Here is a 277270-nt window from a genome sequence, read left to right on the forward strand (position 1 = left end):
GTACAGAATTTTCCTTAGCCTGCACCAAAGATTGTGTACAGTTTAGATAATTATAGATCTCGAGGTCCAGAAGGAAGTGCCCTAGTTAACTTGTAGCCAGAAAAATAACTATGCCAGGAATGTGGACCTCTTCCAATATCATAACAAGGAAACTTGGACTCCTCTCTGACCTCCATAGGTTTAAGGCTATTTAATAGTGTTAACTGACCCCCTTCCCACCACTGAGCTACGGTTAATTCCTACCAAGCAGGCTGAAAGATTTCTGTTCTGGGAAAAGAAAAATCTTAATAAGCTTATTCAAAAGTACTGGATATTTGAAATAAAGTAATTAATTGAGTCAAATGTCGTCTGTCACAGAGCCCCATACTGAAGTCCTACTCGGGATGCCTCAAAATGGTTGAGCACTCTCTATGCGTTAAAGATTATTCTGAGCACATTACATGAATTATCTCCTTTAATCTTCACAGCAAACTAGGAGCTAATACAAACTCAGGAGCCCAATGCCTGGATTTAAAAAGCTGCACTGTCATTTAAAAACTTACTTTGGGCAAGTTACTTAACCTCTCTCTTGGTTTCCCCAAACACAAAATGGAAATAATAGTATGAGCAACAAATTACTATCAATCTATAATATATAATATATATTAATATGATATAGTTATTAATATATGTAACTTAGGATGGTTTGTGGCACCTGGTAAATACTGTATCTGAGTCACACTCCTGTATCTGAGTGTTTCACCTCTTACTACTGGCAAGCTTTCTAGTTTAGAAGCAATAGTTTAGGAACGCCTGGGTGGCTCAGTTGGCCTTTTGGCTCAGGCCATCATCCCAGGGTCCTGGGATCGACTCCCGCATCAGGCTCCCTGCCCAGCAGGAAGCCTGCTTCTCCCTCTCCCACTCCCCCTGCTTGTGTTCTCTGTCTCGTTCTCTCTCTCTTGTCAAATAAATAAAATATATATTTTTTTAAAGTTAAAAAAAAGCGGTAGCTATGTTTGCAGCTGATGTATTCCAACAATTTTTGGCAGCATTCCCGAGGAAAGACAAGAATTGGAGAAAAGGCCAGCAGGGAGACATCTACAAGCCCGTGTGATTGATTGTACTAGTATCTAAGTCTATAGGTAGACTTCCGGGTCACTGAAAGACACACCAACAGAATGTGCAGATCTGGTCAGAGCCCACCACATAAAGATGGGCACTATTAGCCATTACAAGCTCTCCCATGAAGGGCTTCTATCCCCCACCCGACAGCCACTGCCTGAGGCTGGGATAAGAAGAAGGCGCAAACACCAGAAGGAAAAGCTAGTAGTTTATATAGATAGATATATAGATATATAGATATTGATATATATTGTGTTTACATAGTCCACAAGTTAAATGCAGGTATCCATAAGAAGAGCATTAACAATAAAAATACAATCTGTGTGTAGCCAAGTACAGAGACTTAAAATGGTAAAACAGCAAAAAGGATCTCACAAAAGTACAAATATACAGTACAAATTGATTTATTTAAAACAGTTACAAAAAAGCACAACAAAATAGAGATTATCCTTAGAATTATTAATGCTTTGTTAAAGATCAGGTAGGATTAGAGGGTAAGAAGTGGTACTGGGTGGGGGGAGCACCTGACTAGTTCTAAGGCTTTAGATACAATGCAGTTGATTACATATTAATTCAGCCATTACATACTGGGGATAGTAGTTGGGGGATCAGTAATTTATCTACAGGGAACTCCTACACAAATCAGATCCATCCAGACCTCCCCAGTGCAGTCCTTCTTTATTCCTCAGGACCCTAAAGCCACCCGATGACAACATTCCCACTTTCCTTTCTCCACCCCATTCCCTATCCATATATTCTTCCCTCCCCTAAGGTGCTGTGCAAGCTGAGAGCAGCCCGCTCTCTGCAGCTGGAACTTATACTGTTTTGGCTACAGGGATCCTGTGTGTGACTAGGAAGGTTGTAGGGGACAGCCTTATTTTAATACTTCAAGTTTGCCACGAGTACAGTCAGTCTCTTCCCAGCACAACCTATATTCTTTCGAGTGTGAGTATCAAGCAAACGAGGGATGGACCCTGCCTTCAGCAATCCCAGCAATGCACTAACCACTCACAGCTCACAACTACGTGCAAACTCCCTGTCCAGGGAGTGCGTGTAAAACCACGGTATGACCAGCTCACTCTGTGAAGAACCTCAGTCCCCGTGACAGTCATAAAGACAGAAACAAATGCTTGCAAGTTTGACAATAGGTAAAGGCACATGGGCTGCTGTCATACACACTGCGGACAGGAACCCAATTTGAGGCCATCTTCACTGCTGGGCATTTGCAGTAGAATGGCTTTGGGATCACACAGACTTTGAGTTTGCAACCTACCGGGGGAGGATCTAGGCTTAACAGAAGAACTAATAAAGAAACCTTAGTGTGAAAAGTGCATTTATTACTACTGTTCCTGCTGGGGAGGCTCAGCAGGGCAAACCGCACCACCTCTCCTCCTTCCACCCCAGGCACTGTGCATAGTCTGCAGGTAAGGAGAGAGTGCAGTCGACTCTAGCATCTCGAGGGTCAGCATCATCTGAGGCCCAGATCCGGTTTCTGGCCCAAAGACGGACCCTAGAGTTGAAAGAGCAACTGATAGCTGCAAAGACCCAGATGCTTATTTTATTATTGCATAATGTGGGAAGCCCTCCCGAGCCCAGGGAAGCTGGACAGTGAAGGCTTCCCAGCAAAAAGGGCTAATAGGTTCCTGGTCAACATCCAACCTTGCACAGTCCAGCTCTTCAACTGTAGTGTACACTTCTTCCCATCTGGAAAGTATTGTAGCTTCGGTGTGGTTTAGTAAACTCAGCCCTAGGAGGCCAGCAGTCTCCCTAAAACTTGGCCTCTACCCAACTTACTTGCTCTTAAGACTGTGACCTCATCTCCATGGCCAGTTCGGTTAATCAGGTATCTTTACTCCCAAGGACCCAGGCCCTTTCCCAGTCAGCTCATGTCCACCCTTCATCTCCAGTGTGATCATTCAATTCTCCAATGTGCCTGCGTGTTGCAGGTTTAAATCATACCACCCTGTTTCTCTCCTATGATGTCCACTGGTAAAAATAAAACTAAACCCCACCAAGGGGCTATTTCGGTCAAACTTCAAACCCTCTTCAGTCCCAGAATCCATGTAACTGGAGCCAGATGACCCTAGCCCTACCACGCTGACAAAAGCCCTATCCCAGTTCCCCGTCATTTATTTTTAAAAACAGGATTTAAGATACCACAAAGGAAAGCAGTTAATACATAGAAAACGCCCACTAATAAGACCTGTTTGCTTCTCCCTCAAGACAGGTGTTTGGAGCCTCAGGACTCCTGACAAGCACTGAAGCCACATCCCTTTGGATTCACCAGCCCACCAGCAGCATTTCATACTATCCCTATTCAATATGACTTTGCTATAAAATAACACTTGCACAGTTAAGAATGGACAGGAAGCCTGGATTTCTTCTATATGGTCAGACATGGAGGGAGAGGGAGCTATAAAGGGTAGCAGGCAGGACAGTGAACAGACAGCAGCAGTGGCAAAGCAGCACAAGAGCAAAGCCCTTGGTGTTATGACCAACTGGGACCAAGACTGTAGAAGGGTCAGACCAGATCTGCTAGGGCCCCTCCCCCAGGGTGTAAGTCTTCAGCTCTGAATTCCCTTCCCCCATGCCACCACCTTCCATGCCTCCCCCCAACCATGTCCACCATGTACATCTTGATAGGAACAATGACCCAACACTTGGCTATATTACCCATCCTTTACCTGATCTCTACTCCCCAACTGATACAGGCATTCCTGGTCAGTGCGGCTTAACAGTCCTCCTCTCTAGTTCCTCCTTTCTATTCCTCAATTCTGGGAATTTCCTACCACTGACAAGGGAGTGGCTCTGGCCTTCTTCAAATGCCTTTTCCCAAAAAGCTGACAGCTTCCCACTAAAATGTTCACTATCTCAATACCACTCTTCGGTCTCTTGCCAACTTATGAAATTCCTTAAGGAAGAACAGACCACCACAGGCTCCTCTTAGTTCTCATACCTAGAAGAAAAGATGGAACCGGAGGTAAAAGATAAGCGGAATGCCACAGCTCTGACCAAGATTTAGAGCAGAGAGCTTCTTTTCCTGGGAGCCCATACTTTACAAAAGACACCTCTGTAGCTTAGCAAATCGAGTATTAAGATGTTACATACACATGGCATGGTACTAGAAGAGCTGGTGATACTCCTTCACGGGCAAGAGACAGAAGGGGAACAGCAGCAGAAAGGTCAGGGCCCAACCTGCCAATGTGCACAAGATGTTCTCTTTCCAGGATTAAGTGGAAATTACCAGGCTGAGAAGTGGAGGGTCACTTGGTTTAAACTACTGTCTGGTTGGACATGGGCTTGCTCCCATCAGGAGGAAGCTCAACTGGTGTCCTTGATGGACAATTCTTGAATGTCTACTGTGTGCATGCCACTGTATTCAGTTGGTGGGCCTTCCTATGAGGAAGGAGATTTCTGAGAAACCTGTGCATACAATAATCCCTAGGAATGAGCTGATCACAGAACAGGCAGAGATGAGGTCTTCTCCCAAGGGCTATCGTCTGAGAGAATTCCTCAAAGACTTAGCCCCACAGGCCCCCTCGGTAGGAAACAAGCCAGAGAAAGCAGCATTCAGAGAAAATGGGGGACAGAGCAGGGAAAGGTGAGGATCCCAAACGCATACAAGGTTGAGTGTTCACCAGAGTTGGTGTTTGGTTCTGAGGTGACCCAGAGACTGAAGTACTCACAGTCAGGTCAGCAGCTTCCTTTGGATGGGCCTCTGAAACCTGACTGACTGCTCTCTAGGAATGAAACAGTGGTGTGTAGGGCTTGTAGCAAACAAGCCGTCTCAGTCACTTTGTTCCCCCAGGAGAACAACCTTTAGCACCTGAACACTAAGAATGACTCCATTCTCAGAACTCCCCCTCCCCCCAGGAGGTAGGTAAGATTATTTATCCCCATTTGGCAGCTGGGGAGGAAGTGAAAGAGCGAGAGGTCACAAGACTTGCCTGAAGTCCTTGACAGAGTAGAGATCAGACCTCAGAGGTTTGGGACTCCTGATGACAGGCAAGGCCTCGGTTAGTCCACGTACATTTCTGAACGAAATGCCAGGATCATACACTGAGAGAAGCCTCATCAGAGAGCGGGGTGGACGATACCCTGAGTTGCTTCAAGAGTCTGAAGACCCCTGAAAAACAAACAAAAAACCCACCCACCCACCTGAAGGCTGGTGGGGGAGCCTAATTCTCAATACCCAGTGGAAACCCACAGTCCAAGCTGATGCTAAAAGTTGTGAAGAAAATGTGGACTTAAGACACAAGGCGGGGTGGGGGGGGCAAATGCAACTAAGATTGAGAATGCTCTTTGCAGAGGAACGCTCACCACAAAATGAGACCTAGGAGACTTCGGGTACTGGAAACTGACTATCCCAGAACCTTCGAGCTGGCTGTGGGAGGGGATGGCTCGCAGAAGCCTGAATGCTGACGGAAGGGGGAATACGATGGGAGGGGCTGTGTAAAAACACCAGGATGGGCACTGCCCAGCCAGGGGTATTTGCCCTGACCCAGGGCACAGTTCCCTTCTTGTTTCTCTACCAAGCTGTTCAGCTGCAGAAGAGGAGGGGACATGATTATGAGTTTTGAAAAACAGGGAATATAACTGAAGAGGAAATCATAGAGACCCCCTCCACACCAAACACTAGAGGTCTTGGTCAGAGTGGACAAAAACGGTTTTGCAGAAGGGGAAAGGCAGTGCAGCTACAAATCAGGCCCAGGTCAAGACACCATGCAGAGGACAGGGCAGCAGAAGGGTTGGGGCAGCGCAGGCACTTAGGCACAACATAGACAGAGGAGGAGAGTAGGGGACTGGGGACAAAGGTCCACTGGTTCTTTCAAAAGTCACCATTACCAACTAGAAATTCAGTACGATTTCGAAGTAGGTCTGGCATGCTGGGTACAAGGAGCTCTGTTAGGTCAGCTACCTTTCCAGAAGCCCTGCCTAGAGCCCGGTCACCTGGCCATCCCGTCTTTCTCCCAAAGTCCCCTAACTGGGTCCCTGCCAAAGTAGTACTTCACTCTGAACCCTGGAGGGGCTTCTCTTTCTTCTGGTGCTAGAAGCTTTGGGGGAGGAACAGTGGGGGGATGGAAAGGGCTGAAGCACAGGATCAAGCCGAGTCCCGCAGAGGAGCGCTCCTCCCCCACAAACCCACAGACATCTGTAACAAAATCACCCTTTAAAGTGCACAGCTCTCGAAAGAAGAGTTCTGGGTGGGAACCCTCTTAATCCTGATCATGGGGCTTCCTCCCCTCCCACCACAAAAAAGAAAGGAAAAAACTTCCGACAGTTGAACTGCTACTATAAGCTGTGGATCATCATTTTTGGCTCTTTCTTTGCTCCCTCCCTCTGCCACCTGCCCCCAAAGCCCGACCTTCCCCTTGCAGGAGCTAGGGATGGGGAGGAAAGAACAGGGGGGCCCTGATATTTGGAATGTTTCTTATCGTGTGTGCACCCCCATCCTTCCTTAGCTCAGGCCTGCTGCTCCCCATCACAGCACCCTCTGGGGCTGCCCTGAAAGGATGCCACGGGGTAATAAGCAACAGACCCTGCCTTGGGAGGCTGCCTTCATGCCTCCTCTTTCCCCCCAATCTCACTGCCAAGAGAGCCATTCCCTGCTCGGCATGTGCAAATCCTCTGCCTGCTCACGCTGAGGCCCAGCTCTGGGGGAAAGCCCCAGTCCTGGTCTGGGAGAGAGGTTCATTTTCCTGCATTGGAACGCCCTTCGATGGACAGCTTTACCTCCTGCGGAATGAAAGAGGGACAGAGCAGCGCAGCCCGTGCCTCCTCCCCTTGCATGCTGTATCTTTGGAAGCTTGGGGCTGGCCAGCAGGCCTGAGCACCAGGCTCCGGCTGTGAGGGCTCTACCATTTGGGGGCCCTCACCTGGCGGCTGGCTCTTCCCCTCACTGTCACATTGCTCTCTGGGTCCCAAGACTGTCCTCTCAGGCCTTTCTCGGGGGGGACCCAGCTGGCCTGGGGGAGCACAGCTAGCCTGAGAAACTGAGTTACTGTTCAAGCTCTGTAAACTGATAGAGATGCAGACATCTCCCACCTGCAGCCGATGGCAGGGCAAAGAGAAGAGCTGTGCAGTCCGCCCAGGGCTGCAGGACGACCAGCCCTGGCCATACACAAAGAAGGGGTGCTCGGGGGGCACCTCGATGCTCACTTTGCTCTGCTGCTCACCAACCACGAAATGCAGCATGACAAATCCAGGCCACTGGCTCTCCTGAATGTCCACGACCGTGCTAGAGTCAATCTTCAGCCCCCCGCTCACTTCGGCACTGCGCACAAAGTCCTGGGTCTGGAGGTCCTCCACCCGCTTCAGCTCCCCTGTAGCCAGCTGGATGATGGCGCCTTTCATGAAATGGGAGGGCAAGTGGGAGGAGGTAATGGGGGGTGGCGTTGGCTCCTTATCTGGGAAGGTGGCTCTGGCCTGCATGTCCAAACTTGATGCCACCAGGATCTCCGAGCCCACGGGCAGCAGACCTGGGTCAGTTCCAGTGGGCACCAGGTTGCCATTGGCTACAACCATTGCTTTGGGTAAAGGTCTATGTTTCACCGGTTCCTGATGGGATTGAGGGTAGAACCCTCGGGCCTGATTTTTCTCGGCCATCTCTGCTGGGTTCCTGGCTGACCCTCGCCCCTCACCCTGATGGTCAGGGGTATGATGCGACAAGTTGAGGGGGCTGGGCTCATCCTTCCTCTGAGCTGTCACCACACGATAGTCCTGAGAAGCTAAAGCGCCAACCACCCGCTGGACCTCGAGGTCGGTGTCTGGGGTCCCTCGGTGTGTCGGCACTGCCACCTCCACCCGTGCAGTCTGAGAACCTGAAAACAACTGTCCATCCACCACACATTCTACCACTGGCATCAGTCCCTGGCCTTCACTCCTGCTGTTGGGGGAGTCGAGGGCTTCGCTTTCCCGTCTTACTAAATTTCGTTCTCGCTGTCTCTGTCCGTTGGCAGCGGCTGCTTCCAGAGCAGACTGGCCCTCCTGAGGGGTAAGAAGTGGGCTGGCACCTGCTGGAGGGGTTTCATGCAAAGTGTACCCAGCAGGTAGCCTGGACATCTGATAATAAATGGGCATCCGGCCTGGAGCAAGGTCCAGCGGCTGAGTACTCGAGTGATGTGGCAACTGCCCAGGTGGGGAGGCGGCAGAAGGGGCTTTGCTGAATGAGTGGGCCGGGGATGAAGCCGCGGGAGGCGGGGTGGCTCCTTCTGCCAGGAGTGAGGCATATGGCACAAAGTGTGGAAGGTGAGAAGTGGCGAGGTTGGCAGAAGGAGAGAGGAGGGGGCCCGGGAGGAAATTAGGTGGCACAGCATAGGGAAGGCTATAAGGAGACCCGATGAACTGCAGAGAGGTGGACGGGAGCTGAGCATAGTGGATTGGGGGATAATGGATTCCTGGATGTTGAATCAGTGAAGACGCTACATTAAATGTGGGGGGCAAGGGGCTCATGTTCACCACAGATGGGAGACCAGTTGGGGAGAAGGTAGCAGGTGGCACAGCCACCTTATACAGCATACCATACTGGTCCACCGTCAGACCAGTGATGGCCTCAGCTCCATCACCCCCCAGACTGACTCTGGCTCCTGCCTGGCTCTGCCCGGCCACCACAACCCCTCGGGACCACTCAGAGGCATCACTGGAGGGTGTGTGGTTAGTTGAGCAGCTGGTAGTTCTCCCCATATCCTCGCTGGTCACGGGGAGGTCTCGTTTCTTTGGTGGAAGGCATTCCTGACTCCTCTCATGAACAGGTTTCATATTGCTTTATGGTGTTCCCGGAGCCTGGAAGGGGTCGGCTTGCTCCTTGGGGCATCAGAAGGGGCTTCTCTGTGGCTCCCCTGCACCCCTCTCTGCTGCTGGCTGGGGCGCCCACATCTGCTAGGGAACAAATCAGAAGCAAAGAAAAGTAACCTAGGGGCCAACCAAGTCAAAAGAAGTAGCAGAAACTGTGCCCACAGAGGACGGTGTAACGAAGGGGACTGCTGGGAAAAAAAGGCATGATAAAGGGGCAAGCAAGCATGCTCCCCTCCCCTCATTCATCCAGCCCAGGACATGAAAGAAACAGCCGAGGAAACCAGAGAGAGCTACAGGAACAATCATTCAACAATTCGTAAACAACCTGTGAGCTCTACAACCCCAGAGAGACCAACAGCTTCATGCTCAGGTGTGCCACTGATGGGGACCTTGACTCTTCCCAGCCTTCTCCCCAAAGAGATTTGACCACATGGTTGTTGCCGCTGGTTCTTTTTCCTAAGCTTCTCCTTTTGTCACCAAAGATTACCATGCTATCTTCTTTCCAACATATGACCTCAACCTCACTTCCTTTCCCCAGCCCAGTTTGGGTTGTGATCTAACCTTTCCCCATCCCCCCATCCCCGGCCTGGTTCAACTCTCATCCTCCTTTGCTTCCTATCACCACTACCTCAAAGACCCAAGTGCCACTGAAAAAAAAGCATCTTCTGTGCTCCATGAAATACTACATTCAAACTTGGGCCCTATGGCAAGTGACTGTACTAGTGTGTTCTATAATGTATTTGTTTCTGCTCTTCCCTAAACAGCAACAAAACTCTTCTGACCACATATAGACTTCCTCCCCCCGCCCACGTCTAGAAAAACTTCTTTTCTTCTCAGTAACCATCTTCAGTGTACTTTCTTCATTCATTCTCTTTCTTTTTTCTGTGTGTTTTCTTTTGCCAGTGGCTCTTTTTCCACTGTAGGTCTGCTCTAGGTACCACTTCCTAAATTCTTGTCCCATTCCTCCAAACCTGTCTAGGTCTCTATTACTCATAAGAAAGTTCTCTCCCCCTTTTCTCTTGCTGTCACATGTGTTTGTCCCTTGTCATAAAGTACCCTTTTGGTCCAAACATTTCAATGCATGAACTTTGTCACCTATTTCTTCCAATCAAGGCTCCAGTTCTTTAGATCTGGATGTTACACTGCTCTGTTTTTCCACTGATGTATCCCAGTGTTTCTTCTGGCAACAAGGTATCCAAATTTCCCTCTATTACCTGAGCTTCCAGTAGTGCCTCTGAGCAGCTGTAGTAAGAAGCAGTGTCCTCCCCGCTGCCTTGGGAGCCTAGAAGACAGAAATAGGAATAACGTAAGCAGGGGTCCAGCCTCTCGCTTCCCCAGGGTCATCAAGGTAATTCTAAAGCCACAAAAACATTAAAGTCCATGAGTCCCTGCCTCATGCTCTGCTCCAGAGGTAACAGCACATTTATCAAGTTTCTAGGCATTTGAATAGAGAAAAGGCTATCTCTCAAGCTCTAATTTGTGGAAGGACATCCCTGAAAAAATTTTTTCAAGGTGTGTCAAGTTTCACTGTTTTCCTGAATGTTTTATGCTTCATTCTCTACCTGTACTTATTCCCCAAAGGTTAAATTTACCACTAATCCCAATTTCAGGTAAATGTGCAACTAAAAATGTAAGATTCAACATTATTCCCATGTGAACAACGGGAAGCTGGAAAAATCACCTGCACGAATTTCACCTTTATTCAGGGCTGAAGAAAACAGAGATGCCAGGGTGCCTGGTTGGGTTCAGTCGTTAAGCATCTGCCTTCAACTCAGGTCATGATCCCAGGGTCCTGGGATCAAGCTCCACATCGGGCTCCCTGCTCAACAGGAAGCCTGCTTCTCCCTCTCCCACTCCCCCTGCTTGTATTCCCTCTCTTGCTGTCTCTCTCTGTGAAATAAATAAATAAAATCTTCACTGAAAAATACAGATGTGGAGGTTATTTAAATGAAAAAAGTGCCACTAGAGGAAAAAGAACACTTATTTATGTTTCTGGGGCAGAAAAAGAGGTCAAGGGGGAGTCACTCAAGGGGAAGCCTTATTAACAGATTTTCAGGATAGAAGAAATAGAAGCCTGTGTGTCAAATTTTCTGAGTGACAACTTTGTACCAAGTGTTGAATCAGGTGTGACAGAAAATGCAAACACTGCCTGGGTCCTGGTAGCTATTAACAATGGGGAAAAAAGTTCACATTAAAGTATCAATATCTGGGGGCACCTGGGTGGCTCAGTGGGTTAAGCCACTGCCTTCGGCTCAGGTCATGATCTCAGGGTCCCGGGATCGAGTCCCGCATCGGGCTCTCTGCTCAGCAGGGAGCCTGCTTCCTCCCCTCTCTCTCTCTCTCTCTGCCTGCCTCTCTGCCTACTTGTGATCTCTCTCTGTCAAATAAATAAATAAAATCTTTAAAAAAATAAAAATAAAGTATCAATATCTGAATCTACACATGTCAGTAACATCAAGCAGTGAAGAAAACAGCTGTAATCTCTGACAACAGATAAAGCAGTACTGACCAGTACTCTGAGAAACTATCCATTGTTCTGTCCAAGTCCTACAGAACTGCAAGCCTCTAACCAATCTGAAGCAACATTTATCTCTTAAGACAGGCAAGGTGTGTATGTACAAGAAAAGGTGATGAGATAGGAAAACAAGGGGGAAAGAAAAATTCTCAGTTCCACAAACACAAATTACACAGGGGGCACGGGTCTTGCATCCCTTCTTCACCAGCAGTTCGAAAAAACAATTAGCCTTCTCTCTCATTCGCAACAGAAATTAGGGTCACATCTCCAATCCCTGAATGATCTTTGCTTCCTGCAATTAAAACCTTAAGGGAAATCTGCCTCTAGGTTAGCCAAACACGGCTGGATAAAAAAGGCAAGAGGTCTGAAGGAATGACAACAAAGAGCCAAGTCTGTGCACCAGGTTCCAACAACGCAAAACACATTTCGGAATCTGAAATCTCGGCCTCAGGAGGGGCTCGATGAAGACTTCTCAGAAGGAAGATGCAGCTTGTGACCCCAACCGAGCTGGCGGGGAAGGGAGTCTATTCCGGTGAGCTGCCAACGCTGCTAGTGAGAGCCCAGAATCAAGAGAATGAGCCCAAAATTCGGTGAGGGCGAGAAGTACGCCCGCCAGAAATGAGTGGAGCTTGAAGAGACTGTGGGTTATGGCTTCCAGTGATCCTGCAATCCTTGCTTCAACAAGGGTAGGGCCCGAAATCGGGAATTTAACGTTTAGGGGGTGGGGAGTCGATCCTTGAAGCAGAGGGACAGGGACAAGGCCCCGCAGGCGATGCTTCCTTGTTTGGGGGCCCCTTCCCGCCCCCAAAGACTCGGACACCCCGGCCCGCGGGGACACAGCCGCGGGGGTGCCGGGACCTGAGGCCGCCTTCTGGGCCGGGCCGGAGAAAAGCGCGCGGGACTCGAGGCGCGGCCTCTTTTGCTCTCCGGGTCCGCGGTTCTCGGGCCCCGGTCCGGCGGGGCAATGGGCTCCAGGGGGCCACTTCCTCCTAAGCTCCGAGCCCAGGCCTGCCTGGCCTCAGTGAGGCCGGTCCAGCGGCCCCCACGTCCGGAGACACTCACCGGCCCATCTCACGGCGCTCCTTGGGCTCCTCCCGCTCGTCCCGGAGCCGCCGCGACCGCGGCCGCCGCCATCCCCGGCCCCGGAGCCGCCCCACACCCAGCGCCCCCCCAGCCGGGCGCCCGGAGATGGCGTCAAGTGCGTTCCGCCCCCGTCGCGGACAGATGGCGTCACGACCCAGGCCCAAGAGCGACGCCCAGGAGTCCCTGGGAAGGGAGGGAGACGGCCCTTAGCCCCTCGCCCCTTGGCCCCAGCGCCCCCGTGGTAGGAAAACGGTCTCCTCCCCACGGGAAACAGGGTCACGTGAAAAAGGTTGGGGCGTCTCTCACGCTCTGACCCCACCATGACCCCTGCATTCTCTCTACGCCTGTAAATTCTGGGGGTTCCCGGACAGCCCTGGGGCGTGGCCAGCTGAGACCCTCATTTCCTGGACTTTCGAGGCCTGACAGGTGAAGCCTCCTCCTGGGAACCTCGGGGAACCCCGAGGCGACCTCTGTCCAGGAGAGTAAGAAGATGCCCCTGGAGACCCAGAGTGGGGATGGGGGAGCCTCTTTGAGTTGAGAAATGGCTTTGACAGGGATGAGAATGGACGGGATCCAGGATCTAGGAGGTGAACCAAGTAGTGGGAACTTGAGGAATGATAGGAGGGGCTTCAGTACAGTGGGAAGAGGCCTTGACTACTCGGTCAAATATTAGGTCACCATTCATTGCTAATTAACTAGTCACCATCATAGTAACATGAACATCTGATTAACGATAAGTGAACAAGTGAACACCAGTCAAATTCGTGGTTTGATTGAAACCATGTAAAAAAAAGTTCAGCATACAGACAGAAACAAACTAAACTGAGGAAAAAATAAGTTTAACTATTAGAGAGATTGAATCTGAGTGGGTTTTTCCCCCTTTCAGTTTCTGCAAACTCTGTTCACTAAATAACAATTGATTTTTGTTTGATTTTAAAGATACTGGCTGGGCTCTGGTCCCTGCTCTGTAGCTATCGGACCTTGGGAAAATCGTTTTACTACTTTAGATTTAGGTTTCTGCTTCTGCAAAATGAAGAGCTTAAATTAGATGAAGGGATGGGAGTAAAATGTAGATTAAAAGAGCTCTTTATAACCATTTTAAGTGAAAATATAAGCAAATATGTACAGTATGAAATCATGTATTTAATGAAAAGACATTTATGAATCTGTACAGAAAAGGAATGGAAGGCTATGTAACAGCTAGTTAACACTGGTTATCTCTGGAGAGGAAAGGAGCCTTGATTGGCGACCAAAAGATACAAAAGGGACTTATTGTTTGGATTTCGTATGAAAATATTACCTTAGAAATATTAAGATGAGTAAGTTAAAATACAAGTAAAGTTTATGTTCTCTAAGATTCTTTCTAGGGTATCAATAGACCTCAATTTTGGTATTTTCTCACCTGGATGGGCACAAATATCATCAAAATCACTGAATGCTGCCACACACATGCCTTGCACCAGTGGGTGAAACACTGAAGCTACTGATCTGTAACCATCTAATTAGTATTAGTCATGACAGTCATTTTCTCCCTCAGTTTGGCCAAGAAGGAAGTCCTGTGGTTACTCAGTGATTCCGTTTTAGCACTAACTGGAATTCTGGCTTCTAATTCAATACTTAGCTCACTAAATTGGCATTAGAACTACCAAGATTTTTTTTAAAAACTGCCAGGATAGACAAACAAGCCTATACTATCTATCTATTTATTTAATTTTAAAGATTTTATTTATTTATTTGCAGAGAGAGAGAGCACAAGCAGGGGGAAGAGGAAAGGAGGAAGCTGGCTCCCCACTGAGCAGGGAGCTGATACAGAACTTAATCCTAGGACCCTGGGACCATGACCTGAGCTAAAGGTAGATGCTTAACCGACTGAGCCATCCTATGCTCTTTTTTTTTTTTTTTTTAATCGGAGTGATATACATACTGCTTGCTGTCTTTGCCAATTGTTTCCATACCGATAAATTCAAATCAATATAAAACAATCTGCCAAGATAGAGACCCTTTGGATCATACAGGTGTATTCAAGGATAACCATTTCCTCCTAGATTAAGGTATACTCTCAGAGAGTTGGTGTTTCAGACATAATTGAGAGAGCAGACACAGGCAGATGCAAGCAAAAAGAATTTTTTGGCTACCAGCCGTTAACATGATTACATAGCGCAAAGGCGTGTTTGTTTTAAAGACAAAACAAACAAAAAACCCCAAAAAAACAGAATGTTCTGATTGGTGAGACACAGGTGATTCCTGGTTTGGTGTGGCAGTCCCAAAAGAGTGGGTCATATCTCTGCTGTATTCTCTTCTAGAACTCTACTCCAAGCAATCCTCATGTCTTTGTACATATTGACAGTAGGAAGCTCCATAGTGACAGTTTGATAGGAGTATTAGTAATAAGTAAACTAACATGTTTTCGGATTTAAGACGCTAAAATAAGGGGGCGCCTGGGTGGCTCAGTGGGTTAAGCCTCTGCCTTTGGCTCAGGTAATGATACCAGGGTCCTGGGATCGAGCCCTGCATCAGGCTCTCTGCTCAGCGGGGAGCCTGCTTCCTCCTCTCTCTGCCTGCCTCTCTGCCTACTTGTGATCTCTCTGTCCAATAAATAAATAAAATCTTTAAAAAAAAAAGACTCTAAAATAACAAGAAATTCCCTCATTCCCCCCAAAATCTGTATCATTCTCTGGAATCTGGATAATTCCCTATATCAGTTATTTATAGTAAGTAAACTCAGGGTCTTATTCACTGTAACTGACTCAATGAATAGTTGTTGAATGAAATTTCACAAATATATCTCAAACTGCAAGACTCTCCATGATGATTTTTTTGCTCCCATTTCCTCATTTCTACTCTTACCTGGTTTTGCCTATTTGTTACCTGTTTTCAGTCTCTGTCATCTGAAAGCCCTTCATTTTCTTACACCAAATTTGTTTGTTTAATTTGCACAGAGTTTTACGAACTGATGTAGTGAAAGGAGATTTGTTGGGGTTTTTATTTTCATTAGAAAAAAATTTCCCTGCTCCATAAAAGGAGATTTTTAAAGGTATTTGAGACATTTGGGAACTGAAAAGTTGCAAGTCAATCTGTTTTGTCTACCTCTGCTCTTTCCTTGGATTCCCACTGAATTCCTTTGATGTGTGTAGAATGAATTTGTGTGATGGGAGATTTTTAGCTACTCTGTTGAGAGGAAAACAACAATGACCACAAAACCCTGCTGGGCTGGTTCTTCTTCTCCCTAAACAGGCACAAGTTTCAGACCAGCTCTCTGTGTTGCCTAGTTCCTCGTTGGTGATTTTTCTACACCTGTCGTACAGGCAGGGGCTATTCAGACAACTACCCCAACTCTTTTTCAATGTTACAGGATCAAACCAGAGAGAAGAGCTGGTAATTTGGGAAACTATGTGTGTCATAACAAGAGAAATAGGTTTTTTTTTTTTTTCATACTGTCAGTCTCTTCGCTTGTATTGCTCAGCATGTAAATGTGTCATTGTAGGGAAGAACTTTATCTTTGAATTCCGATGGCAGAAACAACAATCTCAAGTGTAGGTTGAAGTTCTAGAAATACTTGGCAGATTTAGCTTCCCCAAGACATGTGTTGGTGCCTGGTATTAGATGATTTTTCAAAAGCTTTTCTAGATGCCCAAATGTAGAAATGTGCCATTTTCAAGCTTCTGTTTTGTCTGTCTTCTCTGAACAATGCTGTGTCCTTATTTCCACATGCTTTTAATGTTATATACCCTCTCAAGATTCCAATGGGGATTTCCCTTTCAAATTCATTAATATTTTATTTACAAGGAGGTCTTGGAATTTCTCTGTAAGTGACTAATACATCCTTTGGGGAAGGGAATCTTGATCTGCTGTTTGCTTCCTCAGACACTTGCCAAAGGCTTTCATTTTTATCAGAAACTTCCTGCACAACTCTGAAAATTTGCAGTCAGAACACTGACAATTGAAATAAACCAAAGGAAACCTAACCCTTACTTGAATTGTAAGAGTCCTATCTGGGGAGTTGGGCCACAGAGAAGGCGTACATTTAGACTGTTGCTCAGCAGACAGGAATTCCTTACAGGAGCCTACTGAATGAATAAAGTAGATGTGGAAAAATTAATGCCCCATAACACTGATAACTCTTCCTCTGTGAAACTGGCTCGGCAAGGTGATTTGTGAGCTGCTGTGCCTTGTGGTGGAATCATGTTCATCTCTGAACATGAACATCTTCCAAGGCAATCGCCCTTCAGGTCAACTTTCTACTGGTTGTCAGTAGCCTGAAACTCCTGGAAAAAAGGAAAAGTGAGTGAACAGTTCAGACAGCACAACAAGCTGCTTCTCATCACTGAGCACTGCCCTCCCACACCCCATAGATCTCCTGAGATGTTACTTAGCAATTCTGGAATTCAAAGGAATGTGGCTGACTTGTGGGAATGATGATTATAGCGATCAAATCACTTAAAACTTTGCAAAGACTGTTCTGTATCTTGATGGTATCGGTACCAGTATTTTAGTTTTGCAAGATGTAATCCCTGCATGAAACTAAGTAAAGGGTACTCTGGATCTTTATTACTACTCACAAACTGCGCGTCAATCTATGATGATCGCAAAATAAGAAGTTTAATTTAAGAAAAAAATTTCCAAAGATTTCAAATGAAAAACAATGTCCAGAATCCTGGACTCTTCTTCATCAAAGTAGAGAACTTTATCTAGTCAAGCCGTTTCAAATGTGCAGGTGCTATTAAGTTTGAGCTGAAGGGGGAATTATTCTGGAAGGGCTTCCTTATGTTTTTTTAACACGCCAAAAAAGAAAGAAAAAAGCTATTTCTTCTGTCAGGTGACAGCTCAAGTAGTGTTAGACCCATGAGCTGGGGTAGTAGCTGACAAGTGTCGTCTTCTTTCTTTGAATCCAACTTATTTTCTGTTGCCTCTTGTTCTTTCCTCATTTCAATGGGTCACATGAACCTCAAAAAACTGCAAAAAAAAAAAAAAAACGATGATCTCTGATTATGAGGAAGGTTCAGGTAAAACAAGTTTTGCTTGTGCATGCAATTTTCTGAGTGCCCCTCAAATAGCACTATTTACTATTGAATTACTGTCATCTGTTGGTTGGTGGAGAGGAAGCTATTCCTTAAACTTCCAGATTGATTTTTGGGCATTCTTGAGACAAATAGGGGCCTAAGAAAAAATACCTTAAACAAAGAAAATTTAGGCAAGCCCAGTGGTACCCATCATTGTTACCGTGAACCATGATGATGATATTGGTGGTATACACAGAACTTGTGAATTTTCAACTGCATGCCCATGTGTCCTCTTATTTGATCCTGGCAATTCAGTGACACATATAATTATTCAAATAAATTATATCCTTTTTTTTTTTTAACAAATGATGTGTAAACTTGGAGTGCTGGAGTGATTTGAGGTAAATAAAGCAAATTAGCCCTGTCTTACCTAAACTTAGTACTCTTTAAAGGGAGACAGTTATCTTGGCTTTCTATCACTCCAGGGTTCTATTTTTTCTTTTTTTTTTTTTAAGATTTTATTTATTTATTTGACAGAGAGAGAGGTCACAAGTAAGCAGAGAGGCAGAGAAAGAGAGGGGAAGCAGGCTCCCTGCTGAGCAGAGAGCCCAATCCTGGGCTCAAACCCAGGACCCTGGGATCATGACCTGAGTGGAAGGCAGAGGCTTTAACCCACTGAGCCACCCAGGCGCCCTCCAGGGTTCTATTTTAAACACAAACTATAACCTGGGCACACAATAAGTGTTTGCCAATATTAGTAGTGATGTAACAACAATTCAGTATTTAACTGAAACAAGTCCAGTTCTACTGTAATTTCTTTTCCCTGTGACATCTAAAGCAGAGAATAGTTTCCTACTTTGGACATGGCTAAGCAGACTTTCAAGCCCTGAGCTTTGTGTTTATTTCAGATTCAAAGTAGTCTCATGTCAAGATTTGCTTGCAATGACCAGAGTAGCTCTGTTCCTGATTAGAAGGTGAGCATGGTTCGGTGAACAGATGGGTTACATAGTTAGGAGGCTCAGGTTTTCCTGATTTGTGAAATGCCTGTTTCCCCAGGCTCAGTCATCAGTTGATAAAACAAGGTGGTAAGACTTATCTCAGTGGATTGACCTGGGACAGGTTCCATTTGTTACCTCCCCAGCATGACTCAGCTTGTTCATTTTACTGTCATACTGTGGTGAAAAAGCACAGGATCTTGCAGTTTGAAGATTGGGCCTTGTTCTAATTCAGTCACTCCTAAGCATGTGACCCCTGGCAAGCCATTTAACCTCTCAGTATCTCAGTTTTCTCAGCTGTAAAATGCAAATAGCAATTTGAGCCTCACACAAGTGCACAAGTGTTGCAGGGTCAAATGGAACTGTATATATGAAAACAGTTTCTTATTTTTTTTTTTTAAAGATTGTATTTATTTATTTGACAGAGAGAAATCACAAGTAGATGGAGAGGCAGGCAGAGAGAGAGAGAGAGAGGGAAGCAGGCTCCCTGCTGAGCAGAGAGCCCGATGCGGGACTCGATCCCAGGACCCTGAGATCATGACCTGAGCCGAAGGCAGCGGCTTAACCCACTGAGCCACCCAGGCGCCCCTCTTATTTTTTTTTAAGATTCAGTTTTTAAGTAATCTTTACACCCAACATGGGGCTTGAACCCACAAACCTGAGATCAGGAGTTGCATGATCCACCAACTGACCCAACCAGGTGTCCCTGAGGACAGTTTATTATTTTTTGTGTGTAATTTTTAAAAAAAGTTTATTCATTTATTTTTCAGAGAGAGAGCACAGCAGGGGGAACAGCAGGCAGAGGGAGAAGTAAGCTCCCCGTTCAGCAAGGAACCTGATGTGGGGCTCGATCCCAGGACCCTGGATCATGACTTGAGCTGAAGGCAGACGCCCAACCGACTGAGCCTCCCAGGTATCCTGAGGACAGTTTTTTTTAAATGCAAAGCACTTCATGCGTCCTCTTTTTAAATAACCTTTTTATTATGGGGGTGTCTGGGCGGTTCAGTCAGTTAAGCGTCTTTCTTTAGCTAAGGTCATGATCTCAGGGTCCTGGGATTGAGCCCCACCTAAGACTCTGCGCTCAGTGGGGAATCTGCTTGTTCCTTTGCCCCTATCCCCACTCTTGCCCTCTCTCTCAAATAAATAAAATCTTTAAATAAGCTTTTTATTACAAAAATAATAATTGTTCACTGCGGGACATTTTAGAAAAGCAAGACAAGCTGAAACAGTAAAACAAAGACCACTCATCAAAGCACCCTGTAGAGCTGTAGGCCTTCAACAGGTGTCAGAATTAGAGAGCTTGTTCAAACACAAATTGCTGGACTCCCTTCCAGAGTTTCTGACTCAGTATTTCTGGGGTGGGCCCCAAGAATCTGCAGCCCTAACAGGTTCCCAGGTGATGCTGGTGTTACTGATCTAGGTCAGTGGTTCTCAAGGGGTTATCGCCAGATCAGTAACACCAGCATCACCTGGGAACCTGTTAGGGCTGCAGATTCTTGGGGAATTATTTGACATATTTTGAACATTGTCCATGGGCTACCTTTTATTTATTTATTTATTTATTTATTAGAGATTTTATTTATTTATTTGTCAGAGAGAGAGTTGGCACAAGCAGGGGGAGTGGCAGGCAGAGGGAGAAGCAGGCTTCCTCTTGAACAAAGAGCCTGATGAGGGGCCCAATCCCAGAACCCTGGGACCATGACCTGTGCCAAAGGCAGATGCTTAACCAATTGAGCCACCCAGGCTCCCCTACATTCTTTTTAAATATTTTATTCATCTATTTATTCATTTATTACAGAGAGGGTGCAGGAACAGGGAGGAGGGGCAGAAGAAGAAGCCTAATCCCAGATCCCTTCAGAGATCATGACCTGAGTTGAAGACAGATGCTTAACCAACTGAGCCACCCAGGCACCTCCATGGGCTACCTTTGAAGCAGGGGCGGGGGTGGGGGGAGAAACATAAAACCCTGTGTTGCCTAACTTTGTGATTTTCTTAGGGAACTGGATTCTGGTCTCACTGAATCTGTGTCTGCACTAATCTGGACAGCCCTGCCCTCCAGTCAGAGGTACCTGAGTTGAAAATAGTAAGTGTAGGGGTTCCTGGGTGGCTCAGTGGGTTAAGCCTCTGCCTTTGGCTCACATTATGATCCCAGGGTGCTGGGATTGAGCCCAGCATCAAACTCTCTGCACAGTAGGGTGTCTGCTTCCCTCCCCCACCACCCCTTCTCCTCTCTGTCTACTTGTGATCTCTCTGTCAAATAAATAAATAATTTTTTTTTTTAAAGAAAATATTAAGTCTAAAAGTTTTCACTGCCTGTGCTACGACTGTAGGTGAGGGCATCACTAGTGCTTCTTGTTTGGAATTGTGGGATTAGTTCAAGGAATCCTCTTTTCTCCTAAAGGACAACGATAAAAGTTTTTTCTCCTGCTAGTCTTTGAGTGAAAGAATGGTTTTCTTTTAATGGCAATAATAGATACAAATAAATAAACCTCACCTAAAAAAAATAAAGCAAAATTTGAAATTGGATTTCTTTTGTGTGGAGAACAGGAATCCTAATTTATAAGGTGTTTACAATTAGAGTTTCTAAGTTTAACGTTTATCAGATATTTAAAAACAAAGCAAAGCACTTGTTAAATGTTGCTGTTGCTGCTGTTTTGATGCTAAAAGAATATAATTCCAGGGGCACCTGGGTGGCTCAGTGGGTTAAAGCCTCTGCCTTCGGCTCAGGTCATGATCCCAGGGTCCTGGGATCGAGCCCCACATCGGGCTCTTTGCTCAGCGGGGAGCCTGCTTCCTCCTCTCTCTCTACCTGACTCTCTGCCTACTTGTGATTTCTGTCTGTCAAATAAATAAATAAAATCTTTAAAAAAAAAAAAGAATATAATTCCCATGAGGTAATATGAAAGTGATTTTTGCTCTTTTGGTGGTTCTTCATCTCAAGCAAATTTGCCATAACTTGATGAGTTTTGCCTTTATTTCTTTCTTGCTGATGGTTTGCCCCAGGTATCTAATCAGCCACGTGCCAAGTACAGCCAAGAATATGGCCAGCTGTGTTGAACCAACGAGATTGGAACTGTCAGCTCTCAGGTAGTACTCTTACAGAGACACATTTTTCTATGTCAAGAAATCTAGGAAAAGAACACTTAATTTTCTGCAGACTGCAAGATGTTTAGAAATACGTTTTGCATTGGAGGCAGAGCATTTTAGATTAGGGAACTCAGATGCTTATCAAAAAACTAGCCTCAAGCCAACTGAGATGGTTCCTTTATGAAGAAGGCATAGATTTTCCTAAATGAAACTGGCCTAGTGATATGAAGGAAGTTAATAAACTTAGAAGCTTCAGCTTTTGGACATCTTCCATCAGGACCACACACGTAAAATTCAGCACTGACATTCAGCTGAGACACAGAGATCTGGCTGCAGTGTTGTTTAATGCTGGCAAACGCTCTCAGCCTCTAGCGTGTCCAATTTTTTTTTTAAGATTTTATTTATTTATTTGACAGAGAGATCACAAGCGGGCAGAGAGGCAGGCAGAGAGAGAGAGAGAGAGAGAGAGAAGCAGGCTCCCTGCTGAGCAGAGAGCCCTGGGATCATGACCTGAGCCAAAGGCAGAGGCTTAACCCACTGAGCCACCCAGGTGCCCCCAGCGTGTCCATTCTGATTGGATGGTGCCCTGCTGTGCTGGTTGCTGAGTGTGTTGTATCACCTCTAAATTCAAATAAGTATAAAGTCGGAATTCTTGAGTCAAAGTATTTTTTATTATGTTTATTTTCTTCCTCTTATTTTACTTGGTCTGAGGCTCTTTCATCCCAGGAGAGGTTTGCCATATTACATAAACTAAACTATTTTTGTTTCCAAATTTGTAGATATGTGTGTGACCAAGTCTGTTGTGTTCTTTTTTTTTTTTTAAAGATTTTTTCTTTATTTATCTGACAGAGATCACAAGTAGGCAGAGAGGCAGGCAGAGAGAGAGGAGGAAGCAGGCTACCTGCAGAGCAGAAAGCCCGATGTGGGGCTCGATCCCAGGACCCCGGGATCATGACCTGAGCCGAAGGCAGAGGCTTAACCCACTGAGCCACCCAGGTGCCCCTGTTGTGTTCTTTATCTTGTAGCTCATGTGTAAATTAAATGTGAACATTATATGTTCTAGTAGAACAACAGCTGATAGAAATTGCTAAGAACTATAATGTGTCATATAAATCCAGGCAGCCATTATGGTGAGTACTTTCAGAAAGGGAGACTTGACTTACAGCTGAGGTTTTAATTGTGCACCACAAGATTTTTTTTTTTTTTTCCTGCTTAGGAATGTGGCTTTCAGAGTAACCCTGGCAGGAATGTAAAGCAGGTGACATTTGCACCTTTTCTCTGCCCACATACTTTTCCTAACAGAGCTCGACTTTTGCTGTCACATGTCCCTTATAAACTGGTAACACTGGAGTAGAAAATAAAGATGAAGATATCTTTAGAATGTACTTGTGTAAAAAACAAATAAAAACAAAACACGGGGCACCTGGGTGGCTCAGTGGGTTAAGAGTCTGCCTTCGGCTCAAGTCATGATCTCAGGGTTCTGGGATGGAGCCCCGCATCAGGCTCTCTGCTCAGCAGGGAGCCTGCTTCCCCCTCTCTCTCTGCTGGCCTCTTTGTCAACTTGTGATCTCTCTCTGTCAAATAAATAAATAAAATCTTTTAAAAATATACACACACACACACATACACACAGAAATGTGTTAAACATTTTTGTTCTTAAGATCTCGATTTTATCCCCCCAGAGATAGTTTGCATTTTAGTAAAGGACTCTTGGATTAAGGGCTGCAAGATCCTAGAGTATAAAGCACCCTCTTTTGGTGTTGGTTAAGAGTATGAGTTCAGTAGTGAAATGGCCTATATTCAGATCCTAGATTCACCATTTATTAACTGTGAGACTTTGGGCAAAGGGCTTACCCTTCCAAAGACTCAGTCCTCTAAACTTTAAGAAGGGAGATGATTGGGGCGCCTTGGTGGCTCAGTCCTTAAGCGTCTGCCTTCTACTCAAGTCATGATCCTGGGGTCCTGGGGTCAAGCTCTGCACTGAGCCTCTCATCAAGCCCCCCATCAAGACCCACATCGAGACCCACATCAGGCTCCTTGCTCAGCAGGAAGCCTGCTTCTCCCTCTCCCACTCCCCCTGCTGTGTTCCCTCTCTCGCTGTGTCTTTCTGTCAGATAAATAAATCTTGAAAAATAAAAGGGGGGGATGATCATAGTTAATAATTATTACCAAATCTCATAAGTTCATTGAGATTATTAAATGAGCTAATATGAATAAGGAAGTTAAATGCAATGCATGGCATATAACCAATGCAATCAAGTTTTGCTTTTTGTCATCATCACTGACGGTGGTTTAAGCTTCCAGAAGGTAGCCATGGAGAGTTTTAGGGCAAGAGGGATATCCCTGTAATGCCTTTGAATTGCTGAGGGAGAAGAAGAAGCAGACTTCCCGCTGACCGGGACTTGGGGGTGGGGCTCAATCCCAGGACCCTAAGATCATGACCAGAGCTGAAGTCAGACACTTAACCAACGGAGCCACTTAAAGGCCCCATTCCACTGGCTTTTTATTTCACTTCCAGTAACAGGCAGCAGCTTTCCTCGGACCAAGGAGGCCGCCCATAGGCACTCTCATCTCTTCTCTCTGCCCTCATTCTCTCTGTTCTCCCCTCTGTTTACTCTGCCTCAGCCACATGGGCCTCTTCCTGCTTCTTCAAACACACATGCTGATTCCCACCTCAGGACCTTTGTACTTCCGGTACTCTGCGTTCTCTAGCTATCTGCCCTGTCCCTTGCTTACTTCCTTCAGGTCTGCACTTTTTTTTTTTTATTTTTTTTCTCTGAGTCCCTTCCCGGCTACCTTCTCTGAAATGTCCACCTCTTCCCTCTTTTCTGCTTTATGTTTTTTTCTCTATCGCTCTTATCTCCAACATACTGTACCATTCACTTAGTGATCTTGTTTATATGTTTTGTCCCCTGGAATATCAGTTGTATATGGACAGGGACATCTGTCTGTTTTGTTTACTGTAGTATCCCTAGCCCTGTGCAGACTTTACGTTAAGTGGTCAATGGATTCTGTCAAACGAGGGAATAAATCCAGACTTTGCCACCGCTAAAGCTTGGTGAACCTTCTTGTCGATCTATCTATGCATATTTATGTGTAGCTCTTAATCACTGAGGTACCACAGGGTCCGACCCTCAAAACGTAGTCATTGAAAGAGAGAAAGAAGCAGCTTGTGGGCCAGAGGCTTGAAGCCTGCTTTAACAGTCATTGACTTATACTAGAGTCTAAACTGCATGGGGGTAGGAACTATGTCTCTTTGCTCACCACTTCTTCGCCTGTGTTTCCAAGAATGTTTGGCAGATGGTAGGTATTGCAATAAACAAATGTGTGATAAACTGAGAACCCAATGTGATTCTTACCTTCTTGCCTCAGGAGGAAGCCCCGACAGACCTGGTCAGTATTGGATTCACTGAGGATGTCAGGAAAGGTGCCCTTGGCAGAACTGGTGGAACTTTAGCAAAAACCAGTGATCCTCTCAAGGCATCGCCAGTATCTGCACTGGGGCCCTTTCCTATGAGATCCCCGGCCCCTTGTTTCTCATACCTTCCTCCTGAAAGACAGGTCAGTACAGTAATGGGAAACTGAATCTGGAATGCTAGTGGTAGAATATATTTCTACATCGGCTTTTTGAATGGTACAATAACCCTTGTGAAGTTTTTAAGGCCAGGGGGCATATTTACAGTCAGTTAGGTGACATTTGATGTGTTTTTATGCTGAACTCATGAGACATAGGCCGACGGTCTTTTACCATCCTCTTGATAATAGCACAATATGGATGCAGGAACATTTTTATGAGCTGGACAAATCTGAAAGTCTTTAATGTACAGTGATTTAGACTCATTTTTTTTAAGATTTTATTTATTTATTTGTCAGAGAGAGAGACAACAAGCACAGGCAGACAGAGTGGCAGGCAGAGTCAAAGGGAGAAGCAGGCTCCCCGCAGAGAAAGGAGCCCGATGTGGGACTCGATCCCAGGACGCTGGGATCATGACCTGAGCCGAAGGCAGCCGCTTAACCAACTGAGCCACCCAGGCATCCCTAGACTCATGTTTTAATATTTAATTTATATGTGGTGAAAACAGTTTACTCTCTTATTGAAAATAGTATAAAAATCTCAGAACTTTATATGTATAAATCTAGAAAAATAAAATAAAAAGAAGTTCAGGAGCCATTGACATTAATATTCTTTATTCTCTGTTCCTTCAGTATGAAGTCAAGAGAAATTGTTTTTATTCTTTTTACCTTGCTAGGCATTTCTGACCCCATGGAACTCTTTTTTAAAGATTTTATATTTCAGACATAATTTAGCTCTGATCTTCCTTGTTGAAATTTTTGTCTGAACCACACCTTGTGTACTGCTCAGCTTCCAGTCTTGGAATGCAAGTACTCTGATTTAAAATATAAAAAGAATTATAATCTCTAGCTCTGTCTATGTCATTGCAAATGGCAGGATTTCATTCCCTTTATGTCTGAATAATATTCCATTGTGTATATATGCCACATCTTGTTTATCTTTTGATGGGCACTTGGGCTGCTTCCGTATCTTGGCTATTGTAAATAATGCTGTTATAAGTCATTCAGAGAAAGACAAATACCATATGATTTCACTCATACGTGGAATTTAAGAAAAAACAGCAGAAGGAAAAAGAAGAGACACAGAGAGACAAACCAAGAAAGAGTCTTAACTATAGAGAACAAACTGATGCTTGCCAGAGGGGAGGTGAAATGGGGTGCGTGAAATAGGTGAGGGGGATTAAGGAGCGCACTTGTTGTGATGATCACCAGGTATTGTATGAAATTGTTGAATTGCTGTATTGTACACCTGAGACTAATATAACACTTCCCATGTTGACTAAATGGAGTGAAACTAAAACCTTAAAGAAGAAAAATAAAAATGAAAAAGAAAACTTTATTATGGAAATTTTAAACATATAGAAAATTAGAATAATATAATGAACTTCCAGGTACCCATCAATTTTAACAGTTGTCAACATTCTGCTTCTTTTATTTCTTCTATCTCTCTCCTCCTGACACTTTTTTTTGTGTGTGGGGAAGAAGGAATTTAAAGCAAATCTCAGACGTCATATAATTTCACCCATAAATAATTCAGTATATATTCAATATATATTTCTAACACATACCCTTTGTTTTTACAATATAAAACAATGCCATTATGATGCCCAATACAATTAAAATAATTCCTTAATATTAATTCCTTAATAAATCCTTAATACTCAATATACATTATATTTTATTTATTCTCAGAAATATATTTTTGCAGCTTTTTGTTGAAATAAAGATCCAGAAGGATCCAAAAAGATCTACACACTGTATTTGCCAATATATCTTTAAAATCTTTTCATCCTAGCACTCCCTTCTTCCTGCTTGTCCTTTTCTCCTCACCACTTATTTATTGAAAAAAGGGTCCTCTGGCTTTATTAAACCGAATCATCTTTCACAAGTAGCATCTCCAGGCTTAAAGATAAAAGATTTCCCAATTCTTATTTGAGACCACATGTGGCAAAAGAAGCAAAACTCATAGTCACTCCTAAAGCTAATTTCCAGAAGGCATTAAAAAAAATTCCCTTTCACAGAAAGGAAGCTTGACTGTGATTAAGTTAACTTAAGTTAATTATATGAAATATTTACTGAAGGCTTACTATGAAAAATTGTGTGTTTGGAACTCCAACCAATCATATCCCAATGTTCTTTTTTCTTTCAGAGTGACTCCTATAAGAAGAATGATTTGTTTCCTTCACTGGTTCCTAGTAAGTATAGGGAATGCTGGTAGAAACTGGAATTGCTTAATATCTGTTGAAGTTTTCCAGTTGTTATAAGACTATTCCTTGGGGTGCTTGGGTGGCTCAGTCAGGTAAGCATCTGACCCTTGATCTAAGCTCAGGTCTTGATCTTGGGGTTGTGAGTTCAAGCCCCACATAGGACTCCATGTGCCCCACTTAAGAAAAAGAAACTATTTCTCCATAGGTGAGAGAAGGTTATTAGTGATTGACTAGGAGTACAGTGGGTTCCTTTATAGTAGCTAACAGTTTTCAAAGTGTATATAGATCTCTGAGAGATCTTTAACACACACACACACACACACACACACACACACACAGGTTTTTAAACCATTACCACACTGGATCATCATGGCATATATTTTTTAAAAGTGTTCTTTTTTAAAAAGTCCAGTTTGAAAAAAAACAAGTCCGGATTGCCCTTGAAGCAAGGACCAACAAAATGTCACTGCTACCACCATTTGCATGCTGTGGGAGTTTTCTAGTTCTCCAGATTATATGCTGCCCTCTTGAAAGTAATAATAGCCTACTGTCTTTAAGTCTGGGATTTCTTTCTGGAAGACTGTATTATTGTTACTTTGAATTATATTTATTGAAATGAACAGGTCAGGACTCAACCCCCCAACTTCTCCAAAGCCAGAATCAAGATCCAGGGTTGGTTTTGTTGACTTTATGTTGCCTGATTTGCCCAAAGTAAAACCTCAGGCAAGCCTATCCATTGACCCTTATGGTTCTGAGAAAGTTGATCTGAAGATCTTAACCAGAGACTTGAAATGCTGAAAAAGACCACATAATTCCTTGGTCTTGGGTTGGGCAATTAATTTTTTGGGCATCAGAGCTTTTCAGCACATTTTAATATGGCTACTCATGTGTGGGTCTGAAGTTTTCTCATTTACAATTCTTTCCATCTCTCTCTCTCTTTTTTTTTTTTTTAAAGATTTTATTTATTTATTTGATAGACAGAGATCACAAGTAGTCAGAGAGAGGCAGGCAGGGAGAGAGGAGGAAGCAGAGCAGAAAGCTTTCCCCCGCTGAACGGAAAGCTCGATGCAGGGCTCGACCCCAGAACCCCGAGACCATGACCTGAGCCGAAGGCAGAGGCCTCAACCCACCGAGCCACCCAGGCGCCCCTCCATCTCTCTTTTTTTTAATTTATTTTTATTTATTTTTATCCTTCCATCTCTTAAAGTCTGTGGTTCTCTGTAATAATATGTATGTGTGTCTGTCTGTATATACACTATTCCTGTCTCTTAAAATTCTATAAATCTTAAATGAAGATTCCTGACCTAAAGAATTTTATTAATTACAGTCGATAAGCTCTTGATTTCTTCTGGATCCTTATTTCTCTCATAATTCTCACTTTTCCCAGGGAGGCAGAACAGTGTGTATTTAAACCCTGCACTTACTAGCTATAAGACTCCTCGGTAAATGATACTTTTGTCAGATGTGCATGAGAGAGCAAAGAAACTAGAGAAATATGTGTCTTTTAAAAAATGAGTATTTGGGGGGCACCTGGGTAGCTCAGTGGGTTAAAGCCTCTGCCTTCAGATTGGGTCATGATCCCAGGATCCTGGGATTGAGTCCTGCATCGGGCTCTCTGCTCAGCGGGGAGCCTGCTTCCCACCCCCCATCTCTGCCTGCCTCTCTGCCTACTTGTGATCTGTCTCTCTGTCAAATAAATAAATAAAATCTTTTTAAAAAATGAGTATTTGGGGCACCTGGGTGGCTCAGTGGGTTAAAGCCTCTGCCTTCGGCTCAGGTCATGATCTCAGGGTCCTGGGATCGAGGCCTGCATCGGGCTCTCTGCTCAGCAGGGAGCCTGCTTCCTCATCTCTCTTGCCTGCCTCTCTGCCTACTTGTGATCTCTGTCTGTCAAATAAATAAATAAAAATATTTTTTAAAAAATGAGTATTTGGGGGGCACCTGGGTGGTTCAGTGGGTTAAGCCGCTGCCTTCGGCTCGGGTCATGATCTCGGGGTCCTGGGATCGAGTCCTGCATCAGGCTCTCTGCTCAGGAGGGAGCCTGCTTCCCTCTCTCTCTCTCTCTGCCTGCCTCTCTGCCTACTTGTGATCTCTCTCTATCAAATAAATAAATAAAATGTTTTTTAAAAAAATGAGTATTTGGGGGGCCTCCTGGGTTGCTCAGTCAGTCAGCCAAAACTCTTGGTTTTGGCTTAGGTCGTGATCTCAGGGTCCTGATCTTAGGACTATGGGATCAAGCCCTTTGGTGGGCTCTGCACTCGGCATGGAGTCAGCTTGTCCCTCTCCCTTTGCTCCTCCCTGCCTTCTCTAAAACAAACAAACAAACAAACATATAAATAAATAAAATCTTTTTTTTTAAATGAGTATTTTATTTTTTAAAATTATTTTTAAAAGATTTTACGTATTTATTTGACAGAGAGAGATCACAAATAGGCAGAGAGGCAGGCAGAGAGAGAGAGAGGAGGAAGCAGGCTCCCTGCTAAGCAGAGAGCCTGATGCGGGGCTTGATCCCTGGACTCTGGGATCATGACCTGAGCTGAAGGCAGAGGCTTTAAACCACTGAGCCACCCATCTGTCCCTAAAAATGAGTATTTTAAAGAAAGAATGTGCAAGTGTAAAGAGAATGAGAGCTGCTATCAAGAAATCAGAGGAATCCTGTGCGTCTGGGACCTGTCACCTACTAGCTGTGAACCTCCTTTTTCTCCCCCATAAAATAGAGACAGTAATGAGAATTAAAAGATATGGTTATGTAAATCCCTTTAGCACTTAGTAGGTGCTTAATAAATGTTAGTTTCCTTTTCAATTTCTATTATTTGCTAAGTTCCAGTGAGTTAAATATTAGTGACTCTATGAAACTGGGTAAATGAGAGGCTGAGAAAACAAATGGTCAGAGTAATTATTTTGTATTTTGTACAACTGTTTTTGTTTTTGTTTTTGTTTTTGTTCTTAGCAGCCTCCATGCCCAATAGGGGGCTCCAACTCAGTCTTGAGCTGAGATCAGAGTTGGACGCTTAACCAACTGAACCACACAGGCACCCCTGTTTTTCCTTTTAATAGTCTTTATGTTTTAGAGCAGTTTTAGGTTCACAGTAAAATGCCAGATTTATTTTTTTTAAGATTTTTATTCATTTACCCGCGCACACGAGAAAGCAAGCGAGTGAGAGCGCATGCACACAAGCAGGGGGGCACCAGGCAGAGGGAGAGGGAGAAGCAGGCTCCACTCAGCAAGGAGCCGGTTGTGGGACTCGATTATCAGCACCCTCGGATCATGACCTGAGCCTAAGGCAGTTGCTTAAGCAACCCAGGTGTCTCTCTCTCTCTCTCTCTTTTTTTTTTTTTTTTTTTAAGATTTTATTATTTGGGAGCGAGATCACAAGTGGGGCCGGGGAGGAGTGGAGGGAGAGGGAGAAGCAGGCTTCTTGCTGAGCGGGGAGCCCAACTGAGATCATGACCTGAGCGGAAATGGAGAGTCAGATACTTAACCAACCAAGCCACCCAGGAGCCTCCCATTTTTATTTTTATTCTATTTTTTTAAGGATTTTATTTATTTATTTGACAGACAGAGATCACAAGTAGGCAGAGAGGCAGGCAGAGAGAGAGGAGGAAGCCGGCTCCCTGCTGAGCAGAGAGCCCGATGGGGCTCAATCCCAGGACCCTGAGATCATGACCTGAGCCGAAGGCAGAGGCTTTAACCCATTGAGCCACCCAGGCGCCCCCTCATTTTTATTTTTTAAAGATTTTTTTTTTTTTATTTAGCCAAACTGATTTAATTTTTTTTTTTTTTTTTTGAGAGAGTGCGTGCACATGTGTGAAGGCTGGAGGGGCAGAGGGAGAGGGAGGGTGAGAAGCAGAAGTGTTGGATCCTAGGACTCTGAGATCATAACCTGAACCGAGGTCAGCAGACCCAGGTACTTCCAAATGAATATTTATTTATTTATTTATTTATTTAAATTAGAGAGAGAGAGAGCAGAGGTTGGAGAGGGAGAAGCCGACTCCCCACGAAGCAGCAAGCCCTATACGGGGCTCTATCCCACCACTAGGGATCATGACCTGAGATGAAAGCTGACGCTTAACCAACTGAACCACCCTGGCACCCCCCCAAATTAATTTTCATTTTATTTTATTTTATTCAAGATTTATGTATTTATTTGAGTGAGCACGAGCAGAGGGAGGGGCCAAGGGAGAGGGACAAGCAGATTCCCTGCTGAACAAGGAGCCTGACCCATGTGAGGCGCTATCTCAGGACCCTAAGATCATGACTGGAGCTGAAATCAGGAGTGGGTCACTCAACTGACTGAGCCGCTCAGGTGCAGCCCCCAAATTAATTTCTAAATACAATGATTGATTATGCGAAATCTTTATTCAGAATCCCATTTTACGTGTCCAGGAGAGTTTACATTGCCCCCTTTGCAGGTGACAAAGTGATACCTGTGAACCAACTTCTCTCTTTAAAAAAAATCAGTTTGATCTTGAATGTTTCATTGAAGGATTTCCCCCTCCTCGTAAAAAGCACTTTAATTCAAAGACTGTGGGGTCAGAGGGAGGATCTTCCAAATCCAAGGCACTTGCACAGCAAGCGGGCTGCCTCTCCTGTGGAGTATAGCGCCTCCCTCTGGCACCTGTTTGAGTCCTGGATCATCCTCTAGAATGTGTGAGCAGGTTGGTGGAGGATTTTGGTGTTTCCTTAACTGGGTACAAGGAAATTGCTGCATCAGCTGCTGTATATGTCTCAACACTTCTTGGACTTTCCAGGCTAATTTTATTTTATTTTAAATTTTATTTTATTTAAAATAAAATAAATTTTATTTTATTAAAGTATTTTATTTCAAGCCAACCCAAAGGCTTGAACCCACAACCATGAGATCAAACCTGAGACCATGAGATCAAGATCTGAGCTGAGATCAGGAGTCAGATGCTCATTAAAAAAAAAAAAAATGTCAGATGCTCAATTGGCTAAGCCATCCAGGTACCCCTCCTCAGACTAATTTTAAAGCAAATTGTAGGTATCTGGGTGGCTCAGTCAGTTAAGTGTCTGCCTTCCGCTCAGGTCATGATCCTGGGGTTCTGGGATCAAATCCAGCATTGGGCTCCTTGCTTAGTGGGATCCTGCTTCTCCTTCTCCCTGTCACTCCTCCTGCATGTACACACTCTCTCTGTGTGTGTGTCAAATAAGTAAAATATCAAAAAAATAAATAAAAAGCAAGTTGTTGATCTGCCTGATTTTAGAGGCGTAAGGATAAGGCTATGCACTTAAAGGAAAACAAAACCAATTTACCATGGAATCTTGTAGGCAAATGATGGTGCCCATATTAAGGAAGTAAAAGTACTTGAGTAGGAAATGAGTCAGAGCCCTGCTGTGTTTCTGGATAGGGCAACCCTCTCTGGTGGCCACAGTTTTGTCTTCCCTAAATTAAGAATGGCACGGGGACGCCTGGGTGGCTCAGTTGGTTGAGCAGCTGCCTTCGGCTCAGGTCATGATCCCAGCGTCCTGGGATCAAGTCCCACATCAGGCTCCTTGCTCGGCAGGGAGTCTGCTTCTCCCTCTGCCTCTGCCTGCCATTCTGTCTGCCTGTGCTCACTCCCTCTCTCTCTCTGATAAATAAATAAAATCTTAAAAAAAAAAAAAAAGAATGGCACTATTTCCTCAGGTTGGGGTTTCAGTTAGTTGCAGTCTCATATCTGGTGAGAGTTTTCACTCCAGAAGTGCCAACATAATACAGAATCACTTAGGGACGCTGGGGTGGCTCAGATGGTTAAGCGGCTACCTTCAGCTCAGGTCATGATCCGAGGGTCCTGGGATCGAGTCCTGCATTGGGCTACTTGCTCAGCGGGGAGCCGGCTTCTCTCTGCCTGCCACTCTGCCTCCTTGTGCTGACTCCTGCTCTCTCTCTCTCTGACAAATAAATAAATAAAATCTTTAAAGAAAGATATAGAATCGTTTACAAACCAAGTATAAGTATTCTACAAAAAAGAAAATATTGTGACATAAAACATCTCGAGTGGCACTGTGGACGGCCTTTTAAAAAAAAATCTCTAAAGCAAAGAATTGGCTTGGCTGAGCTTTGTATCGTATAGACTTTGAAGGAACATGTAGTAGATTTCCTGTTGATTTTGGTAGGAGGTTAAAGAGCATATGGAGTTGGCCCTTAGAGTTTCAATTTTTACATCATTTCTAGCTCTTTTGTCACAACTGAAAAATTAATTCCTAAACCCGTTTCTCAAGCCAGGATAAATTGTGAGTAGGGACCATGCTTAAAAGAATTGTAAAAATGCTTTTTGTGAAAACATTACGTAAACAACAGAGGGACTAATTTCTCTCTGACTTTCAGGCTTATTTATAGATTTGGGTGACTCAAAAGAGTAGAGCTGCCTCACGTCACTGTCACTATATTTCCTACAGGGTTGTATCTCCTTCACTCTCCTTTCTTGGCTGAGGTCTCTGGCACGTGGAGAAGCAGGAAGGGTTCCTTGTGAAGGATGCTCACCACATTTCTGCGGGGAGAGCTTTCCCTATCTGCTGTAAAGATCATATGGCTTCAGCTGCTGATACTGAGTCATTTAAAAACCCCACTGCATCTAAGCCCAGAAAAGAATATCCCCCCTTACCCCACCCCCCCGGATACCAAAGATTGCAAATGACATGCCATGTCTTCCAAGACACTTCTTTCACTGTTCTGGTGCCCCATGATCTCTCATTTTTCTGCTTCTTTTGGGGTTAGGACTTATCTGCTAAGTGATAATATCATTGACATTTTTGTGTTAGAGGATTTTTTAAAAAACCTAGCTTGCCTTAATGAGATTAAGGAAGGTATGACAGTCTCTTTTGAAATGTCCCTTACAGGGGTGCCTGGGTGGCTCAGCTGGTTAAACATCTGCCTTTGGCTCAGGTCATGATCCCAGGATCCTGGGATTGAGCCCCACATCAGGCTTCCTTCTCGGCAGGAGTGTCTGCTTCTTCCTCTGTGCCTTCCCCTGCTTGTGCTTGCTCACTCTCTCTCTCTCTGAAAGAAATATACATCTTTAAAGAAAAAAAAAAAAGAAACGTCTCTTACAGATTCTGTGTACCCAGGGCAGTCTGGTGTAGTGAAATATAAATCTTTTAAAAAAATTGAAAAAAGGAAAAATGTCTCTTACAGATTCTGTGCACCCAGGACAGTATGGTGTAGTGAAGAGACTCAGGCAGTCCATTTATTAAATGACTGCTATGTAGACTAAAAGAAATATACAGTTAGTCCTCACTTTTCAAAAGATCACATTAGACCGCCTCACTTTTATGAATTACCTACATTAGTACCTGTTCTCGCTAACCAAAGGAAATCTGAAGATTTTCACTTCCACAAAAAAAAAAAGTGAAAATGGTACTCAGTGTTTGTTTCACAGTGAGCATTGAGACAGCATGCACACGGAGCAGTGAGAAGTGTCCCTGCCAAGTTTCTTCCCTGAGATCTATGCTAAAATTTAGGTAAGATTTTTCCTAGAAAGACCTTATATTTATTGAGCCCTTACTATACGCCTACCCCTGTTCTAAGTTCAAGTGTATCAGCTCATTTGATAATGACACCAGCTTTAAGATGCCAATGCTACTGCTGTTATTAACTTCATTTTATAGATGGAGACACCGAGGTTCAGAAGTCTTCACAGATGGGAAGTAACTTGCTGTAGGTCACACAGTAAAGAGAAGGAGGGCGGTATTTCAAGCCCAAGCAGTCTAGCGCTAGAAACCAACATTTTTAACTGCTATAGTATAATGCCTCTATGGTTTACAGGCTCCCGAGGAGTAAATGAATCAGTGTGTATGAAAACACTTTTGTGAGTTGTGAGACACAATGCACTACTGTTACTTGTAGTGGACAATCAATAAATGGCTTAGCTGAATTGTTTGGGGGCACAAAAAGTATTTATACTTACATTGTAATGATCCTTGGTACTTTTCAAAGTGCTTTCACACATTTGATCTCTCGGGATAATAAGCCACTTTGAATCCATTTTGGAACAAGGCTGGTCATCCATACATGTGGGGCCGCTGAAGTCACAGGCCCAGATAGGGGAAACACCTTGCTTACAGCAGGAAGTCAGTAACCCAGTCAGGACTGGCACGCGAATGATCCGACTCCTGGCTGGTTTTGTGCCTCTTTGGTTTTGTCCTTGGTTTTTGTTGTTATTATTTGTTAAATTGAACATATGAGTTATTAGTAATAAACAGAACTATACAAATAATTATCCTTTCTCCCAGCTGTTTTTTCTTCCTACAGGTTTTGCTAATTCTTTCAAGATGTTGCTGTATAAAAATAAAAATCCCCTGGGGTGCCAGTCTGAAGAGCATATGACTCTTGATCTCAGGGTCCTGAGTTCCAGACCCACATTAGGTATAGAGTTTTACTAAAAAAACTAAAAAACTTTAAAATAAATAAATAAATAAATAAAAACAAAGATCTCCTTTAGGATTTGGATCTGTCAACTGCATTATCTTATAAGAACTTTTTTTCCAAAAGCAAGTCTTTTTTTCCCCCCAAAAGTACAGCATGCTCATTGCAAAACCAAAATGTAATAAAGTAAAATCCTCTCTAATCTCACCATCCAAAGATAACCATTTTCACATTTTAGTTTTGTCCTTCAACTTTTTTCTGTGTACATATACACTTTCTACAATATTATTATAATGCCATTTTGTAATGTTTTTTTCTGATTTGTCATACCATGATAGTAAAGATAGAACTAGAGGTTCAGTTTTATTGACAGCATAGCATTCTATTTTATTGATGTGCTGTAATTTATCTGAAACTGAGGATTATGCTTGACTAGACAGGGAGTAAGTCTTCCCAAACTTTAATGGCTAGCCACAGAAACCAAAGTTCTTAGGATAATGATGACCATGCTCTCTACTGGGTCAATTGCTTTTATTTTTTGTTGCATTGGAGGAGTTTGGTAATTATAAATATAAGTAAAAAGATACATGGAGGGAGTTTACATTTTATACTGTCTATCATGTTCTCTTAATGTTCTGCCGCTTGGCATGGTACTAGAAAAGTTCCTGCCTCTTTCTTAGGAAGATAGTTTAATTTTTCTTTTGTGGTTTGCAGTGTTAAACACTTAAATTCAAGCTCAAAGCAAATTTTTGTGATGTTACAAACAAAATACCTTAACTGCTTTGTAACCTGCAAGTTTTTTTTTAATTTTTATTTTATTTTATTTTTTTTAAAGATTTTATTTATTAATTTGACAGAGAGAAATCACAAGTAGACGGAGAGGCAGCCAGAGAGAGAGAGAGAGATAGGGAAGCAGGCTCCCTGCCGAGCAGAGACCCCATCCCAGGACCCTGAGATCATGACCTGAGCCGAAGGCAGCGGCTTAACCCACTGAGCCACCCAGGCGCCCCTTAATTTTTATTTTAAAAAAAATTTTGTATATTTATTTGTCAGAGAGAGAGAGAGAGACAGCACACAAGTAGGGGGAGCGGCAGACAGAGGGAGAAGGAGGCTTCCTGCCGAGCAAGGAGCCAGTTGCAGAACTCAATGCAATGGACCCTGGGATTATGACCTGAGCCGAAGGCAGACGTTTAACCAACTGATCCACCCAGGTACCCTCCACCCAAACTGTTCTTAATGTATTCATGCCTAGCTATACTTCAGAGGAATATTTTTAGTGACATCACCATGTTCTCCAGTTTTATGCTACTACTGAGTAGATGCATGATCCAAGGCTGCACTGTATAGTAGTGCTTTGGGGGTATGAGGCAACTGAATTCTATAAGCTTTCTGTTCCTCAGACCATTTGGACTGATTCTACCTTGAGTGTGGATGTGGGGGTGGGTGGGTGTGTCCTCTTTTCTAATTCAGAAGGTGGCACCATGTAGCAGAATCCCAGTGTGGGAGGGGCTGGGAGGTCTTTCAGTAACACTTTCTGTGAGCCTCAGTCTCATTTTTTGAAAAAGATTTTATTTATTTGTCAGAGAGAGAGTGAGAGTGTGCACAAGCACAGGACAGAGGGATAAGCAAACTCCCTGCTGAGCAAGGAGCCCTGGGGCTCTATCCTAGGCCCCTGGGATCATGACCTGAGCCAAAGGCACCTGCTTACCTGACTGAGCCACCCAGGCACCTCGGTCTCCTTTTTTGTAAAACTAAGTTACCTATGCTTGTCTAGTCTGATTTAGCAGGTTGGTGGGAGGGTCAAATTAGAAAATTAGGAAAATGCTTTTATAAACAATGTGGTATCAATACTTAATAATAAAAATGTTAATTACTATTATCATGCCCCTGGACTTTGTTTCCAGTCACTTGGTAAGTCCTAGTAGTTCAGGAGTGAAATTGTATAGATTGACCTCCTCAATTCACTCTTTTTTTTTTTTTTAAAGATTTTATTTATTTGACACACAGAGAGAAATCACAAGAAGGCAGAGAGACAGGCAGAGAGAGGAGGGGAAGCAGTCTTCCTGCCCACCAGAGAGTCCGATGTAGGGCTTGATCCCAGGACCCCGAGATCACAACCCAAGCTGAAGGCAGAGGCTTAACCCACTGAGCCACCCAGGCTACCCCTCAGTTCAGTTTTTTAAAAAAGATTTTATTTATTTGAAAGAGAGAGAGGAAACAGGAGCAGTAGGGAAAGGCAAAGAAAGATGAAATCTCCCCACTAAGGTGGGAGCCCTGGAAGGGCTGGATCCCAAGAACCCAGGATCATGATTGGAAGGCAGAGGCTTCACCCATTGAGTCACCCGGGAGCTCCTCCTCCATTCAATTTTTGGAAAATATTTTGAAATCCCCAAATAAATGTGCCTAAGGAAAAAAGCACAACCTCCTGTCTATAATAGGTCCTAAACTCAAGATGTATGGTTAGTACAGTTCTTTAAAAAAAAAAAAAAATATATATATATATCTGTCAAATAAATAAATTATATATATATAAAATATATATATATAAAATATATATATAAATAAATATATATATAAATTATATATATATATAATTTATTTATTTGACAGACAGAGATCACAAGTAGGCAGAGAGGCAGACAGAGAGAGAGGAGGAAGCCAACTCCCCGCTGAGCAGAGAGCCCGATGCGGGGCTGGATCCCACGACAGCGGGAACATGACCTGAGCCTAAGGCAGAGGCTTTAACCCACTGATCCACCCAGGCACCCTTGGTTAGTACAGTTCTTTTTGGCATCCAGCCAGGTACAGTACTTTATTCATTTTCAGGACTACTTTACTGCCAATCTACCTGAAGGACTTTAGTTTAGGTAGGTCACCTTTCCCTTAAATGGGCCAAGGTATCATGACCCTCTTTACCGTTCACGTGGAAAATATTTGAGTCAGGCGTTAGTAATTATTTATCAAGCCAGGAACTGTCTGGGTAGACTGTCTTTGGCTCAGGTCATTAGTTGTTGGAGACATGGTCAGAAAGCCCACTCTGGAAGGGTTTTAACCCTCACTAGTCCAAATCCTTTGTTTTTATATATGAAGAAACTGAAGCACTTAAATGACTTGTCCAATGCAGGAGTTGAGCGATGGTACTGGAACTGGAATCCATTCTTCTGTATCATTCTCTAATCTAATCTAGAGAATCCGAGACCACTTGGAGTATGTTCCCGAAGTTAACCTAGAGAGAAAGCTAAGGACTCAAACACAACAGGAGATAGTTTGGGATATTTGTGCCTTAAGTCCCAGTGGCCACCTGCCTCACCTCGCCCGCTTCCTCAGCCACCTTGGTAGCCCCGCCCTCTTCAGGTGGCCCCGCCGCTTCCTGGTATGCCCAGCCTCCTCCTCCCCCACAAGCGGAACCAATATTCGGAGGCTTCGAGGGTCAGCCGGATCTTTCTCTCTCAGACTCTTCGCAGCGGTGACTCGGCAGCAGCGTCTCGCGTCATCAGTGACCGCCCCGTACCTTGCTACGCTTTGCGTCGCTCTGCTAGGAGCAGTCACCTCCTCCTTGGCAAATAGTCCTCGGCGGGGTCCGAGTTCTTGGATAATAGGAGAGGGGGGGCACAAGAAGTTGCAGCCAGGGAACACGGAATCGACAAGAAGAGGAAGACAGGGACCACAGTTTCTGCTATACTGTGTGAAGTTAGTTAAAAACTTCCTCCTTCCTAAAAGGATCCTTCCGCCTGCAGTCGCGGTGGTGAGGCCGAGGGAGCCGCCATTTTGGATGTTCGGTTCCTGCTGCCGCTGCTGCCGCCGCCCCCGGAGCTGCTGGTTTCATTCGAGGTTTCGGGCCGGTGAGTGTCACTCGCGGCGCTAAGAACGTATTGCTTCTTTTGCCCCATGCCTGCCGGCAGCGCTCGGCCGGAAGCTTTCTGTCAGTACCAGAGGTCCGGTCCTGGGCTTTGGGGGGTGAGAAGAGAGGACAGAGGCTGGCCCAGGAGGGGCCCGGAGCCCCAGGGGCTGCTCCGACTTCTTGAGGGCCACCCCGAGGCCTCGGACCAGGAGGCTCCGCGCGCGGGTGTCTTCTGTGTTGTGGCCTTGCTCGGCCGGTGCGGGCCTCCTTTGGACCCATTGACTTTCTCGGGCTTCGATCCTCTTTTGAGGGCTCATTCAGGGACCTGGGGTTAGCGGGGCGGGTCCCACCCCCGCGTGTCTTCTCTGAGCCACGTATCAGCGTTCTTGTATCTTGTACTCGGGTCAGGTCTTTCGTAGAACTCTCTTTAGCTCCTCATAATGCTCAATTAATCGCTGTCTGCTCTGCAGTGCCGTCCTCTCCGAACCGGACATTGCCCTCGCCTCTCTCTACCCTTCCAACCAACTTCTTTCCTAATTTTTAGGGTCCCTCCCCCACTCCCTAACTCAGCTGCGAGTGTCCTGCTTACCCTTCTCTCAAACTCTTGGTCTTGCGGACGGCAGTTTCTAATAATCCTCCCTATTTTCTTGACTGTCTGGAAGAGTCGGGACGATTGGTTATGTTTCCCTGTTAGGGTTTGGTGAAGGAGAGCCATCGAACCACTCGCTTAGAGTATGCTTCCCCAGTAAATGTTCGGAAAGCTGGTTAAATGGCTTTGGGGAGGGGTGTAGGGAGGAGGCCGTCAAATGTTTCCTCATTTGTGAATTCCCTCCTTGTGCTGAAGACTTGGCTTTTTGGTGCTTACCGACACTTCTGTATTTGTCTTGGTGTTCTATATCCCTGGGCATGAAAACTGCCCGAGAAGAATCTTAATCCGACGTCCGCAGAAAGGGAAGTAACTTTTTTGGCTCCTGTAAGGATTAGTTTAACAGAGGAGAGGAGTGAAGATTTCTTAGTGATCTTAACTTGCAGGTTATGATCTTTGCTGACTGATTCTGAAAAATACTTAAGTTGACTGTGTGTTGAATTTTGTGTGTGGGGGGCGGTTAGTTGAGTTTTGGATATTCACTTCTGCTGTTCTCCTATAATACTTGTCAGACTATATACCTCAAGTTTCGGTTTAAAAATGTAGACTCTCCAGGTATCTATAATCTCACCACTTTTATGCTGTTCTTAAAGTATGTTTGCATTATGGCATGCTTGAATAAAAAGTATTTCACAGTAATTCACTGATTATTTCCTACATTTCAAGTTAGGCGAGTGTGATTCAATCACCTCTATTTCATCTCATCCTGGGTTTTTTAACCTGCTGAAGAGAGCTTATTTGAGATTACAGCCTAGTGACAGTTGAAATTTAAATATGTAACTTAATGGACTCCTGTAGGGGGATGAAGAAGGCAGTGAAGAAAAAATTTTATAACTTGAACTTGGATCAAACCTTTTAATACTTCTAATCCATGTCTAAGTGCATTATTCTTATCACCAGGTAGATAAATTCCTGTACTGGTCATATGTTGTCTCAGTAGGAGACTGAATGTTTTCATTGTAAATAGTATTCTTGTTATTTAAAGAGACTTTTCAAAATTATGTTAGTGTTTCTGTATTTACTCTCGGGATAGGGAGTTTCTCTTTTGGATAAAGGAACTATCACATCTATGGAATGCTTATTCATTGAATAAATATCTCCTTGTAATTGTTACTGAAATGTTCCATTTCTGAGTTACATTTTTTAAAACAAGGTTATTGGAAGAGCTATCGGGTAGGTGTTACTTAACTCTGTTCATTTCGTGGTATAATGTATTGATAGTCAAACATTATTCATTCTTAGGTGGTTTGTATTCATTTGGAAAGTGTCCTTTTGCCTTACAAATTATAACCACAATGCTGTTTAGTGCACTGTTGATTGATCACATATTTGAATGTCCAGTTTGTCTAGGGTTGTAGGATTATACTTGAAAGAAACATTATTGTTAAGGTAACTTCAGTTCATTTTCTTTTGGGAGCAATTTCTTGTTCCTTGATCTGTTTCCCTTTTACCAGTTCTAGATTTGAACCAAATATGAATTTTGGTTTATTTTTTTAGTGAACTCTACTCCTAACTTGGGGGTCGACTTCAAAAACCCTGAGATCAAGAGTTGAATGCTCTACCAACTGAGCCAGCCAGGTGCCCCTTAATAGTGAATTTTAGAGTGAAACTATAAAGTACAAAAATTGTCAGCAAAACCTTGGTGATAATTTGCCCCCTGTTTATTTTAAAACGTAGTCTTGAAATTAGTGACAAAAGTCCAAGTTTTTTATGATTTATTTATTTGGGAGAGAGAGTGAGAGAGCATGCACACAAGAAAAGCTCTAGGGCAGGTGGAAGGGGCAGAGGGAGAGTGGGTCTCAAGGAGTCTCTGCACTGCGTGTGGAGCCCATCTTGGGGATCCATCTCACCATCTTGAGATCACAGCCTGAGCTGAAACCAAGAGTTGGATCTTAAGCCAGCTGTGCCTCCCAGGCACCTCCAGGTTTTTTGTGATTTATTTTTATTATTTTTTTTAGAGATTTTACTTATTTATTTGAGAGAGTGTGCACAAGTGAGGGAGCAGAAGGTGAGGGAGATGCAGACTCCCCACTAGCAGGAAGCCTGATGTGGCAATCTGTCTCAGGATCCTGGGATCATGATCTGAGCTAAAGGCGCCCATTAACTGACTGAGCCACCCAGGTGACCCCAGGTTTTTTTGGTGATTTATTAAAAGTCTATACGTATTGAAAAAGTTGAGTATTTTCCAAAGATTATTTTTAATTAAAAAAAATGTATTAGGAAACTACATACCAAAACAGATTTTCGAAATGCCTAATCCCCTTATTTGCATTTGATGAGGATTTAAAAATTTTGTGTATAAAGCAGAACTTAATTGAAAGCAAAACTTTAAAGCTCTTAGATTTAGCTTCAGAGAATATAAAACTTTTACTTTAGCCTTCTATAAACTGGAACTACTTGTTTAGCTATATTTGGTCCTTAAAATTCATTTGTTCTCAGCTTTATCAATTGTTGTGAGTTCTTGATTTTGATGTCTTCATCCCTCTGTTACTTTTACTCAGTTCCTTTCATGCAGGATAAGGTTTAAAGTAACAACTAATTTTAAAATTAAGAGAACATACAGATTTATTTAAGCTCTCATATTTCTGGGTGTATAGGTTTTTAAAGTTGTATCTTGGGACGCATGGGTGGTTCAGTGGGTTAAGCCTCTGCCTTCGGCTCAGGTCATGATCTCAGTCCTGGGATCTGGGATCGAGCCCTCTGTCAGGCTCTCTGCTCAGCCAGGAACCTGTTTCTCCCTCTCTCTCTGCCTGCCTCTCTGCCTCATTGTGATCTCTGTCCATCAAATAAATAAATAAAATCTTTAAAAAAAAATAAAGTTGTATCTTTGTTAAAAAGTATTAGGATTTTTCCATTTGCCTTTTTGTATAGAAAATTTTGTATCTGTGAAGACATTCATTTCTATCTTGAAAATACACATAAGGTTTTTTTGTTTGTTTTTGTTTTTGTTTTTTTCCTCCTTCACTGAAGGAGTAATAACACAGTTTGGCATGGAGGAATAATTTAATTTGGCGTGAGTCTTGGTTACTAAAACATCTCTTGTCAAAGTTTGAAGGGTCCAGAAGTGAAAAAAACCCTCACACTTGCCAGACTTGTTGAGTCAGCATTAACTAACACTTTTGTATAAAAAGGTCAAGGTGTAAGATACTGTGATTGAAATGAGAAATGATTTTTCATTAGGTACTTGGAAGTTTTGTTTTGTTTCGTTTTTTGGCTTGCTTAGACAATTGGAGAGAGAAAGTTGAGTTATAAATGTTGTCAGTGAAAAATAGGTTTCAAAAGAAAAAAAAGTAATTGTCTTTTAAAAGATGATGAAAACATACGTGACCTTTGCACTTTATAAATTAAGACATCTTTAAAGGCAAGTAGTTTTTACCTCCTTTCTCTGTTGTCACAGTGCAGCAATCATAGTGTAACCTGATAGGTAGTTGCTTTGCTCACCTATCTTTCTTGTATTTTACTGAGCATCCTAGGCTTTTCAGCTTGTTTGGCCTTGCAGTTAATGTTACGGGTTTTGGGGAAGAGCAAATATGAGAAAGACATGATTTTAGATCTTTGGGATTGTAAAATATTTGCACTCCCCTCACAAACCTTTGGTTTAAAAATGAGACTGATTAGAATAGATGATGTACACTATTGGGTTAAAAGATCTAACTTTAGTAAATAGTCATATAGTTGTACAACTCAAAAGGAGTTCCATTAGTGTTTTTACAGCTCATTTTAGTGAAGCTATTTACTAAATGTCACTATTGGGAAATTATCCCATTTGAAGCTGAAGAAAAGGAAGGGAAGTTAATTTTTAAAAATTCATTTTTAAAGTCTGCACAAAGGATTTGGTTCCCTTCCCACTTTTTGATATTTTTGAAAACGTGATCCTTTTAAAATATGGTGAAAAGAGGAGTGCCTGGCTCGCTCAGTTGTTAAGCATCTGCCTTCAGCTCAGGTCATGATCCCAAGGTCCTGGGATCGAGCCCCACATCGGGCTCCCTGCTCAGCAAAGAGCCTGCTTTTCCCTCTCTCATGCCCCCTGCTTGTGTTCCCTCTCTAGCTGTATCTCTTTGTCAAATAAATAAATAACATATTTTTTTAAAAAAAATATGGTGAAAACATTGGTTTGAGCTGAGTGGAGAAACTAAGTGAGAATAATATTTTTATAGATAGTAGGTTTTGGGTATGATTTATTGAAGATAAGCTGTTGTGAGAAGAGCTTCTTTTTCTGGTAGTATTTTGGATACGTCATGTTTTTTAAATATGTGTTTGTCTCTACCAGTGAAAGTTGGGCTTTACGGTTTCCTTAGAAACATTCCGTGATGAAAGTTAGTAAATGGTGTTGACTATTTAAGAAAGTAGAATTAGGGAAGTAGTTTACTAGCAATTGGTTGTATTATTTTTATTTACACATACTGAACATCATTTATTTATTTATTTATTTATTAAAAAAGATTTTATTTATTTATTTGACAGAGAGAGATCACAAGTAGGCAGAGAGGCAGGCAGAGAGAGAGGAAGGGAAACAGGCTCCCTGCTGAGCAGAGAGCCAGATGCGGGACTGGATCCCAGGACCCTGAGATCACGACCTGAGCTGAAGGCAGCGGCTTAACCCACTGAGCCACCCAGGTGCCCCTGAACATCATTTATTTTTAAACTTTTAAATGTAAGCGCTGTTCCACCCAAGGTGAGGCTTGAGTTCAGCGACTCCAAGATCAAGAGTTACATGGTATATGGACAGAGCCAGCCAATTGCCCCTACACACAGAACTTTTTTTTTTTTTTTTTTTTAATACTGTTCCTCTAATACTTCATGTTCTTCCATTTTCTTTGTACCTGTTGTACCTATACCTGGAATGCTTTTCTTTTCTCCCTTCTACCTAGTGAATGTGTTCTTCCTTCCTCTCTACCCCCAGGCAAAGGGGTGTAGCACTTTCTTTAAAGTACTTCAACTGTCTAACTTTCCTTGAGTTTTCAGAGGACAAGAGCTATCTAATTTATGACATCCATAGTACATAGCACAGTGACTGGCCCCTAGTAGCTACTCCATGGAATAGATGTTATGAATGAAAATAATATGGAAAAATTATTCAGGTATTCAGATATATGGTAACTGGTTGATGCCAGAGCTAAAAGCAGTCAGGGTCCTGAGTTATGAGAAGCTACTGCAGGTCATTTACTTATGACCTGTAGAGTTGATGTCAGTGAAGTTTATTTTCAGATTTAGAACACATATATGAAACCTCATATCTGTGTCCTTGCCAATATTATTTAAATGTTTAATTTTGAAATTGGCATTATTCTTTTTTCTTTGTGATTTACTCAAACTCTTGCAAAAGTTTCAAGTGGCAGCAAAGAATCCCACTCTTCCCTATCTTCTTTCTTTTGAATACTTAATATGTAACTCATTTTGCTAAGGAAGCTGATAGTAAGTTGAGAATGTGTCTCCCCCTACCCCCAATGGAAATATGTTGATGCAGTTCAATGAATTGTTTCTGATTCTCTTCTCCTGTTTGAATAATATACTTTTATAGTGCTAAGAGTTTTTTAAAATCTTATCTTTTTAATTTATAAAATAATAGGTTTCCATTATGATAATTAAAAAATCTAAAAACATATTTAAAGTTATTAATTTCCCTCAGTCTCTTCATTGTTATTACCCAGCTATTTTATCAGGTTATGGATGTACTTCAGGATTTCTCTCCATGCTTGGTCAGGTGTTGTATATAGTAACCTAAATGTGCACATTTATAAGGATGCTTTATTTTTACAAAAGGGACATCATACTTATTATATTACTCTGTAACAAACTTCTCTTAACACATCCTGGTTAGTAAATGTCGTTCAGTTTTGTTCTTTAAACATCCCTGTTCCGTCTCATAACACGAATGTGTACCATACATAACTTACGCAAGTTTTTTTTTTTTTTTTTAAGATTTATTTATTTTTAAAGATAGTGTGTGGGGAGTGGGATGGGGAAGAGGAGGGGCAGGGGAGAGAGAATCCTTCAGCAGTTCCCAGCTGAGCGTGGAGCCCCGTGTCAGTCTCAGGACCCTGAGGTCATGATCTGAGCTGAAATAAAGGGTCCGACCCTTAACCTACTGAGCCACTTAGGTGCCCCCTATTCAGCGACTGACTGACTTTCTTTCTTTCTTTTTTTTTTTTTTAAAGATTTTTATTTATTTATTTGACAGAGATCACAAGTAGACAGAGAGGCAGGCAGAGAGAGAGAGAGGGAAGCAGGCTTCCCGCTGATCAGAGAGCCCGATGCGGGACTGGATCCCAGGACCCTGAGATCATGACCTGAGCCGAAGGCAGCGGCTTAACCCACTGAGCCACCCAGGCGCCCCTCAGTGATTTTCTTAAGGACATTTAAGTTGTTTCTAGATTTTGTTAATACAAACTATGTATTTGTAAACATCGTTGTACCTGTCACCTTATTTGCTACAACTTTTATTTCGGCAGAATAGATTCTCCAAGATGGGATTTCTGGGTTAAAGGGAATATACTTTAAATGTTTTTATTGTCAGATTATTCTATAAGTAGGTTGTCATTTCTACCTCCCCTAGCAATGGGTTTTCTGTAGCATAACACCCTTAGATGTAAATAATTTAATTTTTACTCGTCTGCCAGATGATGAGTCTTCTTTCAGTTTGTCTCAGTTTTCCTGGCCATTATTAGAGCTAGCCTCTGTTGATATGTTTTTGTTTGTTTGTTTGTTTGTTTTTTCTGTTTGAATTTCCTTTGTTGAGAATTTTCTGTTCATGTCCTTGGTTCATTTTTCTTTTAAGTTGTTTTTCCTCTCCCCCCTTTTTTTTTTTAAATCTTGTAGGAATATCTTATGATATATTAATTCTTTGTTGTATGACATATGTATTTATTCATCTGGAATTAACTCTTTTTTTTTTTAAGATTTTATTTATTAGGGCGCCTGGGTGGCTCAGTGGATTAAGCCGCTGCCTTCAGCTCAGGTCATGATCTCAGTGTCCTGGGATCGAGCCCCGCATCGGGCTCTTTGCTCAGCGGGAGCCTGCTTCTCTCTCTCTCTCTCTGCCTGACTCTCCACCTACTTGTGATTTCTCTCTCTGTCAAATAAATAAATAAATAAATCTTTAAAAAAAAAAAAAAGATTTTATTTATTAATTTGACAGTGGGAGAGGGAGAACCCGGCTCCCCAGTGACCAGGGAGCCCAGTACGGGACTCAATCCCAGGACCCTGGGATCATGACCCGAGCCAAAGGCAGATACCCAACTGACTGAGCCACCCAGGTGCCCCTGGAATTAACCTTTATAGGATAAGAAGCAGTGGGTCTTGTATGGTTTTCCTTTGTATAGAGAGCTGGCTACATGAGGATTAAACTGTCTTTTTCTCAGTGAATTGAAAGCCATCTTTAAAAAAAAAGAGAGAGATTTTATGTATTTAAGTGAGAGAGAGTGAGAGCATGGCCAATCAGGATGAGGGGCAGCAGGAGAGGGACAGATTCCCCTCTGAGCAAGGAGCCTGAAGTGGGGCTCTGTTCCAGGACCTTGAGATCATGATCCGAGCAAAGGCAGACACTTAACCAACTGAGGCACCCAGGCACCCCAATTAAATGCCATCTTATAGGTTATGTTCCCATATATGTTTGCTCTGTTTCTGGTTCTTTTTTTCTCTTTACTATTATTTTACTGTTTGAGTGTACTAGTTTTATAAAAAGTTACCCTCTGTTAAGAAAACTCCTCTTGGGGCAGTTGAGTAGCACAGTTGGTTAAGCTAAACTTTGGACTCTTGGTTTCGGCTCAGGTGATCTCAGGGTCATGAGATCAAGCCCCGCATCAGGCTCTGTGCTTAGTGTGGCATCTGCTTGAGAGTCTCTCTCTTCCTCTTTTCTACCCCTCCCGCTCGTGCTCTCTCTCTCTCTAAAATAAATAAATCTTAAGGGGAAAAAAGAAAGAAAAACTCCTTTCGCTGTACTTTTTCATTTTCTTAACTATTCTTGAACATTTGTTTTTACATCTACTGACAGAAAATAAATCTGTTGGGTTCAGTAAACCTCACAAAAGCCCACTGTTTGGAATTGCAATATATTCACATATTAATCCTGGGAGGACTGACATTTTTAATGACCGAAATTTTTCCTTATGATGAATTTCCATTGTTCAGGTCCTGTTTCAGTTTTAGGTTCTTCAGTAAAGGTTTCATCGATTTGACAGTCTTCTTCATGTAGTTCTTTGCCTTTCTTGCTAAATTTGTTCCTAGGCATTTTACAGTTTTTGATACTATTGCTAATGGGATTTTTCCTTGTCTGCTTCTTTTTTTTCTTTCTTTCTCTCTCTCTCTCTCTCTCTCTTTTTTTTTTTTCTTCAAGAGAGGGAGAGAGAGAATCTTAACACGGACTCCATGCCCAGTGCAGAGCCTGACATAGGACTCTATCTCATGACCCTGAGATTATGATCTGATCTGTAATTAGTAGTTGGATGCTTAACTGACTGAGCTACCCAGGCACCCCTCCCCACCCATTTCTTTCTTTCTTTTTCTTTTTTTAAAGATTTTACTTATTTATTTGACAGAGCATTAGAGTGAGAGCACAAGTAAGCAGAGTGACAGGCAGAGAGAGAGAAGCTACTGAGCAGGGAGCCCAATACGGGGCTTGATCCCAGTACCCTGGAATCGTGACCTGAGCTGAAGGCAGCTGCTTAACCAACTGAGCTACCAGGTGCTCCCCCCCATCTATTTCTAACTAGTGTCAGAAACATGGGTTAAAAATGATCTTTAATTTCCTGTGGACTAGATCCTCTCCTCTCCTTTCTTGGTATCCAGAATTAACAGAAATTGGGTTTGTGAAGAATATTTAGGGAAACTTTATTATTTTAGTATGAAATCACTTTCTAGTGATTAGAAATAAACTTTCTAATGTTCTCCTGTAGAAAATGCCTTAAGGTAAATGTGACTATGTCCTTCCAGGATGAATACTAATACTGTCTTCTTATTTTGAAAGTTCACAGTTTTCCTGATTTTTATTATTTTGAATTTTTGAAGCAAGATTTATTGCTAAAATAAACGTTTATTATTTAAAAGATAGAGGAAAATAGGGCCACCTGGGTGGCTCAGTGGGTTAGGCCTTTGCCTTTGGTTTGGGACATGATCTCATGGTCCTGGGATCTGGCTCTCTGTTCGGTGGGGAGCCTGCTGCCCCCTCTCTCTCTGCCTGACTCTCCGCCTACTTGTGATCTCTGTCTGTCAAATAAATAAATAAAATCTTAAAAAAAATAAAAGCAGAAAATACAGAGAAGTTAAAAAGGCATCTGTATTCATACAAAGCACAGATAGTCTATCTCTAACATTTATTGTACCCTTTGGGGCATAGCTTTAAAAACAAAATTTTTGTTTTGGGAATTTTGATACAATTCTTGATATTTGTGGGCTCTTCAGGATTTTTATGTGTGTGTGTGTGTGCCAATTTTAGGGTTGAGAGTAGAAATTTTCTTTTTTTTTTTTTATGATTTTATTTATTTATTTGACAGAGATCACAAGTAGGCAGAGAGAGAGAGAGGGAAGCAGGCTCCCTGACTATCAGAGAGCCCAATATGGGGCTCAATCCCAGGACCCTGGGATCATGACCGGAGCCAAAGGCAAAGGCCTAACCTACTGAGCCACCCAGGTGTCCCGTTTGGCCTTTCTAAAAAAAAAAGATTTGTTTCTTTGTTTAGAGAGCAAAAGAGTGTTGGAGGGACAGAGGAAGAGAGACTTCTCAAGTGTACTCCCTCCTGAGTGTGGAGCCTGATGTGGGCCTTGATCCCAGGACCCTGAGATCATAAGCTGAGCCAAAATTAAGAATTCGCCACCTAACCGACTGAGACACCCAGGTGCCCCTTATTTGGACTTTATATTCATGCATTTTATGCAATTAAATTGTCCAGGAGGCATATTTGCATTTATATACATCTATTAAATTCTCAGTTTCAGTGAATTTTGATTGGATAATTTAAAAAGATTCCTGTAATTACTGTGTCAGTTTAGGCAGAATTGAGTTTAGGACTTCTTAGAGGAATGCCAACTGGCTGCCTAGACAGAGTGTGGTGGTGTATTGATGTGGTCACACATTTCACAGTCTATTCCTTAGCCTTGAAGATGGAAAAATTCCATTTTAGTATTATTTTGGGGTGATTTAGCCTAATCAAACTCACTGATGTGAGTTAGAATAAGTGTTGTGATTCACAAGGGGCTGTGCTTTTATCCTTAATTACCTGTGATTTCCAGGGCTCCCTTTTCCTTATGTGTAGGTATTTGGGAGACAAGCTACTTGGAAAGATGATTGATAGTTACAGAGTTGCATTATGAGCCTGAAGCCAGAGCATATAAAGTGAATGGTCTTGAATGTTTCATTATTCTAGGCCGGGTGAAACCCATTGAAGGAACTATCCCTGTCCCACATGGTGTTTACCTTTGCAGTGACCAAAATACTTATCCCCAGATACAGTCTCTCTTATTCAAATAGTGATGGACTAACATTGCTCTCCCTTTTTTTTCACTCTGTAAAACATTTCCCTTCTATAAGCAGCACACTTCCTCATACAGGGTAGATAGATGTGCACTGCTTCCCCCTCCCTGCCCCCAGTACTCAATGGAATCCACTGAAACATAAAAAGGTGAAAAGATCTGGCTCTCTGGTCAGCAGGAAGCCTGCTTCCTCCTCTTTCTCTCTCTGCCTGCCTCTCTGCCTACTTGTGATCTGTGTCTGTCAAATAAATAAATAAATAAATAAATAAATAAAATCTTAAAAAAAAAAAAAAAGGTGAAAAGAACCCAGCTAAGCCAGAATGACAATTGGTCTCTATAAGATATATGGGAAAGTTAAAGTCTGATCAAAGCTTAATACTGTTGATCAGTTTGGTGTAAGCTTTCTTACTAGTTTGGTCAGTGTTTTCTTTTCTTTTCTTTTTTTTTTTAAAAGATTTTATTTATTTGTTAGAGAGCGCGCGAACACAGGCAGACAGAGTGGTAGGCAGAGGGAGAGGGAGAAGCAGGCTCCCCATCGAGCAAGGAGCCCTACATGGAACTCAATCCCAGGATGCTGGGATCATGACCTGAGCTGAAGGCAGCTGCCCAACCAGCTGAGTCACCCCGGTGTCCCTGGTCAGTGTTTTCTAAGTTGTAAATGCATTAACCAATTCAGATATCATATACAATAAAAAATTTGAAATAAGACTTCTCTGTGGAGCATAATCTAAATATACATATAAATATATGTGGAAAGGGGCCCCTGGGTGGCTCAGTCAGTTAAGCCAATAGCTCTTGATTTCGGCCTAGGTTATGATCTCAGGGTCGTGGGATCAAGCTCTGTACCAGACTGTGTGCTCAGTCTGCTTCTTCCTCTCCCCCTCTCTCATATAAATAAATAAATAAAACCTTTAAAAAAATAAAAGTATTGTTATTAATTTGAAAAAAAAAAAAAGGCCACGTGGCAAATGTGGGTGAGAGAGCACAGTAACTTCTGTAGGGTTTTGCCTAGTGTTAACTTAGGTCTCTTGAGTGTTCTTAGCCATACTTAAATCTGTGACTGGATGTTATAGGGTAATCACTGGCAAAATTAATTGAAATCTAATTTCTTGAATCTTTTCTCATTGTTAAGCAAGAAAGACTTCATGTACAGATTTTGCGTTGGTTAGAAAAGGAGGTAATTTTAATATTGAGAAATTGCTTTTAATTTAGGATTTATTTTTTATTTTTTAGATTAGAGCTCACATAGCTTCACATTTGGGGAAAGAAGGACAACATACAGCAGGAGCCCCAGCTATTTGGTTATATGTTCTTAACTGGGCTGACAGTGGTTCTGAGCTTAAAGCCAGGTAGTATGAGCTGAGAAGTAGAAAGAAAGTTAACTGAGAGGGTAGAATAGAGGACTGCATTGAGTCCTGATGCCTTCCCTCCCGTTGCTGTTGGTAAGTAGCCAGCGCACCTTTTCTTTGTTTGCTTTGGAAAGGACAAGTGCATTTTCTTTATTCAAGACTCTTCTAGCATTAAGGATTCATTTAAATACAGTGTTTCTCAAGTTCCTGCCCTTAGATAAGGGGAATACAGGGATGAATAAGACTCACAGGGATCTGGCCTTTAGGAGCTTCTATTTGAGTGGGATAATACACATTTCAAAGAAAAAAAGGTAATCATGGTCTGAGGTTAGTATTGCAGTATGAGGAGAATTTTTATCAATTAAAGAGATTTGTGTGGTGCTTGCGTGGCTCAGTAGGTTGGTCATGGGCGTCTGCCTTCAGCTTGGGTGGTGGTCCCGCTCTCCTGGGATTGAGCCCTGTGTCCTACAAGCATGTGTATGCGCACTTTCTCTCTTTCTCTCTCCCTCAAATAAATAAAATCTTTTTAAAAATATCAGAGGTTTGTGGAGAGTTTGGAAAATAACCATTTTCTCCATTTTGGAATAATGTTTAGGAGAATTGGAACATATGCAGTCATTATTATTATTATTTTTTTTGTCTTTTGTGTTTCTTTTTTCCCCCTATAGTAAGCATTCACGATTTTGGTTATTTTTTGGATATATAAAGTAATTAATTTAGCTTAAGTTCCAAAACCTAATTTTGTTTACATTTTGGATAGAAACATTTGAAATTAAATTCTCACTTGCTTGTGTTCTCTTTATTTTTCAATGTTTTTTATTTTTTATTTTATTTTTTTGAGAGAGAGAGTGTGTGTAGGTTGGGTAAAGGGAGAGAGGCAAAAGGTGAGGGAGACAGAGAATCCCAAGCAGGTTTCATGCTTTGTGTTGAAGCAGGGCTCAGTCTCATGATCCTGAGATCGTGACCTGAGTCAGAATCAAGAGTTGGATGCTTAGGGGCTCCTAGGTAGCTCAGTCAGTGAAGTGGCTGCTTTCGGTTCAGGTCATAATCACTGTGTCCTGGAATCGAGCCCCACATCGGGCTTCCTGCTTAGTAGGGAGTCTGCTTCTCCCTTTCTCTCTGCTGCTCCCCCTGCTGTGCTCGCTTGCTGTCTCTCTCTCTCTCTCTGAAATAAAATCTTTTAAAAAAAGAAGAAAAAAGTTGAACGCGTAACTGACTGAGCCACCCAGGAACTCCTCAATGTTATTTAACAAATAGCCATTAATGAAATAAATACATTTATCCACGATCTCTATATTTTAACAAGTTAGAATTTTAATTTTTCTGTGTTCCTTTCCCATCTTTGCCCTAGTAAGTATTTTAGGACAAAAAAGGACATTTAATTTTTACTAAATATACCAACTATGTAAATACAAAACAGATGGACACATAGGCATTGAATACAACTATTGAATTACTAAATGTAGGGCTCAGTCAGTTGGGCGGCTACCTTCCGCTCAGGTTGTGATGCCATGGTCCTGGGATCAAGTCCTGCATCTGTCTCCCTGCTTGGTGGGGGGTCTGTTTCTCCCTCTCCCTCTGACTGCTGATCTGCCTATTTGTGCTCTCTCTCTCTTTCTGTCAAATAAATAAAATCTTTAAAAAAATACTAAATGTAATGGACAAAAACAATTATAGTGGTAGACTTTATGTTTTTTTTTTTCCCCCCAAAGATTTTATTTATTTATTTGACAGAGAGTGCGAGAGAGAGCATGACAGGGGAGAAGCAGACTCCCTGCGGAACTGGGAGCACGATGCGGGACTTGATCCAGGACTCTGGGATTATGACCTGAGCCGAAGGCAGTCACTTAAACTGAGCTATGCAGGCACCCAGACTCTGTTTTTTAATTAAAATTCTTTTTAAAAAATTTATTTGCTTGTCCTAGAAAGGACAAGCAAGGGGGTTGGCAGAGGGAAGGGAGAAACAGGCCCCCCACTGAACAGGAGCCTGATGTGGGACTCGATCCTAGGACCCTGGGATCATAACCTGAGCTGAAGGCAGCCACTTAACTGACTGAGCCACTATGGTGCCCCATAAACTTTTTTTTTTTTTTAAGATTTTATTTACTTACTAGAGAGGGAGAGGTGGAGAACATGGCAGGGGGAAGGGAAGGGGCAGAGGAAGAGGGACAAACGGAATCCCCACTGAGCAGGGAGCCCAGTGCAGGGCTCAACCCAGGACTCTGAGATCATGACCCAAGACAAAATCCCACACATAAGTGCCTGAGCCACCCACAAACCCCTTAATTAAAAAAAAAAAAAAGATTCTATTTATTTATTTATTTGAGAGAAATTGCGAGCGGGGTGGGGATGGGGCAAGAGGGAGAGGGCAAAGCAGTCTCCATGCTGAGCAGAGAGCCTGATGAGAGGCTTGATCCCAGGACCATGGCTAGAGCTGAAGGAAGGTGTTTAACTGACTGAACCACTCAGGCACCCCTGTAGTGGTAGACTTCACGTATCTTTCTCAGTCTTGGATGGGCCAAGTCGTTAAATTAATAAGAACAGACAGTGTCTGAACTATACTATGTAATTTTTAGAAATTGTTCCACAGGTATAATTTTTTTCATATGATTGTCATCTTAGTTTCAAAAAAACAGCTTTATTGAGGCATATCAATATTTAATGTCTGTAATTGGATTATAAATGCATTATGGATTGAATTATAAATTTCATAATACACATAAATGCACTAATGTACATATTTAATCTATATAATTTGATGTTAGGATAAAATTTTATATTAAGGTTTTTCTGTCCTCTGTATTAAATGCTAAATGTTGATGTTATTATTACCATTTCTTGATAAATTAGGGTCTTACTATAAAAACCAATTACAGTACTCTTTGTTATTTAATACTCTTAAGACTTTAGGGAGACTTGAATGCTTTTTGCCAGTATACCAATAGGCTCAGATTACTATGTTGTGTGTGTGTATTTAAGATAAAGACTTTAATTTTGGATTTGTAAAAAAATGATAAATTAAGGTAATTCTTACGGAACCCAAAGGCAGAGATTTGCAAGGGATAGATCTTTTCCTTTTGATTAATCATGGAAAATTTTTATAGGATAAAAATCTATTATTTAAAGGGCACAAACTTTTTAAAAATTATGGTAAGAATGCAAGCCAATTTCTACTCTTGACAAATTTGCAGTTGTATAATACAGTATTGTTATCTGTAGGCACAGTTTGTATAGCAAATCGGTGGAGTTTATTAATCTTGCTGCTGTGATGTTTGGATACTTGTTTCTGCTAAATACAGGTTTTGTTTGCGTTTGCTGCTGCTGCTGCTGTTTCTTCCCTTACTGTTAGATGACACTTGGGCGACCATCAGTGTTCTTCCCTTAAACAGCCTCTGTCTCCTGGTTCCCACTCTCCTCTGTTTCCTCTCTAGTTTTCTAATTTGTAAATTAGAGCCTGCAAATAGAATAAAGTAGATGTTCTACTATATTGATGTGATACTCTCTGTATTGCTCCATGAGATTATAAGATGTGTTTTGAGTTATGTCCTGTTTAGCTGAGTCATCACTATACACCATATTCATCCTTTATTTTTAAAAACAGGATAGTTCGTCGTTATTACTAGTAATAGATGTTTAAACTACTGTATTTTAAGGAATCTTGTGGTTTTGAGTATTTTGAAAGGCAAGTAAAAATTCTTAAAAAGTAAGGAAATCTTCAACATTATATTAAGAGCCAGTAGGTTGTGTTTTCCAGTTTATGAGGTCTACAATAGTCACTACATAGATTAGATGTATTTGAATTTAACTTTTATTTATTTTATTTTTAAAAGATTTTTATTTAATTATTTGTTGGAGAGGGGGGAGCAAGTGAGCGTGCATGCACAAGCAGGGGGAGCATCAGGCAGAGGGAGAAGCAGGCTCTCTGCTGAGCAAGGAGCTGGATGTGGGACTGGATCCCAGGAACCTGGGTCTCAGGACCCAGGACTGGATCATGACCTGAGCTGAAGGCAGACACTTAACCGACTGAGCAACCCCAGGCGCCTCTGAATTTAATCTTCTAATACGAAACATTTCGGACATAAAATATTTGGAGGATAAGGATAAATATTCATTTACCACTACCTACTCTCAAATAAAACACCAGTATAATTGAAGCCTCCTGTGTGTTACTCTATTCCTCATCATATTCCCGTTTCCAGATGTGCCACTTTTTGGTCTATGTTTCATGTGCATGTTCTTATTCTTACTGCAGTTTTGTATCTCTAAAGAATAGGTTCTTTTATACATTTTAAATCTTTATAAAATACTAGCACTATATCTTTCTCTACCTTATTTTTGCTCAGAATTAATTTATTCAAGGATAGTGTATATAATCAGCCATTACATCCAGCATTTGTTTAGTGCATACTATGTGTCTGGCACTGTGCTAAGGATTTTAAATGTATTCTCATTTAATTCTTGTAACAGTCCTTTGAGGTGGGTACTCTCCCCATTTTACGGATGAGGAAATGAAAGCTCTAGGATGTTAAGTCATTTGCTCAGGACACACAGTTGGCAAGTGGTAGAACTGGGATTCAAACTCAGGTGATTGCACTCCACGGTCATCATTTTAAACAATGATTAGGGTCATTGGATTCTGAAATTAAACAAAAACAAAACACAAGGGTTCTTCTTAATTCTTCTAGTGTTAAAATCTGATGTGACCAGACAGGAGGCTGTAGTATTTATTTTTTCTCATTTGGTGTGAATATTTATATATGTTGCTGCAGAAATATTGTTTGATAATGGAACTGCTGTCCCAGACGTACTGGGCGAGTAAGGACCTGTAATATATGCAGTGCATTACCTTTCTAAAATTCAGAAAATTCTAAGCTTTGTTCTTAAAGATTTTGGATGAAAAATTGAGGACTGGTACTGTGCTGTAGATCCCTTTCTGCATGGAATTTTGGAGTTGTTGGTTTAATCAAGAGGGCACTTATTTTGCAAAAGAAAAATTTTCTAAATATATTGAATTAGTTTGGCCATGACACACTTTAGCTTACCATAATTATAATTTTCTATTCTGTCACTGGTCAGCCAAAAGAGATCTTGCTGATTTTTTATATTGCTGGAATTGTAAAAATCTGTTTTCCTCAGTAGACTTTTGAGTTCTTAAGGTTAGAGATCATGACCTTGGCTGTTGCCAGCATTTATCTCAATGCCTGACATAGAGAAGGCTCAGCAAATATTTGTTGAATGAGTGGTTGGCAACTTTTTGGTATAACGTGTTTCCCTATTTCTTAGGTCATCTATGGGATAGTGTGACAAATTGAATAAGGAGGCAAAAAGAAGAGATGCATGAAGCTAACTTCTGATTCCGTATTTTTTTTTTAAGATTTTGTTTATTTATTTGACAGAGATCACAAGTAGGCAGAGAAGCAGGCAGAGAGAGAGAGAGGGAGGGAAGGAGGCTCTCTGCTGAGCAGAGAGGCTGATGGGGTGGTGGGTATGATTGATCCCAGGACCCTGGGATCATGACCTGAGCTGAAGGCAGAGGCTTTAACCCACTGAGCCACCCAGGCGCCCCATGATTCCATATTTTTTTACATTCTCCCTGCCTCCTTTGAAATGGATATAAATGATATCATTTATGATACTGTTTTCTCTGTCAACTGTAGTTAATGGGTCCTGAAGTGTTAAACTTTTTTTTATTTTCTTGATTAAAGACTTTGATCCTGTTGCTTTCTGAATTCAAGATTCTCAAAACTTAATGCCCATTTTTATTTTTTTTATTTTATTTTGTTTTAAAGATTTATTTGTTTATTTGACAAATCACAAGGAGGCAGAGAGGCAGGCAGAGAGAGAGGAGGAAGCAGGCTCCCTGCTGAGCAGAGCCGGATGCGGGGCTTGATCCCAGGACTCTGGGATCAGACCCGAGCTGAAGGCAGAGGCTTTAGCCCACTGAGCCACCCAGGCGCCCCCTAATGCCCATTTTTAAAAATTGGGTTTGGAAAAAAAAAATGGGTTTGACTGCGGTGTTTTGAGAGTTCCTTTTTATAGTCTGGTTACTTTTATAGTCTGGTTACAAGTCCTTTGTTGGATTTGCATATCCAGTCTGTAACTGGTCTTTTCATTTTCTTAACAATGTTTTTCATAGCACAAAAGTCTGTAATTTTTTATAAATCCAGTTTTTAATTTTTTTCTTTTATGGGTGTGACTTTGGTATAATGTCTAACCCCAAGTCATAAAGATTTTCTCTGTCTTCTAACAGTTTTTTATAGTTGTATGTTTTGTTTTACATTTAGATCTGTGATCCATTTTGAGTTAATAGTTAATAGTGTAAGGTATGAGATTTAGGTTGAAGTTCAGTTTTTTTCCATATGAATGTCCAATTGTGTGTGTTTTGATACCATGGTATCACCTAATTATTCCTAATTATCTTTTTAATGGTTGTGGTGATATCCCCTGTCATTACTGACACTGATAATTTGTGTTACTTCTCTTTTATCTTCTAGCCCTAGGTTTATCAGGGTTTTTTTGTTTTTTGTTTTTTTAAGATTGTATTTATTTATTTGACAGTTCACAAGTAGGCAAGGTGGGGGTGGGGAAGCAGGCTCCCTGCTGAGCAGAAAGCCCGAGGCAGGGCTCTATCCCAGGACCCTGAGATCATGACCTGAGGCGAAGGTAGGCCTAACCCACTGAGCCCCCCAGGCCCCCTGTATACGTTTATCAGGTTTATTAGTCTTCTCAAAGAACTGGCTTTTTTGGTGCTGTTGACTTGACCTAATTTCTGTTTTTAATTTCATTGATTTCTATTTTTTATTATTTGATTTTTTCCTACTTCTCTTAGCTTTATTTTTCTTTTCCTAGTTTCTTAAGTAGACTGATTGCTTGAGATGTTTCTTCTGTTCTGACAGAGACGAATTTAATCCTGTTCATTTTCCATTAAGCACTATCTAGGTGTATACCACAGATTTTAACATGTGTTTATATTTTTGTTCAGTTCCATATATTTGCTAATGTCCCTTGCTATTTCCTCCTTCACCAACGGATTATTTGGGAATGTATTAGTTTCCAAGTCCATGGAGGATTTTCCAGTTAGCTTTCCGTTATTGATTTCTAGTTTAATTCTGTTAGTGGTCAGAGACTGTACTTTATTTTATATGATTCCCATTCATTTAATTTATTAACTTTTTTTTTTTTTAATGACCCAGGACATGTTCTATTTTGGTGAGTGTTCTGTGTGCACTTGAGAAAAATGTATATTCTGCCATTGTTGGTTGAGGTGTTCCATTACTGTTGGTTAGAGCCAGTCAGTTGATGATGGCATTCAGGTCTTTCGTGTCTTTGCTGATACTCCGTAATTTTATCATTTACTTAGGGGCCATATTGAAGTCTCTGTAATTGGGGTATAAGCCAAAGTGAAATTTCTCCCATCCTTCTTTTCCTGCTTCCTGGACCAAAATGAGAGGGTTTTTCTTAGAGCTCCTTCTCTGTACTTAGTGAACACTTCTGGGTTTTGGGTTGCCATTGGATCTAGGCTGGGCAGTACAGGAGGAAAAATGACAACTTCTTGGCATTTTGAAAGAACTTCAAATTCTGCTCTCTTTCTCAAATCTGCTGTCATTTACTTTTCAGAGTCCTTGGGTATGGTATGCGTATTTATCCAGGATTTATAGTTATGGTCAGAGGGAGAGACAGAGGTCTCCATGAAGCGTGTTTACTTCATCTTCCCTGGAACTAGAACTTTTTGTTTAGTTTTGAACTTAGACTGTATTTTGAAATACACTAAATTCTTTATTCTGTAAATTAACTTTTTCATTCATGCCTAAGAGAATTTCTTGTGATTAAAAAAAAAGAAATAAGGAGAAGTAAGTTGTCACAGCCAAGGGAAAAAAAAATACTGCTTTTCTCTAGAGATAGCCTGGTGCTAGAGAAAGAGTGCTGATTGGGGGAATCACAAGATGTGAGTCAGGCTAGTAATTAATTCTTTGACCTTGTGCAAGGTAGTTAACAGCCTGGAACCTCAATTTCCTCCATAAAAAGCTAGTGGCATAAACTGTCTGTCTGTGATCCTCTGGCTGAGCTGAGAAATTGCTCCAGGTAACTTTTTTCTCTCAGCAGGCTTAAACTCATGATTTTTTTTACCCTGCTGTTGGCCTAAGTGTTTTGGAAATAGATTTGGGCTTTCTCTAATAGTCTTGTTTGCTTTATAGAATCATTCAGGCCTTCATAGAGAAAAGTTATTTTTCAGTTAATTGTTAATTAACAGTTAATTGACCTTGATTTTCTTTTTTTTTTTTTTAAGTTCCATAATCTTGTTTTGTTCTTCACACACCAAATTTGGGTTAATAATAAATAAGATTCTTTTTTTTTTTTTTTAATCTTTTTTTAGGTAATCTTACACCCATTGTGGGGCTCAGACTTACAACCCTGAGATCTCCAGTTGCATGATCCTCTCACCAAGCCAGCCAGGCTCCCCAAATAAGATTTTTTTTTTCCAAAGATGTATTTATTTATGAGAGAGAGAGAGAGAGAGAGAGAGAGAGAGCGCGCATGCCCGTGCATGAGCAGGGTAAGGGGCAGAGGGAGAAGAATACCCAAGCAGACTCATGCTAAGCACAGAGTCTTGACCCAAGGCTGGATCGTGATCAGGAGCCATGAGGTCAGGACCTGAGCCAAAACCAAGTTGGATGTTTAACTGAATGAGCTATTTATGAAATATTTTAGGACTTAAATGTTTTGTTTATTGAACCTTTTTGACTTTTAAATAGCTTTTGATTGTAAAAATTTCGAATATACATAAAAATAGAGAATAACAGAATGTAATTTCATGTAGTCATCATATGTCCTCAGAAGTAATCAGTGTTTTGCCCAATTTGTTTCATTTTTTCCCTCCTCAGTACTTTTTCCCCTGGAGTATTTTGAAACAAATCATAGCAGTCACATAATTTTATCTCTAAAGATAATTTTTGAAGTACATTTTTGAAGTACTGAAAACTCGAGCCTTGGAGTTCTATTTCTTGGAGTTCATGTGCTAGCTCTGTCCCTTACCACTTGGTAATCTGAAGTTGCGTAATTGCTCTGAGGTGAAGTTTCTTCATGGGCAAAGCAGGGATAATGATCTCTGCCCTTCAAATGGATTAGAACAAATGAAATAATGAAGATAGTGAATGTACGAACCTTGAAACACTAGGTCCATGGTATTTCTATTAAGAAGTAACAAAATATTGTACAGGTAGCGTTATACAATTTAGTATGTGTGATTTTAAGAGGGCCATAGGGAGGAACATACCAGTACCTAGAGAACTTTTCAAAAAAATTGCCAATATACTATCCCTGCCTTGAGGAGTGATGCTGTAGTGAACTAATGGGACTGGGATATCTTCCTGGTTTGTGTGATTAGAACAATTTTGAGACTTACTGGTTTAATGATCCCACAGTATTGTATGTACTGAAGATGATAGTAATGATATTTTAATCTAATTTTTTAAATCATTTTTCTTAACACTGTTGAGGTATAAATACATACAACAAAAATGCATTTGTTTTAGGTGTTCAGTGAATTTTGAGATGTATATAGACCCATCATAAACATTTCTGTCTCCTCCATGTTGTGTTGGTTCTGTTTTATTCTGAAAAGTATTCATTTATGTGGGTATACCCTTATTATTCACCAGTTTATGGACGTTTGAGTTGTTTCTAGTTTTTAGTAATTACAAATGAAGCTTCTGTGAACATTTGTGTACAAGTCTTGGTGAGAACATATTGCTTTTTGGTAAATACTGAGTGGATTTGCTGAATCCTATACTAAATATATATTTAATTTTACAAAAAATTGACAAACTGTTTTCCAGAGTAGTTGAACCATTCCATTTTGCATTCCATGTGAAATTTGAGCACTGGTGTTATATGTAAATAATGAATCGCTGAACGCTACATCAAAACCTATATATATATGCTGGCTAACTGAACATAATTAAAACAAATGAGGAAAAAAGTTTTACATCACTGTCAACACATGGTATGGCTAGTCTTTTAAATTTTAGCCATTCTAATGGTGTAGGGTGATATCTTCTAGTTTAATTTGCATTTCCCTGCTGACTAATGATGTTAAGCATGCTTTTCATGTGTTTATGTCCATTTATATATCTTCTTTGAGAAGTGTCTATTCAAATCTTTTACTCATTTTTAAATAAGATGTCTTATTGAGTTGTAAAATTCCGTATTTTGAATACATGTCCTTTGTAAGATCGGAATTTTATTTTTTTCTTTGTGGCTTGCCTTATTTGCATCTTTTGAAAAGCAAAAGTTCTAACTTTTTATCAAGTCAGATTTATTATTTCTTTCGTATTTTGTGCTTGTTATATATAACATCGGTGCTTAACCTAAGTTCCCAAAGATTTCCTCCTATGTTTTCTTTTTTTTAAAGATTTTAATTATTTGACAGAGATCTCAAGTAGGCAGAGAGGCAGGCAGAGAGAGAGAGCGGGGGTAGGGGAAGCAGATTTCCCCGCTGAGCAGAGAACCAGATGTAGGGCTGGATCCCAGGATACTGGGATCATGACCTGAGTGGAAGGCAGAGGCTTAACCTACTGAGCCATCCAGGCGCCCCCCCCTCCTATGTTTTCTAATGGAAGATTTTTAGTTTTGGCTTTATTATTATTAGGGCTGTGATCTGTTTTGAATTAATTTTTTGTATATTATGTGAGGTTAGGATCCAAGGTTAATTCTTTTCTCTGTACAGATATCTAATTGTGCCAGCACTATTTGTTGAAGGAATACCCTTTTTCCTCTTGACTAACCTTGGTCTCTGTTGAAAATCAGTTGAACTTTTATGTAGTCTATTCCCAAACTTTTTCTTTTGCTCCATTATTCTCTTGAGTCTGCACTTAAATTCATCTCCTCATTGTCCTAATTATTGTAGCTTTATAATATTTCTTGAAATTAGGTAGTACAATTTCTCCAACTTTGTCTTTTAAAAATATTTTTTTAAAAAAAATATTTTATTTATTTAGCGGGGAGAGACACAGTGAGAGAGGGAACACAAGCAGGGGGGCAGCAAAGGGAGAGGGAGGGAGAAGCAGGGAGCCCAATGTGGGGGTCGATCCTAGGACCCTGGGACCATGAACCAAGCTGAAGGCAGATGCTTAACAACTGAGTCACCCAGGTGCTCCCCCCCCCTTTTTTCTCTTTTTCCTTGTTTTGGCTATTACAGGTTTTATTACCGTTACTATTACAATTTTAAAAATACGAGGATATGACTCTAGTAGTCTTCTCCTCTGAGATTGGTTTATTATTTTTTCCTCATCACAATTTCCAGAGAGTACCCAGTGTACTGAGATGATTGTTGTTTCTTGGAAAAAGTGTTTAAATCTAATAATTGGTCTTGTAATCTCTATTTTGTTGAGTTGAACTTTGTGATCATATTCAGTATTCATCTGGTAATTTATTGTGTTATACTGAGTTAACAGTTGAGCAGAAAATATTTGTCTTTAAGGTTGGGCATATAGACCTTTTCTTAATTACTTTAAGGATGGAGTAAAGATTTGGATTTCCTAAGATACTTTGATAATAATGATGGATTTTTAGATATTGGTAGATTCTGTGTCTTATCTTGCTTAACTTAATACTTAACACTTTTGTTTGTATTCTTTCCAGATATTTACTGAGTTGAGTTTGTATGCAATAGCTTTGCTGAAGCTTTGTATCCTTGGACTTAGAAAATCTTGAATTCTTAAAAATAAGAAATTTTTGTGGGAAGTTGTGTGAATGGTTTTGATAGTAAAAAAGTGAACATTTTTATTTAATGTCTTTTCATATCCAGAGGATGCCAGCCCCCATCAGATTGCGGGAGCTGATCCGGACCATCCGGACAGCCCGAACCCAAGCCGAAGAACGAGAAATGATCCAGAAAGAATGTGCTGCAATCCGATCATCTTTTAGAGAAGAAGACAATACATACCGGTGTCGGAATGTGGCAAAATTACTATATATGCACATGCTGGGCTACCCTGCTCACTTTGGACAGGTAGGCTGGGCTGAGACCACATCTAGCAAGGGTATCTTATTTGAATGACAGTAGCTCAGGGAGGGTCGGTCAGTATTTTCCTGTCAGGAAAGACAGGATACTTTTCATAGTCACGTAGTCTGATCATTGTGGAACTGAAAGGTAGAATTGAGAAAGTTGTAGACTGGAAAGGCATGATATGATATTGCTGTCAGTTGTGCTTTCCATTGGGAATCTCTCATTATGTGGATTAGAGTATGTTTTGATGGTGGCAACTAGCTTGCTTTAAGGATTAACCAGTAGGTTGTGATTGGTCAGTCAGAGGGGCTGGACTGTAATGAATATTTAAGAAATATTTGCTAAATGTTTCCTTAGCTTTATTCTGTATGCACAATGATATAAGGAGGACCACTCAGAACAGATGTTTTTAAGTAAAAGAGATTAATTAAGTGGTTGCCACATAATGGCATTTGTGGATTTTGTTGTAATTAGCTCATTACTTGATTGCTATTGCCACTGTGCACGTCTGCCTCCTGATTTTCTCCTACACACAAATGCATATTACTAGATACAGCCAGTTTAAGCTCTGAGAAGGGTATTCTTGGTGATAATTGCTTTCTTCTTTCCATGTTTATACATGTTAAGGGGGATTGAGTCACAGAGAAGGGTATAGCAGGTTGTTTTTTAATTCTTATTAATGCTATTAAATTTTATCTCACTGAATTTAGGAATTGTATTACATGCTAAATAGTCTTTTTAAGGAAAAGACTACAAAATTGAAAGAATGTGCAACATTAGGAGAAATATACCACCCATGTTTCCATTATTCAAAGATAACCATTGTTAATGTTTTGATATATTTAATTTACCTGGAAAGGTGGACATGTTTATCTTTTGTTCAGCCTAGTAAGTCCAGTGAAAAGAGATTCCCCACCTCTGAATTAAAACAAAACAGTAATGGGATTGAATCCTATCAGACTGACTTGGGGTTAGTTTTATGCTTATCTTAGGGCTGGGAATGAGGTCACTTTCTCTAGAAATGCGTGATTGAAAGTGGGAGAGCATTAATTTCCCAAAGGAAAATTGAGGTGTTACTATCAGAGGAAAGGAGGACCAGGTACTAGGCAAACTCTCCTCTGAGTAAAACACGTTACATGCTTTTACCACACCAAAAAGCGATCCAGGTGGTTATACATTTAGTGAATGTCATAGTATAAAGCAAATAGATTGTATATTTTTGTTGGTTGATTCTAAGTAGACACATTTAGGTTAGATTTACGGAAATCTATTATGTTGCGCTTTAAAAGATAGTTAGGGGTGGAGGTGGGGAGACTTTTTAATCTCTACACTCAGAAATAACCATTGTTATCATCACAGAATTAAAGGAGTTTTTTAAAGACCAACTGTTGAATTTAAAATCATATGTTAGATTTAACACTATGATATTTCATTTTGTGAAAGAGTACTCTCTATTTCTAAGAGTCATTACTATGTGAATAAAATACACTTTCCAACTTTACTAGATGGCATTTTTTTGGGTGTTCTGGAATTTAATTATTTAATAAAACATTTAATTCTTAGGTGGAAAGTGTTAGTATTTAAGGAAACTGTACTAAAATTTTGGTACCAAAGAAAAGATTTTTCTGAATAGGGATAGGAAATCGTAACTTTAAGTCCCTTACTCTATTTCCTCTACTTGAATAAGTCAGGGCCCTATCTAAGCAATAATTTGGTATCCTGCCCATCAGAATTTCCTTTATAATGTACCCATAAAAAGATTCTTATCTAGGTTCTCTCACTTGCATGTATGAATCACAGTATCATTTTCATTTAATTATGTGTAAAACAGCTACCGTTTATTGCATTTTATTAGACTTGTTAGACTTGTGCTGTTCATTATGATAGCCAGTACATGTGTAGCCACCGTTCTCTTGAAATGTGGCTAGTTCAACTGAGGTGAATATTCAAGGAAAGTAAATTTTTGATGGGTATTTGATGCAGTTACTGGAAAACTTTTCAATGTTTTCGACAACTTGGGTATGTGAATCTACTTTATCAATTGTAAATTTTATGAAATCTAAATATAGTTAAAATATTTCTGATGGATATGTAGTATACAAATTGAGATGTGCTGTTAAGTGTAAATTACATACTGTATTTAGAAGCTTTAGTACAAAAGAAAGTTGTATAATATCTAATAATTTTGTGTTGATTATATGTTGAAATGATATTTTAGATATATTGGGTTAAATAAAATCTATTATTCAAACTAATTTCACCTGTTTCTTTTTACTTTTTACTGCAGTATCTAGCATGATGCTGTTCAATAGAAATAAAAATATGAGCCAGATGTATAATTTAAAAATTTCTAGGAGCCACATTTGAAAGTCTTTCAAATTTTACAGTAATACCCACAAGATAGGTAATATCCTCATATTGCTGATAAGGAAACTGAGATTCAGAGATTAAGGGACTTGTTTAAATTCACACGGCTAGCAAATATTAGGGAGAGGATTAGAACTCAACTTTGTATAACTCTAAAACTGATTCATTCTTTGGATATGTTTAAATCTATAAATAAGTGTATTAACTAAGGACTTTAGCCCTGACTTACTGTACAGAGGATTTGGGGTGACATTCATTACCAGCATCTGTTTAAAAAAAAAAAAAGATAGTAGAAAATAAGAGTTGAGAGAAGGAAGAATTCAGAACCCAAAGTCACTGTACTACTTGCTGTTGGTGAGGCAGGTAAGCTAAGAAAAATAATTCAGTTATGTGGTCGTTATAACCAGAGTTTAAGAAGATGACTACCAGAACCAGGATTCCTGGATGTATATTCTGGCTTTCTTACTTTACTATCTGTGATTTTGAGCAAGATCCTTAACCCCCCCCCCTTTTTTTTTAGATTTTATTTATTTATTTGTCAGAGAGAGAGGAGGGAGGGAGTGCACAAGCAGGGGGAGCTGTAGGAAGAGGGAGAAGCAGGCTCCCACTCTCAGCTGAGCAAGGAGCCCCCTGTAGGACTTGGTCCTAGGCGGCTAGGATTGTGACCTAAGCCAAAGGTAGACACTTAACCGACCAAGCAACCCAGGTGTGTCTGGATCCTTAACCTTTCTTTTCTCAGTTTTCTCATCTCTAAAATGGGAACAATCTTCATACTTCTCTATGGGGTTATAATGAAGATTAGTAAATTAAATGAGGAAATGTTAAATGTTTATGTTTTGTGTGTAAAAAACTCAAATATTACTGACTTTACCATTTCCTCAAGGACGGCAAACTTTTTTTTTTTTTTTCAAGAAAATCATTGAATTCTAAAATAGGTTTTCATTTATTTATGTATTATGTAATCTCTACACCCAGTGTGGGGCTCAAATTCACAACCCCAGGATCAGGATTTTCATGCTTTTCCAACTGAACCAGCCAGGCACCCTTAAAATAAATTTTCTTATGTGGGTTTTTTATCTAGGAGTCTCTTAGTAATGTAAAGCACTGTAACTCAGTATTTTTACAACAAAAGCCGTGATAAAATTTCCTGTAGGGTTTGTAACCTTTCATGTGTCTGGCTTAAACACGACCCAGAAATAAAGTTGAGTATCTAAAAAAGTGGGTAGATTGCAGGGGTAAAATATAGTGGCTTGGGGGGCCAGATTCTTCCACAGATGGGTTTTGTTTTGCACAGAATGTTAAGTTTTTTGAATTTGCTGCTGACATAAAAATCAAGGAGCTTCTCATGGAAATCTGGATTTTTAGTTTCTCTTAGAAAATCAGTAGGATTTGACATCACTGGATCCACATTTTGCCATGGCACTTGTAGGCTGGTGACCTTTTCCAGGTTGGGCTTGCATTGTCTATTTCTTTCCCGTCCCAGGCTGACCTGCTGAACTCATTTACCGGTCCATAGTAGTCTTCCCTTCATCAGTACAGTGTAGCACTTCACTTCCTTATGTTCTTTAAAGTTTTTCCAGTGTTCTCTATAAAGTCTTACAAACCTTTGGTGAAATTTGTAGGTTCCTTGGAGCTCTTCTTCCTATTGCAAATAACACTCTTAAAACTTGAATAATTAGGATTTAGATATACAGAAATATAGTTCATTTTTGCATATTGATCTCCTTAGCAACATTATTGCCTTTGGTTCTGAGAGTCCCTGTAGACTCCACTGCTTCCGTATAAGCAGTACTGTTGTCTGTAAGCATTGGCAATGTTCTGACTTTTCATCCTTAGTCATTTTTTTTCTTTTTCTTTACTACACTGTACCTTTAATTGGATGGTGATAGTAGGTGTCTTTGTCTTGAGCACCGTTAAGCCCAGATTGTGCCCAAAATAAGCCTGAACTCTTACTGTGCCAGAAAACAAAAACTACAGAGGTCATGGTAAAAGGTTTATTAGCCACCAGAAGTAGCTTTTTGTTGTGCCCCCAAATAAGAAAATTCAAGCAATAATATGAGTAATTATAATTGAGTATATCAAGTAAGTTTATATCAGTGAGTTCATAATTTTTTTTTTATCCTAAGTGTTTATTTGAGAGAGAGAGAGATAGAGTGAGCGCTCACAAGTGAGCAGGGAGGGGGCAGAAGAAGAGGGAAAGAGAGAATCTCAAGTAGACTCTGTCCTGAGCCAGGAGCCTGACATGGGGCTCAATCTCACGATGCTGAGATCATGACCTGAGCCAAAATCAAGAGTTGGATGCCTCACCTATTGTGCCACCCAGGGGCCCCAGTGAGTTTATAAGTATTAAACAAATTTTTAAAAACTTCATTGGTCATCTTTGGAGCATACTAGGGTCTCATTTTGAAAATTGGTAAATAAAAGGAAAGAAACATTTATCCTACCTTTATTCGTTTTAAGATTTTATTTACTTATTTTATAAACTTACTTTACAGACAGTTCACAAGCAGGCAGAGAGGCAGGCAGAGAGAGAAGGGGAAGCAGGCTCCCCGCTGAGCAGAGAACTGTTATGCGGGGCTTGATCCCAGGACCCTGAGATCATTACCTGAGCTGAAGGCAGAAGCTTAACCCACTGAGCCATCCAGGTGCCCCTATCCTGCCTTTTTTTACCAGTAGTTCCTTTTGAAGGAATTATTGGTAAGTTCCTTCCAAGGAACTCTTGGTAACCCAAGGCTACATATAGAGAAATTGCTTCTTAGAGGAAAAGCCCAACCAATAAATGAAGAAAGAATAAAAGAAAGAAGATTACCATTTTGTAATTCCTGGTGATCATCACTGATCCTAATGTCACAAAAGAGAGACAGCCACCAGAAATAATTATATACTTCTTGATGAAAGTTCATACCACCACCTATGAAGTGTATTTGCTAAGTCAAAACAAAATAAAAGCTGAAAAACCTGAATCTGATCAAGAATCTTGTCCATTTAACAAGGGACATTCATAACAGTTCATTGCAGCGTTGTTTCTGATATGAAAACATTGGGAATAATCTTTGTGTCCACAGAAAGAATAGGTAAGTTGTGGTATATTCACAAGTGGGATAGTATATTAGCAGTGAATATAACTGAATTACAATTTCTTATCTGAATATGAGTAACACTCAAAGACGTTGAATGAAAAGAACAGGGATATGGTATGACACATAGAGCTTAAGACATTAAAAAATAATTGTCTCCACATATGTAGTAAGGCATGGGGCATGGCAATGATGAGCAACAATTTTGAGTTCTGGTTACTCCTAGGATGGAGAGAAGGGAAATGGGACCAAGGCAGAGTATACAGAGGGCTTCAGTTGAATTTGTGATACTAAAAAATGTAAAATAAAGTGAGTAGGTTAAAATTTTAAGATTTGCTAAAGCTGGCTGGTGGCTCAATGAGTATTGCATGATTTTTGTGTATTTTTGAGTGAAATATCTCATAATTTCATAAGTTTTCTCAAGAGGAAAAATGGGATGCAATAGCAATGTTAAGTATTTTGTGTTTGTTTTTCCCCTTTGCCAAAAGAATGAAAAAAAAACCTGGTCTCAGAGATTTTTATGTTCCATACTACATAGTGGTAAAGCAGTTCCAAGCTTATTCTGTGTGTGTGTGTGTGCTGTGTGTATAAACTAGAAAGTTATTTCTGAATATTAAATAGAAATAAAGATAATTTTTAAAAACCTAACCAATCAGTTGCAGTTCCATTAATAAATAGTTGCATATTTTCATCAAGGTGATTGTTCACATCATAAAGCTTAGATGTTAAATTTAAAAGCAAATGTATATATGCATTTGACCTTGTGGGTAATTGTTCTGAAAGCTAACAAAATAGGTCTAGATTCTTTCAAGGGCAACCAGATTAAATGTTTATAAAGGGCAATATTTGTACTTGCTTTAGAACAATGTAACAAGGCTCAAAACCTTTCTTTTAAAAAATTGCTTTGAAATTCAGAAAAAGTTGGAATATTGAGTCAGAAAATGTTTATGAAAACAGTCTTTACCTGAAACCTACTCCATCAGGATATTTTGGGGATGACCTGCGTATTTCAGCTACGTATTTCAAAACTCTTCCAGTTGTTTTTGATCAGTCAGGTTTGGAAACCACTTCCTTAAGGCATTATATTTATTCCAAAGGGAGCCAGTAACTTCACTCTCTAGGCTTGCTAATGGCTGCCTGGAATGTTTCTGCTGAGAAAAATTCTTAGACCACTTCAAGGGTCAGTTGTTAAGAATTAGTGACTACTGTATTTGCCTTGAAAGTAAAGAGTGGAGGGGAGTGTTAAGGTTGTCTTCATTTTGTTACCCAGTTATCTTAGTGAAGAGGAGACTGAAGCCCAGGTTGTTGAAATAACTTGCTTAGGTCTCTTAAGCTAGAACCAGGATTAGGGCTTTTAGGTCAAATAGTGTCTTTTTGTTCTAGTGTGTTATTTAAAGGGGTAGGAATCTTTCTCTGATGTTTTCTTACTGTTTCTCACCTTGAATGAGTGCCCTTCTTAACTTTTTTGCATAATAGCTTGTGCTTAATTGTCACAGTGTGTATATAATACATATATATATATATATACTATGATGTATATGTATGTATCATACTTGTAATATATATCCACAGTTGGTTTTTTTGTGTGTGCCCTTCCAACTGGGTATCAATGAGAATGTCTAGCTCATTGGTTTTTACACAGCAGGAGTTTATGAAGTTGAAGAAAAATCACAGCTTAAAAACAACGGGAAAGTAAATATAAAGAAAATCAGTGAGCAGCTAAAAATTATCGCAGTCAGACCTTTGGGATGGAAGATAGCAGGGAGAGCGAGGAGGTTGCTGTTGAAAAGCCGGTTGTAAGAGTGTTGTTGAAAAGGAAGAAGCTGATAGTGAAAAATACAAAATAACTGCCCGCAGAAGAACACATAGCCATCGAGGGCATTAGAGATAAGGAATGGACGTAACTTTGTAAGCTCTTACAGCATTACAGGTGTGCACAATAATCGTTCATTAGGAATTTAAGTTATTTTAAAAAGGCTGATTGTTCCCATTTACTGAGTTGTATTTTCATAAGATTTTTGGTCTTAAATTCTCAAAGTCTTTTCATAAAACTATTTTAAGACTCAAATGCTTTTTTGTTAATTTTTGAAATTACGTGTTACTCAGTTTGGGAGAGGGAGTAATTGCCCTAGGTTTTTTCCCCCTCCTTTTTAATTCTATCATTATATTAACTTTTCTAACCACAAATTAGATAAAAGTTCCCTTTATCCTGCAGTTTTATACTTTTTCCTTCTGGTCCAATATTCTTTATCTTTGGAATAGATAATGACAGTTCATTAATGCAAAATTTAAAAGATAGAAAAGAATATATGATGAAAACCCTGCTTTCTGTTCACTTTCAGACTGTTTCCTGTTTTGTTTTGTTTTTAAGATTTTATGTATTTATTTGAGAGAGAAGGAGAGTGCGAGCGAGCGCGCACAAGCAGGGGTAGCTGCAAGGGGAGAGGGAAAAGCAAGCTTCCCGCGAAGCAGGGAGCAGGATGGATGGATGCAGGGCTGGATTCCAGGACCCCAAGATCATGACCTGAGCAGAAGGCAGAGGCTTAACTGGCTGAGCCTATGAGGCGTCCCTGCTTAGTTTCCTTTTTATAGGCAACTGTCTGTGTCTATCCTTCCAGAGATATTTAATACATCTCCAGGCAATGGAAATGCCTACTCCACTGTAAAATACATGTGTGCAGTGTCTACTTAGTAATCTGTCTTGAAAATTAGCCCATGTCCTCATTCTTTTTGCCAGCTTCTTTGACATACTCATGGTAATGTATCTAGCATAGTAGTCCATGATACTTTTTTTTCCCTTAAGTTTCTATTTATTTGGAGGGGGGGAGAGTGCAAGTGTGAGCACAAACGGGGGGAGGGGCAGATGGAGAGGGACAAACCAGATTCCCTGCAGAGCCAGGAGCCCAGTGTGGGGCTTGATCCCATGACCTGAGCCAAAGGCACACACTTAACCAACTGGGCCACTCAGGTGCTCATATTCCATGATATTTATGGATCATAATTTATTTACACTGATGCCTTATTAATGGACACTTATTTCCAGTCTTACTGTTTATTTATTTACTTTTATGTAAGCTCCACACTCATTGTGAAGCTCAAACTCAGGACCCTGAGATGAAGAGTCACATGCTCTTATCAACTAAGCCAGCCAGGTGCGCCTTCAGTCTGACTGCTTAAAGCAGTACGATAATTGAATAATTACCATTATTTTACATATATCTGAAATGTAAAGATAGTGTAAGTTCCTAAAAGTGGAATTATTGAGTCAAAGGGTATATGTATTTGTATTTTAGATAGGCCAGGTGTTTCTGTCTACAGCTTGTGCCACTTTATAGCCAGTCACTAATGTCCTCGCTCCGTAATGACAGTCTAACTTTGCTAATATAAGAGGTTAAAAAACTGTCTCACTATGGTTTCCATTTGCATGTCTTTTTCTCTTCCAGTAACTTTACTGAGACATATTTTTGCATATCTTATAATTCACCCTTTTCAAGTATACGGTACAGTGATTTGTTTTAAGGAAATTTACCTACTTGGGTTTGCATTTGTTTTATGAGGAGGTTGAACTCCATTTCCTATGTTTGAATTATTTTTGTTTTCTTTGAACTGTCCATATTCTTTGTCCATTTTTATATGGAGTTGTTGGTCTTTTTATTTGTTTTTTGTTTTGTTTTGTTTTTGTTTGTTTGTTTTTTTTAGTTGTTGGTCTCTTTGAAAATCAGTTTGTAGGGTCCTGTTACATAGCATTTCGTGTCTATGAAACAGGTTGGAAATATTTTTTCCACATTTGTCATTGGTTTTTTTACTTTGCTCAGGGAGTTTGGAGTAAAATCAAAAATTTATTTTTTATCTCTGTTGTGTGAATATAAAAGCTAGACTGTTTTCTGTGGTCTTAAAGCATATGTTAGATTTGTAGATTAGCAATGTTTCAGGTGGGATTTTCAAGTAGCTTTAAGTGAGATGGAGTGGAACTCAATTTGAGGTTGTTACCTAAGGGGCAGAAACATATAATTGATTTTACCATTTTTCTTCTGTAACTCACACTGGAGTTGCCTATTTAGTGGTTGCTGCTCAAAAAATGGATGCCTTCACCTAGTATTTCCCCCAGAACCCCATTGTCCATCCCTCCATCTTTTTTCTTTTACCACATCTGAAAACTATGATAATATTCTTAAAGATGAAACACAGTGCTTTCTTAGCATTATTGCTGGCCACTAACACCAAAGTGTAGAGGATGTGATGAGAATTAATCCTCAGTGGAGGATGTTTTTCAAATGCCATTTCCAGTCTTGAATCTTGGATTTTCCTCTCAAAATTTGCCACCTTCGTAAAACAAATGTATATTCTTGAAGCAAAGTCATTGTACCAATGGGGAGTATTAAAAAGAATTAATTTAGTGTTTGTCCCTTTAAGTTGTAGTTTTTTTCTTCATTTTCAGGTAAGTTTTAAACAAGTGTCACAAAGAGTAACAAATTGTACTCTCAAATCATTGATGACTTTTAGTGTGACTGTCTTAAAACTTGGCCTAAAAAATACACAGTCATATTAATGCCTAAGAGTAAAGTCTGTCTTCTTCATTAGTTCATCTTAATAACAAATTTTTGGATAATTTATTTGCTTAATGCCTGGTATTTGTTAAAGGCACGATTCAATAAGGATGATTAAAAATTTCAGTCATACCTGAAACTCTTTTAGAACTGTTTTTTTTTTCACTGCTTAAATATTCATTTTTAGGATTATTAAATGGGAAGGTTAAAAATCCTTCTATTTGAAAAAGAGTAAGATTTTCTGATAATATTTTAGCTCCTGTCTTTTCATTCACCTCAGCAGTAATTTTTATGCTGAGATTGTGAAAATGACTTTATTCATTTTTTTATTTCAGATAATGTTTCTTAAAATTTAAATTGAATGCATAGAAGGAAGGGAAGGGTTGTTATGTAATCTGTCAGTTTCAGAGGCATTTCAGTTTCCCTTTTGGATCCTGGTTATTCTTAGAGGCTTTGATTTGTTCATGATAGTATAGTCATTCTGTTAACTTGAGGTGTTTTTAATGCAGATATATCAAGAGCAGTTTTTAAGTAGCTTGAAACAGTTTTATTTGCAAATGCTTTTATTTTCCTCAATTTCACTTTGGAACTTACAGGCAAATTCAGATGGGAATAGTCTCATGATTTTAGACTGTTGTATATATGTCTGCATTTGAACCCCTTTCCTTGGGATACAGTGATTCTAAATGGGAACATAGTTTGCAAAAGTCCTCTTGGAGTTTTGGAGTGTCTAACTTAGCTACACGCTTTGAAAACCATCACTATCGAGGGGATATTTGGCCTTTTGCATGTTAGTCAAGGTTGAGTAATAAGGTATATCAAAATGATTGTGATATTCAAGAAAGGCTAAGTATCAAGATGATCTATTTAACTACAAAGAGTCTTAAGCTCTTAGAATTTTTATAAATTACATAAAGAAAAGGTCATATAAAACATTTTAGGTTTATTCTACTCCTGAAATTTCCTCTGGCCTTTTTTTTTTTAATTCTGTATTTTTATTCCTCAGATGCTAAACTCTTTCTTCTGCCTTCTCCTTGGTTCAAGCCCTAAATGTAGCACTTCCCACGTCATACTAATGTTAGTTGTTGTCTCTTTTTCAGTTGTATATTCCTGATGTTTAAGATAGTGTTTAGCACTTTAATGTATTTCCAGTTACTGAGTGTTTTGATATTCAAAATAGAAAAGATCATAAATGTACCCATAAGTTAGGTGCTCATTTAGTACAACTGGGGATTAAATTAAGAATTGGGTTTATTAATATTCTATTATAATACTTTATTAATAACTACTTAAACTTCAGTCTGTGGAAGTAAGGTAAACCTCCCAGATTATTTGGATAGTTTATATCATAGGACCTTGCCGAGATGATCTATTCCAGAACTTGGTGTCATATCATCAGGATATCTCAAGATCTTAGGCGATTTGATATCTACTAATTTCAGCCATCCATTGACTCTGGGTTAAAAACATTGCTTTCCTGATTGTGGTAGCAATTCCTTAATTTCTTTTCTTTTTTTAAAAAATTTGCAGTTGGAGTGCCTCAAGCTTATCGCCTCTCAAAAGTTCACAGACAAACGCATTGGCTATTTAGGGGCAATGCTGCTGTTAGATGAAAGACAAGATGTCCATCTTCTCATGACAAACTGTATCAAGAAGTAAGTCTTTTCCTTCTTTTAATAACTACTTTGTGCTTTTAAAGTTTTCTTACAATATGACATTGAGAGCATCTGTTTATTGACTTTATTTACTACCTAGAATATATTTGAATTGCTCTTATTGTTCATGTGTAAAGAAGGTAAACAAAGGATTAAAACTTCTGTAGGCCAATATTTATTATTATCTTTTAAGATTTTATTTATTTATTAGAGAGAGAGAGAGAGTGTGTGTGTGTGTGTGTGTGTGAAAGCACACGAAAGCAGCAGGAGGAAAGGAGAGGGAGAGAATTTCAAGCAGATTCTGCACTGAGTACAGAGCCTGATACGGGGCTCCATCCTATGACCCCGTGATCATGACTGGAGCCAAAATCCAGAGTTGGTCACTTAACTGACTGAGCCACTCAGGTGCCCCTGTAGGGGGTAATTAAATGAAGGCATTGCATGTACAACATCTTCAGGCATAGGAAGGACCACAGTTTAGCAATGAAACAAGAATTTGGACCTACATGGAATAGAAAAAGCATTGGTAAATCAGAGATTTCTTATATTTCCAGGACCTTGAATACCATGAGTAATGAAATTTTACATTTATTAAAGAATTACCAGTGTATGTTCTGAGTAAATACCATTTAAAGGTAAAAGAAGAAGTCTTGCTTGTTAGTGGTCTAATTCAAGATTTTACTTGCATGAAATTTTACTTAGGCTTGTGAATTTTTATGTGTCTTTTTTTCCCTCTAATGGGTGCTTTACTAGTCCAGTCATGTTTGTTTAACTTACAAACTGAGGAATGCTTGCTATAGGGAGGAATTAGAGTAGCTAAGCAAGGGAATTAGCAGTTCTTCCCAGCATCCTTAACTTTCGAATAAATATCAAATGTTTATTTGAAAGTTGTGGAAGTTCTGGTGGCCTTATTGGTTAAAGGTACTTTTTGGTTTGGTTTTGGTGTATCTATTAGTTTAATCTCCTTTTGTAGATTTCTTTTTCATTTGTAGTATTTGTTTGACAGAAAGTAGATGCAGGGGATATAGGTAATCACGTTTGTAGTTATTGAACTCTTACACTTTTATGTGGTCAATAATGTTCTACTTTAAAATTTCCCAGTGGATAATGGAAAATCCCAAAATGAGAATTACGATTTGCTTTTAAATATAGAGGGTGTCATATAAATACATTGAGTCTGTGAACTTAATTTTGGGGGAATCTTAATTTGGGGTCTTGAAATAAATACTAATGGAAATACGGAGTTGATTCATGTATTCAGCAAATACTTGTATACCTGCTGCATGCCAGGAGCTGTTATAAGTTCTGGAGAGGGAGAGTGAAAACAATTGGCAGAGATCCTTGGTGTTACAGAGGTTACAGTCTTCATGTTCAGCATGACTCTTTTATACCTTTACTCTGGCTAGGCCTCTGAGAGTTTCTTTAATTTTGGTTCTTGCATGCTCTGTTGCCCTTATTACTTAAGCCTTCAGTCACATGCTCCTGATTTGGCAGTTCTGCCTAGCAGCAAGTTCATATTAAAGAGTTAATACCAAACTCAAGTGTAGGTTTATAGCTTGATAAAAAATTGAAGAATGAGGCACATAGGCAAGGAAGAAATCTTTGTTTTGAATTTTAATGAGACCTAACCAGGCCTCAGGTGAGCTTTTTTAGAGAGAAATAATAGTTGGGAATTGATCTCGCCCCTTAGTCAAAGCTCAAGTTAAAGGACTTTGGGTCATTTAGTTTTGTTTTTCAAAAAATATTTGTTAATGAATGGGCTGGTTTGTTTTGTGAGGTTTTTTGGTTTTTGTTTGTTTTGCTTTTGGTTTTTATTATGGGGCATCATTGTGTACCAGTGGTTTTTATGTTTAATAATGAATATTTTCCGGGATGCCTGGTTAAGCGGCTGCCTTCAGCTTGGGTCATGATCTCAGGTCCTGGAATTGAATCCCACATTGGGCTTCTTGCTCAGCCAGGAGCCTGCTTCTCCCTCTGCCTGCTGTTCTCCCTGCTTGTGCTCTCTCTCTCTGACAATACATAAAATCTTAAAAAAAAAAAAAAAAAAAATGTTTCCCTCATTGTTCATTGGCCTAGAAAAGCTCTTTCTTTAAAAATTGGATATGATATTTTAAGAGCTTGCATTATGCAAATGTTAATAATCATTGAAAAATGAAGGAAAAGTCAGCTAAATATTCTTGGAAACTGGGAGCCTAAATGGGAACGTCATAGTTAGACTTAAATATTATTGAGGCTTGTGGGTGGCTCACTCGGTTAAGTGTCTGCCTTCAGCTCAGGTCATGATCCCAGGGTCCTGGGATCGAGCCCCAAATCAGGCTCCCTGCTCAGCTTGGGGCCTGCTTCTCCCTCTCCCTCTGCCTCCTGCTTTGGCTATTGCTCTGCCTGCTTGTGCATGCTCTCTCTATCTCTCTGTCAGATAAATAAATAAAATCTTAAAAAAAAAGAAAAAAAGACTTAAACATTATTTTTACCAGGGGAAAAAATACTTTTTTGGGAGAGAGAGAGGGCAAGCAGGGGGTGGAATTGGGGGGAGGGGCAGAGGGAAAGAGAGAGAGAGACTCTTATTTATTTATTTTTAAGATTTTATTTGTTTATTTGACAACACAAGCAGGGAGAGTAGCAGGCAGAGGGAGAGGGAGAAGCATACTCCCCACTGAGCAAGGAGCTCAACGTAGGGCTTGATCCCAGAATGCTTGGATCATGATCCGATTTAAAGGGAGCCACTTAACCCACTGACCCACCCACGTGCCCTGGAGAATCTTCAGCAGTCTCCATGTCCAGCTTGGAGCTTGACTCAGGGCTTTATCTCACAATCCTGAGATCATGACCTGAGCCAAAATCAAGAATTGGACACTGACTGAGCCACTCAGGTGCCCCTTATCAGTCATTTTTATCTTAAATATTCAAATTGCTAAAAAGTAGCAAACATGGCTAATTTATACTTTACTTTCTTTTCCTTTCTTTATTCAGAGAAGGTTAAAACCATTTATTATTTCATTTAAAATTACCAGTAATGATCCCCTTACATGTTAACATAAATAACGTTTTTAATGAAAAATTATTTTCCAAAATAAAAACAATTCAAATGAGAAAAATAACATTATTTCATATATTTTTTTAATCTTTAAACACCTGGTCTAATGGAAGACAGCCAGATGTCATACTTGCTTCTACATTCAAGTTCTTATGTTGTTTTGATTGAAGTATATGAAGAATATCCAGCCTTTCACAGATAGTTGTTGGATAGTTAGAAAAAGGAAGAGGACTTTAATAGCCTTTCAGATAACTGGATATTCTTCTTTGATACTATACCAAAACTCCATAAATGGTAGTTTCTTAAGGATTAGTTTCAAGGTGGAATTTGAAACCATATTAGTGAAGCTTGGTACTTTGTTATATTAAACCCATTGCTCCTCTTGCACTTGGAATCTTTTACTCATGTATGCATTTGTAACACCATGCCTAAGTCACTTGGGAAAAATTGGCTCAGTTAAAGTATTGGTAGACTATGAAGTTTATCATAGTCTATAGCAATACAAATTATCCAAAATTCTAACTCTTACTTCAAAGCTTGGATTTTATCATTGGCAACAAGTATTGTCAGTTGTTGCTCTTGATAAGCCAGCTTGGCTCCTTTTCCAGAAGATGTCAGCTACATGCCCAAATCCTAATAATTATGCTTGTCTGTCAGTTATTTTTCAAGTAAATATTGTATATATTTGAAAAGTTCATAGTTAGGGACGCCTGGGTGGTTCAGTCGGTTAAGCGTCTGCCTTTGGCTTAGGTCATGATCGCAGGGTTCTGGGATCGAGCCCCACATTGGGGTCCCTGCTCAGTTGGGAGCCCGTTTCTCCTTCTCCCTTGGTCCCTCCTGCTCGTGCTCTCTCTTATCTCAAATAAATAAGAATAGAAATCTTAAAAAAAAAAAAGTTCATCGTTTAGCTTGCAAGTGAACAGGTGCTTTTCTCGGAGATTGCCACTTGGGTGTGCAGAAGTTCTTTATGAATACTTCGTATTTCCTCACACAATATTAAACAGTATGCATTTGAGTCAAGATTTAGTAAAACTGAGCTGCTTTACTGCCCTGTCACAGGCAGTCTTAAGTGAAACACACTCCTTCCTTTCCTCCTTCCTTCCCCCTCTCCCTCCTCCCTCCCTTCCGTCCATCCACCTTCCTTCCATTTGTCTAGGTGTGGCAGTGAATACAGTGACCGCTAGTACAGTTCGGTGCCACTACTCTGCCAGTAATTTTCTCCACCACTGCTTTTGCATCAAGTGCAAATGTCAGTATAGTTGGCAAATAACGAGTTAGGATTGTGAAAATAGTTCGGCTGTCCTGGACCCTGTGAAACAGTCTTGGGACCTTCCAGAGATCCGTTAACCACTGAAATCCTTGAGAACCACCAACTAAAGAATATTAAAATGCTCTTAAAGCCAGTAGAAGTAGCATAACTCGTATAGTAATTCAGCTTCTAAATAGTAGAAGTTGATTATAATATATAGATGAATTTACTGGTTCAAGCTTTTTAGTATTTCAGCTTTTTCTGAAGGTATACTTCCTGGCTGGTCTGTAAATAATTTTGTACAGTAATCAATGTCTGTTAGAGATAGGATTTTGTATATCTGTATCACCAGGTACTGGGCCTCACCGTAAATATCTAGTTTAGTTTGTTAAAGGTTGTTTAATTAGCTAATTTTTCTAGTTACTGTTTTTTTCTTCTTTTGAATACATAAAAATGTAAAAATTAGGGCGTCTGGGTTGTTAAGTTGTTAAGCATCTGCCTTCAGCTCTGGTTATGATCCCAGGGTCTTGGGATCAAGCCTTGCATCGGGCTTCCTGCTCAGTGGGAGGCCTGCTTCTCCCTGTCCCACTCCCCTGCTGGTGTTCCCTTTCTCGCTATGTCTGTCTGTTATAGAAGTAAATCTTTTTAAAAAATGTAAAAATTAATGTGACAACAAAGTAAATGTTATACCATAAGGTTAGAGGTTTCAGAGTATTTCTGTTGTGATATTTAAGTCACCTTAAATGCTCTAGTAGGGGTTCCTGGGTGGCTCAGTGGGTTCTGCCTTCGGCTCAGGTCATGATCTCAGGGTCCTGGGATCAAGCCCCACATCGGGTTCTCTGCTCAGCGGGGAGCCTGCTTCCCCCTTCCTCTCTGCCTACTTGTGATCTCTTTCTCTCTCTGTCAAATAAATAAATGGAATCTTTAAAAAAAAAAAATGCTCTAGTGGTGGGAACTGCTTTTTGATTTTTTTTAAGGTTTTGGTTGATGTATATATATCTTGTCATTTTTTTTAAGTGAATACTAGTAGAGCATATTAAATTTTTAAAATTTTTATTCTTTAGATAGAACGTGCATGCACCAGAGTGGGGTGGGTGGAAAGAGAGGGTATAAGGGGGTGTCGTGCAGGGGGAGGAGGAATGGAGGGAGAGAGAGAATCTTAATTGGGCTCCTCACCCAGTATGGAGCCCAGTGCAGGGCTCCATTTCACAACCCTGAGATCATGACCTGAGGGAAATGAAGAGTCAGACCCTTAACTGACTGAGCCACCCAGGCACCTCCCCAAATCTTCTAAACATATAGTTATGCTTCACATTTCTGTCTTCGTTGGCTTTCCCTTTCATTGGTTTGCTGAATTTTCTGGAGTAGTTTGTCTTCAACAGATAACATATTGCTGAATTTCTGTTACTTTGGTATTTGGAAACAAGGAATTGTAAGCCTGTAGGAGGCACTGTAAATCAGTTCACTGTATTGGTAATTTGTAATAAGGTAAACATATTTTTGCAACAAATAATTTTGTTAATTATTTTTCTTACTGGACAAATTGTGAATCATTCAGAGTTGCCTCATTAGATTGTGAAGCTTCTGTATGGGGAGCACAAGTAAAAGCATGTTCATTTCTACCTTTTTCCATTCTTTTACAGTGATCTTAATCATAGCACGCAATATGTACAGGGGCTAGCACTTTGTACCCTTGGCTGTATGGGCTCTTCAGAGATGTGCAGAGATCTTGCAGGAGAGGTAGAGAAACTCCTGAAAACCTCCAATTCTTACTTAAGAAAAAAGGTAACTTTTAATGAAACCAAATGTCTGCATTTGGATCAGGGACTATTATGGAAATGGGGAGGCAAATTATTTTTGAGAGCTCTGATGATGGTGTAACTTATCTTTCTTGGCAGTAGATATATTTTAAATGATTGTATATGAATCAGGTGTTTGTAAGTCAAAATCTGTCTTTATACTAATTTTGGAGGTCGGTTTTTTTTTTTAATTAATAATTAACTCCAGTTGGTAACTGTGAACACTTTAATTCTTCTCCTAATTCCCCTTTTTTCAAGAAAATGATTTATAAACAAATGTTACAGGATATCCTAGATACGTGATTACTTCCTAATTTGCCAGATTCTAAACAGTATTAAATAGAGTGATAATGAACAGAACTTTAAGAATTTACTTTTGTCCTAATAATTAGTGCCCATGCCCATGTCTTTGTATGAGTGACTTTGAATCTCTGGAAGTGCAGTTCCATTGGGACCTACGTAATTATTAGAGAATGATCTAGAACATACTTTATAAATTGGTGTGTCTAAATGGAAGACAATAATCTTACTCTCTTACTTGCTTTTATATGTTGATATAAACATTTATTTTTTTTAAAATTGTGCTTGAACCTTGTAACCTTCATAAACAAAGGGTGTACAATGTGGGACTTAGAAGACGTGAACACTTACTATTGCTTGGTTGTCATTCACTGTGCCGCCACATTAATGGTGTGAGAAGGCCCAAGCTGTTTTCTAGAATCATGGACTGTTGCTGATGATTGTGAACCAAAGTCAGTGCTTTCTCTTAAAGTATGAGTGGGCTGCTCTTGTTCAAAAAGTACATTATTTCATGAAATAAAATACTTCTGTGGATTGGAAAAAAAATCCATTTCCCCCCAAATATAACTTGGGAAGAATTAGCTGAAATCTTTTCTTGTTACTATATCTATTTTGTTTGTGGTATTTTACTCCAGAAAATAGTATTTATGGGTACTTTTGGTATGCGTAATCAAAATCAGTCTTTGTACCTTTTCTTCCAGCGAACAAGTCAAGACCATCTTTTCTTCAGTAGAGACTAGCTAATTATCAAATGATTTTCTTAATATCAGCAGAGAATGAATTGGGGAAGATAATAGGTATTATTAAAACTAACAGTAGTAATGTATCTTTAAATTTTATGGTGTTTTTATAAAACCTTTTGGTCATCTTAGAAGAATGAACACAAAATGGAAGTCTTTATTTTTTACTTTGAAAAACACAGAAGTTATATTTAATTTGTTTGATAAATTCATGTTAACCATGGTCTAGTCTAGGAAGTTTTTGTCCACTTATTTAGTAATACATGAACAAAGGGACAGCTGAGTTAAGAGTTCTCATTAATGAAATCGTATAAATTGGAAAGTCTTGACCAGTTAATATATAATAAATCTGATGTCTCACTTCTTTATTCTTTCTTCTTTCATTAGGTGAACTAAATGATAATAAGGCTTTTGTTGGTATTTTTTGTAAGACTGGTTGCCCTGACTTAGTTGAATAAATCTTTTTCCTTTTCCTTCATAGGCAGCACTATGTGCTGTTCATGTCATCAGGAAGGTTCCTGAACTTATGGAGATGTTTTTACCAGCAACAAAAAATTTATTGAATGAAAAGAACCATGGTAATGTGATTTGGATGTGCTTGTGAAGTACTGAGGGAAAGGAGGAAGGAGAAAGGGCTTCAGGGAGTTTTGGCTTTCTCTTTGAGCGCAGTGGACTTGCCTTTTTGCTGTGCTTAGACACTTTGCCAGGAACGGTTGATGGGTCAAGTCTCACTTTTCTCAAATCCTACTTTTATAATTAGAGATTGATTCCTTCATAGTAAACTTGGTTTCCATTTTCAGTCCTCTTTTACTATATTAAAAATACTATGTTAAGTTACTGATACTCAATGTAATATGCAAATGATCCTAGCCTTGATTTTCATATCTAAAACACTTCGATTTCCTAGCTATCTTGCCATAGGGGGGAAAGAAATTATATTTTTATTACCTTATGGTAGGAGTATAAAATTTATGAAAATCCTTTAGGTTACTTGTAACAGGAATTTATAATGGGTACTTAGATATATTTATATAAAACTTGAGAGAAACTAAATGGAACGTGGCTATTTTTTCCCATACTTTTATTCTTATTTTGAAGTCAGTGAAACAAGTTCTGAGTAAAGAAAATTCATTTGTCCTACTAAATGTTAAGAGAAAAAATGGTAAGGTATATTTAATTTGATTAATTCAGTCCTGTGCCTAGAAGGCTCAAAGTAAACTTGTTGGATAAATGAGTGGTAGGGTACTTACTTATTATTAGTGAAAACTATTGTGAGATTCTTTTTATTCTGGAACAAGTGTATTTACTTTGTCATCCGTAATTACCTTGGAGTTTTGATTCATTTTATCTGGAAATTTAAAAGTTTTTTTTTAAGATTTTTCCTTTTTGAACGATCATATCTCAGCTAACAGCTCTTTAATAAGTACAGGGCAGATGATACCTAGCTTATAGTGACTGTGCGTATTTCCTTATGGATAGGCTCAGATGGAGAGACAAGTGTGTTGGTTATCATTTTTTTAGCAGTTATCTTGGTTACATAGTTTAAAATGTTCTGATTTAACTGAGTTGACCAGGTATCAGTTTAATATTTCCTTTGTATTCACCTCAGTGCTTACTTTCTTTGGGAAATTAAAAACAAAAGTAGCAACTATTTTTTGGAATTGACCTGCAGAACTTAAAGCCCTATTCTGTGGAGTTGAATAACATATAGCCTCATTTTAGTTTTCATTTGCTCTTATCTTTCAGGTGTCCTTCACACATCTGTAGTCCTTCTCACAGAAATGTGTGAACGAAGCCCAGACATGCTTGCACATTTCAGAAAGGTAGGTACCATTCTGTATGCCTAAGCCTTTCTTGACTGAAAAACAATTTTCCTGAAGAGTACATCATTTCCTCACTTAGCAATTTTCTTTTGAAAGGAAGTTATGGAGCTGAATAAAGGACTTGACCAGCCCTGCTGTGTGGTAGGGCTAGAAGCCAGATTTAGGCAAATAAGAACTGGCAGTAGTACAGTGTTTTCCCTTTCATAATAAAAGTCTCTCAGTGTTGGCACACCTACCAGTCTCTCATGTGCTTTATCTGCTGTTTTCACATTGAAGACAGGAAATGTAACTTGAGGTCAAATTACAAACAGGAATTGTGTGTGCGTGCATGCGCGCGCGTGCGCGCCCGTGTGTGGGTGTGGGTGGTGCGGTGTGTGTTTTTAAAGGCAGGTAATTTATTTTTTTTTAAGTGAAAACTGCAAAGTGAAGTTTTACATTACTTTTATGTAACACAGAGTCACCTTCTGTTCATTTTAGACTCTTGACTCTGGTGACTGAAATCTAGCTCTCTTAGGTTCCCCCCTCTCTTTCTTAACAGCATTCTAAAGTGGAAATTTTCGTTTTCTTCACTGGTTTTTAGAAGACGGTATTAAGGATGCCTGGGAAAAACTGTACTTTGGGTAGTTCCATGCATTTAATTCCTTTTTAAGGTGCTGATCACTCGATAAATGGGGCTTATTTTGTATTTTAGATCTAACAAGCCTCTAATAGCATTTATTTTTTTGAATTTTTTTTTCCTTCTTAGATGTTCATGTCTTGATTAAATTATTGTAAAATAGTATGAGGCCTGTATCTGTCCCTAATGCTTGCTTTGTATGTTTTGTTCCTGTTGTCTGTTTGGAATCCTGCTGTATGTTAGAATGAAAAGGTAAGAATTAACCCTCTTTTAGATGGTGCATGCTGGCATTAGGTCCTTAGTAGCTTTTGTGCATCCATCCACAAATGCAGCTTTTTAAAAAATACACTAATGCTGAAGCTGTGCTTAATACTATGAGTTATTTGTTTTAGCATTTTTGGCTAACTCCTGAGTCCAGTTTTTGTCTTGTCACTTAAACTCCTTACTCCAAAGTCAGCCTTGGATTTCAGTTGCAGCCTTTCCTGAATTCTGAGCCTCCTTCTCTGCCTTTTCTTCATACTCACTTGAGAAACTGAACAGTTTCCCAGTGGCTTTGGTGATGGCAATTCCAGATCAGTTTGGAGCCTTGGCACAAAACACTGCTTCTTTTTGAAGTAGATATTTTAGAATCATGTGTGGGTAACCTCATACTTTATAAAAAGCTCTGTATGTACTTCTGGAGCTCTCAGTTCAGACTTAGAGCTTTTATTTCTCCTTACCTGCACTTACTCCTTCCTGGAAGTTTTGGGACATGAAAGGATTTTGGGATAGAGTGGGTGGGCATCAACTGATTTTCATGGCTGCAGCGTTTCCCTTTGTCATCTTATCTTGTTTGTCTTGTCATAAGTTTTAGTGACTTGTATTTTTGTCTGAAAAATAAAGCTGGGTTCCAAGAATTTGTATGCTAAACTTTTAGGCATTTGTGCTTTTTGTCCCAGGGCAATTTTACGTGGTGTGCTGGTCTTGTGTCTGTGAATTAAAAAATTTGTGAATTTAGTAGCCCAAGGAAAAAAGACTTCTCTAAGAAATCAGGTTAAATAAGTAATTAGGAATATGTGTAGTACAAAAAAGGAGGCCATTGGGAAGTATGCAGGGTGAGCCACTTTTTTGTGCAGAGCTTGGTAACTAGGTGATCCCGGCTTTATTACATGTTAAAAAGCAGTTTACAAATTTATATTATTCTTCCCACTAATATAAATCTGTCCACAGTTGACAGATTTAATGGGGATTCTGTTTAGAATTTACAGGTCACCGTAACTTAGGTTTGTTTTAATCTTGGAGTTGTCCAAGTTAGAATTTTGTTTAAATGGCTGATGAATCACAATTCTGAAGTGTTACAGCCAAACTTCTTTAAATTCATACAGATTATATTCTCATATTGAAAAGTGGCCTCAGTATTGTGAGTGAATTCTTTGGCCTTTGTTTTGATCTTGATCCCCTTTTAAAGTTGAGGTGTAAGGAGGAACAGAGCCAGAAGACAGTGAGAAAAAGTCATTGAGTTGCAGCAAATTGGTTGGGGCTGTTCTGACCGCCTCCAAAAGAGATGTAATTTGCTTCACTTTGGACACTTGTTTTCTTAATTTTAGGTGATTAGAGTTGTTAATGTAGCTAAATTGAGTTTTTAGTTGGAGCCCAGAAAAGTTCCCATTGTGGCGCACGTTTTGGAACAGGGTTTAAGATTAAGTGCTTAATCAACAGAATGAAATGAATGATAACATTTGAAACATTTGAAACATTTAAAACAATACTTTGAAGTTCAGCTTAGCCATAAAATTGCCTCTACTATGTGTTATGACTCTAGTGGACAAAGTAAAGGAAGCGCAAGAGGGGAATTCTGACCATAAGGAATATATAGTTTCATTAACAAGATGAGACAAAGTAGGCAACAAAGTGTGTATAATTAAGTGCTGAAATAAAATTTTACCAAAAATTGTATCTTATGAGTTAAGAATAGGGAAAGGAAATTATTCACGGCCTTGCTATCTTCTTAAGGTGAAAAGTACAATTTTTTAAAATGTGTCTTTCCACTTGGTAAATGTTGGAGGCCTTTGGATTCCCTGTTGTTTGTTGGAAAAGAATAGAACTAGCCTTGTCTTAAGTTTTTTCTCTGTTTGAGATAGTATATCTTAAAACTGTAATTTTAATAAAATCACCAGTATTTTTTGGTGATAATGTTTTATATTCAAATGTTTGAATGAGTAAAAACCGAACATGTTTGTGTTACTGAGATATGTCAAGTTTTCTAGAAGTAGAAGTGCAGTGTGCGCTGTAGGCATCTGTTTGACTTGATTCCCACAGGCTTTCTGACCTCCTGTTACTTGTAGTATCTTTGCATATATAACTCTACGGTAAAAACATCATTTGTTTTAATTTGTTTTACATATTCTGTCTTGAGTTCCTGGCCTAGGTACTCTTAAGTTCTGTTTATCAAGCATCAGCAGTATACCAGCGTATGGTATCAGTAGAATTTTCTTGGATTCAGACCCTTGCACCCCTTTTTAATTAGGCAAATTACCTGCCTATTCAGGAGAAATTCTTTGATGTTCACTGTTTTTTGATGCATTTTTCTTCTCTGCAGCTTGTGCCCCAGTTAGTTCGTATTCTAAAGAACCTCATCATGTCGGGATATTCACCAGAACATGATGTTTCTGGTATCAGTGACCCCTTTTTGCAGGTGAGGTTGAAAGAAAATTTAATGAATTTAATACCTTTGGAATAAATTGTTTCTTTCCTCTTAAGTTTATGTCAGTAGGAATTTGATAATTAACTGATTAAACAAATTACATTAATAAGTGAATAGTGACAGTTCTCTACTGCATTAATAGAATAAAATTGTAGTTGTACTATGTAATATCTATTGCATAGAGACTTATCAATATACTATAGCTTTGTAGGTGGTGGTATCCTTTAGTTGTGAAGTGATGAAGTGTGGGTTGTCTAATTACTTCATTCAGACTTAGAAGTATTTATATTTACTACTTCTCTAAAGATAATGCTTAAAATTCTTCTGTTTGAATTTTGACCATTTCTAATGCGATCTGAGACTTCATTTAAGTTATTTGAGTTTCATACCAAGTAAGTTCCTTTGTGCCAGGTCAGTTTGTTGACACTAATCATGTTTTGCACATTAGGTACGAATTTTGCGGTTATTAAGAATTTTAGGACGAAATGATGATGACTCAAGTGAAGCTATGAATGATATATTAGCACAGGTGAGTAGACTCAGTCTGCGCTGTATAAAATCTTCATTTTAGTGTAGTGGGAGTAGAACGATGGTGGTTAGATGGAGCAGTATTTATTTGTGTCTCCTCATTGGTGGCTGTAATCATTCACAAACTGTCTCTTGTTACCTTTGGATATTTTTTGAAAGTGTTATTTTATCACTAATGTACTGCTCACTTGTGACTTTTCAGGTTGCCACAAATACGGAGACTAGTAAAAATGTAGGAAATGCTATTCTTTATGAAACGGTTTTGACTATCATGGATATTAAGTCAGAGAGTGGACTGCGAGTAAGTCTTTTAAAATCTTTCTCTAAACATTTCAATTAGAATAAATAACTTGGGCTTGAGTACTGTAGAAATGAGTTACATTTGGAAATTAACTTTAGGAAAGTGATGTGGAATGTATAATGCTGAGTTTTGGGATCTGAAGTATCATTCCCTCCATTAAAGGCTTTTAATATTGATTACAGTAAAGTTTGGAAGCTCTCTGGTATAGTTAGATATATAGATACTGTTGAGTGAAGGAAACATTTCAAAATAAGCTTTTATTAGAGCCATGATTTGAATTGTATTCATCACTCCAAATAAGACATCATATCTGAGTTACTTTGTTTTTCTTAAATATTTGTGTTTTTTACACTTAAAGTAAAAAAAGCTAAAACAGTACTAGAGATATGTAGGGAGGGAAATGTTTGCCTGTAGCTTTCACGTTCTCCTAGTGGGGCATATGGTTACCCTTTCCTCATGTATTTTTTTCAGAAATCTGAAAACGTATCTGTACACGTGTATTTCTTCTCTTCCCCAATTTTTGAAACTTTTGGCAGTAATTTTAGACTTACAGAAAAGTTGCAAAAATAGTTTAGAGCTTGCACATACCTTTCACTCAGTTTCCCCTAATGTTAACATCATGCATAACTAGAGATAATTATCAAAATTAGAGTTAATATTGGTATCATGCTAAATTACAGAATTTAGTCAGCTTCCACCAATTTTTATACTTCTGCCATTTTTCTGTTTGAGGAGCTGATCCTCGATTCTACATTGTATTTAATTGTCATGTCTCCTTAGTGCTCTCCAGTCTGAGGCAATTCCTCCATCTTTCTGTGCCTTTCATGACTTGGACACTTTTGAAGAGTACTGATCAGTTACTTTGTAGAATGTCCCTCAATTTGGCTGTCTCTGAAGTTTTCCTATGATTAGATTGATGTTATGCTTTTTTGGCAAGACTACCACAGAAGCGATGTGCCCTTCTTAGTATCCTATCAGGAGAGACATGCTATCTGTTTGTGTCATTACTGGTGGTATTAACCTTGGTCATTTGGTTAAGGTGGTGTCTGTTGTGTCTCTCCACTGTATTGTTATTTTTTCATTTGTAATTAAAAATAGTTTGAGGGAGACACTTTGAGACTTTGCAAATACCCTGTTCTCAGCCTTTTTGCCCACCCATTTTAGTATTCATCCAAGAATCTTTTTTTTTTAAAGATTTTATTTATGTGTTTGACAGACAGAAATCACAAGTAGGCAGAGAGGCAGGCAGAGAGAGAGGGGGAAGCAGGCTTCCTGCTGAGCAGAGAGCCCGATGAGAGGCTCAATCCAAGGACCCTGAGACGATGACCTGAACCGAAGGCAGAGGCTTAACCCACTGAGCCACCCAGGCACCCCTCCATCAGAGAATCTTTTCTACAGTAGTTATTAGGGTGGTGTTCCAGTGACACTTTTCTATTTGCCTCATTTTTTCCTCTTCAAATAATTGTAATTCCTCTGTAAGGAGGAATTTATTCATGAATTTATTCATTTTTTCAGTCACTTAATGATGTAAGAATTGTTGGTTCATAGCCTTTTAAGAAACAGGTTTACTAAATACAGTCCAGTATTTAAATGTATACAGTTCTCTTTGTCCTTATCGTTCCAGTATCTAGATAACTTAACCAAAGTAATTTTAAGTTAGTTTTCTTCCTCTCCCTCCCTTTCAAGCAAAATGATTGTCTTGCACCTTACTCTTTCCACCTAACATTATCTTGGAATTAGTCCATATTCATGTATAGAGACCATTCTCATTTTTTAAAAAATGGTGGAATATACATAATATAAAAGTTAACCATTTTTAAGTCTAGTTCAGTGGCATTAGGTAATTCACTTTTGCAACCAGCACCACCATATATCTTCTGAACTTCTTTGTCTTCCCAAACAGAAACTTTGTACCCATTAAACAATAACTTTCCATTATTTCCTACCTCCAGTGCCTGGCAACCATCATTCCACTTTCTTTTTCTGAATTTGACTATTCTTGATACCTCATAAAAGTGGAATCATAAAGTATTATCCCTTTGTAGCTGGCTTATTTCACTTAACATAATGTCTTCAAGGTTCATCCATGTTATAGTATTTGTCAGAACCCTAATGGCTGCGTGATACTCTGTTGTGTGGGTGTGCCATAGTGTACTTAGCAAATTTGCTATTAATGGACACTTAGCATGTCCCAGTCATTTGTGATTACAGATAGTGTTGCAGTAGATTCTTGTGCATATGTGCAAGTGTGTTTTTCAGATAAATTTCTGTAAGTGGAATTGTTGAAGCAGAGGAGATGTTTAAACTATGTATAATTGCCAGAATTTTCTCCAGTGAGGCTGTGCCAGTATTATTCTTCCACTAACAATATAAAAACTTTAAAACATAATCTTCTAGCAATTACTTTTGAAAGAGTATGATTTTATGAGTTTGCCCTGAGGTTTTTGTTTTGTTTCATTTTTGTTTTTTGCTAGCCATCTATAGAAGTATCCACTATCACCTTTAAATAGTTTGCACCATCAGGGGTCAGGAGGTGATCCTTATACAACATAAATGTTTAATTTTATTAGATTTTTAACCTGTGTTATTTCTCTTTAGGTCTTAGCCATAAACATCCTTGGTCGTTTCTTATTGAACAATGACAAGAATATTAGGTAAGTCAACTGGAAAATATCTTGTATCTTGGTATTAGAAACTCAGTGTTTTCAAGAGTGATTTTGCTCAAGATCACATATGTACTGAATGACTTTTCTAGAACTTCAACTCAGGATTTTTATTTTTAAATTTTAAAACTTAAAGCTACTATTTTGTAAAGAATTTGAGGATTTGGCTCATGACTTAACTTTTACTTTGGTTTACATTGTCAGCATTAGGAGTCAGCAAACTTTTTCTGTGAAGGATCAGATGGTCACTGTTTTAGGCTCTGTGGGCCTTAGGTCTCTCTGGCAAGTATTCAAAATTCTGTGTCTTGGTATGAAAGCAATCATAGACTATGTAAGTGATGAGTGACTGTGTTCCAATAAAAATTCATTTATAGAACCATGCAGCATAGGGCTAGAGTGTGGCTTGCTGACCTCTGCTCTAAATTAAGAAGAAAAATGTAACATTTTGCACTGCAGACCTGGAATGTGTTTGTGAACTCCAGCTAATTTTTTTAAGTAGATGAATTTATAAGTATTTTATTTTGTTACTTTCTTTCATGTATTATGTCCTTCTTGCCCTTTTCCCGGTTTTAATCAGGAGAAAATATTCTTTCTTATCATGTGAGCATTTAAAAATGTGTAAATAATCATTGTGGTACCCTGAATTATCTCCTCCTTCCAAAAGAATTTTTAAATATTTGAATCTTAAACTCAGATTTTTATAGGGACAGTTTTGGTACCAGTATCAAATAAAAACAAAGAAAATACAAATGGTAACATTGAAATCATTTCCTCTTGTGTTTGGGGGCTAAGGAAAGGCATACTATATGCTTGTTTTGTTGTACCATTTGGAAGAATTTGGAAGAATGGAATCAGTCACTTTTAGAAGTTTAAGTGGACTTGACCATGAATGCAAATCTAATAAATTCTCTTGATTACCACTACTTAAGATTGTAGTGTCATTTATGTCTTTAAGATGTTACTATTACACTAATTCTGTCTTGACTTTTAAATATTTAAAGATACATAGTCATTAGACATCTTCTTTGTCATTATTTAAGTAGAGGAGGAACTGTCCTGAATTTTACATTTCATTTCTGTTTTCTGCAACTTTGTTTCATCCAGATACGTAGCTTTGACATCTTTGTTGAAGACGGTGCAGACAGATCATAACGCAGTACAGAGGCACAGAAGCACAATTGTGGACTGCTTGAAGGATTTGGATGTCTCAATAAAACGGTAACAGATTACTGATCGTTCTCTGCTCTACCCTCTACCTGATAACTTCATAATAGATCTGAGAATGAGTATGTTGCTATTTTTTATTTAGTCATTATTTTCACAGTTGAACTCTCTGCTGAGGAAATCCTTTTTTAGAAAGGATCGGCAGAGGGAAGGTTAGATCAGTGAGAGAGGCCAATAAGGAGTACTGAAGTGCACACTGCGCTTCTCCTTGGGTTTTTGTACAGACAGGTACCTATGAGCTGGGGAGAGGTCTGCTTAACAGAAGTACTGTGCTATGTGTGCTGGAGGATGAAAATGCGGAGTGATCCATCGGCTAAGTGTTTTATCACAATGCTGAAACTCAGTTGCTGACAGCACACATTTTCCCACGGTACTTATGCCCTGAGATACTAGAAGCAGCTGTGTTTTTTTAGAACAGTGCATCTAAGAATGACTGTTAGGCAGCAGATAGCACTTTGAAAAGGCATAATTTCTTTTCCCCAGTGGAGTAACTCGACTGAATCTATGGGAAGAACTGAGGGATGTTTGTAAAACCTAGTTAGAGTTAGCCTCAGTGAACTTTTGGTTGTCTGTTCAAATCCAGAATAAATCAGATTTGAAGTGATCTCTGAAACCATTCATTTAACAAATATCTATTGATATTAAATTCCTTTTATTTTCAGAGAGCAGATGCTAAGCGCGTGAGCAATGTTAAGATAGACCTAAACTCAGCCACCATAACTCACCTAGTGCTTTGCACAGGAATTTTTTTTTTAATTAAAAAATTTTTCTTTTAAAGATTTTTTTAAATATATTTTTTTAATTTATTATTTATTTGACAGTTAGAGATCACAAGTAGGCAGAGAGAGAGGAAGGGAAGCAGGCCTCCCGCTGAGCAGAGAGCCCGATGCAGGGCTCCATCCCAGGAATCTGGGATCATGACCTGAGCCGAAGGCAGAGGCTTTAACCCATAGAGCCACCCAGGTGCCCCTAAAGATTTTATTTTTAAGTGATCTCTGTACCCCAATGTGGGTCTTGAACCTGCAACCCTATAAGAGTTGCATGCTCCACCAACTGAGCCAGCCAGGCACCCCAGGGTTTTTATTGTGGTTGGGGGCAGGGAGGTGCTTTGCACAGGGCTTATAAGCACCCTCTCAGTTGATTCTCAAAGCAAGCCAGTGAGACAGACTAGACAATTACTTCTATCTCAACTTAACAAATTAGTTAAAATACAGTCCCATAGGAATCCAATGATTTCCTCTAAACCTACCCCTATAAGGGGCAGACCTGGGAATAGAAATTATTTGTTTTTAAAAGATTTTATTTATTTATTTGACAGAGAGAGAGAGAGAGAGAGAGAGATCACAAGCAGGCAGAGAGGCAGGCAGAGGGAGAGGAGGAAGCAGGCTCCCCACCGAGCCGAGAGCCCGATGTGGGGCTTGATTGCAGGACCCTGATATCATGATCTGAGCTGAAGGCACAGGCTTTCACCCACTGAGGCACTCAGGAGCCCCTGGGAATAGAAATTAGACCTCTGACTCCTATTGTGTTGTTTCTCTATTGCTTTTGACTGGGATTTGCATTTCAAAAGTAAAAACTGTGTCTTCTTGACAGGCTGTTTAACGGGTTCGGAGCTCAGACTCTGCAGCCTGAAAGCCTCATTTCAAATTTTGGCTCTGTGTTTATTAAACTTGCTTTGGTCACTTAACCTTTCTCTGCCTCAGTTGTCCCATATGTAAAATGCAAATGCAAGAGCACGCACTTCAGAGGCCCCTGTTTGGCTCAGTTGGTTAAGCGGTTAAGCGTCTTAACCTGCCTCAGGTTGGATCTCTGGGTCCTTGGATTGAGCCCCACGGTAGGCTTCCTGCTCAGTGGGGAGCCTGCTTTTCCCTCTCTCTCTCCCTCAACCTCTGCCCCTCCCCACCCCTCATTCTCTCTCTGTGAGCACCCACTTCAAAGGGTTATGCAGGATTAACTGGATTATATGTAAAGTACTTAAGCAGTGTACAAGAATTAGCTATTGTATCCCTGTAAAGACTGAATGTTGTTCATAGATCAGCTAAGATGAAAGTATTTCTTACTTATTAAATTGGTATTTTGAAAGTAAATTATATACCATGTTTGAAATTACTGACCAAATATGAGAAGATGCATGTAGTAATCTTCTAACCTTTGCATCTCAAACACTGCCATTTTGCCTTGGTTGCCAAATTTGATAGGCTGTTACAGAAACTCTTATTTGTCCCCACAGCACATGCCCTTTTTCCTTTTTCATGGCCCTCATTCTCTCTTTTGCCCCCCCAGCCCCCACCAGCTTTATTGAGAAAAAAATTAACATAAACATTGTGTAAGTTTGATGTTTACAGGTGCATTGATTTGATACATATTGTAAAATAGTTACCACCATGGCATTAGGACACCTGAGTCACACTACATAGTTACCATTTCTTTTTTGTACTGAGAATAGTTGAGATCTGTTCCCTTAGCAACTTGCAAGTATATAATCCATTTTTATAATTATTAATTTTTGTTGTCATGCTCTGCATTAGATCCCCAGAATTTACCTATTTTATGGCTGAAGTTTGTACCTTTTGATCGACACCCCCCCCCATACACCCCAGACCCTGGTAACCACCATTCTAGTCTGTTTCTATGCTTTTGACTTTTTTAGCTTCCAGGTGTAGGTGACATCATACAGTATTTGTTTTTCTCTGACTTATTTCGCTTATCATAATACCTTCAAAGTGTGTTTTTATTCCAATTTTCTGTATATCTTTTGATGTAGACTGTTATATCATCTTTGAACAGAAATGGATATAATAAAAGGCGAATGTCATGGCTTTATCACATTTTTAAGGAATAATGCAAAGGGGTATCTTTCGGTAATACTTTTGTTGCTTCTCTTTTTGAGCCTTTTAAGTATTCTGAATTTTAGCTTCTTAGACTGTTGAACCCAAACTGCATTTTTGGTCATAGGTAGTGTATCTTTTAGAGCTTTTTGAGGAAAAGTGTTGAATGAAGATTCAAAATGCTAAAACTAACCTTGTTAACTTAGTTGTCTTGTGTACAAAGATTGCAATTACAAGATCATGGAAGGACATCAATATATCTGCCAGTACTTGATGTTCAGAAACAATACACCTGGGTCTTTTGTTTTGTTCCTGCTATAAATACCATAACCCTTTTTTTTTTTTTTTTTAATGTTTTCCCTCTGCAAGGCGTGCAATGGAATTGAGTTTTGCCCTGGTAAATGGGAATAATATCCGAGGCATGATGAAGGAATTACTTTATTTTCTGGATTCCTGTGAGCCAGAATTTAAAGCAGATTGTGCATCTGGAATCTTTCTTGCTGCAGAGAAGTAAGATTTAATTTTTTTACATTCGTTGATAAAAGATGCTTGGAACTTTTTGAAAGCATCTTTACAACTTGGGGAAAATGTTGTATGTTGTAAACCTCTTTAAAATGTGTAATGTTTATTTCAACCTCCCAGTTGGAAATTTGCTTCATTAGAAGGTGATTCTAGCCAGTATTTAAGTATGCTAAGACCAAAAACAGCCCACTTTTATAAAATGTCCTCTTATATCTGTTCTTCAACTTCTCATCTATGAAGAAGAGAATAGAGAAGCTTTTGTTTGTTTCTTTGTGGGTTTTGGGTAGAGAATAGAAAGACTATAGCGTCACAGCATCTAAATTGTGATTCTGTGTAAAACTTTTAGGAAGAAATACCTCAATTTTAGTAGTGTGGTTATTTCTCCTCTCTGCACTGTGAATTTAAGGAAATGAGTTTCTAGTCCTGGTATTGCCTGGATCCCTTTTCTTTCTTCTCTGTCCTCCTGCTTTGTCTTCGTGATCTGTTTTCTAAAAAAATGGAGATGGAGTCCCATGTCTCAGCTCAGTAACTCGTGTTACAGTTATTAATGTGGAAACATCTGAGTTTGTGTAGCATTTCATTACCCTTTGAAATGGGGGTAGCTGCTAGATTCGAAGGTAAGATTTGCCTCCAAAATAATCACTTTACCAGTAAACCTAAAAAAGATTATAGGACAGGATTTTTGAAAGTCACTGAGCACAGAATATAGTTCACAGGTTCCAGTAATTTCATCTGGTGCCATTATTTCCCCAGGTATGCACCTTCCAAACGGTGGCACATAGACACGATTATGCGTGTTCTGACAACGGTAAGTACTGTTTTTTTAGTCAACATATACCAGGTGCAGGATGTGCTGATTAATGAGGCAGACAAATCTCTTGTTCTCAGGAGGGTTTACATTCTAGTTCTAGTGGGAGAGATGAGAAATTCATGGAGAAATACCTACTATCCTGTTAGGCAAGAAAAAAATACTACGAGAAACAGTGAAGCAGCATGAAGGACTACAGCGATGGCAGGAGAGAGTGGAATATGGGGGCAGCGGGCCAGTTCTTTTTTAGATAGAGTAGTCAGGGCAGGTCACTCAGAGGAGGTGACACTTGAGGAGAGAGCGCAGTGAAAGGAGGAGCCGTGCCAAGGTTTGGGGGAACAGCAAGTGTTGCAAAGCTCTTGAGTGGCAGCAAGTGTGGCCTGCTTGGAGGCAAGAAGGCGGCAAGTGAAGCCAGTAGCATGAGAGGCAGAGAATGGTAGGACTGAAGCAGGAGCTAGGTTATGTAGGGCCTGTGAGGAGTTTGGAAGCCATTGGAGGGTTTTGAATGACTACATTTATTCTGGTTTTAAAATTACAGATTTATAAGTTATTCTTTCTTTGGCAGTCTTCCAGAGTTTTGGAGCATCTCTATTTATCATTCAATTAATAGAAATCAGAGATTTAACAGTTAAAATGAAAGTGTTGTGGCAAATAAAGAAAACATAACTACCTATGTTTAATTGCTTTGTCAGAAATAGATACCATAAAGGGAAATTTCCATAGGCTTAATCACATTAAAATTCAAAATTTGTAAGGCAAAAGGGAAAAAATCTACAGAGTTAAAAGGCAAATGACAAGTGGAGAAAAACACTGTAACATATGACAGCATGTTAATATCTTTAATCTATAAATAGTTTACAATTAATAAGAAAAAAATCAAACACTGTAATGGAAAGATTGGCATTTGAACAGACATTTCACAAAAGAAGAAAGAAATGGCTAGTTAACATTACTTACTAATAAAAAAATTTTACTTATAAAATTACAAGGGAGATACCATTTTTCACTTGTCTTACTTTTTAATCAAATTCCTAGTGGTAGTTAGAAAATAGAGAAATAGGCAGTACCCTCCACTTTGTATTGGGTATAAAATGGTGCCATTTTTCCAGAGTAGACTTCCAGAAATCAAGATTTGACCTCTTAACTGACTGAGGCTCCCAGGCACCCCTAGTTTATACCTTTGAATTCAGTCATTGTCTTTTTAGTAATTTATCTTGGAAAAATAAAAGGACAAGTGTACAGAAACATATATACAAAGATATTCATCTCAATCTTGTTTATAATGGGAGAAAACTGGAAATAAATACAAGTCTCCAAATGGGCATTGGTTAAGCAAGTTATGAAACATGTCTGTAGGAAGGAATGAGATTGTTAAAATTACCGTGTGTGTATATATATTTGTTGCTGTGGGATTCTGTTTTGACATGCTGGTTTGCTAGTTTACTTGAATTAACTTCATGAAAAGTTAATGCACTAATGAAGAAATTATATTTTAACAAAAACTGTGTATCAGGACACATTTTTTAGTTTTTATAAGGCTTAAGAGAAAATTAAAGCTATTGAAGAAATATGTTCTCAGCGCTTCATTCTTTTAATTTTTCCAATTGATTTCTATAGTCTTATTATGGTCCTATGATTTTTCCTCCTTAACCTGTTGATGTGCTGGATCACATTAATTGATTTTTGAATGTTGAACTAACCTTCCATACCTAGAATAAATCCAACCTGGTCGTGGTATGTAGTTCTTTTTATACATTGCTATGTTTGATTTGCTAATAGATTTTTTAGGATTTTTGCATCTCTACTGGTGAGAGATACTGGTCTGTAATTTTCTTTGACCTCTGTGTTACTTAGTTGTGTAGTCTCCAAATATTTTGGGATATCTTAGCTATCTTTGTGTTACTGATTCCTAGTTAAATCTTATATGACTTTTATTCCTTTATTTATTTATTTTTTTGAAAAGTTTTATTTATTTATTTGAGAGAGAGAGAACACAAGTGGTGGGAGACGGGCAGAGGGAGAAGCACACTCCCCAGTGAGCAGGAAACTTAACATGGGGCTCGATCCCAGGACCTCAGAATCATGACCTGAGCGGAAGGCAGACTCTTAGCCAACTGAGCCACCCAGATGCCCCTGTCTTTTTTTTTTTTTTTTTTTTTTTTTTAATTTGAGATCTTTCTGGGGCCTCTGCCTGGCTGAGTCGGTAGAGGATGTGTCTCTTGATCTCACTGTCAGGAGTCTGTGCACCAAGTTGGACTTGGAACCTACTGCAAATAAATAAATAAATAAATAAAAATTTGAGATTTTTAATGGCCCAGAATGTGGTCTGTCTTGGTGAATGTTCCATTTGAGCTTGAGAATAATGTGTTTTCTGCTGTTGGATGAAGTGGTGTATAAATGTCAGTTAGATCATGTTAATGCTTTCTCTTATTTAAAACATTACTTTTTTTCATTAGGAAAGAAGAATGTAAAACAGTTACTTATTTTTTCACTTCTGTCCATTCCTTTTTGACTATTTCCCCAAACTTCTCTCTCCTCTGGCTTTGTGTTTTTTTAGCAGGTGTGGGTATCCCAATCATCTGGGTTTTTTTTTCTGTTTCTGTTTCTGTTTCTGTTTCTCTTTTTCTCCTTTCCCTTTTTCTCTTTCTCTTTGTTTCTCTTTCTTCCTTTCCTTGGTCTCATTCTTCTAGGTCAGATCTGGTCTTCTGTCCTTGATCAAGGTGGGCTGATACGAGGCACAGGTTCCACTGTTTATATGTCCTGCACAGCTTGGTTATCATAATCCTCTGACAAGGCCAAGGTTTAGTTCCCTCAGAGGTTAAATAGCTTTACTTTGTTGCATGGTTGCGAACAGTACCTCAGATTCTACTAGTCAAGAGGACATTGGAGAGACCAGGTTTGTTTTTGTTTTTAGTGTGCATGATTGAATACAAAATATTTATCCTTTCTGGGACGAATGGTTCTTTAATTTTTATAAACTCAAGTTTTCAAAGGACAGTGTGATATTTTAAATAAATTGCAGAAAGATTACTATTTATTCTTATTTAAAATGCTGCCTTTTAAAAAATAAAATAAAATAAAAATAAAATAAAATGCTGCCTTTTGGGGGTGCCTGGTGCCAGTCAGTTAAGCATCTACCTTAGGTTCAAGGTCATGATCCCCAGGGTCCTGCTCAGCAGGGAGTCTGTTTCTACTTCTGCCTCATCCCCCATTCATTCACATGCAGGCACACACTCTCTCTCAAATAAATAAATAAAATCTTAAAAGAAATTTTTTAAAATACTGCCTTTCTGGACTGCTGATATATACTCCCCTCTCGGTCCCCCAGAGTAATGTGGCTTCTCTAGCTAGCCCATATGATTTTAACTGTGTTGGGGAGTTGTGAGAGGGACAGATTGTTGTAGGTAAGTTCTCAGTGAATGTACTTCATACGTTTTTGAACTCTTAAACCTAATCTGTTTTGATAAAAAGGTCCTTTATATTTTACTTTTACTTTGACAGAAGAGATTTTAAAATTTTTTATAAAATTAATAAAATGAGAATATTCATTTAAATAAGAAGTAAGTCATTTGAATAATTAAAATTGAAGTTTGAGCTGCGTATACACCTGAGAATTGGAACCAGCTTTATCTCTGAGGATGCTCTGTAGTCGTCGTCTCCTTGAATAAAAGCAATAGCTTTTATGATCATTACGGTGTGTTTCTAAGGGTAACTGCGTTTCCTTTTAGGCAGGAAGCTATGTTCGTGATGATGCGGTCCCCAACTTGATCCAGTTAATAACCAATAGTGTGGAGATGCACGCCTATACTGTCCAGCGCTTATACAAAGCAATTCTTGGTGATTATTCTCAAGTAGGTACTTTCTGCTTTGGTGGGGAAATTACACATTATGTTCCTGGTGTGTTCTTACTACTAACACTCCAGATACATATTTCCTGGTTTTGACCTTTATGATTAGATGACGTGTGATTTGCATTAATCCTTGCAAGGATTAAAAGCCTTTGACACATGGTGACTTTCTTTTGACAGCAACCTTTGGTACAAGTGGCTGCGTGGTGTATAGGTGAATATGGAGATCTTCTTGTATCAGGCCAGTGTGAAGAGGAAGAACCTATTCAGGTACTCCTTGTTACTCTTTCAGGTGGGGGAAAATAGTAGTTTTGGTTAGAGGAGGATAGTGTTCAATGAGGAGTTGAGGTTCATTCCTAAAAAACCTGTTAAAGAAGGTAATGCCAGAATTATATTGGGAAACTTGCCAGTTTTTGAGATGGAACTTACTAGCCCTATGTGAGATTTTTTTTTTTTTTTTAATTTATTTATTTGACAGATCACAAGGGGGCAGAGAGGCAGGCAGAGAGCCTGATGCGGGGCTTGATCCCAGAACGCTGGGATCATGACCTGAGCTGAAGGCAGAGGCTTTAACCCACTGAGCCACCCAAGTGCCCCCCTATGTGAGATTTTTAAACCACCTGCAGACTGACTCTCCGCTCCGTCCAACTAAAATACATTGTTTCTCCTACCCTGTGACTTGATGAGAAGAAATGAGACATATCTGTGTTTGCATTTGCTTCTTAAAAGGCTGGCTTTAGGGGCGCCTGGGTGGCTCAGTGGGTTAAGCCTCTGCCTTCAGCTCAGGTCATGATCTCGGGGGTCCTGGATAGAGCCCCAGGTCAAGCCCTCTGCTCAGCAGGGAGCCTACTTCTCCCTCTCTCTCTGCCTGCCTCTCTGCCTACTTGTGATCTCTCTGTCAAATATATAAATAAAATCTTAAAAAAAAATACAATATGATTTCACTTATTTGTGGAGCATAAGAAATAACACGGAGGACATGGGGAGATGGAGAGGAGAAGAGCTGAGGGAAATTGGAGGGGGAGGTGAACCATGAGAGACTGTGGACTTTGAAAAACAATTTGAGGGTTTTGAAGGGGCGGGGGGGTGGGAAGTTGGGTGAGCCTAGTGGTGGGTATTATGGAGGGCACGTATTGCATGGAGCACTGGGTGTGGTGCATAAACATTGAATTCTGGTACACTGAAAGGAAATTAAAAAAATAAAAAGTTGGGGCACCTGGGTGGCTCAGTGGGTTAAAGCCTCTGCCTTTGGCTCAGGTCATGATCCCAGGGTCCTGAGATCGAAGTGGGGAGCCTGCTTCCATTCCTCTCTCTCTGCCTGCTTGTGATCTCTGCCTGTCAAATAAATAAAATAAAAAAAAAAAATTAAAATTAAAAAAAAAAACTGGCTTTAGGAGAAGTTGTGACAACAGCACTTGAACTCTATTTATCCTTTTATTTTCTTCCCTTATTTCTGCCCCTTGAAACTAATATAATGTGTCTCGCAGCCCCCATTGGGTATTTTCCACTCTTTTTTGTAAAAAAAAAAAAACCTCCCTCCTACCTGCCTCTCATTGATGGATCAGCGTGGACATTTAATGGTGGCGAAGCACAGATTGTGTTAGAAGTTTTGGTAATGATGGTAGGGTTGTCTTTCTGGTGGCATCCTGTGACTTGAAATCAGATTTAGCTATCTACTGTTAGAATTCATCCTATTTTTTTTTCCTTCCCCAGGTAACAGAAGATGAAGTGTTGGATATTTTAGAAAGTGTCTTAATCTCTAATATGTCCACCTCTGTGACCCGAGGTTATGCCCTCACTGCCATTATGAAGCTTTCTACTCGATTCACCTGTACTGTAAAGTGAGTATGGAGAAAAAGTAGAATGGACATGTTATTTATAATTTTTAAAAACTCTTGTTATGGAAAATTTCAAGCAAAGGCAAAAATAGGATAGTAAAATGAATTTTATATTTTATATACCTGTTTTTCCATGATAGTAATCATTAACTTGTGGTTCATCCTTATTTTATCTATACTTTGCTCCCTGTTACCCTCACACCCCACCACTTATTTTTTTGAAGGTAAAAAGTTATGTTTTTAAAATTTGATTTCTAATACCTTTTCTCTTGTTTAAAGTAGAGAAGTTACTTCCCTATATAAGGGCTCTGGTTTATTATAGTATTTTGAGATGTCTGAAGAGGAAGAAAATCACAAAGGTTTTGGTGGTCAAATGTTTACTTTACGTTCTGCTGTTCACTATTTTGAATAAAAGTCAGTTGGATTAGTTTCCCAGCCAGGTATCTTAAGGCAAACTTAGTTCTCTTATATTTTCTGTAAGGCCATGTGAAAAAGGGTATTTTTTACTAACTCTTTAAATTGTAAACTAGAAGAATTTATTGTTACGTAATAACATTTTGGTGATAAAAGCTTATTTTAAAGATGTTGAGAGAATGAACATTACATGCTTCTTTTGTAACATATTAATAATTGGTATTTTTTTCTAGCAAATTTTAGGGATGGGACATTTAACAGACAAAATCTAACATTACAGTTAGAACAAGTACAGTGGTACATGATGGTGTTGAAGTGTGTGTTGGATAAAAGAAGACAAAGGAAAGGGGTTTTGTTTTTGAAAAGATACGTAAATTAAGGAAAGAGGAATGGAAACTCTGGTTTGTTTGTTCTCTCTGCTTGTTTATGAATTTTCTTTTGGGTATTTGAATTTGTTTGTCATTTTATCCCAAAGCCGAATTAAGAAAGTGGTTTCAATCTATGGAAGCAGCATTGATGTGGAACTCCAGCAGAGGGCAGTAGAATATAATGCACTTTTTAAGAAATATGACCATATGAGGTAAGTGAAAGAAGCTGAGCAGTGCATGTCGCTGTTAGCATCCTGAACACATTGTCATGATAATCCACAAAGGAGACTCATTCCTTGTGCTTGATTACCTGGACCTCACAACGCTGTTTAGTCCTAATTGCTTGACTGCTTTTATTGGTCTGTCCTCTATTCTGCCTGCTCTGTAAAGACTTAAGTCAGTCGTGTCCTCCTGTTCACCTTCTCCCCTTTCTTTTGGCGAGAAATGTTTGCTTCATGTTCCATTTTATTGGGTTAAGAAATAGGAGTTTTGGGTTTTTTTTTCCAACGGAATCTCATTCCAGTATTTAACTCTGTGACATACGATCTTTTTTTCCACTTCTGTTATGCAGTGTCTTCTTGATTGGAACTTGTTAATTCCTACTTATTTACCTCTCTTTCATTCCAATTTCTCTATCCACCGAGAAATCCCAGTCTCTCGGGATTTAAGTAGACAGTTAAGGTTTCTTGCCTGCCCTTAATCCAGCCAGGAATTTAGGTCATGTATTCTTGTAATCCACCTTCTATTTTAGTGTGTGTGTTACAGAGTGGGGAGGGGAGATGGTTGTCCATATTTGACTCCAATATAGTAACAGTGATTGTCTTGGGTAGGGAATCTAGGTTAACTGCCTAGAATTTAACCACTTCAGATTCTTCCAGGTCTGCCCTCCTTGAGAGAATGCCTGTCATGGAAAAAGTAACCACAAATGGCCCTACTGAGATTGTGCAGACAAATGGAGAGACAGAACCAGCTCCACTAGAGACCAAACCACCACCCTCTGGGCCACAGCCCACCAGCCAGGTACCTTTTCACTTGCTTATTTGGGAATCCTCATGATCTTAACAGTTCCTTATCGCCTCTCAGCTGATTCCCTTCAGTGTTCCTGGATTGATTGATGGCTCTCTTCCTTATTTTTAAGTGTTGAAAGAGCTTTGCCTTCATTGTAGATTAGACAAATGACTAATGAATTGAGGTATTATTTCCTTGTATAGGCCAATGATTTACTGGATTTGTTGGGAGGAAATGACATAACACCTGTTATTCCAACTGCACCTACAAGCAAACCAGCTTCTGCTGGTGGAGAACTTCTTGATTTGCTGGGAGACATCAACCTTACAGGTGAGACCAGACTGGAGTTACTTAATGCTTTGGCTGGGGTTAAAGGCCTTAGGGAAAAACTACACTGAACATAGACTTTCTGGCATGTGAAGCAATTAAAGAGGGGAGAAGCTAAGTGAGAAGTAGGAATGGAATCTTAACATCTGGGATGTAAACTGCCATGCTAGTATTCTAGAGCTAATTCACAGGGAATAAAGAGTCCAATTTTTAATTTTGGGAGGATAAATTGCTCTCCTAGTATTTAAGATAGAAAGGACTTTCTCTTTCAGGCTACAAAAGAAATATATTTCAAGTCACTTCTGCTTTTACTTAGTGTCCTAAGACATCACTTTTTCTATGTTTCTTTCTACTCATGATCAGCTTTCAGTAGCCAAGGCCATTTGTAGAGAGTGGAGAGATGTTAACCTATTTTCCTCTCACCTTCTTAGAACAATGGAGGGAGAAAATTGTCCATGATGATAATATTCAAACATAACTTTTCATTTGGGAACATTTTTTTCTTTTCTTTTAAGATCTTATTTATTTATTTGACAGAGAGAGAGAAATAGTGAAAGAGGGGACACAAGCAGGGAAAGTGGGAGAGGGAGAAGCAGGCTTCCCGCCAAGCAGGCAGCCCGATGTGGGCCTCTATCCCAGGATCCTGGGATCATGACCTGAGCCAAAGGCAGATGATTAATGACTAAGCCACCCAGGTGCCCCTGGCACATTTTTTTTCTTCTGTTTGTTTGTATGTAGTAAACATTAGTGATTGTTGATGTATTCATAACATTATGAACCCTGAGTCCAAACGTATTACTGTAGCATATAATTTCTATCTCAAGTGATTTCTTTAAAAGTATAATGGTGAGTTACTGCATATATGACCTCAAATAGAAAGTAGCCATAGGGTGAGGATTTTGGCTGCTCATCTAGACAAGCTACCAGAGGCTAAATGATTTTTCCTAACACAGCTTCTTCCCAGAGCTTACAGTTTATATTTATGTCTTAACAAAATTTTAAAATGTTACTGATGCGTACTTTTGAGTCATTCCCAGATAGTTCCACATCCTCAGATGCCATAGCTCTACTGGATATATCAAAAAGCAAAAACAGCCCCTTAGTTAAAACATAGTGTAGGGGTGCCTGGGTGGCTCAGTGGATAAGCCTCTGCCTTTAGCTCAGGTCATGATCTCGGGGTCCTGAGATCAAGCCGCAAGTTGGGCTCTCTGCTCAGTGGGGAGCCTGCTTCCTCCTCTCTCTCTCTGCCTGCCTCTCTGCCTACTTGTGATCTCTCTCTGTCAAATAAATAAATAAAATCTTAAAAAAAAAAAACAACCATAGTATGTAGATGATTCAATTACTTATTCACGTATTAGCATTTCTGTGTTAGTTCATACTCTTCACAATTATAATTTTAGATGGTTGTCCAATATTGCATTAAAAGGTTTGCATCATTATTTACTCAGTTCCTTACTATTAGATGTTTTGTTTCAGATATTTCTTGTATCGAATGCCTCAACAAATGTCATCATTACATTGATTTTCTCTTATTTTGGATTACATACTTAGATCAGGTTACTCAGCATTTCTGGTTCTGTTTAAAGTAAAGATGGGAGGTGCCTGGCAGGCTGAATCAGTAGAGCATGTACCTCTTCATCTTAGGATTGTGGGTCCGAGCCCAGCTTGGATGTAGAGATTACTTAAAAATAAAATCTTTTAAAATAAAGAAAGGATGGGGGTGCCTGGGTGGCTCAGTCACTTAAGCATTAGCCTTCAGCTAGGGTCATGATCCCAAGGTCCTGGGATCAAGCCCAGCATGGGCCTCTGCTCATCAGGGAGTCAGCTTCTCCCTCACCCTCTTCTTGCCTCTCCCCCTGCTTCTGCTCTCTCTGTCAAATAAATAAATAACATTAAAAAAATAATAATTTAAGAAGGATGATAACTATTTTACCTTATGAGCTCTTTGTGAGGAATGGTGGCTTATTCAGTACATACAGGACACATAGTAGGCACTTAGTAAATGTTGTATCTTTTCCTCAGTAGCATGTGGCTACCAGTTTCACTGTATAGTCATAAGCATTATGGATTTTCATTTTTTAAAAAACCCTACCAGGTAAAAGATTGGCCCTATTATTTTGTTAAATTTTAATTTTTTCCATCACAGGGATAGTTATATCTATCTATATTTTTGCACATGGATTTCTAAAGAATTTTTTTTTTTTTAAGATTTTATTTATTTATCAGAGAGAGAGGGGGGGAGAGAGCGAACACAGGCAGACAGAATGACAGGCAGAGGCAGAGGGAGAAGCAGGCTCCCCGCCGGGTAAGGAGCCTGATGTGGGACTCGATCCCAGCACGCTGGAATCATGACCTGAGCCGAAGGCAGCCGCTTAACCAACTGAGCCACCCAGGCGTCCCTGCACATGGATTTCTTTTTTGAATATTCCTTTTGTATCTTAAACTCATTTATCGGGGGTGGGGGCTTAATGTTTTGTTTTGTTTTTGTTTTTACTTTCTTTCCTAGTGTTACATGAAAAAGCAGACTGGTAAAACAGTAAAAGAGCCTGGATCTTCCTTACTTATAATGTGTTTTAAATGTATTTTCCCATTTTCTTTATTAGGTTAGACATTTTTTTTTTTTTTAGGTTAGACATTTTTGAGGATTATATTCTTTAAGCCCTCACTAATTATAGTCCTGTATTGTAATGCATAATCATTTAAGTAAGTGGAAATTAGGAAATAAATTTAGTGTGTCTTTTTAGGGGAACTGGAGCAGTGAGTTTTTGTTGTTTCCCCAAACTACTTAATGTTCCTTTACAGGAGAAAAGAGCTAATGTCTGAGGGACTTAGGGACCCATAATGCTGCCTGTATATTTTGAGTAGCCTCTGATTTTTCCATGGGAATGCATTTCTGAAATTGTTTTGAAAATGGAAATTATGGGAAAACTACTAGATTGGAGTTATAAAAGTTAGGAGAATTATAGGAATATTTCTCTGTATACCTTATTAGTAATGTGCTTGACTATACTTGCTGTGGTGTTAACATTTGTTTTAGCTTCTTAAGGGTTACTTAACAATATATATTTTTACCTCCCTTGCTAAATTTTAATGTCACTTTTTTCTCATGTACTTAGGTATTTTTCTTTTTTAAGATTTTAACTCTCCTTCACTTTGTTAATCCTTTTTGAAATGGTATATTTTCAGATAATTTCATAAGTAGTTTGAAATCTGTTTACACCTAAAACTCTTTATTTCACTGTTTTCCTTTTTTTAAAGATTTTATTTATTTATTTGACAGACAGAGATCACAAGTAGGCAGAGAAGCAGGCAGAGAGAGAGGAGGAAGCAGGCTACCCGCTGAGCAGAGAGCCCGATGCGGGGCTCGATCCCAGCACCCTGGGATCATGACCTGAGCCGAAGGCAGAGGCTTTAACCCACTGAGCCACCCAGGCGCCCCATTATTTCACTGTTTTCTTATGCCTTTTTTTGGAATCCTGATTTCTCTCAGTTCATGGTCATTTTCTATCACTTGCATGATCCTGAGATTGTTCTTATTTGGAAGGATCAAATGAAGATGGTAATTTGGTGACTTCTTTCCTCCAGTTCATACCACCTCTCCCAGGGTGTCTGTGCATGTGTGTTAAAATCTTACTATGCGGTATTTAACATCTATATAATTTAATAAATGTCTTGATCTACTTCGCTTATAAAATAAAATCTTATTAAATTATTATTAAAATATCATTTTGCCTGCCAGGTGTTGGCAGTGTTTGGAGATATTTTTGATTGTCACAGCTGAGAGGATGCTGCTATCATTTAATGGGTAGAAGCCAGGGGTGCTGGTAAATATCTTACAGTGCACAGGATAGCCCCCTACAGCACATAATTAGCCTAAAATTTCATTACTTCTGAGGTTCAGGAGCTTTAGTTTAGAGGTATAATCATGTTCAACTCTGTTATTGCCAGATTGTTCTCCAGGTTTGTTTGTACTAGTGTGCCATCTCTATAGCAGAGAGTAGAAGTAGATTCTCTTTTTACTCAGTTTCCCTCGTCTGTGAATTTCTTGTTTATATCTCTTAACATTTTTTAAGTTGGGTCATCTTTTTTCTTACTGATTTGTAGAAAATACTTACAGTTCTGGATACTCATTCATTTGCCATTTTGTAGCAAACATTTTCTCCTACCTGTAGTCTCTCTTTTTATTTTATTATAGTATTTTTTAAAGTATTTGAATGTTTCGTTCTTTCCCTTTGTGGTTTGTTCTTTTTTTTTTTTTTTTTTTTAAAGAAATACATTACTTATTTATTTATTCAGAGAGTGCGAGGAGGGGGAGGGACAGAGGGAGAGGGGAAGAGAAAATCTTAAGCAGGCTCTGCACTTAGCATGGAGCCCGAGGCAGGCTTGATCTCATAACCCTGACTGGAGGTGAAACCAAGAGTGGAACATTGAACTGACTGAGCCACCCAGGCACCCCTGGTTTATGCTTTTCGCAGCTTGTTTAAGGAATCCTTCTTTTAATGTGAGATGTAATAATCTTCTCCTGGGGTTTTTGGGTGTTTGTTTTGGTGAGCTTTGTCATGCTGGTTAAGATTGACTTACCACTGGAATGTTTCATTTAGGTGCTCCAGCTGCTGCTCCTGCCCCTGCCTCTGTCCCACAGATATCCCAGCCCCCGTTCTTGTTGGATGGGCTTTCATCACAGCCTCTCTTCAATGACATCACTACAGGTACTGGTATTATCATCCTCAGTGAGAGGTAGTTATTGAAGAAGAGTATTCTGTGAGCATTAACCTGACTGCAGTTAGACTGATCTTCCTGTGCTTTCCAGGCATCCCCTCCATCACAGCATACAGTAAGAATGGCTTGAAGATAGAATTCACCTTTGAACGGTCAAATACCAACCCTAGCGTCACAGTGATAACGATACAGGCCTCCAACAGCACAGAGCTGGACATGACAGACTTTGTTTTCCAGGCTGCAGTACCAAAGGTACTACAGTGTCTTCTTTGCCTTTTCCATACATTTAATAAGGGATATACTTTAATGTTTAGACGTTAAACTAAATTTACAGATCTAACCCAAATTAACAATAGTGTGTTATAGTTCATTGAAGCATGTCATTTTGAAAGCTTTTACTTGGTCAGAAATATTCTTACAGTATAAAGAAGGGCATTCTTATAATAGCTAGTGAGACTTACAGCAGAATTATGCAAGGTGGTCTGGTAATGAATGCTCAGGCCATGGAGGATGACTGGAATTCAGTAATTCAGTGGTTAAAAACCTAAAAAACACAAATTCTAACACGGAATTAAAATTCATTAAGAAGAAGGAATTTATCTCTTTAGTATTTTCTTCTAGTTACTGGATCAGAATTTAATGTTTTCATCTCTTGTTATTTATTTAAGTGAAAGAAACATTTCCTTCTTCGTTAACATGTAGTTTAGTATTGATACAATGGCTATTTTTGTGAATTGAAGCTTTGTTTATACCAAATCTTAGTTTAAGGAATATTTATGTCCTTTGAATAATGAAAAGTTTTGTATAAAGAAATATTGTAAATGAAAAGTGGGCAAAATTTTTCTGTCAAAGACAAGATAGTAAGTATTTTGGGCTATATGGTTTCTTTTGCATCTATTCATTTCTGCTGTTACAGTGGGGGGAAATGCCATAGTTAATATATAAATGAAAGAGTGTGTTTCTGTTCCAATAAAACATTTACAAAAGCAGATGTTGGGTCATTCTTGCTGATGGGCCATGGTTTGCCAGCCCTTGTTTTAGGCTAAAGTAATCTAATCTTTTCAGTGACATGGGAATATTGCATTCAAATGATACATATTTGGAAATTAAAAACTTTTCTTTTGTTTGTGGTTACTACTGACTTTACAGCCTCCTTTACTTGGATTTTTTAGGAGCCAGAGTCATGTAGATGTTTTTATAAGCAGTAGAGTTGGGGTCATTTCAGTACTAGTTATATGATGTTAAACAAGTTTCCTAAACTCTGTGCCTCAGTCTCTTCATTTACAAAAAAAGGATGGTGGCAGTGATTATCTACTTCCTGGGGTTTATTTGAGGGATAGATGAGTTTTATGGGCTCTGTACTGTTTTAAGCACATTTCATATGTTCATTGCTCAGTAAATGTTAACTGCTGTAACTTTGGCTTTTATACTTGTTATTCTAGGCTGTGCTCTAGCAACATAGCATCTCTGCCACTAAAGCATGGCCTTATTTTTGGCCTTATTTTATTTATTAATACCTATTTGCATATTTGCATGTCACGATGTATCTTGAACTTCAAAATAATCATTTCATAGATTCTACCATTGCTTTTTATTATCTCTGAAAATGAGATGCATTTTAAAATTGATACTTTTTTTTAAAAATATTTTCTTTATTTATTTGACAGACAGAGATCACAAGTAGGCAGAGAGGCAGGCAGAGAGAGAGGAGGAAGCAGGCTCCCTGCCAAGCAGAGAGTCCGATGTGGGGCTCGATCCCATGACCCTGAGATCATGACCTGAGCTGAAGGCAGAGGCTTTAACCCACTGAGCCACCCAGGCGCCCCTAAAATTGATACTTTATCATAGTTTAGTTGATGGCCTTTAATTTCTTCTCTGTGTTATATAAAATAATGGTGTGAAAAACAATGGCATCTTCTATTTGATGAAATAAATGTAAATAATAATATTTCAGCTTACATAATCTATCTTGACAATAGAATTATAATAAGATTCAACATAGTAAGTCTTTGAGTTGGTACTAAATCTCTTTACTCTTACAATTTTGGTCCTAAGAGAAGGCTGGATAGACTTTCCTCCTCTTGTCTCCTGCCAGCCCTGCTCCCTACCTGTCTCTTTCTGTGTCTCTCCTCCTTTCCCTTTTTTTTGCCCTCTCTCTCCCCTCCCCCCTTCTCTCCCTCTGTCGTCTTCCCTCTGCTTCTCTTTCCCTCTCTCTTTTCTCTCCTCACTCTCCATTATTTTAGAAGGCCACACTTTGAGGAAAGATTTTTTTAAATCTTAGTATGGGGTGCCTGGGTGGTTCAGTCAGTTAAGTGTCTGACTCTCGATCTCAGCTCAGGTCTTGATCTCAGGGTCATGAGTTCAAGCCCCACAATGGGCTCCACGATGGACATGGAGCCTACTTAAATTAAAAATAAAGTAAAATCCTAGTATGTAGAATAGCTAGCTACATACATACTATATTGTGCTAACAATTATGGGTTCCCTGTCTTGCTGATAACACTTTTATCTCTCTCCTATGTAAACAAATAAAACCCACCAACACTACAAATTATGATAGTTGGGTTTTCCAGGTCTTTTGCTGTATAGGCTACCTCTGCACGAAATTGTTCTCTTAAGACCTGTGACCCCAGTGGGGGAGATCTTGATGTATTCCACATACATATTAACAGCTTGGCTCTTTACAGCTTTTCCTTACCTCTGTCATGTAGCCCTTGACACATTCCGGATTATGTAGACTTGAGAAAACAAATGTTTAAGTCTCCATTTCCCAACTGTGGAAATCAACAATAGCATAAAGGCCTGTAGTTGGTGATTAGTATTCTGGTTTGTTATTTCTAGAAAGTGTTTTTTCTTTTTTATTTCTTTATAGCTTTTTTTTTTTTTAAGCCACATACACCCGTTTTTCACCTGCGTAGTTGATCAGTTACTATTAAGCGAAGTTGCCAAAACAAGAATTGGTCACCTTTTGAAAAGTGGTAGGCTAAAGTTCCTTTTGCCTGAAAGAGGAGAGTGGCTCATTGCTAGTTTTCATGATCAAAGACCTAACCATGGGGTTTTTAAAATAACGTGAAGGTTATAGTCAGCCCACATACTGTGAATTGCTGATATCTGGAAAACAAACAGAATGTAGTAGTAGGTGAATCTGTTACTTACTTGAATAATTATCCAGGTGTCTGGCTTTTTTATTTGTTAACATCTCTTACATGGTATTGAATGTGTTATTTTTTCTGAAGAGTGCCCTTTGTTCCCCACAGACATTCCAGCTGCAGCTTCTGTCTCCCAGCAGCAGCATTGTCCCAGCATTTAATACAGGGACCATCACACAAGTCATTAAAGTTCTGAACCCACAGAAGGTGAGTAGCACGTTGGAAGACAGTATCTGAGTGAGGTGAAAGTGTATTTCCTGAAATAAAATTCTGCTTTGTTTCTCTAGGGTTTTTCCTGACTCATAGTTGTAGAAGAAATCTGTGAAAATGTCTAGTCTAACCTCATTCTTTTGTAGATTAGATAATAAATGTAGCTTAGACACTTGAAATGGTTTAGTGGCAGCATTAAAATGCAGCTCTTTTTTGAGGGAGAGGGGACAGAAGGGGCAGAGAGAATCTTAAGGAAGATCCATGCTAGCACCGAGCCTGATGAGGGGCTCGATCTCAACGACCCTGAGATCATGACTTGAGCTGAATGAAGTGAAGAGTCAGACACTGAACTGACTGAGCCACCCAGGCATCCCTAAAATATAGTTTTAAGGAGTTACTTATTTAGAGGCTTCAAAGTCTAGTTTTTTGCAAGAGAAGAGGGAAAGCTTAGACATTTTAATCTTTTTTTTTTTTTTACTTTAAGATTTATTGTAGAGAGAGAGCAAACGTATGAGTGAGGGGTGGGGAGAGAATTTCAAGCAGACTCCATGTGAGCACAGAGCCTGACTCTGGGCTCGATATCATGATCTGGAGATCACGACCTAAACAGAAACCACGAGTCAGGTGCCCAACCGACTGCACCACCCATGTGCCCCTTAATTTTTACACAGGTTGCAGTCCGGTGTAAGAGTATTTGTAGAACCCCGTCTCTCCATATTTACTACTGTGATTATTAAGAATGCCAGTATAAGTGGAGGTATTTTTAATGAAGCAGCCAAGTGAAAAGTAGCTTTAGAAACTGACATTAAGCAGTATGTTCATTACATCTTCTCAAAGAAGTAAATTGACTCCATTTTTAATAGTAATCAATTGGCTAGTTTTTGTACAGTTTCTGTAAATGGCCCAGAGGATTTCTTCACCTTGAAAGATTTCTAGCAGTGTCTCATAATCCCAGTATGATGATTTCTTCTAACATTTTGCCTTTCCTCCGCTCCTCACTGGATTCTGAGTATCTGCCTATAGCCCAGATTCCTTTGATGATCTGACAAAGAGTAAAAATTTTCTTAGTGCATTAATATTTGAAATCTGCCACATAAAATAAAAAGGGTGTATAATTGAGTTCTCTTAAAATGACTTCTGTTTCCATAGTTAACTTTTTTTCCTTTTATGTCTTGGGAACAAAACAAGTTTATGTTCACATTTACTATTGTTTTTATACACAAAGCAACAGTATCTCTGAATGTAGAGCGTAAGATGAATATGTTTACCTCATTTTTCTGGGAAGTCGGATGCAAGGGTTGAATCTTTCTGAGAAGCACTCAGCCAGTGTTACTTTGAAAACGCTCCCAAGTGGTTCTGTCCTGTTAATGCAGTTCTAGGATGGAAGCCGATGACGTGTTCTGAAGGGGTACCTTCTCTGCTCTACTTCGTGATGTTGGCTGGAGGATTAGGCAGGAATGATGATGGTAGTGGTTATTTGCCCGTGTGTCATTTTTAAGAGACGGCTTTCCTCTAAAAAAATTTCTTTTCTCTGGATTAAAAGACTATCTGTGGACCACACAAGTTCTAGAGATTTCCTTTCAGTGTATAATTTGCGATTCTCTTTTCTCCTACAGCAACAGCTGCGAATGCGGATCAAGCTCACATACAACCACAAGGGCTCAGCAATGCAAGATCTAGCAGAGGTGAACAACTTTCCCCCTCAGTCCTGGCAGTGAGGGCCCGGCACCATTCTCATTCTTGTCCCACTCAATCAAAGGAACTCTGGGAAGGAGGTTGTGATTGCTGGCAAGTCCCCCCCAATTGTACCATGGGCATGAGGAGCTGAAGAGAACTGTTGAGGAGGATTTTCCTGAAGTTACTGCTGACCTTGAAGCATTGTCAAACCCGAACCTGCTCTCCTCCAGTGTTGAGGCCGGCTGCTTCCGGAGGCTGTTTTGCACTCTTCCTCCTCCTCTTCTCCTTTGTCCGCACTTCTCCCCCCCTCCTACATTTACAGCCAGAATCAACATTCCCTGGGCCCCTGAGGAAATAAGCAGCTGGTCTGGAGGAGAGGACTGGAATCTGTGGCAAGAAAACACTCACTCTGTCTCTGCAGCAAAGAGTTCCCCTTCTTTCTACTGTGTTTTTCTGTGGACTGGGCGAGGTGGGGGTATTCACTCCTCACTAGCTGGGTTACCATCTTCAGGCGCTTTTTACATCAGGCATTCAGAATGAAAATGTTAACAGTGGACATTAGGGAGCCCTGCCTTTTTCTACTGGTTCCCCCAATGTTTGAAAGAGGCATTAGGCTCCTGGTAGCCTTTTCTGTGCATTGCTGTATACACACAGACACACACGTGTATGTATGTTACCGAGACCTGGGCAGACCTGGAGAGGTTATTTGTAAACACTGGACAGATGCAGTTAAAAAGAGCTTTTGTTGAGATTTGGCATGAAGGATATGGTGCTCTATTTGTAACAGAAACTCCCAAGGCTCTTCCAGCTCCCCTGTCTCTCCATTCTTTAGCTGTAGTCATGAATACTCTCCCTGATTTTCAAAAATGGATTCCCCTGAAAGTGCAAAATGAACAACTTCTAAAAGATATATTAATAGTTATTAATGCCCCTATTCCCGCCACAAATTTTGAAGTTTCTCCTAAGCCCGTAACTTGCCTGTTGAACTATGGTAAATGGGTGGAAAGAGGAGTTCGCTTTTTAAGATCAGACTCCTTAACAAAGGCACCTTGGCCCATAGGAAGAGTGAGTATCAGACTCATCCTAGAGCATATTGGAGTCATCTTCTCCATTACTCCAAACCTTCCTTTTTATTTCCTGAGCCTGGCTTGGACCTTGGCATTCCGTTTGAATTCCTTCTTCTAACTGGAACATTTGTGTTGTATCTGTAACACTGGCACTGAAATAAAGACCACGCGGTTAAAGAAATCTTTCCTATATTGTACTTTATGGTGTTGGAATGAAGCCTTGTAGCTTCCTTGCCCCCTGTGTGAGAGGAAGTCTTATGAACACCACAGGGTAGGCATATCCTTTCCTGAGTCTGAGAAGTTGGTCTCGTGAATATCAGCATGAAAGACCTGAGGTCTGGAGCTTTATTACACTAGAGTGCCGAGTGCTTTTTAGAAAGGACCCTTGTGTTCTCAGACCTTTAACACTGAGTTGCTGGAATGAGGTAAGGTGACTCCTGTGGCACATGGTGAATGTACTGTGTACGTTCGGGTGCACGGGTGCCATGTCTGACGTACTCAAGAAGAGAGGAAGAGTCAGGTCCTCCTTGCTCTTAGAATGTTCGCAATCATTACTGTATTGAGTACAGTAGAAGGACTACTTTGGCTTTGGTCTTAAAATCTGGGTACAAATCTCTCCCCCCCCACCCCATTTCACCAAGCCTTTACTTAAAATCTTCAGTGTCTTGGGAGATCTAGCTCTGTATCAGATGCTAGATTATTCCTAACATTTGACAAACCGGGGTTGAACTAAAAGGCTCCAAAGGGGAAACTTTCTGGTCTTGTTTGTAAACAAGAGCAAGATTTGCTAAAACTTACTCTGCTGGATAAATGGTTGAGTCAACAACAGGATATTATTTGGTGCACAGTTTTCAGTAAAGGCAACTGTGGATTAGAGAGTGTTTCAGACAACTTGCTCTGCCTGTGCAATGAAGAGTAGCCTTTCAAGGTTTCTTTGCCGACTGATTTCATTGGATGGATACTTAATGCTGTGAAACATGATAGGATTAACATAATATTGGTGGATTTCTCGAATAGAATTTATCTAACATTCCTCTTTGGGTTAGAGGCTTTATTTTTCTCTCACGTTAATAGTTGACCAGCTCAAGTTTCTTTAGTTGGACTGAATTGAATCTCAGAAACCTGCCAGAGTCCGTGCTATGAGACCGTGCTAGCTAGTGGAGCTGGAAAGGGTCTGCTCTAGGAACAAAGCGTCTCCGTGGGTGACTGTAGTTTTGAGGTGGAGTGATGTGGTTCTCCATTGCTTTGTCTAGACGGGATAAAAATCATGGCCTTAACGCAGAGGGTGCTGCCTAGAATATTTGAAGTGATTTTGGAGAGTTGAAGCTGAGCGCCACACTGAAGAACTCGCGGCCAGAAAGCTGCCTAGGATCCTGACGGTTGTGACGACTCTTTCAAATGATGGGATCTTTGAAGGCTTCAGCGTGCCTTAGTTTCTAGGATCAGAATTAGTTCTCCTCATACTTGGCCTTGCTGCTAAAAGGAGAAATCTCTTACTTTCTATAAATACTTACACATTTCAGCAATTTCTTTCCCTGGGATGACCATGCAAGGGGGAGCAAAGTTGGATGGCTATTCAAGGTCAGAGCCATTGTGAGGAAAGAGTGATTCCCATGGCTGTCTTAATAACCCCAGGGTGATGAGCAGTGAGCCTACACATAGTCGGACAATTTCATGTGCACTTTGACCTCATTTCCCACCCCCCCTTTCAGAGTAGTGTATCCTCTCACTCCCACCCCCTCCACCCAAGCAATCCTAAGGGAGAACTCATCTAAGTAATCTCAAAAAACTGTAAGAAGGGTGCTCTACCTGAGAAGCTTCTCCCATAATGCTCTGGTACTGTTACCTTGAGGTGACTGGGACAGTCATAGAATGTTTTATGCTGTGTGTAGTGATCATCTGTTCATTTGAAGGTCTTTTTCATTTAAAGAAACATTCCCCAGTGTAACTTTCGGGCGGGGATTCTTTCTCTCAACTAGGTTAAAGATGTGGTTCATACCCTTTATTTGTCCCATTCATATAAGAAAATAGACAGTTAAAAACTGTTCAGCACTAACGGTTTGAGTATTTCCATCTACTGTATAACATGCTTTTCATTTTAACGTTCTTCTGGAAGAGTTTGGAAGTTAGGGAAATACTGTTTTTGAGGTTCAACTTTATTATTTTCCTCATTGGAAAATACTTGGGCCATGAGAACGAGGGGGAAGAAAGAGTTTGAATGTGTCTTATTTTTTTTCTAGTGAATGTATTTTATCCACATTGTCCTAAACCAAGTGAGAGCTAGAGAGCAAAAAGTGGATATTCACAAATTGGTGGTTGGTGGAGAGGTGGTCCACGACTGTATACTCATGTGTTTGGGAGTGGGGAGGGTCACTGAAGAGCGGAAAGTCCTGAAGTTTAAAACACATTGACCAGCTTTGGCTCAGGAGGGTGGGGTTGCTTGTGGAAGTGGAAGTGAATCACTCTTTTTCAAGCAATAGTAGTGAGTGGGCTCCATCTGTGGGGATCCAGGACCCAGGACACTTAAACAGAAGAACGTGCTGAAGCAGCTTGCGCAGTTGCTTCGTGAACTTCTGTGAGGCTGATTCTGGCTTCAGGATGGAGCATCCAAGTTTTTTGTTGTTGTTGTTTTTGTTTTTGGAACCTGCTGTTGCGCTTTGTGTGTTTTGTTTTCGTTTTCAGTTTGGGGGGGCTCGCTCATGGGAAAGAGCTTCTGGACTCTTTCCTTTGTGAACTCCCACTGTGTCCCTGTAAAGACCCTTTTCTCTCATAATTGTTGTAAGTTACATTTTCATTAAGCCCCATCACATCTTCTTTACTGTAAAAATATTAAAAGGCTGTTTCTAAGTGGGACGGCTAATTCTAATTATTGCAGACATATTTTTGAGATGTACAAAGAAATTTAAAATTAAATGATAAGTCTTAGAGGCGAGTAAGGAATAAAATGGATGTAAACATTTACATGGGATGCATTAGAATTCTGCTGTGTGTATTGTCTTTTGGTTGAAACAAATTATGAACAGTGACTAATAATAAAAAGTCAATACTCAATGATTTAAAATTTGCTTCCTTGCTTCTTACAAGTAGATTAGAGAAGCCTTGAATGAATTCTTATTCCAGAGCTTTGGGCTAAACTTACTGACCCGTTAATGTTCCTTAAACACAGAAATCCCACCAAGAAGAATTTGAACATTGTAAAAAACAAAAAACAAAAAAACCTTGTAGTCCATACCAGTCAAAAAGTGCAATTGGAAGTTTTTACTAATGATTATTAGCTCATGCTGCTCCACATGGGTGAATTGTCAAGCAAAGCAAAGAAATCGTATCAAAGTGAAATGTGTATTTAGAGTTGGTCATGGGGTTTTAGTTATAAGCTATTTGTAAATTGTTTTAAGTGTATCTGTGACTGGGAAGAGCAAGGTTTAACCAGCCAAAATGAATTCTATTTCAGGATCTATTTTAAACGAATTCTTCTGGAGACGTGAGAGTGGTTGGATGTTGGAAGCTATGTGTTTTCTGTTACTTGGATGATCCCTTATACTCCCTTGATTTGAGAAGGGGGAGAGCGTGAAAGCCCCATAAGTGAGAAGGAGAAGAAGCCTCAGCATTAATCTAGTTTTTGCAGAAATGCCCTTTGGCACTGATAAGTGACATTTCTGTAATCCTATATGTGGTTTAGTTAAAATTCATCTTTGTTTCTAATATTACATTTAATTAACATGTTCATCTGCATGCAGTTTCCTGTTAGAGAAAATACAAAAGCTACAGTAGAAAAGTTTAGCCAGTAGTAGATTTCAGGCACTTAGTCAACAATACAGTGAATAATGTTCAGAATTGAACTTTAGTCCAGAAGGACTGAGTGAATTTTTACCACTTTTAAGGGTTTTCTGTGCTCTTTCCTCCCCTAGTTCAGTTGTCCCCATATTTTGAAAATATATCAAACACTGAGGCCAGGTAAATACTACCCGTTTCTTTGGAACTAAAATAAAGACTATCTAAAACTGGGGCACCTGGGTGGTTCAGTCAGGTAAGCATCTGCCTTTGGCTCAGGTTATGAACCTGGAGTCCTGGGATCAAGCCCTGTAACAGGCTCCCTGCTCAGCGGGAAGTCTGCTTCTCCCTCTGCTCCTTGTTCCACTCTTGTGCTCTCTCCCTCTCAAATAAATAAAATCTTAAAAAAGAATATCTAAATTTGTTCAACCTGTGGTAAAAAGAAGAGAATAGGCCTAAGGATGATTTTGTGGTCATTACAGGAGTGGGAACTAGCTATAAATAAGTGAAAGTAATAAGACCTTATGGCTCTTCTACCACATTTTGACAAACTTTTCTTCTCCAGACTTTCTTTTGATTTTGTAGTGAGGATTAGGAAAAGCTCCTGGGATAAAGCGTGTGGGTATGTGTGTCCTTCCCTCAGGTGGAAAGAGACATGTGTACAGCTGCTTGTAGGAAGGATACAGAGAGGAGACAGTAATGACTTCTCTGTCTCTTGGCTTGATCTAAACAGTGATTTTTGTGTAATGATGAACCTGCAGTGAGGGCAGATGGATTTTTGCACAGAAATTCCCAGAGGATTTTATTTTTAGGGTTAGTCTCAGCTGTTTACCATTTTCAGAAATTGTAGTTACATAACCCTTGGCATACATTAATGCACACTGCCTTGAACTGGGGAAGAACATGAATATGTGACCTTTGAAACAATATAAAATGTTAATGGCAGTACATGATTTGGAAAGAAAAAGGGGAATCCAGTTGGTTGATTACCGAACTGGGTCTTAAAACACAAGGGACCTTTAAAGAGTTGCATTGTAAATAATTCCCTGGAACATCTGGGTTGGTAGTTTTTTTATTTTTTGTTTTCCTTTTGAAAGAGGTACTACTGTTTTTGATGAAGTAGTAAATACGTAACTTTTAACATATGCTTGTATTGCAAATTTATGCATTAGCTCTTATTCCATTCATTAAAACACCAATCTACCACTGCTATTCCCCAGCATGAACTCAAGATGCTGGCCCCGAGATAAAATGCTTTCCCTTCAGGTGATTAATCAATAAAAAAAGTTACAAGTTCTGGAAAATGTAATGTATAAAACCTCAAGAAACAGGCTTTTAGAAATACTTAATTCTGAACCACATTTTGGTCTTTCCACTGTCTCTCTGTCCTTTGTCAAAAGTCCAGTTCTCTCCCCATATGGGTGCCTATAGTTTATATACCAGTGTTCTTGCTGGAAGAAGTTACCCAGTAAGCATGGAAATGGGATTTCAACTACGTTGAGTAGCTTCCTTGAAAGTAGTTTCAAATAGAAGACCCAGGAGGTAGTCAACCTAAGAGCTTTTCTCACACTTTATACCAGACTCATAGAAGTCATTTTTAATTTTAAAATGAGACAAATGAAGACTATTGGAGATTGGAGTTTTGGTATATGCAAAGTAGCTCATGTGAAGGGATTAAGTAGTGACTAAACTTCTGTACAGAGTCAGAATCTACAAGGGTCAGATTTTGTCTAGTAATCTGAAAAATCTCCAAGTGGTTATGTATCTTACAGTAGAGAGGGCATGGACTGTACTGTTAGATCTCAAACTCTCTTGTCCTAAACCTATAATTAAAATGTTTTAAACATAGTTGTTATAGACCAGGCAAGCTGGAGCAGTGGATAAGGTGATACTATTTTTACCAATTCAAAGCTCAGGGAATTACTGATTTTTTGCTGCTTAATTCCTCACATATTGCTTGAAGATTCATTAACACCTTTTTAAGAGGAAGGCCCTAAAATCCAGAAGTCTAAAGGTATCCTGGGAAAATTTAAAGTAGAATTTACAAGAAGAGAACACTGAGGAATTGAGTGAATCTTAGATTTGGAAAATCAGAATTATAACGGCTATTATGGATCCCTACTAAGCACTTTGTATGCATTCACAAAATCTAGGTAGTAACTGCTAGAAAGATACTAATTTCCATTTCACAGCTGAGAAACAAAGGCTTAAATAAAATAAATTGCACAAGGGTATAGTAAGAGGTAAAGCTCAGATTTGGAATCAGGCTGCCCAACTCCAAATTTGGCTGACGGACTAGCCACAAAGTACCATCACTGCAGGAATTAAAAGAATGAATTAAAGATTTTCTGAATTAGCCTTGCAAATAATAAAATGGCCTTAGATTATTTTGTGGCTTGAGGCAGAGTAAAGAATTCTGATACTTCTACTAACGGAGGAGAAAAGGGAATTAAAATGTGGCTGGGAGGTGAGTTGACATTTTGTACACGAGGTTGGGTCGAATTTGCTAAAGAACATTGTGAACATCTCTAATAAGGAAGAGAAAAGGCCTTGCTAAGGTGAATATTCTCAACAACCCATTCAGTGGCTTTGCATGTGAAGGTGACAGGCCAGTTCTGAAGCAGAAAGAGGAAACGTCTGGGAGAGGTAAGTTACAAGAGCCACCCTTAGCGGAGGGCAGCGCCCTGTCACTACTAACAGGTGCAGACCCCGACCTGTCCCTAGTCCAGCGGGTACTTTGGAGGCGGGGATAGCAGTAAATAACCATCCCCGTGCCTCAGTGCTTCAAACCGAGGGCGGCGGGGCGGGAGGCGCAGGCCCAGGCTTTCGGAGGCGGCCGGCTCCGCCCGCGGGGTCGACCCAGCCGCCCAGCCAGGATGCGGCTCGCACAGCCTGGGCCGCGCCGGGCCCGCAGCTACGCAGGTCCCGCTGGGCTGCGGGAGGGGAGGGGCGGGGCCCGGGGCGGGGCGGGCGGCCGCGAGGGGCGGGGCCGCGGGCTGCTCGCGCGCGCCGCCGAGCCTTCGCGCGCCGTCGCGCCGGCCCGGCGTCCCTGTGCAGCCTCCGCCACCGATGGGGGAGGTGGAGCCGGGGCCCGCGGGCCCGCTCGAGCCCCCGGAGCCGCCCGAAGCGCCCGCGAGCCGCCGGCCGGGCGGAATCCGGGTCCTGAAGGTGAGGCGAGCGGGCTGGGGAGAGAGCAAGGGCGGGGAGAGGCCGCCCCTGCCCCGCGCGGTGGCTGAGGCAGCCGGCGACCCCCGCGACGCGTCCGTCTGTCCGCTTCGCCGCCCGGCTGTCCCGCAGTCCGGCTGGGGGCGCCGCAGCCCCCGCCGAGGCCTTCGCGCCTGGCCCCCACCGAGGCCTCGGCCGCCTCCGTCTCCCCTCCGCTGCCCATCCCTGGCCGCGCGCCACCCGCCTCGCAGGCCCACGCCTTCGGTCCGGCGTCCGCCCGGCCGCCGCTGCCCACCCGGCTCCTCCGGGACCCGGGGGCCCGCCTCGGCTGTCCTCGGCCTCGCTGGGGGGCCGGCGGCCGGTCGCCCGTGGCCCGAGAGCGTGGCTGGAAGTACGCAGGGCTTTCTCCCCGGACACCTGAAGACATCACCCCAGCGGGAGGATGGCGGCGGTGATTGGCCGGGTGCTGCCGTGTGCTCTGGGCTGCGCCGGGTGGAGCGGGCCGACTCTGCCCTCGGGGCTCCCCAGCGAAGTTAGGACCCGGCCCCCCGCTCCGAGGCGCCGGCCTGTAAGCTCCACCTGCCCGCCCGGACAGAGAATCCCCGGAGGAGCTTAATCTCGGGGAATCTCTGGGCGTGTTGCAGCAGGGAGGAGGGGTTTGGCAAAAAGGGCATTCCCGTTTGCGGGAGCGGGGCTAACAATCCAGGGAGACGGTAATGGGGGAGCGGTTATGCAACAGGCAGCTAGCGGGGTTTTGGGGCAGGAATTGTGGGGGGGGGGAGTAGGAGGAAAATGAAAGCAGATGCTGGCAAGGCGGGGAGTGGAGCCTTGAAGGGAATGACAAGAAGTTTAAATGCACAAGGAATGTAGGGTCGGCAGGGGACAGTGAAGATGGTTTAAAGGAGAGGTTCTGGGAGACTAACTGGATGGAGTTTTCTATCGGCCTGTGAAATAGTTGCAGAGGAATTTTTCTGTAGGTCAAGTATATAAACGGGATGTCCTTCTGGAGATGGAATAGAATTCCTTCTAGAGTTTTAGAAGAGGAAATCAGCGGGATTTAAAACTTGCCAGCGAGACGGAAGAGAGGAAAGAAGATTAAGAGGTTTTGATGTCTTTCAAAACTACTTTGGAACAGTGAAAATACATGATGTTAAAAAATACATTAAGTAATAGCTGTTCATTGGAATTAAGGGTGAGCGCTGTATATTAAGATTATTTGCAAGACACTGCTAAGAGGGCTTGCTAAGAGGGAAACACTGAAAAAAAAAATAGATGTGAAGGATCTCTTGAATCCATCCATGAAACAACATAAAATAGAACTCCGTGAAATATAAAACACTTTTTTTTCTGCTGTTACCTCCCAGTCTTAATGCAGTGACTTAAAGCAATAACTTTTCATAGTTTACCTTTACTTCTGCATAAAGCTTGTACATATTTATTTTAACTTATTTAGCCATAAGTTTTAAGTCTTATTACTTTGAGGCTTTTAGATATTTATTTAAAACTGTAAGGCCATCAAATGTAAATTGTGAATGAGCTTTTAAAAAAATGCTGTGCTGCTCTGGCTTATCGGGAAATGGCAGGTCTGAGAGATAGGTAATGCCCTCTGGCCTAGAAGATAAACAACCCTGGCATTTTTTTACAACAACTTTTTGTGGGGGAGGGAGTGAATTGTGAGATGGAAGGAACTGAGATAGGAGGCTCTTGATTCGAGGGTCCTGTCTTCCTAGACTTATTAAGTGGTCAGATTTACCACTGGTTCCCTGGGGCCCCAATCTGGGGATGGTTAGAAAGATACCAAAAATTGGTCTTGAGTATGGTACTGAGTTGGTGGTATGGGAGGCCCACAAGTGCCCTTGTGTCTCTTGCTTTATTGCACATGGTCAACACTTAAGTAATCCTTGCATGTAAATGAGACTGGCTTTGGAGAATAGGTCCTGTGTGTTCTACATACAGAAGGTACGTTAAATAGCTGAGTTGTTGAGTTTTGTGCTAAGTGAAACTGGAAAAGAAGATCTAGGTAAAAGTCATAATCTCCTACTTGTTCTTTGAAGACCCCTTGAAAAAGGCTTATTCTATTTTGCGATGCTTTTTTACTACGAAGTCATGAGCATTATTATTGTCAAATAATACAGATCTTCATAAAAAGGCTAATATAATGAAACCAGTATAATTTAGCCAGATTAGATCTCAGTCCATCAGTATGTGGTATTGAAGAGTTTGATTCAAAATCTGCTCCCAGATTTATTTAGCAAATTGCTAATTAGAATGTACCCCTTTACTGTTGTTGGAATATGATATTTGTGATACTCTTAAGATTATTGGGAGTACTACTTTTATCCAAGTAATGTGTGTGTGTATATATATATATATATATATATATAATGTGTTTAGTAATGTGTTTATATGGTTTTTTAAAAAAAATCAGTGAATACCAAAATGATTTTTTTTTTTAAGATTTTATTTATTTATTTGACAGATAGAGACCAGAAGTGGGCAGAGAGGCAGGCAGGGAGGGGGGGGGGGAAGCAGGCTCCTGCGAGCAGAGAGCCTGATGCGGGACTCAATCCCAGGACCCTGAGATCATGACCTGAGCCGAAGGCAGAGGCTTTAACCCACTGAGCCACCCAGGCGCCCCACCAAAATATTTCCTTAAATTTTCATTAAAAATGAAAGGAAATATTCTTCTTATCTCATCCCACCCTTTTGCAAAATATTCTTAATATATATATTCCTAAAGATGAGCCCATATTGTTTTAAAGTTTTGAATGCTGGAGCAAATCTCCTACGTTACAGTATTTCACATTCTCATAGAACTCAGGGAGTAGGGAGAGTTACTTGACCAGACTCTGTTTTTCCCATACATATCTTAGAGTTAATTGTATGTGGGCGTTTAATAGTTTATCACCTTGAATTGATCACAGCCCTCATATGTTATTTTCATTTTTAGAGAGTTAAAAACTTAAAACTGAAGTGAGTACTTAATTCATGGCTTACTTTAAAGACTTGCACTTTCTGAATATAATTAAATTTTTTAATTTAATTAATTTTTTTTTTTTGGAAGTGGGAGAGTATGGGGGAGGGGCAAAGGGAGAAAGAGAATCTCAAGCTCTGGGAGACTCTGGATCTTGAAGATCATGACCTGAGCTGAAACCAGGTCAGTCGCTTAAACCAACTGAGCCACCCAGGGTCCCCTATTTAAATCGGAAATGTGCTATTTTACAGTTGTTTGATGTGAGAGTTGATTGTAGATCTGTTCCCTTTTAGAAAAGTTTGTCAACAGATTTACGTAAAAGTAAGGGAAGCAACAGAATGTTCTTAATCTAGCAGTTTTAGTGGAAAAGTGATTCTAAAAGCTGAGAGTCTATCAGCGGACCCTGATAGACTGGCCTTTCCAGCAGTTATCTGATGCTTTTTGCAATGGAGAAGGAAGCACCAAGTAATTCAGCAATAGCTAATAATAGCAGAACAGTCCATCTAGATTGTGGCTGGAAGGCTATGCTTGCTTGGTGTCTGGGCCTTTTAAATGCCCATTGAACAGGTTTAAGGGAATGATACCTACTAAAGGTCTAACTCAGCAGTTTATCTGCATGGGGTCTGGAATATATCATATAAATAGGAGATAAATTCTTTGACCAACAACACATGTCTTTCAATGAGAAATGTATAGTCTTTTTTTACCCCCCAGTGCAAAAAGTGTTTTTATTAAAGCAGAGGGACAGAACCCATGGGCAGAAAGAGCTGCCAGGGATTTATAGTCTTAAGGGAAATACATAAACACTTCTTTTTTTAAGACTTTATTTATTTGAGAGAGAGAGTATGAGCAGGGGAGGGGTAGAGGGAGAGTGACAAGCAGACTCCCTGGTAGTTAGGGAGCCAGACATAGAGCTCGATTCCAGGACCCCGAGACTATGACCCCAGCCGAAGTCAGATGCTTAACCACCCGAGCCCCTCAGAAATACATTTAAAACTGAGTTTAAGAATTTTTTGTTCCCAAAATTTTATTTATTTGAGAGAGAGAGAGAGAGAGAGAACAAGCAAGGAGGATGGCAGAGGGAGAGAGAGAAGCAAGCCTGATGTGGGGCTGCATCCCACCTGAGCCGAAGGCAGCTGCTTAACTGATTGAGCTGCCCAGGAGCCCCTAAAAATGACTTTTAAAAATCCTCCCAGAAGAAAAATCATGGATGAACCAATATAACTTCCTGGGATTTTCTTGACTTTTCTAGGATTGAGAAGATCATTGGGCTATTATTTGACTTGAAAAAGTTTTTTTTTTTAAGAAGCTTTTTGGTGGCAGGGGTGCCTGGGTGGCTCAGTGGGTTGGGCCTCTGCCTTCCGCTCGGGTCGTGATCTTAGGGTCCTGGGATCGAGCCCCACATCAGGCTCTCTGCTCGGCAGGGAGCTTCTGCTTCCCCCTCTATCTGCCTGTCTCTCTGCCTACTTGTGATAGCTGTCAAATAAAATCTTAAAAAAAAAAAAAAAAAGCTTCTTGGTGGTTTTGTGGTATCGTTTCTACTTGCACTCTCTTAGTAGCAGGGAGCAAAATTTCTCTCCAGTCAGTGCAGAATGCAGAGCTTCTTTGTATAAACATTGCTGTACCTTATAGAATACAATTTTTAGATGGGCCAGTTGATCTTTTCCAAAGACTAAAAAATAGGGGATATTTAAAATTAATCAGCAATTAATTGTATTCAGTGGCTGAAATTACTGATATAAATATGATGTTCTTTGTCTTTATAAAATAAGTACTTGAAATCCCTTTATTAATTCTGAGATGTTCAGCTTTGAGAAAATGCTCTTGTGGTCAAGAGAGAGACCTAGTTCCTACTTGTAGCTGGGGCTTATCCTACTTATCTAAAGTTAGAATCAGTGATAATCCTTATGGTTTTGAATAGCTATATTCTAATCCTTAATATCTGTAAAATGATGGATTTACCTGTTATCCGTAATTAATTAATTTAATAGTTATTATTTTTTAAAGATTTTATTTGGCAGAGGGAGGGAGACAGTGAGAGAGTGAATACAAGCAGGGGGAGTGGAGAGGGAAAAGCAGGCTTCCCACTGAGCTGGGAGCCTGATGCAGGGCTCAATCCCAGGATTCTGGGATCATGACCTGAGCCAAAGGCAGATGCTTAGACTGAGCCATCCAGGCGCCCTCTGTTATCCTTAATTTAAACAATGAAGCCATTCTCACTCATAATTTTCTTTGTTTCCACGTGGAAATGCCTTCGCACTTTTCCTTATCATCTTAGAAATTTAAATTTAGGTGCCACAATTACCCTCAAATACTTAATTTCAGTAACTACAACAGTAATATTTGCTTTATTTATAGGTATTTCTGACTTCAAATGAGGAATAGTAGCAAAAGTCTTGTATTTACTTTGTGGTTGGTAAAAAGATTTTAGTGCTTTCTGTAAAAAAAGGAGGTTCTTCTTCTCAAGTTTGTTCAACTTCTTGCCAGAGCAAATTGGGCTACATTACAGACTGATAATACATTCTGTGATGTGATGTGATTTCTGTGAGTTCTGCATGCCACTCAGGTATTAAGGCACTATAATAGATTCTCAGTGTAGAAGAGAGGAAGAAATATCAAATGCATGATTAAAACCCATTGTAGGGACGCCTGGGTGGCTCAGTGAGTTAAGCCTCTGCCTCGGCCCAGGTCATGATCTCGGGGTCCTGGGATCGAGCCCCACATCAGGCTCTCTGCTCAGTGGGGAGCCTGCTTCCCTTCCTCTCTCTGTCTGCCTCTCTGCCTACTTGTGATCTCTGTCAAATAAATAAATAAAATCTTAAAAAAAAACAAACAAACCCCACTATAACCCCCAAAGGACTAGAAGGCATACATTCAAGATAAAGAGGTTTTCCTATGAAGAGAGTAGAGTCACTAATTCTAGCTGTCCAGAGAAAATGGGGATGGGATACATGGAAGGCTCCATATGGAACACAAGAGAGGGTGATGTGAGTAGAGGTTTTTTTTTTAAAGATTTTATTTATCTATTTGACAGACGGAGATTACAAGTAGGCAGAGAGGCAGGCAGAGAGAGAGGAGGAAGCAGGCTCCCTGCTGAGCAGAGAGCCCGATGCAATGCGGGGCTCCATCCCAGGATTCTGAGATCATGACCTGAGCGGAAGGCAGCGGCTTAACCCACTGAGCCACCTAGGCGCTCCTGTTTTTTTTTTTTTTTTGTTTTTTTTTGTTTTTAAATTTTATTTATTTATTTGTCAGAGAGAGGGAAAGTGAGAAAGCGAGCACAGGCAGGCAGAGGCAGAGGGAGAAGCAGGCTCCCTGCTGAGCAAGGAGCCGGATGTGGGACTCCATCCCAGGACACTGGGATCATGACCTGAGCTGAAGGCAGCTGCTTAACCAACTGAGCCATCAATGCATCCCGTGAGTAGAGTTTTGAAGGCCATCTAGTCAGATGGACAAGATGGGGAAGGACATTTCAGACAAGTCACAGAATTGTGGACTCATGATGTGTTTGGGGAGTTATAAGAAGCTGGGTATGACTGAAACAGTGACAGGTAACAGAGAATGATGGTAAAGAGGTATGGCAGTGTGTTAATGGAAATGCCTTTATATCAGGGAACAGGGGCGCCTGGGTGGCTCGGTCAGTTAAGCATGCGACTCTTAATTTCAGCTGAGGCCATGATCTCAGGGTTGTGAGATGGGGCTACAGGTGTAGGGCTCCCTACTCAGTGGTGAGTCTGTTTGTCCTTCTCTCTCCTCTTCCCTGCCATGCCCTCCCACCTCCCTCCTCTCTCTCAAATAATTTCATAAATAAAATCTTAAAAAAGGGAACAGAACTGGCCCATCATGAAAATAGAGTAAGTCACTATTGATCTTTAGAGATTTGTCATATTGCTGTAGCATTTGTTTTTGCTTTGAAGTAACCACCGTCTGTGTGAATTTCACATACCTAAATTATCAAACGCAGCACTAATTTTTTGGAAACAGAACAGAAAGAATATTTGTGCAACATTGTGTTAGTTGTGATATGAGGCAGAGGGTCAGGACCCTAGAGACGCTTCCAGTTTGCACTGTAGAGACATATACAAAAATATTTAATGCAGGATTGTTTTTAAAAGTGAAAAAATTAGAAACTAAATGCCATCCGCAGGAGAATGGAAAAATTGCAGCATATTCACATAATGAGATACTACTTAAATGAATGAGCTGGGTGTATTAGCATGACCAGTGTTGAACCAAATTAAAAAAAAAAAATGTCAGTGTGAAACAATGTTAGGAAAAAAAAAGTATGTTAGGATTTAAAGTTCTAAGTCATGGAAAACAATTGTATTCGGTTATAGATATGTACAAATAGGGCAGACATAAAAATGCACGGAATGGCGAATAGGAAGTACACTAGAGTGTTTCTGGGGAGAGAGGGAAGGAGATGGGATTGAAGTGGGGTATCCGGTGACTTCAGCTGTGTATGTGTATATATATATATACGTGTTCTTATATGTGTGTGAGACATGTAAGTCTTAGATGTAAGAATGTATGTTCTTTAGAATAAGGATCTGAAATAAATCTGACAGGATATTAAAATTTGTGGCAAATAGGTAGGTAGTAGGTATACAGATATTATTCTTACATTTTTATGAAAACGTAAGAAAAAGAAAGGGTCAGACAGAGTGACGGACAGGCCATGAATTGCTAGCAGGAGAGGAAATTGTTTCCCAGCTTAGGAATGGGCCTAGCCGGTGTGGAAGGCCCCACGGCCGGCCGGTGTAGTCGGTGAATAGAGAGTGGAAGGGTGGGGTGAGGACCGAACGTGGCGAACTCAGCCAGACTTTCCAGCTAATAATTTCTTTCTCTTGATGTTTTTTAGAGAAATATGAAACGCAATGGGAGCAGGAATTGTTTGAATAGGCGGAGTAGGTTTGGTTCTCGAGAAAGAGACTGGCTGAGAGAAGATGTCAGGAGGGGTTGTGTGTACCTGTATGGCGCCGACTCGACCACTGCCACCGCCAGCGCTTCTGCCTCCGCCTCCTCCGACTTGCATCTGGTTCTGTGCACTGTGGAGACGCCAGCATCAGAGATCTGTGCCGGAGAGGGAAGGGAAAGTCTTTATTTACAGCTTCATGGGGACCTGGTCAGGTGAGGTCTGCGTTTTACCCCTCTAACTCCATTATAGTGTAAATAATCTGCATTTCTGCTTGGAAGTGGGCTGTAGGATTTGACTGCTGCTTAGAACTGACAATGGTTATGGGATCACTTGGCTTGAAATAAGATTTTGTCTTTGGAATGCTGAAATTATGATTCTTGAATTTAAAAGCAGTGCATGAAGGAAAATTTGATAGTTACTTCATTTGGATTACACCATGTGTCAGATATCCAAATTTAAAATAAGTAATTTTTTTTTAAGACTTTATTTATTTATTTGACAGAGATCACAAGCAGGCAGAGAGGCAGGCAGAGAGAGGGGGGAAGCAGGCTCCCTGCTGAGCAGAGAACCCCAGGGGCTCTATCCCAGGACCCTGAGATCATGACCTGAGCTGAGGCAGAGGCTTTAACCCACTGAGCCACCCAGGCGCCCCTAAAATAAATATTTTAAAGTCATTTAAAAAAATAGGGGCCCCTGAGTGGCTTGGTCGGTTAAGCGTCTGACTCTTGATTTTCATCAGGTCTCCATCTCGGGGTTATGAATGTCAATAGAATGAAATTGAAATGTATAAAAGGAAATAGAATGAGAAGGATATATGCTCATGAATAAGTATGTTTCTATTTATATGTAAATTTTAAAATTAATGGTGCCATAAGCAGCACATTATTTTTTTTAAGATTTTTTTTTAAAGGTTTTATTTATTTATTTGACAGAGATCACAAGTAGGCAGAGAGGCCGGGGTTGGGGGAGTGGGAGCTGAGCAGAGAGCCCCATGCGGGGACCCTGAGATCATGACCTGAGCTGAAGACAGAGGCTTAACCCACTGAGCCACCCAGGCACATTATTGACTTGCAGCACATTATTGACTTGAAATCATTTAGAGATCTTTCCATATTAATATTTATATAATTTTATTTCTTTAATGGCTGTATAATACTCTGTTTCATGTGCCTACCATCGTTTTAGCTGATCTCCTATTAAGGGACATTCGCATTGTTACCAGTTTTTCACTCTGCAAGCGGTGTTGTAGTGAACATCCTTTTGCCTATGATATCTCTCTATGTGGAAGTAATCTGTAGTATGAACTAGAAGTGGGATTGCTGGTCAAAGGATATATGCATTTATAATTTTGATGCATATTTTCAGATTTCTCTTTATAGAAGTTAAACTTCAACAAGTAATATAAAAGTAAGCCTATTTTCCCCGTAGTTTCTCCAGAACATGTTAGCATTAAATTTTATATATAAGTATAGACACATACCCATGCATGAGTGCATACTTGCTTGTGAGTAGAAATGATTGTCACCGATTTTTAGATTAGGGAATTGCAAAGTCAGCATTGCAAAGACAAATCTTTTGTCAAGCCTAATGACTTAGATTTTTGCAAATCTGATAGAATTTTGTTGTTTTGTCATTTTAATTTTCATTTATCTTAATGAGGGAAGCAGAGCATATTTTCGTAGATTCAGCTGCCATTTGTGTTTCTTTAAAATCTTTTATATGAATGTGAAGGAGAGTATTCTCATAGAATCTTTTACTGTGCTTAAACTGTGCTTGAACTCTTTGCTTCAATTAAAAAGAAAATGACTATTAGTTCTTTGAATTAGATGTCAAATAAGAGTTTAAAGTGACTGACCTTTCTCTCTTCCCTCTTCCCTGTAATAAATAAATGTCTTGAAACAATTCAGAGCCGTAGACTTAGTACTCTTGAAAGTGAGAAAGGAAGCTCCCACTTACACCTCAGAATGTGGTAATAATAGTAACACCTTCAGCTGAGCTAAAAATTGATGTCATTTTAAAAGTCTAAATTGAGGTTTACTATGTGTTCCTTTTAGGATTTGGACTAATTCCTGAAGAAGTAGATTAGCATTTGAATGTTTTCCTTGTTCACTAGTTAACTACATTTCCTAAATCCATTTGCAAAACGAAAGGATCAGACTGGGTGATCCTAAGATTTAGAAAAGCCTAAACACTGATTCCGATCTAATTTTATCAGGTGGAAAGCCTTGACCTACATTATGACTGGTAGTGATTGATGGAGTTCGTGTATTTAAGCCCAAGACCTACTCAGTTGTATACTAATGTATTTGTATAGAGAGGTACTAGAAATGTGGAGAAACCCCCATCTGAATTAGCTTGCTACTACTAGTTGTGTAGTGAAGAATCCACATGTGAAATAATATACTTTAGTGAATCTAAATTACTTAAAATGGAGAGTGGCCTTGATAATTTTGTAATGAAATAGCTCTTCATAGATCTAAATGGTTAGAAAATAATGGAAATACTATTGAACTGCCATTGGAAAGAATGAGTATGTTTTCATTGCTTGGAGCAGCTTAAGAGGTGTCACTTAGCCAAAGAATGAACGCCTCTGGTGATGAGGGTAGATTTGGGCTGACATCACGCTTTGTTTCGCCAGTCCTCTGTGCTTAGTTCTTTACGTACATGTTCTCATTAAATCCTCATAGTAGATCCAAGGGCAGTAGCATCCTTTCTTTCAGATGAGGAAAAGTGAGGCTTTGCAAGAGGTCCGGTAACCTGTTCAAGGTCAGGCAGGTACTGCCAGGCAGTTGGAATGTCTCATTAAAGTAGGTGGTGGACTTTGTTCGAGGAAAGGCCCTCCTGGAGAGGAAATGGTGGTATTTAATCATACTTAGAGATCTTTTTTTGGATATCTTACTCAACTGTTACTGCTTGAGTTCAGTCTTCTGTTATCTAATCAGAGGAATAGGTACTTGCTTTGGAATAGCCCGTGAGACAGTTGACAATCTCAGGTGCTATCTTTTTTTTTTTTTTCTTCTCTTTACTGAATTGTAACATGTAGTCACTGTAGAAATTTTGGCAAATGAAATAGTATAAAGAGAAATAACCTTCAGTGCTTGTGCTTTTGTAGAGTGCCTCATTTAATCCTCACAATGATCTTGGGAGGTAGGGTACTATTTTCATTTCATCGATCAAGAAAATGAGGCTTAAAAAGGTTCAGCCTCTCACCTAAGATCACTTGTGGGGTGTCGGGGGGGGGGCACCACATGTTGGGCATTCAGATGAGGTAGAGGCGGGCAGTGCTGGTGGTGAAAGAATTCACCCTAAGCAGAATAAAAGAGATAAAAGTTTATTGAATACACGGCAAGGAAGCAGTGAGCAGACTAGCAAATGAGAGGCTGTATGCCAGAAGGCCGTGGTGAGGGGCCACAGGTATAGGGTGGAGTGAGTATGGGGACAAATGGAATTTTCCTTTTTGTTGATCTTAGGAACTGTGCCTGGTTGTAATTGTTCATTTAGGGCCTATGGTTAATTCAGGGTGGGTCACTTAATGAGCTTAGACATCGGTTTTAATCTCTAAAGGAAATTACATTTTACAGAAATGCTACTATAACTTGTTTAAAAATTGAGAAATAATAAGCAATGATGATTTAGAGCTTGGATTCTGGAACCATAGTGTGTGGGTTCAAATCCTGGCTCTTACAGTCACTATGCAAGTTGTATGATGCTCTCTATGCCTTAATTTACTAATGTGTAAAATGGAGGATGATTCTATTTACCTTATAGAGCTGTCATGATGAAAATTAATTACACCTTATGAAGATCAAATAAATTAATACTTGTAAAGTAGTGCTTCGTAAACTCTAATGTTCACCTGGGAGCTTATTAAGTTACAGATTTTGATCCAGAAGGTCTGGGATGGGGCCTGAGATTGTGTATTAAGCTCCTAAGTGATGTGCTTCACTTAGAGTGGAAAGGAAGTATTTATGTCTGTCACCCAGTCTGTGACACCCAGTAAGTGCTCAGTGAGTGTTACCTACTTGGGTTGTTTCAAATCACTCAACTCTTAGAAGTGGTGTTGTGATGACTAAACCTTAGCTCATGAATTCTTATATTGTTTTGTTTTGTTTTTTTAAAGATTTTATTTATTTATTTGACAGAGACACAGCAAGAGAGGGAACACAAGCAGGGGGAGTGGGAGAGGGAGAAGCAGGCCTCCTGCCGAGCAGTGAGCCCGAAGCAAAGCGGGGCTCAATCCCAGGACCCTGGGACCATGACCTGAGCTGAAGGCAGACGCTTAATGACTGAGCCACCCAGACACCCCAGAATCCTTATATTGTTGATCTCCCTAGGCTCCATGCTAGAAATGGGATTGCTGGGTCGAAAATTACCTTGTGTTTTTTCTAAACCATCCATGACTTCCTTCTTTCTTTTTTCTTTTCTTTTCTTTTTTTTTTTTTTTAAAGATTTTATTTATTTATTTGACAGAGAGAGATTACAAGTAGGCAGAGAGGCAGGCAGAGAGAGAGAGGAGGAAGCAGGCTCCCTGCTGAGCAGAGAGCCCAATGCGGGACTCGATCCCAGGACCCTGAGATCATGACCTGAGCCGAAGGCAGCGGCCTAACCCACTGAGCCACCCAGGCGCCCGACTTCCTTCTTTCTATTCTCTTTTTTTAGTCACGGATTTGTCACTTCAGTAAAACTGAAGGATTGCTAATTTATAGAATTGTAGCCCTTGAAGGAACCTGAAAGAGATCATCTACTAAGGAAACAAAGTGTACCCAACTTAACGACCCCCCTCATCCCCTGCCCTCTCCATTTAGAAATATATTTGGGGGTAGTGTTTGCTGGTTGTCAGAACTACTAGGGAGAGTTAACCAGCATTTAGTGGGAAGGGCCAGAAAGGCTTAATGTCCTCAGTATGCGGGATAGACTTGTACAACCAAGAATTGTCTTGCCCAAAAGACTAGTAACTTCCTAGTGGGAATAACTGAGAGCATTTCCCTTTGTTTCATAAATGTGAAACTGAGGCCTGGAGAGGGCTGGTGGATAGCACATTCTGGCTGCTGCCTGGTCTGCCGCTGTCCCATTCCATTGCTCTTACATGACGACACTTGGTTTGTCTTTTTTATTGAACCGTTTAAGTGAGAACTGACTCACTAGTGAAGTTTAGTGTAGTTATTGCCTTCTGCCTGAGAAGTTGTAACAAGATCATTTATGACAAAGTGGAGTGCCCCTTGGCTCATGATCATATCTTTACTTTTATTCTTAGTCATCAAATTGAGTAAGATTTCTATTCTTCTGGGAGCTTGTTAAGCTAAGTTTGATAGACTATCTTTTTAAGATAAGTTAGGAGGCAGTAAGATGTTTATAACAGAAAATACCCTTGGGGTTTGGGATCCTGTATTCTAATAACTTTTCTGTCACTGACTTGCTGGGTGACCTTGTACAGGTCACTAAAACCTTGTTTACCATATTTTGATGTTGTAAAAGTAGTGTGAACAGTTCTCTTTCAGGATACATACTGAGTTGATTAATGCTGAGGAAGGAAAAGATTAGTTTTGTTTTTTGCTTCATTTTTCTGTGCTATTTTAAAACTTAAAAATTATCTGTTATACATTAATTCATTTTTGTTTTGTTTTTGTTTTTACATCATAATACTGCTGATATCAGCTTGTGTTCTATAGTTGTTGATGGGTCATAGTTTAATTGGCAATGTTTTTTTCTTTCATAATGGTTATTATGATACCATTTGGTTTACTGCAGTACAATTCTGGTACTAACCACCCAGACTTTTCACACACTTCACAAGTTAAAGGCCATGCTCCACAGTAAGACTGCTGTTCCGATTCTAGCCACACTTCTAACCAACTGGATATAAATTTGGGAGTTCCCATGACCCTTTTAGGTTTAATAATAATAGAATGATTCAGACTCAAGAACGTGTTCTACTTATGATTACAGTTTTAGTAAAGGATAGTAAAAGATACAAATCAGAACTAGCCAAATAAAGAGACACATAGGGCGAGGGAGGTCTGGGAGGGTCATGAACATAGAACTTTGTGCCCTCACCCTGTCATCCTCTCACCATGTCTCCTCTTGTCACTTACCAGAAAGAGCCATGGAACTTCAGTACAGTTTTTATTAGCATTTCATTGGGTAGGCTTGTTTGGTTCATTGACCTCATGCTTGGCCTTCAATCTCCAGCCATGTTTTCCTTCCTTATAGTCAGGCTAGCTCCAAACCCTAGCCTTTTCTTCTGTTGGATGGTCTTTATGGTGACCAGCCCGCATCTTGAGTCATCTCATCTGTGAGGGGTGATGCCAGGGGCTCAAGAATGACTAAGACATTCCTATTATTTAGGAAATTACAAGGCTTTAGAATCTCCCCCCAAGAATCAGGGATGGAAGACTAGTGTAAGATTCTGTATTATACAATGGTACACACAAAGGTAGTGTATATTTCAAATGATGTATTAGCCTGGAATACAATAATTTTTACTTATTTATTTGACAGACAGAGAGCACAAGTAGGTAGAGAGGCAGGCAGAGAGAAGAGGAAGCAGGCTCTCTGCCAAGCAGAGCCTGACATAGGGCTTGATCCCAGGACCCTGAGATCATGACCTGAGCCGAAGGCAGAGGTTTTAACCCACTGAGCCACCCAGGTGCCCTATAGCCTGGAATACAATAATTTTAAAGCATCACTCTTTAGGTTCTTTGGTGTAAGTTAACATATGAAGTGTTTTGAGCTCTCTTCTGCATAAATTATTTTAACTATATAAAATAATGTGGTTTACCCAAAAGAAACTAGGATTTTTTTTTTAATATTTTTTTTATTTATTTGACAGATAGAGATCACAAGTAGGTAGAGAGGTAGGCAGAGAGAGAGGAGGAAGCAGGCTCCCCGCTGAGCAGAGAGCCCGATGTGGGGCTCTATCCAAGGACCCTGAGATCATGACCAGAGCCAAAGGCAGAGGCTTAACCCACTGAGCCACCCAGGTGCCCCAAGTAACTAGGATTTTTAATGAAACCAGCACACCTTGATGCTACTATGTACTCATTGTGTGATTCTGAATCTCACTTTCCTTATTTGCAGAACAGACATAACTTTATAAAACATTAAGTACTTTTCAGCATTGAGTCAGGCATGGAGTAGACATTCATTGAAGTATCCTTAGTATTGCTGTTTGTATTAGTATTATCTGTATTATTAATCATAACATTTGCAGATTTTACCTCTATAGGTAGCTAGAGATTGAGTTCTTGTTCTTTTTTTTTTTAATTTTATTTATTTATTTGACAGAATGAGAGAGAGCACAATCAGGGAGAGTGGGAGAAGGAGAAATGGGCTCCCCGCCAACCATGGAGCCCGACGCAGGGACTCGATCCCAAGTCCCCAGGATCATGACTTTCCTTAGGTGGGAATGTATAAACAGGGTTTCAAAGAGTACAGAGCCCCTTTTGGAAGGAAATTTGATCATGTAAAAAATGCAGAATTAGGATGTTTCCATTTCTCTTGATTTTCTAGACAGAAATTGAAAAATGGAGCTGGTGAGATTTAGCCTGAATATGTCATTTCTTGATCCTGGCTATGTGATCATTATATGGAATTATGATATTTAAGTACATTGAACTCTGTATCTAAAAATAATAGCAGGATTCAGGTAGAATTTACATCGGGCTCTCTGCTCAGCGGGGAGCCTGCTTCTTCCTCTGCCTGCCACTCCCCCTGCTTGTACTCGCTCACTTTCTCACTCTCACTCTCTCTCTGAAAAATAAATAAATAAAATCTTGAAAAAAAAAAAAAGAAGTCCCTACAATACATCCTCCTTAGAAGAATTCTACCACTGTACTGGGAAAGTGCTTAATATCACTGTAATCCTTTGTGAATTTTTATTTTGTTTGACTAGAGATTGGTTGTAATTGATGAAGTTTTTATTCTGAAAAGTTAATTTTTTGTTTCTATTAAACTCAGTATTTATTTGTCTTTGTAGGGTTTTAGTTCTTGGTCATACCTCATGTAGTAATTCTGAGTTTATGGATAAAAGTCTGCACTGAGCAGTCAGGAGGGACCAAGAAGTTGTTTCATTTTTGTGTTTTTGTGCCCATCAGTATGATTTATATTCCTAAGTTATCATTTTTTGTGGGCCGTTCTGATTGGATGGGGGCTGGTGGTGTGGCCAGTGAAAGAAGTCACACAAGGCAGAGCAAAAGAGGTAGAAGTTTATCGAGTACGCTGCAGTGAAGTAGTAGGCAGGACGGCAAAGGACAGACTGCCACAGGTGATGGGCAGAAGTGGTAGTTATAGGTTGGAATGACGGAATATGAGATATATGGAATTTTACCTTTTTTGGTGACCTTAAGAACTATGCCTGCTTGGAAGTGACTGTGGTCAATCAGGGCCTGTGGCTTAATGAGAGCCTATTCGTGTTAGCCTGGTAGTGGCTGTGGGCCCTTATGCTTTGCTCCAAGTTTCCATTGCTGAGACCTGTTGCCTAAAAGTAGTCTCTTCAGTTTTGGTAGTTGTTTACATTCAGCTTTGTAGTATTACTATTTTCATGTTAGTTTTACTTAAATCTACTGCCAACAGTATTTTCTACTCCTTTCACCGTAAAACAGAGATGTCCTTCATATCTTTTTGCAGTGATGGGAGGTGTATCATGTTTCTTGTAATTAATACAATTCTTAAGTTTCCTATTTATTTATTTATTTATTTTATTATCATTATTTTTTAAGATTTTATTTATTTATTTGCCAGAGAGAGAGATAGAGAGCGAGCACAGGCAGGCCCAGTGGCAGCAGAGGCAGAGGGAGAAGCAGTCTCCCCGCTGAGCAAGGAGCCGGATGTGGGACTCCATCCCAGGACGCTGGGATCATGACCTGAGCTGAAGGCAGCCGCTTAACCAACTGAGCCACCCAGGCGTCCCAAGTCTATTTATTTATTTTAAAGATTTTGTTTATCCATTTGAGACAGAGAGAGCCCAAGGAGGGGGAGAGGCAGAGGCAGAGGGCAAGGGAGAAGCAGACTCCCTGCTGAGGAGGGAGCCTCATGCAAGGCTCAGTCCCAGGACCCTGGATAATGACCTGAGCTGAAGGCAGAAGCTTAACTAACTGAGCCACCCAGGTGCCCCTCTTTTTTTTTTTTTTTTTTTTTTTAAGATTCTATTTTTAAGTAATCTCTACACGCAATTTGGGACTCAAACTCGTGGCCCTGAGGTCAAGTATCACACACTCTACTGACTGAGCTAGCCAGGTGCTCCTTAAGTTTTCTAAACAGAATCCTTTTAAGACATAAAGATGAATGGTCCTTTAAAAGATTTAATTTTTTTTTTAAAGATTTATTTATTTGACAGAGAGAAATCACAAGTAGACAGAGAGAGAGAGAGAGAGAGAGAGAGGGAAGCAGGCTCCCTGCTGAGCAGAGAGCCCGATGCGGGACTCGATCCCAGAACCCTGAGATCATGACCTGAGCCGAAGGCAGCGGCTTAATCCACTGAGCCACTCAGGCGCCCAAAGATTTAATTTTTTTTTTTAAAAGATTTTATTTATTTACTTGAGAGAGAGACAGTGAGAGAGAGCATGAATGAGGAGAAGGTCAGAGAGAGAAGCAGACTCCCCATGGAGCTGGGAGCCCGATGCGGGACTCGATCCCAGGACTCCAGGATCATGACCTGAGCCGAAGGCAGTCGTCCAACCAACTGAGCCAATCAGGCGTCCCAAGATTTAATTTTTTTATGAGAGAGAGAGAAGAAGATAGCATGAACATGATTAGGGGAAGGAGCAGAGGGAGAGGGAGAAGCAGACTCCCTGCTGAGCAGGGAGCCTGACTCGTGGGACCCTGAGATCATGACGAGCCAAAGGCAGATGCTTATCCCACTGAGCTACACAGGAGCTCCTCTTCAAGAGCTTTTGAAGCACACATGTAGTTTCCTATACTTGTTTCTTGGTTGTTTCAGATGGGGGAGATAATTCTGTTTTTATTCTAATAAAGTAAAATTTCTAATTTAAAATTAAAATTCTAAGAATTTTTTTAGTTAAGTCATCAGTGTATTATTAAACACTACTTTATATAAGATGTCTTGCTGAACACTTCAGTTACTATATAATATCTTGTAAGTAAATATATTTAATAACAACTCTGTGAGTTAAGTACTATTGTATTCCCATTATACTGATGAGGAATTTAAGACAAGTTGAATAAATTGTCCAAGGGCATGCAGCTGATAAATAAATGGCAGAACTAAGACTAAACCCAGGCAGTCTGACTTTTTATACTCTTAGTGACTGTATTGATTTATAACTATTTGCTTTCTGATAAAACAGTTGTAAAAGGGCTGACTTGTGTTATTACTGATGTAGCCCCTTCTATCAAAATAAGCCTGGAAGGTTTTTGTTATATATATATATAAGGTTTTTGTTATATACATATATATATATATATTTTTTAAGACATTATTTGTTCATTTGACAGAGACACAGTGAGAGAGGGAACACAAGCAAGGGGAGTGGGAGGGGGAGAAGCAGGCTTTCCCGCTGAGCAGGGAGCCTGATGCAGGGCCCCATCCCAGGACCCTGGGACCATGACCTAAGCGAAGGCAGAGGCTTATTGACTGAGCCGCCCAGATGCCCCTAAAAATTTTAATATTTACATATTTTAAGTGTTTTAGGTCTATACGATTTAAAATGTGTGTGTCACCAGAGGTCACAAATAATTACTAGACATTCTGACTTTAGTTTTCATTTGGGACCACATGGTAGAATGATTTCTGGGGAATTATTCACTCCTAATTTTTATGCAAGAATCATCTCTGAAGCCAGTGGAAAATATAGTACCTGAGACGCAGTAGGCAATTCCATGACTGCATCTCTGACTATGTGGGCAGCTCAAACGACTGAACCACTTAGGCATCCCCATTATTTGGAAGTCATTAATTTGAGCTCCTCATTGAGTAAATACCAGTAGGTATACCCCATGTAAACAAAAGCTCTTTGGGGGTCCTCGAAGACTAAAGAGGGGTCCTGAGACCAAAACCTCTGAGCACTTCCTGTTTAGATTATTTGTATCATATGATATTAAAGAAAATCTTGATACAGAAGTAAAAATCTAGAACATATTAAAAGATTATAAATATTAAGTGAAGCATATTTATTTCTTACTAAATACTTCTCTTTTGAATTGTGTAAGCAGGAGACTGGAACCTACTGAACGACCTCTTCAGATTGTGTATGATTACTTATCCAGGCTGGGATTTGATGACCCTGTGCGTATACAGGAGGAGGCAACAGATCCTGACCTTGGCTGTATGCTTCGATTTTATGGTGGTAAGAATTCATCAGTGGCTTTCTGAATGTGTTTAATTTGCTTTTAGTTGATCATTTGCCCCTCTCTGTCTTCAGCTTTTTAAAAGCATTTTAACAAAAGGTGTTTTTAAGCCACTTAACTAGTGTAATTAAAAAAACAACAAAAAGAAGCCGGTGAGATGTACTTAGGAGAGACTTAGAAGTATTAGCCAAAACACCTTCCCGTCTTTATTTTTGTTCTTCTTGTTCTCGTGTTTTTGCTGACTTAAAACTAGAATCATTTTATTTCTTTGTCAGAATCTTGATCAAATCATGCTTTTCAGTATCAGTTTTACTTTCAGGTGCCTTATAAAAACCATGGAGTTCTGGATAGCTGAAGAATGTTGAGAGCTAGGTGGTCATTATCAGATATGACTTGACATTTGGTGAATACATTTGTCAAATCTGTATATTATTAAATTTAGTGGGCTTGAAATCTAGGATTTCTTTAACTCTTGTTTCTCTTTTGGTGCATTTTCCCCCCATCATCTGTTTTTCACCTGATCACTTCAATAATAAAATTAGACTTATTAAAACTAATTACTTTCTGAATATTGCTTTCCAAATATAGTCTACTAATACTATGACTGTTGAGTACTATTGTGTGATTATTACTGTGTGATTTTATGTGAATTACCTGGTTTATTACAACCACTTTATGCCATAGGAACTATTCTTCAACAGATGAGAAATCTGAGGCAGGGAAGTTAAACAACTTGTTCAAGGTCATACAGCTATTAAGTGACAGAGCCGTTTAACACCAAGTGATTTTGAAAGATTTGAATTAGTATGACCCACTTATCAAACAGTTGAACTAATAACTGAATGATTAGTATATAGTAGGCAAAGTTATTTACTAAAATTCCCTGCTCTCATTCCTGAAAGTGTTGATTAAATTTCTCTATACTTCGTTTTTTTTTGTTGGTTTTTTTGGTTTTTTTTTGGTTGGTATTTATTTTTAAGTAATCTCTATACCCAGTGTGGGCTTGAACTTACCACTTGAGATCAAGAGTGTCATGGTCTACTGACTGAGCCAGCCAGGTGCCCCTCTGTATACTTCATAATACAACTCTTGTGACATAATGTCACAAGACAGCTTTATTTAATGCACTTCACAAAAGATTTTATGTTTAATTTTTTATCATAACACTATTTTGTGACATATTCCTTAAAAGTTTGTTTTGTTTTATTTTATTTTAATTGCTTTATCTTCATTGCTAGTTCATGAAAGGAAAATAGTTGCTAGATTGAAATTGAATAGGAAAAATCCATGGGATGCCTGGGTCCATCTCTTGATTTTTGGCTCAGGCCATGATCTCAGGGTGAGATTGAGCCCTGTGTCGGGTTCTGTGCTAGGCATGGAGCCTGCTTAGAATATTCTCTCTGCCTCTCCCTCTTCCCACCACACCCCTCCTTTAAAAAAAAAGGAATTAAAGAGGAAAATTCTTTAGATTAATTTGAAGAGCACAGCCCATTTAAACCTATAAAACTTGGGTTAAAAAAGAGAACAACTTGGATCAGTAACATGTTCCTTTTGTGATTGTGGTTGAACATGAGTTCTGTTTATGTGTTTTATTCTAGGGTGAGAGTTGAGCCTGAAAGTGTCAGCGAGCTCCTTTTGAACCACTGAGATTGCATTGCACCCAGTTGTATATTGCAGGAGTATTGGCCCTAATACAGTAACCTTTTGCCAGCACCTGATGAGCATGATAGCATGCCCAGGATCTTCATATACCCTTAAGATAATATTTCTAGTGGAGTCTATTTTTTTTTTTTAAAGATTTTATTTATTTGACAGATCACAAGTAGGCAGAGAGGCAGGCAGAGAGAGGGGGAAGCAGGCTCCCTGCTGAGCAGACAGCCCGACTCGGGGCTCAATCCCAGGACCTTGGGATCATGACCCGAGCTGAAGGCAGAGGCTTTAACCCACTGAGCCACCCAGGTGCCCCTCTATTGGAGTCTAAAAGAGTACCAGTTTGTAGTTCTTACTGTGTTTTTGAGGGGAGGGGGTCTTTAACAGAGAACATTTCCAAAAATGGCCTCTATTAATTTTTTTTTTTTTTTAAAGATTTTATTTATTTATTTGACAGAGAGAGATCACAAGTAGACAGAGAGGCAGGCAGAGAGAGAGAGGGAAGCAGGCTCCCTGCTGAGCAGAGAGCCCGATGCGGGCCTCGATCCCAGGACCCCGAGATCATGACCTGAGCCAAAGGCAGCGGCTTAACCCACTGAGCCACCCAGGCGCCCGGCCTCTATTAATTTAACCCAAGTTTTATAGGTTTAAATGGGCTGTGCTCTTCAAATTAATCTAAAGAATTTTCCTCTTTAATTCCTTTTTTTTTTAAAGGAGGGGTGTGGTGGGAAGAGGGAGAGGCAGAGAGAATATTCTAAGCAGGCTCCATGCCTAGCACAGAACCCGACACAGGGCTCAATCTCACCCTGAGAAGCTAGTATAATTTGAGTGAGAAAATTATGTTTGGGAAAGAGGTTTTTAAAGCTAATTATTTTTGAAACTAGAAAATATGTATAAATGGCACCAAAACCAAAAGTAAAAATATATGTATACATACATATATATATATATATATATATATGTATTAATTATCTCTTGTCTGTGTAATGAAGTACCTCAAAATTTAGTAACTTACGGGAGTGCCCAGGTGGCTCAGTTGGTTAAGTGTCCAAATCTTGGTTTTGGCTCAGGCCATGATCTCAGGGTTGTGAGATCCAGCCCTGCATGGGGCTCCAGGCTCAGTGTGGAGTCAGCTTGAGATTCTCTTCCTCTCCCTCTGCCCCTCCCCTGAGTCATGTACTCTTTCTCTAAAATAAATAAATAAAATCTTAGAAAAAGAGCAGCTTAGTAACTTAGGGGGCGCCTGGGTGGCTCATTTGGTAGACCATGTAGCTCACACTGGGTGTGGAGATTACTAAAATAAATAAATTAATTAAAAAAACAAACACTTGTGACTTAAAATGATAATAAGTATTTATTATATAGTTTGTGTGTGTCAAAAATCTGGGAGTAATTTATTTACTTATTAAAAGATTTTATTTTTGACAGAGAGATCACAAGTAGGCAGAAAGGCAGGCAGAGAGAGAGAAGGAAGCAGGCTCCTCGCTGTGCAGAGAGCCCGATGTGGGGCTCGATCCCAGGAGTCTGAGATCATGACCTGAGCTGAAGGCAGAGGCTTTAACCCACTGAGCCACCCAGGCGCCCCAATCTGGGAGTAATTTAGTTGGATGGTTCTGGTTTGGGTTGCATGAAATTGTAATCAGTCTTTTGGTTGAAGGTATAGTCATCCAATGGCTTGACTGGGGCTGAGAGAATTGCTTCTAGCATGACTCACTCAAACGGCTGCTGGTGGGTCTCAGTAGTTGGTACCCAGCTTTCATAGGATGTCTCAGTTTTTGACTTTATAGACCTCTTTCTAAGGCTGCCTGAGTGTCTTCCTGATTAGGCAACTAGCTTCTGTCAGTGATGAGACAGACATGCACACGTGTGCACGCGCATGCACACACACACACACACACACACGGAGGCCTCAGTATTTTTTATGATCGAGCTTCATAAGTCACCTACATTATTACCACTTTCTGTTTAGTCGAAGTGAGCCACCCTATACAGCCTATCCTCTAGAGAGGGAAATTAGGCCCCACCTTTTGGAGAGAGAACTCTCCAAAGAATTTGTGGACCTCTCTTAAAATGATCACAAAAAGTATGCTTCCCTCTCACCTTGTTCCTCCATCCACTCAGTTCCTGAATCCCGAGACAACCACTGATAGGAGAAGAAAAAAATATCTGAAATATTCTCTTAGAAGCAAATAGCTTAGTAATCAGCTTTAAATATTTTATATAGAGTATCTTTGGTGATTTAGCTTAGTTAGCATATAATGTTAATGAGGCCAGGGTCATAAAGGCCTAAGTTCAAACCAGTTATTGTTGCTGTGCTTGCTGGATCTAAAAGGTACCCCGTACCCCAAGCAGCCATTATGCAAATGTTCATTAGTAGTGTTGCTGGAAAGGGAGTTCTGGGGAAAAGTGAGTTAGTGGAATGACTGGCTCAGTGCAAATTCATGATAAAAGCTGTGGAAATAACATAATTGACTAAAGATGAGTAGGTAGCATGATCAGTCACAGAGATTAAGAAAGCACATTAATGAACTCTTTATTTGTATATGAGGAAAAGGAGTCTAGAAGGTATGATTTACTAGTGAAGTTGTAATTCTGGGACTCTGTGGCTCAGGTAGTATAAGTCCCAGCCTGAACATTTTCTTTCTTTCTTCCTTTTTTTCTTTTAAAGTTTTTTATTTATTTGACGCACAGAGAGAGATCACAAATAGGCAGAGAGACAGGCAGAGAGAGAGGGGGAGGCAGGCTCCCTGCTGAGCAGAGAGCCCGATGCGGGACTCGATCCCAGGACCCTGAGATCATGACCTGAGCCGAAGGCAGAGGCTTAACCCACTGAGCCATCCAGGCACCCCAAGACAGTTTTTTCCAAAGAGCATAAGCATAAAAAAATGAAGCCAGATACAGAAGAATCACATAGTATGTTTCCATTCATTTAAAGTTCAAAACCAGACAAAATTCAGCCATATTGTTTACAGATGTATGGCAGTATTACCATCTGTCCATCAAAATTTGTTCTTTCCTTCCATAATAATAGAGTTACAGTTGGCACATGACTGCCCAGCTACATGTCACTTCCCAGCCTTTTTTGCAGTTAGGTTTGCACACATGTGACTCAGTTTTCTTCCCTGGTATGGAGTGGAATTGTTGTGCTGCTTCTGTACCTGGTTCCTTTTTTGAAGATTTTGTTTATTTGTCAGAGAGAGAGAGCAAGAGCAGGCAGTATCCCACTCCCCTCCTGAGTGGGAGCCCGATGGTAGGTTTCAATCCCAGGATCCTGGGATCATGACTTGAGCCAAAGGCAGACACTTAACTGACTGAGCCACCCAGGTGTCCCTCTGTATCTGGTTAGTGCCCTTGTCTTCTTCCATGGGCTAGGATGGCATTCATCAAAGCAGTATTAGAAGTCATGTGTTGAAATGGCAGAGCTGTCATCAGCCTAAGTTTCTTGATAGTGTTGACCTCAGAAACCTGCCGTGTCTACCCTAAGGGGATTACATTTCTTTTGTGTTTGCGCCATTATATTCTTTTCGTTGCAGTAGTTTAACCTGCTATAACTGATCCAGGATGCATATATAAGTGGCAAAAATATGAAGAAAGCGAGGAAATGGTTCTAAAGTCAGGAGAGTGGCTGATCTCTAGGGTGGAGGGACAAGGATGTAATTGCTATAAATATGATTTTTTTTTTTAAGATTTTGTTTACTTGACAGAGAGAGACACAGTGAGAGAGGGAACACAGTGGGGGAGAGGGAGCGAGAGAAGCAGGCTCCCCCGCTGAGCAGGGAGCCCAATATGGGGCTTGATCTCGGGACGACGGGATCATGACCTGAGCCGAAGGCAGACGCTTAATGACTAAGCCATCCAGGCACCCTACAAATACAATTTTTGAGTTAGTACATATATATATATTTTTTTTTAATTTTTCAAAATATTCCTAAATTACACAGACAATACCGATATGTGCTTTCATCAGTAGACTTTGAGAATGCTCGTTTCTTTGTAACTTTGCCAACATCAGGTATTATTGTTAAAGTTAATCTTTGTCCCAGGGCACCTGGGTGGCTCAGTCAGTTAAGTGCCTGCCTTTAGCTTAGGTCATGATCCCAGGGTCCTGGGATCGGGTCCTTAGCCGGGAGCCAGCTTCTCCCTCTTCCTCTCCCTCTGCCTGCCACTCCCCTGCTTGTGCTCTCTCTCCCTGTCAAATAAATAAAATCTTTAAAAAAATAAAATAAAAATAAAATTTAAGGGCAAGTTACAGGCTGAGAAAACATGTTTTTTACAAATACAGTATGCAAAGGATGTATACTTAGAATACATGTACATATTCTTTGGTTCAATATGAAAATAAGACAAAAATTTACACAGAAATATCAATGGGTTATTCAAAGAAGAAGAAATCTAAAGATCCAATAAAAATCGAAGCAACATTCAACCATACTAGTAGTACTAAGGGAAACGAAAATGATAACAAAGACACCATCATTTTATTTATCACATTAGTAAAACTTACAAATGCTAATAATATTAAAAGGTGAAATTGTGGGTAAAGGGGTACTTTGATATACTGATGGGCTATACATTTGTTCTGCATTATTTTAAATGCAAATATTCTATGACCCATTAATTTCATGTTTACACATCTACTCTGAGGAAATACAGGGGCACAAAGGAAGCGATTTTACTGTAATGCTGTTGGCAATAGTCAAAACTGGAAATACTGTAAAGGTCTATCACTAGCAAAATGGTTATATAAATTATAATACATGATATTCAATACTGTGCAACTTAGAGAACTGCATATAGAAGACAGCTAAGGAAAGATCTCCAAAACATATGGTTGAGTGAAAAAGCATTAAGACCACAGCAAATAATACCACTTACGTACACAAAATATATTTCTACAAATACGTATTAGGTATGAATATAAGTTAGAAAATTCTGAACAGATATACACCAAGTTGATAGCAGTGAATGGACCTGGGAGGTGATTGTAAGACACTGAAATGCAATAAATAATGAGACTGTAGGGGCGCCTGGATGGCTCACTGGGTTAAAGCCTCTGCCTTCGGCTCAGGTCATGATCTCAGGGTCCTGGGATCGAGCCCTGCATTGGGCTCTCTGCTCGCAGTGAGCTTGCTTCCTCCTCTCTGCCTCTGCCTGCCTCTCTGCCTACTTGTGATCTCTGTCAAATAAATAAATAAATAATCTTTAAAAAAAAAGTTTTGATTTCACAAGTTTTTTAAAAAGATTTTTTATTTTTATTTATTTGACAGACAGAGATCACAGGCAGGCAAAGAGGCAGGCAGAGACAGAGAGGAGGAAGCAGGCTCCGTGCTGAACAGAGAGCCCAATGCGCGTCTCCATCCTAGGACCCTGGGATCATGACCGGAGCCGAAGGCAGAGGCTTTAACTTAACACTGAGCCACCCAGACACCCCTAAAACTACATTTTTTACAGAGGAAAAATATATGGACACAGTGATTACAAATGTGAAATATGCATATAAACTATGACTAAGATGTGCATAATCATAAACATAATTGTGTAAGGATGATAGAGAGTTTTTTGTTGTTGTTACTCTTTTTTTAAAGATTTGAGAGAGAGAGAGCACACATGCAAGTGGGGAGAGGGCAGAGGGAGAGAATCTCAAGCAGACCCCCTCCTGAGGGTGGAGCCGGACGTGGGTTCCATCTCAGGACCCATGAGCCCATGAACTGAGCTGAAAGCAAGAGTCGGAGACTTAACCAACTGAACAACCCAGGCATCCTGGAATGTTGTTGATTTTTTTTTTAAGATTTTTTATTTATTTACTTGAGAGAGAGAGAGCATGAGAGAGTAGTGGGAGAGGGAGAAGCAGACTCCCCGCTGAGCAGGGAGCATGATTTGGGACTCAGTCCCAGGACCCTGAGATCATGACCTGAGCGGAAGGCAGAGGCTTAACCCACTGAGCCACCAAAGTGTCCCTGTTTATTGTTTTTAATTGTACAGAAGTTTTTTTGTTTTTTTATTTGTTTGTTTGTGCAGAAGTTTTATTTAGTCAGATTTGGTGAGTCTTTTCCTTTAATGCATTTATATTCCTTAACCTAGGTCATAAAGGCATTCTGTATTTTCAGTACTCTAGATTTTTGAAGTATGCATAAGATAGGGATCTAGCTTTACTTTTTCTCTATAGGTAGATAGTGTTTTGTCCTAACAACATTTATGGAATACATCATCCTTTTCCTACTGATTTGAAGTATCATCTTTATTATTCTTAAGTTCTTATAAAGGCAGTGTTCTATTTTTGGACTCTGTTTTTGGACATGATAGAGCTGACCAATTTGTCTTGTGCTAATGCCAAAATTATTTTAAAATAATTTAAATTAAAAATTAATTTAAAAATTATTTTAAATAATATGCTTGTATAACACATTTTGATAGTTGGTAGGGAAGTACCATATCACTGTTCTTCTCTGAAAAATCAGGGACATCTCTGGAATCAGAGAAGCCTTTGTGAAGAAGTAGTATTTGAGTTGGTTCTCTAAAAATGCACAGCATTTCATTAAGCAGAAAGGAAAAGGAGGACTTGGGATGGTAGACACCTCAGTATATTTCCTGTGAATCACAGAGAATTCGATTCCAGATTGTTCTGGGTGTTGAGGGCAGTATCAGGAGTTTAGTCTTCATTTGGCAGATGATAGCAGGAAGGGAGAGGATCCAAGTGAGCCAGAGAAGGTGAATCTGGCCCCAGTGTGGAGAATAATTCAGATGTGAATTAATAGGGGTCTGGAGTGGAGAATGGGAAGGAATTGTTCAAACGAGAGACTTTTTGAAGGGATAATCGGTGAGAGTTGATGGCTGACTGAAAAGGGGAAGTGAGGAAGAGAACCTAAGAACTGAAGCTGACACTGAGGTTTTAAGCCGGGGTTACTTCAGAATGTCAGGGCTTGAGTTGTGAGAAGGAGCTGCTTCATAGGGATGGTGATGGCTTGGTTTTGGGAATGTTTCATTTTAAGTGGTGGTAAGATGTCTGACAGGTAGTTGACAATGTGAAACTAGAGCTTAGGACATACAGATCTGGGGGTAGGGTAGGTGGGGATGTTAAAACTGTGGAAATTGTCACGATACCCGGAAAGAATTCTTAAACGTGGGGAAAGGAGGCTTAACGCAGGCAGAATTTTCATTATAATAACTAGCTTTGGTTTTATACCCTTGCTGTGTGCCAAGTGCTTTCTCAAGTGCTGAGCACTCTGTATATCTTGTCTCATGTAACCCTTAAAACCTTCTAGGTAGATGTGATTATTCCTGAGAGACTGTCATATGTCCCAGTCAAATAGCAGAGCCAGGAAGCAGATACATCTGTCTGCTTTTTAATTTCATCTTTTTAACTTCTAAGATACTCCGCTGTTCAGTTGTTGGACAGAGAGTTTAGAGGAGGATGAGGGATCCATCAGTGAGAACACCCAGTCCAACTCCTTGGCCTTAATATCAGGAAGCTAAGGCCTGAAGATGTAAGATTTATTTGGGATCATGAAACCAGATGGTGGACTTACTTTAGCCACCACTGCTTTGCCAAGTTTTCTAGCTAAATACTTCAAATAGAAGTTTTTTGTGTGGTATGAGAGCCTGTTGCAAATTTGAAATTTGTTGTGAGGTTTCCTATTTTGATCTTTGAATGTAAGTAAATATTTCATTTTCACCTTCTTACATATCTGCCAATATTTTTTGGTTTAACTATTTTTTTTGGAGCTAACTTCGGATTTTCAGAGCAGTTGGAGGGCTAGTACAGAGAGCTCCTCCCGCTCACACTTCATGCCATCATTTGAACTGTTGTTCCGGTATAAATAGTACTTCCATTTTCTCCAGCTTCTCTTGAGACTTTGTCTTTAATTTTCAGCACTTTGATTATATAGTATCTGAGCTAGAATTTCGTTGGGTTTGTTTGGGGTTCACTGAACTTCTTGAATCCATAAGTTTCACTATAATCTTTCTCCCTCGAGGAGTTTTCCTGTATTTCTTCAAACCATTTTTCAGCATTGAGCTGTTTCTTCTCCCCCTTTCGCTCCATCCCTTAGTTCAGTTGTCAGAGATTTTGGCCTGCTGCTTGGGATCACATTCACATTTGTATACCTCAAGGGTGAGCCTGGAGTTCATAGACAACTTTAGGGGGGTCATTTTCCAGATCTCCTTCCTCTTTGCTATTTCCTGGGGTTTTACTTAACCTGCCCTGTTGGACACGTCCTGACACGTCCTGCAAGGGCATCCATACTGCAGGACTCCCAGTGGGACAGGGAGACCAGAAATTCAACAGGTTTCACCGTGGGCTTGCAGATCTTCCAACCAGAGAGGAAGTCACACCCCTCAGAGTTTTAGGTGCCTGTGTCCCCACTTTGGGGGGCTGGAACTTAAGAAAATGAAAAGAGGGAAAGGGATGAGGAATTTCTTCCACTCTCTCTGAGTGTGAGGAGACCCCTTTTCTCCTCCTTAAGATAGGACCTGAGGGCATTTCCTAGAGCTCTCTGTCCACACCAGCACCTGCCTCTGATCTTGGGCCTTCTCGAGTCCTGGGCTGGAAGATGTCACAGGAGGAAACAATGAGAAACTTGCCACTGCTTGGGTGGTCATTTAGATTGTGTTCTTCTTCCCTAATCTGCCTGCTGCTCTTTACTTTTCGGCTTCCTTGTATAGCTGCTCCGTGCATTCTGTCTAGGTCTTATAGGTGCATTTAGTGGGAAAGACAGGGTGGAGTGCGCCTTCTTCATCTTACTCAGAACCAGAACCTTAAGGTGTCTTTTGATTACTTCATTTTAATATAGTCCAATTGAACAGTCTAAATTTACCTTTATTATTTTCTAGAAACTCTGTTGTTTTGTTTTTCAGTTTATATTAACAGTCTGTATGATTCTTTTTGTCTATCATTGTGAGTTCAGGGCTTCTATGTATTTGTTTTGACTCATTACAGGCATTACTCTTTTTGTTGCTCGTTTTGTCCCATTTCAGCTAGTGGGAGCTCTTTACGTTGGCTTCTGTCCTTTCAGCATGACCCTAGGAGTTTATGATAGCATTCTGGATTTTCCATTAAGTTTTGGCACAACAAGATGTCCTAAGCTCATCTTTTCATTGTCTGACTCAGACCAGGAATAAACTCTTTTTCTAAGGACTCCTGGTTCATTTTAATGAAAAATGATATTTAGAGATTATATTATATATTATATTATATGAGAGGAACTCATTGCTACAGGGTTGCCCTTGATTGTTTTTTTAAGCAACTTTTTAAAATTATAAAAACATTACATTTTCTTTACAGAACATTTAGATGTATAAATATAAGGAAGTTAAAATTATCTGTAATTTTCCACATAGAACCTTGGCTTTTGAGATTGTAAAACTATTTTTTAATTCGGACTGTTACACATTCTGAGTACTTACTAGAACTTTCTCATTCTTGTTTTTTTGTTTTGTTTTGTTTTTTTGTTTTTTAAGTAGTCTCCACCCCCAGCATAGAACCCAGTGTGGCCTTGAACTCAAAACTCTGAGATTAAGGCTTGAGTTGAGATCAATAGTAGGACACTCAAACCAACTAATCCACCCAGGCACTCCTCATTTTTTTTTTCTTTTTTTATAATCACTTCAGATCAGAGACTGAATGTCTAGCAAACACTCCAAAATTAATAAAACAGCATGTTATTTCATATGTAAATGACTTATCCAAAACATAACGAGAGTGGTGGTAGATAGATTTATCTGTAATAAAATATAAAGAAATAAAGCCAAGTAAGAACAGACTCAGAATTATATATCAATTGATATAACATCTTTTTTATGTAAACTTTTAAAAAGACTATTAGCCAATTTGAAAACATGATAACGATCATGAAGTCCCATTTTTACATAATTTAGCCAACTTTGTAGTAGGTGATACTGTTAACCAGGGTGGGGGATATAGAAGCCATTGGCATGTTTGGGGAGAATAGTGAGATTTTTTTTAAAAAATAGCAGTTTTATTGAGGTATAATTCATATCTCATAACATTCATGCTCTAAAAGTGTACAATTCAGTGCCTTCTAGTATATTCGGAGAAGTATCCAGCCATAACCACAGTCTAATTTTAGAATGTGTTCATCACTGTAAAACAGGACCCTGTATCTATTAGCATCATTCTCCATTCCCCACTCCCACAGCACCTAGCAACCACAGATCTCCGTTCTCTCCTTATGGACTTTCCTGTTATGAACAGCTCCTGTAAGTGGAATCATACATTCTTGGCCTTCTGTGGCTGGCTTCCTATACTCAGCCTAGTGTTTTCAGAGCTCATCCATGTTGTTGTAGGTATCCGTACTTCATTTCTTTTTATGGCCGAACAGTGTTCCATTGTGTAGACAGACAGTGCCACCTTTGGTTTATGCATTGCTCAGCTGCTGGGTGTTTTGGTTGTTTCTACCTTTTGGCTCTTACGGATGATGCTACTCTGAACAAGCATGTGTGTATGAGTTCTTGTGTGGACATGTGTTTTCAGTTCTCTTGGATATAGATGTAAGAGCGGAACTGCTGGAACGTGTGGTGGGTCTCTGTTTAAACTTTTGAGGAACTATCAGACTGCTTTCCACATTGACTGCACCATTTCGTGATCGTGGCGCTGGTTTACATCTTTGCCAGTGCTTTCTAGTGTTTGTCTTTTCCGATTATAGTCATCCTAGTGGATGTGAACCGCTATCTCATTGTGGTTTTGATTTGCATCTCTCTGGTCACGATGAGATGGAGCATCTTTTCATGTGCTTGCTGGCTTTTATATATCTTCTGTGAAGTAATATCTATTCAGATTCTTTGCCCATTTTTTAATTGTGCTATTTGTCTTTATTGCTGAATTGTAGCAGTTCTTTATTCTGGATACAAGTCTCTAAATATGTTCATGATTTGCAACTATTCTCTCCTAGCTGGTGAGTCATCTTTTTACTTTCTTGATGGTGTCTGTTGAAGCATGACAGTTTTTTACTTTTGATGAAGACCATTTTTCTATATTTTCTTTTTTGTCACTTTATTTTTTAAAGGTTTTTATTTATTTGAGAGATTGAGAGTGTGAGAGAGAGAACAGGAGCACGAGATTGGGCTGTGGGCCGAGGGAGAAGCAGACTCCCCATTGCGCAGGGAGCCCCACTCCGGACTGGATCCCAAGGCTCGGGGTCATGACTTGAGCCAAAGGCAGATGCTTCAACGACTGGCATCCCATGTCACTTTTACTTTTTGTGTTGATGCCTAAGAAACCTTTGCCTGACTTAAGACCACAAGATCTATTCCACTGTTTTCTTCTAGGAGTTTTATAGTTTTAGGTCTTACATTTAGGCCTGTAATCCATTTTGAATTAATTTTTGTATATGATATGAGGTAAGGGATCTGACTTTATTCTTTTGCCTGTGGCTTTCTAATTGTTCAGCACCATTTGTTGACAAGACTCTTCTTTCCCCATGGGGTTATCTTGACACCCTGCTCAGAAATCAAATGTCCATAAATGTAGAGGTTTATTTATGAACTCTGTTCCATTGCTTTATGTCTGTTCTTACGTCAGTACTGTGCTTTTTTTTTTTTAAAGTAATATCTACACCCAGTGTGGTGCTCGAACACATGACTCCAAGATCAAGAATCAGATACTATACCAACTGAGCCAGCCAGGTGCCCTAAGTACTATACTGTATATGCCAACTCCATATTCCATACTCCACAGTTGAGTCTTGAAATTAGGGAATGTGAGTTCTCTAATTTTGTTTTAAAATTTGTTTTAAAATTGTTTTGTCTATTCTGAGTCTACCGTACTTCTCTATGTGAATTTTAGAATTAATGTGTCAGTTTCTGCCATGAAGGCAGCTGGAATTTTGGTAGAGATTACATGGCTGTTGATCAGTTTCAGGAGTTTTTTTCATCTTAACAATATTATATCTTCTAATCCATGAACACTGAATGTTGTCCATTTACTTAGGTCTGCAACTTCTTCTTCTTTTTTTTTTTTAAAGATTTTATTTATTTATCTGACAGAGGGATCACAAGTAGGCAGAGAAGCAGGTGGAGGGGGGGGGGAAGCAGGCTCCCTGCTGAGCAGAGAGCCCGATGTTGGGCTCTATCCCAGGACCCTGAGATCATGACCTGAGCCAAAGGCAGAGGCTCAACCCACCGAGCCCCCCAGGTGCCCCAGGTCTGCAACTTCTTTCAACTATGTTTTGTAGTTTTCACTATACTATTTTCATTTTACTCTTTTTGATGTTATCTTAGATGTAGTAAGTTTCCTAATTTTATTTTGAATTATTTATTCCTTATGCATGGAAATACAGTTGATTTTTTAAAAGTTTTTGTATCTGGGGTGCCTGGGTGGTTCAGTTGGTTAAGCGTCTGACTCTTGATTTCTGCTCAGGTCATGAGCTCAGTGTCCCGGGATGAATCTCTGCACTGGGTTTTCTGCTCAGCAGGGAGTCTGCTTGAGGACTTTACTCCCTCTGCCCTTTACCTCCCCCTCTTGTGTGTTTTCTTTCTCTCTTGCTCTCAAATAAGAGTAAATCTTTTTTTTTTTTTTTAAGGAACTTATTTTTTTGTGGGGCGCCTGGGTGGCTCAGTGGGTTAAGCCTCTGCCTTCAGCTCAGGTCATGGTCTCAGGGTCCTGGGATCGAGGCCCAAGTCCGGCTCTCTGCCCAGTGGGGAACCTACTTCCTTTCCCTCTCTCTCTGCCTACCTCTCTGCCTACTTGTGATCTCTGTCTGTCAAATAAATAAATAAAATCTTAAAAAAAAAAAAGATTTTATTTATTTGAAAGAGAGACAGAGATGGAGCATGAGGGGGAAGGCAGAGGGAGAGGAAGAAGAGGACTCCCTGCTGAGCAGAGAGCCTGATGCAGGCCTTGATCCCAGAAGCTTGGGATCATGACCTGAGCTGAAGGCAGACACTTAACTGACTGAGTCACCCAAGCGCGCCCCAAAATAAATAAATCCTAAATATATATATATATAAAAAAATTGGGGGGCACCTGGGTGGCTCAATGCGTTAAAGCCTCTGCCTTCAGCTCAGGTCATGATCCCAGGGTCCTGGGATCGAGCCCCACATGGGGCTCTCTGCTCAGCGGGGAGCCTGTTTCCCTGGCTCTCTCTCTGCCTGCCTCTCTGCCTACTTGTGATCTGTCAAATAAATAAATAAAATCTTAAAAAAAAAATTTGTATCCTGTAGCTTTGCTGAACTCACATATTGGTTCTAATTATCTTTTTTGTGGCTCACTTAGGGTTTTTTATATACAAGATCTTGTAGTTTGCAAATAAAGATAATTTTCTTTCTAGTCTGATACTGGAAATTGAGGTGGTTGGGGACATCTTTTGGATCCATCTAGCAGACAATTAGATATGCGATTAGAACCAAGGGAAGATTGGGGCAGGAGATAGGATTCTGAGGGCCATGATCATCATATGAATAGGGCAGTTTGGATGCTGGAAGCCAGACTGAAGAAAATTGAGTAAATGGGAGGTGAGGTAGCAGAGATAGCTCATATAGAGGCACAAATGAAAACAAAAGAGTCTTGAAGGGTAAACTTACAATTTTTCAAAATACAGTTTGTGGACCAACTGCACTTAAACTACCTGGAATAGTTGTTAAAAATAGATTTCCCAGGGTGCCTGGGTCGCTCCGTGGGTTAAAGCATCTGCCTTTGGCTCAGATCGTGATCCCAGGGTCCTGGGATCGAGCCCCATGTTGGGCTCCCTGCTCAGTGGGGAGCCTGCTTTTCCTTCTCCCTCTGCCTGCCTCTCTGCCTACTTGTGCTCTATCTCTCTGTCAAATAAATAAATAAATAAAATCTTAAAAAAAAAAAAAAACATTTCCCCGGGGGGCGCCTGGGTGGCTCAGTGGGTTAAGCCTCTGCCTGCTCAGGTCATGATCTCAGGGTCCTGGGATCGAGCCCCGCTTCGGGCTCTCTGCTCAGGGGAAGCTCAGCCTGCTTCCCCTTCTCTCTCTCCCTGCCTCTCTGTCTACTTGTGATCTCTGTCTGTCAAATAAATAAATACAATCTTTGTAAAATAAATGCATTTCCCTGTGTTCCATCCCAAGCCCTGTGGATTAGACTCTCCGTGGGTGGGTGTCAGTGTCCCACATTTTAAACTGGACTTACACAGTAAGTCTTAGACACTCCCAAATCGGAGAGTCACTGAACTAAAGAAATTCCACAGTTGAGACCAAGAGGGCTCGGGAGAAAATGGGAATGCTCTTGTAGCTTTAACAGGAACAGTAAGGAGGGTGGAGCTGAAGAGTGAGAAGAGAGAAGAACCAAACTCCCCGAGAAAGGTGGGGTTTGGAATATAGATCCAAGAATTGGCCTCAAATAGAAGGAGAGATGGGTCTCCCCCAGAGCTAGTGTCAAATAGAAAGTTTTAAAGCTTTGAAGTGATTTAACCCATTTCCTCAGATCATCTGTGGGAAACATATAGTTAAAAGGGTGACAGGATGGCCAGGTTCCATAATCAATCCTGTGACAATATCAAGTATAATGCAGTCTTCTCTCCTCCCAGCTGATTGCTCTTTGCAGCACCTCATACTAGTGGTGCTCCTGGTGTTAGCCGTGTTTTAATAAAGAATCTGTCTTCTGTCATAATGTGCTGTTTTATTCACGGTGTCTCAGCCTTAGGAAGACTTCTAATGGGGAGGGGGTACAAAAAGAAAGAAACTCTTGTATGCACGTATGAGCTTCTGCCACCAAGATTGGGATAGTTGATTGAAGTATTGGCCATAAGCGCTTCCTCACAAGGAACTGGAGAATGAAGTAATGTGTACAGAACTAGTGTGCTCCCATACTTATTAATTTCTTCCGTCTAGAATGGACTCATTGTAAAAGTGGCTATCGTTTATTCAGTACTCCTTTTTGTTACCCAAAAGTATGCTCAGGACTTTAAATTAATTATGCTAATTTTTGAAAAAGAAAACCCTAAAGATAAGTAGTATTACGATCCAGACTGTATAAATGAGGAAAGTCAACCTCAGTGATTATATTAAGTAGTTCAAAGAAGCAAAGTGGCAGAACCAGGATTCAAACTCAGGTTTGCATGCCAGGCCCTAAAGTCTGTGATCTGAATGACTTGCCAGATTGCCTTTCTCTGTGTACAGGGAGATAGGACTGTGTTGGAAGAAGAATTAACAATTGCACCCAAAATAAAATCTTCCTCCCCGGCCCAACATCCACAGTACCCCCATTGTAAAACTGAAGTGATAGATAACATTTTAAAACTAAGATCATAGCTTATGATACATGTATTGCTTGGTAACTTAAATCTGTAAACGAGGTTGTTGAATATTGGCACATAATACTTTCTTCTTCCTTGTAAGAGTCTCATATACTTGAATGGTGACTTCTGAATGCTGACTCCTGTTCTGTTTTCTTTTAGAAAAACCATGCCAGATGGATCATCTGGATCGAATCCTTCTGTCTGGCATCTATAATGTACGCAAGGGAAAGACCCAGCTGCATAAGTGGGCTGAACGCCTAGTTGTTCTCTGTGGGACGTGCCTCATCGTTTCCTCGGTGAAGGATTGTCAGACTGGGAAGATGCACATTTTGCCTCTGGTTGGGGGAAAGGTGAGACTCATAAAAATGATTTTTCTTCATTTGTTTGATCTTAATTAAAATCACATTTAATTTTTGGCGTTTTCCCCACATCTTTTTAAAGAAGCCAATATGAGCATTATTAAAGATTGCATTACAAAGTTTGCTTTTTAGAGTTCTTAGTTTTAACCAGAAGAAACCGACTTAGGCTAAATTTTTTTTTTTAAGATTCATTTATTTGAGAGAGAGAGTGTGCAAGCAGGAGGAGGGGCAGAGGGGTAGGGAGAAGAGCAGCAGACTCCCTGCTGAGCTTGGAACCCAGCATTGGGCTTGATTTCATGATCTCATGATTTTACAGTCTCATGACCCATGAGATAACGACCTGAGCTGAAACCAAGTCAGACGCTTAACTGACTGAACCACCCAGGCACCCCAACTTTACTCAGGCTAATTTAAGCATAAAGCAGGTTTATTTATATCACCAGTTCTCTGGGAGGTCCAAAGCCTGTTCATACCCCAAATTCTGCTGCAGAACCCATCTGTTGATGATGCGTCTGCCTCCCCTGCTGGCCCCCATAACACCCGAGTAGACCAACAATGCTGCCTCTTGCAACCTCCAGCCACATCCATCCCCAAAACAGATTCTTTCCAGCTTCTCCTTTTTCCCCGTTTGACTTAAATTCAGAGTCGTGGGCGGTCACAAGCCCCTCTCCAGCAGCAAGGGGAGTGGAGCCATACCATTTCTGGTCTGTGCTGGAGAATTCCCCGTCCTAGGCAGGAGTTCATTTGCAAGTCTTTAAAACAGACTGACAGATGACTAGAAACAGGTATATGTTAATATTTATATAAAGCTGTACATCATTTTGTTTCTTTATTTTCCATCTTGAGTATCATAAAACAGTCTGAATTTTAGAGAACTTCCAGATGAAATAACTTAGTGCATTCATGCTTTGAGATGTCCAGTCTGGCCCAGATGCATAGCAATATCAGTAAAATAGATATATACAAAAGGTAAATATATAAAAAGACATAGCTGTGCTATGGAATGTAGAATAGATGCTGTGAGAGGGTCTGAATCTGAGGGCCTGCTGGGTTCTGGGCCTGAAAGGTTGTGGCAGCCCAGGAGTTCAGCTCCTATAAGTATTTGGGTTTAAAAGTCCTCTGCTCATAAGAAGAACCTGGCCCAGGCTTCTTCCTTGAAGCAGGAGACGAATGGTACTCTGCTCCTGAAGGAAAGCTGGAAAGAAAAAACAAACAAACAAAAAAACATCCCAAAACAGCTGTTAACCACTGATTGGAACCAAGTCTTCTTCTCGCTGTGGTCCTAGAAAAGTGGAAGGAACTAGTTATGTGCCCTGTGACCAGGAAGTGAACACGTCTCCACTGAATGAATGTGCGTGCTCCATTCTTAACCGGGGACAGCAGCCCAGCACTTACTGATGTGAGACCTGGTTCTGGTCTTGGGGGCTGAAGGACAGAATGAAGAAAACAGGTTAAAAGAAAATGACAGCCCTTTCCACCCCCCAACCCCACCAAAAATAAAAGAGAAAAGAATACAGCAAAGGAAAGGACATTCAAAGGGAAGTTGTAAGAAATAAAAAATAATGATAAATGCAGACATTGACAAAATATGATGGTAAAGTTAATATTGATTTTAAAAAGTTGAAATTTTTAAAATATTTTAAATATGAATATAAACTCTTAAAGCTCAAACTGCCCTGAATGATATTTAAGATATAGTGGTATGTCTGTTAAGTAACATGTGATTCAGCCATGGAATAAGAGAATAGAAATACCAAATAATGTTTAAGTTTATTAGGAAAAACCTTAAGTATGAGTGTAAAAATTTTAAGGAAAGCCACTAAAAGTAGAGAGGGGAAAGAAAACATAAAACATTCTGTAGTGCTAAAAGATCTTAGGAAAGGAGGAGAGAAATGAACGAAATGATTGGTATGGTAAATTATCACAAATTATATTGACAGAAACATATAGAAATATATCAGTAATCATAATTGTGATACAAGTTGTCATTTAAAATCCCAGTACTTGGGACGCCTGGGTGGCTCAGGGGTTAGGCCACTGCCTTCAGCTCGGGTCGTGATCCCGGAGTCCTGGGATCGCGTCCTGCATTGGGCTCCTTGCTCATTGGGGAGCCTGATTCTCTGTCTGCCTCTGCCTCCCACTCAGCCTGCTTGTGTGTACTCTCTCTCTCTCTCTCTCTGACAAATAAATAAATAAATAAAATCTTTTTAAATAAATAAATAAATAAAATAGAATCCCAGTATTTGCTGTTTATTTTATAAGATTTCATTTATTTATTTATTTATTAGAAAGAGCATGAGCCGGGGAGGGGCAGAGAGAGAGGGACAAGCGGCTCCCAGCGAGCAGGGAGCTCAACGTGGGGCCCAATCCCAGGACCCCGGGATCATGACCTGAGCTGAGAGCAGACACTTAACCTACTAAACCATTCAGATACCCCCAGTACTTGCTGTTTGTAAGAGACCCTACACTTAGAAAGTTGAATGTGGATGGTGGGAAAAGCATGCTAGTCAAATAGCTACCAAAAGAGAATTGGTGTGGTCATATTAACAACATACAAAACATTTTTATGAAAGCTTATCTGCAACAAAGGACTTCTCTCCAGAATTTATAAAGAAATTATTACAACACAGCGACAGAAAGGCAGATAACCTAGTAAAAACTGGGCAGAAGGGTTGAGCAGCTCTTTTACCAATGAAGATCTACAGATGGCAAATCAGTACATAGGATGATTCTCACCATCATGAGTCATTAGGGAAATGCAAATCACTATCACAGATTCTGCAAACCACTAGGATGACTAAAATCAAAAGACTGATGAGTACCAAATTTAGCAAAGATGAGGAGCAACTGGAATGCTCTCACATCATCGGTGGGAGTACAGTCACTTTGGAAAACAGTTTTCTTATTTCTTATAAACTGAAACATATGCATATCGGATGACCCAGCATTTCTCCTAGGTATTGGGAAATGAACATCTGTTTTTACAAAGACTTTATATGAATGTTCATAGCAGCTGTATTTATAATTGTCGAAAACTAGAAACAACCCAAAATTCATTGACTACTGGTGAATTAATAAACAAATGTGGTACATTCCACACAGTGGACTACTACTGAACAGTAAAAAGGAATGAACTGCTGATATATACCAAAATGAGGATGAATCTCAAAAACATTATTTTCTTTCTTTCTTTTTTTAAGATTTATTTATATATTTTAGAAAGAGACAGCAAGCAGGTGCTCAAGCCAGCAAGCGTGGAGGTAGGGGGAGGGCAGAGGGAGAGGCAGAAAGAGAATTTCAGATTTACAAACCTTTCTCGGTATTTGGCATCATGTGAGTATATTTTTCTGTGTCAGATACCCCATAGTAAAATATTTAAAATTTATTCTAAAACATGAGCGGGGCACCTGGGTGGCTCAGTGGGTTAAAGCCTCTGCCTTTGGCTCAGGTCATGATCTCAGGGTCCTGGGATCAAGCCCCGCATCAGGCTCTCTGCTCAGTGGGGAGCCTGCTTCCTCCTCTCTCTCTTTGCCTACTTGTGATCTCTGTCTGTCAAATAAATAAAATCTTTAAAAATAATAAAATAAAAAAATAAAACATGGGCGCCTGGGTGGCTCAGTCAGTTAAGCATCTGCCTTCAGCTCAGGTCATGATCTCAGGGTCCTGAGATTGAGTCCCACATCCAGCTCTCTGCTCAGCGGGGAGTCTGCTTCTCCCTCTCCCTCTGCTGCTCCCCCTCCTTATGTGTGTTCTCTCGCCTTCTCTTTGTTAAATAAATAAAATCTTTTTTAAAAGATTATTCTAAAACAATCATTAATATCTGTTTTTCATTTCAGTAAGATCCTTTATTTTGATGTATTCATTAGCATGATTTATTACTAGTAAAAAAATGATCCTGTTGTGAGATCACAGTTGAGTGTTATAAATATTATTTAATTTTATTGATTTTTTTTTAAAAAGATTTTATTTATTTGAGGGTTGCCTAGGTAGCTCAGTTGTTAAGCATCTGCCTTTGGCTCAGGTCATGATCCAGGGGTCCTCAGATTGAACCCCGCATTGGGCTCCCTGCTCTGCGGGAAGCCTGCTTCTCCCTCTCCTACTCCCTCTGTTTGTGTTCCCTTTCTCACTGTATTTATCTCTGTCAAAGAAATAATTAAATTTTTTTAAAAAAAGATTTTATTTATTTGAGAGGAGGAGCATGCACACACATGAGCCGAAGAAGAGGGAGAATGAGAGGGACAAGCAGACTCCCCACTGAATGCAAAGCCCAGTATAGGGCCCCATCACAGGACCCTGGGATCATGACCTAAGCTGAAGGCAGATGCTTGACTGATAGAGCCACCTAGGTGCCCCTTATTGGGATCTTTGTAATATGATTCTATTTTGCTTAAAGTATTTTGTGTTTTTGCCATTCGATTCAGTCTTTACTTGGCACTAGAAACCTAATGATTTACGAGTATAATTTGGAAGTTTCCAGCTGACTCACCAAGATTCAATAGTTATGACATATCAAAGTGAGATGTCAGACAAAGATGTAAGTGGTTCCATAACTATAGAGACTTCGTCTTCATCAAAGCTATGTGAATTGGGTTGTTGGATTTTGGGGGAGAATTGCTTTGAAGAGAATTGCTATTGTGCTGTGAATCCCTACAGCCTTCCTAGCTGGGAATGACTTCTGCCTTTTTCTTCAAGCCTAATGAAAGAAGTTTCAGCAGGATTCAAGAGAGCTTAATATGGGTCCCTTGCAGTAAGAGGGGCATAGTGGATTGGTGTCCTGCCTCCTCCAAGAAGTCTTGGGGACAGAGATGAGTCTGTCACCAGAGCAGCCAGGTAGCCTTAAGAGCCTAGGTCATGCATTGGAATCATTGTGTCTCCTTGAGTTTGTTAGTTTGTGACCCAGATGGGTTGAGAGAGGAAAAGCCAGTGGGTAGATTGATGGATGAGTGGGTGGATTCTCTTGGAACTTGCCTGGCAGGGCCATCTTGAGGGTCAGATAAGCTTCCCTTGAGGATAGGCTGACAGTGGACCACAGGATTCTTTCCTGTCTGAGGAGGGAGTGGTCAGCTGCTGGAAGAGTATGCATTAGCGAGGTCAAGTGATCTGTAAGTGAGACACTGTCATTGTTTGGGGTGGGGTGGGGGGATAACCAAAAGAACCCTTAAATGGACCCATTGTGGAAAAGCATCCCTTTAGAATCTCCTCGGCCCAGAGACTGTGAAATCAGATTATGATTCTTGTCTAGTAATAACCTTTGGTCTTCCCTTTCTACTTCAGCCCAGGAGGGGGTCAAAATGGGAGCTAGCCCAGGGCTTAGTGAGAAAGGAGAGGACTCCAAAAAGCAGGCCATGGCACCCTTTGCAGGCAGACAGCTACCTCCATTGTGCCCCAGTGTAGGTGGAAAGGGTTGGAACTGGGTTACCTTTGCAGTGGAGACTTTGGCTCTTATCATGCGGTCCAGAGACTCCTGTTCTGAAACACGGCATGCAGCCCTGCATCGCAGCGAGTTGTACTTGGTGTTCCTGTATGTGGAATGCTCCTCGCCTAGGAGGTTCCCACGCCTGGACCCCCTTAGGGTCTTTGCTCACATGTTACCTCAGTGAGGCCTTCCCTGACTGCCCTTTCTTAAATCAGATCACCGACCCTGTTCGCCAGGCTTTTTTCCTGCTTTCTTCTTCTTGATATTATTCATTATATATTATATTGTGTTATGCTACGTTTTGTCACCATTTCGGTGTTAGAGTGTTTGTCCCTTCTCAAACACAGATTACACTAAGGGCAGGGGCTCTGTGTTTTCCCCCGGCTTGCCCCCAGCGCGCAGAACCCTAGAATGTATTCATGCAACAAATCTTTAATTATCAAGCGGGGACTGTGTTGTGACTTACAGAGGAATTAATAAATAGATTTAAGTAGGAGTATGCTCCGAGTCCTATTCCTTCAACATACTTCAGTGAAGTGCTCCTTTGCTTTTTCTAAACGGCTTTATTGAGATACATTTCTTTGGAGAAATGTCTATGCAAATCTTTTGCCTGTTTTAGAAAATTGAGTTCTTTGTCTTGTTGTCCTTTGCTCTCTGACTGGGATTTTTTCTCTTGGTTCTGGTTCTCGCCCCTCCTCCCCTTCAGGTGGAAGAAGTGAAGCGAAGGCAGCACTCCCTGGCGTTCAGCTCAGCTGGAGCCCAAGCTCAGACCTATCACGTCAGCTTTGAGACGCTGGCCGAGTGCCAGAGATGGCAGCGACAGGCATCCAAGGTGATAAGCTGTCAGACGTCCCGATGTGGGATAAGACTGTAAAATCCCACGAGAGGTGTAATTTGAAACTGAACTCTCTCCAGGAGGGTGAATTATAATTTTTATGTATCTTACTTTAGGCCCCTCTAAGTATATAATGAACGGAAGAATGAAAGTCCAGCAGGTCCTTAACTTATTATTTGTATAGTAGAAAAAGCTTTCAGAAGTGTTTGCAGGTGCATGTACCTCTCTACCATCTCTCTCTTTTTGTTTTCCCTCTTAAAGAATTTATTTATTTGGCAGAGAGACACAGAGAAGGGGAAACACAAACAGGAGGAGGGGCAGAGGGAGAAGCAGGCTTCCCCCTGAGCAGGGAGCCTGATGTGGGCCTCGATCCCAGGACCCTGAGATCATGACGTGAGCCGGAGGCTGCTGCTTAACGACTGAGCCACTCAGGTGCCCTCTACCATCTCTCGAGAGGAATATGGCCTTGAAGGAATTGAGACACAATGAGATTCAGATGACTTTCCCTCAGCCACTGTAGTCAGTGAGAGATGGTGCCGTTCCCTAATTCCTAGCCTAGTGCTTCTTGGTCTTGTATGTATTTAGCACAGCTGTGATGAACCACTTTAAATTTGAACTTACCATGGGATGTGACCTGTGCTCCTGTCACAAAGTATTGTTACTGTATGCTGAGGATAATTAGCTTTTCAGCATAATTTCTGCTTTTTTAGTCTTTAAAGATGAAGTGCTCTAAAACTGTGTTGCAGTTTCCAAATTCTCTTGTTCTAGCTATTTGCAGAATTTTAGCACATTTTCCTTGTGGAGCTAAATAGTTGCATAAAGGATGGTTTTCGTATAATGAGATGCCATAAAACATGAGTGACTTTTCCAGTGGCATTTTGTTTGGTTTAGACCAATTTTCACAACCCATCTTTTATTAGCATTCTATTATAGAAATATAAACTTGTTTTGGTTTTATTGAATTTTCTATACATACATTGTAGTTGTAATAAAATCTCTTCTGAATAAAACTAGTTTCAATTTTAGGTAGCTATTCCATTCTTTTGACCTTATAAAGAGAAGTTATATTTTTTGAGCACCTTTTGCATACTAGTTAGTGTGCTGTGTACTGGATTATTTAATTTTATCCTCATAACAGATGAAGAAACTGCACTGGTAAGTAGCGAAGCCCGTGTGGATACAAAAGGCCATGGCTTTCGATTTTACCCTGTCTGTTAAGGAGTTTTGTAGTTATTTTGGATCATCTCAACTTCTTGTATGAAATGTTAACTTTCTGTCTTTATGATTTTTTTTTTTTTTAACTTATAGACACACTGTTGTGTGTTTTGAAGCAGTTTATGGTTTATCGTTTTAAGAAAAAGCAAAAAATGAACTGGTTTTTATAAATAACTAATTGGATCTCATTACCTTTTTCTACTTCGCATTTTTAAAATTAGTGCCTTTTATGTAAATATGATTCGTTCCTATGCTGTGTGAGAGATATTTGGTGCTAGCTCAGATGGCTCTTCTCCTTGACCCTGTTCAGGTGGTGTCCCAGCGAATCAGCACTGTTGACCTGTCATGTTACAGCCTTGAGGAGGTTCCTGAGCATCTCTTCTACAGTCAAGATATCACCTACCTCAATTTGCGACATAATTTTATGCAGTTGGAAAGACCTGGGGGCCTTGACACTCTCTACAGGTATGTGAGGAATGGGTTTCTCGACTAACTTATTCAAACCAAATCATGATCACCGTCTTAGTCATCTGTACCTGGAAGTGAGCACGCTTACCATTGTATATATTTTTGAAAATTTCCCCTCCATTTAGAAGAGGAAGTAAAATTTTTTATCCATACAGTTTTCTTACACCACCACCACCCCTGCCCCCGACCTTTCCCCTCCATGCAAGAGGATCGATGCAATTGTTCTGTTACGGAGGCAATGTTGAGCTGCCATTGATCTGGATAATCTTGTTACGTAAGTCACTGACAGTGATGCATGATCTGAAGCCAGGATAAATTGGGAGATTGAGTATATGGCAGGTTTTTGAATCATAAGTATCAAACTTAAATAGCTTTAAGAAATAGGCCTAATTTCAAGAATTCCATTTTCAGGTTGGGGCTTTTATCTTTCCTGTGTACCCACTAATGCTAGCTTCTAAGCTTTTTGACAGCTGTGAAACCTCTCTCTTCTGATAAAGGAATCATTTTACTTCTAAGGGACTATGGCCCATATATTTTCCAATTTCTTTGTTAGAATATATTCCCCCTTCCAACCCTCTACCCTTTAAAAGTGGGTGGAAGTGAATAAATACCTAGTATAAGTAATTGTGTGGGCTTCTAGTGAACAAGGAAGAAATTGGAAATTAAAGCATTTAAACTAAGTGGTGATTAAAAAAATAATACATATTGTGGGGCATCTGTGTGGCTCAGTTGTTAAGTGTCTGACTTCAGCTCAGGTCATGATCCCAGGGACCTGGGATTGAGCCCATTGTCAGGCTCCCCACTCAGCGGGGAGTCTGCTTGTTCCTTTCACTCTTCGTCTGCCCCTGCCCCATTCATGCTTTCTCTTGCTTGTGCACGTTCTCTCAAATAAGTGAATAAAATCTTTAAAAAAAAAAGATAATATTCCTTGAAATGGCATATTTTACTTTAATATTTCTAGAATAATTTTGAGAAAGCACTGTGGTTTTTATCCTGCATGATGTGTTACGAAGCTTTTTGGGTATAAGCAAGCCTCTATCTAGTAATGAGATAATAGTTTTAATTATATTAGTATGTAAAAACTACAGAAGCAATAATTTTAAGGAAATGGGTTTCTAGTATTTTCTTCTCAGTCACTATGAAAATAGGGTTAATGAAGTTTGAGAGCAGCATTAGGAATTCTGAAATCAAGGCACCAAGCCAAAGGAACAATCAGTACTCAAGGTCAGGACAATTGGAAATCAAAAGTTGAAAATCTGAAAGAGGAGCATTAAAGGGAAGTAACCAGACTCCACTCTAGGAGCAGGTGATACAGACCATCATTGTGGAGAGCACCACGTCAGGCTTACCCCTACACTAATAAAATCATTAATCCTTCTGAGTAGAATTGCCGGAGTGATGCCTGTGGATCCAGTGAGTGATGATACAGTCTCTGGGTAAGATAGTGTAGATACTTGCACTTCTAGGAACAAAACAGAAGCACTGAAAATTATTATCAGATTGTATTGCAGTCAGACTCCATATCACATTCACATTTGTAAGTTTTAAGTGGCCCATTCGTTTCAAGTGACATCTGAGTCAATATAATTTCAATATGTAAAACGTTGCTTTTATAATGGGATTTGATGTGCGTTTTCGTTAGCTCTTCCTGTGTCCATGAGTTGGTGAATTGTTACAAGGTTTTTTATATTGCATATGGAAATTTGATAAAGGAAGAGATTTCAAGCATATCAGTATGACTTGATATAAAATACTTACACCAGCATGGGCTCTCCAAGATTTTGTACCTTTTTAAGGAGAAGGGAAAGGAACTCCCATGGCCCTAGACCTGATTTCCTTGTTGGTATGGAACTGGGGTTAGGCATCTCAGCGTTCTGTGCTATGCACGATGTTTGGCATGTAGTGAGTACTCGGTAGATATTTGTGGAACAGATTCTGCTGTGGACATTTAAAACAGATGGCTTTTTCATTCATTACTGTAATTTCTATGTTTGCTTTTTAGATTTTCTCAGCTGAAGGGCCTAAACTTGTCCCATAATAAACTTGGTTTGTTTCCTGTATTGTTATGTGAGATTTCTACCCTCACTGAGCTCAACCTCTCCTGTAACGGAATTCATGACCTGCCGAGTCAGATTGGCAGTCTGCTAAAGTGAGTATCTGACTTTTGCTAGACTCGTTTTTTACTGGCAGCATAAGAAGCTTGTCTGGCATTCGGAGTGAAGGTAGTCACATGAGCTCTGGCAGTGAAGTAAATCTTGTAATTATGAGGATTCTAGACAGCAGCTGTTACTAGCTTGCAGGGGCAACTACTTAGCCCCTCAGTTTCAACAGCAGAAGCTCTGGCTATTTTTGATGTTGGAGGGACCATCCATGGCAGTTATGTGGGTCATTGAGTCTCCATAGGTGGCGTATTTTATTGTATTGGGTTCATAATAAATTAGTGATACAGTCAGAATATATCCCTCTAGTGCTATCCATTCCTGTTAAAACCTTTCCTAAAGTCTGTTCTTTGTTTTCTTACTACAGTCTTCAAACCCTCTGTCTTGATGGCAACTTTCTGACAACTTTACCGGAAGAATTGGGAAATCTGCAACAGCTTTCTTCCCTGGGAATTTCCTTTAACAACTTCAGTCAAATTCCAGAGGTTTATGAGAAACTCAGTATGTTAGATAAAGTGGTTATGGCGGGAAATCGCCTGGAAGTCCTAAAACTTGGGGTTCTGAGCAGGATGAGCCATATCAGACATGTGGATTTCAGGTGAGGCCGTTCTTCAGAGGGATCTCGGATGTTTTCTTATGTTTGCTCTGTATGAACACTTCTGCAAAACATCAGGATTTTAGAACAGTGTCTGTTGTCCAGACTATAGTAAAGCTTCATTTTTCGCTCAGTAGTGGAGAGATTATGAGTGAGTTGGGTGTACCTCATGATACTTTCACGGTACCTTTCACACAGGTTGTTCTGACTTACCCTCTCAGCAGCCTTTTATAGAATGCCCACTTCTTCATGTCCTTGTCAGTGTTAGATTTTAGCAGTCTTTTTCCTTAGTGTCAAAGTAGTAGGAGAGAATAGTACTTCATTTTTTAAATAGCATTTATGAATGAGGTTGAGCATCTTTTTAATATGCTAATTGTTAGTTTGTATTTTTCCTTACACTTGACCATTTTTCTGTTGAATCATTGGGTTTCTTCTTAATATCCATTGTATTACAATTAATGTTAAAGGTTTTCCTGTCAATTTTTTTGTAGGTTTTATTTTCTAGCTATACTAAAGGAAGCTGGTAAAAGACACGTACATATAAAAGACACATATGCATAGTGTAAATGTACTTTCATTTACACTAAGCCATTGAAGTTCCTTGTAAAGAAATAGTAACACAAACATTTATTGAAATACAAGGGAATGAGAACATGCCTGTGTGTTCTCTACATAAAAGAGAACTAAGAAGCCGTTTTCTGTAATTCACCCTTGAACTATTCCATATGGATACAGATTATTTTCCTCTGCTATAATTAATGTGATGTGAATCTTACTACAAGGAGGAATAGGCAGAGCCCCGAGAGAAAGTATGGCTGCTTCCTCTTGTTTTCTACATGGTACACCACGACTGCTTTGTTTCTCACTAACCTGAAAGTTATGTTCCTCTTCTTTTTCCTTTGGCCTGCTTCTTCATCCCTGCCTAACTTCACTAAGGTTTTAATGATTTGTACGCGTGGTCCCTTTTCCCTTTCTCTTTAACTTGTATATGTTTTTGCAAGTCTGGGTCGTCTAGGTTTATAGATAGAGAATTCAGGGTACATCTGTCCGTGCAAAATGAAACAAGTAGTTAACTTTTGAGTTGTTTAGGAAAGAGAAAGGGATCATACTTCTCTTAGTTTTATTTTGGTAAGCACATTTAGTAGAATTTATTTCTAATGATTTCCTTATTTCTGAATATTTAAGGATGAACCATTTGAAAACTGTGGTTACGGAAAATCTGGAGGGAAATAAGTACATCACTCATATGGATCTGCGGGACAATCAACTGTCTGACTTAGATCTTAGCTCCTTGTGTAGCTTGGAGCAGCTGCACTGTGAACGGAACCAGCTGCGAGAGCTGACGCTCAGTGGCTTCTCCCTCCGAATGCTCTACGCCAGTTCCAACAGTGAGTTCTCCATCCAGCCTCCTGTTTTTTCTCATGGAGATCTTGTCTGAGTTTTTTCTTTTTTTTTTTTAAGATTTTATTTATTTATCAGAGAAAGAGGGGGAGAGAGCGAGCACAGGCAGACAGAATGGCAGGCAGAGGCAGAGGGAGAAGCAGGCTCCCTGCTGAGCAAGGAGCCTGATGTGGGACTCGACTCCAGGACGCTGGGATCATGACCGGAGCCGAAGGCAGCTGCTTAACCAACTGAGCCACCCAGGCATCCCGAGTTTTTTCTTTTTATATATATATTTTTTCCCCTTTTATTAAGATTTTATTTATTTTTTTATTTTCAAAGATTTTATTTATTTATTTGACAGAGAGATTGAGAGAGGGGACAAGCAGGGGGAGCATCAGGCAGAGGGAGAAGTAGACTCCCCACTGAGCAGGTAGCCCATGCAGGACTCAATCTCAGGACCCCAGGATCATGACCCGAGCCGAAAGCAAGTGCTTGACTGACTGAGCCACCCAGGCCTCCCAAGATTTTATTTATTTATTTGACAGAGAGAGTCACAGCGAAAGAGAGAGCATAAGAGGGGGCGTGGGAGAGGGAGAAGCAGGCTGCCTGCTGAGCAGGGAGCCCAACATGGGACTTGATCTCAGGATTTTGGGACTAGGACTCAAGCCAAAGGCAGATGCTAATGACTGAGCCACCCAGGCACCCCTCATCTGAGTTTTCTAAGAACAGTGGCATCTGTGCTGTTGCTCAACCACTCTGCAAAGTATAGTTTGAGGTTTGTGGAGACCAGCTTTGTCTTTCAAGTTTGCTGTCAACACTTAAGTGGTTGAGATATGCATAAAAAGGCATTGCAGGATACTTGGATATTCACTAAAGAAGTATAATGGGCATTTTGCAAAATAACTAGGGGTAGGAGGGTGGGCAAGCATGTTCAAAATAGAGTATCAATAATAGGCTAGAAAAAGTGTTGACAAACCACAGCCCACGGGCTAGATCTGGCCACCACCTGTTTCTATAGGGCCCACGAGGAAGGGGGTTTATACATTTTTTAGTGGCAGGGTTAAGAGATCAAAAGAGTAATTTTGATTTGGAAGGTTTCATGAAATTCAAATCTCAGTGAATAGACTTTGGTTGGAACATGTCCACTGTCAATTTGTTTACAGGTTACTGGTCTCACGAGACAGTGGCAGAATGAAGTTGCTGTAAGTGAGACTGGCGTGCCTGCAAAGCCTAAAATATTTGTCACAGGCTTAGCCCTTTACTTTTGCCCATCTCTAGTCTAAAACTTTGTGCTGCTTCAGTTCTAGAATGAGAAGCCACTCACTTCAGTAGTGATTTGCTCCAGGAATATTTTTAGGTGTAAAAGATCCCATATTTGTTGGGGCCATTCTTTTTATGGAGTTTTCTTTACCAAGGAAATTATAATTACTTTTTCTGTACTAAGGAAGGGATGGGGGAAAATGTTGAGTATCACTAAGTGTCAAAGAGTGCAAATTTTGATAATGCCATTGTATACTCAACAAATTAAAAAAAAAATACTGCGAAGTGCTTTGAAGATGTGGAGAAGCAGCTCTCACACATTGTCAGTGAGAGAGTCATTTGGTAAAACCCCTTGGGAGAGCAATTAGACAGTGTTAAAAGAAGTCAAAGATGCGTGTAGCCCATATTCTGACAGTTTCTCCATTTGGGATATCTCCCGGAAGTCCTCACATGTGCATAAGGTGATGTTCCTTATGGTGAAAAAAAAAGTAAGAAAAAAATATGACTATTGATAGGAAGACATATTTATACAATACAATGTTGCACAGCAATGGAAATGAATGCCCTGAAGCTCTCTGTGTTAATCTGGGCAAATCTTAGAAACGTTATTTGGGGGGGGGGGAGAAAAGCATAATTATATGTATACCAAGATAGTTGCTATCAGATTTTCAGACACACAGAAATGTTGTTTCCTTAGCTATATGTATGCCATAGCAGTATAAAAGTACCCATAGGAGAGAGAAAAATCCTATTCAAAATGATGTTTACCTCTTGGTATGTGCAGTATTTTAATTCTTTGAAAAGTCTGTATATAAGGCAGAATGTGAAGATCCATTAAAAACTGGATAGTGGGTGGATGACTGTTCATTATTCTCTTTTCTGAATTTCTAAAATACATTTTTAGGATAAAAGATAAGGACTTCTCTTTTCATTTCCTTTATCATGCTAGAGAAGTTTCAAATTGAAGCTTAGATTAATAGCTTAGGTCCAAACAGTGTCACAGCTGATGAGTGTCCACTTGTGCTGTTTATAGATATTACTGTGAGATGATAGTCTGTCTTTTGTCATGTAAATACTTGTTTTCAGGCCCATTCTATATTCTCAATGTATCTAGAGAATCTGAATGAGTGGCCCTGCTGGAAAAGGACTCATTGATGTACACCCTGTCTTAGGGACTGATTTTTCTCTCACGGTGCCCTACTAAATGTGGCTTGCTTGAAGTTAGCAACTTAAGGAACTTAAGGAACCCTTTAGTTCTACAACCTGGAAGAATTTATACCAACACTTCCAGTTCTGATGCCTCAAAAGTAAAGAACTCGGGGTGCCTGGGTGGCTCAGTGGGTTAAAGCCTCTGCCTTCGGCTCAGGTCATGATCCCAGCGTCCTGGGATCGAGCCCCGCATCGGGCTCTCTGCTCTGCGGGGAGCCTGCTTCCTCCTCTCTCTCTGCCTGCCTCTCTGCCTACTTGTGATCTCTGTCTGTCAAATAAATAAAATCTTAAAAAAAAAAAAAGTAAAGAACTCAGCTTTGCAAAAGAGGTTATCCAAGTTCCCTTAGGAAAAGGAAAAGGCACTCAGCCTCACTGGCCATCACGGATATGCAAATTGAAACCCCAGCGTGATACCGCTGCTCACCTAACAGAGTGACTAGAACAGAAAAGACTGAAAATGCCAGCATCTGCTGTTGTGGGTGTAAATCAGTGCAACCACTTTGGAAAACCAAAGAATTGTCTACTCTCTCTCTTGCTCTCCTATCTTATACCAGCATAAATGCTGGTATGTCTGTGTCCACAAAAGACATGGACAAAAATGTTCATGGAAGCAGTATTCATAATTTCATAGTGACCCCAAACTGTAAAAGATTTCAATGCCTACCAACTCTAAAATGGTTAAATAAATTGTGGTATACTTACATAAAATATTTGATATGGCCATGAGAATGAGTGAACTACAGCCATATGTAGTAATAGCACCAAATCTCCCAGTCACGATGTGGAGGAAATAAAGCCAGACAGAAAATTATGCAGGCTGTGTGTATTTATATGGATACGTAAAAATGATCTGTGGTATTTGGAGTCAGGGTAGGGTTGCCCAGCTGGGGTCTTGGGGGCAGCTGGTAAGGTGCTGTTTCTTGATCTGTGTACTGGTTACCCCATTGGGTTCTGTTTGTAAAAATTCGTTGATCTATACACTTAAGATTGTTTAAGTTAAATACAGTTTACTGTATTTATGTTTTACTTTAAAAGTTAAAATATTGCCAGTAAAAATCCAATTATTAATTTTTTTTTTAAAGTTTAAGAGCTAAGTAGTCACTGTTGACATTTAACAACTGCCTGAGCTAATGTGAATTCAGACCAGTACATAGGATCCTTCTATTAGTTGTTTTATTTGGTTTTAAGATCAGGATCAGGTAGTCAAAGTTAGTCATTGCAAGTTACCCAGGTTTTTGTCTTCAGTCCATCTCAGTAGATGACATCAGTTTTCTCCCTGCTGATCTCACGGAGCCACTTTGCCCTTGATTACTCTCAGTTACTTTCTTCTTTGGTGAGTGTCACTAACACCTGTTTGTTTTTTTTATTAGGGCTGACAGCAGTGAATGTCTATCCAGTACCCAGTCAACTCACTTCTTTAGAACTTTCCCGGTGAGTGTGTTGCATGAGAGTGGTGCTTGTTTGATTCTTAATGTTTAAGAGATAGATGTGGATACTTTGGTGGTTTTGAGGTATAAGAGATCTAAGTACATGGAAATTTTGGATAGCCTGGAGGGGGGAGAATGGATGAGGGGAGGAATACTTTTAATTGCCATGCCGTCTATTTCAAGGGAAGGTCCTTTTGAAACAGAAAGGTGCCTGTGAATTATTCTTAAAGTCGGGGAATTTAGAATGAGGTGCAAACAAAGAAGATCTTTTATCTTCTTTGTGGCAATGATTTCCTTTTTGCTGATTGAAATCAGATAATTCTTGGTTTTTAATGACTTATTTTAAATTTTTCTTCTCTTAATTATTTGGTATTCTTATGACTCATGTTGGTCTGATGGTCAGAGAAATATTAATTATATATCAATGATATTTTATTGATGGGCAAGAACAAATATAAAGGTATGCTTCCTTCCCTTCATTTTTAACACTGTTGGGCATTCAGGATTCAGTGGTTGAGTTTTATGGTCTGGTGGAGAGTTTGACAACCAAACAGAGAATTACAGGGTAGCTTCTTAAATGCTGTGATCATGGAGTGATAGAGCAGGCAGAAGGTGGACGGGGTCCTGTATGGTTAGGGTCAAAGACTAAATGAGATACTAAATGCAGAAGATTTGTATGATGCCTGGCACAAAATATCTTTCAGGAAATAGTAACTCTTAGAGCCAGGTTTCTTTTTGTTGTTACTTTGTTACTATTATTATTAAGCTGTTGTTCTAGATTCCTTTCCATCCCCTTCTTTCTGTTATATCTTCTCAGCAAAACCACAGCATGGGTCAATACTAAGATTTACCTTCTCCTCCGGGCTTGATCATCGCTAAAGAAAATCATACGGACATCACTGTAAAGTCACAGTTTCCAACCTCAGCTGGAGCTGATCAGTCTTTTCTCTTGTCGGGTCCTTCCAGTGTCCTGGGCATCTGCTCCACATGGCTTGGCTTCCCTCCGCTGCTCTGCCTCCCTTCTCCTGTGCTCCAGAGCTTAGCTCCTCACTGGATTGGGAAAATCGAGATCATCTTAGGCCGTCTCCCTCAGCTTCCTCTCACCTTGCTTGAAGGCATGTAGATTGACATCCATTCTCCACTTCTTTCCTCTGTTAGGGTCCAGGCCGGCCTCTTGGGCTGGACCAGCAGCTGCTCCCCTGCTCCACAGCTGGCTCTGTGGGACCACTTCCCCCCGCCCTCGTGTGTGGTCGTGGTCTTCCCTCTTCTCCATCCACTCACACTCACACCTTGTCTGTCTGAAAAAACACAGCTACTTGCAGCCCCTCTAGGTCTTACCTAATTCTTCACATTCCCTTTTTGTCCAAATTTCTCAGTAAGTATGTTCATTTGTTGGCTCAGTTTCCTCGGTTCCCATTCGTTTATTCCGTCACAGCTTGCTTTCAGCCTTCTCATATGGAACTGCTTTATGTCAACACTGTCATTCCTGCTCTCTTTTCTTCAAGCATGCTTTTTCCTCAGCTGGCTAATACAACCAGATTTTTTTCATGCGGCTTCGACCCCTCCTGTCTCCTGCGCACTCTTCTTCCTCAGCCAGCCTTTTACAGGTTCCTTATTGGCTCTGCCTTTGCCTGCTACGTTCTCATGCGACAGAGTCTCATTTACTCCATGAGTTCAGCTACACTTGGTGTCAACATCACCTAGATTGCCTGTCCGGCCCCTTCCAGCCTCAGACCCATGTGTCCAGTTGCGCATTAGGGATTTTTGACCTGCCCGTCTACAAGTACTTCACACATGTGCCAAGTGAAACTCCTTATTCTTTCCTCCAACCCTAGCTTAGCTTGTTGTCTTATGTCTGCTTCAGCTTTTGGGATTATCATAAGATAGTCCTATCAGATGGACACCACTTGCAACTTATATTTCCAACCTCTTTTGGAGCCTACCAGTCCTTTCTCGGGATATGATTTTTATCCCTAGATGAAAAGCCTGAAAATAATTTTTTATTCTTCTGCTCTACTCCCATGTCTAATTCATCTCCCAGTTGCTTTGATTTTTGTCTCTTAGATATTTCTGGAATCCCTCCCCTCCTTTCCTTTTGTCTTCCCACCCACTTGGGCCCATACCATGTCTTGTCTGGAAATCTGTAGCAGCTTCCTTTTACTAAAAAAAAGCACCTCAGCCAGACCTCTGAGTAGCCACAGGGTGAGCTCTTGAAGGTACAACACGGACTGTGTCTTCCTGCTGCTTACAGACCCGTCAGTGATCCTCCTGTCCCTGCAGGATAAAGTCACAATCTTCTAGACATGATTTACATCTCTCCAGCTTGTTTCCTCCCCCTTGGCTCCATATTTGCTGCTGGCCTCACCAGACTGCCGATTATTCCTCACATACACCATGCCCTTTCTTTTCTTCTTGCTGCTCTACCGCATGTTGTCACCTCTTGCTTAGTATGACTTTGTCATCTTGGGTCAGTGTACAACATTCTTGGGACGCCTGGGTGGCTCAGTTGATTAAGCAGCTGCCTTTAGCTCGGGTCATCATCCCGGCGTCATGGGATCGAGTCCCGCATCGGGCTCCTTGTTCCTCAGGGAGCCTGCTTCTCCCTCTGACTCTGCCTGTGCTTGCTCTCACTCGCTCTCTCTCTGACAAATAAATAAATAAAATCTTTAAAAAAAAAAAAAAGTACAACATTCTTCTGGTTCTAACCCAGATGTCATGTGTGTTGGGGGAGCTGGCCCTAATCCACGTCGGGCAGAGTGCTCCCTTCGCTTGGCTGTTGTAGCAGTATCTGCTTCTTCCTGCCTCATGATGTGATCTGTCCATCAGTAGATTCTTTGAGCCTTTGCAAAGCTAAGTATCATCTGAACCTTGAATTCCTTGTGCTGACTATCTGCTGGGTGGCCTGGACTCACGTTGTAAATGACTTGAAGCTTCTGCCACCACTTACCTTCTGTCCCCACTTCCTCACCTGTGTATTCACTTGGTTCATTTTCTCTACAGTTTTCCTTCTCTTCTCCTCCAGTCATTTATTACCTGTGCAAATCCTACTCATCTTTGAAAGTTTGTTTAGAATGCCACTGATTTCATTGTCTTACCTTCACCCATCTCTCTACTCTGTGCTTTCCTTGGTGCTCGGAGCCTCGGTGTCTTCTTTGAGCAGGTAGCATAATTGATGGAATATAATACATGTTCATGTGTTTGTCTCTCTCTTCCTATCAACAGCATTCATTGAGCACCTTCCATATTCCAGGTGGCGTGCTAGGGATGCTTTGGGGAGAGTGCTTCTGCCCTCAAGGCACTCACAGGCTGGTCAACAGATATATTACAGACTAGTGAAATGAGTTCCACTTGTCGTCTTCAGCGATGCCTTTTAATTATTTTCCGTAGAAACCTGCTAGAGTGTGTCCCTGACTGGGCCTGTGAAGCAAAGAAGATGGAAATATTAGATGTGAGCTATAATCTTCTGACAGAGGTTCCCTTGAGGTACGTGTGTTTGTATGCATCTGTAATTCTTTTCCTAGGTTTGGGTTGGCCCCCCCCCTTCTTTTTTCAAGATTTTATTTATTTATTTGAGAGAGAGACAGAACGGGAGGGGCAGAGGGAGAAGCAGATTCCCCAAGCAGTGTACTTGACTTGGGACTCCGTCCCAGGACCCTGGGATCACAACCAGAGCCAAAGTCAGACACTTAATCGACTGAGCCACCCAGATGCCCCTTGGGTTGCCTTTCAAAGGTTTTTCATTCTTTTTTTGTTGTTGTTGTTAAATATTGAGTACTTGCTGAGTGCAGGGCAGTGTGAAGTGTGGTAAGGAATACAGTGATGGCTGATGCCCAGTGTTGGCCTGCATGGAACTGGTAAGTGTATAGTTGGGGTGGCTTGTGCACAGATAACTGTGATAAAATGTAACAGGAGTTATTGGCATAGATCAGGGACTTGATTATGGTAATAGATCATTTGTATTGGATAAGTTATTAGGAGCTGAGTAATATTCTAAGAATCTCAATTTTATTATCTTATTAATCCTTTAACCACGTTATTACATAGACACTTATTCTCATCTCACAAATGAGGGAATAAGGGCCTGTAGCGGTTCGGTAGCTTGCCCAAGGTCACACTTGACGAGGAAATGATGGGAGCTGACATTTGAGTGTAGTTGTTCTTAATCTGAAGCCCTCACTCTTCATCATTATGCTGTATGAATCAAATGTTTTAGAAATTCACAACTTTCAATGGTTAGAGAATGCTTCATGAGAGATTTGCATATTCAGGAAGACTTTTTACAACATGGTAAGATTTCTGTATGTGGAGGGGGAAAGGAGGAGATACTGGGAATGAGGGAATGGAATATTCAGAAGCACTGAGGTGTAAAATATGTAGTTGTACCTAGTGGAGTCTTTAAAATAAACTAGAGGCTTGCAGCATAGTAGGTGTGAACGCAGCCTTTGGAATCAGACCTTAGTTCTAGTCCCGACGATACGATTTCCCACATTCAGTGTGAGATCTTTGGGAAATCGAAGTCCCTTAACCCTTCTGAACTTAATAGTTAAATTGGCTTGGCACATTTTAAACTCTAAATAAGTAGTAGTTTTTGTTATAATAAATGTTTTTATTTATTACATTCAGTTACAGTTGACCTTTGAACAGTGTGGAGGTTATGGGTCCTGGACCCCGCTTAGTTGAAAATCCACATGTAACTTTTGACTCCCCACCCCCCCAAAAATCAGAGCCTACTGTTGACCAGAAGCCTTACTGATCACATAAACAGTTGTGTTTTGTGTGTTATATGTATCTTATACTCTATTCTTAAAGTAAGCTAGAGAAAACCTCGTTCAAGAAAATCATGAGGAATAGAAAATACATTTACAGTACTATGTTGCCTTTATTAAAAAAAAATCTGCACATAAATGGACCTATGCAATTCAAATCCATGTTGTTCAAGAATAAACTGTGTGTTAATAAACTCATTGAATTTTGGTGCTGTCTAGACTTAAAATATGAATCAATTTATTCTAGAAAGTGCTTTTGTTTGTTTGTTTAGATCTGTGTTGTTTGCTTTCATTAAGTCACCTTTTTCCAAAATGACCTTAAAATGACTTGCTGGTAGGTGGTGGGTAAGCATATGCTCGTGGCCGTCCTTTTGGCTCAGGTGCTTGCCAGTGAGGAGACTGTCTAGAATAGACATCTATTAGTTTACTGATTTCAGGGAGATGGCCAACAGTATACTCAGAAACTGTGATTTAAGAAAGATTTTTCATTTGTTTCTTTGTACTGTTGCCCTTAGAATCCTTAGTAGCTTGAGTCTCAGAAAGCTAATGGTGGGGCACAACCAGGTGCAGAGCCTCCCGGTGCTGGCGGAGCACATCCCTTTGGAGGCGCTGGATATTCAGCATAACCTGCTCACCAGGCTGCCAGATACGCTCTTCTCCAAGGCCTTAAAGTAAGTGCCACAGCGTTTATTGAAAAGAGAGTCATCAATACAAACAGTATTGAATTGTCATTGGCGTGACCTTTGGAACTCTATTTACAGTGTTTGCCGTGTGGTCCAACTATAGGTGGGGATTGACTTATATGAGTAATTTATAGGAAATGAAACATGGCATGTATTCTTTAACTCAGGAGTTGAAATAACCATCAAATGGTGAAGAAGTTTTAGTGTTGCAAACAATTTCAGGCAGCTTGGGAAATTTCAAACAGGCTTTCATCTCCGAAAATGAATACATTTATGACCTCTTAAAGAAAAATTACAGCATCTGATAAAGCTTTCTTGGGCAATTTTCAGCTTTTGCATGTGGGAGAAAAGAACATATCAGTAAAGTTAATTTAGTTTTTGCTTCTTGCTTTACCAAGCTATCATCAAGTTATATTCTTAATGTGCAGTGCTTTTTTACTACCTACTTTGAAAACTGTGCATTTAAAGGTAACTTTGTTCCAAAAGGTGTTTTTTTGTGTTTTCATTGTAAATTAATAAGTAGATAGTGTGTTTTCCTATTACTTCCTGCAGTCAGGTTTATTTTATGCATATGTTACCATTAAGTGAAAACTCGTTTTAATTATAGTCTTTTGCTCTATTGTCTTCAGTTCAGAGATCGAGAAAACAGAGATGAGCATTAGTTATTTAACATAAAGCTATAGGATACATATGAAAAGCATTTAGCTCACAAGTGTCTGGCTTACTCTTTGGCAGTTTATGTATTTCTAAATGTATAATATACTTGTTTGGATTTTCGTCAAAAAAAATCTTTGGAAATTCTATAAAATATTTGAGGGCATTTTCTTTTAGGAAAGCTTATATGGGATTTTACTGCAGTAACATTTAACTTGTTAATTAATAAATATTTGTTAGTAATGCATAACACTGCATTTAGCTCTTTTTTTTTTTAAGATTTTGTTTATTTATTTGACACATAGAGATCACAAGTAGGCAGAGAGGCAGGTGGTGGAGTTGGCGGGGAAGCAGGCTCCCCGCCAAGCAGAGAACCTGATGTGGGGCTCGATCCCAGGACCCTGAGATCGTGACCTGAGCCGAAGGCAGAAGCTTTAACCCACTGAGCAGGCTCCGTGCCCAGCATAAGCCCATCATAGGGCTTGATCTCACAACCCTGAGATCATGACTTGAGCTAAAATCAAGAGTTGGATGCTTACCTTGACTTGAGTCACCCTCTTTTTTTTTTTTTTTAAGATTTTATTATGAAGGAATTTCTGTACCCAATGTGGGGATTAAACCCACAACCCCAATATCAAAGGTCAGATGCTTAACTGACTGAGCCACCCAGGTGCTCTCTTTGTTGTTGCTGTTGTGATTGTTGTTGTTGTTCAAGTTTTTATTGTTAAGCAATCTCTACACCTAACATGGATCTTGAACCCACAGCCCCAGGATCAAGAATCGCACATGCCACAGCCAGCTGGGCGCCCCACTGCATTTAGTTCTTTTTTTTTTTTTTCCTCCCCGTTGCATTTAGTTCTAATGACAGTCTGAATAAAATTAGTTTACAACCTTAGAATCTGTAGTAAGGAAGCTACTTAGTAGCTATAGCAAACTGTCAATGATATTAATTTAATACTAACTCTGCACAGAGCATTTTCGGGACATATAAAGACATACACATATTAACAGTACCCTCAACAGCTAAAAAGCTAATTAGGGATGTGAATCACATAATATGAAGAAGACTTAACACACAACAAGGTTAACAATAATAGCTGTCTTTTATTAAGCATGTTCTGTATATATCAAACACCATGCTAGGCAAATTTTTAAAAAAATCATACCATATGTTATCTGTTAGATTGGTGGGGATTAAAATGAATTATGATACTCAGTGATGACAAAGGATTGAGCAAACTGACTTTCTTATATCCTTCTTGTGGAAGGTATAACTTGATAAAGCTTTTCTGGAGCTCAGTTTGACAGTGCATATATCCCAAATCTTAAAGGTGAATGTATCTTTTGACCCTATAAATTCTGCTTCTGGGAATATAGCCTAAAGAAATAATTAGATAAGGACACAAAGTTGCTCATTATGATGTCTATAATTGCAAATAGGTGCCAACAGCCTATAAGCCCATCATTAGGGGACTGTCAGGGAATTTTCTAAATAAATACGATCCTATTAAAATCAGACCAAAACTTCCCTGAAGGGTGTCTTCACCATTGATAAATTTGTAAACATGAGATTCAACAACACCTTTTCTGTGGACAACAGACAGTAAAAGATGAAACTAGGTTAGAATCAGGCCACTGCGGAAGCCTGGGAACATAAGCAAACCTAAATTCTTTGCTCTCTGCTTGGCTTGCTTGAGTTGAATAAAAGGAACTTTGGTTCAGTGGATAGAATCAATTAGAAAAAAACCCTGGAGGAATTGACTTGTGTCAGAAGTTTGGGAGCAGTGTCTCGCGGTGAGATCGGATGATGGTAACAAATAGCCTTAAAGGAAACGGGGATTTCTGTGTGTTGTGTCAGTCTCAGATACTTGAATGCATCTGCAAACAGTCTGGAATCTTTGCCATCTGCTGGCGCTGGAGAGGAGAGTCTGAGTGCTCTGCAGCTGCTCTATCTGACCAACAACCTCCTGACAGACCAGTGTGTGCCTGTTCTGGTGGGCCACCCGCACCTGCGGATCCTGCATCTTGCCAACAACCAGCTACAGACCTTTCCTGCAAGGTGAGCAAGTGTACCCGCTGGTCATTTCAGACACTTAGGGTGAAATCTGGATTTGCCAGTCTACCTTAGAGTTATCGTACTGGAGGCTCTTGCTTTGTGTTGAGCAACTTTCTGGTGCTGTGTTTCCACTAGTTGAATGAGAAAATCTGTATCCAGTTGTTAAATATCAGTAACGAGAGAAGTTGTAGATAAAATGTATTTAATTCTTTGTTCTAAGTACTTAATAATGGTCTCAGAATTTTCAACCTTTAAAAGTACTAGCCTAAGAAATATATTCTGAAAACAATGTTTTCTTTTCCCTTGTCAGCTCTGTTTTATAATATATTGTTGAGTCCATTAATTTATTCTTTATATATATATAATATATTATATGTATATTATATATTAGTATATCTACTTTATGTCAAGTTCTCCATAAGTACTGGGAAACAGTGGTTAGGTAACAGTCTCTGTCATCATTACAGTAACTTACTGTCAAGCTGGGGACACAGACAAGTAATGGGCAGTTGCAGTACACTGTAACAAATGCAGGATGTCAAGATTACACACAGGTAGCTTGCTGCACTGGGCATGGGGTTGCCCTCCAGGAGGAAGAGATGAATAGTAGTTAGCCAGACTCTACCCACAAGGAAACATAACAGAGCTATTTAATGCTGTTAAAGTTTTAAACAGTATCAGTAGAGAAATCAATATTTTCCAAAATATATTTGATTAAAAGATTTTGGAAAATTTGATGCCAGAAGAATCTATACCATGAAAGTCGTCATTAAAGAAATGATGTTTTCTTTTCTTTTTTTTTTAAGAGTTTATTTATTTGACAGAGAGATCACAAGTAGGCAGAGAGGCAGGCAGAGAGAGAGGGGGAAGCAGGCTCCCCTCTGAGCAGAAAGCCTGACGTGGGGCTCAATCCCAGGACCCTGAGATCATGACCCAGGCCAAAGGCAGAGGCTCAACCCATTGAAACACCCAGGTGCCCCCAAAACTATGTTTTCAAAAATGAAGCCAATAGGGAAATGATGTTTGATATAATTTGAATGAAATTATATGTATCATATAAAATTATGTTTGCTGTAATTTGAAATTATGTTTGATATAATTTGAAAACCAAACTATTTATTTTGATACTCTAATTTTATTTTATAGATTTTTCTTAGAAATGTGATAAACTTGGGGTGCCTGGGTGGCTCAGTCATTAATGGTCTGCCTTCAGCTCGGGTAATGATCCCAGGGTCCTGGGATTGAGCCCCACACTGGGCTCCCTGCCAAGCAGGGAGCATTTCCCTCTCCCACTCCCCTTGCTTGTGTTCCCTCTCTCGCTGTGTCTCTGTCAAATAAATAAATAAAATCCTTTTTAAAAAGAGAGAGAGAAATGTGATAAACTTCAAAAAACTCATAGAGATCATAGTTTTTGTGAATGTTTATGAAATGAGGTATTTGCAGCTTATGAAAGACAAATAGGGTGAACTTGATGGCTTCCTAAAAGAATTTGAACAATGGCTTTTTAAGTGAAGGCAGAAACTTGGGGCACCTGGGTGGCTCAGTCGGTTGAGCATCTTCCTTCAGCTCGGTCATGATCTTGGGGTCCTAGGATCAAGCCTTACGTCCCCTGAGCAGGGAGTCTGGTTCTCTCTCTCTCAAATAAATAAAATCTTAAAAAAAATAGTGAAGGCAGAATCTTAATTTCAGCATGTGAGAGGTCTCTTGAAATCCTATCAGATTAATTCCATTGGCCTCAGATACGTTCCTGTAAAGTGGAAACAACAGACCATTGACAAGTCATACTGGTTTTTTGAAGCTTTTGGGAGATAGCGGATGGAATGCTCTGAAGCTGATAAATTCCTCTTAATCTGATGACATTCTGATACAGAACTTAAAATACCTCAAAGATTACGAAAATAGGTTAGAAGATAAAAAGTAATAGGAGATTACACAAAGTTAGAGTATTCTGAATACAGATAATAAAACTAAATGGAATTTAGGAGCAGTATGTTAAAGAAAATGTTCTATACTGAATCATAAACCCACTAACAAGTCATCTCCTGAGCAGTGTTTAATTACACAGGCGTAGTCCAAATCTTCTGTTTCTTTTGGACTGCTTTTTCAGAATCTAATGTAGCTCTGGGTGCCCAGTAAGAGGCTGGCTGAAATAGGAATGCTACATTATTACTTACAAATTAGATCTAAGCAGGGAGTAGTATAAAAGTAAAGCATGAGATTTGGACAGGAGAACATTTTTAAAATGTTAATTTGTTAATTTTAAAATGTTAAATTGTTAAGTTAAAAAAAACAAATTATTAAACATATATAACATTTTTTACTTTGAAAAATATAGTTTACTGCATTAAAAAAGACAAGAAAGAATACCCTCCACCAGACTGTTACGAGAGATTATCTCTGGTAGTAGGATTAAAAGATTTTTTTTCTGTTTATCTCTACTTTTCAGTTTTTTTTCAATGAGTATGTATTACTATTATAGTAGGAAAGAAAACAATTTGAATTTACTGAACTTATTCGAAAGTATCTATGAATTTTCTAGCAATAGAAATTATTTATGATACATGGAAAGGGCAAGAGATAAATTTTATGTAAAACAAATATGCAAATGAAAATTCTGCATATGCATCTCATTTAGCAGAAACAGTAATTTCAGATTGGTGGTATTATTGTTTTATTTATTTTATAAACTTCCTCTTCACATTATAGGACTTTATTTTTATAATTTTTTAATTAATTATAAACAGAACAGTTTGTAATAATTTAGGTAAAGATGTTAGGCTGTCTGAAGATACTTTGCTTGCTGTGTAAAAGCTTTGCTTAGGCCCGCAGAACAGTGAGTCACTCACATCATAGTCCTTGGCACGTCGGGGCGTGCAGAGCAAGCCCTCCTGAGATGTCTACTGAAGGTGGATTATGTGACGCACAGCTAGCTGTAGAGACTTAGCCCTGAAAGGAATTTTAGCGATGATTTAGTACAACTTGTTCATTTCATTGCTGAGGATGCCCGCTGACATTAGATTGTGTGGTATTTTGCAGCTAGCTAGTTAGCAAAAGCCAAGCTAGTCCCATGGTAATCCACTCACCACAGGCCAGCGCGGATTCAGCCTCTTCCCTGTAAGTCAGATAACAGAAAGATGTTCATACCCACCAGATCCAAGAGCTGTAAGAGAAGCAAGGGAAGCTTCCAGCCTTGGAACCCAGTGAGAGACAGAGAGGCTGAGATCTGGGGAGCAGTCACCTTGGGGAGCTGTTCCCTTTGCTGGCGTCTGGCTGTTTCATTCTGAGCGGCTCTCTGGCAGCGGACCAGGCCGCCGCTGTCACACTGGCTTGGTGGCTGCCCCCTGTGAATGCAGTGTGCTATGTGGTTGTTTCTTTTTCAGCAAACTAAATAAATTGGAGCAGTTGGAAGAACTGAACCTAAGTGGCAACAAGCTTAAAACCATTCCCACGACCATAGCCAACTGCAAAAGGCTTCACACCCTTGTGGCGCACTCCAACAACATCAGTATTTTCCCAGAGATACTGCAGTTGCCTCAGATCCAGGTACTTTTCTGTGACGGAGCGGTGTCCTGCTGGGGAAACGGCAGGTCACTCTCTTCTCGTAGAGGAGAAGAAAGTGGCAGTTTGGGATCACAACAAATTTAATCGATTCCTGGGAAGAAATTATTTCCTTTGAGGGTATGGTAGGGGACTTTTAGGGATCTAAGAATTCACTGTCTGTGATGTATTTTCTCTTGATTTCCCCATTTTCCTCTCAGTTTGTAGACCTAAGTTGCAATGACTTGACAGAAATCCTGATTCCTGAGGCTCTGCCTGCTACTTTACAAGACCTTGACCTGACTGGAAATACAAATCTGGTTCTGGAACACAAGACGCTGGACACATTTAGGTAGGAAAAATTTTGAAACTGAATCCACATGTGCTTTTAATTCCGTCAGCCATGCCGGTGATCTCCTGTAGAGGTCTGTAGGGATCTTGATTCATTAAAGGAAATAAAATGAATTAGGCCATAGAGCCCCTCTGTTCTTTTACTTAATTCAGTTATGGATAGATATTCTATCCAGTAGACAGCCCATTTATATCGGAACTCAGCGTCATGGGTACTGCTCAGCCACACGCTGAATATCTGTACATAGACATTTTAGGTTTGGATTACATTGCATTACATCATCTAAGAGGTGATGCAACCTCACTCATTGTACCAAGCCTTCATTGTATCAGAATATTTAAGTAGACAGTTGGCTAAGGCTTGGAAATCTTTGGATGTGCTTGGTTTTTCATTGAAATGAACAGTACCAATTGCCACAAAATTTGGCCCCTATATCTTCCTCCAACCCTTTTTCTTTCTCCTCCTCCTTAGCCCGTGGGTCAGCGCACTGCTTTCCTCGTTCTCTCTGGAGATGAGTCTTGTCTGTCAGCAAATGATTTTATAAAAACACATGTTCTTTGGGGATAGTTTTTGTGAAACACAGATGCCTATGTGGTCTCATCTTCCCTTCGTGCACTTTCCACAGCCATATCACCACCTTGAAAATTGACCAGAAACCTTTGCCAACCACCGATGCTACACTTACATCAACCTTCTGGAGCCATGGACTGGCTGAGATGGCAGGGCAGAGAAATAAGTGAGTATCTTGGCCATGGGGAAAAATTAAAAAGGCAGCCCCTGACATCTGATCTGGGGCTGAAAGCTGGGCCAAGTTGATTCCTCTGGGACATAAACACATCCTCGAATGCCAGCAGGAGAGAAGATCCCTCTGAGAGCACGGTGCAGTGAGACAAAACCAAGATGAATGTACAGTCCACAAAATACTAAACATCCCCTCTCACGGCTAAAACAGTGATCGCTACTTTCTCCTCACGCTAATCTTTCCGTATAGATCAGATTCACTGAGATACCCAGCCGTAGAACAACCCCACTTTCCGACAGCACCTAATCTTGGCTCACTTCATCAGCCCTTTCCCAAAATGACCCAACGAAAGCCCAAACCCTCTTGTGGCTTTTTTCTAGTACGCCCTTACCTGTTCACCCCAGAGTTCTGTGGTGGGCATTGTCCCTTGCTGTGAGGCGTAAGAAGCCTAGTTTGCTCCGCTGTAGTTGTGCTCCTGGGGGTCTCTGGCTGAAGGATGTTGACCACACTGGTTCTTAATCACAACTAAAGGAAAACGTTGACTCTTCCCAGCCTTCGGCAGCACCGCAAAGCGAGTATGTACTGCCCATGAGTGTGGCTGAATTCCCCCGTTTCTTAGGACATCAGCTCTTTCAGGTGCTACTAATTACCTCATACTTTTTTCACATGTAGATTAGAATTTGCTACTGTTTTTTCCACCTGTAGTTCATACTTTTCAAAGAAGGCTACCTGGAGAAGATTCCTTTTTACCATAACTTGCTTTGATGGTTGTTTTTCTCCTGTTTGTGTTACAGGCTGTGTGTCTCTGCCCTGGCTGTGGATAACTTTGCAGAGGGGGTGGGCGCGGTATACGGCATGTTTGACGGGGACCGGAACGAGGAGCTCCCTCGCCTGCTCCAGTGTACCATGGCGGACGTGCTTTTGGAAGAAGTGCAGCAGTCAACAAATGACACGGTGTTCATGGCTAACACCTTCTTGGTATCTCACAGGTAAGCAGGTGGGTTGAATAATCCCTAACTCGGTTCTACTTTTGGAACGTAAATCTCACTAAGCCAGAAGGGCAGGGTCTAAATTTATAGGTACAGGATCAAGATCTCACTTTGATCCTTCTGCTACGACTGTTCTCTAGACCAGCGTGGAGAAATGTGGAGCCTTTGGTCCTTTATTTATTTATTTAGAGATTTTTATTTGAGAGAAAAAGTGCGAGCATGGGGAGGGGCAGAGAGAGATGAAGAAGCAGATTCCCTCCTGAGTGTGAAGCCACACACAACGTGGGGTTCCATCCCTGGACTGTGAGATCACAACCTGACCTGAGGCTGATGCTTTTCTGACTGAGCCACCCAGGAGCCTGAGGACATTGGTCCTTTGAAGAGCCTGGGGAGCCATTTGTTTTCCCTGTTGAACCCAGAGGCTGCTGAGGATCTGGAAAATCCAGAAATCGTGTGTAGAAGATTGATTGTGTATTAGTGCATTTATACATTGGGTGGTGTGTAAGCTTTTGTAAGATTCTTCACAGACTCAGTGACCTACAAAAAGTTAATAAGCACTGATCAGATTTGTGTGTTTAGAATACTTCTTGTTGGGGATTTACCAGTTAATCAGCCACTTAAGGGCAAAAACTATATAACCAAACTATTGAAAATCTCTTAGTAGCTAATATAGCCTCATGTACATTAGGTGGGCTGTGGAAAGGCCGTGCACAAATGAAAGGTTATAACCTTGTATCATCCAGGTTGAGATGGAATAGCCTGGAGCCCAAGCTGGTATTACCTCTCATTATAACACAAAGCAAAGACATTGGGAAAGGAGTCTATTTTTCAGTAATGGACTTGAGCTAGGAACTTGGCAAAAGAAAGAGTTTGGGAAAGAGAACTCGGTTTATGAAGCACCCCCAAGAGCCAGGCAGAAGACCAGTCTCTCTTTCTCCTACCACATCTTTAACTTTCCAAACAAGCCAAAGAAATGGGTATTTGCTCAGAAAAATTTCTCAGAGAAATATCTTGCTATGGATCTGCAGTGAGCAAATGGCAAAGCTGGAGTTTGCAACTGGATCTTTCTCAAAGTATCTGCTCTGTGCTTAGCATCGTGTGCCAGGTGCGAGGGGATGGATGCCGTGTGTACGGAACATAGCGGAGGGAGAGTGTTGTGGTCCTTCTTTGGAGGACCTCAAAGCCTAAGTGAGTGGTTCTCAAAGTGGTGTGCTAGGAGCAGCACCCTCAGCACCACTAGGAACTTGTTAGAACAGCAGATTACTGGGCCAGCCCCTTGCCCACTGCATCAGAAACTCTGGGGCGGGAGCCCAGTCATCTGTTCTAATGAGCCCGCTGCCAGGTGACTTCTGATGGGCTGAACTTGAAAGTGACAGAATGAGGGGCGCCTGGGTGGCTCAGTGGGTTAAGCCGCTGCCTTCGGCTCAGGTCATGATCTCAGGGTCCTGGGATCGAATCCCGCATCGGGCTCTCTGCTCAGCAGGGAGCCTGCTTCCCTCTCTCTCTCTGCCTGCCTCTCCATCTACTTGTGATTTCTCTCTGTCAAATAAATACATAAAATCTTTGGGGGGAAAAAAAAAGTGACCGAATGAAAAAACAGTCTATGACCAGACACAAGCAGAAGCTGTAGACAAAGATGTAGCTTCACCAGCTCCCCCACCCTCAGCCTGTTTGTAAAATCTCTTTTCTCAGTCAGCTGTGCGTGGAAGTCGTGTCCTGTAGCTAAGAGTCTGCCTTCAGGTGAACACCGGGTAGCTGGCTCTTAGTCATGCGGCAGAGAAACGAGGAACACGTGGACACAAAGGACTGCTTCTTGCTTTGACAACTTCATTTTCTTTCATTCTTTTTTTTTTTTTTTTCTCCTCAATAGGAAATTGGGAATGGCCGGCCAGAAGCTGGGCTCCTCCGCTCTCCTTTGTTACATCCGCCCCGACACTGCCGACCCAACAAGTAGTTTCAGCCTGACTGTAGCCAACGTTGGCACGTGCCAAGCGGTCCTGTGCCGCAGTGGGAAGCCAGTGCCCCTCTCGAAAGTCTTCAGCCTGGAGCAGGACCCAGAGGAGGCTCAAAGGGTGAAGGACCAGAAAGCCATCATAACAGAGGTGAATCTCACTCTCTACCAGTTGCTTCTGCTTCCCAAATCTACTGAACGCTGTTCTGCATACAGGCAGTGAAGGTCCATTTTCTTCCCATCAAGTCTGGTAAATTGTATCCAATCCAGATAATAGTACTAGAAGATCTTATGAATAGTTAATGACTAACAAAAAGAAAAGGCAAATTAGAAATGAAAAATCCTAATTTGTGATCCTTCAGCTGATAGCTAGCACATAAACTGAATGCAGATGTCTCCCTTGGTTAATTTCCAACTCCTCTGGTTTGTTATTCCAAATAGAAGAAGAAAAAATTCTGCGGTTTAACATCACTGTTCTGAAGTGCAAAGTCTTAAGATATTTTTACTGTTTATATTGTGTCCAGCTTAGTGTGCTCTGGTGGTTTGGTTTTGCTTTTTAATAATGAAGCATCAGTATCTCTACTGTTTTATAGCTTGTCTCCTTTTCTAGTAATTAGCATCACATTTTTGCTTTCAAAGAGACTTTAGTAATTGCATGAGAACACTGTTTACTGCAAAAGTGGAATTCTGCTCAGATGCTTTGCCCATTTTTAATTGTTTCTTTGTTGTTAAGTTTTGAGAGTTCTTTGTGTATTTTGGGGTACAAGTCCTTATCAGCATGTGTTTTGCACATACTTTCTCCCAGTCTGTGTCTGTCTTTTCAGTCTTTTTTTTTTTTTTTAATTTACTTGACATAGGCAGAGATCACAAGTAGGCAGAGCAGCAGGCAGAGAGAGAGGAGAAAGCAGGCTCCCTGCTGAGCAGAGCCCAATGTAGGGCTCGATCCCAGGACCCTGAGATCATCACCTGAGTGAAGGCAGAGGCTTTCCCACTGAGCCACCCAGGCGCTCCTCTTTTCACTCTTTTTTTTTTTTTTTTTTAAAGATTTTACTCATTTATTTGACAGAGAGAGATCACAAGTAGGCAGAGAAGCAGGCAGAGAGAGAGGAGGAAGCAGGCTCCCCGCTGAGCAGAGAGCCCGATATGGGGCTCGATCCCAGGACCCTGAGATCATGACCCGAGCCGAAGGCAGCGGCTTAACCCACTGAGCCACCCAGGCGCCCCCTCTTTTTACTCTTTTAATGGTGGTGTTTGCAAAAGCAGAAGTTTTAGTACGAATTTTTTTTAATTTTAAAAAATTTTTTTCTTAAGTAGGCTCCACACCCAATGTGGAGCTTGAACTCATGACCCTAAGATCAAGAGTCAAATGCTCTACTGAATGAGCCAACCAGGCACATCCCAAGAAGTTTTTAGTTGGGAATGAAGTCCTACTTACCTTTTTTTCTTCCATGGGTTCATGCTTCTGGTGTTTACAAATTCATTGCCAAACTCAAGGTCGCCTAGATTTTCTTCTGTGTTATCTTCTAGAAGTTTCATGTTTTAATCTAGGTGGGTCTGGTTTTAGTTAATTTCTATGACAGATGTAAGCTCAGTGTCTAGAGTCCTTTCTGCTTTTTGCATGCGGATGCCCAGCTGTTGCGGCCGTATTCATTGACCAGAAAGTCCTTTCTCCGTTGAAGTGCCTTTACTCCTTTGGCAGCGATCAACGGACCATATTTATGTGGGTCCATTTCTGGGCTGTCTGTTCTGTCAGAATTCTGTGTAAGGATTACCCAGAGGAGATTCCACCCGAGGAACACAAAACCATAAAAATGGCCATTACAGTGTGCATTGATATTAAGGAGATTCTGGTAGACCAAGGCATTAGTCTCAGGAAGGTCTTTCAGTCAAAACAAAGGAAAGATAAAAGATAACTTTGTGTTTGAATAATCTCTTTTCCCAGGATTTAGATAATGTTTTGGTTTTTCTTGGGGCGCCAGAGGCAGGCAGGAATTATTTTTAAACCACAGGCATTTATTGTTTGCTAAGCACTTGACTCTTGTTTTATTTACTTTTCACAATAATCCCCATGAAAGAAGTGCTTTTATTTCCATTTTACAGATGAGGAAAATAAAATGTAGAGTTTGTGACAGATTCTGGTAAATGAGACAGCCAAGATTTTTACCCAGAGAATGACCACAGCTCTGAAACAAATATATTGATGACTTTTTAGAGGTTTTGTTTGATTTTATCTTAAAAATAAATCAGTACAAAGTATTTGGCAGATGACCATTCCCAACCAGCAAAAGAGGATTATTCTTTTTCCTCTAAGTTTAGAATTCTATCCATTGTGACTTGATCTGCTATTCATTCCGGGTACAGCCCTTACAGATGAGGTAAATTATGCCATGGAATTCAGACTTGACTTTTCTAGGCTAAATAGCTTTAGAGGTCATTTAATGCTTGCACTACAAAGATTCTCCTAGCTGTTTAATATCTAACTGAATCTTTTCTGTCCCAGCTGTGTCTTTAATGTGAAACCATTTTTAGTGACCCACCTCTGTGAGGATACTGATGATGGAGGGTTAATACCAGCCCTGCTTATTGTTTTCCTGACAGATGTTTCTCTGTTTAAGGACATGCTGAGGCCTGCACTTCTATGAGAGCCAGTATCTTTTGAAAAGGAGGTGCTAAATTTTTCACCACTTAATTTTAATTGGTTTTAACTCCAGTCCTGTGACCTATTTGGTATAATAATCACATGATACTTTGTCCTTTAAGAATTCTGTACATTCATTTTTGTAAGTCCACTTAAATTATAGAGATCTGAGGAAAAACCATACCTGTCTGTTCTCTTTTACTATAGAGCACTAGGCATTGTGATCTAGAAAGATAAGAAATTGTGTATTGTCGTTGCTTGTTACTCAGAATTTTGCATTCTGCTTGTCTCCTAGGACAACAAAGTGAACGGGGTAACCTGCTGTACCCGGATGCTGGGCTGTACATACCTCTACCCTTGGATCCTCCCTAAACCCCACATATCTGCCACTCCACTTACCATTCAAGATGAGTTGCTGATTCTGGGAAACAAAGCATTGTGGGAATACCTGTCATACACAGAAGCTGTCGACGCAGTACGCCATGTACAGGACCCATTAGCAGCTGCCAAGAAGCTGTGCACGTTAGCCCAGAGCTATGGTTGTCAGGACAATGTGGGGGCGATGGTGGTTTATTTGAACATTGGAGAGGAAGGGTGCACGTGTGAAATGAATGGGCTCACTCTCCCAGGTCCTGTGGGATTTGCTTCAACCACTGTCCTCAAGGACCCCCCCAAGCCAACCACTCCTTCCTCCAGCAGTGGCATTGCCTCTGAGTTCGGCAGCGAGATGTCCACCTCAGAGGTGAGCAGCGAGGTGGGGTCCACCGCTTCTGATGAACACAACACTGTCGGGCTGGATGCTGGCTTGCTTCCAAGGCCGGAGAGGCGCTGCAGCCTCCACCCAACACCCACCTCCGCGCTCTTTCAGCGCCAGCCTTCTTGTGCGACTTTCTCAAGTAACCAGTCTGACAATGGCCTGGACAGCGATGACGACCAGCCTGTCGAAGGTGTCATAACAAATGGCAGCAAAGTAGAAGTCGAAGTAGATATCCACTGCTGTCGGGGAAGGGATCTCGAGAACTCTCCCACTCTGAGAGAGAATTCTCCTACCCCGTGTCCTGAGGAACATGCTAGAGGATCGTTTTTTGGGATCCGAAGACAGAACAGTGTGAATAGTGGCATACTTGTGCCAGGGAGCAAGGACAGGATGGAGTTACAGAAGTCCCCCTCCACTTCCTGTCTGTACGGAAAGAAACTCTCGAATGGCTCTATCGTGCCCCTAGAAGATAGCCTGAACCTCATTGAAGTGGCCACAGAAGCACCCAAGAAGAAGACTGGCTACTTTGCTGCCCCGACTCAGCTGGAGCCGGAGGATCAGTTTGTTGTACCTCGTGACCTGGAGGAAGAAGTCAAAGAGCAAATGAAGCAACACCAGGAAAGTAGACCCGAGCCTGAGCCCCACGAAGAGGATCGGACCGAGCTCCCGGAGGAGTTTGACACGGCCCTGTAACCCTCCCTCGGGAGCCGGAGCGTTGGGCAAGGCTGCGCCGTGTCAGGGTAGGGATCCTACCGGAGGCACGGTGCTTTTGCTTTCCTAAACCGTAGCCGAGGGGGTAGAACTTGGAGCCAAACGTGGTAAGAGCTATCAGGGTCCTGCTCCGGGATAAGCTAATAAACACCATCAGTGTTAAGTTTCACATTTAACCTGCATTGGAATTCCCAGAGTTACTGGGAAGAAAGCCAATGTGGTTCTGTATCAGTCCTACCACCTGCCATTAACCCTTTCTCTCCTAGGATAATTTGAGAATTTGCCTGCCTGGGCAGGAAAGGGACTTTTTCTGTGGAGGAAATAACTGAAGATTGATTCTCTTTACTAATTGCTGCTGATGGATCTCTGTGACAGAGAAATCACCTTATATCTCAGCCTAACTGATGGGATGTGATGTGACTAGTCACATGGCTTTTCATTCTTCTCTACGAGAATACAGCCTTTCGAAATGATGTTTATTGGAAATGTAGAACCAATCAAACCGATAATTTATGTATGTAATGTAATGAGAGCACTTTTCATTGACTGTGAACTTTTTATTTTTGAATCTGCACTCGAGCCAATCTTCTTAGAGGCAGCCCGGCACCTTTGTCTGTAGACAGAATGATCATCAGGTGTTGGAGCATTCTGTGAGGGTACCAGGAAGGGCCCTGGGCAGTCTTCGAACTGTTGGAGGGCAGGCTGGGAAAGCTCCTGGGAAACTTGGGGGAGTAGGATCTTCGGGGATGAAGATCGGGAAGGAAGGACAATTAAGGCTGCTTCCCCGTCAGTCAGAAAAAGAAATCTAATTCCTTGACACGTGTTGACACCTGCCAGGAATTGCCCAGGAGATCACAAGAGAAGTATTTGGGGACTGGCCTCTTCCCACAACGTGTGATGGAGTTGGCAGCCAGCCTCCTCACATGTAGGGCCAAGGCCGATGCTGCTTGCCTCCAGGTAACCTTGAGTGTAGCAGGTGACTCTACACAGACTGAGGCTGAATGAGAGCAGACGGGTGGACGGAGCTCATGGGTTAGACATGGTCCCTCTCTCACTCTAGAGCAGAGGGATCGTTTCCTAAAGTGTCAGAAATGAGTTCACATCTTTAATGATGAACAGAGTACGCTTCTGAAAACTGCTTATCCACCTCACATGGTTTCGGAGTACGAGGCTCAATTAATAGGAGGAGGAAGGAGGACTTAATTAGAAAAATCCTAAGCTTACAGAAAACCTGGTTTACTGTATTTTGCACATTCCACATAACCCTAGCAAATAGCAGTTCCTTCCATATTTCTGTTCTATTGCCTTTTCCATTAGAAGACTTACTTAGGAAACTAATTCCTACTTATTCCTATAAAAATTTGACATTGCTTGATTTCACCCGATGGGGAATGTGCTTTGAATTTTTAGAATACTTTAACAATTAAAAAGATAATAGTGCGGAACCATGAATTTGCTTTATGAGAAACAAAATGTTAAAGATAGGTTGAGATATATATAGATATGGTTGTCCATCTATTTATATCTTTGAGGGAGTTTTTGAAGTTTTTGTTAAAGCAATAGTAGAAAACCAGATGACCTGTCCACAAATGGTTATGTGTCCTCATCTTCTCAGAGGCCCCACATCCGTGTGTGTGTGTGTGTGTGTGTGTGAGTGGGGTTCACTCTTGGGGGGTTCTATACCACGCCAGTGGCTTTCTGAAATTCAACCCCTCAAGAATCCGAGTTTTTAGTCCCCATATTGTCAGAAAAACTTGACTTCTCTGTATCAAACTACTGGTCAGCTACTAAAAAGTTTCAGAACTCAGGGCTTAATTTGAAGTAGGGAAAATAATGATTCATGCAAAGTTTAGATGCTATTAGAAAAGGGGGAATGAATTGTGTGTTGCTGCCCTATTTTTATATGGGGAAATGGGGGGGGGGGAGATGAAGGAGAAATGAAAATGAAGAAAAAGCCCAAAATAATAGTGATGGGTGACGTGAAACGTCTTGCTACCCGGACAGCAGAATCTTTGAGTTATAAAACACTGATGCTGTCTGTCTGCAGAAGAAAGTTACTTTGGGAATATACCACTTTCACAGTATAGCTTCTTAAAAATAGTTCTTTATCTCTGTGAGCCCTTTTCTTATCTTTGTTTCCCGCCCTACTTATTGGAACCACCATGAAACCCAGTAAATGTATTTACTTTTTCATCAGAAGAACTCTAAAATTTCATATGTTCTTTTTACATGGTAGATTCATTTTCAGGAAACACTAGGTTGCATTGAAAACCTTTCATACAGGCTTGCATATCATTAGTACCAAACTACTCTTTTCTGTGACTTCCTTTCATTCATTTCCTTCTATAATTGCTCTGTATTAAAATAGAGGGTAAGAAGGCCATAGTCCGTTACCAAAAATTGATTACAGAATTCTTGACCTATGAGGTCATTTATCGTCGTGTGATCTGATTAGGTTGTCACATGGTGAAATCCAGGAATCTGTCTCCAGGTGAATGTAATCTACTGCCCAGGACTTTACCCAGAGGATGTTTTCCCCAGGTGGGCAGAGTACCACTGATCTCTAGCCCGGAGATTCTGGCCTCTGGGTGATTCTCAGGTCTCTGTGTGTACCTCCCATTTAATAGAGAACTGTAAGAGGATTTGTGAAAGGGTATCACTCCTGCTTCTGGGAGCAGTTCAGGAGTCCCATGGAAGAAAGAAAAATCCATGAGTCTTGGCAGCCATGGTATTCTTATTTTTATCCTAATGGGTTGGAAATTCATTTTTTGAACATTTGAATGCCACTATGTCATTACGAGTCTACCGTAGAGTCATTGAGTTGGCACTCCTCATGCAAGTGACTACTGTAGAGTGTCTGTGTGCAATAAGCTGATGAATTCATTCCTTGGTGTACGGAAGAGCCAACACAAGAGCTTGGTAATCACTGGGTGCTATTACAGTTGTTTGTAGCGAGTGCTATTTTCCGGGAGACAGAGCTGGTTAGGCGTATCTACTGAATCTCAAACATTGCTCTTCTTCCCACGTAGACCTTCAGCAAAAGCAGGTACTTGGAAGCCACAGGCTCACCTTCTCTATCTACTCAATAATTATTAATGAAGAGACCTCCATAAGGGAGCATTTGGCTGTTACCGATAAATGTACCAATTATTAAATAATTAGCCTCCAAGCCATTCAGTGATGCCTGCAGCATCACTAGAGAACTGTGTCGCGTCACTTTTTACTTCCCTCCGGGCGGGGCCTTTTCAGACTCCCCCAGTCATGGAGGCGAGTTCATCTTTCTCTCCAGTTAGTGACTTTTGCCCCGGAGTTGGGCAAGCACTTCCTAGATTGAGAAAAGCAGCTACAAGAAATCCTGCTATTTCCTTCATTTGGTGATCATTCAGTCACACAGAAGCTCCTTGTATTCTGAATTTCACGCACTTCTCCCAGATGCTCTAGGGTTTTCTCTCACTGTTGCCAGTGGATGTCATCCAGACAGTGAGTTCATATCTTATGGTTTTGTGCAATCATTTGTTGTATTGTAGTCCTAAGACTCATTATAGTGTATTTTTGATATTTTTGAAATGTGTTAAATTTTTTAATTCAATAATATGAGCCAGAGCATGTTGCAGCAAATCTATTGTTTGTAAAAAATAACAAGAACAGTAATAATAAATAAAATAAAATGGAATATCTTTTTCATGGCTTTGTTTTAAAATGGAATACCTGTTATTTTATAAATACTTTATTTTGGCATGAAACTGTAATTTTCTCTAACTTGTATATAGAATTAGTTTCTTAACCAAAAGCATCTTTAGGATTTTTCTTGCCCCCCCCCATTTATTTATTTATTTATTTATTTATTTACTGCTTTAGAAGAAGATAACAAATGAAACCACATTCCGTGACACTATGGAGCAACGAGTTAAGGCAAGAATAAATATTTTCGCTCACCTCTTAAGCTGAAACAGCAATAAAGATTTTTTTATGTTAAGAAACATATTCTAAGACCGGAAACAGTCCTTATTTGCATGCGGGCTGTTAGCTGACTAGAAGAATCCCAGTTATCGGTAACTGATAGCTCCCAAATCACAGAGCTGGTGATGACACAGAAGGGCCAGTTGGATAACCTAGCCGTCGCGTTTGTCCTAAGGTGAGGGTTTAGTGTCAGAACCTTAGCTGTAGGAGTGCGCTTTGACTCACAAAATACTTAAAATCCAGTTCAGCCTCTAAATTATTTCCTCACCACCCTCCCTCCCACTGGTTGTCCTCCATAATCTCTGGACTTCCAAGCAAAATTACGTTTCTCTAATAAAAGCAAGTTGAAGTCATTTTGCAGGTTTCCTCCTCATCTGGCAGAATGGACATTTTTTTTTTTTTAAAGATTTTATTTATTTATTTGACAGAAATCACAAGTAGTCGGAGAGGCAGGCAGAGAGAGAGAGAAGGAAGCAAGCTCCCTGCTGAGCAGAGAGCCCGATGCGGGACTCGATCCCAGGACCTTGAGATCATGACCTGAGCCGAAGGCAGCGGCTTAACCCACTGAGCCACCCAGGCGCCCCAGAATGAACATTTTAAAACCCTGGTGTGTCAGCTGTTCATTGAGCACCTTCAGCATGCAGGGCTCAGGGCCACCATCTGTATGCTCTAGTGCCTCAGCTCTCTGAGACACTCCCCTCCCTACTCCATGGAGAAGTCAACAACAGAAGTCAAGTCCTCTGAATGTGTTCTCTGCTTCCTGTGTCAGCCACTGGTACAAACAAGAGTGCATTAGTCTCTCAGAACATGTTCTGAATGTATTGGGTAAGTTTTGTCTCTACTACCTAAAAGATTTGACTAGGGCCACCTGGGTGGCTCAGTAGGTGGTGAGGCAACCACCTCTTGATTTCGGCTCAGATGGTGATCTCAGGGTCATGAGATCAAGCCCCACATCAGGCTCCACGCTGGGTATGGAATCTACTTAAGATTCTCCCTCCCGCTCTTAAAGAAAAAGATTTGACATTAGGCAAGTTAAATCACCTAAGACTCTTTTCCTCACCTGCTAAAAATGGAAATAACCCATCTCTCCCAGCAGTAACTTAGGAGCTTGAACGAGACCGTGCAAATGCTGCCTTAGCCCAGGACCAGGCCTGGCCTATGATGGGCAGTCAACAAAACATCAGCCGTCAGGTAAGCCACTTAAACCTTCTCGAACCTTCATCTCCTCATCTGTAGCAAGTGAACAATGAACCCTGACTTGCCTATCAGACAAGCGGTAGTAAATAAGGCTGGGTTGGCTCCAGCCTTTGGACATGATGAAACTGCACAGGTGGAAAGTTATGATTGCAGTGACGGATGGACTCCGATCCCTCAGCAGGAGGGAACTCTCCGGAGCAGTAGCGAAGCCGCCCGGGGCACAGTGCTGGGGTCTAGATAGGCCAGAGTCCCCGTTTTATCAAGAGTAAGACCCAGACATGGGTAAAACTCTCACAGGGACATGTCTCTGGGAAGAACACTAGGTTTGGGGGGCAGGGCGGGAATCTTCTGGGGGGTGTGTGAGGAAGGAGCGAGTTCTTTTGACTTTTGCTCCTGTTAAACATCCTACCAGCTGGCGAAAACGGGGCTCTGGCCATGGCCTCAAGGCTGAGGGTGATGGGGAAGCAACTTTCTGTGGCACCGCGTTTGTACGTTAACCTAAGAATGTGGATGCTCGGCTGATTATTTTCCTCCAAGCTTTACTTCTACATAGAATGAGAATGAGGTATTTTCGCATTTCTGTATGAGGTTTAGTTTTGACCTTTCAGCTTGGATCGGTTCTACAAGAAGTAACTGTTGAAGGGACTTGAGAGGAGAGGAAAAGGAGTATGTTCCAGGGAGGACAGCAGCTGGAAAGGGGAGGAGGAAAAAGAAGCTTCTCCCAACAGCCATTTTGGTATATGTGGAAGGAGGCTCATGTTTGCTGGTTTCTTACTCAGTAGAAATTAAAGAATCGGAAATTGATGTCAGAATTGCATTGTGGAAACAAATTGTTTTTAGAAGTGTACTAAAGATTTCATTTATAAATAGCTTAACCTCATTTATAGTATGAAAGTAAAACTGTGATGTTACAGAAGAAAAGGACTAGCTGTTGAGAAGCAAGAGGGCAATTAGGGAAAAACTTCATGATAAGGGCATGTGTATTTCGAGGTGTGTCTGACATGAACTGAAAGTCTTAGGCCGGTCGTAAAGTATAAGAACAGCCATAAAACTTGAGATTAAAATAACTGAAAACTTTATTTTTAATATTCAGTGTTAATGATCTATATTACGTTATGAAAACAGTCCAGGGCCACGAGAGATGACAAGCTGCCTTTGAAGGCCTACTCTGGAGAGCTCTATCAGGGAAGGCAGAAAAGGGGAAGCCTCCAAAAAACCCTCCTAGTCTAGTAAAATTAACAGTTCAGTTGAATCAGTTGAATAACGCTTTGAAGAAGTTCATAAATTTTATTTCTCTCTGGAAAGGCTTGTATTTAAGAAAATTATAATATATTTTAGGAATGTGAGATCCAAATGAATGACAACAAAAACAAGGAACTTGGAATGCTGGCAAAAACCCATTTTCTCTCTGCCTTCGTGTACCGGGAGTCCCACCTCCCGCCTTGAAGGGAGGATGGCTCCTGGGACCCATGCAGTCATGGCGGCTTCCTTCTAGGAGAATCAGACTGTAGCTACTCATTTAGGATTCAGTCATACAGTCATACAGCTGTATACCCTACCAACTATCATTCCCCAGGGACCAAATACGGGGAGCAAAGACAGGTTTCTTTCGGTGACTTTAAGTAGTCATGCCAGACAAAAGTATTTCTGCTGTAGCGCTGGGCCTGCTACCCTGGACGTGGAGGTCTCCTCTCTCCTTCTGAATTTCTCTGGCTCCTTAGTTCCGTATCGTCATGATCCTACCATCACCGCAGACTCTGGATGTTGTTCTTTGCTGCAAAAGGTGATTTCTTTCTTTCTTCTCTCTCTTTTTTTTTTTTCCCCAAGTTCTCAGCCAACAAGACTTCTCGATAGAAAACTGAGATGAATATCGAGCTCAGCACTGGTACTGATGGGACTTTTTTTTTCTCCAAGATTTTGTTTATTTATTTGTCAGAGAAAGAGAGACAGAGAGCACAAGCAGGGCAAGAGGCAGAGGGAGAAGCAGACTCCCTGCTGAGCCCGATCCCAGGACGTTGGAATCGTGACCTAAGCTGAAGGCAGATGCCCAACCACTGAGCCACCCAGGCGTCCTGACGGGACCATTTGCAAAATCAGTTATGTGAAAATCACCGTTGTCTAACGTGTCGTTTGAAAAGACACCTCTTCTTGAGAGAAACAGGGATGTGGACTGCCCACACAGAAGAGGGTCTCAGAGTGTTCCTGACCACAGGTACTTGGGTGCATCGCTGTGACTGCGGCGCTGCGCTTGGCTCTCCTTGCAGAGCCTCTGCTCCCGGTAGCTCCGCAGGGCCAGCACCACGCTGGCCCCGTACAGCAGCACCAGGAGGCAGGCGAAGGTGGCTGCCGCCCCGTCCGTGCCTGCCAGCTGGCAGTTCATCCAGGTGAGACCCTTGCGGGCATAGAGCCTCTCTCGCGCTCTGCAAGTGTCCGTGGAATTGATCTGCAAGGCCACGTGGAGGTAAATGCCGGTGCCCACGCCGTAGCTCACCGCTGCCAGGAGGCTGAAGGCGGTCTCTAGGAGGAGCCACTTCCCCGACAGTTCCTCGAGACTTTTGGCTCCTTGGAGTAAAACACTCATAGTCAGGACACCCAGCCCCAGAGAAACAGCCACGCCCCCGTAGATCAGGGGTGCCCGGAGCACTGTGTATTTCTGGTCCAGCTGCCGAACCTGCTCCAGCTCGGTGCCCTCGAATGGTGAGTAGTAGTTGTTCCCAAAGCCGCCACCACTGGTGAAGGTGGCAGTGAATCCAGCAAGGACAAAGTAGGAGGACACGACACACATGAGAACCATGCCATTCAGTATCACCTCCACTATCTGTACCACACCTAGGAGGAGAGAGATTTGGGATTTAACACCGACATCACTCACCCAGAAAAGTCTAGGTTAGACTCGAGAAGTACCGCCGGTGCCCTGCTTTTAAGGACACGATTTGATTCAATATTAACATCCTTGGTTTTTGTTTTTTAAACTGATGTATGTATGGATAGAGGGATGGATTTTTAAGCAGGCTCCATGCTCCATATGGGGCTTGAACTCATGAACACTGAGATCAAGAGCTGTATACCCTACCAACTAAGCCCGCCAGGAACCCCAGTTTGGTTTTTTTTTTCTTAATATTCACATGTTCCAAAAACCCAAAATGCCACTCTGGAAAAAATTTTGTCAAGTTTCTTAAAAAAACATATTTATATATATACGTACCGTGTGACCCTAAGACCAGACTCCTAGAGCACTTATCCTAAAGAAAGAAACACTGAAAGTCTACACAAAACTGTACACCTGAAAGCTCACAGGAGCTTTATCTGTCATTGCCTCTATCAGAAACCTAGATGTCTTTCCATAGGTGAAGGGTCGGCAGTCGGATCCATCCATACCACGGGAAACTCCACTCAGCGGTCCAAGGGAAGGAGCTGCGGAAACACACGACCACTTGGACGGCTCTCCAGGGAATTACGATGAGCAGAAGAAAGCCAGTGTTAAAGGTTATACACAGTGTGACTCCTGTTATGTGAGTCTCAAAGCACGCAATTTGGAGAGTGAGCACAGATGCTTGTGGGCAGATGGGGAGATGTGGGGGAGCCCCAGCAACGTCCGGCACGGGAGAGTTTGTCGCTGATCATGGTGGTGGTGGTGACGTGAAGATATGTGTGACCGAATGGCACGGAAGTGTGCACACACACAGACACAAGTGCAGTACAGCCGGTCAAATCCACAGCTCTCCAACGTCAGTGTCCTACTGCCGGCGCCACGTTCCGGTGACGCAAGACAGGAGCCCCGGGGAACACTGGGTGGAGGGCGCATCTGTTACCATTTCCTGAATCTACAGTTAAAATTTTAAAGTTTTTTTTTTTTTTTAAACTACACAATGACATAAAAAGGAATACACTGGGAAAAATCACTCCTGTCCCTGTCCATCCTGTTCTCTGCCCCCACCCACTTTCATTATTTCCTAATATAACTTTCCAGTGTTCCTTCATGCATATAAAAGCTGACTCAAATCTGCCTTTCCTTCCCCCCTTCCCTGCTTTTCTTTTTTTTTTTTTCACCAGGAAGCATACCCCACACACTGTTCTGAGTCTTGTTCATTTACTATTCTAGGAGGTGTTTTCAGATCTGCTCCCACGGCGTCCACAAACTTCGTTATGTGGGCTCCGATGCCACTGTGGGGACAGACCGGTCTGTTCAGCTGACCGACACGTGGGCTGTTCACTTATGCATAAGAAACGTGGGGTTTCTTATGCATTTAAGGAAACGAGAGGTGACTGGACACTGAGTATCTTCTCGTCCAAGATCAGCTTTCATTCATCACTAACAGAGGCCCTGCCTTCTGCTTAGGTGTACTTCTGGAAGAATGTCACCTGTCATGCCCCAGGGGACAGAGAATAGAACTCAGAGAGAAGCATGTGAACCTAAAGTGGGAACGCCAGGCTCCTGTCCCTACACTCCGCTGCAGGCGATGTGGCCTGACCAGAAGCCTCCCACACTTCATCTGACAAGGGAAAGTGGTGCCGGCCTGTCTTATCCCGCGGGGCTGGGCTGAGGCCCCGGTGAAAGCAAGTACATGTAAATATTTGGAAAGTCATAAAATGTGAATGCAAATGGAAAGTGATGCTACTCAGTAACGTTTAGACAATGGAAGGGGCTTAGTGAGAGATTTAAGAAATGAGACAAATGATGAGAAGTGTGGTTTCCCAGAAATCGGGAAGCCTCGCTAGTACACTGGGGAGTACCATAACATTTAAAAATTGGGCAGCGAAGTACCAGTCTCTCTTACAGACTGAGGCACTATCTCCTGGGCCGGGTGGTCCTAACTCCTGCCGGGCCCACACGAATTCCTGGGACGTCTGTGGGACACAGCAGCCAGAGTCTCTGACAGTCGACAAGCTACATTCCTCTAATTTATATCTGAAAATAACATCAGATCAGAACTGCCCACTCACCACCCAGGCGCTGTAAGGGACTGGCCACTTGCTCCCCGGAGCAGAATAAGTGAATTGGCCCACACATCGCTCTACTTCACCGGGAGCACTTTTCCCCTGTATCCAATACCCTTCTCTGCCTTGGTTTTCCTTCTGCACGCAGGTTAACATCTTACCCCTGAAGGGAGACAGGAATACTGTCCTGCTACAAGATGGAGAAAACTGAACGCTTCCTCCTGGGGCAGATTTAGCCAAAACAGTGCAGTCGTGATCCACGCATGTATCTGCTGGGCTGAAATGAAATAAATCTAGATCTTGTCAACTACCCCCCCTGGCTAGGACAGTTGAGAGGAATAATGGTCTGATGCCGGGTCCAGTGCTATTGGGTCTGCTGAAGGAATATGGCCACTGAGTATCATCACAGACCAGGCAGGCCTGGCCTGACTTAGCTATTAATATCAAACAGGCTCATGTATTTTCTTCTTCTTCTTCTTCTTCTTTTCTTTTTAAAGACTTTGTTTATTTATTTGAGAGAGAGCACGAGCAGGAGGAGGGGCAAAGGGAGAGGGAAAGGCAGACACCCCCCCACACACACACTGAGCAGGGACTCCATCCCAGGACCCTGAGATGGTGATGTAAACTGAAGGCAGATATTTAACCAACGGAGACACCCAGGCACCCCCAGGCTCATGTACTTCTAACCTTGCTGTTAGGGCATTAAGATTCACGGCTCCCAAAAGAGAACAAGGGTGATTGCCAGCGCCAGCAGTTTATTCTGATGGTAGAATGGGACAAGTCTCTGGAAAGAGAGCAGAGAGAGGGCTCTAGAGAGGGACGTGGAGACCAAAACAGACATGATATTTTTGTTATTCGTTATGGGGTCTTTTTGGGGGAGGCTGGTTTCGTGGCTGATCATGTAATATCCCGCTTAATTAGACATCTACTTCTGTGTTTGCACTGTAAATGGGAAAAAAAGAGGGGAGCAAATCAAGTTTTTTATTTCTCTGAAATAAAACTGAAACGTGCAGTCAAGCTATGCTAAAATGGAAAATAAAATCTTCTCTCCGGAAGCCAATACTCTTCATGCTTTCTTATGTATTCTTCAAGAAACTGTCTAATCATAGATAAGCATTTATTTCACCTTCTAAACCCAAATGGAACTCCCCTTTTAAATATGACGAGTTGCCTGTGTTTAAGGGTATACTGTTAAAAATGTGCTGTAAAGAGAAGCATCACCTCCAAGTTAAATTTTTTCTTTGGACTCTTATTGGATTTACGTAAAGCAAAGATCATATTCACTTGTACCCAGAATATGTTGTAATGTTCCCGAAGTCACAATTTAACATGCAGTAAGAACCCATGAAGCCGTCTGGCCAAAAGTGCATTCTTCTGTTGGGAAAGATTTTACATTCTTTTATTCTGGATGGATCCTGAATTCCAGATGTTGGGTTTAATTCTCCGTACAATGGTACATTTACAAGAGGTACAAAACACTTATTGAGTTTTCAAAACCGTTGGAAGGGGCTTGTTAGAATAGCTTCTTTGCAGCCCACTGAATGAATCTGATTCCTCTTTGCTCGGCCCACACCTACCTCCAACTTACAGGCGGTGTCTCCCAGCTTCCCTACACCCTGCCTGCAGAGCATCAGGGAATTGAAGGATCCAAGCCCTCAGTGTGGAAAAACTTTGGGTCTCATCCGCTTAAGACAGCTGTGTTTACAAAAGTTCAAGCCGGAATGTTGTCTCTCGTGTATGGGGCTTTCCTCCAACTTGGAACATATGGTTCTTCAGATTCACGGGGTTATCTCCCTTGAGCTAATCAAAAGTGCATTTTGCTGCAGCCCGTGCCTTTTCCTCATGGGTCCTGACTTCCAGTTTTGGTCTGTTTCAGTAACTTTGACTCGCTCACCAGCAGAGGACTCGAGAACTTATAACCTCAGAGAACGCTGCTCCGTGTAACCTGGAGTTTCCCCGGGACACCGATGTTGGCCCCCCCAGGACACTGATGTTAGCCTCACCCTCTTCAACTGCAGGCAAGTCCCATGGCCAAGTATTCCGTGAAAGACAGTGGTTCAGAGTAACTTCCACCGCTGACATTTGGCGGGTTGGCTTAAAAGGCCTAAATCTCCAACATCTCTGCAGGCTTCTCTTTGAGCTTCCTGACCTGCCGGTAACCTCGGATGGCCAGCACAGCCCCCAGAGCAAAGAGCCCGATGCTCAGGACGGCAAAGACCGCAGCTCCTATATCCCCCCCGTGGAAAGTGCAGCTGAAGCCGCTGTACCCTTTGCTCTGGTACAGCGCCTCCCTCTCTCTGCACACCGGGGACGCATAGGCAGCCGAGAGCTGGTGGAAGTAGAAGTACAGAGCGGGGACATAGGCCCCCGCGATGAGCACGTCCAACGAGCCTTCAATCAGCAGCCACGGAGGGCAGTGCCACGGGACCCGCAGGACGCCCAGGAGGACAAGGAGGCAGCAGAAGGCCATGAGGGCTCCGCTGTAGGCCATCGCCGCAGTGACCGTGGGCAGCTTCAGCTGGTAGAACTGGACGTCCAGCTGCTGTGCTTTCTCCCCATCGGCGCCCTCGAAACCACTGTAAGCGCCTCCGAACTGGTAGTAGTAAATGCCCCCCAGGCTGGTGATGCCCGTGTAGCCCCCTGTGGAACTGTAAGACACAGAGCTGCAGGCCAGGATCAACAAGTTCAGGAGCACCTCCAGCATCTGGCAGCAGGCTGCAAAAGAAGGGTGTGTTACCATTTTGAGAGCTGCTATTTCGTACTCGGAGATGTCCGCCTCGATGCTCCTCTTCCCCGTGGTAGCTCACGCCGCCGCAGCGGGCTCTGGGTTCCGCCCCGGGAGGCCTGAGCTGCCCCAGCTGCGTGAGGGGCATGAGATGGGAGCGGGGGACTGTGGGCTCTGGAAATGCTGTCGGAGGTGCTCAGAGCTAAAAATAAGAGTAACCCTCAAAGGTGCCTCCCGCTGCCGGGGTGCAGGAAGATGGCGGGAGAAATCAGGCCAGCTCCCGACCGGAAAGAAAGGCATCCTCCATGGAAGGCGAGAACATTCTCTGCCCCAGCCCTTCCCTGCCAAAGAGACTAAGAAAGACCGATCTCCTCTCTAGATACGTTTTGTGGCTTGCTTCAGTTGGCAAGAGGAAACTTCTCCAAGTTTGAAGGAAATAACATAGAGCTTAAAAAATACAATGAAGTCGGAAAAAAGCATGGAAGTCATACATCAAAATGTTAACCATGGTTCACATATATTGGAAAGAGCAAAGATCAAGTTAATTAAATCCACAAGGTTTACTGAATTAAAGAAACGTAATGGGCTTCCCTGGTCTTAGATTTCAACTCAGTAAGTCTGTTTTACAATTTAACTTTGTTTTCTTTGGTTTCCCTCAAGAGCAAATCTGGGCTGTGATTCTTTTCCCAGGGCTAGGTTCTCTGGGGGACCCTTGGCTTCTCTGTCTTGGACAAGGAAAGAGCTCCAGCCTTTCTGCCCAAACTGGCTGCTTTCCTTAAAATCAACTTCATTGAGATATAACGGATACGGAACAAAACGACCCATGTTAAGTGTACAGCTTGGTGAGTTTTGACAAACACAAATGCCAGGTCTTCCGAAGCAAGATACAGAATATCTTCATCTGCCCAGAAAGTTCCCCCAAGAGACTGCTTGGGGTCAATGCCTCACCATCCTCCTCAGACAATCACTGGTCTGCTTTCTGCCATTAGGAACGAGGTTGGCCTTTCTAGAATTTCATGTAAATGGAATCATACAGTTATGTACTCTTTTGTGTGTGGCTTCTTTTTCCTCAGGATTCTATAAAGCTAGGTGTTCTGAGCTGGAAACTGTATATGCTGGCACAGTCCTGGTAGGTCAGTTGACTACGAGCAGACGGTCAGCAGCTCCCTGGTGGGTGTTTAGAGAATGGGATTTTGTGCCTGGGTCCAGCTGGTTTATGTATGAAGTCATGGTACCTCTATCTACACACTCTCCAGTGGGAATGACAGACTGTCAAGTATTGTCTTTACGCTCTTCACTCTCCTCCAAGATGCAGACAACCTTACTGTCTTTAAAGGCAGTAAGTATAATTAAAGACTGTTGTCTTTAATTATAAAAATACTATATACTGATGGGGAAAAATAAAGACAAAAACATATAATGTCACAATTACCTAAAATCCAACTATTTAAAAATACCATTATTTTTTCTTCTGGACTTTTATCATACATTCATCATTTTTTCTGTTATTTGCTTTTAGGTGAAGAACAGGGTCCTACTCTAGCCACTATTATATAACCTATTTTTTCACTTAAGAATATAGGAGGAACATTTTTTTTCTATCTCAGCAAATATAAATCTACTTTGTATTTTTAGAAGGTGTAGAGAATACCACAATGAATTTAAAAAATTCCAGTGTAAAGGACATTTAGGGTTTTCCCAGTGTCTTGCCATAGCAGCCTCCCACTTCCACCAGTTTGCTGAGGGAGGAGATGAATTCACTGATAAGGAGAAGCAGTCACAGGAGACCTGCTCTGAAGATAGGGGTGGAAATCTTCGGGTGACCTTTATCAAGGCCTGCACTGCCTGCTGGAGACAAGTTCCTGGTGTTCAATGGCTGTTTCTCTACATACAAGAATTATGTACTGATGTGGGCCTCTGCATATCCAGAGATCTTTATAGGCCCTCAAGGGTTCTGACTTCTAAACCAGCCTTCCACTCTCTTGACTCAGAAATGATCTCTAGGTCCAAAGCCAGACAGCCAGAAGCAGTCAAAGCTAAATCAAGGTGTGTTTTGGTCAGGAGGCTCAAGTCCTGCCCTCTCCTCTTGGTAAAATAATCACAGAGGAAAACAAAAAGGAAATGAAAGGTCAAGCAAGTAAACCATTTCAGGCCTTAGAGTTAGGCTCTGAGTTTCCACTGCAACTCTTTTATGTAACAGCTGTGTGACTTTGTTATCTTACTATACCTCTCTGAGTCTCATGAATTATTGAGCAAATTAGAAGCAACGAGGTTGTGCCAATACATGTAAACCAGAGTGTCGATTCTTATACCTGGATTGCCTAGAGCTCTTTAAAGGAAGTTCCAGAGAACCCCATAATCATGTGCATTATTGGAATCACCCTATGATACACTTTCAGGTATAAGTTCCTTGATTTCTCTCCCTTAGGCTGAGAAGTTTTCCCCCTTAGTCATAGGCAGCCTAGAAGAATTTCTCACCAAATCACGTGAGCTACAAGGGCTCACCGTGGCAAACCAGATTTTCTTCATTACTGGCAAGGCCAGGACGAATGCTTGGATGGGAACTCGGGGCACCACACTTGGAGCCGACACATATTATTTACATATTCTGCAAACTGCATGTTCTATAACATTTTTTTCCCCGGTTTGTTCTCAGTAAAACAGGGTAGAACAGAAATTACTCACATAGCTGATATCTAATAAGGTAAGTACTGTCTCACGACGTGCGTGTATGTGTGTGAACCTGGGCCTTCAAAGAAGATCTATTTCTTCCTATGGATCTCAGACAACAAATTTTATCATTTATTTATTTATTTATTTATTTTTAAAAAGATTTTATTTATTTATTTGACAGAGATCACATGTAGGCAGAGAGCCTCTCTCTCTCTGCAGGCTCCCGGCTGAGCACAGAGCCCAATGCGGGGCTCGATCCCAGGACCCCAGGATCATGACCCAAGCCGAAGGCAGAGGCCTTAACCCACTGAGCCACCCAGGCACCCCTTAGACAACAAATTTTAAAAGACATCCTGTGGCATGAACTGCTACCAGGCTGCCCCCTCCAGGTGGCTTTCTGTCTCTAACCCAGCCCTCCCACAGCCGGCAGCTCACAGCTGGTTCTCCCTGTGGCTCCACCTGCTACCTGACACCCCAAGCATGGCTGCTCGCCTGGCCGCCAGACATCTGAAGAGAAGCACTGGAAATCTCGCTGTACCTTTCAGATGTGCCTACTTTTTTGGGGGGTTGGGGGTTGTATACATGAAAAGCTTAGGAACCCAAAAGGGAAGTCTGCTTGAATTTTCACTTCACCAGCTCAGACTCCTTCCAGAACCATCAGCAAACAGTAAACAGTCACAATGCCTCCCAAATGGCTTACCTCTCCCAGTGCACAAGTATTTGCATTTATGGCAATCCAGGAGTCCTTCAGCCTCTGACTGGTAATATTCCACTTCCTCTAGTCCAGACCTGGGGTTCGAGGGCAGGTATCTCCCTGAAGTGGGTTCACTGTAACTGAAAACATACATGGCCATTAGAGGCTTCAAACTCAATAGCTTGTTCAATATTAGATCCCTGAACATCTCATGCTGGCATTAAGGAGACATTAAAGAGATGTGCAGAACAGAAACAGATTTTGCTGCAGCATTTCATATTCCAGAGAATTCTCTGGTTTAGGGGCCCCACAGGGTATCCAAACACTTGGCCCAACACTGCTAAGCCACCATGCCACATATCCCTATAATTCTGAGCACTGATTGGATGCTGGTTTGCCCACCTGCAGGAGCTATCTAGCCATGTAGCTGGGAGCCACCTTTGTGAGCCTAACTTTCCATTTCAGCATGGACCAGGCTTTCTTTAAAGCTAATTTACATTCACAAGACTCTGATGCCCAGGCTGGCATTCTCTTCCTTCTCTTGTTACTTTGCAAAGGGCTGAATCCACAATAATCCTCTAGGCCTATGGGTAATACAGATAACTCTGTGTGTCTTCCTGTCTCTCCCTTTTCCTCTGCTAGTTCTGGCACTTTCTTTCCTTCCCCAGCTTTATCCAGCATATCCCGAGCTTTCTACCTGCTGGGCGCCAGGGGCCCTTCCAGTGTTCTCATTATGGATCTCTGGGGTTTGAAATCCTTAAACTCTCATGGCTTTGGATAAAGTCCACACTTTCAGCACAGCACACAAGGCCCTGCTCATCTCTCTTTACAACATCACACTCAAAGACCCAACCATAGTGAACTGCTCCTCTCCCCTGGCCCCCAAAAAGATGACCTGCACTCCCGTTCTGCAGGTCACCGTGGAAGCTAGTTCTCTGCTTGGAACCCCTTTCATTTCCTCTCCCAGCCTTACCAGTCTTGCTCCTTTTCTTTCTTCTTTTCTCGATTTTATTTATTTATTTGAAAAAGAACACTAGCGGTGGAGGAGCAGAGGAAGAGGAAGAGGGAGAAGCAGGCTGCCCAGGATCCTGGGATTATGACCTGAGCCAAGGAAGATGCTTAACCTTAACTACTGAGCCACCCAAGTCCCCTCATTCTTGCTCCTTTTCCAGGACTCAGCTTCGAGGTCAATGTCCTCCAGGAAACCTTCCAGATCTCAGGCAGGGGGTCTGTTCTCTCCAAATCTGTTTCCCCTGCAGTGACAGATTTACCTGTCAGTCTCCTACCAGACTGTGGACACTGTCAGTAGATCTCACCCATTAAGTAATGGAGCCCTGGCCCCTCCATCCTGCCCATTAAATCAAAGTTTACTGTGTGGAAGAAAGGCAGAAATAGTCTTTTGGTTTCAAACCACTAGCTGGCTATGAGCCAAAAAAGCAAAAGTAATCCCTTCACTCACCTTGGGTGTGGGGGCGGGGGCCAGGGGGTCATGGTGAGGGACAAGGATACTGATTTAAAAAGAAACCCAAAATGAAGCTTGGGAGCTACCAATGCAATGTGGTTTTGATCAGGAACGCACAACAGCTCGTGCCTCGGACTGTATCTGGGTATAACCTTTGTCAGAGTTTGGCTCGTTGGTTTTAGATAATGTAACATAAGCTCAGGATAACAGCTTTCCCGCTATGTGGACACAACTGAGAAGGGGACTGAGTTTAAACCTTCAAATCCTACAGCAGAGAGGAGCTTGACTCTACCTTAGAGAATAGAGCAGGTGTCCAAAACCAGAAGGCAGTCGGCACTCCAGTACCTACCTACTTGTCTCCTTGTTGGCCTGGCACACAACCTGGGAATTCAGTAATATCTGTGGAGCTGGATGGAATGTTCGATGGAAAAAAGACCCAACTCCTGACGGGGGTGTGGAGTCTAGAGCTGACTTCCTCCTCTCCTCCCTTCCACTCCCTCTCGCAGCTCCCTAAGTCTTCCAGGACAGCATGAGGCTTTCACCTCACAAGACCTTACCAGAATCATCTGTGCTCTAAAAGGCAGGGCCAGCCCAGTTTGTTCATTGAGGGAAGTGGGATCTGAAACAGGGGATTTGCAGGAGGCTGTCCAGAAGACTTCACCGACAACGGTGGGCAATCTCTGCCCTTCAGTGGGGGGAGTTTTAGGTGGATTCAGTTCTTTGGGTATAAGGGTAGTTTCTCCCAGCAGTCTGTTTTGAAATACATATACCCCTACAAGAGGTTACCGATTTAACTATTAACCCTTCACTGGGCTGACCTCATCAGACCCTGACGGGACTTTGGAAGGCTGGTTTTGGAACACAGGACAAGGGTCCGAAGCCCCACGGGGCGGTCCCGTGGGCCCGTCTCGGAAGGGTGGGGAGAGGTCAGGGAGGAGCCTCAGGTTAACCCCACCTACCTACCCTCCTTCCCACTCCTTCCCTTTCCGCTCCTGAAGTTTTCTCTTCCTCCTCCTGTGGTCCCCGGCCCGGCCACTGCCAACACGGGTGGTTTCTGCTTTGTTAATCGGGTTCGGATCAAGAAGTGGGGCACCGTAAGGTTTTCCTTCCCTCCCAGGTGTCCTCTAAGACCACAAAAGGGGGGAATGGCACGTTCTTCCTTGAAGCCGTCTTCCTAGACCATGGAGTCGGGCGCTGGAGCCACCGCAGCCGGGGAGAGGGGGTAGTGTCTCAGACCCAGGCTTTCCGGGTCTCCATGTCGCAGGGCGCCCCGCAGCCCCACCTCACCTTGCCGGGCCACTGGCTCCGAAGCGCTCCTTCCTGTGGGGCGGTAGCTCCGGGGTTTCCCAAGGTGCGGGCCAGGGGGGCGGGGCTGCGTCCCAGGTCGGCCTCCGGGGTCTGTCCCGCGTCCGACTTTGATGGGACTTTTCCCAGACTCTCTGTTCACCGGCGCGAAGGTCCCCGACCCGGTGTCTGTCCTGGCGAGGGTCTCGGTGCCTTCCCCTGTCCCGGTCCCCGTCCCTCCGCTCGCCCCCGTTTCTCTCCCTCCGCCGGTCCCCGGATCGGTCCCGGTGTCGCTCGGGGTGGCGGTCTCGGTCCGGGCGGGGGTGCCGGTCTGGGTCCCGCTCTCTCGGCCGGGCCCGGGGCTCCCGAGCCCCCGACGTACCTTCCATGGCCAGTTTCCGTGTCCCCGCCCCGGAGCGACCCGAGGGCAACAATCTACCACCAGTTTCACGGGCAGGTGGCCAAGCACCGGGGCGGGGGCGGGGGCGGAGGCGGGAAAGGGAGCGGGGAGCGGGGCGGGACGCTCACCTGCACGCACGCGCACTAGCCGCGCGGCGGGCTCGGAGGGCGCTCACCTGAGCGCGCGCGCCGGTAGGGGGCGCGGCTGTGCGTGGCGGGCGTGCAGGCGCGCGGGGGGCGTGTGCGGGGCTGAGGGCCGGGGCAGGGGGTGCCTCGCTGCTCTGCGCCCCGCTCAGCGGATACCCCTGCGCCGGCCGCGCCTGGTCTTCCCGGACGCGTCCTTTCCGTGACCCCGGAAGGTGGGTGGCATAGGGAAGCGAGCTCTGGACTCCCTCAGCCCCTTGGGTGCGCATTCCCGTCGCGTGCCTATCTAGTCACTCGCCCATGTTTCCTGCCCCTCCAGCCACCCAGCCGTGCCCCCCTGCACTTGCCCTCTCTCGCTTCCTCCGTCTCCCGCTCTCCTTAAAACCGTGTAGTTCAGGGGGCTTGAGGCCAGTTCATCTACTGCAACAGTCTCGGATTTATAAACGTTTTTTAAAGTAACCGCACAGAAGAGTCAGCTTTTCCTTTGCCAAGTACAGATGTTTAAAAACATAAAAACGGGGGCGCCTGGGTGGCTCAGTGGGCTAAAGCCTCTGCCCTCGGCTCAGGTCATGATCACGGGGTCCTGGGATCGAGCCCCGCATCGGGCTCTCTGCTCAGCGGGGAGCCTGCTTCCTCCTCCCTCTCTCTCTGCCTGCCTCTCTGCCTACTTGTGATCTCTGTCAAATAAATAAATAAAATCTTAAAAAGCAAAAACATAAAAACTGCCATCATTAGAGAAATACACGTGAGCAGCTACCCTGGCAGGCCGTGGAGACAGTGGCGAACTCCCATTGTGTGGCGTTTCCCTTCTAGCACGTGTGGGAAAAGAGAGAAAGGGCACTAAACGAAGAAAGAGACAATGTCTAAAATTTAATGAGGAAGGCAGGTTTCTTTCCTTAGACCTCAGAAGGGACCTTCGAGTTGAGTCCCAGAATGCAGCTTTGGGGATAGCTGAAAGAATGTGCCAGAAAGAGAAGCTAGGTAATAGAGTGGGGATGTGGGATGAGGCTGAGGGGCGGAGCAGCCCAGTGTTGTAGGGTCTCCACAGTGAGGGGTTGTTTTCATTCTGAAAGTAATGGGAAAACATTGAACAGTTTGAGCAAGAAAGTGACTTGCTCTGATTTAGGTTTTTATTATTGTTACTATTCTTTTTTTTTTTTTTAAGAGAGAGAAAGAGGCAAGGGGAGGGGGCAGAAGGTGAGAGAGAATCTTAAGCAGGCTCCACACCCAGCATAGAGTCTGAAGGGGCTTGATCTCACGACCTGAGCCAAAATCAGAGTCAGACACTTAACCACAGAGTGGCCCAGGCACCCTTGATACATGGTTTGAAAAGATCACTGTGGCTTTTTTGTAGAGGGTGGAGGACAAGGAGCCAAGAGGAGAGGCAAGAGATAAATTAAGAAGTTGCCAAAGCAACCTGAGCGAGGGGAGCTAGTGGCTCAGTTGCTGGTGAGAAGTGGGTGGATCCGGGTTGTGGTTTGGAGGAAGAACTTAAAGGATGGATTGGATGTAGGGGGGTGAGGGTGGTGGAGGCAAGTGCTTACTGAAATGGGAAGACTGGAGGGAAGAGGGTGTGGGGCAAAGTAGAGAGTTCCATTTTAGACATGCTCAGTTTGAGGTGGCCATGATTCATCCAAGTGTAGACGTCCAGCTGCAAAGGGACGGATGAATGAGTCTGGAGGAAGAGGGGGCAGAGATACTCTGTGAGAATAAAGGCAGTTACCTAAAGAGGGAGACGTTTAAATGCCAGGAGGACCTTGGGCTGAGCCCCAGGGAAATCTAACCTTTAGAGCTAACTCTAAAAGGATTGAGAAGTGGTGACTGGGGTAGGAGGAAGGGCTGCAGGGTGAAGTCAACAGGCCTACCTGCCAAACGTCATCCTGCAGAAACACCGTGGGCCAAATCCTCGGGCCTTGCACAGATATTTACATGAGCAGCACCCTGTTCTGAGCCTGGGACAGCTGTGGCCTTCCAGGAAGTCTGGTGAACAGGCAGACACGGTATGGTTAGTGAGATGGCAAAGCGCTGCTTCTCTCAGGCCTTCCCTCTGGGCTCCTGGAACCCCTTTTTTGAATAAACCAACACCCTTACCATCTTACCTTTTTATTTCCCTTGTTTTTGTTTTGTTTGGCATCTTTACCTCCATCCACTACTTATTGGTTTGCTCTTAAAGGGTACAAATGACTCCATTTGGGGCTTTTCTTTTTTAAGGATTTTATTTATTTTTTTGACAGAGAGAGATCGAGAACACACACAAGCAGGGGGAGCCACAGACGGGGAGGGAGAAGCAGGTTCCCCACTGACCAGGGAGCCAGACATGAGGCTTGATTCCAGGACTCTGGGATCATAACCTGAGCTGAAGGCAGATGCTTAACCGAAGGCAGATGCCCCGAAGGCACCACATTGTTTTCTCTTTTTTAATTTAATTTTATTTTTTCAGTGTTCCAAGATTCATTGTTTATGTGACACTGGCCTGCCCTGACTCAGATCAGTGGTCTTCCAGTCAGCTGTCCCCCTGAGCAGGACACTGCGGGACACCCAGGGTGTAGCTTCCTGTCAAAAGCACGTTTGACCCTGGACCCAGGGCTGAGGGTCAGTGTTTTCTCTTTTTTTAACAGTAGTTCGCCCTTTGCTTTCTCTTCTCCCTTCACAGACTCCATCACTCTGAACACCAAGTCCACTCGGGCTGGGTGTCTGGGAGTCATCTGTAAATGTTCCCCATTCTGTGCTTAGTCAGGATTTGCTAAATGGAAGGATTGACAGATACATATTGCTTTTTTTTTTTTTTTAAAGATTTTATTTATTTATTTGACAGACAGAGATCAAGGGTAGGCAGAGAGGCAGGCAGAGAGAGAGGAGGAAGCAGGGTCCCTGCTGAGCAGAGAGCCTGATGCAGGGCTCTATCCCAGGACCCTGGGATTGTGACCTGAGCCGAAGGCAGAGGTTTTAACCCACTGAGCCACCCAGGCACCCCACATATTGCTTTTTTACTCCCTTTGGGATGCCTTGTGGAACAAGGGGGACCTAGATATATTTTTGTGGGAGGCTGTGGAAGAAAGTCTTTCCAAAGTCCAAGTGATGACTTAACTTTGCCACAAACTGTCTAGGGCAGATTGCCTTTTCTAAAACAGGTCACAATAAAATTTCCAGTCCCACATACTCTTCCAGAACCTTCCCACTGCCCCTTTAAGACGGAGAGTCTTTATCCCCAACGCTGGGAGCATGGGCAGTCCTTTGCAATTGTCTGGATGAAGAGATTCAGGGCTGGCTACATAATTTGTAGGGTCCAGTGCAAAATAAAAACGTGGGGCCCTTTGTGTAAATATTATTAGGAATTTCAAGACGGTGACGGCAGAGTATTAAACCAAGTATAGGATATTCTAAGCAAGGGGTCCTGGGTGACTGCACAGGTCACATCCTTTGAAGCTAGCCCTGAACAGAATGTGGCAAAAGGGACAAAATGGCTTCTAGGGCTTGCCATGAAAGGCCATGCAGCTTCCCCCTGGCTCTCTTGGACTGCAGTCACAGTAATGTGAGCAGGCTACATGAGAAAGCCACGTGTGGGTGATCTGCAGTCTCAGCTGAGAGCCCATGTCACCTGCCAAAGGCTGGGGAATGCAAGTTCATGATTCCAACCCTAGCCTTCGAATCACCTCCAGCCGTTGGATCTTCCTGCTCAGTTCTTACTCTTACAAAGGAGAGATAAACCGTCTCCACTGGGCCTTTCCAAATTCCCGACCCACAGAATCCATGAGCATAGTAAATGGTTCTCTTATGCCTCTAAGTTGGCCGGGGAGCAGAGGATTGGATTAGCTACTCAGCAAAAGATAGTACCTTCCATGACTCGAGCTCACCTTGGCCTCTCCTTTTTCTGAGTAGGGAAATTTTTTGAATTGCAAAATGTATTGCAGTTTTGGTTCAAAACATGCAGTTTATCTATTGGTCCCAATATTTGAAAAATTTACATTTATTTGTATTGATTTGTCGGTGTCTCTCTAGGCTGTCGACTGCCTGGAATGATGTTTTTGACAATATAATGGCCTGGCATTTAAAAGGTGCTCAATAACTAATTGTTGGATAAATAACATTAGTTCTTGTTGGTGAATCTGTGTTCTGAGAAAAATGACAGGGACCTTATATCTTCCATATCTTGCATAAGGTACAGGACGGCATAAGGGGCATTCAAAAGAAAAGTTTCCAACTATGTGTAATTTCTGATCAATCAATGAACTACACAAGTAAGGAAGGAGTAATAAGGTAGCTAAGTTAGAGCCCAGTGAAAATTTGATGGGCTTATTTAATTTTAGTCTAATGTATGTTCTTTTCATTTTTATAGAAAAGATTAGGAACCAATGCTTTGACCTCTCCTTTGCCTTAGTTGGAAGTATAAATTCTTCTGGTTATTCCACCTTCTTCCAGGAACCCTCGGACGGACGTTATGCATATGATGAAAGGTTCCAAGGGCAGGAACCCTTTTCTGATGAAACCCCTGAATGTTCAGCCAAAATAAAGAGCACCAATAGCTGATGGCCAAAGAATGGAAGAGGTGTGTTCAAGAGAAATTTCCTGAAAGGTAAGATCAGAACTCTCATTCAGATATAAAGTGGACACATGCTAAACATCTTATTTAACTCAGTAATCACTGAGGGACTCGGGCAGCTGTTACAACAGTTTCAAAAGAAAATCTGAAGAACACACCCAGGATAGGTCGGGAATAATGAAATGAGTGTGTGAAGGAGGCGAAAGTGATTGCTTGTCATGAGGGAAAGGACAATCAGTTGAGCCATTACCAGACAGGATAGAATTTGCATGTCTATAGGCAGAACTTTTTTTGTTTTCATGGCTATCGAACATCTACAGTTTGGTGTTGCAGAAATAACATAGTTTTCTGCTGAGGCCCAAACAGAAGGGCATTGCCGTCATTTAAACAGGGAAAGCTGGATGCTCAACGGTCTTAGAGATTTGTGTGTTTGGGGAAATGTAGTGAGGGGCTCTCCCTGAGGAGAAATAGTATGCGCTGCCTCTTCTGACTTAGCAGGCTCTCAGTGAAGCCTGTGCATCTGCATTTTTTAATAATTCTTTGAGGCACCCCATTTGAGAACTAATATATTCATGTAAATTCGTTTTCCATCCTAACTGAACGAGAACCTAATGTGAGACGAATCCAGACACTCACCTAAGTTTTTTCTTTAAAATAATAAACATTCCTCTTGGTTTGGGGTACATTCTATGGCATTTGGGGGCAGAGGGTTTATTCTCCCAGTTCTGTTCTTAACTCTGAGTGGTTTCATGCAGCCGTCCCTATCAGGAAGACAGCCCTTCGGGTGTGTGAATCCACGGGTTACTCCTGCATATTCTCACGACGTTCTCCTGGCCCCTCTCCCTCTTAGAGTATTCCGTGCTGGGCGCCAGACTCCAGGCTCAAGCTCAGGTGACAGGGACTGGCAGACAGTGAAGTCGGCCGCGAAGGCAGAGATGGCCAGCAGGGGGCAGCGCAGGCTCAGGCTGGCGTGTCTGCGCCATCTCCCCTTTTCTCAGCCTGAGCGTTTCCCAGCTCACCTGAGCATGGGTGACTGTTTCTCCCATCACAGGTGTGATAGAAAACACACAGTTCAGTTTAGTTCAGCATTCCTTGAACTTTGCATACTATGTAAATGACTTCAGGAAGTCCCTCAACGTCTCTGTGCCCAAGTGTCCTTGTTGGCAGAATAGGGATGTTTGATGTTTAAATCAAGTAAATATGGGTAAAACACTTGAAGCAGTGGTTGGGCATACTTAACACTACAAAAGTACTAGCTGTCATTACTGTCGCTGTTACTGTTTATCAGGTACTGTGGACTCCTAAGTAAATGAGATTTTTTTTTTCTTTTTTTAAGATTTATTTATTTATTTCAGAGAGAGAGAGGGTATGTGTGCACACATGCACACAAGTAGGGAGAGAGGCAAAGGGAAAAGAGTATCAAGCAGACTCTCCACTGAACATGGAGCCCTGCACAGGGCTTGAACTCCCAACCCTGAGATCATAACCTGAGCTGAAATCAAGCGTCGGTCCCTTAACTGACTGAGCTACCCCTGTGCCTCCCGGACTGTCTTTGAAAGCTCACAGCTCTAGAAGGCGGAGAGGGAAATACACGATATTGCAAAAGAAAAGCTGTGCGTGAGTGTACCGAGTATGGAGGGAGGCAGAAGCAACCAAAAAAATGGCTTGCCAGAAGAAGGAGTGCTTTTAAGAATAAATAAGACAAAAGGCTTTGGGCTTGGGGAACAAAGGCAGGGGGCAGCATTCCAAACAAAGTGGGGGAGCAGTGAATAGAAAGTAGGCAGGTTTGGGTAGCTTCAGCTTCCATTCCTTCCACTCGGACCAGCACAAGGAACAAGGGAGGAAGTCGGGGGAAGTAGGGGCAGGGACCAAATCATGACCAGTCTTGAGAATCAGCCTTATAGACTTGCACTTACTGCTGTGGGTCGGGGGCCTCCAAGCAAGGGCCTACAACCTCCACTGTGGGGTAGGAAAGACATATTAGCACTTTAATGTGTGAATGTTATCTTTTGGGGAATTTTTTTTCTCTGTATCTGGTTTATAATATTAAGTAATATGTTAATACAATGGTATAATTTTAAATAAGTATATTTGGCCCTTGAATGACATGGAGGGGGTGGAGTACCAAGCCCCTACCCCACTGGAAATCTACGTATAACTTTAGACTTCCCTAACACTTAACTACTAACAGCTTACTGTTGACTGGAAGCCTTAATGGTAACATAACAGTGCATTAACAAATGTTTTGTATGTTATGCGTATTACATTCTGTTTTCTTACAATAAAGTAAATGAGAGAAAAGAAAATGTTATGAAGGGGTGCCTGAGTGGCTCAGTCGTTAAGCGTCTGCCTTCAGCTCAGGTCATGATCCCGGGATCCTGGGATCGAGCCCTGCATCGGGCTATCTGCTTGGCGGGGAGCCTGCTTTTCTCTCTCCCACTCCCCCTGCTTGTGTTCCTTCTCTCGCTGTGTCTCTCTGTCAAATAAATAAATAAAATCTTTAAAAAAAATATTATTCAAAAATCATAAGGAAGAGAAAATACGTTTACAGTGATGTACTGTATTTATTGAAAAACATCCCATGTAAGTGGACCTGCACAGGTCAGACCCATGTTCAAGGGTCAGCTGTGTTTGTATATTGGGGTACATGCTAGCTTTATGACTTCAGGTCCTGCAGAGCCACCAGAGATGTCTTTTAATCACGGAAGCAATAGTAATAATATTCCAGAACGTCCTAGAAGGCGAGCTAGCCCACACTGAGGCCTTGGCACTGGAGACGACAAGGCGTGGACTTGAGTGATACGAAGGAGGTGTTTAGTTCCATCAGCCAATGAGGAGCAGGTGATCTGTAAGTGGCCAGGTGGCCAAGAGCTTGGGGAACAGAATGTCAAATGCTCAATGAAAAACAAACACTCACAGAACATCAGGTACCCAACGACTACCAGATATTGGTGCAATAAATTTTTTTATTACAGAGAATTCAGTAAATCCAAGATTAGAAACTTTTCAGTTGTATCTGGACTGTAAGTGACCTTCACTAGATCTTGGGAGGAGGATGATTCCTTCTTGCTAGGAAGGAGCCAGACTGCACTCTCGGGTGAGAAGATAGGAGGCAGGACCATTGGAGGGAGGAAGGGGAGAAAATGTTCCTAGAAGGAAGAGACTTAAGCATATCTATAGGCTCAAGAAAGAGGGGATTAATAACGGACTGAAAAATAGAAACAGGGGCACGTGGGTGGCTCAGTGGGTTAAAGCCTCTGCTTTCTGCTCAGGTCCTGATCCCAGGGTCCTGGGATCTAGCCCCGCATCGGGTTCTCTGCTCAGTGGGAAGCCTGCTTCTTCCTCTCTCTCTGCCTGCCTTTCTGCCTACTTGTGATCTCTGTCAAATAAATAAATAGAATCTTAAAAAAAAAAAGAAACAGCTTCCCCAGTAGCCTCCCCAAGGCCTGGTCCCCTGGCAGTATTACTCCACTTCTTCTCACCAAAGAAACCCCTTCTCTTGTTGTACTGCTTATTTAAAATGGCTAAAAACCATGATCTTTTTTTTTTTAAGTTTTATTTTTATTTTATTTATTTTACCTTTTAAGATTTATTTATTTATTTGGGAGAGAACAAGAGAAATCACAGAGGGAGAGGAAGAGGGAGAAGCAGACTCACCGTTGAGGAGGGAGCCTGATACAGGGCTCTATCCCAGGATCCTGAGATCATGACCTGAGCCGAAGGCAGATGCTCAACTGACTGAGCCACCCAGGCATCCCTTAAGTTCTTTTTTTATTTTTTTATTTTTTAATTTTTATTTATTTAACAGATAGAGATCATAAGTAGGCGGAGAGGCAGGCAGAGAGAGAGGGGGAAGCAGGCTCCCCGCTCAGCAGCGAGCCCAATGTGGGGCTCGATCCCAGGACTCTGGGACCATGACCTAAGCCAAAGGCAGAGGCTTAACCCACTGAGCCACCCAGGCGCCCCCTTAAGTTTTATTTTTAAATAATCTCTACAGCCAGGCTGGGGCTTGAGCCTACAACCCTGAGATCAGGAGTCTTAGGCTCCACTGACAGAGCCAGGTAGGCACCCCAAACAAGCATGACTCTTACGCAAATGGTGAAGTGTGTGTCAAAGCTTTATTTAGCCCTTTTTATTTATTTAGCTTAATTTATTTATTTGGATTGTTTATTACTAATGACAGAACAGCAGTATGAGAAAACTGGTCCAGAGGCCTATGGGAGAGACCAAAGTATTTCCAGCTAGTGAAAGACAACACACCAAAAGAAGATGGTCAAGTGAGCTCCCACACTGGCTGCTGTCTTGCAGCAGGTGAGGAATAGTCTCAGTTTGCCCAGGACAGTCCTGGTTTTAGCACTGAAAGTTCTTTGTCCTGGGAAGTCCCTCCATCCCCAGGCAAATGGGAACAGTTGGTCACCCAAGCTACAGGACCATAAGCTATAAACTTTAAAGTTATTCTTTCTACTAGACAAGAAATCCCTTCAATCTTTTGTTTCCAAAAAGCATTTGCAGTCGACCAATCCAGAAGAGCATCGAAGTTTGTAGAACCTGAGACCCTATCAAGAGCCAGTGATAAATCAAATAAGAGGACTCTACTCCTAGAGAATCAGTACTTTCGGTGTGGGCCTGCCTCCCAATGCTTCTTAGAACATTGAAGACATGCAGGTATCTCTTGTCTCATTTCCATGTGTTGAATAACTTTTCTTAATACTCTACAAAAACAAAAAGTAGTTTCTATACCTCATCCCCAAGGTTTCTCTAGAAGAAAGAAAATTATCAAGGGCAGGTTGAGTCATCAGAGCCTGAGGGATACCCCTCATGTAAGCTGTCCACATGCATAATTAAGAATCACCCCCCTACAGTAGCCACCATTTCAAAAGGCTGCAAAAGGTTTAGCGCTCAACCCCTCAAGCCCCTACCCAAAAAACAAGTTTTAGAACCCAGGCAGGATAGAGTTCAGGCTCCAGGACTAGGCCCACCCAGATAATCGAGGATAATTTCTCTATTTTAAGATTCTTAATCATATCTGCAAAGTTGATTTTGCTACATGAGGCAACATAGTCACAGTTGCCAGGGAGGAGGCCGTGGACTTCTTGGAGGGGCGTGTTATGGGGCAGAGATTCAGGAGTGCTTTGGCTGGGCGGTTCATGAGCCTCCTGTGAGGCTACAGCCAAGAGTTCTGTTGGGCTGCAGTTATCTAGGCTTTAATGGGGCTCGGGGATCTGCTCCAAAAGTCAGCCACTCACGGTGGTGGACAAATTATCGCTGCTGCTGTTGGGGGCGGGGGACTCAGTTCCTCTTTATTGGGGCTGCCCAAAGGACTGCTTGGGTATCAAGACATGGCAGCTGGCTTTCCCCAGAGCAAGAGATCCACGAGACCGAAGTGGAAGCTGCAGTGTTTTTTATTTTGACCTTTGCCTTGGGAGTCACATGCTGTCACCACTTCAGTGGAATCATTGGTTACGCAGGTCAGCACTTATTGCCTGTGGAAGGATCATGTGAGGCCATGACCACTGGAAGGCAAGGATCACTGGGCTGTTGTGGAGGATGACTATCCCTAATGGGTGTTATCTCTAGTTTTGTTGTTTTTTTTTTTTAAGATTTTATTTATTTATTTGAGAGAGAGAGAGGGAGGGAGCATAAGCAGGAGGAGCAGTAGGCAGAGGAAAAAGCATTTTCCCTGCCGACCTTGATCCCAGGACCCTGGTATCATGACCCAAACCGAAGGCAGATGCCCAATTGATGGAGCCACCCAGGTGCCCCATCACGAATCTTTTGATGTATAGTATCCTTAAGAATTTTCTCAGGGGCGCCTGGGTGGCTCAGTGGGTTAAAGCCTCTGCCTTCGGCTCAGGTCATGATACCAGGGTCCTGGGATCGAGCCCCACGTTGGGCTCTCTGCTCTGCAGGGAGCCTGCTTCCTCCCCTCTCTCTCTGCCTGCCTCTCAGCCTACTTGACAGAGATTTCTCTCTCTCTCTGTCAAATAAATAAAATCTTAAAAAAAAAATTAAAAAAAAAAGAATTTTCTCAGATTGTGGAAGCATTTTCAAAGCATTCTTTGATTTTAGGAAAAGTCTATAAATGCATGTATATGTATTAATTGTAAAAGTAATACAATATCATAAAAAATAACCCTTCATAATTATAAACTACTTTCTTTTTTGCACAGTCTATTAAAACTTTGCAGAAATATATACATATATGTGTATACTTATAAAATATGTGAAATATATTTTAATACTGTTGTAAATATAACACATACCATTTTGCAATATGATGAGGAGGTTGAGTGTTTGGTCAGTGGAGCCGAATTGCCTGGGTTCAAAGCCTTACATGACTTACTAGCTATGTGACCTTGAGAAAATAACAACATTGCTATGCCTCAATTTTCTTATTGGCAACATGAGGATACTAATACATCATAGCTGTGAGGATTGAATGAGTTAACATATTTAAAGTGTTTATAACACTGCCTAACACATAGAGTCTTAGGCAGTGTTAATAACACTTTAAATGCCAAGTGAGAGTTTGCCATTGTTAATGTTTCTCTTAGCATTATGTCACAGAACACAGTTTTGTTGTAAAACAGTATCATGGGGGCTCCTGGGTGGCTTAGTGGGTTAAAGCCTCTGCCTTTGGCTCAGGTCATGATCTCAGGGTCCTGGGATCGAGCCCCATATCGGGCTGTCTGCTCAGCGGGGAGCCTGCTTCCCTCTCTCTCTCTGCCTGCCTCTGTGTACTTGTGATCTCTCTCTCTGTCAAATAAATAAGTAAAATCTTTAAAAAAACAAAAACAAAAACAAAAAACAGTGTCATGACTTTCTGGGGAGGAAAAAAAAAGATATGTGGAATTCCTAACCTCTGGTACTTCAGACTGTGAGCGTATTTGGAGATGGAGTCTTTACAGAGGTAATCAAGTTACATGATGTCATTACAGTGGGCCCCTAATCTAATGTGACTTGTGTCCTTATTTAAAAAAGGGACATTCAACGGGAAAAAGAGAGTCTCTTCAACAAATGGTGTTGGGAAAATTGGACAGCCACATGCAGAATAATGAAATTGGACCATTTCCTTATACCACACATTAAAATAGACTCAATGGATGAAGGACCTCAATGTGAGAAAGGAATCCATCAAAATCCTTGAGGAGAACATGGGCAGCAACCTTTTCGACCTCAGCCGCAGCAACTTCTTCCTAGGAACATCGCCAAAGGCAAGGGAAGCAAGGGCAAAAATGAACTATTGGGACTTCATCAAGATCAAAAGCATTTGCACAGCAAAGGAAACAGTTAATAAAACCAAAATACCACTGACAGAATGGGAGAAGATATTTGCAAACAACATTATCAGATAAAGGGCTAGTATCTAAAATCAATAAAGAACTTAGCAAACTCAACACCCAAAGAACAAATAATCCAATCAAGAAATGGGCAGAGGACAGGAACAGACATTTCTGCAAAGAAGACATCCAGATGGCCAACAGACACATGAAAAAGTGCTCCACATCACTACGCATCAGGGAAATACAAATCAAAACCTCAATGGGATACCACCTCACACCAGTCAGAATGGCTAAAATTAACAAGTCAGGGAATGACAGATGCTGGCGAGGATCTGTAGAAAGGGGAACCCTCCTACACTGTTGGTGGAAATGCAAGCTGGTGCAACCACTCTGGAAAACAACATGGAGGTTCCTCAAAAAGTTGAAAATAGAGCTACCTTATGACCCAGCAATCACATTTACCCTAAAGATACAAACGTAGTGATCTGAAGGGGCACATGCACCCAAATGTTTATAGCAGCAAGGTCTACAATAGCCAAACTATGGAAAAAACCTAGATGTCCATCAACAGATGAATGGAAAAAGAAGATGTGGTATATATACACAATGGAATACTATGCAGCCATCAAAAGAAATGAGATCTTGCCATTTGCAACAACGTGGATGAAATTAGAGGGTATTATGCTTAGCAAAATGAGTCAGAGAAAGACAACTATCATATGATCTCGCTGATATGAGGAAGTGGAGATGCAATGGGGAGGGGCTTGGGGGGTAGGAAAGGAATAAATGAAACAAGATGGGATCAGGAGGGAGACAAACCATAAGAGACTCTTAATGTCACAAAACAGACTGAGGGGGGCAGGGGGAGAGGGGTACGGAGAGGGTGGTTGGATTATGGACATTGGGGAGGGTTTGTGCTATGGTGAGTGCTGTGAAGTGTGTAAGCCTAGCGATTCACAGACCTGTACCCCTGAGGCTAATAATATATTATGTTTATTAAAAAATTAATTTTTTTTTTTTAAAAGGGGACATTTGGGGCAACTGGGTGGCTCAGTCGTTAGCCGTCTGCCTTCAGCTCAGGTCATGATCCCAGGGTCCTGGGCTCAAGCCTTACATTGGTCTCTACTCAGTGGGGAGCCTGCTTCTCTCTATCACTCTCCCCCTGCTTGTGTTCCCTCTCTCACTGTGTCTCTCTTTCTGTCAAATAAATAAAATCTTAAAAAATAAAAAAAGAGGGGAGACATTTGAAGACAGACAAGACATGCAAATAGGGGAGACAATGTGAAGAGATAGGGAGGGGAAAGCCCTTGGCAAGCCTGAGAGAGAGGCCTGGAGCAGACTCTTTACTTACAACCCTTAGAAGGAGCCGATCCTACGAACCCCTTGGTCTTGGACATCTAGCTTCCAGAAATGTGAGACAATAAATTTCTCTTGTTTAAAACACCCACTTTGGGGCATTTTGTTATAGCAGCAATTGCAAACTAATACACTTTTCTGTGATGGAATATATACCTTTACAATTGTGATTATGCTAATTATTATAATGTGTATTCATTAAACATGTGATGTTATCACAATTTATTTAGCTTTTCCCACACTTGGGGCACTTAGGATGTTTTCAGTGTTACAATATTATAGTGAGTGCGGAAATAATTTACTTTTTAGGATAAATTCTTAGGAGTGGGATTTCTGGGGTCAGGGAATATGGATATTTTTATATCTTGATGTGCCTTTGTTTTCTTAAAGGGTTACTCTGGTGGTCCATTCTGAAACATGGTCCTAGCAAATCAAAGTCCTGGGTAATTACCTGTCTCTGTTCTTGGTCTCTCTAGGACTTCACGCACTTGGTAATGCCCTTTGCCCTCTAGGAGTATCATCGTTTCTATTATAGTGTTCAGTGAAAAAGTCTGCGAGGTGCTAGCAAACACTAGCAGTTCTCAGAATCTTAGGACATCAGTAATAACAAAAACAGTTTCCTTCAATGTTTTCATCTCACTAAATGTCCAGCATGTTGCCTTCAAAGGTGACTCAGAGAGAACCCACTGGCCTGCCCAGGAACAGCACCTGCATCAGCTGATAAGTGTGGGTCCTGTTGGCTTTCTGCACACTGACGTCAGCAGAATGCCCTGTCCTGTTCTTAGCACCACCTTGACCAGTAGCACCCAGCTGTGGGTGACTCCCAACTCAGGTTTCACAATGTCCCTGGGAAGGCAGTTGAGTACAAGAAGCAGCCTGGGACTGGGGAGGGTGAAGCTCTGACTTCAAGAGCTAGTTTCTAATAAAATCTGAACACAGACAAAGGGTGTTGCTCACCTTCTGACTTCTCCATTCAGCATCATGTTCTTCTTAGGGGGCTCATGTTATCCCCTATCCCCTATATCCGCTACCCCAAAAAATATGCTCAGAGTGAAATTTTACACAGAGGAATAAATGATCTGTGCCTAATAATATCTCTTACCCCCTGACCTGCCAAAATGGAAGCCCCACCGGAGCTGTTGTTTTTTGACTGCTGTAACAGTACCTGGCATGTAGTAAATGCTCAATAAACATTTGCTAACTAGAGGAATAAGCTTCATCTTTTAAAGTCAATACTATTGGAGTGCCTGGGTGGCTCAGTGGTTAAGTGACTGCCTTCAGCTCAGGTCATGATCCTAGGGTCCTGGGATTGAGCCCCGCATCAGACTCCCTGCTGAGGGAGCCTGCTTCTCCCTCTCCTCTGCTGCTCCCCTTGCTTTTCCATTCTCTCTCTCTGTCAAATAAAGAAATGAAAATGCTTTATAAATAAATGATGTCAATATTATTATTTTGGATTATTAGACGCACTTACTATAGTAGAAATATTTGAAATGGAGAAAAATGTAGAGAAGAACTTAAAATCACCCATAAAAAAGTCACCCATAAGTCTAGAATCCCTTATTCCAAATAATGTTAATGTTTAATATTTTTTTCCAGTAACTTTGGACATCCAAATTTATGTACTTGCTATAGTGAAAGTGCTTTAAAATAGTGTAAGGTGGGGGCACCTGGGTGGCTCAGTTATTAAGGGTCTGCCTTCAGCTCAGATCATGATCCCTGCATCGGGCTCCTTGCTTGGCAGGAGATTTGCTTCTCCTTCTCCCATTCCCCCTGTTTGTAATCACTCTCTTGCTGCCTCTCTCTCTTTCTGTCAAATAAGTAAATAAAACCTTTTAAAAAAATAAAATAGTGTAAGGTGATTAAAAAATAATAATTTATAATTTCCTAAACATGGTCCTTTGGGTAGTCCAGAGTATTCTCTCCTCCATCCATTTCTGTGCCCAGTGGCCATCTGCTTTTGTTTATATCCTTGACAAAGGGGATAGAATGATCTTAGGGTATGACAAAATTGGCAAGACCTAATTGATTTTTAAAAGTAAGTCCATGTTTGGCAGTTCCTTTGTGCTGGGGTTGGGGGAGAGGGAAGCTGCAGGGAGATAGAGAGTAACAGGCAATGCCACAAAATCAAATAAACAACTGTAACGTGTTTGGTGTTGCAACTCCGAAAAGGCTGGAAATGATCACAGCCTGAAGGCAGTGGTCCTGTGACACCGTGTGTGGTGAGGGCAGCTCTTCTTGCAAACCAGTCCCAGGGACCCTGCCCCTTGTGTTCTGGGCCTCTTCATTCTACAGTCCTCTCAAAAGATCTCTCTCTCTCTCATTGATGGCTTGTTTTAAATCCATCTAATTTAAAACTTTATGTTTTAAGTCTTCCCACAGCTGTGCTATTTTGAGAATAACAGAACCAGAAGAGAAGCGTTGGTATCATCTATAGGACCTCCCTTTGCCCGGTTTGCTCAGGGCCAACAACAGAGTGTTCACAGCCTAAGACTGGAGCCCAAATTCTGTTATCTATTTCCATTTTGTCACACCAACCGTCCTAGTTGCTCCTTGTTCTGGGTTGAATTATGTTCCCTCTCCAGTCACAGAATGTGACTTTCTTTGGAAATAGGGTTATTGCAGGTGTAATTAGTTGTGAAGTAGAGTGGGCCTCCAATCCAATATGACTCACATTCTTATTAAAAGGGGAGTTTTGGACACAGACAGGTGCACAGGGAGATGAGGCAGAGAGTAAGAGGATGTACCTATAAGTCAAGGAATGCCTGTGATTGCCAGTAAACCACTATGAGCTGGGGAGAGGCATGAAACAGATTCTCCCTCCCAGTCCTGAGAGGGAATCAACTCTGTGGATACATTGATCTCAGACTTCTGGCCTCTGGAATTCTGGAACACTACAATTCTGTTGTTTAAGCAACTCAGTTCTTGGTACTTTGTACCACAGCCCTAGTAAACTAGTACACTCCCCCTAGTAGGACCTCAAGAAATCATAGACTCTGGGAAGATTAATGCTCTCCATAGGGCTTAGAGTCTCTTTGGTGATTCTGGCTTCCTTTTTCCTCTCTTTGGAGAGTGGTAGTACTAAGGCAGAGGTAAAGTTTTCCAAGCATATATCAATAGTTTGGATTACTAAAGTATACCATCAGATTATATCCATGCAAATTATACCTATATATTCAAGGGACCTTGTGCAAACTGTATTTATCATTTGTATGCCTATGTATATATACACATAGAGACTGGCTGTATTTATACTTATGTACAAAGAAGAGGATTAGGAATATAAAAGACATAGATAAACCCCTTCATCCAACCAATGTGCAGAGTGCACATTCCTCTCATTCTCACATGGAACATTCACAAGGAGAGGTTGATTTTAAGTCAATTATCTACGTTTCTACTCTAGAAAACTAGAAATGAGGGCACCTGGGTGGCTCAGCTGTGAAGCATCTACCTTCGGCTCAGGTCATGATCCCAGGGTCCTGGGATTGAGCCCCACATTGGACTCCCTGTTCAGCAGGAATCCTGCTTCTCCCTCTCCCACTCCCTCTGCTCATGTTCCCTCTCTGGCTGTCTCTCTCTGTCCAATAAATAAAATATTTTAAAAATTAAAAAAAAGAAAACTAGAAATGGAAGAGCAAATCTGAAGTAAGTAGAAGAAAAGAAATAATAAAAATTTGAGCAGAACTCAATGAAATAGGGGTGCCCAAGTATCTCAGTCCGTTAAGCATCTGCCTTCAGCTCAGGTGATGGTCCCAGAGTCCCGGCATTGAGCCCCGCATCGCGCTCTCTGCTCAGCAGAGTCTGGTTCTCTCTCTCCCTCTGGCCCTCTCAGCACTTGGGCTCTCTCTCACTCTCTCTCAAATAACTAAATAAAATCTTTTTAAAAAAAGAAACCAATGAAATATAAAACAGGAAATCCATAGGGAAAATCAACAAAACTGAAAGCTGGTTCTTTGAAAAGATTGCTATAACTCTAGCCAGGATAATTAAGAAAAAAGAGTGGTGACACAAATTACTAATATCAGGAATTAAAGAGGGGATATCATTGCAGATCCCATGGATATTAAAAAGATAGTAAAGGAATACTATGAGCAACTCTCTGTTCACAAATTTGATAACCTACATGAAATGAACCAATTCCTTGAAAGGCACAATCTGCCAAGACTCACAGTACAAGATAGATGATCTGAATGGGCCTATATCTGCTATATCAGCTAAAGAAGCTGACTCAACAGTATATAGCCTTCCAAAACAGAAAGTGCCAAGCGCACATGAGTTCACTGGTGAATTCTACCAAATATTTAAGGAGGAAAAGCATATCCATTCTCTCCAATCTCTTTCAGAAGATAGAACCAGAGAATATACTTCCTAACTCATTCTGTGAGTCTAGCATTACCAAGATACCAAAACCTGACAATCTACAGACCAATATTTCTCATGAACCCAGATGTAAAAATTCTCAACAGAATATTAACGAATTAAATCTGACAATGTATAAAAAGAATTATAGAACATGACCCAATGAAATTTATCTCAGGTATGCAAGGCTGTTTCAACATTTGAAAATTAATTAATGTAATCTATCACATCAACAAATTAATGAAGAAAAGCCACATGATCATATCCATAGAATCAGAAAAACCATTTGATAAACTCCAGCAGCCATTCATGATAAAAATTCTTGGTAAACATGGAATAAAGGGGGAGCTTTCTCAACTTTATGAAGAGTATCTGTAAAACAACGTATAGGTCATATTATACTTAATGGTGATAAACTCAAAGCTTTCCCCCAAGAATAGGAAGAAGGCAAGGATGTTCCTTCTCATCACTGCTCTTTAACATCATACTTGGAATTCTAGCTAATGCAATAAGACAAGGAAAGGAAATAAAATGTATACAGATTTGGAAGAAAGAAAGAAAACTGTCTTTGTTAACAGATGACATGATCATTTACATAGAAAATTTTTAAAAAACCCCAAAGCTCCTGGAACAAATAAGCGATTATGGCAAGGTCTTAGAATGCAAGGTTAAGATACAGTGATCAGCCACTTTCCTATATATACCAGCAATGAGCAAGTGACATTTGAAATTAAAAAACATAATACCATTTACATTAGTACTGAAAAAAATGAAACAGCCACAAATCTAACAAAGTAGGTATAAGATATATATATATATATATATATATATATACACACATATATACATATATATATGGAAAACTATAAAACTCCGATTAAAAATATCAAAGAACTAAATAAATGGACAGATATTTCATGTTCTTGGATAGGAAGAGCCAATAGTGTCAAATTGTAATTTCTTCCCAAATTCTTCTGTAGAGTCAGTATGACCCACCCCCCAAAAATCCCAGTAAGTTATTTTATGACTATTGACAAACATATCCTAAAGTTTATTTGGAAAGGAAATGACCTAGAATAGCCAACACAATATTGGAAGAGGGCAAAGTTAGAGGAATTGATACTACCCAAATTCAAGGCAGAGATTGTCAGACTGAATTTTTTTTTTTAAAGATTCAGTTTGGGGTGACTGAGGGGCACAGTCACTTGAGCATCTGACTCTTGGTTTCATCTCAGGTGGTGATCTTGGGGTCCTGGGATAGAGTTCTGCATTGTGCTCCATGCTCAGTGCAGAGTCTGCTTGAGATTCTCTCTCTCCCTCTCCCTCTGCCCCTACCTCCCACACTCACTCTCTTTCTCAAATAAATAAATATTTTTTAAAAAGATTTAATTATATGCTAATTACAAGGACATACTTTAATTTTTAAAAAAGATTTTATTTGTCAGAGAGAGAGAGAGAGAAAGCACAGGCAGGGGGAGCAGCAAGCAGAGGGAGAAGCAGGCTCCCCATTGAGCAAGGAGCCTGATGTGGGACTCGATCCCAAGACCCTGGGATCATGACCTGAACTGAAGGCAGATGCCCAACCGACTGAGTCACCCAGGCATCCCAAAAGACATACTTTAGATTCAAAAGCACAAATAGGCTGATGGTAAAAAGATGGAGAAAAATACACATGCCAAGAGTAACCATACATGAACCAAAGTGGCTATACTAATATCAGACAAAATAGATTTTAAGACAAAAATATTATTAAACACAAAAAGGGAAATTTCATAATCATAAAAGGGTATAGTAGGTATAACACTTCTAAGTACATACTCACCCAACAGAACCCTGCAATATAAGAAGCAGAACTGACAGAATCAAAAGAGGAAAGGGAGAGGCGCCTGGGTGGCTCAGTGGGTTGGGCCTCTGCCTTCAGCTCCCGTCATGATCTCAGGGTCCTGGGATCCAGCTCTGCATCGGCTCTCTGCTCAGCAGGGAGCCTGCTTCCTCCTCTCTCTGCCTGCCTCTCTGCCTCCTTGTGATCTCTCTCTGTCAAATAAATAAGTAAAATCTTAAAAAAAAAAAAAAAAAGAGGAAAGTGATATCAGTAGTAGATACAAGGATGAGAGGAGAGATGACCTTAGGTATCTGGTTTGTATAACTTGTTGAATGATGGGGTAGCCATAATCCAAATGGTCCACAGTGACTTCTGCCTCCTAACATCAATGTCCTTCCTTTCTTTTTTATTTTATTTTATTTATTTATTTGACAGAGAGACAGCGAGAGAGGGAACACAAGCAGGGGAGTAGGAAAGGAAGAAGCAGACTCCCCACTGAGCAGGGACCCTGATGTGGGGCTTGATCCTATGACCCTGGTATCGTGACCTAAGCCAAAAGCAGATGCTTAACCACTGACCTACCCAGGTGCCCCTCAATGTCCTTCCTTATTTTTTTAGACATTTTTATTAACATTATATATTATTTGCCCCAGGGGTACAAGTCTGTGTGAATCGTCAGGCTTACACATTTCACAGCACTCACCATAGCACATACCCTCCCCAATGTCCATAACCCAACTACCCTCTCCACACCCTACCTACCCCCAGCAACCCTGTTTGTTTTGTGAGATTAAGAGTCTCTTATGGTTTGTCTCCCTCCCGATCCCATCTTGTTTCATTTTTTCCTTCCCTACCCCTCTGCCTCTCAAATTCCTCATATCAGGGAGATCATATGATAATTGTCTTTCTCTGGTTGAATGTCCTTCCTTATTGAATAGTGCTAATCTTATGTATCCAATAGGATACCATAGAAATGACAAAGGGTGGCTTCTGAGGCTAGATCATCCCTGCTCGGCAGGGAGCTGGTTACGTGGCTCCATCCTAGGACCCCGAGATCATGACTTGAGCTCAAGGCAGACGCTTAGCCAACTGAGCCACTGACTCAGCCAAATGACTGAGTCATTTTTATTAATTAGGATGCATATTTTGGTCTCATTTATTTGGTACTTGTAAATTGGTACTTGTAAATTACATTTGTTTTATGAGTTTTTAAAAATTGAGATGTGTGAATGTGCTCTTACTTTAACCCCTTCTTGGGAATAAGCATCCACTTCTTGATTAAATTGAATTAAGTGTTCCCTTGTGCATGAAACTAGTGCTGTATAAAACCAGTTAAATAGGGGCATCTGGGGGGCGCCTGGGTGGCTCAGTTGGTTGGACGACTGCCTTCGGCTCAGGTCATGATCCTGGAGTCCCGGGATCGAGTCCCACATCGGGCTCCCAGCTCCATGGGGAGTCTGCTTCTCCCTCTGACCTTCTCCTTGCTCATGTTCTCTCTCACTGTCTCTCTCTCAAATAAATAAATAAAATCTTTAAAAAAAAAAAAAATAGGGGCATCTGGGTGGCTCAGAGGGTTGGGCTGCTTTGGGCTCTCTGCTCAGCGGAGAGCCTGCTTGCCCCTCTCTCTCTCTGCCTGCCTCTCTGCCTATTTGTGATCTCTCTTTCTCCGTCAAACACATAGAACAAAAGAAAATCTTAAAACCAGTTAAATAAATATGGCCCCTGCCCTCAGAAATGCACAAATGTGAAAGAACTAGAGATATATACACTTTCCCAGAGTCCACACTTTGGCACAAGCACAAGAAGCCAAGAATACATTGATCAAATATTCACAAGACACATAAGCATTGCAGTTAATAATTTTCATGTTAGGGCTCACTGACACCTAAGTGGGAACTTAATGGTAGTTAAAAAAAATCAGTAGAGAAGTAAAAATCTATAACTTTTGTGAGCAAATTTACCGGTCACTTTGATAGATTGGTCATATACAAAATCTCTCGAGAAAATACTGATGTATGTTCATGGGTATGCTTGTAACTCTTAGTTTATTTATTTTTTAAGAAAGGAGACAGGGTTCCTGGGAGAGAGTTGGCATTCACATGCCTTGTCACTGTGGATTGTTGTCCTGAAGTCAGGCAATATTCCATCACCATCTCTGCATTCCCCGTGCCCCGGTGTGCAGGAAACTTAGCAGGATCAATCTCTGGTCATTCTCTTTCTGTTCTTTTCTCACCGTCTGCGTTCCTCAGTAGCCTCTCATTTTTCCCAGATTTGCTGGGACTTTCCTCTGCCTCTCAATCCACATGATTCTCCTTCGGGTGGCCAGGGGTGGGGGAATGGATCCATTCTGTGGCACACGCAATAAGGTGCAACACTGAAGTCACGGAGCCGGACATTTCTCAATATTTGCTCTGGCAGATGTAGGGAGCCAGAGCTGCTCCTGTGTTCTAGGGGACTGAAATCAGTTTGTAAAGAGAGGGGAAGGAATCTGCCTGGCCTCAGGTCTGGAGGGTAGGAGGTTTGCCAGACAGTGAGTCCAGACTTCCTTTGCTTGTCTGGTTGGCAAATGGACTCCTTCTTCAAGTTGCAACACAAGGGTCAAAAAAGCCTTCTCTGCTCCTCTGGGTGCATTGTGAATCTTCTGTAGGCTTCCATGGCGGTGATTATCTGTCTAGGAGCCTCTTTATTTATCTATCCCCAGTGCCCATCACAGTGCTTGTCACGTCAAGGGCACTCAGCAAATGTTAACAGAACAAAAGCCAACCAGAGAGGATTGGCTCTGCCTTCCTTTCGTCATTTGATAACTGGCCAGCAAACCGAATGGCCTAATTAACCAGGGGCTCGGGTTAATTAGTCACAAAAGGTAATGATTTTTATTGCCTTTATTGATTTTTTTAACTGTCACTTAAGTACCGTGAACACAGGGTGGGGTGTTTTAGTGGCTACGAGGCAGTAGAGCCTGGTGGGTAAGAATGCTACCACGGCCTAAGTTTTGACTCTGCTGTTCAGTCCCTGTGTGACCTTTGGCATGTTCCTTAACCTTTCTGTGCCTGGGTTCTATGCTGTGTAATAGTACCTGTCTCCTGTTGTAAGAATTGGAGGAGCTAACTTTTTTTTTTTTTAAGATTTATTTATTTATTTGACAGACAGAGATCACAAGCAGGCAGAGAGGCAGGCAGAAAGGCAGGCAGAGGCGCTGAGCAGAGAGCCTGATGCGGGATTCGATCCCAGGACCCTGATATCATGATTGGAGCCAAAGGCACAGGCTTAACCCACTGAGCCACCCAGGCACCCTGCATGTGTGTAATTTTGTAAGAAAATCACTTTCCAACTCAGAGGACTCATTTCGAAAGAGAACACCAGACAAAGTTGTTATCTTTATGGTTGTCTCAAGAAGTGGCCACTAGTATCACAAAAGTAATTAAATTTAGTGTAATGAGTCATTAAATATTACCTTGAAGAGGCATGAGAGTGCTTTCCTTTTCCTTCATTTGTGACTTTTCTCTGCCATTCTAGCAGAGGCACCATTTCACAGGGGAGACTAGCACTATTAGGGCAGAGAAAGTACCTGGGGTCAGCTTCTGACTTCCAAAAAGGGTTCTTGAACACCACATTGTATATATATGATTCCATTTATAGAAAATATCCAGAATAGGCATAAAAAGTAGATTACTGGTTGCCGGGCAAGGGCAGCTGGAGCTGGGGTGGGGTGGGGAGCGGTGAGAAGTGGGCAGGGATTGCTAATAGGTATGGGGTTTCTTTCTGGAGTGATGGCAATGTTCTGGAATTAAATAGTTGTGATGATTGTGAAACCTTGTGAATATACTAAAAACCAGTGAATTGTACACTTGGTTGACTTTTGTGGTATATGAATTATGTTTCAATTTTAGAAAACAATAATGTATTATTACAAAACGATTAGTGATTGTGATCTAGAGAAAGACTGAGGAATTGGAGCATGGTTTAAACTCTGGATTATTCCAGGAGCGCCTGGATGGCTCAGTCATTGGGCTCAGGTCATGATCCCCGGTGCTGGGATCGGCCCTGCATTGAGCTCCCTCGTCAGTGGGAGGCCTGCTTCTCCCTCTCCCACTCCCCCTGCTTGTGTTCCCTTCTCTTGCTGTGTCTCTCTCTGTCAAATAAATAAAATATTAAAAAAAAATAAATTCTGGATTATTCTGAACATCAGAATGTGAAGAACACACATTATTTCCCAGGAATCTGGGCCTGTTTATTTAGGGGCTTTCTCTGTAAGCACAAATGACACTCTTCCTAAGAATGCTAATAATTGGTGTCAGATTGAGGTTCTAGCCATCCACAAATGAAAAAACCCAAGTTCTCATAAAAGAAAAATGACTGAGTTAGTGGAGCATGGTTTAATAGTTATGCAGAGAACAAGCCAAAATAGAATGGCCAGCAGGCATTTCGGTCAGCAAACAGATGACAGTTTACTTTCTTTTTCACTTTTAGAGCCCTTAACATTAATAATAGTTCAACTGATCTTCCCTTCTAACCATAAAAGAAACATCAGACAGACCCAAATTGAGGAATATTCTATACGCCAAGGTCATGAAAAATAAGGAACGTCTGAGAAGCTATCTCAGATTAGATTCAGGGGACATGACTGCTAAATGTAACATGGGCTCCTGGATGGAATCCTGGAAACAGGCTCCCTGCTGAGCAGAGCCCCAACAGGGCTCGATCTCAGGACCCTGGGATCATGATCTGAGCCAAAGGCAGAGGCTTTAACCCACTGAGCCACCCAGGCACCCCAAGTTGTTAGGTTTTATTTATTTATTTATTTATTATTTTATATATATATATATGTTTTTTAAAGATTTTATTTATTTATTTGACAGAGCGAGATCACAGTAGGCAGAGAGGCAGGCAGGGAGAGAGAGAGAGGGAAGCAGGCTCCCTGCTGAGCAGAGAGCCCGATACGGGACTCGATCCCAGGATCTTGAGATCATGACCTGAGCCGAAGGCAGCGGCTCAACCCACTGAGCCACCCAGGCGCCCAGTTGTTAGGTTTTAAATGAAAGTCATAACTATGGCTGATTGGTGTAGCTTTATCTGAGTATGTCTACAGTTCATTGGAACCTGTCTGCCCAGGAGCAGAATAGTAAGGCTTCCTAAATAGACATGGTTCCTCTGATTTGTTTTTACCCTCAGGATTCTACTGAGAGAAAACATGAGCTACAGAAGAGGGAAATTACCAAAACTTGTTTGCTTTCTGATCTAGGTTCAGTTGTCAGCTACGGAGTCTGAGGGTGTGTCCATGTGGATGACCTGATAGAGCCGCCCTTGCCCCCTTCACACCCCCGTAACCCAGCAGATTCTGCGTCAGCTGCACTATTTGCCGGACCACCCACCAAAATCCTGTGCTGCTGGCTGTTCTTTGATCTGTAAACCTGAATCTGAGCCAGCTGGGTTGAGACAGAGGAGGCCGGGCTGTTCCCCTGCAGTCACTTCCTAGGTCTGGTTCTCACCTAAGAAAAAAACGAGTCACCCTCTAAGTCAGATAGTGGACAGGAGCAGGTAACTCACAAAACACCAAGAACTAAAGAAATAGATGAAATGACCACCCTCATCAAAATAAAAAGGGACAGAAATAACAGCAACACCTTAAAGCCATTTTCGTTATCCACCTGGCAATCTATTTGGCAAAGATTTCTTTAGAAAACAACTCCCAGGATTTGCAAACAATTACCAATAGGGAGGTAATTGGCCCTTCTGAAAGCAAGCTGGCAGTGCACATCAGGAACTGTAAAAATGTTTGTTCTAGAATAGAACATTTCATCAAAGGTTCAGAAAGATACGGGAATTAGGTACAAAATGAAAGTGACAATTTCAAAATAACTAGGAGACAGAATTCCATTTTTGGCAATATTAAGGTCAGAATGGCCTAGAGAATCTTCAGTTACAAAAATATCTAGGACTTGTGGAATCATTATGTTGTACACCTGAAACTAATGTAACCTTGTGTGACAACTGTACTTGAACTTAAAAACAAATCTAGGGGCCCCTGGATGGCACAGTCGGTTGAGCATGGGACTCTTGGTTTTGGCTTGGGTCTGGTCTTGGGGTGGTGGGATCGAGCCCTGTGTCAGGTTCCATGCTGAGCACATGAAACTTAGGTTTCTCTCTCCCTCTCTCTCCACCCCTTCCACCTCTCTCTAAAATAAATAAATAAATCTTAAAACAGAAACAAATGTAGAACCCTATTTACATCACCCATCAGAAAATCAATCAAGAATGTCCTTGAGGGGTATTTGGGTGGCTCAGTGGGTTAAAGCTTCTGCCTTTGGCTCAGGTCATGATCCCAGTGTCCTAGGATTGAGCCCCACATCAGACTTCATCTCAGCAGGGAGCCTGCTTCCTCCTCTCTCTCTGCCTGCTTTTCTGCCTACTTGTGATCACTGTCTGTCAACTAAAGTCTTTGGAAAAAAAAAAAAAAAAGTCTTTGAATGACACATTAGACCAGATAGACTGAACATCCATATATAAAACATCCCCTCTAAACAACAGAATATACATTCTTTTCCAGTGACATGGAACATTCTTCAGAAGAGATCACATGTCAGACCACAAAAATGAGTCTCAATAAATTTAAGGAGATTGAAACCATAGCAAGCAGCTCTCATGGTATAACACTAGAAATCAATTACTATAATAAAACTCGAAAAAACAAATATTTGGAAGATAAATGACATGGTCCTAAACAACAAGTGTGTCAACAAAGAAATCAAAGACGAAAAGAAGAAATACTTGGAGACAAATGAAATTGAAAACACAGTGGTCCAAAATCTTTGGGATGCAGTGAAAGCAGTTCTAGGAGGAAAGTTTATAGTGATATAGGCCTACCTCAAGAATCAAGAAAAATTTCAAATAATCTAACCTTATACTTAAAGAAACTAGAAAAAGAAGAAAAAGGTTAACAGAAGGAAGGAAATAATGAAGATCAGAGTAGAACTAAATGAGAAATAGAAATAGAAAAGATGAGTGATATCAACCTTTTGTCTGTACTGTCATTTGCAAATATCTTCTCCCATTCCATGGGTTGCCTCTTTGTTTTTTTTTTTTTTTTTTTTTTTTTTAAAGATTATTTATTTATTTATTTGACAGACAGAGATCACAGGTAGGCAGAGAGGCAGGCAGAGAGAGAGGAGGAAGCAGGCTCCCCGTGGAGCAGAGAGCCCGATGTGGGGCTTGATCCCAGGACCCTGGGATCACAACCCGAGCTGAAGGCAGAGGCTTTAACCCACTGAGCCACCCAGGCGCCCCTGCCTCTTTGTTTTGTTGACTGTTTCCTTTGCTGTGCAGAAGCTTTTGATCTTGATGAAGTCCCAAAAGTTCATTTTCCCTTTTGTTTCCTTTGCCTTTGGAGACTATCTTGAAAGAAGTTGCTGTGGCTGATATCGAAGAGGTTACTGCCTATGTTCTCCTCTAGGATTCTGATGGATTCCTGTCTCACATTGAGGTCTTTTATCCATTTCGAGTTTATCTTTGTGTACGGTGTAAGAGAATGGTCGAGTTTCATTCTTCTACATATAGCTGTCCAGTTTTCCCAGCACCATTTCTTGAAGAGACTGTCTTTTTTCCACTGTATATTTTTTCCTGTTTTGTTGAAGATTATTTGACCATAGAGTTGAGGGTCCATATCTGGGCTCTCTACACTGTTCCACTGGTCTATGTGTCTGTTTTTATGCCAGTACCATGCTGTCTTGGTGATCACAGCTTTGTAGTAAAGCTTGAAATCAGGTAACGTGAGGCCGCCAGTTTTATTTTTGTTTTTCAACATTTCCTTAGCGATTCGGGGTCTCTTCTGATTCCATACAAATTTTAGGATTATTTGCTCCAGCTCTTTGAAAAACACCGGTGGAATTTTGTTCAGAATGGCATTAAAAGTATAGATTGCTCTAGGCAGTATAGACATTTAAACAATGTTTATTCTTCTGATCCAAGAGCATAGAATGGTCTTCCATCTTTTTGTGTCTTCTTCAATTTCTTTCATGAGTGTTCTGTAGTTCCTCGAGTACTGATCCTTTACCTCTTTGGTTAGGTTTATTCCCAGGTATCTTATGGTTCTTGGTGCTATAGTAAATGGAATCAATTCTCTAATTTCCCTTTCTGTATTTTCATTGTTAGTGTATAAGAAAGCCACTGATTAATGTACATCGACTTTGCAAATGACAGTACAGATAAAAGGTTGACATCCAGGATCTATAAAGAACTCCTCAAACTCAACACACACAAAACAGATAATCATATCAAAAAAGGGGCAGAAGATATGAACAGATACTTATCCAATGAAGACATACAAATGGCTCTCAGACACATGAAAAAATGTTCATCATCACTAGCCATCAGGGAGATTCAAATCAAAACCACATTGAGATACCACCATACACCAGTTAGAATGGCCAAAATTAGCAAGACAGGAAACAGCATGTTTCCAGAGGATGTGGAGAAAGGGGAACCCTCTTACACTGTTGGTGGGAATGCAAGTTGGTGCAGCCACTTTGGAGAACAGTGTGGAGATTCCTCAAGAAATTAAAAATAGAGCTTCCCTATAACTCTGCAACTGCTCTACTGCGTATTTACCCCAAAGATACAGATGTAGTGAAAAGAAGGGCCATCTGTACCCCAATGTTTACAGCAGCAATGGCCACAGTTACCAGACTGTGGAATTTCCCTTTCAAGATGCCCTTCAACAGACAAATGGATAAGGAAGATGTGGTCCATATACACTATGGAGTATTATGCCTCTATCAGAAAGGATGAATACACAACTTTTGTAGCAACACGGACAGGACTGGAAGAGATTATGCTGAGTGAAATAAGTGAAGCAGAGAGAGTCAATTATCATATGGTTTCACTTATTTGTGGAGCATAACAAATAACATAGAGGACATGGGGAGATGGAGAGGAGAAGGGAGTTGAGAGAAATTGGAAGGGGAGGTGAACCATGAGAGACTATGGACTCTGAAAAACAACCTGAGGGTCTTGAAGGGGTGGGGGGTGGGAGGTTGGGGGAACCAGGTGGTGGGTATTAGGGAGGGCACGTATTGCATGGAGCACTGGGTGTGGTGCAAAAACAATGAATACTGTTATGCTGAAAAGAAATTTTAAAATTACAATAAAGTGGAGAAAGATTAAAAAAAAGAAAAAATGAATGAAACCAAGAGCTGATTCTTTGAAAAGATAAACAAAATTGATAAACCTTTAGCCAGACCCATCAAAGAAAAATGAAAGAGGACTCAAATAAATAAAATAATAGATGAAAGAGAATAGTGTTCTCTTTGGCAGCACTTATACTAAAACTGGAATGATACAGAGATTAGCATGGGCCCTGTGCAAGGATGACATTGAAATTCATGAAGTGTTCCATATTTTTCTGTGAATTGTGTAAGACTCATGAATCGCAGAACTGTACCCCAGAAACAAATAATACATTATATGTTAATAAAAAGATAAAAATAAATTAAAAAAAAAGAAAGAGGAGAATAGTTGACACCACATAAATGCAAAGGATTATAGGAGACTACTATGAAAAACCATATGCCAACAGATTGGATCATAAATTACCTATAAGAATGAAAAAATAACAAGAAGTATACAACCTTCCAAAACTGAATCAGAAAAACAGATCAGTTACTAATAATGAAATGGAATTGGTGATCAGAAAACTCCTAACAAACAAAAGTCCTGGACGAGATGGATTCACATTTGAATTCTACCAAACCTTAAAGAAAACAAATAGGAAGGAAAGCTTCCAAATATATTCTATTAGACCAGCATTACCCTGATACCAAAACCAGACAAAGACACTGGAAAAAAAAAAAGCCCAAACCAAAAAAAAAAAAAAAAAAAAATTGTAAGACAATATTCCTGATGACCATAGATGCAAAAATCCTCAACAAAATACTGGTAAATTATATTCAACAATACATTAAAAGGACCATTCAGTATGACTTATTTTGGAGATGAGAGGAGGGCTCAATATCCAGAAAACAATGTGATACACCACATTAACAAAATGAGAGATAAAAATCATATGATCATCTCAATAAATGCAGAAAAAGCATTTGACAAAATTAAACATTCATTCATGATTAAAACTTCCAAGAAAGTGAGCTTAGAGGAAACATACCTCAACTTAATAAAGGCAATATATGACAAACCCACAGCTAATATACTCAGAAGTGAAAAACAGATTTTGCTCTTAGCTCAGAAACAAAACAAGGATGTCCACTCTCACTGCTTTAATTCAACTTATTACTGAAAGTCCTAGCCACAGCAATCAGACAAGAAAAATAAATAAAAAGCATTCAAATGGGTAAGGAAGAAGTTACAACATCCTTATTTGCAGACGACATATTATACATAGAAAACTCTAAGATCTCTCTCTCTCTCTCTCTCTCACACACACACACACACACACACACACACAGCTATTAGAAGTAATAAGCTGAGTAAAGTTGCAAGATGCAAAATATTCAGCTATCTTTTGCATTTCTATACCCTAATAATGAAATAGCTGAAAGAGAAATTCAGAAAATAATTTCATTTACAATTGTACCAAAAGAATAAAATACTTAGGATAAACTTAACCAAGGACATGAAAGACCTGTACTCTGGAAACTACAAAACATTTTTGAAAGAAACTGAGATGATCCAAACAAATGGAAAGACATACCATGCTCATGGATAAGAAGAATTCGTATTGTTAAAATATCCATACTACCCAAAGCAATCTACAGATTCATTGAAATCCCTATGAAAACATCAGTTGTATTTTTCATGGAACTAGAAGAAATTATTCTAAAACCTGTATGGAAACACAGAAGACCCCAAATAGCCAAAGCAATCTTGAGAAAGAAGAACAAAAGCAGAAGTGTCACTATCCTGGATTCCAAGATACTACAAAGCTTTAATAATCAAAACAGTATGGTACTGGCACAGAAACAGACACATGGATCAGGAGAACAGAGTAGAGAGCCCAGAAATAACCTACATTTATATGGTTAATCTATGACAAAGGAGACAAGAATATACAATGGGGTAAGACAGCCTCTTTAATAAATCATTTTGAGAATACTGGACATCTACATGTAAAAGAATGAAATTGGACCACCTTCGTACATCATACACAAAAATAACTAAAAATGGATTAAAGACCTAAATGTGACACCTGAAGCCATAAAACTCCTGGAAGAAAACATAGGCAATAATCTCTTTAACATCAGCAATAGAAACATTTTTCTAGACATGTCTCCTCAGGCAAGGGAAACAAAAGCAAAAATAAACTATTGGGGCTACACTGAAATAAAAAGCTTGTGCACAGTGATGGAAACTATCTACAAAATGAAAAGGCAACTTACTCAACGAGAGAAGATATTTTCAAATGATATATATGATAAGGGGTTGATATACAATATATAAAGAACTTATACAACTCAATACCAAAAGAACTCTCAAATCATCTGATTAAAGAATGGGCAGATGACCTGAATAGATATTTTCCCAAAGAGACCTGCAGATGGCCAACAGACACATGAAAAGATGCATAACATCATTAATAAGGGAAATGCAAATCAAAGAACTACATTGAGATATTACCTTACAGTTGCTGGAATGGCTAGTATAAAAAAAAAAAAGCAAGAAATTACAAGTGTTGGTGAGGATGTAAAGAGAAAGGAGCCCTCATATACTGTTGGTGGAAATGCAAATTGGGGCAGCCACTGTGGAAAACAGTATGGAATTTTCTCAAAAAATTGAAGATAGAAATATCCAGTAATTCCACTACTGGGTATTTATGCAAAGAAAACCAAAACCAAAACACTAATTCAAAAAAATATATGCACCCCTATCCTATGTTTATTACATCATTATTTATAATAGCCAAGATATAGTAGCCACCCAAGTCCATTGATAGATAAATGGTTAAAGAAGGTTTGATACACATATACAACACACATACACAGTGGAATATTACTTAGCCATAAAAAATGAGATCTTAACATCTGGGACAACATCGGTAGACCTAGAGGGTATTATGTTTATGAAACAAGTCACCTTGAGAAAGAAAAATGCCATATGATTTCACTTAAATGTGGAATCTAAAAACCAAATGAATGGACAAACAAAAAAAAAAAGCAGAATCAGCCCTGTAACTAGAGAACAAACTGATGGTTGAAGAAGGAGGAGAAGAGAATTAGAAGATGGGCAGAATGAGTGAAGGGGAGTGGGAGGTACAGACTTCTAGTTATAAAATGAGTAGGTCATGAGAATGAAGGTACAGCATAGGGTACATACCATCAATGATACTGTAATAGTGTCCTACGGTGACAGATGGTAGCTACACTTGTGATGGGCACAACATAACATGTATAATTGTCCTATCACCATGCTGTATACTGAAACTAAAGTAACATTATGTATCAACTATAGTTTAATCTAAAAATATATATCTAGAAATGTTGGATAAAATATAACAAAAAAGCACCTGGGTGGCTCAGTTGGTTAAGCAACTGCCTTCAGCTCAGATCATGATCCTGGAGTCCTGGGATCGAGTTCTGCACTGGGCTCCCAGCTCCACAGGGAGTCTGCTTCTCCCTCTGACCTTCTCCTTGATCACACTCTTTCTCACTGTCTCTCTCTCAAATAAAATAAAATATTTTTTAAAATATATAACAAAATGTCTGACTGAGCTCCAAAGATACAAAAAGGGAATACCCCAGAGGCCAAACAATGAGAAGGAATGGAACACCAGAGACATAGGTGGGTTGATACTGCTGCTACCCCAGAATTGATTATCTGAGTAATCTGGAGCTCCTGTGTTAACTTCCTGGTGAGGACCGAACACCAAGCCCATAGACTGTGTGGTTGTGTGGGAGGGGGAGTTGAACCCGAGTCTCATGTGTAGCTGAGATCATTGAGAGTCTAATTATTGAGTGGCAGGTTGTCAAGATACCATATCTATATTGTCTCTTCTTTCTGTAGCCTATCAGCTGATCAGTTTGGCAGGTCTATCAGTATTCAAAATGTGATTCTGCCTCTAGGAAACTATCCCACACATTATAGGATACTTACAAAACTTCTCAATCATTATTAATGAGTGTGTTTAATATGCTTTATTTTAAGAGAAAAAAATGAGAATCTGTCCCATGTCAACAAGAGTAGAATGATTAAATGAATACTATATAGCCATTAAAAGGAATGAAATTGATCTCCATGTATGAAAATGGAAAGGATGTCAAGACAACCTGTTAAGATTTTTTAAAAGGCAAGCTATAGAACAGCATTATTCAACTAATGAATCATTGAACATTATATCAAAAACTAATGATATGTACTGTATCTTGGCTAGTTGAATTTAAAAAGATAAATAAAACTTTAAAAAATTTAATGATTTATGAAAAAAAAGAACAGCCTTATTCAATAGACACAATGCAAACCACATAGTAATTTCAAATTTTCTAGTAGAAGTACTTTAAAATGTAAAAAGAAGTAGGTGAAATTCATTTTATGGACCCAGCACACTTCCGCTGCGCAACTTGAAATTAATTTTAATAGTGTACTTTATTTGACCCAATGTATCCAAAATATTTAAGCATGTAATCAATATAAAATTATTGATGAATTATTTTGCATTATTTTTATATAAGTCTTCAAAACCTGATGTGTATTTTATACCAACACCACTTTTTAAGTACTCAGTAGCTGCTTTTGACTAGTGGCTGCAATAAGGGACAGAGCAGCTGCAGAACAAATATGTAGTATCCAGATTTTCAAACAACTTTAAAACCAGCTACATAAGTATTGTATAGAAACCAAAAACATGGGGCGCCTGGGTGGCTCAGTGGTTTAAGCCGCTGCCTTCGGCTCAGGTCATGATCTCGGGGTCCTGGGATCGAGTCCCACATCGGGCTCTCTGCTCGGCGGGGAGCCTGCTTCTCTCTCTCTCTCTCTCTCTCTGCCAGCCTCTCTACCTACCTGTAATCTCTCTCTGTCAAATAAATAAATAAAATCTTTAAAAAAAAAAAAAAAAAGAATCCAAAAACACGGGTGGCTTGTGGCTCAGTGGGGTAAGCATCTGCCTTTAGCTCAGGTCAAGATCTCAGCGTCCGAGGATCAAGCCCCATGTGGTGCTCCTTGCTCAGCAGGGAGCCTGCTTCTCCCTCTCCCTCTGTCATTCCTCCCAGCTGTGCTCACTGTCTCTCTCACCCTCTCTCTTTCTCAATTATTAAAAAAAAAAAAAAGAAAGAAAATTAAAAAAAAAACAGAAAACACTAAAGATATGCAAGAAATGACTAAAGAAGCCATCTTTATGGAGTGGGGTTGTGGGGAAAGGTGTTCAGGGATTAGTTTATAAACATCTCTATTTGAATTTACTATATGAGGGTTTTAACTACTGAAAAAGTAAGAGTAAAAGAGAATGTTCTGGAGTTAGATGGTGGTGATGTACAATGTGTACCAGAAATCACTGAATCTTAAACTCTGAAATGAAGATACCAGTGAATGTTTTGTTACCCAAATTTTATCTCAGTTAAAAAAAAAAAAAAAAGATATAGAACATAATTCCCAACTCTGGGGGGGAGGAATAAGACTAATGTGTTAGGACTGGTGATGGGATTTTAAATGCTTTTAATTTTTTCTTATGTTCTCTGATCCTCATGTATGTATTTCAAATAGAGGTGGTTGAGGAATAAAAGCATTTAGGAGAGAAAGGTCTTCTCCCTTGACAAAATCTGTGTGCTTTGGGAACAATGCTATATTCTCATTGTGTTGGCAAGTATGCGAAGTCGAACCCTTGTCCATCCTGTGAAGTATACATCTATCTGTGCCATATTTAACCACCATTTAGTAAAACAAAGTAGGCTTTGCTTTTTGCTATAGGGTGCCAAATAACAGAACTGACAGGTCTTTCCTTCCCTGTGTCTTTGGATGTCGCAAGAACAGGCTGTGTGTTTGCATTTTTGAAACAGAGCAGCAATAGGTCTCTAGCTCAGGGTGCCTGGCTTCCAGTTTTAGAACTAAAATTCTCTTTGACCTGGCAGGCTTCCTGTCCTTGCTTTATGCTTCTGCTGCTCCCCTGGTAAGATGAGGTAGTGAATGCTTGCTTCTTTGGTTTGGGGAAGGGAATGTGTTAGATAAGTTCTTCAAAGCACTAAGAGAAGAAAGGTCCAGAAAAATAAAAGGTTATTCAACTCCCCTGGAGACTGGAATCACCCAAAAGTAAATGGAGAAGAAAGAACTTATGTAACAACTCTTTGTCTTCCAATAAATAAACAGATAGGAGCCGAGCCATGGAGTCCCCAGGCTTCTCTTAACCCTTGAATGGACAGTATTTTCCATAGGCTTGCCAGAATGCTGAGATTTCCGCCGTGTGTGCTTAGGGAAGTTGTTTTGTTTAGACCTCAACTGACATCTTTTTCTTCCAGTTACTCCTTAACCAGTACATGAGGGAGAATTCAGAGGACAAGATGACATTGCTCAGGTTTTAATTGCCTTGAACCCTTCTGTGGTTTAAGCTATTTGTTGAGTGGGACTTATTTCGCTTCAACTGCACAGTTTGTTGTGACTTGAAGTAGAACCTCCTGGACCAGGAAAGGAAGACAAGATGTAGGAAGTAAAGAAACAGGCTGCAGAACAAATTGTAAACCTGATCCCTTCAGTGTTTTGAAAACCTCTGAAATTATGTATCTGTGTATCTATCTTGTATCTATGTATTTTGTCCTCTGCATACCTACCTATGAATCCATCTTGGTGAATGATAGAAATGGCCAAATCATGACCACTCCCTACCCCTGGAAGCAAGAATAGAGCTTACAGAGACCAGGGTACAAGGAACGACTCTCACTTTTTACCTTACACGTTTCTGTGCTGTTAACTTGTTACTGGGTTGTTTCGGATCAAAAGAGATTTAATAAAAATTGCCGACTGTAATCATAACTGATCCTCTGACAGTCCTCTCAGACGTCTCACAAAGTGTCCAGAAAGAGTTAACACAGAGAATTCCAGATGTGTGAAGTGAGGACAAACTCCTGATTTGCTGGTGGGGTGGGGGAAGGGTTCGAGGTGAGAAGCCTCAGAAATGAGGAGGGGAGTGGCGGGAGGGCTGGCCACCTCCATCGCACCCTAACCAATAGCACAAAAGTTCTGGGCCCAACGCCCATATGTGCAGACTATTTCAGGAGTCAAGAACTGCACCTGAGGCTGTTGTCACTGTAACCTGTGAAAGGACACTAAGAGAGCTTCCAGGTTTCTCTCCTTAGAGGCTGTTTCTCCTTTAGCTGGAAGGTAAAATCTCAAGCCTCAGCTAATCTGGGGGTGGTAACTGGGATGTAAGCTTTTTTTTTCCTCTATGGTGTATTGACTTCTTTTTCCACAGGGCAGTAAGATGCTTATGGGACAGGACTTTATTTTTACTGATGACAAGATTAATGCTAAATTTCTAACCATGTGGAATTGTTTTTCCTGGTTCTTCTCTGCAGAGGGCAAGACACGGTCTGTTGAAGCATTAGGGAGATTCTTGGATAGGCTTTGCTTGGAAAGGAGGCAACACATAATCTTTGATGGTTTCACAGTTTTCATGTCATTTCCTTTCAGTTGCACCGAGAGCTGTTAAAATTTTACAGGCATTAGGGTTGCACACAGCAAATCTCACAGTAGATAAGTATTCAATGGAACGGTCTTTGCTAATGTTATACAGTGGGTTCTTGCTTTGTCTTCTATCTCAGCAGGTCTTAAAATTCCCCTCATTCACAAGAAAACATGAGAAATTTGGCAAAAGAAGGCAGTTTGAAAAGAGATGCTTAGTGAAATCACTCTGATTTGTAAGCCCAAATATGGCCCCTCAGGATGGTGCTCTGTTGCTAGAGTCACAGGGACCTCCTTTTTCCCATAGGCTCCACGAATGATGGACCCGTATGTGATTCAGATGAACGGCAACAGCAGCCTCCCCTCCGTTCTGGATATGCATGTCAACATTGGTGGGAGAAGCTCCTTACCAGAAAAAAGGAAAAGCAGGAAGGCCAGATGGTCTGTGAAGCCTTCAGACATGTCCAACAAAACTTTCAATCCCATCCGGGCCATCGTGGACAGCATGAAGGTGAAGCCAAATCCAGACAAAACCATGATTGCTCTGTCGATTGGTGAGTTGGGGGCTCTTGGGTGAGGGGCGATCACTGTTGCTTACAGCTGGTTGGAGAAGATGGGAATAGAGGTAGAGTCTGAGCACTGGGCATGGAAAAGTAACATCTTGGTGGCTCTTTCTTTTCTCCCATGAAAAGGTGACCCTACTGTGTTTGGAAACCTGCCTACAGACCCTGAAGTTACCCAAGCCATGAAAGATGCCCTGGACTCGGGGAAATATAACGGCTATGCCCCCTCCATTGGTAAGCTTCTCCTGAGACTCTAACCAGTGGCTTCCAAATCTTTAGTGCCCTTCTATTAGGAATAAATTTCGAGCGGTTCTCCTTGCTTCCTTGATGCACAGTTCCCAAGGAAAGGCTAAAATGCAGTGGTCGTTCGGATTTGGGGAACGCGATCTCAGAATGCTTAAACACAGCCAGCAGAGTCCAGCTTCTTTCCTCGCTTCCTCTGGCACGCGGAGCCCTCCTCTAAGCTTTCTTCTTCCTCAGATTGCACTCCTATCCTATCACTGCTAATTCTAATAGGAAGGCCTGGGGTGTCATTGCAGCTGCTTGCTTACTGAACCCTCCAGGTCCTAAATTAATTTACTTAATGCATATGTAAATAGCTTCTTGGCTTTATGTCCCCTTCTCCGTACATATGGCGATTATTTTAACTTGAGTTCTAACCACATTAAATGCTGTTTTAAACGTCTCGGGTGAAAGAGATAAAAACAAACTAGAATATAAAGAAGGGGTTTTCCTCCTGAAGATGAGAAGGTTCTTTCTGACAGAAAGAAATATTCCTATGTAGGTGGTTTTAAAATATAAGTTTTAGATGTACAGCTATATAATATAATATAATAAATTTATATACTACAAAGTGATCACCACCACAAGTCTGGTTACGGTCCGTCACCATACAGTTGACCTCTTCACCCATTTTAACCATTCCTATTCTTATTTATGTTTAACTGTCTCCATCTATTAAACATTTCCACATCAAGCATTGTAATAAAATCCGTGATCCTTTGGCTTTATTTCAGTGTTGCCCATCTCTCTATTATGTGCACCTAGCAACATATTCTTCTCTAAAATTATTTTTACTTTTTGTTTGAATACAGTTGACATACAGTATTACCCTAGTTTCAGGTGTTCAACATAGTGATTCAACGTCCCTGTAGGTCATGCCGTGCTCACCACAGCGTAGCAACCATCTGTCTCCATATACCGCATTACAGTATCATTGACTGTATTCCCTGTGCTGTGCCTTCTATCCTCATCACTAACGCATTTCATAACTCGATCCCCTTGTCCATTTTTCCCCATCCTCCAGCCCATCTCCCTCTGGCAGCCATCAGTCCGTTCTCTGTATTTATAGGTCTGATTTAGCTTTTTTGTTTGTTTGTTCGTTCATTTGTTTGCTTTTTCGATTTGACATGTAAGTGAATTTGTCTCTCTCAGCCTGCCTTATTTCACTCGACCTAATACCCTCTAAGATCCATCCTTGTTGTCACAGAGCCAAGCCATAATTACATATTTCTAATGCAGAATACAAGTCCAGTTTCATGCTCAAATAGAATTTTTTAAAAGATTTTATTTTTATTAATTTGACAGAAAGAGAGCAGAAGCAGGGGAGCAGCGGGTGGAAGGACAGAGAGATGCAGGCTCCGGGCTGAGCGGCGAGCCTGAAGTGGGGCTCAGTCCCAGGACCCTGGGATCATGACCTGAGCCGAAGGCAGAGGCTTAACCGACTAGTGAGCCAACCCCGTGCCCCACTAAAATAGAATTTTATTTTATTTTATTTATTTATTTTTAAAGATTTTATTTATTTATTTGACAGAGAGATCACAAGTAGACAGAGAGGCAGGCAGAGAGAGAGGGAAGCAGGCTCCTTGTGGAGCAGAGAGCCCAATGCAGGGCTTGATCCCAGGACCCTGGGATCATGACCTGAGCTGAAGGCAGAGGCTTTAACCCACTGAGCCACCCAGGTGCCCCTTAAAATAGAATTTTAAAAATACTTCAGAGAGGTCTGAGGGACAAAACTTTTAGGTTTGTTTTTTACGCTTTTTAAAGTTTCATACAACAAAAATTTAAAAAAGGGGGAGCCTGGGTGGCTCAGTCAGTTAAACCCCTGCCTTTGGCTCAGGTCATGATCTCAGGGTCCTGGCTCGAGCCCTATGTTGGGCTTTCTGCTCAGCAGGGAGCCTGTTTCTCCTCTCTCTGCCTGCCTCTCTGCCTACTTGTGATCACTCTCTCTCTCTGTCAAATAAATAAATAAAATCTAAAAAAAAAAAAAAAAGACTAAAATGTGATTATAAAACAAGTTTATAACTTTTATGCCCAAAATATTAGGGAACTGATTCAACCTGAAAAACCAGAGCCAATTCTCCATGTGACAGATATTCAAAGGATATGAACATTTCCTGCCAAAAGAAATACAGATCATAATGTATATATAAGAAAATGCTCTTCCTTATGAATACTTAAGGAAGTGCTGATTTGTATAACTTCAGAACATTTATTTTTATTAAGTGGAACATTATGAAATAGTGTATCTGGACTTTCTGAGTGGAGGTGGAATCTTTATGGAAAGCAATTTTGTAAAAGATAATTTATATCATGGTAACTCTACCTCATGTTTGTAAGCCAACATTTGGAAATATTGTTCAAGAATAAAATGTAAAAGAAAAATATTGTGCAAAACCACAAATAGGTATATCATATGATCTAAAAAACTTAAAAGGGACCCAGTGTATTGAATGCATCGACTGTAACTTTTCAAAAAATATAGTGCCTGGAAGGGATATAGAAATAATCTGAATCCTGCTTTCTTTTTTTTATGAAAAATAAAACATAATCACAGTAACCAAGATGGTGCAGAGTATTTTATGGTTTGGAGAGTTCTCCTTGTTATTAATCATACATTTGAGCTTTTTTTTTTTCTTACGATTTTATTTATTTATTTGAGAGAGAGAGAGAGAGACACTGAGACAAAGAGAGAGAGAGAGAGAGCAGGAGGAGGCAGAGGGAGAGAGAGAAGCAGATTCCCTGCTGAGCAGGAAGCCTGATGTGTGCTCAGTCCCAGGACTTTGGGATCATGACCTGAGACGAAGGCAGATGCTTAACTGACTGAGCCACCCAGGAGCCCCCATACATTTCAGCTTATTATAAAAATGTAAAACATAAAGTCAATCTCCTTTCTCTGTGGTGGCTGAGAGCTAACCTGAATAGCACGTACTCTAAGCAGGAGCAGAAGGTCGCAGGAAGCCCTCTTGGCTCTCAGGCATAGTGGTCAGCTTCTCCAATCTACACTTTCAGGCTACTTATCCAGTCGGGAGGAGATTGCTTCTTACTACCACCGGCCAGAGGCACCCCTGGAAGCTAAGGTAAGTCTTAGACCCTGTATCAGCTCTGAAGCAGTTCTGCAGTATCGGGCAATATGTATCTTCTTCCTTGTTTCTGTCCCACAAGGAATCAGGGTTTGGGGGCGGGGGGAAGGTGTGGAGAATTTCCCTTTGGCAATTTGAGGACTTCTCAGATAGTGAAGCTGCCAATCCATGGTTATATACATATATATTCAAATATTTTCTTTATTTATTTGTCAGAGAGAGAGAGAGAGAGAGAGAGAGAGCAAGCACAAATAGGGGGAATGGCAGGCAGAGGGAGAGGGAGAAGCAGACTCCTTGCTGAGCAGGGAGCCTGATGCAGGGCTCGATCCCAGGACCCTGAGATCGTGACCTGAGCCGAAGGCAGATGCTTAACTGGTTGTGCCACCCAGGCATCCCCTAATCCATGATTATATTTAATGTCATTACAATATGATGATGATGTCATTACAATACAACTTATGTGGTCTCCTGTCTTAAGGAGCCTCAAAGGACTCTGAGTTCCCCCTACATTTGATTCTTCACAAAAGTTCATTAAAAAACAATAATTCATGAACACCAAATAAGTAACATTTAAAAAAATTTTACCAATAGGATCTTTTCTTAAGTTTGTAACTTCCCTCTTTCTCCTGAGGTCCACTCATTTGGGAAGATCAATGTACTATGGCATATCAAATTGATGGCTGTGCCAAGTTTAAATGTCCCTCTCCCTCTATTGTATATTCTGTGTGGTTGATATTTCTTAACATAAGAGGGGCCCTCAGTCTATATTTCAGAGAAGAGTCAGGCTTTAAATTTTTGGTCAAAATAACTAGCCAAGTGAAAAAGTCCAAGGTCAAAATGATCTCTCATGGAAATCTCTGAGTCACAGCTGCTATGTCCTTTTTAAAGTCATTTACTTCCTTTTTTTTTTTTTTTTAAGATTTATTTATTTAGTTGAGAGAGAGAGAGAGAGAGAAAGAGCAGGGAAGGGCAGAGTAAGAGGGAAAGAGATAATCTCAAGCAGACTCTCTGCTGAGTGTGGAGCCTGACTTGGGGCTGGATCCCATGACCCTGAGATCATGACCTGAGCTGAAATCAAGAGCCAGATGCTTAAATAACAGAGCCACCCAGGTGCCCTCAAGTAATTTACGTCTTTTAAGTGGTCAACATTTTCAACATTTAGATATAGATATACATAAACATTAATTTCTTTTAATTTTGGCTTAGTATAGTCCTTTACTACTTCACTTAGAACTTGTAAAAGTAAGTTTATTCTTGCTTGCCACTCACCCATTGGATAATCTCTTTTCTTCTGTTGCTGTTGGAACTCCTAACAAAGTGAGCCTTTTATTTCTTTTCAGGATGTCATTCTGACTAGTGGCTGCAGTCAGGCTATTGAACTTTGTTTAGCTGTGTTGGCCAACCCAGGACAAAACATCCTAGTTCCGAGACCTGGTTTCTCTCTCTACAGGACTTTGGCTGAATCGATGGGAATTGAGGTCAAACTCTACAATTTATTGGTAAACAACTTTTTAATTTTAGACCCAAGTGCTCAATTATTATGTCGTAATAATATATGACAATTATCTTAGCACAGAAAGATCTGGAAGTGGGTGGTGGAGGCCACAAACACATTTTATTTAGAAGACAGTGTTAGGTGAATGTTACCCCTGAATTTTTCAGAATCATCTTGGTCTCACCCTTTCTTCCTCCCTAGCCAGAGAAGTCTTGGGAAATCGACTTGAAACAACTGGAATCTTTGATTGATGAAAAGACAGCTTGTCTCATCGTTAACAACCCATCAAACCCCTGTGGGTCAGTGTTCAGTAGAAGTCATCTCCAGAAAATTCTGGCTGGTAAGTCCATCAGACTTCATTTGACAGGAGCAGATATGGGAATGGAATCCTTTAACTGTTTCCTGGAATGAGAAATGGGGGATGGAAAGGGGGAGCTCCACGGGGTTTCCCAGTGAATAACATGCCACTGGAAAGGTAGGACTTGTCTACAAGGGGAAGAAGGCAACACTTGCCCCTGCACCATTCCCCTCTGTGGAAGAGAGAGTTTGAAATATCCAGTTGATTAAATGGAAAATTTAGGCTCTGTACCCTCGAAGAGTATAAGAAGAGTATATAGTTCTTAAAGAGGAAAACAAAACACACAAACATGGAATGCAAAATAAAACAAGTCCAGGTGAATATTAATTGCTTAGGCAATTCACAGTAAATGATTTCAGCCCATTTCTCTTCTTTTCAGTGGCTGCAAGGCAATGTGTACCCATCTTAGCTGATGAGATCTATGGAGACATGGTAAGTCTTGGGCAGGATATATCACTACAGTAATCTCAATTCCAAATTATTTCATGGGACCTTTAGCATCTAGAATAACCAGAAGTAATTCTATAATTGCTAATCATTTCAGTACAGCAAATCAGTATCCCTGCACTCTTAAAAGTATACATAGATTGGGGTGTCTGGGTGGCTCCATCGGTTAAGCATCTGACTCTTGATTTTAGCTCAAGTTGTGATCTCAGTTTTGTGAGATGGAGTCCTCTGTCAGGCTCCACATTGGGTGTGGAGTCGGCTTGAGATGGTCTCTTTCCCTCTCCCTCTACTCCTCCTCCCCCCACTTTAAAAAAGCATACATATAGATCTACGACACCTTAGCCAATTTTCCAAAGTCCAAAAAGCTGAAAATCTGAAGATTTTTGAAATTCATCTGGTGGAAAAACCTGACTTGACCTGATACAAAGATATTTGAAGATTTTTGATGTATCTCACTTACAGATCTATATATTTGTCAAAAATGTAGGGAAAGGTCGGGGCACCTGGGTAGCTCAGTGGGTTAAAGCCTCTGCCTTCAGCTCGGGTCATGATCCCAGGGTCCTGGGATCGAGTCCCACATCAGGCTCTCTGCTCGGCAGGGAGCCTGCTTCCTCCTCTGTCTCTGCCTGCCTGCCTTTCTGCCTACTTGTGATCTCTGTCAAATAAATAAATAAAATCTTTTAAAAAAAATAAAAAAATAAAAAATGTAGGGAAAGGGACAGAGATGTTAATCTGCTTGATTAGGAGTGGTGTTCCCGACTGCCTTTGGGGTGTTACGTAACATATGATACATGTGCTACATAACGTCTCCAAAATCCAAAAAATTCTGCATTCTGCAACAAATATGGGCCCAGGAATTTCAGACAAACAGTTGTGGGCCCCAATTTTACTTTTAGATTTCTAATTCCAACAGGCATTCATTCCCCAGAGCAAGCTTCATTGAGTTATACATATACATATTCCTGGGCCGGGGTCAGTGTCCTCACTGTAGGCTTCCTTTAATCCAGACCAGACACCAGGTTAAATATCTTGGGACAGTCTCCTTTGAAGCCTCTTGGGCTCCCATTCATGCTTTGGGTAGGATGAGCCCAGGAATCCAAGGCCCCGTCCCTAGTTATACAAAGTAAAGGGTGGGAGGTTGGGAGACATGGGATCTGGAGGAAAGTAAGCCAGGAGACAACTTGAACAAGCATCTACTCTCCTCAGGTGTTTTCGGATTCCACATTTGAGCCTCTGGCCACCCTCAGCAGCAACGTGCCCATCCTGTCCTGTGGAGGTCTGGCCAAGCGCTGGCTGGTTCCTGGCTGGAGGTTGGGTTGGATCCTCATTCATGACCGAAGAGACATTTTTGGCAACGAGGTAAGAAAAATTTGGTGAAATGGTACTTCTAATTTAGTATATATGTATATATTTACTTTGCACGCGTAGTGGTTAGGAGGTGATTTGTTTTGTTGTTGTAGTGTTTTGGTTTTTTTTTTTTTTTTTCTTTCTCCTTGGTCCCGTAGTTCTGAGTGCCTGGAAAAATGCTGGTAAAGAGAGTACTAGTTATTCCTTTCCAAAACTCAGTTTTCCTGTACCTGGCTCTGTGAAGAAGTTCCATCAGCTTCTAGTTTTCAGACCGCAAAAAAGGAAACAATAGTGGTAATGATCCCTGGTGCTATTTGCAGGCTTACGATGTGCCAGTGTTCAAAATACATCATTTTAATTTAATCCTCCCAGCAACCCAATGAGGTCAGGATTAGTATCATCTACCTTTTATGGCTGAGAAAAGTGAGGCACTAAGACATTGTAGCATTTGCCCAGAGTCATACAGGAGGTATGTGACAGAGCTGGGCTAAAACCCAAGCGGTCTAATCCAAGAATGCCACTAGGCACCATCGCTTCTTCAGAGATGTAAAGCCTGATAAAAAGAATGGTCAGAACAAGAATCCCCAAAGCTGGAATGCTTAAGGAAGGCTAAATAATCTGTTTGCTGGGGCACTTTAGATCCGAGATGGGCTGGTGAAGCTGAGTCAGCGGATCCTGGGACCCTGCACCATTGTCCAGGGAGCTCTGAAAAGCATCCTGCATCGCACCCCTCAGGAGTTCTACCACAACACCCTGAGCCTCCTGAAGGTAAGCGCAGCCCGTGGCCTTCCACTCTGGCAGGCAGGGAAAGTCACCAGAGGAATTAGGGATAATGGGTCCTCATTTCTGGAGCAGTGTTCCATGACGGGGCTTCCAAATCAGGAGGTGGCATCAGTGTAACCGGCCACCTGACATTTCTCTCATTTCTGGTACTTCACTCAGCTCCTGGTTGAAAGCTTCCGGGGATAAGACTTTTTCTTGTTGACCCTTTATGCCAGGAGAGCAAACTTAGACTCCTTGCCTTCGGTGTGGGTTCTACTTTTAATGACTTGGTTTTCTTTCACTTAAATTTTGTCCCTTGACATCTTCCTGCCTCCTGTTACAGTCCAATGCTGATCTTTGCTATGGGGCATTGGCTGCCATCCCTGGACTCCAGCCAGTCCGCCCTTCCGGGGCCATGTACCTCATGGTAAGTATGTGGGTGGCGGGTAGTTGGTATAGGGCAAACAAGCCAGTCTGCAGCACTCACAGAGACAACCAACTGAGCTTCCGGGCCAGGCAGTTTAGGAATTCCTTATTCTGAATTGCCCACTAACATGATTTAACCTCAGTGTTAAACAACAACAACAACAACAAAACACCCTTTAAAATGACTTCTTAATTCCTTGATTCAGAAAATCATTTTATGGGTAGATACAGGGAAGACAGAAGATAGAAATAAGAAAAAGAAAAGACACAAATAAGAGGCTTTCCACACCATTGTACTTTTCAACTAGGAATGGTACTGGTTCCCTAGGAGTGTGTGGGAATATATGGGAGTTTTGTTTGTTTGCAGAATGCGTTATGGCAGCTGTGGGGAGATGCTCTTGGCATTTTTGTGGACTGGGGATACTAAGTATCTTGCAATAGGTGGGATTGTTCCATGCAATCAAGAATTGCCTGGCCTGTAATGCTTTTTAGAGAAATACTGGCATTCTGTTTGCAGCTCTCATTTATCATCATCCAGGAAGGAACTCTTCAAAAAACTTAAATATTAATATAAATATAATTCTCTCTTCCCTATGAAAAATTCCATGACCTCATAAGTGTTAGAACTCTTAGTTTTCAGTAGTGGCATTCCAAGATACTTTGTAGAGCAGTCCCTACCTTAATTTCTAGCATAGGGAGTTGGTCTGTTTTCCCTCCTTCTGATAAATTTGCCTCTCCCTGTTATTGGTATAGGTTGGAATTGAGATGGAACATTTCCCAGAATTTGAGAATGATGTGGAGTTCACGGAGCGGTTAGTTGCTGAGCAATCAGTCCACTGCCTCCCAGCAACGGTGAGTGCTTGTGTCTCTCCTCAGGACATTCTCAACTGTTTCTAGAGCCTCAGGAGCTCTCCCTGAGCTGGTCTTTAACCTGATTTTTTTTTTTTTTTTGCCCCAACAAAGTGTATTCTCATTTGATAAGATTTAAACTGATGTGTCTCATGGCCTCGATTTTAAGATGTGTTTCTCCCCCATCATTATCCCATCTGTACTGGGGAGAAAAGTTGTGGTGGAACATTTTAGGTGAGGGGAGACAAGCCTGTCCCACAAGTTCCTTTCAAGACGAATTAACTGTTATAGACTTAGCACCTCAATGATGGTGTCAACTGAGAAAAGAAGCAGAACTAAAATAAAACAAAAACATTTATTTGGTGTCTCAGAATTGGAATTCGGGGAGCACAGATTTAGACAGCAATCCAAATAGTGTACTTCCACTCCCAACCCTCCCCATCCCCCCGGAACAAAAGTCAAGGGTTTTTAAAGACAAAAGGAAATGCTTATATTTATTGTTTATAGAATTTTGATTGGTGGCAGAAAACTAATCTTGGCTGAATATAATTTGTTACTAAGGCTATCACTGAGCAAAGACTCTTATACAGCAAGTTGCAGGAAGGAGTACATAAGAATTCTGGCTGAGTCCTTGTAAGATTGGTGGTTTGGCCCAGTTCAAAAGTTCATGGATTCACCAGTGAAGAGGTGCCTAAAGTCCATCTTCTTAATAACCTCCTGGGTCCATTTTAAAACCCCCTGACATAAGTTACCCCATTTCATTTCATTTCACCTTCCATGGTGGAACTGAGCAAACCGACAGCTCTGAGTCAATGACGTCACTGCTTTCTGCTGATTAGGACCCTGATCATTTTAGGGAGGTTTAGTACAAGATTCAATTGCTACAAAAATAACAGGCTCTTATCTCTGCAGTGCTTCGAGTACCCGAATTTCTTCCGAGTGGTAATCACGGTCCCCAAAGTGATGATGCTGGAGGCCTGTAGCCGGATCCAGGAGTTTTGTGAGCTGCACTACCATTGTGCGGAAGGGAGCCAGGAGGAGTGTGACAAATAGGCCCAACTCCATTCTCTTGAGTATGTGTCCCATCCAGGGAGGGCTGGACTGGGCGTTGCTATTCCTAAAGTGGAATCAGATGCCCCTACTGGGAGAGGGGCCTCAAAAGCAGATCAAGGATTCAGAATTGCTCCTGCTTTCCCCCCAACTATGTCCATGTACACACACCGAATCCCAGAAGCTCCTCTCACTTTGCTCTGCTGGAGTGACTCACTAATTCAGGAATCTGCCCCCTCCTGTATTGCTTCCTCCTTTTCCCCTGAGAGTACTAGGTGAGCAAAATTTACCAGAAACTGGTAGAGACAAGAAAAGTAAAAAAAGCTCATGATGAGAGAAATAAAAGATTGAGAGAATTTGTGCCCCAAACATTTCCTCATGCTATAAGTAAGAGCATACTCTTTCCAGTCAGGTCTGAGGCCCAACTCTGTTACTGCTTCACTTCAGGTATACTTTGCTTTGTGCAATAGAACTATAAACGAAAGAAGTTGGGGACACATATATTTCATTAATTACATTTTAAACACAGTAGGAAAATTTTCTAATTTGAAGGATCCCTTACAGAAACTTTCTTGTTGATTTTTTAAAAGAATTATTGATTGTACAGGGCACCTGGCTGGCTCAGTCGGTAAAGCATATGACTCCTGATCTTGGGATCATGAGTTTCAGCCCCACTTGGAGTGTATTACATACATACATACGTAAATAAGTAGAATTATTGATTTAAAGGTAATCAATGAACTTTCTAAATTTAGATGTGTGTACATCAGGGTTTCTTAAAATGAGGGCACATCTATATGGAAAAAGAAAAAAAGGAGGAATCATAGGACCTTCCCAAAATACTGTGGTGTAAGGGCCAGAAAGATCCTCACTTATCATTTTTATGGAATCATTGCTTTTTCTGTAAGGTTAATATTGATTTATTCATATATATATTATATTATCTTTTCATATGTTTTCTAAGAAACATTTATATTGACAAGATCCTTTATTTTGTCAAGAGCATAAATTATTGTTTTCTTTTTTTAAAAAAATAAATTTTACTAAGTATGCTCTTTTGTGATGTGGTTATTCTCCTCTGTGGGGAATTCCTATTTCCAGGTGCTGTTCATTGTTCAGTCTGATTGGTGCATTCTAGGCTTCATTTGTTTCTTTGTCCATGTTCTGACATTGGGAATTACTTAAGAAACACTATTCCCGAGGGGAGCCTGGGTGGCTCAGTGGGTTAAGCCGCTGCCTTTGGCTCAGGTCATGATCTCAGAGTCCTGGGATCGAGTCCTGCATCGGGCTCTCTCTCTCTCTCTGCCTGCCTCTCCATCTACTTGTGATTTCTCTCTGTCAAATAAATAAATAAATAAATAAATAAAAAGAAACACTATTCCTGATACATCTCATTTGGGAGTTCAACTTTTGGCTTCCTACTTAAAAACAAGGCAAACCAAGAAGCAACATTATAAACCTCTGACCTTTGACTTCCCACTTCCTACTTTTTTGGACTCCCAATCTCTGGTGCTGAATTCCTATGCTCTAGATCCACTAACCACTCACCGATGAATGAAACTGAAGGGGTTATTGACCCAGGGAATGAGAGGTATGAGATGTCTTTCAATATGGGCCTCTTGCCTGCAAATCCTCTTATGCCCAATTTACAAGTTTTTTTCCTCATGGCCTCCCTTAAAGGAAAAAGCATGAAATTATCTTGCAAGGTTGGGGGCAGGGGTATACTATAATCAGTCTGGAGATTACTCACTAAGAGAAATTTTCCTTATCTAGAAGAGGAACTTCAGGTCTCAACCCTGCCAGTCACACCCGTTCAATTTCCTTTACAAAAATAAACATCAAAAAAGTCCATACTTAGTGAGTTCCCACTAGAATTTACCTTATAAATGTGTCAAATCCAAAGGGAACATAAAACAATTGAGATGATAAAGATATGTTTCCTGTATGCCACCAATGCCAATAATTTTCTTAAAGTACCCGGTTCCTCTTTTCCTATACGCCCCTGGCCCCAACCCCCAAGAGATCTCTGTCCAGAACTATACAGGAAGACTTGGTGGTTTACACAAGACGTTTTATCTTAACATGTGCATATAATTCTAACCAGTTTACTGATTTCTACTCAGACGTCTTAAACTTCCAACTTAGTGTGTACATTTTGATAGAGGAGTCAAAAGGAAATACTCAAAACATTAAAAAAAAAAAAATGCACACTGAGCAATTTCAGAGGATGCAAACAAACAAAAAGCCAAAAACATTTCTCTTGCCGGTGTCCTTCACCCACCCAGTCTCGTGTCCCCTGAGGTAATCAGTTAGCAGTTGCTGGCCCATTCTTTGAGATTATTCTGTGTATAGGTAAACATGTGTGTGTGTGTGTGTGTGTGTGTGTGTGTGCGCGCAAGTGCGCGCGCTAAGTTTTCCTTTCTTCAAAGTATTACCCAACTTTGTAATTCAGCTTCCTATGGAAGACAAGTAAGGGGTATTTCTGAGGTGTCCGACACCTCCTGGATGTTTAGATAAAAAGAAGCCCTGGGCGGGGCTGCTTCCAAACAAGATTAAAATTCCCCCCGGAACAGCTTTCCAGAGCGCTCTCGGAGGGCCGCAGGAGAGACGGAGGCCTCGGAGCGTCTCAAAAAACACTGCATTTAAGCCTGTGAATTCACCTTTCATGCTAGGCCAGAACACCGCCTATCGGGTAACTGGCAAGTACCACACAGCTGGTCCCACAACACACCCGACCCCACACCCTAAAAACCAACAACGCCCTAACCCGGCAGGAGTGGAGTCGGGTGAGGAGAAACCCTCGCTGCGCAGGCGCCGACACACGTGCGGGGCGCCCTGCAGCTCAGGGAGCATGCGCCATCGCGGGCTCCGGAGCGTCGCACAGGGCGCAGGCGAAGACGCTGAGAGGACTTTAGCAGGCGCTGGCTTTTTCTTGTTTGGGGGCTTCGGTGTTTCCTCCTGCAGCTTCTCTCTGGGACTCGCGCCCTGTGGAGAGATTCTCTTCTTCGTTTTGTCCCCTGTCTGGGCCACATTTGGCGGGAGACGTCCCGGAAGTTGACACACCTCTAGGTATTGTAAACACCTGTTAAATAAGTGAAATGTGCATTTTTCTTTTCCTCCCTCTGGGCCAATCCCAACAAGTCCGATGAGTTGTGATACAGAAGCAGAAATTCCCCGTAGCTCTTGTTAGCTGACAACAGTTGTGTGGTCCCTGAAACTTTACTCCAAAGAATTGTGTTCCTCATGGTCCCAAGTATCTGGCGTTTCTGTTCGGATCTCTACTCCGGCAGAAAAAAATGAATCCACCGCTCTGCTCCACACACTCCGCACATTACCGTCGGGACGGGCTGTGTTTTAAGCACCTTAAAGGTTGAATTACAGATGTCGTAGTTCGAGAAGAACGGAATTCCGGGTACATCTTATTCATACTCTTGAGTATTTTAAACCATTTGGGGATATTTTTTGTAAGCAAGTTTCATGGGGTTTCCTAGAACCTGCAAATCGGGATGATTTCTGTGGGTCGCACCTTCCAAAGAAGCAGTCGCTTTCCGACATTCCAGCTGAAGTAGATCATGTAGGAGGTGATGCCATTTCTGCAAGGAAGCAATGAGATGAACTAGTAAGCGTCTCCGAATTTTCTATCAGCGGTTTCAAGCATGGAAAAGAATTCTTGCTCTTTGAGGCGTTTACTCATTTGGTAATTCAGTAATTGCACTGAAATGTAAAGTACATTATGGAATTCAGAGTACATCATGCCACATTTTAAAAAGCCACAGAAGTCCTTACTCTAGCAGCATGTATACTAAAATTGGAACAATACAGAGAAGGTGAAGGTGGTACTAGCAGTCCAAACTGAACAGCACATTTAAAGGATTATACACCATGACCAAGTGGGCTTTATTCCAGGAATCCAAGAATGGTTCAACGTATGAAAACAACACGAGCATCTCTGTTGATGCAGACAAAGCACTTGACAAGATTCTACACTCTTTCATGATAAAAACAGGCAAGCTAGAAATAGGAGGAAATGACATCAACATAATAAAGGCCACTCTAGAAAATCCTGCAGCTAACGTAATAGTGAAAGTCCGAAAGCTCTTCCAAGGATTCCCACTCTGGACAGTTCTACAGTTCTATTCACCATTATGTTGGAAGTCCTAGCCAGAGCAAATATGCAAGGAAAAGAAAAGGCAACCAAATTAGAAAGGAAGCAGTAAAATTATGTCTATTATTAGATGACATGATCTTATAGGTAGAAAACCCTAAATATTCCCCCAAGAAAACTACTAGGAAGAAAAAAAAATCTGTTAGAACATATCACCCATACTTCAATTAAAAATTAAAATTAAAAAAAGCAAAAATGAAAAAAACCCACTTGAACTAACAACTGAATTCAGCAAAGTTGCAGGATACAAAATCAATGCACAAAAATCAGTTGTGTTTCTATACACCATCAACAATCTGAAAAGGACATTAAGAAACTAATTTCACTTACAATAGCATCAAAAAGAATAAAATACTTGGGAATAAACCTAACCAAGGAAACGAAAGGTGAAAAGATGCTCAACATCACTAGTCATCAGAGAAAAGCAAAACAAAATTACAATGAGATATCCATGTCCTTTAGGATGATTACAAAGAAAAAAGAAAGGCAGGGAGGATGGAAAGGAGAAAGAAAGGAAAAGAAAAAAAAAATGCTGGAAAGGATGTGAAGAAATTGGAATTGTTGTTCACTCTTGGTGGGAATGTCAAATGATGTATCCACAATGGAAAACATTGCAGTTCCTCAAAAAATTAAAAATTGAACTACCCTATAATCTAGCAATGCTACTTGCGGGCATATATCCAAAAGAATTGAAAGCAGGGTGTCAAAGAGATATTGTAAATCTGTGTTCATAGTAGTAGTAGTCACAGGAAGCAATCCAAAGATGTTCGCTGATGGATGAATGGATAAACAAAATGTGGTATATACATACAACAGAACACTATTCAGGCTTAAAAAGGAAGGAAATGCTATAATATGGTTAAACCTGGAGAATATTATATTAAATGAAATAAGCCAGTCACAAAATGACAAATAATGTATGATTCCACTTCTACCAGGTATCTAAAGTAGTCAATTTCATTGAAACAGAAAGTAGAATGGTGGTTACCAGGCATTGGGGGGAGGGGGAAAAAGAGATTTCTGGTTTAGTGGGTATAGAGTTTCCTATTTGAAACATGAACCAAGTTCTGGAGATTTGTTTTACAACAGTGTGAATATACTGAACGTTACTAAACTGTACACTTGCACTTAGAAATCATTAAGCTGGTAAATTTTACGCCATGTTTCCTTTGTATCTAATAAAATAGATCCTAATGATGAAGTTCTAGAACCTAGGTGAGGTTTGGTGGGCTGAGGGCCAGAGCCAATGACCAAGAAAGAATTCTTGAGACATCTTTGGTACAAGATGGTGGTTTATTAAAGCACGGGGACAGGACCCGTGGGCAGGAAGAGCTGCTGCCCCGGGTTGTGAGGGATGGCAGGTTCTGTACCCTGCGGTTGGGGGAAGGTGAGGGGAAGGGAGGTTTCAGTGGAGTTTCATATGCTAAAGAGGGCCTACAAGGTGCCAGGATGTCCCAGGCCTACCAGAGGCCTTGCCCTTGTGGCTGGATCAATGTTGTCTTTAGACCAGCCATTAACATTAAGATAGTTGGGAGACTTTTTGGTTGGGTGTCACAATCCTGCTATCAATCCTCTTTGTTAGTGAGATTTAGGACATTTGTAAGCCAGGGGAGACTCCTGTCTAGCAGGATTGTGAGCTCTGCAAGTTAACTATTTGCTTATTGTTCATGGTAGTGAGGGCTCCCTGAGGGATGCTACACATAGGACAGAGGGGGAGCGGGTGGAGAGGGGGGTACAAGGCGCCAGCTTTTGCTTTGTCTTCAGCCCCGTGCTCCTTCATCACTAAGAGTTCTCTCATCACGGGTGGGGAGGGGGGCGCCTGGGTGGCTCGGTGGGTTAAGCTGCTGCCTTAGGCTCAGGTCATGATCTCGGAGTCCTGGGATCGAGTCCCGCATCAGGCTCTCTGCTCAGCAGGGAGCCTGCTTCCCTCTCCTTCTCTGCCTGCCTCTCCATCTCCTTGTGATTTCTCTCTGTCAAATAAATACATAGAATCTTTAAAGAAAAAAGAGTTCTCATCACCGAAAAAAAGCCAATTTTTTTCTTTTTTGTTGTATCTATGTGATGATGGATGTTTTGTTGCACACATCATTTTTTGTAAAGCTTTTATTTTTTTTTTACATTAAAAAAAAGATTTATACATTTATTTGTCAGAGAGAGAGAGTATGCACAAGCAGGCAGAGTGGCAGGCAGAGGTGGAGCAAGGAGCTGGATGTGGGACTCGATTCCAGGACGCTGGGATTATGACCTGAGCCGAAGGCAGCAGCGGCTTAACTGACTGAGCCACCCAGGTGTCCAAGCTTTTATTTATTTGAAAGAGAATGAGAGAGAGAGCAGGATGGGTGGGGATGGGGGTTAAGGTCAGAGGGAGCAGCAGACTCCCCGCTGAGCAGGGATCCTGATGTTGGACTTGATCCTGGGACCCCAGGATCCTGACCTGAGCCAAAGGCAGTCACTTAACCAACTGAACCACCCAGAAGCCCCTTACAAATCATTTCAAAATATATGTCAGTCAAGTTGTTACGATGTACTCCTTAAACTTTTATATAGTGCTGTATGCCAATTATATCTCAATAAAGTTGAAAAAAAATTGAAAGACACAAAAACGTAAGCTTCACAAAGACAAGGACTTTTTTGTTTTATTTTCTTGTATATGCTCAGTGCCCAGAACAGCCTCTGTTACATAATCAGTTCTCAATCGATATTGGATGAATGGATGAATGAATGAATGAGTGAATGAGAAAATGCAAAGACCAGTGTATTGCCATTACTTTTTAATCTTCTTGTTATGTGAACTACAAGTAGTTATTGAGCTTAACTGAAAATATTAGTAGGGCAGAAGGAAGGCCCAGAAACAAAGACATTTAGAAAGTTTACTTTCAAAGAGATAACAAGGAAATGGTCAATAAGCACTCAAACAGTTGCTCAACATAATTTGCCTTTAGGAAAGTGCTATTCCAAATCACAATGGGATATCACTTCACACTTACTATCATGGCTATTTACTTTTTTTTTTTTTTAAGATTTTATTTATTTATTTGACAGAGAGAAATTACAAGTACACTGAGACGCAGGCAGAGAGAGAGAGAGAAGGAAGCAGGCTCCCTGCTGAGCAGAGAGCCTGATGCGGTACTCCATCCCAGGACCCTGAGATCATGACCTGAGCCTAAGGCAGCGGCTTAACCCACCGAGCCACCCAGGCGCCCCCCCCCCCCAACCCGTGATGAGAGAACTCTTAGTGATGAAGGAGCACCGGGCTGAAGACAAAGCAAAAGCTGGCGCCTTGTACCCCCCTCTCCATCCGCTCCCCCTCTGTCCTATGTGTAGCATCCCTCAGGGAGCCCTCACTACCATGGGATCATGACCTGAGCTGAAGGCAGCGGCTCAACCCACTGAGCCACCCAGGTGCCCCAGCTATTTACTTTTTTTTAACTTTTTTTTTTTTTTTTTAAAGTAATGTCTCTGCCTGAGGTGGGGCTCAAACTCGTGACCATGAGCTTAAGAGCTGATTGCTCAGGGCACATGGGTGGGCCCAATGGGTTAAGCCTCTACCTTTGGCTCAGGTCATGATCTCAGGGTCCTGGGATGGAGTCCTGCATCGAGCTCTCTGCTCAGTGGGGAGCCTGTTTCCCCTTCTCTCTCTCTGCCTGCCTCTCAGCCTACCTGTGATCTCTATCAAATAAGTAAAATCTTAAAAAAAAAAAAAAAAGTTGCTTGCTCTACCAACTGAGGCAGCCAGGCATCCTTGATGATGGCTACAATTAAGAAAGCAGACAAGTGTTGGTAAGGATGTGGAGAAATTGGAATGTTTATCTACTGCTGGTAGGAATGTAAAATGTTCAGCCATTTTGGAAAGAAGTTTGGTAGTTTCTCAAAAAGTTAAACATATAGTTACCATATGATCATCACTTCTGCTCCTAGAGTAAAGATAACAAGAGAAATGAAAACTATGTCCACGTATAACTTTTATAAGAATGTCCATAGCAGCATTATTCATTAATAGCTAAAAGCCAACAAACCAAATACCCATCAGCTGATGAATGGATGAATAAAGTGTGGCATAGGGGAACCTGGGTGGCTCAGTGGGTTAAAGCCTCTGCCTTCAGCTCAGGTCATGATCCCAGGGTCCTGGGATCAAGCCCCGCATTAGGCTCTTTCCTAGGTGTGGAGCCTGCTTCCCCCTCTCTCTCTGCCTACTTGTGATCTCTGCCGGTCAGATAAATAAATAAAACCTTAAAAAAAAATAAAGTGTGACATAGCCATACCATGGACTATTATTTGGCAGTAAAAAAAGGAATGTAGTACTGATGCATGCTACAATGAGCTTTGAATATACTGTACTAAGTGAAAGAATTGAGTAAAAAAAAAACCTATATATTTTGTGTGATTCTGTATATGTCAAATGTCTAAATTAGCCAGGTTGATAGAGACAGAAAATAAATTAGTGATTGCCTGGAGGTGAGGGTGAGGGTATATTTGGCAGGTGGAAGGTGGAGAGTGACTACTTACAGGTACAGGATTTTTGGGGGGAGGTGATGAAAATGTTCTCAAATTGATTGTGTTGATGGTTGCACAAATTTGAATATGCTAAAAACCATTAAATTCTACACTTAGGTGGGTGAATTTTATAGTATGAATTGTATTTCAGTAGGCTGTTTTTCTTTTTTAAAGGTGCAAGGGAGTCAGATTTCAGGAAGATCGAGTATTTGTCTGGCATTTAAAGGAATCTCAGGTTTTTAAAAGAAAGGTAAGAATAAAATTACCAGCTTCATTTATCTGTTAATGGTGGAAAATAGTAACTTTTTCTCATGCTAGCCATATCCACAAAGATTGTGACATTTTTTTTAGACATTAGTATTCTAAAAGGGGTGATACCATTTTTTATTAGGGAATCCACACTAGATATTACTTAGTTTTACAATTTTTCTTGGGGACTGAAACTAGTGAGGTGACTTCATCATTGCTGATTCATCTCAGGGTACACAGTGTTTTTCCTCATTCTGGCATTTTATTTTATTTTGTTTTTTAAATTTTTTAATTAACATATAATATGTTATTAGCCCCAGGGGTACAGATCTGTGAATCATCAGGTTTACACTTCACAGTGTAGCGCCTGAGTTTTCATGTCCAAGAGACCAACAAGGAGCCAAGCACCGATGCAATCACACGAGGGTTTATTCGACAAGCTTAAACTTGGGCCCAAGTATATAAAACACAGCGGAGTAGGGACTTGGACCCCGAGGCTAGTTAAGGCAGGGGTTTTTATGGGTCATTACCAGAGGCTTGGGGCGGGGGTGGGGGAGTGGGGGGAGGAAATTTCAGACTTTTCTGCCTTAGGCTGATTAGCTGTTCCTGGGCTGTTTACAGGGTTAGGTACTTTATTGAAGTGTTTACAGGGTTAGGTGTAGAGATTTTTCCTGGAAGTGTTCACAGGGTTAGGTATTCCTGTTACTAAAGCAGGGTGGGGGGTTTCTGGAACTAAAGCAGTGGGGGGGAAAGTTCAGCCCTTGGTCACAGGGGCCTGAGATGGCTACCAAAGCTAAGATGACTGTACTTGTGCTAATGCTAAGCTCGAGGTGGGATGGCCTTAATTTTCTTGGCCTCCACACAGCACTCCATATCACATACCTTTCCCAGTGTCCATAATCCAACCACCCTCTCCCTACCCCCCTCCCCTAGCCCCCCTCAGTTTGTTTTGTGAGATTAAGAGTCTCTTATGGTTTTTCTCCCTCCCGATCCCATCTTGTTTAATTTATTCCTTTCCTACCCCCCAAACCTCCCACATTGCTTCTCAACTTCCTCATATCAGGGAGATCATATAATTGTTTTTCTCTGATTGACTTATTTCACTGGGCATAATACCCTATAGTTCCATTCACGTTGTCGCAAATGGCATGATTTCATTTCTTTTGATGGCTGCATAGTATTCCATTGTATTTATATACCGCATCTTCTTTATCCTCATCTGTTGATGGACATCTAGGTTCTTTCCATAGTTTGGCTATTGTAGACATTGCTGCTATAAACATTCAGGTGCACATGCCCCTTTGGATCACTACCTTTGTATCTCTAGGGTAAATACCAGGTAGTGGGATTGCTGGGTCATAGGGTAGCTCTATTTTCAACTTTCTGAGGAACCTCCAGGCTGTTTTTCAGAGTGGCTGCACCGGCTTGCATTCCCACCAACAGTGTAGGAGGGTTCCCCTTTCTCCGCACCCTCGCCAGCATCTGTCATTCCCTGACTTGTTAATTTTAGCCATTCTGACTGGTGTGAGGTGGTATCTCATTGGGGTTTTGATTTGTATTTTCCTGATGCGTAGTGATGTGGAGCACTTTTTCATGTGTCTGTTGGCCATCTGGATGTCTTCTTTGCAGAAAAGTCTGTTCATGTCCTCTGCCCATTTCTTGATTGGATTATTTGTTCTTTGAGTATTGAGTTTACTAAGCTCTTTATAGATCTTGCATACTAGCCCTTTATCTGATAATGTTGTTTGCAAATATCTTCTCCCATTCTGTCAGTTGTCTTTTGGTTTTGTTAATTGTTTCCTTTGCTGTGCAAAAGCTTTTGATCTTGATGAAATCCCAGTAGTTCATTTTGCCCTTGCTTCCCTTGCCTTTGGAGATGTTCCTAGGAAGAAGTTGCTGCATGTATTCTCCTCCAGGATTTTGATGGATTCCTTTCTCACATCGAGGTCCTTCATCCATTTTGAGTCTATTTTCATGTCCGGTTTAAGGACAATGGTCCAGTTTCATTTTTCTGCATGTGGCTGTCCATTATTCCCAACACCATTTGTTGAAGAGGCTGTCTTTTTTCCATTGGACATTCTTTCCTACTTTGTCGAAGATTAGTTGACCATAGAGTTGAGGGTCTATTTCTGGGCTCTCTATTATGTTCCATTGATCTATGTGTCTGTTTTTGTGCCAGTACCATACTGTCTTGATGATGACAGCTTTGTAATAGAAGCGTGAAGTCTGGAATTGTGATGCCACCAACTTTGACTTTCTTTTTCAACATTCCTCTGGCTATTTGAGGTCTTTTCTGGTTCCATATAAATTTTAGGATTATAAGTTCCATTTCTTTGAAAAAAAAATGATGGGATTTTGATAGGGATTGCATTAAATGTGTAGATTGCTTTAGGTAGCATAGACATTTTCACAATATTTGTTCTTCCAATCCGTGAGCATGGAATATTTTTCTATTGCTTTGTGTCTTCCTCAATTTCTTTCATAAGTACTTTATAATAGTTTCTGAGTGTAGATTCTTTGCCTCTTTGGTTATTCCTAGGTTTATTCCTAGGTATCTTCTGGTTTTGAGTGCAATTGTAAATGGGATTGAATCCTTAATTTCTCTTTCTTCGGTCTTCTTGTTGGTGCTTAGAAATGCAACTGATTTCTGCGCATTGATTTTATATCCTGACACTTTACTGAATTCCTGTACAAGTCCTAGCAGATTTGGAGTGGAGTCTTTTGGGTTTTCCACATAAAGTGGACCATATCATCTGCAAAGAGTGATAGTTTGACTTCTTCTTTGCCAATTTGGATGCCTTTGATATCTTTTTGTTATCTGATTGCTGAGGCTGGGACTTCTAGTACTATGTTGAATAGCAGTGGTGATAATGGACATCCCTGCCGTGTTCCTGACCTTAATGGAAAAGCTCTCAGTTTTTCTCCATTGAGAATGATATTCGCTGTGGGTTTTTCATGGATGGCTTTGATGTTATCGAGGTATGTGCCCTCTATCCCTATACTTTGAAGAGTTTTGATCAGGAAAGGATGCTATACTTTGTCGAGTACTTTTTTCAGCATCTATTGAGAATATCATATGGTTCTTGTTCTTTCTTTTATTAATGTATTGTATCACATTGATTGATTTGTGGATGTTGAACCAACCTTGCAGCCCTGGAATAAATCCTACTTGGTCATGGTGAATAATCCTTTTAATGTACTGTTGGATCCTATTGGCTAGTATTTTGGTGAGAATTTTCACATCTGTGTTCATCAAGGATATTGGTCTTTAATTCTCTTTTTTTGATGGGATCCTTGTCTGGTTTTGGAATCAAGATGATGCTGGCCTCATAAAATGAGTTTGGAAGTTTTCCTTCCATTTCTATTTTTTGGAACAGTTTCAGGAGAATAGGAATTTATTCTTCTTTAAATGTTTGGTAGAATTCCCCTGGGAAGCTTTCTGGCCCTGGGCTCTTGTTTGTTTGGAGATTTTTTTTTTTAAAGATTTTATTTATTTATTTGACAGAGAGAGATCACAATTAGACAGGCAGGCAGAGAGAGAGAGAGAGAGAGGGAAGCAGGCTCCCTGCTGAGCAGAGAGCCCGAATCGGGCCTCGATCCCAGGACCCTGAGATCATGACCTGAGCCGAAGGCAGCGGCTTAACCCACTAAGCCACCCAGGCGCCCTGTTTGGAGATTTTTGATGACTGTTTCAATCCCCTACTGGTTATGGGTCTGTTCAGGTTTTCTATTTCTTCCTGGTTCAGTTGTGGTAGTTTATATGTCTCTAGAAATGCATCTATTTCTTCCAGATTGTCAAATTTGCTGGGATAGAGTTGCTCATAATATGTTCTTATAATTGTTTGTATTTCTTAGGTGTTGGTTGTGATCTCTTCTCTTTCATTCATGATTTTATTTTCTTGGGTCCTTTCTCTTTTCTTTTTGATAAGTCTGGCCAGGGGTTTATCAATCTTATTAATTCTTTCAAAGAACCAACTCCCAGTTTCATTTATTTGTTCTACTGTTTTTTGGTTTCTATTTCATTGATTTCTGCTCTGATCTTTATTATTTCTCTTCCCTGCTGGATTTAGGCTTTATTTGTTGTTCTTTCTCCAGCTCCTTTCGGTATAGAGTTAGGTTGTGTTCATTCTGGCATTTTATAATAGAAGCAGAAAAACATTGGTTGGGCTTCCACATTGAGAAGAATAAGAAATTTCTAGTGTAACTTCCATGCTACACTAGTGCTCTTTAAGCATGTGTTCTCTAAATAATTTTGAATTTTGACCTTGAAATTTTTAAACATACATAAAGTAGAAACAAGAGTACAATTAACACCCATATACCCATCGTTCATTATCAAGGCTTTGCTATATTTTTTTCTTTTCTGCTTGTTTCCTTTTTGGATTATAAAGTAAATCCTAGGCATGTGTCATTTTTCCTATATACCCAGTATACATGTCTAAAAACCGGATTGCTTAATCATGGTGCCACATTGAACCAAATAATCAGATTTCTTCAGTTATATTTAAAATTAGGATCCAAACAAGGTTCAAATACTACTTTTTAAAAAATATTTTATTTATTTGAGAGAGAGGGAGAAAAGGAGAGGGAGAGAGAGAGAGAGAGTGAGAAGGAGCAGTTGTGGAGGGGCAGAGGGAGAGGAAAAAGCAGGCTTCCCACAGAGCAGGGAGCCTGATGTGGGACTCTGTTCCAAGACCCCAGGATCATGACCTGAGCCAAAGGCAGACCTTTAACCAGCTGAGCCACCCAGGCGCACCTTACTTTTAGTTTTAGGGCTCTTAAATCTCTCTTAATCTTTTCATGCCACTGATGTGTTGCAGAAATTGTTGTCCTGTGAACTGTCCCACGCTCTAAATGTGCTTGCTTCCTTGTGGTCTCATTTAACTGGTTCCTCTAAACCCCAAATGTCCATTAAGTGGAATTTAGCTGTAGAATGTGCATTTCAACAGGGATGGTATTAGAAATTTTACATTATTCCTTTTCTCTCTTGATCTTGTATTTCAAGTCCATGTTTCCCCCCAATTTTATGTTAATGTAATCCTTTATTATCCTTGAAAGTGTTGTATTGATCACATTTCTCTTTAACAAAAATACAGACTGGAGTGGCAGATTGCTAAGTATTCTAACACCCATTGTACCATCTTTTCCAGTATTGGAATGCCGGGACAGAAACTCCTTTTCATGTAATTTATCCACTTGAGGTCCCAGACTATTGAGATAGTCCGGGAATACATTTGAACACCAAACCCCTGTGAAGGAATGCCCATGATTACAGATTCCCAGGGGGAGAGTCATTGTTGTTGTTTTTTCTCTTTAGAAGTCAGACGAAGAAAGATTTTTAAAAATCCATCTTTTCATTCAAGCTTAACATTTGGGAGGGCCCTGACTTCATGCAGAGTCTAAATTTTAACTTCCTGCCTTACATGGGCCTATGGGCTCCCCTCCTAGTGTTAAAATCCAAACTCTTGGATTGCTGAGGTAGGCCCAGCTTAAGTGTACTATTACTGTCCTAGTTTACAGTCCCTCTTTACTTGTGTTTCTTGGGAGATTGCCTTATTGTCTTGCAAGTTTAGCTCTGAATCTGAGAATGTTTGTTAGATTTTATCCGGCATATCTTGGCATATCTCGGTGTTTTGAAGGCAGAACAGTTTCACATTATCTAGTTTCTGATATGGTGATAGAAATTCCCGTGCTTCTAGCTCCCTCCAATCTGATCCTTTCCCCCAGGAATCTGAGTTCCAATGCAGATAAAATTCCCTGTCATTCCCAAATTCTTTAGAATGTTCCTTTCCTCTTTGTCTTAACTGTAACTTGGCTGTTCCCCCAGAGACACTGTCTTGCCTAGAGCCAGTTCGAACTCTTTCTCAGAGAGAGTCCTGCGGTAACTCTATTTCTTTAACATAGAGGCTTCTTTATATTATACCTTTTCTGTGCACTCTCCTTTGTTTACTTAGGGCCTTGACCTGTGGGACATTTCAACATTTCTGAAGATGACTGACTAACCAACACCCTAACCTCAAGGCCTCCTGCTGGTCTTAAACTTGAGCTGCTATAAATCCTACTCCCTTTTGGCCGCCCACTCCCATAGCCACGCCTTTGTTTTTTCATTGTCATCCTGAAGTAGACAGTTTTAAGAATCTTTTTTTTTTTTTTAAGATTTATTTATTTATTTATTTATTTATATGACAGACAGAGATCACAAGTAGGCAGAGAGGCAGGCAGAGAGAGGAGGAAGCAGGCTCCCTGCTGAGCAGAAAGCCCAATGTGGGGCTCGATCCCAGGGCCCTGGGATCATGACCTGAGCTGAAGGCAGAGGCTTTAACCCGCTGAGCCACCCAGGTGCCCCCAGTTTTAAGAATCTTAAACCTTGATGCATTGTATACTCCTCTCAATCTGCTTGCCCTCCAACTTGCTCACGAGTTTACACCTTGACTTTGTTCAGCCCTCTGATCTCTCTGTACCTTTCCCCTCCGTCCATTCACTCTCTCGCACTGTTACTCTTCTACTTCTTTTTGTGTGTACCCCACGGTGCAATACTCACATTCTTGCCAGCCAGTTCAGCCTCTCCCCTTCTTATTTTCTATAGCATTTACCTCGCAAAGTCTCTACCTGGGATTAATCTAACTGTGAGCCCTCTCCATCTCTATACTTAAAAAAATGGTAAATTGGTGCCATTGGTGCATGGTCTCCAGCCTCACTGGGCCCTCAGCCCCGTGTCAGCAACCTTTTTACAAATGCTGGACCAATGACTCCTTGGAAGCCTTGAGCTGAAGATGGCAGAGCACATACAAAAGGAGCTTGAGTGTCTGCGTTGCTGCTTGAGAAAGCCATTTACTGAACATGTTGGGCTTTATTTGAACAAGAAAGAAACTTCACTTGTGTCTGAGTCATCAAACATTTGGGGATTCATTTGTTAAAGCAGCTACAGTTAGCTTAATCAATGCAATGAAATCGCATTTTGAAATTTTTTATTAGAGATTTTATTTATTTATTTGAGAGAGGGAGCACGAGCACGTGAATGGGGGAGGGGCAGAGGAAGGGAGAATCTCAAGCAGGTTCTATCTGTGCTCAGCATGGAGACTGACATGGGGCTCCATCTCATGATCCCAGGATCTCGACCTGAGCTGAAATCAAGAGTCCAGCACTTAACTGACTGAGCCATCCAGGTGCCCCCCCATTTTGATATTTTAATTTTCATCAGTAATTAGAGAAAATTCTATTCAGAAACAGTAACACAAAATTTAATCCCTTTATTTTAATTTAAAATGCATCATTAAAGATACAGTTAAAAATCATCCACCTTTGGAGCACGGCTGGCTCAGTCAGTAGAGCATGTGACTCTTGATCTCACAGTTGTGAGTTCCCACGTTGGGTATAGTTTACTTAAAAATAAAATCTTGAAAAAAAATCATATGCCCTTGAAGAGACATTTCTCAGAAAAAAACAAGCAGGGGCCAGCAAGCTTATAAAAAGATGTCCGACATCATCACTGGTCATTAAGGAAATGCAAATTTAAACCACAGTGTAGGGGTGCCTGGGTGGCTCAGTGGGTTAAGCCACTGCCTTCGGCTCAGGTCATGATCTCAGGGTCCTGGGAACGAGGCCCGCATCGGGCTCTCTGCTCAGCAGGGAGCCTGCTTCCCTCTCTCTCTCTGCCTGCCTCTCCATCTACTTGTGATTTCT

The 277270-nt window shown here is 41.1% G+C and overlaps 5 protein-coding genes, 1 long non-coding RNA gene and 2 other non-coding genes across 13 annotated transcripts; 6 read left to right on the forward strand and 2 right to left on the reverse strand.

Moving 5' to 3' along the window:
* Positions 1-1489: 1489 nt before the first annotated feature.
* Positions 1490-12606, reverse strand: ATXN1L (ataxin 1 like). 2 transcript variants are annotated; one of them, XM_004763436.3, is made up of 3 exons: positions 12473-12606; positions 10110-10177; positions 1490-8976 (listed from the first exon to the last, which is right to left on the reverse strand). In XM_004763436.3, exon 3 carries the CDS (start codon positions 8857-8859, stop codon positions 6793-6795), a length of 2067 nt encoding a protein of 688 aa, XP_004763493.1. In that variant the 5' UTR covers positions 8860-8976; positions 10110-10177; positions 12473-12606; the 3' UTR covers positions 1490-6792. The 2 variants fall into 2 exon arrangements, with proteins under 2 accessions (XP_004763493.1, XP_004763494.1); XM_004763437.3 differs by having other exon boundaries at positions 1490-8979.
* A 12192-nt stretch (positions 12607-24798) lies between these two features.
* LOC106006919 lies at positions 24799-34225 on the forward strand. Its single transcript, XR_001181263.2, has 3 exons — positions 24799-25136; positions 27298-27343; positions 33756-34225. It is a non-coding gene; the product is annotated as an uncharacterized LOC106006919 (long non-coding RNA).
* A 4991-nt stretch (positions 34226-39216) lies between these two features.
* On the forward strand, positions 39217-115601 carry AP1G1 (adaptor related protein complex 1 subunit gamma 1). Of its 2 annotated transcripts, XM_004763438.3 has the most exons (24): positions 39217-39563; positions 63831-64034; positions 75553-75677; positions 81604-81745; positions 83281-83377; positions 84546-84622; positions 85482-85490; positions 87817-87912; positions 88370-88450; positions 88652-88750; positions 91349-91404; positions 92518-92631; positions 95835-95975; positions 96741-96795; positions 100524-100646; positions 100824-100913; positions 102357-102484; positions 103371-103475; positions 104142-104283; positions 104475-104601; positions 109200-109307; positions 109409-109569; positions 112575-112673; positions 114293-115601. In XM_004763438.3, the coding sequence occupies exons 2-24, from the start codon at positions 63834-63836 to the stop codon at positions 114392-114394; spliced, it is 2478 nt and encodes an 825-aa protein (XP_004763495.1). In that variant the 5' UTR covers positions 39217-39563; positions 63831-63833; the 3' UTR covers positions 114395-115601. The 2 variants fall into 2 exon arrangements, with proteins under 2 accessions (XP_004763495.1, XP_044932204.1); XM_045076269.1 differs by lacking the exon at positions 85482-85490.
* LOC123391098 lies at positions 92913-92997 on the forward strand. The gene has a single exon (XR_006605723.1). It is a non-coding gene; the product is annotated as a small nucleolar RNA SNORD71 (small nucleolar RNA).
* Positions 115602-122201: 6600 nt separating the features above from the next.
* On the forward strand, positions 122202-198252 carry PHLPP2 (PH domain and leucine rich repeat protein phosphatase 2). Of its 3 annotated transcripts, XM_045076270.1 has the most exons (19): positions 122202-122359; positions 130192-130460; positions 141418-141551; positions 158577-158767; positions 164899-165024; positions 166553-166707; positions 168713-168859; positions 169237-169467; positions 170650-170852; positions 174687-174747; positions 178131-178226; positions 180025-180180; positions 182705-182905; positions 186283-186445; positions 186661-186791; positions 187417-187527; positions 188328-188522; positions 190393-190624; positions 193407-198252. In XM_045076270.1, exons 1-19 carry the CDS (start codon positions 122261-122263, stop codon positions 194559-194561), a joined length of 4056 nt encoding a protein of 1351 aa, XP_044932205.1. In that variant the 5' UTR covers positions 122202-122260; the 3' UTR covers positions 194562-198252. The 3 variants fall into 3 exon arrangements, with proteins under 3 accessions (XP_044932205.1, XP_044932207.1, XP_044932206.1); XM_045076272.1 differs by lacking the exon at positions 180025-180180; XM_045076271.1 differs by lacking the exon at positions 164899-165024.
* Positions 198253-200788: 2536 nt separating this feature from the next.
* On the reverse strand, positions 200789-214013 carry MARVELD3 (MARVEL domain containing 3). 2 transcript variants are annotated; one of them, XM_004763443.3, is made up of 3 exons: positions 213516-214008; positions 210773-210906; positions 200789-202565 (listed from the first exon to the last, which is right to left on the reverse strand). In XM_004763443.3, exons 1-3 carry the CDS (start codon positions 213899-213901, stop codon positions 201928-201930), a joined length of 1158 nt encoding a protein of 385 aa, XP_004763500.1. In that variant the 5' UTR covers positions 213902-214008; the 3' UTR covers positions 200789-201927. The 2 variants fall into 2 exon arrangements, with proteins under 2 accessions (XP_004763500.1, XP_004763502.1); XM_004763445.3 differs by lacking the exon at positions 200789-202565 and adding an exon at positions 205413-207389 and having other exon boundaries at positions 213516-214013.
* A 28695-nt stretch (positions 214014-242708) lies between these two features.
* LOC123391080 lies at positions 242709-242812 on the forward strand. The gene has a single exon (XR_006605707.1). It is a non-coding gene; the product is annotated as a U6 spliceosomal RNA (small nuclear RNA).
* Positions 242813-249616: 6804 nt separating this feature from the next.
* TAT (tyrosine aminotransferase) lies at positions 249617-261731 on the forward strand. Its single transcript, XM_004763447.2, has 12 exons — positions 249617-249720; positions 250328-250574; positions 250713-250817; positions 253875-253942; positions 255286-255444; positions 255642-255780; positions 256178-256230; positions 257452-257604; positions 258232-258360; positions 258698-258781; positions 259534-259632; positions 260542-261731. The coding sequence occupies exons 2-12, from the start codon at positions 250337-250339 to the stop codon at positions 260680-260682; spliced, it is 1368 nt and encodes a 455-aa protein (XP_004763504.1). The 5' UTR covers positions 249617-249720; positions 250328-250336; the 3' UTR covers positions 260683-261731.
* Positions 261732-277270: the final 15539 nt, after the last annotated feature.

This window comes from Mustela putorius, unplaced genomic scaffold (genome assembly GCF_011764305.1).
Source record: "Mustela putorius furo isolate JIRA1106 unplaced genomic scaffold, ASM1176430v1.1 tig00000174_pilon_pilon_pilon, whole genome shotgun sequence".
Classification (NCBI taxonomy): Eukaryota; Metazoa; Chordata; class Mammalia; order Carnivora; family Mustelidae; genus Mustela; species Mustela putorius.

Excerpts from the sequence above, each read along its gene's own strand:
- AP1G1 (XM_004763438.3), top strand. The coding sequence starts at position 63,834 with ATGCCAGCCCCCATCAGATTGCGGGAGCTGATCCGGACCATCCGGACA. Across the intron at positions 88,451-88,651 it reads TGAATGATATATTAGCACAG|GTTGCCACAAATACGGAGAC; the intron begins GTGAGTAGACTC and ends GTGACTTTTCAG. Across the intron at positions 112,674-114,292 it reads AAGTTCTGAACCCACAGAAG|CAACAGCTGCGAATGCGGAT; the intron begins GTGAGTAGCACG and ends TTTCTCCTACAG.
- TAT (XM_004763447.2), top strand. The coding sequence starts at position 250,337 with ATGATGGACCCGTATGTGATTCAGATGAACGGCAACAGCAGCCTCCCC. Across the intron at positions 257,605-258,231 it reads GAGACATTTTTGGCAACGAG|ATCCGAGATGGGCTGGTGAA; the intron begins GTAAGAAAAATT and ends GGGGCACTTTAG. Across the intron at positions 258,782-259,533 it reads CCGGGGCCATGTACCTCATG|GTTGGAATTGAGATGGAACA; the intron begins GTAAGTATGTGG and ends TTATTGGTATAG.
- MARVELD3 (XM_004763443.3), bottom strand. The coding sequence starts at position 213,901 with ATGGAAGGTACGTCGGGGGCTCGGGAGCCCCGGGCCCGGCCGAGAGAG. Across the intron at positions 210,907-213,515 it reads GGAGCCAGTGGCCCGGCAAG|TTACAGTGAACCCACTTCAG; the intron begins GTGAGGTGGGGC and ends GTATGTTTTCAG. Across the intron at positions 202,566-210,772 it reads ATACTTGTGCACTGGGAGAG|GTGTGGTACAGATAGTGGAG; the intron begins GTAAGCCATTTG and ends CTCTCCTCCTAG.
- ATXN1L (XM_004763436.3), bottom strand. The coding sequence starts at position 8,859 with ATGAAACCTGTTCATGAGAGGAGTCAGGAATGCCTTCCACCAAAGAAA.
- PHLPP2 (XM_045076270.1), top strand. The coding sequence starts at position 122,261 with ATGGGGGAGGTGGAGCCGGGGCCCGCGGGCCCGCTCGAGCCCCCGGAG. Across the intron at positions 130,461-141,417 it reads CTTCATGGGGACCTGGTCAG|GAGACTGGAACCTACTGAAC; the intron begins GTGAGGTCTGCG and ends TTGTGTAAGCAG. Across the intron at positions 169,468-170,649 it reads ATCAGACATGTGGATTTCAG|GATGAACCATTTGAAAACTG; the intron begins GTGAGGCCGTTC and ends TGAATATTTAAG.